Genomic DNA, 288,358 nt, shown 5'->3' with positions numbered 1-288,358 from the left:
GCTCATTCGGCATGAAAATGCTTTTAAGCACATAAAAACTCACACTTTTGATTTCTGGCTAAATAAAAGCTGTTGCAATGATATTTTCACGCTGAACTGAATTGTTCTAGGTCGAATATGAAGGCAAATTCACTTTCCTTTCAGTTTTTTGCTGCAATTGGCTGAAACAAGCATATTTGCTCATTCGGCCTGAAAATGCTTTTAAGCGCACAAAAACTTACACTCTTGATTTCTGGCTAAATAAAAGCTATTGCAATGATATTTCCATGCTGAACTGAGTTGTTCTGGGTCAACTATGAAGGCAAACCCACTTTCCTTTCAGTATTTTGCTGCAATTGGTTCAAACAAGCATATTTGCTCATTCGGCCTGAAAATGCTTTTAAGCGCATAAAAACTTACACTCTTGATTTCTGGCTAAATAAAAGCTGTTGCAATGATATTTTCATGCGGAACTGAGTTGTTCTGGGTCAACTATGAAGGCAAACCCACTTTCCTTTCAGTATTTTGCTGCAATTGGCAGAAATCAGCTCATTCGGCATGAAAATGCTTTTAAGCACATAAAAACTCACACTTTTGATTTCTGGCTAAATAAAAGCTGTTGCAATGATATTTCCATGATGAACTGAGTTTTTGTGGGTCAAATATGAAGGCAAACCCACTTTCCTTTCAGTATTTTGCTGCAATTGGCAGAAACAAGCATAGTTGCTCATTCGGGCTAAAAATGCTTTTAAGCGCATAAAATCTTACATTCCTGATTTCTGGCCAAATAAAAGCTGTTGCAATGATATTTCCATGCTGAAATGAGTTGTTCTAGGTCAAATATGAAGGCAAATTCACTTTCCTTTCAGTATTTTGCTGCAATTGGCAGAAACAAGCATAGTTGCTCATTCGGGCTGAAAATGCTTTTAAGCGCATAAAAACTTACACTCTTGATTTCTGGCTGAATAAAAGCTGTTGCAATGATATTTCCATGCTGAACTGAGTTGTTCTAGGTCAAAAATGAAGGCAAACCCACTTTTCTTTCAGTATTTTGCTGCAATTGGCAGAAATCAGCTCTTTTGGCCTGAAAATGCTTTTAAGCGCATAAAAACTTACACTCTTGATTTCTGGCTAAATAAAAGCTGTTGCAATGATATTTCCATGCTGAACTGAGTTGTTCTGGGTCAAATATAAAGGCAAACCCACTTTCCTTTCAGTATTTTGCTGCATTTGGAATAAATCAGCTCTTTTGGCCTGAAAATGCTTTTAAGCGCATAAAAACTTACACTTTTGATTTCTGGCTAAATAAAAGCTGTTGCAATGATATTTCCATGCTGAACTGAGTTTGTCTGGGTCAACTATGAAGGCAAACCCACTTTCCTTTCAGTATTTTGCTGCAATTGGCAGAAATCAGTCCATTCGGCCTGAAAATGCTTTTAAGCGCATAAAAACTTACACTCTTGATTTCTGGCTAAATAAAAGCTGTTGCAATGATATTTCCATGCTGAACTGAGTTGTTCTGGGTCAACTATGAAGGCAAACCCACTTTCCTTTCAGTATTTTGCTGCAATTGGCAGAAACAAGCATATTTGCTCATTCGGCCTGAAAATGCTTTTAAGTGCATAAAAACTTACACTCTTGATTTCTGGCTAAATAAAAGCTGTTGCAATGATATTTCCATGCTGAACTGAGTTGTTCTGGGTCAAATATGAAGGCAAACCCACTTTCCTTTCAGTATTTTGCTGCAATTGACAGAAACAAGCATATTTGCTCATTCGGCCTAAAAATGCTTTTAAGCGCATAAAAACTTACACTCTTGATTTCTGGCTGAATAAAAGCTGTTGCAATGATATTTCCATGCTGAACTGAGTTGTTCTAGGTCAAAAATGAAGGCAAACCCACTTTCCCTTCAGTATTTTGCTGCAATTGGCAGAAATCAGTTCATTCGGCATGAAAATGCTTTTAAGCGCATAAAAACTTACACTCTTGATTTCTGGCTAAATAAAAGCTGTTGCAATGATATTTCCATGCTGAACTGAGTTCTTCTGGGTCAACTATGAAGGCAAACCCACTTTTCCTTCAGTATTTTGCTGCAATTGGCAGAAATCAGCTCTTAAAATGCTTTTAAGCGCATAAAAACTTACACTCTTGATTTCTGGCTAAATAAAAGCTGTTGCAATGATATTTCCATGCTGAACTGAGTTGTTCTGGGTCAACTATGAAAGCAAACCCACTTTCCTTTCAGTATTTTGCTGCAATTGGCAGAAATCAGCTCATTCGGCATGAAAATGCTTTTAAGCACATAAAAACTCACACTTTTGATTTCTGGCTAAATAAAAGCTGTTGCAATGATATTTTCACGCTGAACTGAATTGTTCTAGGTCGAATATGAAGGCAAATTCACTTTCCTTTCAGTTTTTTGCTGCAATTGGCTGAAACAAGCATATTTGCTCATTCGGCCTGAAAATGCTTTTAAGCGCACAAAAACTTACACTCTTGATTTCTGGCTAAATAAAAGCTATTGCAATGATATTTCCATGCTGAACTGAGTTGTTCTGGGTCAACTATGAAGGCAAACCCACTTTCCTTTCAGTATTTTGCTGCAATTGGTTCAAACAAGCATATTTGCTCATTCGGCCTGAAAATGCTTTTAAGCGCATAAAAACTTACACTCTTGATTTCTGGCTAAATAAAAGCTGTTGCAATGATATTTTCATGCGGAACTGAGTTGTTCTGGGTCAACTATGAAGGCAAACCCACTTTCCTTTCAGTATTTTGCTGCAATTGGCAGAAATCAGCTCATTCGGCATGAAAATGCTTTTAAGCACATAAAAACTCACACTTTTGATTTCTGGCTAAATAAAAGCTGTTGCAATGATATTTCCATGATGAACTGAGTTTTTGTGGGTCAAATATGAAGGCAAACCCACTTTCCTTTCAGTATTTTGCTGCAATTGGCAGAAACAAGCATAGTTGCTCATTCGGGCTAAAAATGCTTTTAAGCGCATAAAATCTTACATTCCTGATTTCTGGCCAAATAAAAGCTGTTGCAATGATATTTCCATGCTGAAATGAGTTGTTCTAGGTCAAATATGAAGGCAAATTCACTTTCCTTTCAGTATTTTGCTGCAATTGGCAGAAACAAGCATAGTTGCTCATTCGGGCTGAAAATGCTTTTAAGCGCATAAAAACTTACACTCTTGATTTCTGGCTAAATAAAAGCTTTTGCAATGATATTTTCACGCTGAACTGAGTTGTTCTGGGTCAAATATGAAGGCAAACCCACTTTCCCTTCAGTATTTTGCTGCAATTGGCAGAAATCAGCTCATTTGGCCTGAAAATGCTTTTAAGCGCATAAAAATTTACACTCTTGATTTCTGGCTAAATAAAAGCTGTTGCAATGATATTTCCATGCTGAACTGAGTTGTTCTGGGTGAACTATGAAGGCAAACCCACTTTTCCTTCAGTATTTTGCTGCAATTGACAGAAATCAGCTCATTCGGCCTGAAAATACTTTTAAGCACATAAAAATTAAACTCTTGATTTCTGGCTACATAAAAGCTGTTGCAATGATATTTCCATGCTGAACTGAGTTATTCTGGGTCAAATATGAAGGCAAACCCACTTTCCCTTCAGTATTTTGCTGCAATTGGCAGAAACAAGCATATTTGCTCATTCGGCCTGAAAATGCTTTTAAGCGCATAAAAACTTACACTGTTGATTTCTGGCTAAATAAAAGCTGTTGCAATGATATTTTCACGCTGAACTGAATTGTTCTAGGTCAAAAATGAAGGCAAATTCACTTTCCTTTCAGTTTTTTGCTGCAATTGGCAGAAAGAAGCATAGTTGCTCATTCGGCCTAAAAATGCTTTTAAGCGCATAAAAACTTACACTCTTGATTTCTGGCTGAATAATAGCTGTTGCAATGATATTTCCATGCTGAACTGAGTTGTTCTGGGTCAAATATGAAGGCAAACCCACTTTTCCTTCAGTATTTTGCTGCAATTGGCAGATATCAGCTCTTTTGGCCTGAAAATGCTTTTAAGCGCATAAAAACTTACACTCTTGATTTCTGGCTAAATAAAAGCTGTTACAATAATATTTCCATGCTGAACTGAGTTTGTCTGGGTCAACTATGAAGGCAAACCCACTTTCCCTTCAGTATTTTGCTGCAATTGGAATAAATCAGCTCTTTTGGCCTCAAAATGCTTTTAAACGCATAAAAACGTACACTTTTGATTTCTGGCTAAATAAAAGCTGTTGCAATGATATTTCCATGCTGAACTGAGTTGTTCTGGGTCAACTATGAAGGCAAACCCACTTTCCTTTCAGTATTTTGCTGCAATTGGCAGAAATCAGCCCATTCGGCATGAAAATGCTTTTAAGCGCATAAAAACTTACACTCTTGATTTCTGGCTAAATAAAGCTGTTGCAATGATATTTCCATGCTGAACTTAGTTGTTTTGGGTCAAATATGAAGGCAAACCCACTTTCCTTTCAGTATTTTGCTGCAATTGGCAGAAACAAGCATATTTGCTCATTTGGCCTGAAAATGCTTTTAAGCACATAAAAACTTACACTCTTGATTTCTGGCTAAATAAAAGCTGTTGCAATGATATTTCCATGCTGAACTTAGTTGTTTTGGGTCAAATATGAAGGCAAACCCACTTTCCCTTCGGTATTTTGCTGCAATTGGCAGAAATCAGCTCTTTTGGCCTGAAAATGCTTTTAAGCGCATAAAAACTTACACTCTTGATTTCTGGCTAAATAAAAGCTGTTGCAATGATATTTCCATGCTGAACTGAGTTGTTCTGGGTCAAATATGAAGGCAAACCCACTTTCCTTTCAGTATTTTGCTGCAATTGGCAGAAACAAGCATATTTGCTCATTCGGCCTGAAAATGCTTTTAAGTGCAAACAAACTTACACTCTTGATTTCTGGCTAAATAAAAGCTGTTGCAATGATATTTCCATGCTGAACTGAGTTGTTCTGGGTCAACTATGAAGGCAAACCCACTTTCCCTTCAGTATTTTGCTGCAATTGGCAGAAATCAGCTCTTAAAATGCTTTTAAGCGCATAAAAACTTACACTCTTGATTTCTGGCTAAATAAAAGCTGTTGCAATGATATTTCCATGCTGAACTGAGTTGTTCTGGGTTAACTATGAAAGCAAACCCACTTTCCTTTCAGTTTTTTGCTGCAATTGGCAGAAACAAGCATATTTGCTCATTCGGCTTTAAAATGCTTTTAAGCGCACAAAAACTTACACTCTTGATTTCTGGCTAAATAAAAGCTGTTGCAATGATATTTCCATGCTGAACTTAGTTGTTTTGGGTCAAATATGAAGGCAAACCCACTTTCCCTTCGGTATTTTGCTGCAATTGGCAGAAATCAGCTCTTTTGGCCTGAAAATGCTTTTAAGCGCATAAAAACTTACACTCTTGATTTCTGGCTAAATAAAAGCTGTTGCAATGATATTTCCATGCTGAACTGAGTTGTTCTGGGTCAAATATGAAGGCAAACCCACTTTCCCTTCAGTATTTTGCTGCAATTGGCAGAAATCAGCTCTTAAAATGCTTTTAAGCGCATAAAAACTTACACTCTTGATTTCTGGCTAAATAAAAGCTGTTGCAATGATATTTCCATGCTGAACTGAGTTGTTCTGGGTTAACTATGAAAGCAAACCCACTTTCCTTTCAGTTTTTTGCTGCAATTGGCAGAAACAAGCATATTTGCTCATTTGGCCTGAAAATGCTTTTAAGCACATAAAAACTTACACTCTTGATTTCTGGCTAAATAAAAGCTGTTGCAATGATATTTCCATGCTGAACTTAGTTGTTTTGGGTCAAATATGAAGGCAAACCCACTTTCCCTTCGGTATTTTGCTGCAATTGGCAGAAATCAGCTCTTTTGGCCTGAAAATGCTTTTAAGCGCATAAAAACTTACACTCTTGATTTCTGGCTAAATAAAAGCTGTTGCAATGATATTTCCATGCTGAACTGAGTTGTTCTGGGTCAAATATGAAGGCAAACCCACTTTCCTTTCAGTATTTTGCTGCAATTGGCAGAAACAAGCATATTTGCTCATTCGGCCTGAAAATGCTTTTAAGTGCAAAAAAACTTACACTCTTGATTTCTGGCTAAATAAAAGCTGTTGCAATGATATTTCCATGCTGAACTGAGTTGTTCTGGGTCAACTATGAAGGCAAACCCACTTTCCCTTCAGTATTTTGCTGCAATTGGCAGAAATCAGCTCTTAAAATGCTTTTAAGCGCATAAAAACTTACACTCTTGATTTCTGGCTAAATAAAAGCTGTTGCAATGATATTTCCATGCTGAACTGAGTTGTTCTGGGTCAACTATGAAGGCAAACCCACTTTCCTTTCAGTATTTTGCTGCAATTGGCAGAAATCAGTCCATTCGGCATGAAAATGCTTTTAAGCGCATAAAAACTTACACTCTTGATTTCTGGCTAAATAAAAGCTGTTGCAATGATATTTCCATGCTGAACTAAGTTTTTGTCTGGGTCAACTATGAAGGCAAACCCACTTTCCCTTTCAGTATTTTGCTGCAATTGGAATAAATCAGCTCTTTTGGCCTGAAAATGCTTTTAAACGCATAAAAACGTACACTTTTGATTTCTGGCTAAATAAAAGCTGTTGCAATGATATTTCCATGCTGAACTAAGTTTTTGTCTGGGTCAACTATGAAGGCAAACCCACTTTCCTTTCAGTATTTTGCTGCAATTGGCAGAAATCAGCTCATTCGGCATGAAAATGCTTTTAAGCGCATAAAAACTTACACTCTTGATTTCTGGCTAAATAAAAGCTGTTGCAATGATATTTCCATGCTGAACTGAGTTGTTCTGGGTCAACTATGAAGGCAAACCCACTTTTCTTTTAGTATTTTGCTGCAATTGGAATAAATCAGCTCTTTTGGCCTGAAAATGCTTTTAAACGCATAAAAACGTACACTTTTGATTTCTGGCTAAATAAAAGCTGTTGCAATGATATTTCCATGCTGAACTGAGTTGTTTTGGGTCAAATATGAAGGCAAACCCACTTTCCTTTCAGTATTTTGCTGCAATTGGCAGAAATAAGCATATTTGCTCATTCGGCCTGAAAATGCTTTTAAGCGCATAAAAACTTACACTCTTGATTTCTGGCTAAATAAAAGCGGTTGCAATGATATTTCCATGCTGAACTGAGTTGTTCTGGGTCAACTATGAAGGTAAACCCACTTTCCTTTCAGTATTTTGCTGCAATTGGCAGAAATCAGTTCATTTGGCCTGAAAATGCTCTAAAGTGCATAAAAACTTAAACTCTTAATTTCTGGCTAAATAAAAGCTGTTGCAATGATATTTTCACGCTGAACTGACTTGTTCTAGGTCAAAAATGAAGGCAAACCCACTTTCCCTTCAGTATTTTGCTGCAATTGGCAGAAACAAGCATAGTTGCTGATTCGGGCTAAAAATGCTTTTAAGCGCATAAAATCTTACATTCTTGATTTCTGGCTAAATAAAAGCTGTTGCAATGATATTTCCATGCTGAACTGAGTTGTTTTGGGTCAACTATGAAGGCAAACCCACTTTCCCTTCAGTATTTTGCTGCAATTGGCAGAAATCAGCTCTTTTGTCCTGAAAATGCTTTTAAGCGCATAAAAACTTACACTCTTGATTTCTGGATAAATAAAAGCTGTTGCAATGATATTTCCATTCTGAACTGAGTTGTTCTGGGTCAACTATGAAGGCAAACCCACTTTCCCTTTCAGTATTTTGCTGCAATTGGAATAAATCAGCTCTTTTGGCCTGAAAATGCTTTTAAACGCATAAAAACGTACACTTTTGATTTCTGGCTAAATAAAAGCTGTTGCAATGATATTTCCATGCTGAACTAAGTTTTTGTCTGGGTCAACTATGAAGGCAAACCCACTTTCCTTTCAGTATTTTGCTGCAATTGGCAGAAATCAGTCCATTCGGCATGAAAATGCTTTTAAGCGCATAAAAACTCACACTTTTGATTTCTGGCTAAATAAAAGCTGTTGCAATGATATTTTCACGCTGAACTGAATTGTTCTAGGTCAAATATGAAGGCAAATTCACTTTCCTTTTAGTTTTTTGCTGCAATTGGCAGAAACAAGCATATTTGCTCATTCGGCCTGAAAATGCTTTTAAGCGCATAAAAACTTACACTCTTGATTTCTGGCTAAATAAAAGCTGTTGCAATGATATTTCCATGCTGAACTGAGTTGTTCTGGGTCAACTATGAAGGCAAACCCACTTTCCCTTCAGTATTTTGCTGCAATTGGCAGAAATCAGCTCATTCGGCCTGAAAATGCTTTTAAGCGCATAAAAACTTACACTCTTGATTTCTGGCTAAATAAAAGCTGTTGCAATGATATTTCCATGCTGAACTGAGTTGTTCTGGGTCAACTATGAACGTAAACTCACTTTCCTTTCAGTTTTTTGCTGCAATTGGCAGAAACAAGCATAGTTGCTGATTCGGGCTAAAAATGCTTTTAAGCGCATAAAATCTTACATTCTTGATTTCTGGCTAAATAAAAGCTGTTGCAATGATATTTCCATGCTGAACTGAGTTGTTCTAGGTCAAATATGAAGGCAAATTCACTTTCCTTTCAGTATTTTGCTGCAATTGGCAGAAACAAGCATAGTTGCTCATTCGGGCTGAAAATGCTTTTAAGTGCATAAAAACTTACACTCTTGATTTCTGGCTAAATAAAAGCTGTTGCAATGATATTTTCATGCTGAACTGAGTTGTTCTGGGTCATCTATGAAGGCAAACCCACTTTCCCTTCAGTATTTTGCTGCAATTGGAAAAAATCAGCTCTTTTGGCCTGAAAATGCTTTTAAGCGCATAAAAACTTACACTTTTGATTTCTGGCTAAAAAAAAGCTGTTGCAATGATATTTCCATGCTGAACTGAGTTTGTCTGGGTCAACTATGAAGGCAAACCCACTTTCCTTTCAGTATTTTGCTGCAATTGGCAGAAATCAGTTCATTCGGCCTGAAAATGCTTTTAAGCGCATAAAAACTTACGCTCTTGAATTCTGGCTAAATAAAAGCTGTTGCAATGATATTTCCATGCTGAACTGAGTTGTTCTGGGTCAACTATGAAGGCAAACCCACTTTTCCTTCAGTATTTTGCTACAATTGGCAGAAAAAAGCATATTTGCTCATTTGGCCTGAAAATGCTTTTAAGCGCATAAAAACTTACACTTTTGATTTCTGGCTAAAAAAAAGCTGTTGCAATGATATTTCCATGCTGAACTGAGTTGTTCTGGGTCAACTATGAAGGCAAACCCACTTTCCCTTCAGTGTTTTGCTGCAATTGGCAGAAATCAGCTCATTTGGCCTAAAAATGCTTTTAAGCGCATAAAAACTTACACTCCTGATTTCTGGCTTAATAAAAGCTGTTGCAATGATATTTCCATGCTGAACTGAGTTTTTCTGGGTCAACTATGAAGGCAAACCCACTTTCCTTTCAGTATTTTGCTGCAATTTGCAGAAACAAGCATATTTGCTCATTCGGCCTGAAAATGCTTTTAAGCGCATAAAAACTTACACTCTTGATTTCTGGCTAAATAAAAGCTGTTGTAATGATATTTTCACGCTGAACTGAATTTTTTTAGGTCAAAAATGAAGGCAAATTCACTTTCCTTTCAGTTTTTTGCTGCAATTGGCAGAAACAAGCATAGTTGCTCATTCGGCCTGAAAATGCTTTTAAGCGCATAAAAACTTACACTCTTGATTTCTGGCTAAATAAAAGCTGTTGCAATGATATTTCCATGCTGAACTGAGTTGTTCTGGGTCAACTATGAAAGCAAACCCACTTTCCTTTCAGTATTTTGCTGCAATTGGCAGAAACAAGCATATTTGCTCATTCGGCCTGAAAATGCTTTTAAGCGCATAAAAACTTACACTCTTGATTTCTGGCTAAATAAAAGCTGTTGCAATGATATTTCCATGCTGAACTGAGTTGTTCTGGGTCAAATATGAAGGCAAACCCACTTTCCTTTCAGTATTTTGCTGCAATTGGCAGAAACAAGCGTATTTGCTCATTCGGCCTAAAAATGCTTTTAAGCGCATAAAAACTTACACTCTTGATTTCTGGCTAAATAAAAGCTGTTGCAATGATATTTCCATGCTGAACTGAGTTGTTCTGGGTCAACTATGAAGGTAAACCCACTTTCCTTTCAGTATTTTGCTGCAATTGGCAGAAATCAGTTCATTCGGCATGAAAATGCTTTTAAGCGCATAAAAACTTACACTCTTGATTTCTGGCTAAATAAAAGCTGTTGAAATGATATTTCCATGCTGAACTGAGTTTGTCTGGGTCAACTATGAAGGCAAACCCACTTTCCCTTCAGTATTTTGCTGCAATTGGCAGAAATCAGCTCTTTTGGCCTGAAAATGCTTTTAAGAGCATAAAAACTAACACTCTTGATTTCTGGCTAAATAAAAGCTGTTGCAATGATATTTCCATGCTGAACTAAGTTGTTCTGGGTCAAATATGAAGTCAAACCCACTTTCCTTTCAGTATTTTGCTGCAATTGGCAGAAACAAGCGTATTTGCTCATTCGGCCTAAAAATGCTTTTAGGCGCATAAAAATTTACACTCTTGATTTCTGGCTAAATAAAAGCTGTTGTAATGATATTTTCACGCTGAACTGAATTGTTTTAGGTCAAAAATGAAGGCAAATTCACTTTCCTTTCAGTATTTTGCTGCAATTGGCAGAAACAAGCATAGTTGCTCATTCGGGCTAAAAATGCTTTTAAGTGCATAAAAACTTACACTCTTGATTTCTGGCTAAATAAAAGCTGTTGCAATGATATTTCCATGCTGAACTAAGTTGTTCTGTGTCAAATGTGAAGTCAAACCCACTTTCCTTTCAGTATTTTGCTGCAATTGGCAGAAATCAGCTCATTCGGCATGAAAATGCTTTTAGCACATAAAAACTCACACTTTTGATTTCTGGCTAAATAAAAGCTGTTGCAATGATATTTCTATGCTGAACTGAGTTGTTCTGGGTCAACTATGAAGGTAAACCCACTTTTCCTTCAGTATTTTGCTACAATTGGCAGAAAAAAGCATATTTGCTCATTTGGCCTGAAAATGCTTTTAAGCGCATAAAAACTTACACTTTTGATTTCTGGCTAAAAAAAAGCTGTTGCAATGATATTTCCATGCTGAACTGAGTTGTTCTGGGTCAACTATGAAGGCAAACCCACTTTCCCTTCAGTATTTTGCTGCAATTGGCAGAAATCAGCTCATTTGGCCTGAAAATGCTTTTAGCGCATAAAAACTTACACTCTTGATTTCTAGCTAAATAAAAGCTGTTGCAATGATATTTCCATGCTGAACTGAGTTGTTCTGGGTCAACTATGAAGGTAAACCCACTTTCCCTTCAGTATTTTTCTGCAATTTGCAGAAACAAGCATATTTGCTCATTCGGCCTGAAAATGCTTTTAAGCGCATAAAAACTTACACTCTTGATTTCTGGCTAAATAAAAGCTGTTGCAATGATATTTTCATGCTGAACTGAGTTGTTCTGGGTCAACTATGAAGGCAAACCCACTTTTCTTCAGTATTTTGCTGCAATTGGCAGAAATCAGCTCTTTTGGCCTGAAAATGCTTTTAAGCACATAAAAACTTACACTCTTGATTTCTGGCTAAATAAAAGCTGTTGCAATGATATTTCCATGCTGAACTGAGTTGTTCTGGGTCAAATGTGAAGTCAAACCCACTTTCCTTTCAGTATTTTGCTGCAATTGGCAGAAATCAGCTCATTCGGCATGAAAATGCTTTTAAGCACATAAAAACTCACACTTTTGATTTCTGGCTAAATAAAAGCTGTTGCAATGATATTTCCATGCTGAACTGAGTTGTTCTGGGTCAACTATGAAGGCAAACCCACTTTCCCTTCAGTATTTTGCTGCAATTGGCAGAAATCAGCTCATTCGGCCTGAAAATGCTTTTAAGCGCATAAAAACTTACATTCTTGATTTCTAGCTAAATAAAAGCTGTTGCAATGATATTTCCATGCTGAACTGAGTTGTTCTGGGTCAACTATGAAGGTAAACCCACTTTCCCTTCAGTATTTTTCTGCAATTTGCAGAAACAAGCATATTTGCTCATTCGGCCTGAAAATGCTTTTAAGCGCATAAAAACTTACACTCTTGATTTCTGGCTAAATAAAAGCTGTTGCAATGATATTTTCATGCTGAACTGAGTTGTTCTGGGTCAACTATGAAGGCAAACCCACTTTTCTTCAGTATTTTGCTGCAATTGGCAGAAATCAGCTCTTTTGGCCTGAAAATGCTTTTAAGCACATAAAAACTTACACTCTTGATTTCTGGCTAAATAAAAGCTGTTGCAATGATATTTCCATGCTGAACTGAGTTGTTCTGGGTCAAATGTGAAGTCAAACCCACTTTCCTTTCAGTATTTTGCTGCAATTGGCAGAAATCAGCTCATTCGGCATGAAAATGCTTTTAAGCACATAAAAACTCACACTTTTGATTTCTGGCTAAATAAAAGCTGTTGCAATGATATTTCCATGCTGAACTGAGTTGTTCTGGGTCAACTATGAAGGCAAACCCACTTTCCTTTCAGTATTTTGCTGCAATTGGCAGAAACAAGCATATTTGCTCATTCGGCCTGAAAATGCTTTTAAGCGCATAAAAACTTACACTCTTGATTTCTGGCTAAATAAAAGCTGTTGCAATGATATTTCCATGCTGAACTGAGTTGTTCTGGGTCAACTATGAAGGTAAACTCACTTTCCTTTCAGTTTTTTGCTGCAATTGGCAGAAACAAGCATAGTTGCTGATTCGGGCTAAAAATGCTTTTAAGCGCATAAAATCTTACATTCTTGATTTCTGGCTAAATAAAAGCTGTTGCAATGATATTTCCATGCTGAACTGAGTTGTTCTGGGTCATCTATGAAGGCAATCCCACTTTCCCTTCAGTATTTTGCTGCAATTGGCAGAAATCAGTTCATTCGGCCAGAAAATGCTTTTAAGCGCATAAAAACTTACGCTCTTGAATTCTGGCTAAATAAAAGCTGTTGCAATGACATTTCTATGCTGAACTGAGTTGTTCTGGGTCAACTATGAAGGTAAACCCACTTTTCTTCAGTATTTTGCTGCAATTGGCAGAAATCAGCTCTTTTGGCCTGAAAATGCTTTTAAGCACATAAAAACTTACACTCTTGATTTCTGGCTAAATAAAAGCTGTTGCAATGATATTTCCATGCTGAACTAAGTTGTTCTGGGTCAAATGTGAAGTCAAACCCACTTTCCTTTCAGTATTTTGCTGCAATTGGCAGAAATCAGCTCATTCGGCATGAAAATGCTTTTAAGCACATAAAAACTCACACTTTTGATTTCTGGCTAAATAAAAGCTGTTGCAATGATATTTCCATGCTGAACTGAGTTGTTCTGGGTCAACTATGAAGGCAAACCCACTTTTCCTTCAGTATTTTGCTGCAATGGGCAGAAATCAGCTCTTTTGGCCTGAAAATGCTTTTAAGCGCATAAAAACTTACACTCTTGATTTCTGGCTAAATAAAACCTGTTGCAATGATATTTCCATGCTGAACTGAGTTGTTCTGGGTCAACTATGAAGGCAAACCCACTTTCCTTTCAGTATTTCGCTGCAATTGGAGGAAACAAGCATAGTTGCTCATTCGGCCTGAAAATGCTTTTAAGCGCATAAAAACTCACACTTTTGATTTCTGGCTAAATAAAAGCTGTTGCAATGATATTTCCATGCTGAACTGAGTTGTTCTGGGTCAACTATGAAGGCAAACCCACTTTTCCTTCAGTATTTCGCTGCAATTGATATAAATCAGCTCTTTTGGCCTGAAAATGCTTTTAAGCGCATAAAAACTTACACTCTTGATTTCTGGCTAAATAAAAGCTGTTGCAATGATATTTCCATGCTGAACTGAGTTTGTCTGGGTCAACTATGAAGGCAAACCCACTTTCCCTTCAGTATTTTGCTGCAATTGGCAGAAATCAGCTCTTTTGGCCTGAAAATGCTTTTAAGCGCATAAAAACTTACACTCTTGATTTCTGGCTAAATAAAAGCTGTTGCAATGATATTTCCATGCTGAACTGAGTTTGTCTGGGTCAACTATGAAGGCAAACCCACTTTCCCTTCAGTATTTTGCTGCAATTGGCAGAAATCAGCTCATTCGGCATGAAAATGCTTTTAAGCACATAAAAACTCACACTTTTGATTTCTGGCTAAATAAAAGCTGTTGCAATGATATTTCCATGCTGAACTAAGTTGTTCTGGGTCAACTATGAAGGCAAACCCACTTTCCTTTCAGTATTTTGCTGCAATTGGCAGAAACAAGCATATTTGCTCATTCGGGCTAAAAATGCTTTTAAGCGCATAAAATCTTACACTCTTGATTTCTGGCTAAATAAAAGCTGTTGCAATGATATTTTCACGCTGAACTGAGTTGTTCTGGGTCAAATATGAAGGCAAATTCACTTTCCTTTCAGTTTTTTGCTGCAATTGGCAGAAACAAGCATAGTTGCTCATTCGGCATGAAAATGCTTTTAAGCGCATAAAAACTTACACTCTTGATTTCTGGCTAAATAAAAGCTGTTGCAATGATATTTCCATGCTGAACTTAGTTGTTCTGGGTCAACTATGAAGGCAAACCCACTTTCCTTTCAGTATTTTGCTGCAATTGGCAGAAATCAGTTCATTCGGCATGAAAATGCTTTTAAGCGCATAAAAACTTACACTCTTGATTTCTGGCAAAATAAAAGCTGTTGCAATGATATTTCCATGCTGAACTGAGTTGTTCTGGGTCAACTATGAAGGCAAACCCACTTTCCCTTCAGTATTTTGCTGCAATTGGCAGAAATCAGCTCTTTTGGCCTGAAAATACTTTTAAGCGCATAAAAACTTACACTCTTGATTTCTGGCTAAATAAAAGCTGTTGCAATGATATTTCCATGCTGAACTAAGTTGTTCTGGGTCAAAAATGAAGGCAAACCCACTTTCCTTTCAGTATTTTGCTGCAATTTGCAGAAACAAGCATATTTGCTCATTCGGCCTGAAAATGCTTTTAAGCGCATAAAAACTTACACTCTTGATTTCTGGCTAAATAAAAGCTGTTGCAATGATATTTTCACGCTGAACTGAATTGTTTTAGGTCAAAAATGAAGGCAAATTCACTTTCCTTTCAGTTTTTTGCTGCAATTGGCAGAAACAAGCATAGTTGCTCATTCGGGCTAAAAATGCTTTTAAGTGCATAAAATCTTACACTCTTGATTTCTGGCTAAATAAAAGCTGTTGCAATGATATTTTCATGCTGAACTGAGTTGTTCTGGGTCAACTATGAAGGCAAACCCACTTTTATTAAGTATTTTGCTGAAATTGGCAGAAATCAGCTCTTTTGGCCTGAAAATGCTTTTAAGCGCATAAAAACTTACACTCTTGATTTCTGGCTAAATAAAAGCTGTTGCAATGATATTTCCATGCTGAACTAAGTTGTTCTGGGTCAAATGTGAAGGCAAACCCACTTTCCTTTCAGTATTTTGCTGCAATTGGCAGAAATCAGTTCATTCGGCATGAAAATGCTTTTAGGCGCATAAAAACTTACACTCTTGATTTCTGGCTAAATAAATGCTGTTGCAATGATATTTCCATGCTGAACTGAGTTGTTCTGGGTCAACTATGAAGGCAAACACACTTTTCCTTCAGTATTTTGCTGCAATTGGCAGAAACAAGCATAGTTGCTCATTCGGGCTAAAAATGCTTTTAAGCGCATAAAAACTTACACTCTTGCTTTCTGGCTAAATAAAAGCTGTTGCAATGATATTTCCATGCTGAACTGAGTTGTTCTAGGTCAACTATGAAGGCAAACCCACTTTCCCTTCAGTATTTTGCTGCAATTGACAGAAATCAGCTCTTTTGGCCTGAAAATGCTTTTAAGCGCATAAAAACTTACACTCTTGATTTCTGGCTAAATAAAAGCTGTTGCAATGATATTTCCATACTGAACTGAGTTTTTCGGTGTCAAATATGAAGGCAAACCCACTTTCCTTTCAGTATTTTGCTGCAATTGGCAGAAACAAGCGTATTTGCTCATTCGGCCTAAAAATGCTTTTAAGCGCATAAAAACTTACACTCTTGATTTCTGGCTAAATAAAAGCTGTTGCAGTGATATTTCCATGCTGAACTGAGTTGTTCTGGGTCAACTATGAAGGCAAACCCACTTTCCTTTCAGTATTTTGCTGCAATTGGCAGAAACAAGCATAGTTGCTCAGTCGGGCTAAAAATGCTTTTAAGTGCATAAAAACTTACACTCTTGATTTCTGGCTAAATAAAAGCTGTTGCAATGATATTTTCATGCTGAACTGAGTTGTTCTGGGTCAACTATGAAGGCAAACACACTTTTCCTTCAGTATTTTGCTGCAATTGGCAGAAACAAGCATATTTGCTCATTCGGCCTGAAAATGTTTTTAAGCGCATAAAAACTTACACTCTTGATTTCTGGCTAAATAAAAGCTGTTGCAATGATATTTCCATGCTGAACTGAGTTGTTCTGGGTCAACTATGAAGGCAAACCCACTTTCCTTTCAGTATTTTGCTGCAATTGGCAGAAATCAGCTCTTTTGGCCTGAAAATGCTTTTAAGCGCATAAAAACTTACACTCTTGATTTCTGGCTAAATAAAAGCTGTTGCAATGATATTTCCATGCTGAACTGAGTTGTTCTGGGTCAACTATGAAGGCAAACACACTTTTCCTTCAGTATTTTGCTGCAATTGGCAGAAATCAACTCATTTGGCCTGAAAATGCTTTTAAGCACATAAAAACTTACACTCTTGATTTCTGGCTAAATAAAAGCTGTTGCAATGATATTTCCATGCTGAACTGAGTTGTTCTGGGTCAACTATGAAGGCAAACCCACTTTCCTTTCAGTATTTTGCTGCAATTGGCAGAAATCAGCTCTTTTGGCCTGAAAATGCTTTTAAGCGCATAAAAACTTACACTCTTGATTTCTGGCTAAATAAAAGCTGTTGCAATGATATTTCCATGCTGAACTGAGTTGTTCTGGGTCAACTATGAAGGCAAACACACTTTCCTTTCAGTATTTTGCTGCAATTGGAGGAAACAAGCATATTTGCTCATTCGGCCTGAAAATGCTTTTAAGCGCATAAAAACTTACACTTTTGATTTCTGGCTAAATAAAAGCTGTTGCAATGATATTTCCATGCTGAACTAAGTTGTTCTTGGTCAAATATGAAGGCAAACCCACTTTCCTTTCAGTATTTTGCTGCAATTGGCAGAAACAAGCATATTTGCTCATTCGGCCTGAAAATGCTTTTAAGCGCATAAAAACTTACACTCTTGATTTCTGGCTAAATAAATGCTGTTGCAATGATATTTCCATGCTGAACTGAGTTGTTCTGGGTCAACTATGAAGGCAAACCCACTTTTCCTTCAGTATTTTGCTGCAATTGGCAGAAATCAGTTCATTCGGCATGAAAATGCTTTTAAGCGCATAAAAACTTACACTCTTGATTTCTGGCTAAATAAAAGCTGTTGCAATGATATTTCCATGCTGAACTGAGTTGTTCTGGGTCAACTATGAAGGCAAACCCACTTTCCCTTCAGTATTTTGCTGCAATTGGCAGAAATCAGCTCTTTTGGCCTGAAAATGCTTTTAAGCGCATAAAAACTTACACTCTTGATTTCTGGCTAAATAAAAGCTGTTGCAATGATATTTTCACGCTGAACTGAATTGTTCTAGGTCAAATATGAAGGCAAATTCACTTTCCTTTCAGTTTTTTGCTGCAATTGGCAGAAATAAGCATAGTTGCTCATTCGGGCTAAAAATGCTTTTAAGCGCATAAAAACTTACATTCTTGATTTCTGGCTAAATAAAAGCTGTTGCAATGATATTTCCATGCTGAACTGAGTTGTTCTGGGTCAACTATGAAGGCAAACCCACTTTTCCTTCAGTATTTTGCTGCAATTGGCAGAAATCAGCTCTTTTGGCCTGAAAATGCTTTTAAGCGCATCAAAACTTACACTCTTGATTTCTGGCTAAATAAAAGCTGTTGCAATGATATTTCCATGCTGAACTGAGTTGTTCTGGGTCAACTATGAAGGCAAACCCACTTTCCCTTCAGTATTTTGCTGCAATTGGCTGAAATCAGCTCTTTTGGCCTGAAAATACTTTTAAGCGCATAAAAAAATACACTCTTGATTTCTGGCTAAATAAAAGCTGTTGCAATGATATTTCCATGCTGAACTGAGTTGTTCTGGGTCAACTATGAAGGCAAACCCACTTTCCTTTCAGTATTTTACTGCAATTGGCAAAAACAAGCATATTTGCTCATTCGGCCTGAAAATGCTTTTAAGCGCATAAAAACTTACACTCTTGATTTCTGGCTAAATAAAAGCTGTTGCAATGATATTTCCATGCTGAACTGAGTTTGTCTGGGTCAACTATGAAGGCAAACCCACTTTCCTTTCAGTATTTTGCTGCAATTGGCAGAAACAAGCATATTTGCTCATTCGGCCTGAAAATGCTTTTAAGCGCATAAAAACTTACACTCTTGATTTCTGGCTAAATAAAAGCTGTTGCAATGATATTTCCATGCTGAACTGAGTTGTTCTGGGTCAACTATGAAGGCAAACCCACTTTCCTTTCAGTATTTTGCTGCAATTGGCAAAAACAAGCATATTTGCTCATTCGGCCTGAAAATGCTTTTAAGCGCATAAAAACTTACACTCTTGATTTCTGGCTAAATAAAAGCTGTTGCAATGATATTTCCATGCTGAACTGAGTTTGTCTGGGTCAACTATGAAGGCAAACCCACTTTCCTTTCAGTATTTTGCTGCAATTGGCAGAAACAAGCATATTTGCTCATTCGGCCTGAAAATGCTTTTAAGCGCATAAAAACTTACACTCTTGATTTCTGGCTAAATAAAAGCTGTTGCAATGATATTTCCATGCTGAACTGAGTTGTTCTGGGTCAACTATGAAGGCAAACCCATTTTTCCTTCAGTATTTTGCTGCAATTGGCAGAAACAAGCATATTTGCTCATTCGGCCTGAAAATGCTTTTAAGCGCATAAAAACTTACACTCTTGATTTCTGGCTAAATAAAAGCTGTTGCAATAATGCAACCGCAAGGGGGGCACAAGATAGTGTCTTCTTGTGCCAGTCCCAAGTCTGGATAAATGCATAGGGTTGTTGCAGGACAGGCATCCGATGTGAAACAAATCAAACATTCGAATCGTGACAATGACTTCCCTACCGGATCACTCAGGGCCCGGGTTCACAACGACCGCCACCGGTGCTTTTGACCTACAGGGTACCTGTGGAAATTGGACTACTGTTCGTCGAAGACGAAGAAGAAGAGGAAAGTGTGTTCATAGGCAGATAGAGAAGAGGAAAGCTAAGAGTGTAGGACTGACAGTAGGCTGGAGACCAGGTGGAAAGGTAGCAAGGCTAGAAGCTTAGGAGCAGGGTTCAAGTTGTTCTACCATGGGTCAGATAGGAAGAGAAATGGAGTAGTAGTTATCCTGAAAGAGGAGTTGGTGAGGAATGTTCTAGAGGTGATTAGAGTATCAGACAGGTTGATGAGTCTGAAGATGGAAGTTGAAGGGGTGATGTTCAATGTTGTGAGTGGTTATTGCCCCACAGGTAGGATGTGAGTTAGAAGAGAAGGAAACATTCTGGAGTGAATTAGATGAAATGATGCAGAGCATCCCCAGAGGTGAGAGAGTGGTCATTGGTGCAGATTTCAATGGGCATGTAGGTGAAGGGAACAGAGGTGATGAGACTGTTATGGGCAGGTTTTGTCTTCAGGACAGGAATGCAGAAGGTCAGATGGTGGTTGACTTTGCAAAGAGGATGGAAATGGCTGTAGTGAACACTTTCTTCCAGAAGAGGCAGGAACATAGGGTGACGTACAAGAGCGGAGGTAGAAGCACTCAGGTGGACTGCATCTTGTGTAGACGCTGTAATCTGAAAGAGATCAGTGAGTGTAAAGCATTGGTAGGGGAGAGTGTAGCCAGACAACACAGGATGGTGGTGTGTAAAATGATGCTGGTGGTGAGGAAGATGAAGAGGACTAAAGCAGAGCAGAGGACGAAGTGGTGGAAGTTAAAAAGGAAGAATGTTGTGTAGTTTTCAGGGAGGAGCTGAGACAGACTCTGGGTGGTTTGGAGGTGCTTCCAGATGACCACTACAGCTAATTTGATCAGGGAGACAGGTAGGAGGGTACTCGATGTGTCATCTGGAAAGAGGAAAGTAGACAAGGAGACTTGGTGGTGGAACGAGGAAGTTCAGGAGTGTATACAGAGAAAGAGGTTAGCTAAGAAGAAGTGGGACACTGAGAGAACTGAAGAGAGTAGACAGGAGTACAGGGAGATACAGCATAAGGTGAAGGTAGAGGTGGCAAAGGCCAAACAAAGAGCATATGAGGACTTGTATGCTAGGTTGGACACTAAAGAGGGAGAGGTGGATTTGTACAGGTTGGCCAGGCAAAGAGATAGAGATGGGAAGGATGTGCAGCAGGTTAGTGTGATTAAAGATAAGGATGGAAATGTATTGACAGGTGCCAGGAGTGTGATGGGAAGATGGAAGGAGCACTTTGAAGGGTTGATGAATGAGGAAAATGAAAGGGAACGAAGAGTAGAAGAGGTGACTGGTGTGGAGCAGGAAGTAGCTTAGTAAGATGATTAGTAAGAGTGAAGTGAGGAGGGTGTTGAAGAGGATGAAGAGTGGAAAGGCAGTTGGTCCTGATGACATACCTGTGGAGGTATGGAAGTGTCTAGGAGAGGTGGCAGCAGAGTTTCTGACTAGTTTGTTTAACAAGATCTTGGAGAGTGAGAGGATGCTGAGGACTGGAGGAGAAGTGTACTGGTGCCAATTTTTAAGAACAAGGGATATGTGCAGAGCTGTGGCAACTACAGAGGAATAAAGCTGATCAGCCAAACAATGAAGTTGTGGGAAAGAGTAGTGGAAGCTCGGCTAAGGGCAGAGGTGAACATTTGTGAGCAGCAATATGGTTTCATGCCTAGAAAGAGTACAACAGATGCAGTATTTGCTTTGAGGATGCTGATGGAGAAGTACAGAGAAGGTCAGAGGGAGTTGCATTGTGTCTTCGTAGATTTAGAGAAAGCGTATGACAGGGTGCAGGGAGAGGAGCTGTGGTATTGTATGAGGACGTCTGGAGTGGCAGAGAAGTATGTTAGACTGGTGCAGGACATGTATGAGAGCTGTAAGAGTGTGGTGAGGTGCTGTAGGTGTGACAGAGGAGTTCAAGGTGGAGGTGGGTCTGCATCAAGAATCGGCTCTGAGCCCCTTCTTGTTTGCTCTGGTGATGGACAGGCTGACAGATGAGGTTAGACAAGAATCTCATTCGACTATGATGTTTGCAGATGACATTGTGATTTGTAGTGAGAGCAGAGAGCAGGTGGAGGAAAATCTAGAAAGGTGGAGGTCTGCTCTGGAAAACAGAGGAATGAAGCTTAGCCGCAGTAAGACAGAATACATGTGTGAATGAGAGGGACCCAGGGGGAGCAGTGAGGTTACAGGGAGCAGAGGTGCAGAAGGTGCAGGACTTTAAGTACTTAGGGTCAACGGTTAAGAGCAACTGAGAGTGTGGAAACGAGGTGAAGAGGCGAGTGCAGGCAGGTTGGAACAGGTGGAGAAAAGTGTCAGGTGTGTTGTGTGATAAAAGAGTATCAGCGAAAATGAAAGGAAAGGTGTTCAAGACGGTGGTGAGACCAGCGATGTTGTTCAGCTTAGAGACTGTTGCACTGAAGAAAAGACAGGAGCCAGAGCTGGAGGTAGCAGAGCTTAAGATGTTGAGGTTCTCTTTGGTAGTGACGAGGATGGACAGGATCAGGAATGAGTACATCAGAGGGACAGCTCATGTTAGATGTTTCGGAGATAAAGTCAGAGAGGCCAGATTAAGGTGGATTGCAACAGCTTTTATTTAGCCAGAAATCAAGAGTGTAAGTTTTTATGCGCTTAAAAGCATTTTCAGGTCGAATGAGCAAATATGCTTGTTTCTGCTAATTGCAGCAAAATACTGAATGGAAAGTGGGTTTGCCTTCATATTTGACCCAGAACAACTCGGTTCAGCATAGAAATATCATTGCAACAGCTTTTATTTAGCCACAGTTCATCACTGTACAGTTTTTATGCGCTTAAAAGCATTTTCAGGCCAAATGAGCTGATTTCTGCCAATTGCAGCAAAATACTGAAGGGAAAGGTGGTTTGCCTTCATAGTTGTCCCAGAACAACTCATCCCCATGAGATGTTGAGAGGACTGAGGGATATTGATAGATTTCTTTAGTATGTTATTGTACTATGTAGTGACTTGAATGAGTGTAAAAGTTTGACTGCAAATTGTGTTGTTTGAGGGGAAGCGATTGCAGGCCTGTGTGTTAACTGCTTGAAAACGTGACCTCAGAGATTATTTCTAAATCTCATTTAATATTTAGTTTTTACTAGAAATACAGTCCAAACTCCCCACAAGTGATACAATTCTTATAACTTGCTAATGAAAATGTTGACTTTACTTCTTATTGCTGCAAGAACAACAGCAACAACAATAACAACAACAACAATAATACTATTAATATAAAGATGTTCTGGAACTATGGAACTGTTCTATAATGAGATAAAAATCTCTGTGAGGTTTGGAAAGTGGAGTTAAACATGTCAAATTTTCCACAAGAGTAAAACAATTGAAAAAAAGACCTCAACCAGCATTGATAGACTGCTGTATTCTGTTATTTTCTAAGTCTGGCTATAATATATAATATGGGCTCTGCAGTAATTTTCAGTCCAGAATCATGTCTGTTTTCAATGCGGTGCAAATTATTTGCAACTGTATCTTATTCCAAAGTTGTTGAACTTCTTGCTTGCAGAGTGATGAACCTCACCCCATCCTTCTTAAAGACTCAGCTTCTCTGAGATCCTCTTTTCCTACCCAGTCATGAAACTGGCCTGTTGCCATCTAACATCATTAGTTGTGGGATGTACACCAGGTGTTTTTTTAGCATTACACAATGCTTTACTTGTTGGAATGTATTAGTGAGATTGAATTTAAAAGAAGCAGATGTTTAAAATGTTCTCTCTGTACTATTAACAACGCTTTAAATGGCTTATAAATGATTTCATTCTTTTTTATTCAGAAAGTGTCCTAGCTTTTCTGAAAATGGGATTTCTATTGTATTTTACTTAAATTTGCAAGAAGAACTCGAATCTTTCATTTTTCACATGAATCTAAGCTAAAGTCTAATTGCAAAGACACTTTATTTATGTTTTTCTTTTTTTTTTTTTAATTTCTTTGTCTGTCTCCACCTCACTCATCAGCGGTTGGAGGAAACTTTCTCTATTCACTCAGTTTGCACCACAGTCAAAAGTACATATGATCCATATCCATGAAATTTAAAACTGTCTCTCTCTCTCTGTTTTTTTAGTGCTGCATGGTTAATCTTCATGCTCAACCCCAGCTCCATCCTCATCTTCATCAAACCCCTCAATGATATATCAATATAGTCTAAATTATAACTATCCTCATTCTCTTTTGCTCATCATTTTAATAAAACAAAATCATAGGCAGCACAGTGGTGGAGTGGTTAGCGCTACTGCCTCACAGCTAGAAGGTCCCAAGCTCAAATCAACCTCCTGGCTGCATCCTATGTCTGTGGAGTTTGGATGGGTTTCCTCCAGTTTCCTCCCACAATTAGTTACTTTAACTTGTCCATAGGTGTAAATGTAAATAATTGTCTGTCTGTTTTAAGATAGACTGGTGACTTGTCCAGGATGTACCCGTCCTCCCCCCCAAAGACAGCTAGGACAGACTCCAGCCCCCAATGACCCTGATCAGGATCGGTGAATACAAATAACAACAAGAACAACAACAATAATAATAATAATAAAACTTATTTGTCCCTCGTGATAGAAATAGATCCCTGACTTCTGCTTACATTTTTATAATTTAATATACAATTTCATCCAATTCAAATTTTAGAAAACTGTGTTTACTGCCTTTTACTAGCATAAAAAGAAAGATGGGATAAACACACACCTGACCCAGTCAAGAAAAGACAAACATTTACCATATTAAGTAAATATTTGGAAAAATTAACTACACAGACAGTAAATAAACAGTACTGTTTGAGAAGATTTCCTTATACAGTCTGTGGACAAAAACACATTCATAAAATAATAAGTCGTTATGAATGACAAAGAAAATCAAAGCATTACAGTTTTTAGTATCTGGTGATGTAGCTTAGATGAATTACAGAAGAGACTATACAGAATCTCAGTTTACAGAAATATCTTTAATTCATAAAAGATTTACAATATTTTCCATAGTGACTATAAAGCACGCTAAAAAAATCTTTGGTACACTCCTCCGTTTCCCGTTAAAATAACAAACATATAAAAGTTTTTTTTTGAAAAAGACTTTTCACTTTCAAAGCATTCAAAGTAATAGGATTACTTTCAGTCTGTGCAGACTTTGTCTTTATTTACACTGCACTTATTCATCTGGCAAACAAGCTTTTGTTTAGCCTCTCCTCATTACTGTAAAAGAAATCGATTGTGTGACTAAACCAGGGTCAATGGGTGAGGGCTCTAGTCAATTTAATGTAGACCCTGAAATTAATATCACATAAGCAGTAAAAAAACAACAAATAACAGCTGTTACTATAAGCAGGTGTAATAGAAACCTGTTCTGTTCAACCTCAGCCAGGCAAGTATAGACCACTTTAAAGTCCACCAAGACTTGAGGCTGACATCTCAACCCATCTTTATAATCTTGCCTTGCATATGTAAAATGTCCTGAGATGACTTTGTTGTCAGTTGCTGCTATATAATTAAAGTTGAATTGAATTGAATTGAATCCCTACTGTGGTGGAATTTGAAGAAGGCTCCTGCACCAACCAAAGAATATAAGTGAGATGGAGGTCTTTGCCTATAGCAATTGGCAGAAATGCTTTTTAGAAGCTGGTGTACGGTTATGGAGTACTTTTGTGGTGGATCATAACTTCAAAAGGGTGCTGCACTAAATACTTAAATATTTTTGATACGGCAGTAGTCAAAAAAAGTTGCATTTTGTGTTGACTCTTGAGGAAGAACTCTTACCATTAGTTGTATTGAGCTATTTAAACTGTTCTTGTTTGATTTGTTCTTAGCAAACAGCTGAAAGTCTGGTAAACACCAAATTTGGATTCAATCATCCATCCATTATCTCTAACCACTTATCCTATTTGGGTGGCTGGAGAGAGAGAGCCCATCCCAGCTGCCATCAGGCGAGGGGCAGGGTACACCCTGGATGGGTTGTCAGCCTTGCAGGGCCACAGTGAGAGATAGACAGACAAACATTCACACTTATAGGCAATTTAGAGAAACCAATTAACCTAATGTGTGTTTTTTGGATTTCTGTGAGAGGAAACCCACATGCAGACTCCACACAGAGGGGCCACGGGCCCGCCGGGGCTTGAACCTGCAACTTTCCTGCTGTGAGGCAGGAACCACCATCCACCATCGTTCTACCCCCCGGGTGGGATCATTTTGAGTGGAAATGTAAATACAAAAACTACTCATTGTTTATTTACCTCTTACTAAAATTACCCTCTTCCCATAACTCAAGTGCTTTCGTTGCCTAAAAAATCAAAGTCCTACTCACTGTGAAGTTATGTGTTTAGCAAAGCCACCACTCACCACAACCCCTCCCTTGCCCCTTGGTTGCTGTGAACGATGCAGCATTTTATTTGCAAATTGTATTTTGCATTTTATTTACAAAACATTTTTGCTGTTGTAGTAGTTGTATTAATATTGGCATAAGACTGAAAAAGAAAAGACAATGTTTTAGAATGTTTTAGGAATGTTTAGGAATTTACTTTACAGCTGTGTGGTTGTTTTCTGCATCTTTATGGTCATTCTACATTGACCAGTGATGATTCAGCCATAATCAAATCTCGAATCGGAAGATAAGTTAAAGTCGTGTGATCGTGGTGTAGTCGTTTATAGCCTAACAATACCTGATTTTAAATATCTCTCAATGATACTTTCCAGCTTTCGTCCGAATAGAATAAGTATACATTATGTGTAGCGTATACATAGACACAAGAATTTTTTTTTAACTCTTTTTGAAATTTCTGTTACAAACAATAATTGAAATAATTGAAGACATTGCTCTCAGTGCTGTGATGGAAAGTGCCAGGTTATTACAGTAGATAACAAAATATCAGGTGATGTGACCTCTGTTGGCTATACACTGCAGGAAAGATGTCATCCATACACTAAGACAGAGCCTCAATATACTGTACAAACCACTGGTTTAGAACTTTCTTAAATGAAATAAGCCAATTTGTTCAAGCACTGTACCTAAAGCTATAATATGTAAGTTAAGTTAGTATCAAGTACTATTAGACTATAGTGGACTCAGTCTCTCTCTCCCTGCTGGACTACTCTTCTATTGTCTGCTACACTCGGTCATGCTTTTACAAAAAATGCAATGAGTACATCGGCTACTTAATTGTACAACCACTGCTTTTAGTGCTTGTATTTCAAGTGCAGTACATCAACCTAGATAAAAATTTTGAATAGGATTTTTACATTAGTGGGATTTTGATTGCACAACTCTGACTTGAGTTATTTGTACTATTGTACTGGTACTCTAACTGAAGTATCTCCCGTCTGATAAATGCTTTACTTTATAATGACAATGAATTGAAAAGTATGAATCTTTTTATGTCTGATCAAAACATCAGGGAACAGAATTAATAATACCACCGTAGGTTTAAGGCACAGTGTGAATTCATGTGTTATACTGCAGAGAAAACGAATGAAATTAGGCAAAAGTGGAGAAATTAAAGATTTTTCCTCCTCTTTTTGTTTAAACTGCTTTGATGGTTTTGGGGAATTTTTTTCTATACAGGTCTTTCTAACTTTATTCAGTCTCTCCATACATATCCTTTCTGAAACTGTAAATAAAAAAATTTTTATTACAAAAATGTCCCTGCATTAACAAATACAACCCAACTCAGCATATTTCCACTTTAAATCCCCAGTGTCTGCTACATCTGTGTCTTTGTCTTTACCTCTTTATCCTCTTATTAATCCTTCCCTCTGTGGATCAGTCTTTCTTTTGACATTGTCTGTCAGGCTTTTGATGCATTAAAGCCCCAAAGCTTAGAGTGTGACATTGTTAATGGATGGTTGTGTAGACCAAACTGGATCCAAAGTGTCCCTATTATATCCAGACTGACGGCAGGGTCATCCATTAGTCACCTGGGACATTGGAGTTAAGAGATGATGGGAGAGAAGGATGAAGAGATGAAGAATTGTGTTTAATGGCTCTGACACTGTCACTTTGGCTTCACAATAAGAGAGAGCAGCACGATTTGGGATATTGGATTGGACCGTCATTTTGAAGGTAAGAGACACAAAAATCAAACAAAAACAAATTCGTAGATTGATTTAATGTCTAACATTCATTCAGATAAATACCTAATTCTTCTCCTTCTGAATGTTGGATAGGTGGTGTCCATTGGATTTACCCGAGTGTGTTTGTTGGAAACAAAACTTTCTAATGGGAAACTAGAACAAAAACGCGTATTCACATGCTTAAATGAATAAATAAGCTCCATCCTTTTAAGTTTTACTGCTACTCTCAAATCTGTCAGCTATCCACCTACCACAATGGCCATTATCGGTGCTGGCTTTGATGAGGCGTCCCTCAGTACTGAAGACAGTTACAACCATGTCTTCATGGACACTGGGATCAATACAGTCAAAGGGGAGTTTTTCCAGCGTGCTCGGCAGCTCCACGGACCAGTTACTTTGCGTTGGTACCTTGAAGCCTCTCAACACATCCTTGTCAATGTAGGGGGCACCCGGTATGCCTTTCCCTGGAGCACCCTGCAGGATTTCCCCCAAAGCCGTCTTAGTCGTCTGTGCACTTGCACCACATTGAGGGAAATTGCAGAATTTTGTGATGACTATGATGCAATGAGACATGAATTCTTCTTTGATCGTGACCCTTTAGCGTTTCAAGCCATCTTCAGTTTCCTGGCAAAAGGAAAACTACGTCTCCTGCAGGACATCTGCAGTGTGGCCCTGCACACTGAACTACTCTATTGGGGCATAGATCTCCAGCAGATGGAGCCCTGCTGCCATCACCACATGATGTCCTCCCTGGAGGACGTGGCCGAGCACCAGCGCAAAGAGGACGAGTGGCAGGAGAAGAGGAGGGCACTCAGGGCTGCCGTGACAGAGGGCGGCCTGTTGCACATGATGGGAGAAGCAGTTGAGAACCCTCACTCAGGCTTGGCAGGAAAGGTGTTTGCCTTCCTGTCTGTCATCATGGTAGTGCTCACTGTGGTTAGCCTGTGCATCAGCACCATGTCAGATCATCAACAGGAAGATGCCACGGTATGTCCAAACGAAATCAATACTGTAGGTTCAAGTCAAAATTAAGAGCACTACCTGTCTTAGGCACAATCTGTTGTCTTTCAGGATTAGTCCGCTTAAATTAAACTTTAGCCCTCAAAATGAAGAACAGACTTTCTTTTCTTATTCTTTGAAAATTTGGATGGGGTCACTCGATTTACTATGATTACATTCATGTCAACAATTCATATTAGCTGAATCATAAATTAGAACAAACTGACAAAAATTGGTCACCAAAGTTTAATCCCTCACAATGAGTTAAGTCACAACAAATTGATTTAGAAACCTTTATAAAATTAACTTAACTGCAGGCAAAGGTGCAGAAATATGCAGACCCAACATTAACAATGTAAGACATTATATAGGCCTTTGAACTGTGAACATTATTGTGTTTTCATGTCTCTGCAGGAGAAATGCTCCCAAAAGTGCCGCAACATGTTTGTGGTGGAGTCCGTTTGTGTGATTTGGTTCAGCTTAGAGTTTCTGGTCAGATTTTTCCATGCACAAAGCAAGCTGGACTTTGCTCGCAGCCCACTTAACATCATTGATGCAACAGCCATATCGCCCTACTATATCTCTCTGTTTCTGGAGCTCAGGGATGAGTCTGTGTATGATATTGTGGCCGGAGCAGGAAGCAGCACTCTGGATAAACTGGGTCTAACCCTGCGAGTCATGAGGGCACTGCGGATCCTGTATGTGATGCGGTTGGCCCGTCACTCACTGGGTCTGCAGACTCTGGGGCTGACCATCCAGCGAAGTACGAAAGACTTCAGCCTGCTGATGCTCTTCATATGTGTCGCCGTGGCTCTCTTCTCCCCGCTTGTCCATCTCGCTGAGAGCGAGTTAGCTCCCAATTCTGCCAAGTCCCCTCATCACAGCTTCAGCAGTATCCCAGCATCCTGCTGGTGGTCCATCATCTCAGTGACAACGGTGGGATATGGTGACATGGTACCGCGGAGCATACCTGGCCAACTGGCGGCCATGATGACCATCTTGGCAGGGATCCTAATCCTGTCTTTTCCTTCCACATCTATTTTCCACACTTTTTACCGCACCTACACCGAGCTCAAGGAGGAGAACAAAAGGTTGTGGAAGGAGGAGAGGGGGGCCGAGCTGGCCACTGAGGCTGAAGAAAGCATGAAAGAGAGAAAAACCTGGCCTGATAATTTGCCAGAAATAGAGCTTTCACCTGGTCTGGATGATCCTTCTTTTCTTTTCATGACAGACATTGTAGTGCTGGCTCACAGCAAGAGTTGCCAACCTCTTCTTTGCTCTGAGACTGCTTGACAGCTCAGAAATGTACTTTACACAATGTACATTACATAGGCAAAAGTATGTGCACACCTCCGCCCAGCATCGGTAGTCCCCCTAGTGTGACTTTGAACAAATCTCTGCAGCAAGATGCAAAATTGTACAACATGTTAATGCGTGTCCTATTTTCTTTTATGCTTCTGACATTTTCAGGGCTTAGTAAACGTATTAAATGTAATGTAACACAGGTTAAATTGAAATGTCTGCAGAGGTGAAAGAAGTACACAATCTCAATACTGACGTAAAAATGTAAGTACAAGCCTGATAGTACTCACATTTATTTATGCTTGACATTTATTTATATAAACTGAAATACTATGCTCTCAAACAAATGTTATACACTGCATACTTTTAAAACTGATTTAATTTGATATCAAACATCTGCCTGTCTAGTCCAGAGTTGGGCCATAAACTTTCAACAGTAACAATAATTTTTTAAAATACATTTTCAACAAATTAATTAAAGCAAAGGACAAAGATATATAAAGACATGATGTAGAGCAAAATTAGCAGCAAACAAAGATCGAGAAGATTTTAAGCTTAACACTTAATGTTCTGACAGGTGTTTAATCCATAATAATACACCAGCATTTAATAGTATTATCTGCATCTGCAAAGTAACTAGTAACTAGAGCTGTCTGGTAAATAAATAAAGTGGAATATAAGTAATATCCATCAATCCAATATCTGTAACCTTTTATCCTGTTCAGGGGGTTGCAGGGGGGTTAGAGCATATTCAGGCTGTCATTGGCTAATTCAGGGTCAACACAGAGAGACATATAAAGACAGACGACCCATTCACACTCACCACCTCACAGCAAGGAGGTTGCAGATTTGCGTGTTTCTGTGTGAAGTTTGCATGTTCTTCCAGTGCTTACTCCGGTTTCCTCCCGCAGTCTAAAGACATGCGTGTTAAGTTAATTGGTGACACTAAATTGCCCATAGGTGTGAATGTGACTGTGAATGGTTGTCCGTCTGTGTAGGGCTCTCTGTGTAGGCCCTGAGATAAACTGGATAGACTCTTCCTCAATAGCATAAGCAGTTCCAGTAAAGAAAGTGAAATATCTCACACATTGTGCACATCTGTAAGTGCACTTGTGTGTGAATTTTGCAATAACTGACATACCTGTCTAACCCACTTTCTACAGCAACACATTATGGTTGTGAAGATGTTCATCTAGTCAGCAGTGTAAAACTTTGACGTCCTCTTTGCTCAGGCGTCTACCTACTTTTGGCAATATAGAATTTATTATGTAAAAGAAAATTACTTTAGATGTGTCACATTATGTTGTTGTTAGGCAGCTGCGAAAATCCCTCTTCACCTGTGAGCTCCAACCAATAATATGTACAGTAATGTAGTGTGAGGAAATCGCGTAAAGTCTATGTGTACAGTTCTTATCCACCAACTCTCGGGCTGCACAGGAGAATGGATTCTCTGTTCTCAAATCCCTCTTAAGATATGGTAAAAGTGGACAGCGTTGACTGGCTAAAGCAGTGGCATGCACTTCAAAATCAGTGTGTGCTTCTCATGAGATGGAGGGAAAGGAGCCCTTAGTTGTCCAGCAGAGGGCAGACGAGTTCTTTCATTCAGCATAGAATCCACATTTTGGAAAATGACTGTGAATCATTTAGGACTAGAGAACATTTGTTTCCCCACATACTGCAGTAAAATAATACCATAGGAGTAATTGTTTCCGTAATTACACTCTAAATGCTGGATGTATCCGCATTATTGTGGTTCAGTGTTACATCTGGGAAACACAAGCTGTAAGGCCAAAACCACTGTCAGGAAGGTAGATCACACCTGGAAATAATCTGTAGAAACAGTCAATGTGGAGACTACTAATCCGGGCTGAACATTCCAAAAGCCAGAGAGCAGACGGAGAGAGGCCCCCTGCAACACACACAACTCACTGCAGGACTACTACGGCCTTTATGAGGATGAAAAAAGAAGCCAGGAGTTAATTCTGGGATGTCTGCCCATGAAGAGAGTTAGTAATGCCAGAAATACACCAACCAAGCCTGCTGTGAGGAGGAGAACTTTAAGATGGAAAAGACAAGAGAGCCAGAGAAAAGGCAGGAAACTACAGAGGAAGGGAAGTGTGTGTGTGTGTTTGTTACAATTCTCGGCTACAAACTCGTGGTTTACAGAAGAATGCACACACACACACACACACACACACACACACACTGCTCATTTTCACACTACACAACACACTCAGAAGGGTTCAATCCCTCAGTGTATGCTCTATGTTGTAATTGCTGTGACTGAGAGCTGTGTCTGTTTAAGGGTTTTCTTACAGTAAATGTTAAGTCACAGTGTACAATATTGCATTCATTTGTACTTTATTAACCATGTTTTGGTCTTTGTTTGAGCAATATGAAAGAGAAAGAAATCTGATGAATTGGAATTTAAAAATTCCATTTCTTTTTCACGGAAGAAGGAATACAATATAAATACTGAACAATATTGAGTTTGTAGATTGGTCCAGCCTAGATGCTCACTGTAGGTACTGCATGTCATAGACAGGTGGATGCAGACAGACTTGCACACAGGAATGAATTAAGAAAACATTCTCCTCTTAAAAAAGTCTACTTAAAAAAGTGCAGAGGCAGCAGGGTTTGTTCTCTAGTAAAATCCCCATGAGATGCTGAGAGGATTGAGGGATATTGATAGATTTCTTTAGTATTTTATTGTACTGTGTTGTGACTGACTGAATGACTACAAGTTACGTGTTTTGAGGGAAGCGATTGCTGGCCTGTGTTTTACCTGTTTGAAAATGTGACCTCAGAGATTATTTCCTAATCTCATTTAAGATTTAGTTTTTACTCGAAATACAGTCCAAACTCCCCACAAGTGATACAATTCTTATAACTTGCTAAAGAAAATGTTGACTTTACCTCTTATTGCTGCAACAACAACAACAGCCACAACAATAACAACAACAACAACAATACTAATAATATAAAGATGTTCTGGAACTATGGAACTGTTCTATAATGAGATAAAAATGTCTGTGAGGTTTGGAAAGGGGATCTGTATAGTTAAACGTGTCAATGCTTCCACAAGAGTAAAACAATTGAAAAAAAAGACCTCAACCAGCATTGATAGACTGCTGTATTCTGTTATTTTCTAAGTCTGGCTATAATATATAATATGGGCTCTGCAGTAATTTTCAGTCCAGAATCATGTCTGTTTTCAATGCGGTGCAAATTATTTGCAACTGTATCTTATTCCAAAGTTGTTGAACTTCTTGCTTGCAGAGTGATGAACCTCACCCCATCCTTCTTAAAGACTCAGCTTCTCTGAGATCCTCTTTTCCTACCCAGTCATGAAACTGGCCTGTTACCATCTAACATCATTAGTTGTGGGATGTACACCAGGTGTTTTTTTAGCATTACACAATGCTTTACTTGTTGGAATGTATTAGTGAGATTGAATTTAAAAGAAGCAGATGTTTAAAATGTTGTCTCTGTACTATTACCAAGGTTTTAAATGGCTTATAAAATATTTCAATCTTTTTTACTCAGAAAGTGTCCTAGCTTTTCTGAAAAGCTTTTCTATTGTATTTTACTTACATTTTCAAGAAGGACTTAAAGTAAAAGCATCTTTCATTTTTCACATGAATCTAAGCTAAACTCTAATTGCAAAGACACTTTATTTATGTTTTCTTTTTTTTTTCATTTCTTTCTCTGTCTCCACCTCACTCATCAGCGGTTCGAGGACACTTCCTTCCCTATTCATTCAGTTTGCACCACAGTCAAAAGTACCTATGATCCATATCAATGAAATTTAAAACTGTCCCTCTCTCTCTTTCTGTTATTTCAGTGCTCCATGGTTAATCTTCATGCTCAACCCCAGCTCCATCCTCATCGTCATCAAACCCCTCCATCACGCTTACTTGGTTCCACCACTCTGCTCATCAGAATCTGGCTTCATTTACATCCCAACCTCACCTTTGTGTTTGTCTACATAATGTACCTTTTCAGTGTACTATTATCTCACAGGGACTATTTATACTTGTACTGAATTAAAATCCCCGATTTATCATTGAGTGATGATATCTCAATATAGTATAATTGTCAGTCAAATTATAACTATCCTCATTCTCTTCTGCTCATCATTTTAATAAAACACAATCATAGGCAGCACAGTGGTGGAGTGGTTAGAGCTACTGCCTCACAGCTAGAAGGTCCCAAGCTCAAATCAACCTCCTGGCTGCATCCTATGTCTGTGGAGTTTGGATGGGTTTCCTCCAGTTTCCTCCCACAATTGGTTACTTTAACTTGTCCATAGTTGTAAATGTAAATGATTGTCTGTCTGTGTTAAGATAGACTGGTGACTTGTCCAGGATGTACCCGTCCTCCCCCCCAAAGACAGCTAGGACAGACTCCAGCCCCCAATGACCCTGATCAGGATCGGTGAATACAAATAACAACAAGAACAATAATAATAATAATAATACTTATGTGTCCCTCGTGATAGAAATAGATCCCCGACTTCTGCTTACATTTTTATAATTTAATATACAATTTCATCCAATTCAAATTTTAGAAAACTGTGTTTACTGCCTTTTACTAGCATAAAAAGAAAGATGGGATAAACACACACCTGACCCAGTCAAGAAAAGACAAACATTTACCATATTAAGTAAATATTTGGAAAAATTAACTACACAGACAGTAAATAAACAGTACTGTTGGAGAAGATTTCCTTATACAGTCTGTGGACAAAAACACATTCATAAAATAATAAGTCGTTATGAATGACAAAGAAAATCAAAGCATTACAGTTTTCAGTATCTGGTGTTGTAGCTTAGATGAATTACAGAAGAGACTATACAGAATCTCAGTTTACAGAAATTTCTTTAATTCATAAAAGATTTACAATATTTTACATAGTGACTATAAAGCAGGATAAAAAAATCTTTGGCACACTCCTCCGTTTCCCGTTAAAATAACAGACAAACATATAAAAGGTTTTTATTTAAAAAAGACTTTTCACTTTCAAAGCATTCAAAGTAGTAGGATTACTTTCAGTCTGTGCAGACTTTGCCTTTATTTACACTGCACCTGTTCATCTGGCAAAGTATAGCTGAGTAGCTTTAAGTATAGCTGAGTAAAAAGAACAGTTACACACACACACACACACACACACAAACACACACCCATACACACAACCCACTCACACACACAAACACACAATCCTTTGAATTCCTGCTGGTGAGGATGGAAGGCACAGCATCATTAGTGTTAAGGCTTCTTCTCCGCTAGACACACGCTAGGCACTTTATGTAAAAACTTTTAGCATGTTAGCATATTTGAAGATATTCATAACTGACTTACATCTGAAACGTATACATACTGCATGGTAAAGTGCACATCAACTATTTTGGTTTAGCAGATATTGCCCTGTTCATTTCACATAAAGAGGCTAAGCTAACCACATCTTTGGAAGGTTCCAGTAACCTTAAGCTTTGTGGCTCTTTAGCTTTTTCCAGCTGATTAAGGCGAGCTGTGACATTTTACAAGTGGTGAGGCGTGAGAGCATCACCCATAGTTGACTATTGCTGTGATAGAATTAGACATAACTGTCTCTTAACTCAGTCTGGCTCAAAGTCCTGCAAGAGCTCATCTCCTGAGTATGAATTTCTGAGAGTTCCCATCAAAGCAGAATGAGTGTCCGTAAGGATGTAGAACTTCCTCTTACTTCTTGTCACTCACAGAGCAATCTACAGCTATGACGTCCTGTATTTCTGTGATTTTCACCTCCTTCTCTGGGATTTCCACCTCTATTGGAATCTTCAGTCCCTCAGGAATCTTCTCTGCTGACGAGCTACGGCTAGACAGTTTCTCCATCTTGTCCTCCAGCTCAGAGATGCGTTCGGCGACACAGTGGGCTGTGAGACGGGCCTCGGGGTCATGGTCCCAGCATTCTTTTATGGTGCCGCAGATCACTGCCACTCCCTGGAGGTTGGGGGAAGAGAGCAGGGATAGTTTACAGGGACATACAGGGACAGTTTTAACACTGACAGTGGCCACTAACGGTTCCCATACTTGAGCACAAACCTTAACAATCCAGGTATTAGTACTGTCACGGGAAGACTACATTAGCCTTCTGTGCACATTCATGATTTAAAGCAGATTTATATTAACAATGGTTGAGATTACAATGAGACATATTAGGAGTTTGTAGTGACCACAACAGAACTAAAAGGGAATTAATGATGTAATAATTTAGCTGGACATGACTCTGAGGAATAGTGTTAATGTTGGTCTTCCAGATATGTAAATAATTTGTCAGACCTGATGCCTGAGCCAGGTGTCTGGGATTTCAGGTCTTCCTCTGTCTCTCAGCACGTTGTCTTTCATGCTCTCCACACAGGGGTGCTCTCGCACTTTAGAGCCAAAGGCGGGTTCGTAGTCCTTCACCTCTGCAAACACAAACACAACCCAAGGATCAGATATGTGCTGTAAATCATCACCTGAACCTCCAGTAAAGAACTATCCTTTATTACCCTAATTTTGTACATGGCATCATATTCCTGTCCTACTTTTAGATGTGCACATTATTACAACATGACTCAAGGAGTTGGCCAAGTGCAACACGAGCATAAAACAAGTCCACATGGCACGGTTTAGACAGTACAGGAGGAAGACGGGGTGAAACAGGTGGAGTTAATGTGATTAGAAAGTGTAAAATCATTGTTGCATGAGGTCATTGCCCCTCAAACCACCAAGCTATTATTCTCACGCAATGTGCCAGCTTTGTCTAATGAGACACATAATGCCAACTGTGGGAAATAAAATGTCTTTACGATGGGAAGGTACATGCTCCTTCTGGCACATAAATAATGATCATTTCTTAAAAAAAAAAAAAAAAAAAAAAAAAAGTGCAACAACAACAAATCAGCTTCCGCTAACAAGCAGTCAGTGGCAACCTCAGACTGTACAGAACAGCAAACTCGCAATCTGTATTTTTATTTTTATTTTTATTTTTTTAACTATTTCACATTGAAGTACCGACATAGGAAAACAGAAAGCATAATGTTGAAACCATGAAAAATGAAAAACAAAGTTCTGGGACCTGGTCCAGACCTCATGAAACTGAACTCACAACAGCTGCAGTCTGTCCCAGAGAAAAACCTCTCAGGATCTCACAGTTGCTGTGAAATAAAACACTAGTCAGTGTAAAGTCATATTTGTTTACCCATCCAAGCCAGAGGACTATTTATTAAAAAGTAGGAACATTGAAGTCTGTGTAAATTCTTTTATTCAGTTCTACATCCCTTTTCACAACCTGCTACAAACACAACAGGTTGAGTGTTATCTATGTGTCATCTCTGGTAGTATCAGCTTTTCTCTGGCCAAGTTCAATGACATGTCACTGTCAACAGGGAACGACCACTGCAGCACGAGAAGGCATTATTTACACATTATAAAACATACAGCATTTTGTGATCACATGAATATTTGAAGGTTGGCTTCACTGGTGGTTCAACGGGCAGAGCATCAGTACAGAATGCAGAATTCTGCAGGACCAAATCCCAGCCCATGCACCCTCTGCTCCCCCTCCAAGAGGTGGGTGGAATATAGAAGATACCTTTTATTGTAACACGTATATAAACCATGTATATGTGCTCAATGATGATGAAAGTGTAAAGATTTTCTATAAACTCCGCACAGACAATAGTCGATGATCTGATTTCTATTGGTTTCCGAGCATCTTAATAGACAAAAGTTCCAAAACATTCATTAGATGGACATTCTTCAGTCTTCATCTGTGTCCATAATCTGCCTCAGGAGCAGGAAACATCACTTTAAATACCGCATATTGTTTGTTTGTGTTAGCAGGATGGTTGATGGTTAAATCTATAAAAGTGCAATGGTTTCATAATTTGTAGTAAAAGTGGGAAGGTCAGTGTGGAACTTGCCTACAGGAAGGTGGAGGTCTGGGATCAAGCCTGTGTGCAGAGAAGCTCTACTGACTGTACAATCCCACATTTCCTGTTTTTGACATGAGGAACTTCCCCCATTTTTAAACAGCACCAAGAAAGGCCCGTCCCATTCCCCTGGAACTTATTTAGGCTGGTATTGTACTCAGCCCTCTGCTGTTTAGATCTCCTGCTGAGGAACTGGTATAAATACCACACGTTTTCCTGGACTGGATTCAGCTAAGACTCAGAAAAGCTGAGGGCGGACTGGAAATGATATTGTTGAAAATATAAATTAAAGAGGTGATGAGCTTTTTAAACATCACATCATAACTGATGGGAGCAGATCTAGCTTCATACTCTGTCTATTTGGTTCTTATATACTTGTCTCAAAGCTTTGATGAATGATATTGGGACATTAAAAAGGTAGTGAGACAAAGATCTATCGCTGCAGTCTGAGGTGCAGCCGGCTTTTCTCTGGACATTTGAAAGTTATGAGAAGTATTTTACCGGTGGTTTGAGAACCTATTTCACAGGAGTGTGCAATCAGAGACTCGCTCTCACTTTTCCCTGGCTGTCTGGAGCCCGTAGTTAAACCCTGGTATATCCTATGTAAGGGGCGGAAAGCGGTTTACAACAGTTTCCTTTTCAGATTATCTGTCTGAGTCCTTTGTGGCCTGGAGGTTAGCAGAAACCAGGCTGTCTGGGATCTACTACCCCTGAGAGATACACTGCTCCGTAACTGCCTTTTAAGATGCTCAGCGGGCACATCTATGACACTGATCCTACATTCATGCATTACAAACTACATCACAAGAATTGAACTTGCATAATCCCTGATAAACCACCATCTCTTTAAAAGAAAACCCTCTCTTTTTAACCACGTAAAGCACCGAACCATTTCTAGAGAAAGCTGTGGGCTGAAATCTTTCGGCAGGTTTGTGGCTCAGACATTAGGAAGCTGTGAACATTACATGTCAGTTCTGCTAATGAGCTTTTGATGGGGCTGAAAGAGGCTAAAGAGGGAGAGAAACATGCCTCTGCTGCAAGCAGGTTAATCTAGTTTCATTTGTGTCTAGACCTGAATTACTCAGTCCAACTGAAAACACTGCATCTCAGTTTTTCATCTTAAATTATAATCAACAGTCATTATTCTCAAACTTGGTTGCTGCATACTTGTCTTGTTTGGTGCCAATTGGTTTGTTTCCTGTTTGCTTGTTTAACTCTATAAAAGTCAAGATGCTGTTGGTTAATGTAGCCTAACATATGTTCTATGTTTCCAATAGTATATATTTAACTGTACATCTTGTACTTTTAAGGATCACTTGCCTCGACCTTTTTTAGCAGTATATGCTACATGTTTGATTGACTATTACACTGGCATCTGACCAAGGGACAGATGCTAAAATTGAGACCCGTAGCTTGCAATAGCACATCCATCCATGCATTATAATAACTACTTCTCCCATTTAAGGTCACGGGGGAGCTTGAGCTTATCCTCGCTGTCATTGGGTGAGAAATGGGGTACACCCTGGACACGTCACCAGTCTGTCTCAGGGCCAACACAGAGACACACACAAGACAACCATTCTCAGTCCTATTCACACCTGCAGGCAATTTAGAGTCATCCAACAAGCTAACATGCATGTCTTTGGACTGGGAGGAAACCCACTCCGGCAAGCGGAACAATGGTACATACATACCTTTATTTGCATGATATACTGTCACGCAAATTAATGTGCACTGTCCCTACAGTGTGCCAGTTGGACATGTGTTTGTTTGTTTGGACTTATTTGCTTTTACAGGTACCTGGAGATTAAGTGTAAAAGACTGACACAACTGTAATGTGATTTAATGTGATTTTGCTATATTTTTACAATTTTGTGGGGATTCAATGACAAACAAAAACGCTTTTATCTGTCCAGCACTTGCACCTGTGTCACCGTCATGGTTATGACAAGACTTTGGAACATCACTAGGACTGGCTGTTACTTATCAATTTAGACATTGAAAATGCTTTGTGACTCATGAAGTTTGATTGTAGAGATTGAGATTGTAGTATTTGCACCAGTTTGTACATGTATTAAACAAAAGATGTGAACCATTTTAGTTATATGATACAAGTTGTAGACATGATCTTTGTACAATGCACTTATTAAAAACCTCCCAACTCCAGTTAAATTCTTAACACACAGGTGCAGGAGTGGTAATAACTTCCTCATCGAATTCTCAGTAAAAATGCAAATAAGAGTTCTTCCTAAAAATGTTACACCCCTGCTATTCCCCTGACACCCCGCACCAGTTGTTGCAAAGCTGTGGCCCATGAAGACGGTCACACTTCATGCGCCACAAAGCATTTTCTTGGCTCAGCCGCTCCATTACCCTGCATAACCTCAGCTCAGACAGAACAGAACACGCAGGCGCTGCCACACCCTGCAGGCTAATTCAGGATATGCAAATAAAATCCTCAGAGACGCTACTATAACTGACCATAACAACACTGCCAACACAGGGTAGTATTTCTATCCACCGTTCTGTCCCCTGTTGTTGGGGTGGAGACAGAAGAAACACATACAATCCCAGATGGAGAGTACACATGTCTTTATAGTAGCTCCGTCTCTCTTCCTCTCTCTCTTTGTACCTCTGTCTGGGATAATCACATAGAGGGACGAACACACACGTGTTGGAATGTGACTGTCTCGTTCTAAATGTCTCAGGCTGTCTAAAAGAGTTCACTTTTGGGAGAAGATTGGATCATAGGAAGCAGCTTCTCGTGTACATACTTTTAGTCTTTATATCTATGTTTATCCAGTATTTTGGAAAGTCGCAATAGTTTCGTCAGTTGTAAGGATTGTTTGTGTGTTAGCTTTTGATTTTAGATCTGAAAATTAAGAAAGTCAACCGTATGAACTCACTTGTGAGTGGTCACCTGACTCTTATGCAGTAGACAGGCGTGACCCTTTATCGAGGTTGGTAAAACTGACAAGAAAATTGTTGGTTAGCAGCAGAGAAGGTCCTCTTGTCTCATTTCATTTAGTGCAGGTTTGTTAACCATTTTTAAAATGTGGGGAAATCAGTTTCAGTCTTTAATCTTTTGTTTAAAATCAAAGTCTATTCTTGTGTGTGTATAAATACAGTTGAGTGCAAAAGTTTGCTCTTAATTTGAAAGGTTAACAAGTAAAATAAAGAATTGCTTTTAATTAAAATTAAAATACATACATACATTCTCTTTAATCCGAAATTAATCAGAGGAGATGCACTAATGTAATTTTCATTATTTTACTACAACTTTTCTATTATGTAATATTATTATATGAGATTATTATTATATTTTATTATATTGTATTTTATTATATAATTGTAGGCCTTGATCATTTCTGTTACCTCAAATGATAAAAGAACATTCTAATGATAAAAGAACATTTTGCTCAATGTGCATTAATATTTTATTAGGTTGGGGTTAATTTGCATCTTCTTAAAAGTAAAAGGCATATAAGAGGATGCAAATTAACATAATAAAAATAATGTTCTTACATCATCAGAAATAACAATAATGGCCAAGGAGTTTATAATAAAAATATATATTGGTGCAAACGTTTGATAATTTATTTATTTATTTTATCTGATGAAAGAACAATTGTACTAGCACAATGTGCATGAAATATTAGGCTGATGAAAAAAAATTGTTTGTGAACGTTTGCACCCAACAGATCGAGCCCTCTGGTGACTGAAAATGCTAAACAGCATTTAACTTGTGATTAAAAAGCTAAATCTAATGCAAGTTTCCACAAAGTAAAAGAGATGGAGTCAACAAATGTATCTCTGTCTCTGTTCCTTGTGGATATAAGTGAGGAGCCAAATCCCACATAATGATGAATAGATTATGTGTATGTTTGCAAGGTACAGTAGACTGTAGATATGCAAAGTCCATGTTTTATTTGATTTACTAGGAATACAATTTGTGTTCATTGTTGGTTTATCCTTTTTGTTGGACAACCCTTGGATGACACTGCAGCTGTGCCACAGCACTGATTCCATTCAAAGAGATGACAGGGATTTGTGTTTTTGAGACAGGTAATGCATTATGAGGGCCCTATGTTGTGTGTAGCATCCATATAGTTGGGGGTGATGAGTGCAGACACACAAGAAAAGCTTTGACACTCACAACAATGTAATGTTGATGCAAAAATATAAATGTGCCGATACAGACACAAACACACACAGTCACACTGTCAGACTTCTGAGCATGAATGAGGTACTTAAACCCTGTGAGAACACTTAAGCCTCAAAACAAAGACATTCATACACTCACACATGCACAACCAGCTGAGGCAGGTACAGTATCCACTCCGGCTCTCTGATTTCCTGCCCAAAGAAGGGCAACAGCAGAGTTCAGATTTTCTCCCATAATCAGACATTCCTCAGATTCTTTGCTGCAGACCTGGAGCTGAGTTTGAGGTGCAGTCTCACAGACAACAACATCAGCCTCCCTGTTAACACAATTACTACATGAGAAGTAACAGCAACCTCAACCATCTGGTTGCACTACAGTATGTAGGTCACAAAGCCACATAAACTGTCACATCACAGTGTGAACCCTCATTCATTATATATTAGGATTATACATTAGGATGAAGATGATGACAAAAGGAGCTTTAAATCTGAGAGGAATTGGACAAAAATACTAAAATGTATGTACAGTCTTTGCCATATGGTCATAATCATGATTAGGCAAAGTTGCATAACTGATCTTTTGGCCCTTTACTGTACGTATTTGTTTAGTTCTGTTTTCAAAATCTTGAAATAAATTTAAGAACACAGTAAAGTTGCACTAAACAATACTTACATATTGTCAATGATTATGTGTAACATGCACATCATGTTTATCCCACTCAATTACAGATTTTACAGATGCTGCATCCAAGACTACATGTGAGAACTAATGTATAAGTCAAACCAAACACAGATCTTCATTAGGAGACATCTCTAGCAGCCAGTCAGCTGTCACTGCTTAGTCAGTAGTTGACAGTTCACCTCAAAAGGACTTACTCTGTTATCACTCTGTGAGTGTAGGCTTTTGTGATACGTTACATCAAACTACCCACATCCCAAAACAGGTGTATGAATGCGTATGTGTGTGTTTGCGGTGTGTGTGGGCGCACAGACCTCCAATTGCTTCACACCTCGATGTCATTTCCCACAGAACCAGGGCCATGGAGTAAATATCACTCTGTTTGAAGGACTCAGTGTTCTCCAGATTGAGTCGGGCCTCAAGCACCTCAGGAGCCATATACCGTGCCGTACCAACCTGAGGCACAGGGATAGAGGAAAGGTGAATGCACAAGTACACACATTAGGACACAAGTATACACATACAAGTGTTTCTGTAATCATTCAGACAAAACATAACAAGCCTAACAGCATGTCACTTTCACTCAGGCCCATCTCACTCACACACACGCAATACCAAGTTTAAAATGATCAGCGCTCGGTTGAAACCTGATGCTGCAGCCTGCCATCCAGAATAATGGACCTAAAAATAATAATCCCCTAAATAATTGTTTGTAATGGACAATTGCACAGCTTCCTTTTCCTAACATTAGTGTGGGTACTCACTATTCGTCAGGAAGGGCATGCGGCGTAAAAACTGCCAAATCAACATGTGGACAATGATCCGCTGTGGTGACCCTGAACTCATGAGATAAGCCGAAAGGGCAACAACAAAAAAAGTGTGGGTATGGAGTATTACTGTACAAAACATTTAATTTTACTTATTGGCTATAATTGCAAAAATATTGCTGACTCAACATCTACTGTTGGAACACGTTTTTAATGCACAGCAAATCAAGTTTTGCAGATGTTTGAGTGCATAAATGTAGACAGAGGGATCACACGTCAGTCAGCTCTCACCTGATGCTGCTGCACTTCCAGCCTCTGAATCATACATCAAAAACAAAACCCGCTGAAAGGCTGAGAAAGTGCAGCCCTGAGGAGCTAGCGTGTCACGACAAAACCTCTCCTATTATGCCCTGATAGCCAGTCTGTCTCAGTCAGATTTGTTCTGTTGTCAAATGAGGCGTATGCCATCAAAACACGCCACCACAAAGTATGACTTTGATAGAAGGAAGAAAAACACAAGGCAGCCAGCTCATATCTCACCAAAAACCCAATCAAAGCTGTTGTAATCCAGGGCTCTGATGGTAAACAGAGAGAGTTGCCATAACAGCACATAATAAGCTTTCACTTCAAAACCCACAACTTGTATTAAACACCTGAGAGTTCTACTTAAGTTTGTATGTATGGTGTGGCTGCAAATGTTGAAATGTATAAGCAAAAACCTAACAAAGCAAAGAGTGGAGACCAATTCCTTTATTGTCCTCGGAGCCCAGATTCCAGGTGCTCCAAACCTGGCAGGCCTCCCAATCAGCCGTCAGCTTAGAAGGCGAGAACACGCACTTCCCACGCCACACTAGGCAGGGGCCTTCACATATATATGTCAGCACTTTACAGTACCCTACAGCTTTTAGCTGACATCTTTAATTACTAGTTTATTTAGTTCAGGGTAGCTACAGCGGATCATTGTTGCGCATGTTGATATGGCACAGTTTTTACATGGGATGCCCTACCTGACACAACCCTACCCAATTTCTAACAGCACTGCACAGCTGGGGATGGGAATGGGCTGCGAGCAGTTCAATGACTTGACCAGAGACACTTTGACATACAGTTGGGACCGGGGATTGAACAACTGATCCTGTGGTTCGTGGACAACTGCCTTCAACTGAGCTACAGCTGATTAAGATACAAAGTAGTCAAGTAGTAGTTGGTTCCATCTTTATAATATATCAGTAGTTAAAATACTATTAGATGAATATAAAAACTATTAATTCACACGATGAAAGAAGAAATGCTGTTAAAAGAAGTGTGCCATCCCACCTGTCCACTGTTGGCGAGATCATCCACAGAGAGACTGCTGTCCAGACAAAGTCCCAGGCCAAAGTCACAAAGGCAGCACGTCAGGTCATTCTTTACTAGGATGTTGGAGCTCTTCAGATCACGATGGACTATAGGCACCTTCCGGGAAAACAATTTCAAAATAAACTCATTAAAGTGGAGAAAAAACTAGATAGAATATATAAACTTGCAAATACAACTTGCTTTTGCTGTCAAGGTAATAAGCACACACACACACACGTTCACACACACACACACACACACACACACACAGTCTCAAGTTTTAATTTTTGTTAGGACTTTCATTGACATACTGCAGTCAATGCCTTCTTAGCCAAACTCCAAACCTGGACTTAATTCTAGGCGCTTGAACTTGTTGGATATTGCAAATGTCCTTAATTCTCAGTGAGTAAATTATGTTTTAGTCCTGTAGCAAATACAAGCAGACACACATTCATACAGTCCTACCTTGGGGCGTCCACAGGGGAGGCGGTCACTGTGGAGGTGGGCGACACCTCGAGCCAAAGAGCTGCCGAGCACCTGCAGCTCTTCCCAGCTGATCATGTGACGTGTCAGGTACTCCTGTGTGTCAGACAGAGTTTGAAAGTGTTAGTACTGGGTAAATTGTTAAGAAAACTGCAAAGGACACGACACAGTGGAGTTCTCACTTGCAGGTTTCCTCTGGAGTGGAAGGCAGTGATGAGCCAGTACTGTTTCTCTACTTTCCTCTCCTCAGCTGTCAGGAAGTGGAGGACGTTCTCATGTCGGAGGTCTGTGTTGGAGAAAATGTCCTTCTCGTTCTTCCACGATGCATACTCCTCAAAGGGGAAGATCTTCACAGCCACAGTTTCAAACTGATCCGAGCTGGTCTGCTTCAGTTTAGCTTTATATACCTGAGCAAAGCGACCCTTGCCGACCTGGGAGACGATCGAAAGTTATAATTTTAATCAGCATGGCAAGCAGAAGAGGTTGTCAAAACAACTCTAGAATATTGCTAGGACTGCATACCAGCAGATCCAGTTCTATAGGTAGTGGCTCAGTGTTGTGGTTCAGGCTGTTGGCGTGCGTTGAGCTGCTGTCTGACCTGTCATCATCCATCATGATAGCACATGCGTCACTGCAGTCAAGCCTATTAACTTTTGTCTTGTGCTTGTTAATGCTGCTCTCCCATTCTCGGTTCAGCATACGTCGCCGGTGAGTTCTGCACCAGTAGAACATTCCCACCACCACCATCCCCATCACCAGCAGGGGCAGCAGGCTGACCAGGATCACGTAGACTAAAGGATCCTCCTGGGTTCGATCCACAACTGGAAAACATAAGACAGAAGAAAAGATGCTGTAAATAAAAGGATGGAGGGCAGGAGATGAAAGAGGTTCAGAAGCAGCGCAAACAACGCATAGAAAGCAATTGGGACGAATCCTGTTGGATAACACACAGATTAAAGGATAAACCCAACACAGCATGCCAGAATTGCCTTTAGCTAGCAGCAGGTTATAAAACTACCCCAAATAAGAATTAAATAGCTTGTGGGTGCTTGACATTAAGAGTCGTTTTTGAAGTGAATCATAAAACACAGCTCTCCAGCAGTTCATGATGTAGCGTGTGCTGTGGGATTCGTGATAACCGCTGCCAATATGAGTTGGCTGCTGTCATGCCATGTTTTTTTTGTTGCTAACAGTGTTATAAGCTTACATGGGCAGGGTTTTCCACTGCCTATCTGAAGGTAACGTGGGCTGATGTACTAGTTTTAGTACCATCGATGTGGGGACAAGGCGGATAGGAAGACCAAGAGTAGCAGTCTTGTTGGCACTGTTCAGCTTTTCCAGTGGTAGCGTTCACGTAAATGCCTTTCTGTGTATTAAACCGATTATGACTTAGTTATTTAGCTGAGGTTGGTTAGAGTTTATCATATATATTTGACCGACTGGCCTTTTCCCGTCATGCAATCAGCTACTGTGATCTTTTTTCATGCTGCACACGGTGCATGTAAAGTTGGAGTTGTGCAGTTCTTTTTTTTCCTGCGTCAGCTGAAGTTCTTGTGCTTTATTTGCCCAAAACATAGTGTGAGGAATCTTGTAGAATAAAGCTTTTTGGAATTTTTGCCAACTTTCATTGGAGTGAATGAGAGGTGACAGAGAGATTTCCTCTCTGCTTTTTTTCCAAAAGCACAATCGTAGCAAGCAGCAGACAGCAGAGAAGTAAGAAAAATAGCAAATCTGCCATGATAAGAGTGGAAAGAATGACAAGGATTAAACAAAGCCATAATATTGCTGAACATGTTTTGATACTATAAGCACTTTGATTGGTCACTATGTTACTTTATTACGTTTTTAACAATAGCAAGTTGGAAAGATAATTAACCTGATACAACTCAGGATACTAGCTAACGACATGATTTCACCCTATATTGTTGTAATAGTGTGTATGTAGCTCATTTTGATGGTTGGCTGGTTTGGCTGTCATCAGAAATAACTGAAGTTTATATATTAAGACAGTTTCTCTGGTGAACAATCATGAAATCAACTGGTTAGTTATCTAGTAATTGTTGTTAAAATAGATTAATACTGAAAAATTGAGCAACTGGACTAAATGTAATATTCCAAGGAAAAGGACAACTATGTGTTTCCACACTGCTTTGTTTGGCTGAGCCGCTATTTCAGACAGACTTTAGTGCCTTCTCATGTCCGTGTCTGGTCATCTCCACCTTGATTTCTGCTGTCTTTAAAGTCTTCCAGGTCCTCATCTTTGCTACTCATCACACCTCCATCATCCTCATCGTCTTCTTCTACGTCCTATTGAGAGCCAGGATGGACAGTCTCCTTTGTTATTGTTGATGGTAGGAACTTCAGTGCATTTAAGAACAGAATCCAAAAAACACAAAACAGTGACTTTACGTTACCTTGGTTCTTATAGATGGTGAACTGCTTGTTTCCATCATCTTGTTTCTATTAATTTTTGTTTGGTTCTTTCCTGTTGGGCCTAAGATACAAAAGATATTTGAGGTTATAGTGCACTCGCTTGAGCCATCATTTGTTTGCATTTGTTTGCACTATAACCTAATGTTTATTTTGAGGTATGACTGTAAATAAAAGAACTTAACAGGAAGTTATTGCTAATAACCAATAACTAAATAAAAAATTTAACAGTTACAACAAAGCCAGCTGTGGTGACTTATTCAGAGCAGGATTACATAAAATGCTCCTTTATATACCAGCTAAATAGGTGGCATATATATAGTGGATCACACATGCAACATCCGAACACTGCAATTTCTTGCCACTGCTCAAACAGTCACAGTCCAACACAAGCAACTCACCACAGGGAAATCATTCATGAAGTCTTTGCTATAAAAATAACATACCGTTCCCTCCAAAAGTCACGTATCTTTATATGATCATGTTACATTATCACAATGCCTTTATACATCTGGCTCTGTACCTTTGTAGGTTTGTTGTCTGGGGACAATACCAATAGTGTGAGCAGCGTGATCACCTTCATGAGCTGTCAACTACCTCCTCTAACTCTGACTGCCAGCACGGACAGAACGACAGCCAACCCTCAGAGCTCCAGCGGCAGAGAGAAAACAGTCGAGAGTCTGTCTAACTGGACTTGGCCTGCCCTGGCTGCTCGGGCACCTTTTCAAAGAGTGTTTCATTCACTGTCCTGAGCAAAGCTAACACACTGACAGACTGGAGGTGCTCACACCAGAGATGGAGCATTTAGCAAAAACTGCACCATGCTGCATCTATTTTGCATTTTTAATTTTCTAGACACATTATGCTTATGACTGAGTGTTTACCATGGAATCATGTGTTAAAGTCTGTTTTAAGGTATGTTAAAATGTTAGTTAACTGTTAAAATCAATATAAACCTCCAGCCACGTGGTAAAATATCACGCTAGTTGATTAAATAAATACAATATGAGTTTGTTTCACTGTGCTGTGTCTTTCACTACCTCACAGAAATGGAGCACTGGTGATGTTTTTTTTTTAAAAGAGTCGGGATGGATTTATGGATGGGCATTAAGCGCAGAAAATTCTATTTACTGGCTAGTGGTAATGTCTGTCATTAAACAAAATCATCAGCTTGTCAGTCACCTGCGAAACACTGAATTGCATGACCCATTTTTCAATCCATCGTGTACCAGAGCACTTTGTTACAGGCAAGGTAAAAGTATTCAAAGAGGCCTGAATAATATCTTCATTTTGTGGTTTTGTGGCTCTGTGTGTGTGTGTGATTGTCATGCAGTAAATCTTTCTAAAATTGCTTTGGGCAAAGCCTCGGATGCTATAAATCACAACTACTGAAGACAAACATACACACAGATTTAGATTTGAGACAACCTCAGAGGTCTGGTAGTAAAGTACGCTGCCAGACAGTCAGACACAACCTCTCAAATTCCACGTGTCTGTAGATGTATGCTTTAAGGGTTTTAAGATGGCTCTGAGGTTTTTGAGGTTTGAGCTTTATTCCCCTTGCTGTCTTTCTGCCATGATTGCAGTGTTTGTGTATCTGTGTAAAACAGCCAACATAAACTGGTAATAGGATTCATGTTGCATTTTCCAATCAGTTTGCCAGTGTTCTCATGCAGCGCTCAATGAGGTCTGACACATCATTCTGACTAATAGAGGGATCCTTGCCTCTGGCATGCCCACATGATCAGTGTGTGTGTGTTTCAAGATGTGAATGGTGGTATTTTAGCCGCTGCCATCTCTGACTCACACTCTTAATGCTCTAACCAGTGGCTAATTACTTGGATCCTCACAGTGAATAACAAAGTTGTGGGTATTAGAGAAGAACTGTGTGGTGGTCGCGCATAAATCAAATTCAGATTTTTGCATTGTTTAAAAGTGGATGTGCAGGCTTGTAGAATAAACCACCCTGTCTGTTTGTCAAAGTCAAACAACTATAATATGTGATGCAGTATGGATAACAGGTCTACGACACAGCCTAATGTTTGTCTAATGGCAGCAAATTTACTGTATGTGCTGAGAAGATGCGACTGTAGTAACTGCATGAATGAACTTGTGGTGCTTTGATTTAGTCAATCCTGAAATGCATAAAGCAGAATACTAAAAAATGCTCAAAAGTATCACCTACAGAACAAGTATTTACATTCCACTAGAAGAAAACTACAAGTATTTCCTACGTCAATATGTATAAACAGCTTTCCAAGACACAATAGTCAATATCTATATTCCATTTATTTTCTGCAGGTCAGTTGTCCCATGGGCCCAAGTCTCCCATATTATTATTATTCATATTTTGTGTTCAAAAGAGTTCTATTAAAACTATAAAATGACCACAAAAATGTGGCTCAAAAATTCCCAAAGCTATTCAAATGTGGCACACAATGACCAAAATTAGACACAATATGACTATAAACAGGAAGTGACTGAAAATATACAAAACAGCCACAAACAGACTCATCACAAACCAAAAAGAAAGGGTTAGGGGAGTGGCCTCCCCTCCCTCTGTCTGCGCCCCGGAGCCATTTTCTCATAAGAGACGAGTCAATAAAACAGTTTATCTTTTTTCTGTGTAGACTATTACCCTCTGTAAGGCTATAATATAAATAACCTGACCGGGTATCGTATTATGGTGGCGCATGGAGGAATCCAGCCACAGGGAGGCTGATGGCACTGAGGAAAACTGAATATCACACTCACTATTTACTTGTTATGGAAACGGAACTGCTTTTGCAACCCAGGCTAAAACATGGCTCATCCAGTTGGGTGCAGAAGTTTGCGTCCCCTTATTCTGAAGGGGCAAAAAAGGTCAAACTAATCTAATCTAATAGACATCTAATACACGAGAAATAAATGAAAATACATTTTTGCAGTAATTATTTTATAAATGTTTTTTTTAATTCTGCGGATCAATGATGATGATTAGTTTGTTGCCATTTCACAATAAGAGGATGCATCTCTTCATTCCCTCTCTATGCCTCTCTATTGCTCCGCTCTTCATTTCCATCTATGTCCTCATCCCATTTCATTGTTCTGTCACTGCTATTCTCCTCTGCTTTTTATGCACCTTAGAATTGGTCTGTTTGAGTAATTTCTTTATAAAAGTATGCTGTTTGATGGAATGACTGATATAGTCTCTGACAGCAGGCCAAGATTCCACAGTTAAAGAGGAACTGTAAAATATAAGACCATAAAAACAGATCTTGAAACATGCGCCGAGCCACATTTTCCTTTATCGCTTCATGTTTGTCTTCCTCTCCTCTTCCTTTTTGCAGGCTGCATCAAGACGGCATTTTAATTCATTCGTCCCTTCTCTTATTTTTATCTCTTGTACTTCTTCTTTATCATCAAAATAGATCCACCTCCTTTACATTTCAAGAGTCATGAGGAAGATTTCATTCATTTTAAGAGATAAGAAAACCAAAGATTTGGAGATCAGCTGACATCCGTGCACAAACATTAAAAGATTCCATGTCAGAAAGGAATTAATTTTACCCTCATCTCAATCCTCACATGACATGTAACCCATATTTAATAAGAGTCAGGCTGTAAATAAAAAAGTAAAATAAATAGCATTTTACTGTGACAAGATAGTACTTACTATCAGTGCCTCCCTCTGACTAAAAACTAGCTCACAGGTTCCAAAACACATGTTTAACTGACACTGGTTGAGAACCTTTGTGGCTCTTTAATTTAATTTAAAACATCTGCTGGGTCACAGAGGTCTAGGTTTCTCAGACTGAGAGACACAATCTGTGGTCCGTCAATCAATATGAGGAGTAAAACGTACAACTGCACCAAAGTAGTTTCATCGGGAAAAACAGTCCATGCTGAATCAAAACCACACTACACTATGAGGGAAGAGCACTTTCTTCAAAGTGCTATAAAAAATTCAATTTGAAATAACATTTGCACATGGACCTGGTCAACTCAGTCTCCTACTGTATACAGCTAAACTGCAAACACATTTACATGTTAATCCAGAACATAATCGCCACTTGGGTTATGTTCCTATACTCTCTATTATCTGTTGCCATTTACTTTAATTAACAACATATCCTCAAATTGTTAATTGATCATATTCCAGGGGCAACTGTGTGTACTACAAAGACATATTTGCAGTTGCAGTTTAGTGCATGCTGGGACAACAGACAGCGATGTTGAATGGCTAATGATCTTTGCACAGAATTGTCTGACTCATTTAAATCAGTTAATAAACATTTTGTTGTGATCATTCCATTAAAGAAAATTTCTATCAATGTAAAAAGTTCACAAGACAAGCAGAGTCCTACAAAACCTATTTAACCTTAAACACAATTTTTTGTCTTTAACAGTGTGGAAGAAGCAAAAATTTGACAACTGAAGTGAACGACTGATCAGATAACACCAGGAAGTTCTGAGCTAAGACAAACCTGCAGAATGGAGATTACAGCTTGTGCACAAATAAACCTGGACGACATCGAACATATTGCACTGTTAAGGCACAGTCATTGGCACAGTTTGGGTGAGATGCTGGATGTGAAGACATTGTTGGACTGTTGAGACTGAAGAAAAAATTACTTAAATAAAATGAAGCTAACTTTAGGCAAAGCTGTAATTACTGTACGTATCCCTAAGCTGAGACATCATCAGTCTTCACGCTTCTCATGTGCTGCCCAACAATAGCTGCCTGAAAACTGCTGTTGAATTCCAGCCTCAATTTGCTCTTAGTGACATTTCCAACATGTGTGGATGCACCAACGCACACTGAAAAACCACAACTCCACATGAACCACTACACGAACAAACACTGCAAGCACGTCATAAGAATGCAATGCTGAGGAACAACAATGTGAGGCATTTATGTAGGAATAGGCTGTGGCAGTGGTCCAATACACAAACAAGGACTTCCTGCTGCATGTGTCTTCAATGGGAGGAAGGAACCACAACCTTTACCCTCAGGGGTCTCTCTTTCTCTTTCCTTCTCTCTCTCTCTCTCTCTCTCTGCATGTCTTTTTTTTTTTCTGTGGTTGTGTGGACAGTGCAAATGGCTGTTTGAGTTTTAAGGCTTGGTTTTAGGGTTCAGGGTAATATCAGGTGCAGATTAGAGTAAGGGGTAGGAGCTATGGATTGATTAGTGTAAAAATGGGAACACTGTTATAGCATAAAGTTCTCAGGTTTTTCCTTTATGCTACTGAGAATGCAGTGTTGTCTTAGACTTATTCATCACTTCATTAATAAATAACAGGATGATCAGAGGGCATGAGGTACAGAGCTTATTTTGTGCCCATTAGATACCTACCGGTTGCATTCATGTAAATTCACTTAGAGATATTTACCAGTGAACATGTGCAATTTATGATTTGAGTAAATTAAAAGTTGAAGTTGGTTCAGATAATCTAAATATATCAAATATTTCTGAACCAATTCAAGTGAGCAGCTGTCCAGGATGACTGGGTATTGGTTCAATATGTCGATTATTTATAGATTTATACCATCAAGCCAAAAACTAGTGTAGCACACCAATGCTGCCATGCTTCAGTTTTGTCTCACTGAAATAAAAATGATGTAAGGAATTGGCCACAGGTGCATAATCTCATTAAGTCATTAAATCATACAGCAGAAAGATCAGCACAAAAACTGTGTATTTCTAAATTCAGCACATTATAAGAGTTTAAGGGTGGTCTGTTTCAAGACACGGCCTGCCTTAAAACTGGGTCAGGAAAAAGATGACTCAAGTCAGTTTTAATAACCCTACATCATAGGAAGTGAACAAATTAGCTGCCCCACAAGAGCAGCCTGAGACTACTTTACATTGGAGTCCCTGACTACAGAGGTGTTCTGTGTGTTTGGGGCCTGTTCAACATGTGCTGGAGATGTTTCTGATTTGAGTTAAACACAGACAGGAAACCATGCGTCTGAGCTCTCCAGCGTAGTTGGCCTAGATAGCCCCTCCCACACAGAAACACATCTACATAAATACACACCCACATGGACGTACATCAACACGCATGCATATTCAGAGGCTGTGAGAAACATCCAATTTTTTTTCTCAGCAACCAAACATTCAGTGCAGGAAGCACCCAGCTGCATGTCTGTCACCACAATGAGGATTCCCCGAACATTGTTTACTAGTGATGCAAATGCTACATTTCCACTTCCTGTTTATGATGACGGTGCACCGTGCAGTCATTCCACTAGTCAGTATTATCATAATGAAGCCCCCTCCCAAAAAAAAACCCCACCCACAACTATGCAAAGACTTTTCCTGTCAGCGGTTGGAGACAGAGTCAGAGTAGGAGGAGGTGAGAAGATGATAGGAGGAATATTGATTTATTTATAATGGAAAAGAAAGTAGCAGCTAGAGACAACTGGTTAAATATATAGGAAATTAAGATGCAAAGTGGCAAAAACCAAAGCACTAACTGTAGTTACTGATGTAGAGTTGTAACTTGTGGGTTCCTCCCACAGTACAGAGACATGGTAAGTATAAATTTGCTTTTAGGTCTTTCTGTGTCAGCCTTGTGATAGACACTGGATGAAACCATGGAGCAAAAAGAGCTACAAATGCTCAAATGCTCCACAAGGCTCCAAGGTCATAAGTCTCTGTGGGTTTGTCACTACTAAGAGATCCCGTCCGCATTATGCACGTTTTAAACATCTATACATCTACAGCGTTAGCCTCGTTCCAGGCTGTCGGTTTGTACATACTAGGGGAGAATAACAGGTTGTCGTTACACTCTTCCTCAGCACAGGAGCAGAAGTGAGCCGTCTCACTTGTCGTGTTCTTCTCCTTCATCAAACAGGTAGTGCTGTTGTAGTCATCCAGCATAACGCCATACAGTGGCTTGGATGGGTCATGACAGAGAGTTTCGATAGAGAAGCTCGTCTCATTCCTCCTCCTAAGAAACAGAAACATTAACTTTTAACAACTTCCTGTAAATCGGATTAAAGAGCTGAAGGCCACGTTCTGCTCTCAAGTACCTACCAGATAGCGACACAGACCTCGTTGATGTCATTACAGATGGATGTGATGGAGCAGTTGGACATGCAGGCGCCTGATCCGCTACACGAGGACAGCTCCACATCACAAAACTTACACAGCTTTCTCATAGGGAATAAATGGGTCAAATCTGCAGAAAACACACAAGAACTGATCTGGTCAGACAAGTATCACACTATGAATGAAAGAATGCTGACTGATTAATGATTAATGTCTTTAATAGTTAGGAAAATCCATTTACTGACTGAAATGAGACATGAAAAGTCTTTGAATAGCAGTTCCATAATTTAATTACATTGTTTTTCTGGGTTTGTAGTAAAAAGAAATGAACATTGATCAACGGCAAAACTCGTGTGTAACCATGTTCAGAATGTCAATTATTTTCTGTGTGATGTTACACCACCCACACTTATGAAACCTCATGTTTCGGTGACCTCTTGCCATTTACAATAGAAAGGCCATCAGAAAAAAGTTTAATTCCGGAAAAATAAACTAAATCTAATTAACCTTAAAATTTAATAGCAGTTTTTAGCTGAGTACATTCATGAGGAGGAATTCTTTTTAATTTGGGACATGACAAATGTGCCTATACTGCACTTTATATATTCTATATTCCATTAGAAACAGATGAGTCTTCTTAGAGACAAACTGTGCACATGTTGCCCTCTAATGAAACATTGCAGCAGTTCAAGCAAGCATGAAAGTCATTGGAGCTGCCGGCTGTGGCTGGAACCGAAGAGCACAGCTCTAAGACGGAACCAAAACAGTGTAGCTGTGTTCAGTGAAGCCAAAACAATAAGCAGAAAGGTGCACAAAGGGCCCTGTAAAGCTGTGTGGAACTTCAGAGTCTGCTAATAATTCTGTATATTGGAAACGTAAAAAAACTGGTTACTCTCTACATCTTTGAGACGACTACAACCTTAATGTCAAATCTTAATTTATGTGACTACTTTCTGATCGGAGTTTAAGGCTCGAGTATCCAGGTCTGGTTTCCAAATCATACAAAAAGATGCTAATTAATTTGCATCTATGTGTAACTTTTATAATGCACTTCTCCTGCAAATAGCCGGTGATACATTACAACATGTATGCACGGTTCTCTAAACAAGTATCCGCACGACACACTGTAGTTTGCTACTCCAGGAAAGCATGAGTTCTCTGAATTTAACCATAAACAACTGTAAACACAGGCAACCACAACCATGACAACACCTCAACCAGGATGCAATGTGTGTGCCTGGATGCACCACCTCAAATGTGCCGGACAGGACCTCAGGAAACCAACAGGCCATTAAAAAAAGACCACAGAAAACCGCGAACACAGACAGCCACAGCTGAATCAATAGACAAGCCTGTGCCAAGCTACAATCATTCCTTAGACTTCTTCAGACGCACACAGTACCGCAAAACCTCAGCCTCTTTGAAATGCCTTCAAATTTACTTTGCAAACGGGATTTCCTGAAAGAAGTAATAAATCAAGCTCCTTTAAAAAAAATTAAATAAAATGAATGCGTTAAGAACATAATCACATCACAAGGCCTCAAAAACATGACTAACATGGAAAATTATAAACATAACCACAGGCCTAGAAGTGGAAATGACTCCACATGATCCTCCTGCGCATTTACTTTAGATGAAATTAACATTCATTCGTGATCCTGCTTTAGAAATGTCACCGAAAGCTGTTTGCAACCATGTTTGTTGTCAGTTTGATCATGAGAAGGAAACTCAGTCCTGGATGTGGTCCCATTGTTTGATATTAATGCTGAAGCTGGGTATAACTGATTGCCTGTGGTACAGAAAAGCGTGCAGACCTTTTACCATTTACAGTGGGTCGGGTGCTGCCTGGGCGGGTTGTGGAATCAGTAAAATCTTATCCCTGTCATTCTTTGGAGCTCGACTTTAGCCGCCTACTGTACATCTCTCTGATCTCCCTCTGCTCCGTGACCTGTTCAGACCTGCTCCACTGAATCCATTCCAACTGCTTCCCAGCCAAAATGGTGCTGTGTAATAAAACAGATTAAGCCACATTACTCTGTGTTAGTCTATAAAAGCTGTGTAAATATGCCTTTTAAATGAACTTTTTAAATCTAGACAGGGAATGAAGGCTTCTCCATTTTGTGAAGCTCTGTTTACTTTATAGTGTGCAGCAGTTCTGGTCCAGCAACGGTGAGTTTAAGAATCTGAGCACAAGCATCTTGATGGGTTCTGATTCAATTCCTGACAACTCTTGAGTCTATTCAAAGGCAATAGAAAAAGTGAAATGTGTTCCTAGAGTTTTCATCATCAGGAGTTCAGATGATGTCATCTGGAGGAGCTCTGGAAAAGCACATTGACCATGAGCAGGGCGACCATGACTGCAAACTCCATAGTGTGAGCAACAAGACGACATCATTTGAAATGAAGGTTCCTGAAAGTGATATCATCTGGAGGCTGATATCATCGTAAGTGGAACTTTACGATGAAATGCTTCATTCACACCCATTGTAATACTGAGTGGTTAGTGGCACAATAGCATGAACAGTACTGTGATTATCGCAATATGAAACAAATGTCAGGTCATCAAAGCAAATAGAACAAGTGAGAAAGCGAATCTTAGTTAAGTGAACAATAACAAGAGACGCTCATACTGGGAGGAGGAGGCTGGCTTGGTGGTGGGAGCTGTGGCTGGAAACAGCGTTCATAGGAACATAGCAGAGCAGTTGAGGGGCTTTCACACAACGAACAGTTGCCGCTGACACCTCGGTGGTTTTGATGTAGCTGTTTGGCAGCTGTGTTAACATGTGAGAGAACAAGCAGCTGACACTTGCTCAGCTATTTGCCACTGTTATTTACAAGCTTGCCAAATTGCACTGCTGCTCACTGTTTGCCCATAGCAACCAACAACATCAGCTTCTAAGCCCGATTATCTGGGACAATAAAGTTAGATAATAAGTTTAGAAGATTACAGGAGTCTGTACACCTTGCTAAACTTTTTGTTTAATTTAAACTTTAAGACTTTCAGACACTAAAGCCAACAATAAACTCAAGCTTAATGTGTGTCAGTCTGCATATTTCACCTTTGTTTTTATCCAAAAACCATTAAAAGACACAGCAGCCAGACTCTTATGGGTTTACTGGCTGTGTGAGAAAGGTTATCCTTTAAGATGCAAGCGGCTCTTTTTATTTCACCCATGCATCCATTACTGTATCTACAACCATTTAAAAATACTGGATGGAGCGCGCTTGGTAGAGTAGGTGGGGCAGCTGTCAGTTCAGTGGTAATTGGTAGCGGATCTGATGATGTTACTCCCATTTCAAAATAGATAACCCATGCCAACCCCTCACTCACTGAAAGCAGCTTTTTATTAAAAAGTATCATATTACAGTGACTGAGCTGCACACCTGCATGAATTTCAATGGATGTTACTGGTCAGCTGGATGCCAAACAGCTGGAAAATGAGCCACTGACTTCAGTTCTCTGCCAGAAATAATATTGGATTCTACTGACAGAACTACATCAGATCAGCTATAGTCAGGTGTAAAGGAAGGCTTTCATTCAGATTGATGATAATAACCAAAGGCACAATGTCAAACTGTTCACATAAATATCTGGGTCACTGATGCAAGTAAAGTTCTCTTCAGACTTCAGACAGCTGAGTAAAGACAGAGGATATCTGATATTACAGAAACCCACAGCACTGTGGCAAAACGGCCCCTTTCTTGCAAACAACAACAAAAAGCCTGCACACATCTAAAATCCAAGACATAGACAAAACAACTGCATGCAAAGCAGCCTGTGCTATCATCAAATCAAGGGAGATGGCATCACCCCCACAGACCTGTGCTGTAAAGCCCAACCAGAGGAGGACTTCAGGTCTGCAGCTCACGAATCCCCATTAGCCTCCCCACATGCCGCCAGACTCAACTAATTCTTCTCTAAGACATCAACCTGCCTGCTGCCGTGTGTGTTCATACGGTTGGTTGTGTTGGGTGTGACACCTAATCGCAGTCTGCGTGGGCCAGGTTCTTAACTTAACAGGAAGCACTGCTCATACAATGAAACCCCATTCTATCACACAGAGTCTGTCAATGTAAAATAGCAAAGCACTAACACACAACCTCTGAGGCAAATAAAACCTGTTGATTTAGTGCAGCAATGTGCCGCAGACATAGAATGAATGTGAACAGGGGTGAGTAACTAGAGTTACACCGTGTGCAGCCAGTAAGCTCAGTACGTCTTTTATGGGGATGATTAATGTCTGTTGATATACTGTGAACCCAGGCTGTGTTTTCTACGTTTTCACCCTAGAAATTTATTTACAGTACAAGCTTAAGTCCTTGCTGTCTTTAAAAGGGACACTTCAAAATGTTGGTATTGTTTTATTCATTTATATTTTTGCTTTGTCCAATAAATTAGAAAAACATGTCTTTTTTAAGAGTATTATTCAGTGTATCTCGCCACTGCTCCCAAAGTTCTCAAGCGGTCAGACTTAGATATTCTGTACCCTTCAGGACCCTTCAGGATTTCACACTGTTACAATTAATTCAACTAATCCCCAGTGAATTCTGTGTAACTTTGCAATATAAAACATAACACATAGCAACATGGATCCCTTGAAATCTGCAACAATCACTAAACCTCTGCAAAATCCTGCAGGCACTTCAATGTGTACGTTTAGACAAAGGCAGCATCATTGGCATCATTGTTCTCATACTTCCTCGAGTAGTTTGTGCAAGTCTGGAGCATTTAAAACACAACATGAATACAGAAAGTTTTTCTCCAAATCTTTCCACTACTACCATGGCGATTCAAAGCTGCTGCTGAGATGGTTTGATACTGCCCTATCAGTCATTTGTGGGATTGCATCTCACAAATGACTGATAGGGCAAACTCCAAATCAGTGCATGCGTTGCAAACCTGCGGTAATGTACATGCAAGAGCAATTGCATCTGCACAGTTAGTGGTTAGTGCAAGGTAAGTGAGATAAATTAATTTTGGTGAACAGCTGGGAGCAGTCACGTTCTAGAGTTTTATCAACACAATGGGGTTGCCAGGTTGGTGTCTGTTCAGAGACTTACAGTAGATTGTGATGACTGGTCATAACTGGCAACCTGCACAAAATACAGGGCAGGTGTCGGTTTTCAAAATAAGTTCTACCGTGGAACTCTCAGTAAAACTACACTTTTTGTTTTTTATGTACATTTATAAACTGGGCAAATAAGGCACAAGTGCAAGAAAGTAGGTGCTTACAGCAACACTCAATTATTGTACATGTGTCACCTGAAGCTAGAGGCACAAGGTTGCAAGTACTTGATGACATAAACGCAAAGCAGGAAAAAGGTTAGGTTAATAAGTAATCAGAGAGGAACAGCGTCAACAGAGTTGAACAACTCAATCCCGACCAACTGACCCTTTATATTTTTAAAATCTTTTGTATAAAGATTAAAAACAATTATTTTAAATTTTTCAATTTACAGTTTATCAAAGGGCAAACCAAGGCAAAAGGAAAACACCAGCCTGAAATAACAGAGATGTTGATCATAGATAGTTGAGACTGCAGCTTGACACGCTTCCTTCTGAGCGTCCAGCAGACTATGCTGGTGCAGAAAGTCACAGGCTAACTGTGAATGACTGCAGTGGTATGCGGATCACTGATCCAGCTGCTAAAGCACTTTGACAATCTCTCTCTTTTATTACTGCGGCACTTTTTTAATGCCAGTCTATGTATTGGAAATACAGCACGAAAACACAAGTGAGCTCAGTGAGTCACAGGAGAAAGGTGGTGGAGGAGGGAAGTGTGGATTGTCATTAACTGCACTCATAATAGCTCCTAAAGGGACTGTAATTGATATGTGAAATTTCTTTGTGGTCCAGTTACTGCAGGGAGAAAGTCACAGTGAGCTGTTTTCATCTGTTCATCAGAACAATAAATGAGGACTAATAAAAACCTATGTGTCACAGAAATAAAGTCACATTATTGTCCCTTTAGAATTACAGAGGCCTGTCGCTAGGTCTGTTTTCTCTAGAAGGCCACATTTGTAGCCTTTACACTGGGTCATTTTTTGTACCCAATAGTATTCATTATGCAGCACCTTGCCACTTGAGTGCATATATGTCATGTTCATTTACTTTGTCAATGATGGCTGACAAGGTAATTATTGACTTCATAAATGCAATACCAAATTTTCACATCAACAACTCTGTTTAACAGATTGTCTCCTAAAACTGTAGCTTAAGTGAATATGGTAAATCTATGTACCTTTTATTATTTACATTGAGGTCCAAAATTTATCCCTACTGGGTATATTAGTTTAGCTTGTACCTTGGGGGACAGAAATGGACCACTACTGTGGCCCTATTTCTGAGAGTGTTCATTTTGTGGCACCAGAAGACAATAAAAATCATGTCAATACAAAAAGAAAATATAAACTCACAGTCTTGTGGATTTACAATAGGTTTATTTTTCTCTTTCCTGCCTTGAACAGCCCATGAGAACTATAGAAATATCATCGCATGATGTGCTTACCAAGACATAACTTCATATGTGGATATCAGCACTAAAAATGCCCTGACCTAACAGCTGAAATATCTTCTGCTATTTCCTCTCTTCTCCTGTTCTCTTCCACTTTCCATCTTTCTCTGAACTTCTGAGGATGTGAGCTCACAGTGGACACAAGGACAGGCAGGAAACGTGACTGCAATTTATCATCTCTACACAGGAAAAACGGCTCTCAACTGCTCCAGCAAGGTTGGAAAAAGTGGAAAATCTGCAAACCAGGCAAACATTCAACAGGTTGGGATCAAGTTGTGTTTTTTATATCTGTGTGTGCTCTTTCACTGGTTTACAGGAGGCACAGCGTGTGGAGGTGTTTCAGTGTAAACCCCCTGAAACAGATAAAATAGGATTTTTTTTCCTCAGGCCCTGTCACTGAAATGAGAGGAGACAACTGGCAAGAGGTGGAGCAGTGCTACATAACGGCCACAGCAGGTGGCTCACTTCTGTTTCTTAGGGTCCTAAAAGACATAATTCCATCTCTCTCCCTCTTAATCCATTTTCTCCAACTTGCCCCCAAATCTTCCCATTTCTCCTTTCATTGTTTTTCTCTTTTAACACACTTAACACATATATTTTCATCTGCCACCTCTGCCTTTATCCTTCCATCTTCTCTTTGACCTAAAGAGTCAGTCACTGAGACAGGGAAGAGCATAACGGGGAAGTTGCCTAATATGGTAAAAAAGAAAAAGAGAGGTTCTAATGGGTGACTTCTCGTCTTCTTTGAAGCCCACAAATTCAGCGGGGCTCTGCAGAGCTGCACGGGGCAGCCACACATTCTGTTTCACAAAGGAGGATATGCTGTATAATAAGTCAGGGGATAACAAAAAGAGACTGTTTTCTTATGTATTCATTGTTTTCCTACAGTTTTTCCTTTCAGTCATAATTTATGAAGGACATCTTCAAAATGTGTTCTGGCACTGTCTTGGCTAAGCACTGGGAATAGGAAATGTACGAGGACACTGTGGCCTGTGCTCTGACACCGTGAAGATTCCCTGGAAAGGCAGGAAGAAGGAACCTTCCGGTTACAGACAGACCACTGGGCGGATGGTTATCAACATCAGATGAAAGCAAACAAAGAAGAAAAAAAAAAGAGCCCAGCCTCACTGTTTGGATAACCGAGATATCAAGCTGCTACAATACTGGGAGAGTGGTGAGCAGCTTCCTCCAGCCTGAGGTGCTCTGAAGAAGTCAGCAAAATAAGGATTGTGTGTTTGTGTGTGTGTGTGTTGATGTGTACTTGAGTAGGGGAATGGGTCATGTGGGTGGATGTTTGTGTACTCTTACAAAACCAGTGTGTATGAGTGTGTGTGGCTATTTGTGACACATAGAATGAAGAACGGCAACACATTGGTATGTGGGATTTCCAGGTTCAAAATAGTCCTACCACTGCAGGGGGGAAACAGCAGAGATTAGGAGGTGGGGTAAAGGGTGTTAAAAGAACTAACATTAACTAAGGTTAACGTTTTGTATTCTCATCTGAATTGTTTGTTGAATTTGCCCACCTGTCAAATGTTTCTGTGCTTCACTGCCACTGTGGGATTACAGGGCAGAGGGGAAAGGAACACAAAGATATCAAATGTATCAGGCTAAAACTCTAAATGGCGCACAAGTAGAAGGTGTGATGTAATAATAACACGCAGTGTGAACATCATGCAGCTTCGATAAACAGCTGGAACACACCAGTAAGGAATCTAGTACTGACGCACAATGTAAAATTATTAGACCAACATTAAAGGAGCATTCCCACAATTCAGCACAGTCAGCACTGCTTCAAGTCAGAGGACTCATGAGAGACAGATCTGAAGAAACACAGCAGAAGTTGCCATATCTTGACTTATAGTTCCAAAGCATGCAGGAGCAAAACCATGCTATATAGATACTCTGGACACATCAAACACAAATTGAAATATCTATAAAAATTGTTATTATTTTAAATTTTATACGTTTTCCCTCAAACCATTCATTATACAATTGTTTATTGGGATTGGAGAGTGCTTCAAGCAATAATATAATGGGGAATAAATGGTAAAACCTATGTTAAAAGATACACTCTATGAAACCCAACTGTAGTCAGTTATCATGCATTAATGTCAAAATGTTTTCTTTTTAGATCGTTGCTTAGATAAAAAATTCACTTGCCCTCACTGTGCCTGATCTCGACATAATCAGCGCACTTACTCATTGCATCGTGATATCTAATACTCTTATCTGATCGCATGGACGAGGGAAAGTCCTGCTGCTCTGCAGTCGTGCAGTAAGTCGGCTATGTCGCGATGGAGACATCTTTCTCATGAACCATACGCGGAAAAACACGTGCTGTTTTGAACCAGCCACAGCAGAGAGAACCACCGCAGAAAGGAGCATAGCTGAGCAGTGTATCAGTCCCACTATGAGTCACCTGTTGCGCCCGCTTGTTCTCGGTCCCCCCCCCCCCCACACCCCCTCCGAGAAACACAAAAGAAAAGTTCCCCCCACTCATACCAACTCCATAGTCCACGTTTGGGTGAAGACACCGAGCTAACACTATAGGGTAGTTTAGTGGGTTCAGTCATGGAAGTGGTAACTCACCAGCTGTCCCGGGCTCCATCAGGACAGAGACGAACAAGATGATTACAGCTCCGGGTGAGGATAAAGAACATCGGTGTCTCTCCATGTCTGCGTGGTCTCTATCCAAAGACGTTCATTCAGAATGAGAGGACCTAAAAGTCCCGTGGAGGAAAGAGTTTAGTGTGCGCTCCGCTCCACTCAACAGCTGGAGACTCACTGCTGAAGATTTTATACACACACACACTCTGTGTACAGACAGACACACACATTGCTGTGACAGGAAACCGTAGGAGGGAGGGAGGGAGGACACTCTCTCTCTCTCTCTCTCTCTCTCTCTCTCTCTCTCTCTGTGTGTGTGTGTGTGTGTGTGTGTGTGTGTTTACTTATCCAAATAGAGGAAATCTGAACAGTAAACAGCTCCACATACCTACATTTACATAAACTCCTCATGAAATGTTGCCAGTCCATTTTGTGGAATGTTACAGCCTCCAGAGTCACACCTCCACTGATTTTCATGTGAAAAATGTAAGAATCCTGCATACAAAAAAAAAAAAAGATAAAAGACTAAATGTCCCACATACAAACAACACATTGATCTATAGAACTCTACACAATTGCCCATGATCATTAATTAATATATTGGGCACATTGGAGCACATTGTGTCACGCTAGAGGATCTCAGCATTTTGAGGTTATAAGAACATCTCCATGTACTTATTAGTAAACTTAAAATGTGTTCAGTTTTATCCTCTGTACTATTCTTACTAACGTATGTCCCGTTTAATTAAAGCTTTGAAAAGAGGATTATTGATCAAATCAACGTTCAGTGACAGTACAGAAAGTGAGCCCACAGACAGATAGGTAATGACTCTGGCACTGCCTGGTTATATGATGCAACAGGTCTGGACATGTTGCTCTATACCAACACTGGAACTGAGTCACACACTCTTTAGAGTCACACAGCCCCCACTGACCCCGTTCCTCAACAGCCCTCCGGAGTCCAGCTCCTTCAGCCTGTTTGTTGGTTGCAGGGTCCCTTATGACAGTCGTAGTAGATTTTGGTTTATAGTCATAGACTACAAAAAAAAAAGGAATTTGGCTTTGTTCTCTTTTCAATAATTTCTCAAATAAAGTAGTGTTACTGTATCTTCTGTCTAATTCTAGGCAGTGATTTTGCCACCACTGTTAGTGGTTCATATTAATTAATGTTTGTCTCAAACACTGATGGTTGTACAAATTGCAGCTTCATTCAAAAGAGCCGGTTTTCTCAAACAGAGCTGGTGTCTCCTTTAAAGCATAAAAACTCTTATACAATCCACCATACACTGTACTGTCTCCTTTGGATTATGGAGACATCCTGCATAGTCCTGCTGTTTCCAAAGCCAAACAGCTTATGATTTCTACTCTTTTTCCTGCCATTTGGCATGTAGTACCTGTCTTAATCAAGATTTATACTGCATCACGAGGTGGTGTTCATAAGCACAATAAACCCCAAATACCCTGCACTGCTTTGTCCAGTCCCTTTATGTTACATCCTGACACTTTGCGTCAGTGTTCGAAGCACAGATCCTTCAGTGTAGTAGATTGGAAACCCCAAACCCTCAATTTTTTACATCTAAAGAATTGACGCACTATAAAAAGTGAAAACGTTCCGTGGGGAGGTGGATGGTACAACAAGATGCAGGACTTTCCCATAGGAGACCAGGGTTTGACTCTAGCGCAAGAAGATAGTTTCATAATGTTACGCTCATGATTACTACAGTAAGAAAGTAGTTGTGTGATGTTGTTGCTGTAGCATTTTGAAACCATCAGAGTCAGGGTTAGTTAAAAGATTGTGGTGTGGGTTGATAATTACTTCCCTCATGTTACAAGAAATTTGTCTTCAATTGAACTAGTGTCCTGTGAGTAAAACCTGTTTTTGACCCATGTTTCCCCTCCATCTTTCCATATATCCATTCAAAGAACACTAATTTAATTATCATTACTTTACTTTTTCATACCCTCCTTGACAGTTTAAGGTACTTCTTACTTATACTTCTTAAGGTAATAGAACTTTTATACCAGCTAAATGTGTAATGGCATTGTGTTAGGTGTAAGTCTGTGAAGGGTCTCTTGTTGCAGGTTTAGTTACCCTAAGGTTGAAGCATGTTAACTTGACTTCTTTGTTCATGGTTGTAAACATTTCGCTACTCATCCAAGCAGCTTCTTCAGTCTGAGGGGAATTTGGAGAAGGGACACAGTTATATTTTCAACAGCCGGCTTTTTTTCTCACCTGGCCTGAAGAGGCTCATTAGATATCCCTCAGACTGAGGAAGCTCCTTGGATGAGTAGCAAAATGTTTAAAACCACAGACAAAGTCCAGTTCAAGTCCAGTTGACATGGAACATTTGAATGTTAGTCGTACAGTTCAGCTAAATCACACTCCACAGCAGCAGAAGGAGCCAAATAGCAAAAGCACAGTTTTACCATAAGTCTGTTTCATTTTGATCGCCAGGTGTTGTGTTTTTAGTCTTCCTCCCTGAGGTGGCCATCATGTGCTTGTGTGAAGCATTTGTGGTCAGGATAATCAGAATAAGAAGGGCGGTTGTTAAACTATCTAAGATATTTATTGTGCAGTCAGATTTACTAAGTTAAACGGGAAGAACAAACATTATTTTTCAAATCTGGCAAATAATTATCATAGGTACTTCCTATCTTTCCCAGTTTGAATACATGTTTGTTACATTTTGAGTTAGAATTGCCTAGTGTACAGTGTGCTTCCCATCTTGTGGGTCATTCGTACAGACACCATAATAAATTTGTTCACAACAAAATACAGTGTTTGTTTATGATAACTATCATATGAGAACAGATAGAGAGAAAAGTTTGAGTTTACAAAGGTTTAATAACTATTAATTGCACGAAGCCACAAACACACAGTATTCCTGCCCCAAGAACAACCTTGCATTCAGTGATGATCCTAAAGTCTGTTGGGGCTCTATATAAAACCACTAGGCTTGAGATATGGAAAATACAATAAAATACACACCACACTGCACATAGCATGATACACCATAACAATAGTGGGCATAACATTATGACCACCTGTGCAATCTAATCCAATCTAATACAGCAGCTCTGCTATGAATTCTACTTTTACAAGGTTATAATTTTTCAGTTTTTGAGTTAAAATGGTCAGAAAGGTGATAATTCTTTAAAAAAGGTGATAATTTGTATTTATTATCAAGGTCAGAGTGGGTGTTGGTGTCCTACTGGAGATCATTATAAAAAGAGGTGGTTCTAGTTTTGGCCACCCTATTCAAAATGAATGAGGTGGTCATAATGTCATGCATGTTGTTGTAAAAACACCATAGTGATTTGCATTTAAATTTCTTTGCACCTAATTCTCATAACTTCATAGCTTCACAGGTAGCTTAGTCAGACACAGCTCTCTATAAGTTTATTACAGAAAAATATTTAGTATTTGATGTGAATTTTGATTTGGAACAGCACTTGGGCTTTAACTGAGTCTGCCAGAATGCAAGTACAGAGAAGAACATATACTGAGAAATGGCTCTAGTTACCGACAGCAAAGCTGTACACATTAGCCTGTTCGGCTATCTTAGTTAACTAATGTTAAATTTCAAAGTAAACAAAAGAAGCAAGGTGATATAGGTGAAAGTTCCTTCCATTCAACTGTGTCTTCACCAGTTATGGCTATAAAAGCAGAGTGGAGAGAGAGGAGCTGTGGTATTATAGGAGGACGTCTGGAGTGGCAGAGAAGTATGTTAGAGTGGTGCAGGACATGTATGAGAGCTTTAAGACTGTGGTGAGGTGCTGTAGGTGTGACAGAGGAGTTCAAGGTGGAGGTGGGTCTGCATCAAGGATCAGCTCTGAGCCCCTTCTTGTTTGCTCTGGTGATGGACAGACTGACAGATGAGGTTAGACAGGAATCTCCATGGACTATGATGTTTGCAGATGACATTGTGATTAGTAGCGAGAGCAGAGAGCAGGTGGAGGAAAATCTAGAGAGGTGGAGGTCTGCTCTGGACAGGAGATAAAAGAGTATCAGCAAGAATGAAAGGAAAGGTGTTCAAGGCGGTGGTGAGACCAGAGATGTTGTTCGGCTTAGAGACAGTGGCACTGAAGAAAAGACAGGAGACAGAGCTGGAGGTAGCAGAGCTTAAGATGTTGAGGCTCTCTTTGGGAGTGACGAGGATGGACAGGATCAGGAATGAGGACATCAGAGGGACAGCTCATGTTAGATGTGTTGGAGATAAAGTCAGAGAGGCCAGATTGAGGTGGTTTGAAGGAGAGACTGTGAATATATCTGTAGAAGGATGCTGAGGTTGGAGCTGCCAGGCAGGAGGTCTACAGGAAGAGCAAAGAGGAGATTTATGGATGTAGTGAGGCAGGACATGAAGTTAGTTGGTGTGAGAGAAGAGGATGCAGGGTTAGATGGAGGCACATGATTCGCTGTGTTGACCCCTGAAAGGCAACAGCCGAAAGGAAAGGAAGTTGTAGTATTATATTTAATTCTTATTATCTGCTTCACTTACCACTGTATTCACTTACCACTTTTCTCCTCTTCCCCTTTTTTCAGCCCCCAGAATGATAACTCCTCTTAATTTTCTTCAGATGGTTTTAGTTGTTTCGTAGGCCTGTTTCTTTAGACTGAATCATGGCAACAGTTTGCTCATGGGGATTATTACACGTTCTAAAGATGTTTTAGGAATGAGTTTATACACTGACTGACTGCCTGACTTATTGGTAACTTCAGACACAAGTTTTTTTTTTTATATAATTCCCCAAATTTTCACTAAACTAAACCTTTCTAACCTAACAACACAGGGGACTAAGGAGTCATGTGCTTTGTACTTCGGCATCTACTTCGACCACCCCGACCACCCATTAATGATTGGATGATTTTTTTATTTTCATGTCATACCATCAAGTTTGTCTATATCCATATGAAATTACCTGACCCACAAAACAGAAAAAGCTTCCAGTGGATTAACCACTTATAATATAAAAAGTAGATAATAGACACATAATAATCAAATTATCGATACAAGACACTTTTTTTTAAAAGACCAAGTATTATCTATATACTAAGACATGATGAAGGATTTTCAAATCTATGATGTATACATCTTTCATACTAAAGTAATCTCCTTTTGATTTTCCAAATATACCCCTGTATTTATAATAAAAAGGACAGTATAAAACATTTGCTACTTCTTTCACTTCGCAGAGTTGACAGATCCGATCATGTTTGAAAGTGGATCAGCAAAGCTCACTGATATGTTTTTATTAACAACAGTGCAGCCTGATGGCACAAATGGAGATTCTCAAAAAACTTATTCAAAGTCTTTGTCAAATTCAATCCTTAAAACATAAAATTAAATTGTTGTTACCAACAACCACATTGAATTTCCTAATGTGTATAAATAGGTAAATGGCATGTCACAGAGTGCAAAGTCTCACTGACAGGGATTTACAATCACAGCTTGTGGACAATAGGTTATAGGCAGGGATGTTTGAAGATTATATCCAAACTCTGCGGTTAGTCAATGAATCTGAAACCATAAAGAGATGTATTTCCCTAAAACTGTGGATCAACCAGTATCATAACTGCTACTGTGAGATCATAACATTTACAAGACAGATGATGTTAGTCCTGAACTGATTATACGATGTGTCAGAGCGTGAAGGCGTGGGTGTGTGTGTGCGTGTGTGTGTTGTGTTCGTTAATTCCAACTGCCAAATGTCTTCAAAAGTTGTCCAACCAACCCAGTGAGCACTAACACTTTGCGAGCACTAACTACACTGTGACCTACTAACTGACTTCATTAAACCTGTTTAACCAACCATTTTTTCCCTGAGAATGAATTATGCATGTTTGTAGTCTCCCTCTGTGTCTGATTGTTAACATCTTGAAGTTTTTTCGATGTCTGTGTGACATCGTTGCCAGGCGTTTCACAATAATGGAAATATGGACACAGAGGGGACAGACGTTCTGCTGTCACGTTAGCTCAGCAAGCTATTAAAAGGATATTTTATTTTGATTCATGAGGTGTCTGCTTAGTTTCTTTGGCTCCAAGAAACACATAAACACATACACTGCATTGTCGGGGCCTGGCTCATGGACTAAACTCATCCATAAAGTCCATTTACTTTAATGCAAGATATTTTTTTTTTACTTCAGGTTGAGTTTATTATACGTACAGAACTTTTATATCTATCTCTCTCTCTCTATATATATATATAGATAGATAGATATGTCTATCTATCTATATATAACATTGTTGGCAAAAGTAAGTTAAACAGGGCCCAAGCTGAAATATCAAATATATGAATCGCAAAAATAACATGAGCAATTTGATATGCTATGAAAAGAAATTATTTTTCCACATATTCCCAGATAAAGATATTTCATACGAGGAGTGGAATCAGTTTACTTTCATTTGTCTATGAAATATTCTTGCCAAATGCCTAAATCTAAAAGTTATATATATCATAACTCTCCATTATCACCAACACTATTCATTTTAAATTTACAGTATACATGCAGTTTGTCTTGTATTTAAGCCCCTGATGACTAGATATGACGCTGCTCTCAATACATTAGAAAAACGTAAATTAATTTCATTTCGAATATTCAAATAAAAAAAATCATAATAAAAGCTATCAGCCCAAAAAGACAAAAAATCTATATTTATTAAAAATACAAAACATAAAACAGACATGAGGATAAATATTTTGTCAACACATTCCAAAAGGAGTTAAAAGAAGCATTAGCTTATTTAATCTCAACCATTCCTCCTAAGAGTGACTTGAACTGGGACATGTTCAGGACAGCTGCGTTACTGCATCCACACCTGCAGGTAGAGGACTATGCTCAGTCCGTGTCTGGCAACACACAAAAATGCATGGATGACTAACTGTCATTACAAACATCACCACATGGGCCAATGAGGAACCCTGGATGATGGATGATTTACGGAATATGCTCAAAGCATAGAATGATGCCTTTAAACTAGGTGACAGGACAATGCTCAGGACAACAAGAGTCAGATAACCCAGGACTTCCCGGACTGTATGGAAACCACACATATGTGGCAGGGTATTCAAGTCATCGCATACTACAAATCAAACAAATTCACCTCAGTCTGGAACATCTGGAGATAAGGAATACGCATGTGCGAATGCTGTTTGTGGACTTCTCATCAGCTTTCAGTACCATCATCCCACAACATCTGGTACGCAAACAGAAACTCGTGGGCTACAGCACTCACTTTTGTAACCGCTTGATTTCCTCATCAACAGGCCCCAGTACATAAGGGTGAAGGGAAACAGCTCCAGCGTCATCTTCCTGGGCCCAGGCTCCCCACAAAGCTGTGTTCTCAGCCTACTGCTGTTCACCTTGATGACCCACGACTGCCCTTTCAGGTCTACCACCAACCACATAGTGAAGTATGCGGATGACACAACAGTGATGGGCTTCATACAGGATTACAGTGACCTGGCATATAGACAGGAGGTGAATCATCTTGTAGACTGGTCTGTAGCAAACAACCTGAGCCTGAATGTGGAAAAAAACAAAAGAAATAATCAACTTCAGGAAGAATCAGCACAGTCACCCACCACTCCTCATCAATAATGCAGCAGTGGAGGTGGTCAGCAGCTACTAAGGTCCTGGGGGGTAAAGATCCCAAACACTCTGTCCTCCTCAAAGCACATCAGAAGGTACTAACCATGGATTGTTCTCCCTGTTGCACTCTGGGAAAAGGTTCCGCAGCATCCATGGCAAAACAGGGAGATTCCTCCAAGTGTCTTCCCCCTAGTTATCAGGCTGTTTAACTCGCAAAACATATGTTTTTAATACACTTATATATTTTATTAGTGCAATGTTTCTGGAGCCACCATTTCATTCTGTTTGTCCACTGTAAGTGAGCAACACTGAATGACAATAAAGTAAAAGTTATTCACAAATAATTATTAAATTGGCTTCCTATATTATTATTTATAACATCCAGTATATATAAAATACAGTGTTTAATTATGTGACATAACACTGTGTAAGTTAACCTTTAAAGTATGTAGCAGAGCACAGTAGTTTACCTTAAAGCTCAGTTCGCCTTAAAACGCTCATTAGGCTCCAGCTGCAGCTTCCTCAGATTTCCACTCTAACTACAATATGTTGGGTTAACCCTGTGTCCTGATAATTCGATTTCTGTGCAACTAAATGCTACCACATTTAAACTGCAGGTAGGGACATAATGGAACATAATCACGTGATGGAATATGTTGTGATGCAATTTTAAGTGACTAAAGCACCAATGTTACACTTAATAAACAGAAAAAGTGTTGCAAGGAGATGGTTAGGTCTATAATTCCTCTAACTGTAATGCCCTAAGAGAGGCATATAGAGAGGCAGGCATCTGTTAAAATTGTGCACCTTTTGGCATCACACACCAATGGAGCCAAAATGGCAGCCAGTTTTACAATTACACAGGACTTGAACTGCGCAAAAGCAGCAGTTTGATTAAAAATTAAGCACAAAACTTAAGGGGAACCTTAGGTTATGGTTAGTCAAAAGGTTTGCTTGACAAATCAGTGTCATCACATTTGATGTCCCACATGACGTGCATCATGTAACAGGTTACCACAGCAGAAATAGCAGTTGTTTCACACTGGACTTGAACTATGGTCTCCTGTTTGAAATGTCGGAAAGTCTAAATATTAAGTGAAGGTTTACAGATTTAATAACTGTAAGACCACAGGTTTGAATTGGACTCCAGAGCAATTTGGTTAAATCTACAGAATGTGACTTTTGTAGCTGATAAGCCTTATAACTCCATAACAAACCTCCCATGACTCTAAGTTACTCGGCAGGACAGGACTGGCAACAGTGCAGAGATATATTTACTTCTAAAAGCTTTTGAGTGAAGCTCAACCAGGTGCTGTGAGTCTAAACAACTTAAAACATTTTAACCACACTTTAATGCTTGAAGATATATTACCTGGATATGTTCAAAGTGAACATATTTTCCACTTGCTATTTATGTAAATTATTAACACAAGGGAAACTGTGATCTGGTGAAATTACTGAAACAACATATATGCACTGGCAGATTCGCTGAAGAGAAAGTGAAGTTAGAGAAAACTGGCTGGCCAAAATAAACCTTGACATCTTGTGCAACCAAAGGTTATCTATGTGCAGACGTGACAAAGGGCTCCTGCTTTGAGTAAAGTCTTGTTCCTGAAATGTGTTCTGTGATATCAGGCCATTACACATGTGGTTCATACAGTGCATTCATTCTGATACACTGCGTGTGTTAAACCATGCATGCGACAGCTGAGCTTGTCTTACTGTAATGAATCTCCATTACCTGACAATCATGAATGATGGCTCTTCTATTGTGAAATTTGTGAAATGATTAACTCTTCTAAGATTCTAACAACATAGCAGAAATTCTGATAAAAATGTTTACTCATCAATTACTCATTTCATGTTATAACATTTGGAATCTATATTGTGACTTTTTAATATATAACCACTTATTAGTCAGCTTGTTAGCCTGGTGTCAGAAGCAGATAATTTATCAAAGAAGCCGGTTTTCAAGTGTACTGTTAGTACAGTATACTTTTAAAACTAAAATTACTTTCAGTTTACTCAAATATATATCTGAGATATAGGCCTACTAACAAAATTGAAACAGTAACTAAGTATACTAGGTTTACACCAAGAAATAAGTATATTTGGCCAGTGCTTTTCATACTTTTGAGATATACTTAAGAAAGCACCCAATTGTTTTTGATTTATAATAAACAAAAATGTCCAAACTGCAGACAGAGTTCCTCTCTGAGCATATTTTCTTCTAGTTTTTCCTCCATCTCTGTTTTCTGCCCTTTACCATAGCAACGAGGGCTCTCCCAGCTATTAGCAAACCAAACCTGGTGTTATGGACGGGCATTTAGGGGCCAGGCCTGCCCTTATTGGTCACATCTTGTGTGTACACTGATGCACGTGAGCACATAAACCATCATACAGGCCATCTGATCCAACTGGCATTTAGAAAGGACTTGATAAGAGTTGGGGGTGTAGCCTGTTGGAGAAACTTTAGCTACAGCATGTGGACAACAAGTCATGTCAGTGAGTCATATTCAGTTATAAATTAACATTAAACTGCTCCACTGGAGTCACATTTTAAGAGTTAATTTTTAAGCCTCTTTGAAAACGTGAGTAGGAGACTGTGTTTATTTCAAAGGCTTATTATTATTATGTTATTTCTGTGCTCTCATTGATAACCCCCACTCCAGACAAGTTGGGCAAAGAAACAGCAAGAGTTTTTTTTTTTTGTAAATCATCTGTTCCTTTCCTTTTACCTGCACACACAGCGATTTGTTTTAAGATACACAGATCAGCAAAGGAAACTGTTGGAGCGTTGGTAGTTATAAGAAGCAAATACCTCATTTGATTGACTTTGAAATGACGGAGTGAGTTTGACAGCAGACATCCACTGATCCCCATTAAAACCTAATTTTATTATTATTAAAAATGTATCTGTACACAGGTAAGATTTTTTGTGTAGAGATTACACCTAACATGCATGTTAGGTGTCTGTGTTGGCCGTGAGATAGAATAGAGACTTGTCCAGGGCCGACCCCAACTCTCACCCTCTGACAGCTGGGCTCGGCTCCAACCCCCGCGCAACCCTAAATAAGATAATTAGTTACAAATAATGGAAAGATGTCTGTGATGCTACCTGGCTACTCTGTGAACTTTACTTAGCATATAGGTCAGCAATGTACTTTTTGTAAACATCACAGATTGTTTTGTTGCATCATGTTTTGATGGTATGTCTGTTGAAATGATGCTGTGTTACAGCATGTCACTATATGAAAAAATAATGACAAATTAAATTGGACTAGTTAGCAGTATGTTTTAAGAAACTGAAATTGTGTCAAAGGTGTAAATCTGTTCACCTAATAGTATATTTGTAAATTCACTTTTACTATAGTTTTCAGTACTAAATAAAAATTAAAAGGGTACTATTCTCACATTGGTTTCACATCAAACTAACTACAAAATACAGTTTACTTACTGTATATACTTTGATAAATTAGAAAATGGGCCAGTTTAGTCCCAAAAAAATTTAGAAATAGTAAACCCATCGATATTAGAATACTTTTTACATAAAGTAATCTTGGGAAATAGTTGGCATCAGTATATTTGCTCCATAAATCATAGTTAGGATATATACGTTTTGTCATTCCTTACTTCAGGACTGTTGAGTTACTACCATCCAGAATACTTTTGAGACACATAAATGTTTCATGACATCTGTGTGTGAAGAGCCCCTGGACCGGAAAACCCGTCATTAAAAGTGTGAGAGATGTGTTAAAGATGTGTAGCTGAATTTGGTGCCTTCAATATGTTACTTTATATAACACCACATCTCATTAACACTGTGTGAGAGTAATGAAAAAGTAATTAGAAAAGTTATGTGACTGCCTTCGAAAGCAATGCCCAACTTTTTATTTTGAACATTAATAAGTAATATATAATTTATTGATAATTTATTGTTTTTATTGATACGTTTATTGATAAATTCCCCTACCTCACACACAGTCTTGTTAGCTTAAAAACTGGAAAAATGAAAGCTTTTACTTAAATATGGCTTTAGATAAAAATGAAACGATTGTCAAAGTCCACAATTTATCCTCAAATGGACATGGAGTTCTGAAGAAAAGTCACATGTGAGACATGTGACTTTCTACATTTTAGTTATTGTACCAAAGCCTCAAAATGCACCAACATTACCAGTGTTTTAAAGCGCTTTTGATGTAGGTTTGAATTTACCCATGGTCTTTACTGAGAGGTCAATTTCTTTCTCATGGGCATTGCTATTAAAAAATTGGATAGAGAGCATTTTTTCAAACCTCTAGAAGCCCAGAGAGGTTCTTGTAGATATCACAAACAAGTTACTTCAGTGTTTAAATGATGGACTAGCTACCCCATTAGGTTATTATGCAACAGCTCTGGTGGGAGCTCGCCAAAAGTGCAACAGCTATGAGCACACGCTTTTTTTTTTTCCCAAGTATGAGCACTTGTTTAGAATAACCCACTGTCCATCAGTTTGTGTGTCCTTGTACTTAATCCAGCTGTTGTCTGCACTGATGTCCATGTGTTGAGAATGTTTAAAGGGTGACATCATGACAGGATGCTGTTTCCCTGACTCAGGTGAAGTTGATAGCCAAAGGAATTTCCCAATAAAGGCAGAGCAATAGAGACTTAGAGTTGTTTTTTGCACACTGTGAGTATGTTCTGGTCAACAGTACGACAGATGAAAGAGTCATTAGAAAGGACACATGTTGTCATTAGTGTTGGGTTCTTTCATGATCGTTGTTTTCAGGTCACATGCAGTATTACTGTATCGTAATGGGTGTACAGGAAACATTCACCACAGCCATCAGACTGCACTTTCCCCTTCTGTCTCTGAGAGTTTTGTTTCCGTCCACAATGTTGTCACAGAGGGGGTGTCGTGATGTTGGTTTCTCATATGATACAAAAATGTAAATGTAAAACTTCCTCTGTGACACAGAGGCTCTACTACTTGGTCTACTACTTGACACCTAGCAAAAAAGACACCATCAGAAAGTATGTTAAAACTGAAGCCCTAGCATAACGTGCTGAAATGAAACTACCTTTCTATTAACGTTAGTTTCAAATTCAACTACAACCCCAACCTGATGCTGCATCAGGTTGTGTCACGTCTGTGCCCTTCTTCCCAGGGAGTTAGTGCTTCAGGCAGAAACTGGACCATAACACGTCCATGTCAATGTAAATGTTCTGCACTTATATAGTGCTTTTCTACCTATTGGCACTGAAAGCGCTTTACACACATTCACACTCACAATCACACACACACCAATGGGGGAGCTGCTATGCAGCTGGCCAACACTCACCGGGAGCAACTAAGTTGGGGTTCAGTGTCTTGCTTAAGTTAAAAGATTGCTCCACAACTCCTCTACCTTCCTGGGCCACAGTTGCCCCTATGTCTTCAGCACAATGTGCAAACCCTAAAGCAGAGGGCGCAGCCAAAGCCTTTGGTGGAAGTACAACAATCCATTTGTGCCACAGCATTAAGGCAGCAAATGTGTGGACAACCACAACTCCTCCTTCCATAACAGAGGAGAGAAGGAGGAGAGGAGAACCAGTGTGGACCCAGTAACTAATTAGTTAGAGTGAAGGCCCACAGTCGCACGCAGAGGCTGATGGTGGAGTGTATCCTGCAGATAGTCTGTGAAAGTGTTTTCTGATGTGTGCGTGGTGTGTGAATGTGAAAAGTCCCTTTTTATGTTAGTCATTACACAACATACATAGTAACCAACACACCTACACCCACTGACAACAGGATTGACATACACCCAACACACACACAAACGTGCAAGCACTCACACACATTTTGATGACTCATCACAGAAACACCTCTGACTGAGATCGGCCCACTTTCTTCTTTTTGCTCTTTATCAACATACTTACATTCCAACAGATTGTAATCACTTGTTACCATGACACCATACTCAGCAAGCTGTTGATTGGCAGTGGGAAGCTGTGTGTTCAAGCAGTGTATGTTATCAGCTAATAAAGTCCCTTATAAAGAACAGATAGCTGACATAGCTGAACCTTGTGTGTGTGTGTGTGTGTGTGTGTGCATGATTGTGTGTGTGTCCGCTCCTGGAAGTCCAGCAGACTCCAGTATGGAATGTTGACAACAGCTGTGGACACAGAAGAATTTACACAGAAACCCAATCACACACACACACACATATATATATATATATATATATATATATATATGTATGTGTGTGTGTGTGATAACAAAACGTTACAAATGGGAACAATTTAACAGTTTCAACATATACAATGGTCTGTAAAACAAATATTTTAAATAAAAAATGTAACTAATAGTTACTTTCATCTTTATTTGGTAAATATTAATGATTTTATTAATTCATTCATTATTTAGTTTATAAAAAGTCATATTTCTAGTTTCTCGGACTGATTACTGAGCATATGCAGCACATATTCCGTCTGACCGAAACTTGTAAAGAATATTTTTCTTCACATCCATACATACAGGGAGCTTGTTTAGCTTGTTGTTACTATGGTGACGGACTTGTAAAGCTTTATGTGACTTTTTTTGAATATGTTAATAGATATATGTTCCTAACTAAAGTTTATCTTATTGTGGGGAGGTGCTGTCAACTGCTTCAGTGAAAATATACTCATTTAACAGCACAGTGAAGCAGTGAAGGTTTGCTTCTAAAATTTGTTCAGACTTCTAACCAATCAGAGAATTTCAAAGATTTCTCTTTGATTATTATGTTTATTAGCTGAAGGACTAACACCTGAAGGGCTGTGCAGAGTGTGGCAAGCTGTAGCAGGTGGCAGAAGAACTTAGTGGAGCAGGGAGAGGAAGGGCAGAGTGTAGCATTTCAATGCTGCAGCTGCATACTGAGGCTTTACTTTAAGAAATATTATGATGCATATTATTTAGGATTTTATTGAGGATTTAAAAATATTAATTAAAGTACAACTTCCAATCATGGATTGTGAAATATATTTAATATAATAATAAATAATTAGTTAGGCTAAGTACCTTGGTTTAAAAAAAAGCATGCATTACAAAGGTATTTAATTGATTTTCCAACTAACACTAACACACTAACATGTTTTAGCTTGTTTGCTTTATTCCTAGCAAGAAACATTTAGAAACATTTCTACTTGATCTGGGTCTGGGTCTGAAATTTTCTTCAATATTATTAAACATGAATATATTGACAAAGATTACACAAGACCTGTAGTACATGCTGATGAAAAGTCTTTTCATTCAGTATTTTATAAAGAAAGCATGAATTACTAAAATCAAACAAACAATCAAAAAGAACCCCCGAAGCACCATCTCTTTGCTGAGCTGGACCTGGCTATAGCCACATTACATGGCCTCCCTCGCAGGACGGTGAGGGAGGGAGGCACACTGTCTCGCTTGGACTGCAGTATATTTATTACAGTATTTCTCAGTTAACGTACAGGCTGAAATGAAAAATGGCCAGTCTAAATGAGAAACTGAAGCGTTTTTTTTGTGTGTGTGTGTGTGTGTGCTAAAGGTCCCTGCATCAACAAAACAGAGAAAATATGCAACACAAGAATATTTTAGACTTCTTTCAAAAGAATGTTTCTTAATGCTGTGCCCGCATTGCCAAATTGTTGAAGTTGGGTTTTTTTTTTTTATTTGCTTGTGTTTAGTCTATTTGCATGTGTTTTATCCATTTGCACTGTACATTACACAATGGCCAACAAAATACCAAATACCATTAATATCCCAGTATCCCATAGTGATTTTACTTGAGATAACAAATCCTACCGCACTCTTCACCTGCACCGTTTTGCAATGATCTGTTGATATAGTCTAAAAGAAGAGATATTTCTATGAAAGCTTCAAGTCACTCTTTTGTGAAGCTTCTTCTGTGGCCATAACGGTTTTTTTTTAAATCCTGTAAGACCTACACATCATTTCTTCAATGTAAATTGCATCCATTTAATCCAAAGAACTGTAATAATCAGTCTCTATATTGTTCTGTAAGTGATTTGATTCTCTTTTCACTCTGTACAAACACAAAAAGCTGTTGCATTGCATCTCTCAAGTCAGGTTCATAACACAGTAAGCCAGGTGTGCAGGTTGCTTAACATTTACCTTAGAGTTCACCCACTGTAGAAACACAGACTGCTTTCACTTTCTTTGTGACAGACATGTCGCTACCTGTACTGTTGTTCTAGAGAGTACTGTCTCAGAGCACAGCAGGGACCAGGAGTACTTTAAAGGAAATTAGCTTTTAACTGTTAAAAAAAATAAAACCAATTAAATTAGTGAGTGACATTACCCATGGGCATGATGGGGGTGGTGTCGGGTGAAGTCGTGATGGTGGGGATCTGTAATAAGACTCCACACTTCTGTTTCCACCAGCATTTCCTACTCCATTACCCATCCAAACACTCTCACACACAACTCTTTAATTTACACATCCTTACCTGAATAGAACCACACACACACACAAGCACACACAAACCCACACACAAACACACATTCACACCACTAATTGAAAGCAGCCGTTCGCAGTGCGCTGAAATATGTCCAGTATGTGTCTGTCCACCTGTTGTCTTGTGGATTGAGGGTAAGCTAATGTTGCAGCATATTATTGGCTGTGAGCAGCAGAAGTCAAGGCAAAGAAGGAGGAGCCGTAAAAGGAGGATGATATTAATGAAGGAATGCCATGTTGTTGACAGCCGATCTCTACACAACTGAAAAATGTGGTAATTTTAACGTTAAGCCAGCACAACAACAGAAGTTCATTACTATGCAACAATGGACTCTTATTACTTTCAGCTGACATTTGCAGTTAATGCTTTTTTCAGGCTTTTCTTCCCTTGTTTGACTTCTCTGTCCATTGTTCACAGTGCTCCTATGAGTCCAGCCTTTTTGGGAAGAATATAAAGGTCATGCATTTCACTCTGACCCCTGTGGAAACTCAAGACCCTTTATTGTTGTCCTCACTCAGTGGTTCCTAATTCTTTGGAATCACCCACAACCCTAACTGATCGCTCCCTCAGTGGTAAAACTCATCAACTAATACGAAGATTCATTCTTTTTCAGAGCTACAGCTCAACAGTGAAAACGATTGTGTTTTGTTCAGCTGGATTTTTAGAAGTTCTGGTCTTTTAGTCATTCAAATCCAAAGGGTTTATCCTCTTGGGAGCACTCATGTGCTCAGCAAAATCCAACCCTCAAGCCTATTAAATGATTAGACATGTTGTGTGCCTGACTGACGTTTTGTACTAAAATGTGTGCAACATGTACAGAGTTTATCTTCTGAGGAGCAAGAATGTGCTCAAAAGCTTTGTAGCACTATGCTTTATTGATATTTTATGTCTGCAAGGGGGGATCTTACCAGAAGCATGAGACCCATGCAAACCTGAACACAAATGTTTTTTCAGAATGACTGTATCATATACTGTTGAAATCTTTAAAATATTAAATTGCTTACTAACTATACCATAGCATGTTTATTAATGTGTTGATATAGAGAGAATGCATTATTTGCTATTTGAAATTAGTGATACATCTCTAGTTTCACCAACTGCACCACAGTGAGTCAAACAGGCCTGGCTGCTACATTGTGACTTACCTTTAGCCCTTACAGTGGCAGACACTAAACCTAAGCATTCCCAGGCAACCATCCTATGCAAGTTCTACAGATATTGTGCAACGGTCCCTGCATGCATGCCGGGACATGTAGGAGATACAGAAAGAATCATTTACTACAATCAAACGTTGATAAACTAATAATGTGACAGTAAAATACAAAAATAAGTGATAAAAAATGGTACAGGATTGGTTAAATTTTATCTTATTTTTGTGATTACCTCCCCAAAATATGTCAGGACTGTCAGAAGCTAAATCTTTCTTGTCCGGACTAACTTAATTAGACTGATTTAATTAGTAACTGATTGACTTGATAAAAAAATATATATACATGTACATATTACATATATTATATTACATATTATAACCTGTATGTGTCTGTTTATATTGTTCTTTCTATTGCTCCATGCGTCAGGGAGTGTTGGTGCTATTGATCCTGGAAGTGTCTCTCTGGCCTCTGTTGCCTGATCAGGATCACTGGTGGATTTCACACACTTGCAGGTTTCTCTTAGAAACTATCCCAAATTATTTCCTTTTTTCCTCCTGAGGCAAACAACATTTGATTCCACTTGATACTCTCACCCTGCATGCTGGCAGTGTTTGTCCAGGAGGGAAACTTTTTGTCTTAACAGAAAGCATCATATTTGGGGGGGAAATCTTTGGTAGGGCTTATGGAATGTTACTGACAGGAAGGGGAAGCCCTGGATCCAAGCAACATGAGAATCACTGTAAGAATCAGAATCACTAAAGAAGTGAAATGAGCCTTTTCACTGTGCCGTTTGTGGGAAGATTCTGCTAACGTTAATGCAACAGCTGCCTATGTCCAAACTCTGGAGAATAATCCAGGGATCACAGTGTCTTTGCTTTGTAGCGTTTGGGGATTAGAGCTAGTTAGCAATTAGAGAACACCAGCATCTCATGAGTGCGTGTCAGGATGTTCTTGTGTTTTTTCCCAATAAAGTCCTTTTAATGACTTGGGAAAAAAATCACTTGAGCCATCATTTCTTTTTTAGGATCATAATGTTTAAAGTTTAAACAAACAGTATATTCATTGTTGTAAACGTCAATAACAGACCAATTCTGAACAACTGTACTAGTGATAGTAAAAGTCTTTCACTTAGCATTTGGATCCATTCACTGAAAAGATTTTGGCTCTTCTCGTTCACATTTCTACTATAATTATGCTATTTTCTGAAGGAAAACTCTGCAGCTACCCCAGAGTTTTATTGAGCATAGGAATGAAAGTCCCAAATGAGCCGTTTACTGTAGCTTCTGGTGCCACTTTCCTACAAATTAAAAGCCAAAAAGAGAGCGAATCATAATGATCCTATTTTAAAAGTTATTTATATGTAGTCACGCAGTAACATAAAACTTTAAACTAAGTAAAGACTACTAAAATCTTATTGGTGAAACTCATTCTTTAAGTCTTTATTACATGACTCTCTGACTCTCAGTGAATTTCTGTCTCTATCTGGTCCTTAATGTTTTCAGAGTTCCTGCTCTTTAGCTCCATTTCCCTTCCCTGCCCACGGCAGGCAGAAGATTTGGCAGAGGATGTTGATTTGGCAGTTTTTGTACGCTGGATGTCCTCCCCAATTTCTACCGGGCTGGGACCGGCACTGCACAGCTCGGGAGGGGAAAGGGCTGTTAGGGGTTCAGTGTCTTGCCCAGGGACACTACGACATATAGTCAGGGACGGGGGTTGAACCACTCACCCTTTGATCCGTAGACATCTGCCTTTACCAACTGAGCTACAGCCGCCCCCTTGTAACAAAACTGTGGTAATATCTGGAATATAACATGACAGAGCCAACCTTATCTTTTTTAAACATTATATATCAATATCTTATATTTTGCACCATACAATGCAACATATTTTCACATCAGCTCACTACACCAGCGTTAGTTAACCAGCCCAGCTGGCTGTGGATTAGGAGAAGGGTCATCCACCAATGATGGTGTCCTGTCACATGTGTTATGTTGTATAAAGTGCTTCCACTGGTCAGGTCAGTTGCATGGTAGCTTTGCCTGACTGTGTGTATGTGAATACCTGAATGGTGGTTCTGGGTACTAGTGAGGCAGAAAAGCACTATTTAGGTGCATCCTATTAAGGTACTATTACATTATCAGACCATGGAACAGGTAATTTTTTTTCTCTTAGTTTTATATGTTTATATCCTACAGTAACCTTAAAGACATCCAGTTCAATTAATAAAATAGATTAAATCAGACAATCTAGGCACCAGATGCCCTTCCTGCCGCAACTCTCTTGGCTTGGGACTGGCACCAAGGTTGCCCTGGTGGCTGGGTGGGGCCTCCTTTGTTTAAAACCCGTCTGATTATGTAAATGGTCTGCACTTATATAGGGCTTTTCCATCTATTGGTACTCAAAGAACTTAACACTGCTTCTAACACTGCTTTTTATTCACCCATCTTCTTATGCACTCACACTCACACATTTATACAACGGGCCAACACTCACCGGGAGCAACTAAGTTGGGTTTCAGTGTCTTGCTCAAGGACACTTCAACATTTGACCAGAAGAGCCGGGGATTGAACCAACAACTGTGAGATTGGTGGACAACCGCCCCTCCTTCCTTCCCCTGTAACTGCCACACACACACAAAGCTATGTGTGTTTGGAATGTTGCTGCACTCTAAGGCCTCAGCAGTTACTTTGCTGAGCAGGCCAACTAAATAGTGGCACAGTACTTGAAAGCTGTAATCCATTTACTTTTAAATTTAACAGAAACAGATTGTTTACAGCTTCCATAACATTCCACTACACTGACCTGTCACCTCTGTGATCTACATTCAAATGTTGGTGGCACAACAAAACATCCTGTATTTCTTTATTTGATCTTTATGTGGCATATTAGCACTCTAAATGCACAGCAAGCATTTTCCGGGAGCTCATGACATGAGTAGACACATCAGCTAGACATTTTCAGCCAGTTTGCAGGGACAGACAGTAGGAAAGGAAGTAAATACGCAATGGGACTTTGAATTTAAGCCCAGAACATTTGTTTAACCCAGTTAAAAAAATAACATTCAAACATCCATTTGTTTGGTTTGTTTTCCTCATAACGCCTCATCATGCAGCCAACCCCCATTTACTTTAAATAGAGTCTCTAATGATTCATCACATCATGTGTTAGCTTGTCCTTATCTTAGAAACACATGCCGGGTGCATGTGTGTGTGTGTGTGCGTGTGTGTGTGTGTGCGTGTGCGTGTGTGTGACATAGATGACCATTTCTTTTTGCAAGAATTGAAAAGATGAATTGTACATCTATGTACCCTACTGCATACAACATCAACACGATCTACTCTGCAAAAAAACAATTGATTCAATTGTAGTAAAGAGAAGGTTCTAATATAAATAGAATTAGATTTCCTACTCCTGTTTGTTTAATTTTTTCCAACAATGAGCTCCCCCCCCCCCCCCCCCCCCCCCCCCCCTCCATCGGCGAGCAGAAAACTGTTTGGACATAATCTCCTTTCAATTCTTCCTGCATTTCCTCTTCTACTTCATCACTTATCTGGGTTCTCCTGGAACGGATGCCGGAAAGACAGACGTCAGCAGTACAGTGCGAGGCGTTGTTGGGAAATACTGCAACGAGGGCAGGGCCTTTTGGATAGAGACATATTAGGCTATTTAGTGCCAAACAACACATCACTTATTTTGAGTAAGGAGTGAGACAAAGGACAGTCTGCATGCAAAGTCAAGGGAAATCATTGTTATGTTTGTAGGATTAATATCACTGAGAAACTGCACACTTGTCAAAACAGTTTCCTCTCACTTCAAACAAGGAAAGGAAGGGAAAAAGAAAGAGAAGGAAATGAAAAGAAACAAAATGAAAAGGAAGGAGAATAGGCACTCATGTATCAATGCCTACAACAACGTGTGACTGAAGTGTTGCAAACTGCAGGAACCTGTCTTGTGTCTTGGCTTGTGTTATAAAACAGTCTCAGAAGTTAGAGCAGGTTGTCCACTAATCATAGTGTTCTTGAACAAGTTGCTCCTCTTGGTAAAACTATCAATGTACTATATGCAGGAGTGCACAAGCCTGAAGTTTGCTTGATTTAAGTTGAGACAGTGGACCGGTGTGTACAATTGGTCCATTTCCACCGTGGTTCCATTTACTTTCACACATAGAAATATCTAAGAGACCCAAAATGCATCACAAGAAATCAGGCAAGAATAATTCTGTCCACTAACTGTTCAAACAGAGCTGGAAGAGGGACAGTAGATCTTGTTCTTAATGAAAAATATTAAATGTGAAGCAACTGCACAATTGACATATCTGGGCAATAAACCAAAGAAAAACTTGCAGCAAATGTTGAATGCACTTTAAAAGAACATACAAAACATTCATCACTGTTTAACATTTAGTCAAGTAGACAAACTGGTATTAGCAACATGCAGATACATGAACAGATCCCATTCTCACCATAAACTAACCAGAGTGATCCCACAGTGTACAGGGTTAAGATTGGTGAAAGCTTGATGGGTTTAAAGATTAAGGAAAGATTATGATTTGGTAAATTTTAAACATGTTGTGTCTTGTGCTTGAAGTCACTGTGTGCTGTCAGTATTTGACCAAATCTAGGACTTTTCTTCAACCTCAAAGCTACAATATTCAACACAATCTAGCTTTAAATCAAGACTCAAAACCAGCCCTTTCCGCCATTTGCTCTGCTACACTCTGTCACTCTCTGCTTAGTGTTTCACATAATATTCATTTAGAATGAATGAGAAGCCGCAAAACGTACAGATCTAGTTGAAATCATTGAAATCCTTTGATTGGTCAGAACGGTGAGCCTTTCTCAAATACTTTCAGAACTTCTGATTATCTCTGCTCTGCAGGAGTCTTGGTTGCAGGAGCTGTCGACATCACCTCTCCACATACATTTTGTATGTAAATGGTAAAAATGGTAAATAGTCGCTTATATAGCGCTTTTATCCAAAGCGTTTTGCAATGTTGCTTCCCATTCACACACACACCGATGGTGGTGATGTATGTGTCTCCACATACTAATATGCATTTTGGAACATGTTTCTAGTAATAACAATACTGTACATACTGTAAATTTAAGCTTGTGCTTCCTTGTGTGTGTGATTGCAGCAGCAAGTACTATGGAGTTCAAATGTGCAGCAATCAACATGCTTCCACTTCCCTTGCTACTTTTTTCCACCTGTCCCTACCCCAACCACAGCTGGAAGTTGGAAGATGCCATCTTAGATGGGATTCTTGAGAACCACTGTTTAGATTGCTTTTCATATAATACAATAATATGATAGTAATATTTACTATATTGCGTAATATTATTTTTATGTGATTGAAAACCCTTTTGACACAAAACTATTTTTGTGTTTCCAGAAAGTAAGAACGTGATCAAGAAACTCACCGAGCATGTACAAACACATAAGACTTCAATAAATGCAATTCTTTTTAAGCACCTATAAGGTGTATCTGGGCTCCATGTGTGGAATATTTATGATTACAATTCTGATAACGATTACAGTTATGATTGCGGTTAATTGTGTAAACTCACTCCAGCATTATTCAGCTTGTTGGAATGTGTCTGTGAGCAGTTGTGAGTTTAATATTAACTATACAACCAAACTGATGTTAACGAGCACTGACAATGTTGGGGAGTGACAGTATAATTACTATAAGATTACATTTATTCTTGTGCAAGTTTGATTAACGAAATGTTGCAACACTCCTCCTGACTCTCTGACTGTTTTTACTGTAACTGTAACTTGCTGCTGGACTCCCTGTTACCTCCTCTTCCTTCCTGGCTGTAGGCTGTGTGTGTGAATGTGTGTTTGTGGTGTACCTCAGACATTGCATGTAACAGCTCAGCTTTGTTTTTAGAGGTTTGGCCTTTGACATCTGCCATTAGGACCCACAATCCTCAGACTGTGGATCCTGATGGGAGGGAAACATGTGACTGAGTGTGGTCAAATGAAACAGAGAGCTTAGTATGACGGATTGAACTTAAGTGAAGGTGTTGACAAATGAACCTGATTGCACACACTGTACTAACATGTAGGCTGACACACTGAGACATAAAAATACGTGTGACAAGTCTGGTCCTGGCTCCACTTACAGTCCCAGCTGCCTGTGGTTTATAGAGGGAGAGGAGACAAGTAGACAAGCAGATATGTAGCTGGGAGCATATGTGTGTGCGCACAATAACTCACCATAGAAAACGCTATACAGCATACAGTACAGTGATATCTGCCCTTCAGAAAATACAACTCTTTAGTTCTGTACTGAATTACAGTTGCTTTAGTGTTTAGACTCACAACAACAGTTGTGTTCTTGAAGCACCTGTTTACATTAACATGAGTGGCCTACAACCATGATACAGTAACAGTCCACGTGAGGTGGAGCATTTAAACGTCTATTCAAGTTCAGCATTGTGCTTTGAAGAGTTAAAGTGACACAGAACATCAAATGTATCTTTGGTTTATTATCTCTGGTCTTACTTTATTGTTAATAGAACTTATGGCCATTTACACTAAAGGTCCAGCGCCTGTTCTGCCATTTGACAGAATGTCTAGATCACCAGTCGGACTATGATGGCAGCAAAATGTAAAATGCTTCCTCTCATTTTTGGGGCTGGCAGGACGGGAAACTCTGTGCTCAGCTGGGAGAAACATTTCTTACACAAACACACACACAGAGATACACACAGAAACACACACACAGCGTGAGACATCTGCTCAAACACTCAGCCGTGGTGCTAAGTGAAAATCAAGAGATGTTTTGATCTGAGGGAAATACTACTGGAGAAGGGAAGAAATGTTAAGTAACTGAAGGAAGACCCATTATGAAGGAAAGTCATGAGTGTCAAAAGGAAGCTACTGGTAAAGGATCATGAAAGGAAACTGCAGAGAGTAATTATAGAGACACAGAGTACAGAAGTGGAGGACACGCATGCTGCATGTTGCACAGGTTTTTTACATTTGAAGGAAACTGGTGGAGCTGGGGCTCATCAGTCAGCAGAACATGATCTGCGTGAGGTGCCGCCCAGTGATTTCCCCGCTGCTGCTGTTAATCTACTTACTAACCTCTGCAGTTCTGCTTCTGGAGCCAGAACAAAACCCCTGGGATAGGAGGCTGGGAAGGGGAGGGGAGTGCCCAGAGATGGGAAAAGAGGGAGGAGAGAGGGTTCTCACGATGCCTTCAATCTTGCAGAATTCAATTGTTATAATTTGCTTAATTCTATTTCTATAATTTTGCTTTTAATTATTCTTGCCTTTTGATTAGATTTTCTCAAATCATTTTGGGGCAGTAGATCAGAGTGAGGTTGCTGGGAAACGTTCAGCTACATTTCATTTTAGGTAAAGATTGGAATCAGTCTCGGTGTATAGTTTGTTCAAAATGGCAGTTCATATAAAAGCTCAAATCATTTTGTGGTGTGTGTAATTTTAGACTTCATCTATGTCTTCTTGGTGGTTCCTTTTTTTTCCCCCTTAATTTATGGTGCTTATGTCGGAATAATTTATTACATTCTGCTGCACATGTTGCTTTTTGTATCCATTTTTATGTAGTGTGCATGCTTTAATTAAAATAGTAAATGCCTTTCCCTGGATGAGTAACAGAAAAAAAAAACATTGTGGCTTGAAAGCTGTGCATTGGTTGGTTGACTATTTTCAACCAATGAAGAATCCACATCTGGTTTCTTGTGAGTTTTCCTAGCAGCAGGACAGTAAATGTTGGACTGAATTAAAATAAGCTACAATGTTTGTTGATGAAGAAGCATGTCACCCAATGCAGTAGGGTGGCTTGTGGATGTGTTTAATTTGAGCTGATTAGTTGTCCGATTGCCTTGAAAAAACGAGTTAACTAGAACTGGAATTGCATTTTTACGTATAAATGCTTATTAGGTTTAGTACACTTATAATTTAGTTTACACAACAATAACAAAAAAAAACCAGTGTACAGTACCTAAACATTTACTTATGGTCTACTCGCAATGCCGAGTTACGAGTTGTAAGTACTGAGAATTATTTCAGACAAAGTCTTTACAAGTTCAGTGTACTGTGTGATGTCTTTCAAACAACACACTTATCTAAGTTGGGCCAAGTAACATGAAAACCTACTAATGTAACCATCTAAGTTGCAGTCACTTTACCAGCAGTTTGATTTATTGCTAAAACCATGCAAACCAATTGCCTTAAAAAGATGGTTACACAAAGCCATTGGTCTTTGGTCACATCATCTTCATAAAAAAATAAAATAAAAAATTATTGAATGTGCATTACTATTGTAACAATACTACATCATATCACAATATTGCTATTATATACTATACTTATAGACCCCCACTTGACTAACCATTCAATCTGCTAAGTGCTTCTTAGCAGCCAAATAACAGTAATTATCTGGTGTAAAATCATATAATGTATCTTAGGGCAAAATTTTCTTCAAACTGAACTGCAGAAATGTGAAATATAATTTATACTATTTACTTTTGAAAAATCTAATCCTTCCTCCATTAGCAGAGGATTTGATAAGAGCAGAAAAAGGTCAATGTTCAATTGCACTGGGTTTATAAATTGTAGCATGTTGCTTTGACCCCATTAATACTCACCTTCATGGCCCTGTTAATTCCTGCCTAAAAGTTTTCCAAGCAGACTCAGTACCTTTTTGTGAATTTCTGCCTACCACTGGTTAATTAGTGTCAATAATTTGTTGCTACTGTACTTTATTTTTTTTAAGCTAGCTTCACTCAGAAACAATTAGTTTTTTTCGGCCCTGCAATTAACTCTAACTTGATTTAAACCAGTAAGAGGTGCATATTGTTGATAAATGAGTAAAGTTAACAAATAAATGTAAGTTAGGATTATTATTGGATTTTACAGTGAAAATATAATCAGCGATGATACAATGAACAAGGAGGTGATAAAATGTCTATTGTAACTGTTAGTATTTTAGAAATGACAAGTGACCACAAACCTTAATGTTTCTTTAGAAAGCTGAAACATAGACAAGCTGACTTTTACTCTCAACCCAGGTCCACAAGCACCACATGCACACATACTAAAGAACAGACTGTACTAATACTCTACACAATGTTCCATCATCATGTTCACAAGCATTCAAACAGAGCACTCATAAAAAACAGATGAGTTCCAGGTCTGTGTTGATGCTGTTGCTGAGCACATGTGCAGCTCAGCTTCTCTTAGAGTCACAGTTTTAACCTGAATCCAAAAGTCTTTATGAGTAACTGTCTGACTTGAAAGTCTAAAGAATCATTTCCTCATATCCACATATTACCGTGGTCTATTTTGTGTTCTTTTGTGTACATGATGCTTGTTGTATTGCAAACATGTTGAGCTTAAGTGACCTGAAGAAGACAGATTCACTGAAGAGTTATAATCTTTAAGCACACACTTAAAGTAAAGTCCACTTCTTTACTCTGTTCTCTATTTGTTTGACGCCACACCTACCCTTTGACATTACTATTAGATGAAGCGCCACTACCTAACGGCTCAGGAACAATGGTTTCTGATATTGATGCTAAACTTTGACATAAGTATTGGACATTCCAGGAGCGTCACCACTCAAAAACTTCAGGGTAAAGTTATGTTAAAAGATGAATTACATTTAAAAAAATGCTAAAAACAGTGACAACGGCAAACACATACTTCCTAACTATACTAACCACATGTGTTACATTGTGTTACAATCCTGATTAAAGCGTGCAACATTTTTTGCCCTGGAGTCGAACCCCAGTCTCGTGTGGAAAAGTCCTGTGTCTTGTTGTACCATGCACCACCCTGTCCCCCCCTCCAACAAAACCTTTTCACTTTATATACTATGCCATTACTTTACCCATCAAATATTGAAGCGTTTGGGTTTCCAGAGAACTACATTGAAATCTCACTACACTTTAACAAAAGGATCGAACAAAACAGCGATTTTTGACACCTCAGGAATGAGAATGGGCTGGTTAATCAGCACAATATTTGGTTATCATTTGCCACTGTATAATGCTCCCGACTTTGTTGTGACCTTTGGGGCGACTTTAGTGGAAGAGGTAGAGCATCAATCCCACATATGTTAGTTCGCTCCCCGACTCCTGTGTCATATGTCGAAGTGTCCTTGAGCAAGACACTAAACCCTGCTGACTGTTGGCTAGCTGCCAAAGTGCTTTGAGTACCAATAGGTAGAAAAGTGCTACATAAGTGCAGAGCATTTGAGATTTTACAGTAGTAAACACTGCAGAAAAATGACATGTGTTAGGCAAAAACACTACAAAGTTAAGTTTAGGGAGCAGCTTGTGGTTTGGGTTAAGATAGATTAACAACACTGAATGTTAGTGTGAAACAAAAGAACAAACTGGTGTTTCCTCTTTCATGTCCTTTCTTCCACCCAACCACCATGACCTCATCCCTAGTTAAGCTTGGCGGTGTATTGTTTTACCACAAAATTTGAATGTTTTTATGATACTTTTCAATCGAGTTTTTTCTGTACCATAGAACTGTCCCCTCTCCATTTTTAATAATAGTGAATAAAAAAAATAAAGTCATTTAAGGTTGTGGAGCCATCATTTTTGTATTATGTTGAGGAAGAACTTGGTTGAGTTTAGGCACAAAGATAGGTCGAATAAGAACGTGGCTTAGATTAAATCTCTTAACATCATCATCATCATACTTACAATATTAAACACGTTGCTAACAGTCATTGTTCTACACTAGGATGGTGGTTGGAAAATCCTGGATCCTGGATTTTCTGGCCCAGCCATCCTAGACATTCTCGCTCACATAAAAACATCACCAACTGGCTCTTTTAGTAATGTCATTGTTACTATGCAAACTGGAGGTGTTTCACTATAATCTGTTACTGTTGTTTATAAAATCCTGGTAACTACCTCTTAACTACCACTCTGCAGCTTTTATTTACATTTACTGTGGTGCCGAGATTTCCCCAAATTATCAGCTGTATCGGTGATAATAAACCCGCTGGCCTTCTGGTAGGTAGTAGGTACTCTACTAAATTATAACCGTTGCCATAATAACAACAAATAGCTGAACACTGAAAAGCACATTTTTTTTCTGTTTCAACTAAAGGGTCTAAGGACAGAGGATGATGTTTGTTCTACAGATTAGAGAGGCCAATGAGCTAATCTGTGATGTTTGATAATGGGCTACACTGTAAATAAACTGTGGTTTGTTTGACAGCGGTGACACAATCAGCTGATCACACAGCTGTACAGAACTTATCCAATGACCACTTAGTGGGTAATGTTTGTCAGGCAGAAAAACATCTGTTGTTCTTAGAAGAGATTATTACATGTTTCTCATTGTAAAAGTAAGACGTTTGAGGAATAATCAGCTGTCATACACTGAGGTAATAACTGAGCACACACGAAAAGAAAGCTGTACTTTAGCAGCACAGTGATCAAGTTTAGTCCCAGGGGCTGAGGACGAATAAATAAACACAGGCTTTAAATACCATCAGAGTTTGTGGTTAGGAATCATGCTCCTATCATGATATGTCATGATCACATGTTCAAACAGACATGAGGGAGAAGCTAATGAGTCAATTTGGTTAAAATAAAATCGGTACAATGATCACAAGGTCACGTAGGTAGACATGCTTTTTAGGTTCTGGTCAGGGCTAACAGATGGGCTAACAAACAGCCCTATTCCCACCAGTGAACTATCAAATAACCCAGCTCAATTAGTCCAAACTCAAAATCTGACTTCTCCCTTCTGCAACTTCCATGTTCTTGTGATCCTTTAAAACCCTATTCAAGAGGTCATCTCAGGGGTGGGGTATCTGTGCTCAAGGCCTTATGGGGGAGCTGAGGGAGAAGGGGTGTAAAGTGTTTGGTGACATTGTATTGTGAAACCACTTGGGTTTTTATTTTTTCTGGGAAACTCAATTTTACTGAGTTCATTGGAACTCAAGCCCCACTACTCCACCAGCTCCTCCAACCCTTTCAGCTGAACCTGCAGTCACTGCAGCCCTGGAAGGTGAGCTTTTGACACAGTGTCAGAGGCTGGAACTGGCTTCATGGGTTGGTCTACAAAGACTCTCTACTAGTTTTCTGTCTGGACACAACCTGAGATGATTGCTCAGTTAGATTTTTCCCATGTTTACTTTGTTCCCCTGTATTCCTGTTCAAAACAATAAATTCATTGTTTTCTCGCAGTCAGTCTGCATCCGTTATTTTCAGTCAGTTTATTTTTATTTATAAACTGAAACTGGAACCAGACATTTTCTCACATGAAGCTGAAGTTGCATTTACTCATGTGCACTAGAGAGCACAGTTTATAACATGTCAAATTCAGTCCCTACTCATACATACTCAGAGCAACTTTATGTCTTCTGACTGTATCAATTTACTGTAGCATTAGTGGGTTTGTTGATATTTGCGACTTTAGGAAAGATCAGATCACATTTCATGAACAATTTATGCAGAAAACTTGGAAAAGTCAAACAGTGCCCTTGTTTTTTTCTTGCAACTGTAGTTCTTTTTTTTTTTAACTAGTTTTACTTTGTATTTCACAGTTATCACTATTTACTGTAATTGTGACAAGTTGTGCATGTTTCACAAGCCCCAGCCATCAACATTTTACTAACTGGACGATTGGTGATAAACCTGCAATATGCAACAGGTAAAACAAGTAGTGTGACAACGTAATTATCCAAACTACCGCAACACTATAGTTTTAACTCTAATAGCATAAACATTGCATTTAAAACACATTTTACAGGCCTTCCCCCATGTTGGGGGAGCCCCCCCTAAGTCCAGCTCCTTTGCTTTTTTATACTACTGTGAGGAGGCTTCCTACCATTTTTTCACTAATAACTAATCCCTAATAAGTATTAGTACTAACACCTGTGTTGTGAGGTGTTTCATGTAGATATTTTGCACAGTGTTTACCATGAAAAAGAGGAAGTACTTGAAATGATTCAACATGGGACAGGCTGGACAACATTGAAGGAGGCCTGCAAGTGACACGAGAGAAAAAGTAAAGCCCAGACAACGGGAGCAGGGTAGAAAGTTAATATCCATTCATCTGTTATATCTTTGTAATTATACATCCATCTCACGCATTTTCTCTGTGGTAGTTGTGCCAGATGGCTGTTGCGGAAAGGGCCCTCCCAACAGGAAGACAGAATGTATTTCCCCTGTTGACCAGTGATAGCAGTGTGGTAGTGCTTGTTCTTGCTTTGGGTGGGTCATCTCTTGCTAATGAAACCCAACAGGCTGGAAAGTCCATGGAGGATGTTGTTGGTGCAATCGGTTTGGGTGAATTTCTTAAAAAGCCCACTGCAGAAAATAGTACCTGTACTTTTTTGTTTTTACTTGTACTTATATTGCTCATTTGTCTAAGCGTAAAGATGCATGTAACAATGAGCCAGTGTATTTGTTCCTCCGGTTTCATTCAGTGCACCTTGCTGTGTGTTTGGAATTTCACAACATACTCTTCCAGTCAGTGGATCAGTGCTTTTTTTTCCTCCTTCAGTTTCATTGTTCTACTGTGGCTGCAAAACAGATGCACTGTGCATTTCATGTGAACTGGGGTGGTTCAATGTCACTTTTGGTCAAGTTTTTTATGGATTTGTCATGTGTTGCAAATTGTCTGTGAATGCAGTCTGCAGTCTGGTGTGTGTGTGTGTGTTTGTGTGTGTTTGTGTGTTTGTGAGAGAGAGAGAGACAGTTGAAGCAGCAGTTACAGCGAGACAGTAAAGACACTAAATTAGCTAAAAAGATATTTAGGGGTGGAGACTTACAGAAAGCTGTTGCAGTATTACTAACCACTAAATTCGAATTCGGTACTTCAGTCTAGACTTCATGATCACACATTTCCTAAACTTAAACACTGTCATAATACTGCATAAAGAACCTCATAAATCACTTTGGGGGAACAAACAATTTTTGGTAAAAGCTGTACTTTTAGGGCCAGTTGTAAAAGAATAAATCTACTTTGTTAAAAGTATATGGACACCCAGAAACTCATCTCATAGCTACTGGATGGGGTTGAAGCACAGATTTGTGGAGGCAGTTTAATTACCTCCACACCAAACTGGGGAAAGCATTTTCCTTTATCTCCTGATGTTTCTAACTGCAAACACAGAAATGTTGTTTCTAACTGCAACCACATAGTGCTTGCTATTGGCTGAATGAGGATAAGTTGCCTATTACCATAAACAATAATCACAAATGTGTTGATAGCAAAGAAATATTGTAATATCATTTAACTATAATACTATAATTATAATATAAATATAAACCTAATTTAATTTGTTTTGGGTCTGTTTTACTTGAAAACCTGATTCTGCAGGGTTATTAAACTGTGTTTAGACTCAAAGCAGTTTATTAAGCTGGAGAAAGATCATGGTCTGATTAATAGAAAAGAAAAATCCGCAACTTCAGACACAACGTAATGATTAAATTTTTACACAAAGACATGATCTTATTTACTTCACACACAAATGTGTAGGATTGAATAATCTTTTACAGTATGTACATTATTTCTTTGTCGCATTCTTGGTATCTATTTTTAGGAATTTCTAATCATGTTTTAGATCATAGTTATAGTGATATAGAGAAATGTCTGCACAAATTTTAAATGATACTGTAGTAGCAAAGAGTCCAATTGTTTGATGCAATGTTGCAATTTTGGACGTTAAGTATTAAAGGGGCTTTGTATCACATAGTCCTTTCTCTACTGATGTACAATAGATGTAGTCTAATTAAAACTGGTTATCGCACAGTAATGCCCATCATTTTAATTCAAATGGAATGTATTGAAGCAAAAAAGGTCCATGTGTAACTGTTCAAATACTTATTCTATGGGCTGTAAATTAATAATAGACTGCAACAAAGCACAATCAGTCCTTCTGGCCCTGGTGACTGAGAGCTTCCATCTCCACTGGCAGGGAGCTGTGACAGTGGTCAAAAGGTTAGTGGAGATCAAACCATCGCTTTAACCTGAAAAGACATACCAAAGCTCAGTTAGCTCTGTATACATAACCATCAGCTGACTGCAATCACACCACATGGGAATCTGAGCAGAGGAAGGCAGAGCCAGATCGGATTACCCCTACACACTTCTTCTCTTATCTTCTCTGCAAAACAAGCAGGCAAGTACTGTTGACACAATGGCATGTAGGATGTAATTTGTTCAGTACAATTACCTAACTATATGGTTTCCACTCAAGACTCCAGACTTTGATGAAGTGGTACAGTTTGTTTGGTCTATTAGTTTATTTGAAATATGCTTATAATTATAACTCAATCTAATGCCTGGAATAAGAACTGAACTGATTTATTATTAGGTAAACATAGTTCTAGTTAGATGCAATACAATTCAACAGCAGCACAAACTGCATCTTTCAAATCAACACTTTCTTTAAAAAGCTGGTATTAAGCGTAATGGCAGATTTATATTAATACTTAGTGTAGATGAAATGTATCTGTGACATTTTATTCACCCAAATTTGTTAACATCTCTCATGATATGTCATAGAATTTAAATGTTTTTCCTTGCATCATGTAGTGAGGATCCCCCACCTTTCTGTTGATCAGCTGGTGCCGTAATAAGTCCTAATAAGTAAATCCGTCAAGGATGATTGCATAGACTTGTAAATACCTTAAAGCACCTGTTGAGAGAGAATTTAGATCCTGCACCGTCACCTAATCTGACCTAAAGCTACTTTATTGTTGTTTTTCATAATAGCAGATCTTCAAAATGGAACATTATCAGTTTCATTAGGGAAGATTTATAGCAGGAGCTCCTGCATTCGTTCGGAAAACAGGACCAGCTGAAGGAAACCAAATCCAATCTTTCCACAGTTTCACACCCAGAAGTTCTTACTAGTAATATGTTCTGGCTTTTGTTAGCAATGCTAACCACTGAATCACTGTATATATCCTGTAAGTGTGTTTACTTTCACTACTGCTTCCATTTCCCTGTTTAGACTGTTGGACTTATATCTAGTTTAGGCTGCTGAAGAGCACAACGAGCACAAACAACAAACAGCAGAAGCTTTCCACGTCCACAAATTGTGTTTCACCAGCCATTAGATATTGTGTACTCAGTGGTTACTTTAACCACACACTCTTTGATTTGCACGAATGTCCAAATAGTTCATAATGTCCAGTTTTCTAGTGTTCCAGTGTTTTGTTACAAATAGCCGAACACATTTCCATAATCCAATCCATACGAAACAAAGCGAGATGAGATAGTGTTTGCTGAAGCAATGAGGGCAGTTCCAAACATCCAAACTGCTTTTCTTGATGATTTCATGGTTATGATGCTAAAGTGAGTGGGTGTCCAAAGGCTCAGGATGTTGGGTTGTGACTAAGTGAACATAGTCATTTAACGACTTTCTGATGAGATGGGATTGAACAGGGGCATGTGGGCAAGAGTTGGAGAATAGACACAGAAGGAGTCCATAGTAAATCAGTAGTATATCAATGTTATGTATGAATCGATTGAGGAAATATACGTGTGACTGGTGTTGAACACTATTGAGGCTGTATCAATTTATCTTGCCCTCACTGGCCACAAGCAGCTCTTTTCTTAAAACCTTAATAAATTCATAGTTCTAGGTCTATAAAATGTTTTCATATGTGTATCTAAAGCTTGTATGAAGCCTCTGCAGACTGAGTTAATCATAAGAGGTGGCTGTCTTCTAAAGTTAAAGTCTCTCTAGTATAAAATTCCCACTTATTGTGTTTCCTTGATAAGTTGGAAGGAAATAAAAAAAAATTACTTTTTGTACGAAAAGGCTGCAACTTTCCATATCTATTAAAAGTTACTAATTCAGTAGGTTGTCTTCAATTAAACATTTTGTGATGATTAATATAGATGGGTGGACCTGGTGGATTAATATGGATGGGTGGTAAATAAAGAAGTAGCACGTGAGGGTAACTGGGATTTATTGAGGCAAAAAATTATAATAACCCAGGACAAGGACAACTAAAAATCACTCCAAAGGGAGGTCAAAATACAAAAAGACAAAAACAAGACAGAGACTAAACACGAGCAGGGCAAGGGGAAATTAGGAAGCTGACCAGGAGCAAGGTCAGAACTAAAACTAAACGTGACCAGGACAACGTCAGTTAGGAAACTAAATCAACTGTGAAACAACACACAGGGGTCAATGAAACAAAATATTAGCAAGAACACTCAAGGGTAACTTTAACTGAAAGTCAGTACAAAAACTGTGTCAAGGGGATAATTATACAGGAGAGAAACTAGTAAGTGAAGTCCAAAGTAGAACAAAACATGGCAAGGGTTTCTAGAAGTGAAGCTGATTGTGAAGACACATAAGGGGCTAACAAGGGGCAAATATATCATATAATTAAGGGGGTGTGTATACAGTGAACAACTAAACCAAAGAACACAATTCTGTTAAGACGGTGCATACAAACAGTAGCGTAGACAATCAGAGAACAAACAGGGGCAAGAATAAACCAACCAACCAAGGGGGTGAGCATGTAGGGAACAACAGAAGCAAGGTAACTTTTATGCAAAAAGAAGCTTGCATACTAAAAATCAAAAGTGCACACTAATGGAATAAACAAGATCAGGATAAATAAAACAAATAGGAAAAACTATATATGGCCCTTTTTTTTCATTATGCTTCACGGACTTGCTGTACAACCTGGAACACAGGACTATACCATTATCCTTAAGCTTGTTTCTTTCAGAAGCATTTGTGTTTCTGTAACAGAAATTTCCGATTCAGTCTAGTTTTTAAGTATATAGAAGATGATTTCACCTATGTGTTGCACCATCTATAGAGAAAATGAAGTGCTTTGGCTGTAAGTCGGAGAGCTCTTTCAAAAATGACCTGCTGGCTCAGAGCCTCAGATAGAGGCTACAGCAGAAAAATCTGAGCAGGAGTAGGCACAGAAATCTGAACAAACTGAGCAGGTACTGGCTGACAATACAGCAATCCAGGAGAATGCTGAAGTAAATGTGAGCATGGATTGGAAACAAACATTCTTAAAGACAAACATTCTTTTAAAGACGTCTAATGTCCTCTGACGGACATCGTTAAATTCCAAAGAGTAGTTCAACAGGACAATGCTGTGCCCTATTTAACATGTTGGATTCTTTGCTTCAAAAAGTCAGATTGTCTCTGACTGTTCCTGGTTGTAGTTGTAGGATGTCTTTAAAACTCACATCCTCTGCAGATGGTTTAGGGGTCAGCAGGTTGGCATGTTGGTGGAGAATATGCTTTAGTTCAGCTCTCAGTGTGGGAGGTGTAATTAAAAAGCTCAGTTTGCTTGAGGGATTTATTTAGTTTTTATTTTTGAGAGCTGGTGATGAAGCTGTTATTGATAAGCACTGGGGGAATGTTAAGGAGAAGGTCAAAGTTTGTTTGGTAAATTGGAAGTGTCATAGACTCAGGTTCTACTTGTCCACTTCCTCTGGGATCCACTGCACTGTGATGCAACCTTCCAAATCTAGTTTGCTTCCTATGAAGATTTTTGTACGCTGCTATTGATGTTGAGTTGAAGCTGCTCACTCACATGTCATCTCAAACCAACTAGATGGACAGGGACTGAACAGATCTTTGTTTTCTAATGGACTTAGACAACTCATCTTCAGTTATACTGGACTCTTCAAGTAGTGGTACCTACTAAAGAAAGTGAGGCTGGGGCATCAAAGCCCCCTGTACTGGCTGCTCATGAAGTCAGTATGAAACTTGTATCAGTGCTGTTGTTCACGTCATTTAACAGAGCCAAATACAGACACTGTGGCTCCTGTTGCTGTTATTTTAGGGTTAAAATCAATTGATTATTACTCTGGAAGGAGGCTTTGAAACATTGTGAACATGTAGTACACTGGAAATTCTGTGAATGATGCTGATATGAAATCGATGCACAGCATGTTCATTAAAGCTCTGTACAGAGACAAATGAAACAGCAGAAGTGACACTCCAGGGAAAGCTCACTGAGGTCTGAAAGCGTTAGAGGTATAAACCAGCATTAATCAAAAAAGCTGGTGACTTGCAGTGGAGGGTTCTGCATGGTTGGGTGGCTGTTAATGCATTTTTTTCTGTCAGCCATTGTGCAACATTTTTCCATTGCTTTCAAGACTGTTATTGATTCCTGCCTTTGTTCACAGTGCCAGACAGTCTTTTTAAACAGTTTGGTGAAGTCTTTTTGTCCTGGTTTACAATGCCTCCCAAGAGAACGAGGTGAAATGCCCCTTTCTCAAAATATAAAAATAAAAAATAAGGCAAAGTCTCTCTCTCTCTTTGTCCAGGGAACAGAATCAACATAGGAGCGATGATCTCTTCCCAGAGATCACTTGACTTCAAGGGTTTTCTTGGAACACATTGTCCAAAGTAACTACTCACAACCCCTCTGCAAAGCTCGGACTCTTGGCAGACTTTCCAGACAAGCACTGAAACGAGGAGGGAGTTCCACTCAAACATGCGGAGCGAGTCTGCACCCAATGCTACACCAGTCACTGTGTTGTGTCTGTGTGTGGATTAGTTCAGACTGATTAATATCTGGCAACCGCAAAACACGAGCAAACACCCACATACTGCGCGCTCTCACACATGCACACCTACATGTACAGTGCATAGCTTCGTCTCATCGGAGTTTCCTGTCTGGTTCTCAAAAGCAACACACAGCTGTTGTTTAGCCTTGTAGGATCTGTAGTGGTTTTACTCATCCTCCTGTCAGCATCCAGTTCTCCATAGCTCTTCTGCCTCAGAAAGCAGGCTGTATGTCTTCTTTAGACAAATACATCAACCACCAGACCCTCTTTGCTCTACTCCCAGCTGTTATTAAAGGCAGGACCTTGTTGACGTTGTGGTTGACTCTTGTGTTCCAGTGAAGTTGTCAGCTGTCTGGGGGTAGAGCATCAGCAGCTGCAATCTCTGTCCAAAATCTTCACTAGAACTGACATTTGAGAACTTTATTCTGGTTTGCTGGTCTGGATATGATCTCCAGCCACAGTGTTATGTAAGTAGTTTGTATTTCTCCACAAAATGACAATGCACTGTACAGTACTTTAATTTCAGTGTGTAAATTGAGCCCTAAATAGGTATAGTGGTTGTTGAGGGGCTGAGTTCAGGGTCACCACAGCAGATCATTGTCCGCATGTTGATTTGGCACAGTTTTTACACTGGATGACGCAACTTTCCCTATTTCTACCAGGCTTGGGCCGGCACTGCACACCTGGGGATGGGGGTTCAGTGTCTCGCCCAGAGACATTTTGACATACAGCTGGGACTGGGGATCGAACCAATGACCCATGGGTCGGTGGATGACTGCCTTACCGACTGAGCTATAACCGCCCCCAAGTCCCAATTAGGTTTAGTATTTATTTTACTTTTTAGCTGTTAGCACATAAAATAAAATAATGCCCTTCCCAGAAACAACACACTATGTATAAAATAATAATTAGCAAATAATAATTGTCAATAAATCTCAACAATTTACCTCACAAGTAAACGAGTGAGTTTTGAAACGAGCTGTCACTGTCCTCCAAACTCTGTGTGGCAGCACTTTGATTTTGAAAATAAAATAATGAATGTTATAATAAAAAAGGTTTAACGTTTAGAGTATATCAATACAACAATTCTATTTTAACACATTGAAAAGTAATTGGATACTTACTAGAGGTTTTGGGGGCAGCTGTGTCTCATGTCAATGGTAAAAAAAAAGAACCTCCTAAAATGCTTTTTGTTGGAATTAGTCTGTGGCTGAAAGACCTTGCAGCTCAACACGAAGAAGGTGAGACAGATTGTCCAGGACAGCATTGATCATGTCCAACATGACAATGGTCTTCTCTGCCATGTCCTCCAGTCCAGTTCTGTCCAATTGTAGCCCAACTACAATTTGTTCAGTCTCGTCAGACTTGATGCCACCTCTCCAGGTTTGCTTTTTTAACAGTGGAGCACCTGCAAAAGAGTCGGATGGACTTCCTGGTCCAACACTGTTCAAATCTGCAAGGCTATCTACTTTATCCTGAGTAAACCTGAGCATAAACCTGCACCTGAATGGGTCTGAGACTGTGGACCTGTTTTCAGGACAATAAGCTCAACATGACTTTGCTAACCTTGTAATTTCACCAGTCTGCATTGCACTGCAGAACTTAAATGTTTCGTTGGCAGTGGTGCATTGGCGTAGGAATGAGAAAATGTACAGGCATAAATCATATTCCTCATTCATTCCTTGTCCACCCCCACCACTTGCTGCCCCTTGGCCCCTTCTACTTGCCCTTTCTCCTACGTTCTCCTTGTATATCCCCTCTTCTCTTCTCTATCCCCTCTTCTCTCTCCTCTCTCATTCTCCTCCTTCCATCTCTGTTTATGCCTGTTATTAGTTCTGTCCCCATGGCAACCAATCTGGGCCTTCAGACCAATGTCTGGCCTCACAAACATATCTGGGAAGAAAGAGTGGAAATAAAGAGGAGTAGATGAGCAAGGGAGAAGCCAGAGAGAAAAAAAAAGAGACCAGATCCAAATAACTCTCCAGACATGGCAGCGAAAAATACATCTGTCTGGGAAGTGCTCCAGCTCTACAGAGTCCAGCTCTCTAGCTTTAATTATCTTTTAAGATGCACATGGGTGAAGAGAAGGAGTCTAAAATGTAGGTAGAGCAGACAGGCCAGGAGCTTCATGTTGCAGATTCCTTCAATGTCATCACAGCAGACAAACGTAAAAACAGAAATACAAGTCTTCAAAGGGGGAGAAATTTTTTTACAGAAATCTACTCTATGGAGGGAAAGGCCACAAGTACTGAGAAATCCACCGAGAATCACTTTCAGTATCATCCACAACCAGTTAAAATGATCGAGGCCTTAAATGAACCTGCTGTGCAGAGCAGCATCTGTTTGCCAGAGAGCAACTGAGGCCTCCGCCCTGGACCAGACCAACACTGAGATCATTGTTGTTCCACAGCCCTCGCCGGGCTCTAGCAGCGGGTCTCTGCGGTGGTAGGTCCATACTTGGATTTTACACTATTTTCCAAAGTAATTTCTGCTCTATGAGATAATACACCTCTGAGTTTGATGGACAGAAGGAGAAAGACTTAAGTGATTAAAAAAATAAAAGCTTACAAGATCAAAGCGGTAGCAAATGAATGGTTTTAAAAGCACAGCCGTCTGCATAACTGTAGTAAATAGATATGTGCCTGTATTACAAAAAATGCACATAACCCTTATGTTGTTGCCTGAGCATATTTTAATTTTTTTTTCCTTTCATCTTATCCCATGAGTTCAGGGTCGCCACAGCGGGTCATTGTCCGCATGTGGATTTGGCACAGTTTTCATGTTGGATGCCCTTCCTGACACAACCCTCCCTAATTTCTAAGTGGCTTGGACCAGCAATGCCAGCAAATTGGACCTATATTCCAGGCTACAGCCAGTTTCTCAAGATGTTATTGGTCTTTTTTGCTTTCCAAGGCTTCAAGTTGTCTAACATCATGTTTATGCCAAAGGTACCCTTTTGTGACGCTATTTGACGCCCTGGGGACAACAGGGTTATTGCAAATAAACAGCAGTGTTGATGCTACACGTATACATTGGCATTAGAATTGGAAGCATTGGGCGTCACCTTTTAACGACACAGGAGTGACTTTATATACACAAGAAAGCTCCATTAAGGTTGGCGAAAATAACTTCAGGGTAACGTTACATTAGGAGAAAACAACGGTTTGGCTTAGGCACAAAAACTTCAGGGTAAGAGTAAGTTACAATATAAATTACATAAAAACAAAACGCTACTAACAGGGGTACACATATACAGTGCCTTGAAAACATTTTTGTACCCTTTGAACTTTTCCACATTTTGTCACGTTACAACCACAAACGTAAATGTATTTTATTGGGATTTTATGTAACAGACCAAAACAAAGTGGTACATAATTGAGAAATAGTGACACATGGTGGTGGAAGCTTCATGTTGTGGGGATTCTTTTCTTCACCAGGGACAGGGAAGCTGGTCGGAGTTTAAGGGAAGATGGATGGAGCCAAATACAGGGTGATCTTAGAAGACTGGAGACTGGGGAGGAGGCTCACCTTCAATGACCCTAAACATACATGCAACGCTTATCAACTGGTGAGAAAAGGGGAGGGTGATGAATGGAAGACTGCTGTCAACACACCGGCAGGCCAGTATGAATACCTGGTCATGCCCTTTGGCCTGACCAATGCCCCGGCTTTCAGAATTTAATCAATGATGGGTTGGGAGATATGCCTAACAAATATGTGTTTGTTTATCTTGAGATATTCTCATTTTCTCCCGATCTGAGACTGACCACGTCCACCATGTAAGAGCAGTCCTCTAACGTCTCCTCCAAAATCAATTATTCTTCTCACCAGGCAACATCACCATGGATCCAGTTAAAGGGTTTGCCAACTTTTACCTGCCGATTGATTAAGGGATACAGTTCCATAGCAGCACCTCTTCATCAGATCACCTCCTCTAAAGTCGAGTTCACATGATCCACTCAAGCCTCTAAAGCCTTTGAAAAACTCAAGTCATGTTTCACCCAAACCCCCATACTCAGCTTGCCCAACCCTGACCTCCCATTAATTGTGGAGGTTGATGCCCCCAACACAGGGGTCGGAGTTGTTCTTTCGCAACGTTCCAAAGAAGAAATAAAGTTCATCCATGTGTTTTCTTCTCTCACCACCTCTCAACAGCAGAGAAGAATTATGATGTTGGCAACAGAGAGCTCTTTGCCGTTAAACTAGCCCTGGAGGAGTGGACACTGGTTGGAGGGAGCTAAACAGCCTAAGAATCTGGAATACCTCCGCTCTGCCAAACAGTTAAACCCTTGTCAGGCCCGGTGGGCTCTCTTCTTTGGTAGATTGCTCACTACCAGGCCTGCCTCTGTGTAATGGATCCAGACCACTACATCTTCCTCAGTGTCCCCTCCTCCCACCATTTCCCTACCCTATCGTAAAGTTATTACTTTACCAGGACCATACTCCATCCTTCCCCATAAGAACTTTGCTTCACCTCTAGACTTCGCTCATCTTCCCACCGACTCTAGTAAGTTTTGTTTTCATGTTCAGACACCATATCCCACAAGTCACTGTCAAGATAATCATCTTCTTGTCCTCTCATAGACTGAAGTTAAGCACCATCTAGCGAGTCGGAGGACTTACTACATCTCCATCCTGATTTGCCAACTATTATATTTTATAATAAACGATATTTTAAACTGAGTAGTTGTGTCAAGCGCCTTATTAGGTCAAACCCTAAAACTAGTACCTTACAATAGTAACCACGTGCATCACGTTGTGTTACAATCACAATGAAAGTGCACAACATCTTGCACTAGAGTCGAACCATGGTTTCCCATGGAAACGTAATGTGTCTTGTTGTAACATTTACCACCCCATCCATCTCTATGAAACTTTTTCAAATAGTTTACGTCATTGATTTATGTGTCAAATATTGAAACGTCTGGGTTTCTATTTAACTACACTGAAAGCTCCAAGTGTCAGTCACTGACGTGAACAGATACCTGTAGCATCGGCATGTAACACAGAAGGGACTGGACAAAGCAACACTTTTTGGGCTGACATACTGTATGTGGTGCTGCTTACAAAGTTTGCATGTATTGAATCAAAGTCTCAACTTATGTTCCTCTCACTCTCTTTAAAATCTTTTCTGTGTGTGTCTTGGATGTTGGATTTAAACTGTTCTTTTTTCTCTATAAATATGCAGATTATAAAAAAATCTCTATTGTTATTAGTCAGATTTCATAAATTAATGATTGTGCGTTATAGGCACATGTGGACCTCCTGCGGAACCTGAGAAAACAGATGTTTGGATTCAGCCTGAATCTACCATGCCACTGACATCCTTCTATGAAGATGGTGTTGATCTTATGAGTCTGACTGATAGATGCCTTCTTGTGTAACAGTGTGGGGTTTATTTTATTGGCTAAGAGATGGAGGATGAAGCCATGTATGATTGGTTAGGCAGTGAAAAAAACAAACAAATCAAACCTCATGGGACGCTCATCTCAATACCTCCATCGTTGCTCTCTTGTTGTCTCCCAGATGCGTTGCATTACTACTCTTGTGCTGCTTTACTAAACTAAAATGCTTGTCATAATATATACTGATCTTGTTTGTTTAAGCCAATTCATGTTTTTCTGTGAGCTTTTTGTGCTGTTAGGGAAGACAATGTTGTGCAGGGTCAGGAAAGGATCCTGCTGTCTGACAGCAGGATTCAGTTAAATAAAACAAACTGTTGCAATCCAAAGGAGTGTTGTAATACTGGGTTAGCTGCAACCAGATTGGATTTAGAAAGACAGTGATGGCAATTCCATATGTAAAGAACCGTTATTTGGAGTGTTTTCAAAACAGTTTTCTTCGTAAGAAATTAAAATAGGATTTTTGCTGTCACAGGTCATACATGTTGTTTTTATCTTCTGCATGAGGTTTTGTTTTATTTGCATATATTTTAATTTGCCTTTTAGTTGCATCTTTGCTGCATGTTTTTAGTTAACTTGACTTCCTCTCCCTATTAAGATGACTGCGGACACCTGTGAACTGAATGATTGGCCAGTACTATGGCTGGAAATGTGTGTGTGTGTGTGTGTTTAAGTTAAAGAAACGTGCAGTGGAAAGAAGAGTGGACATGAGGGAAACAACAGAGAGAGCAGAAAGGATTAAAGGTGACAAGAGAACCAAGTTGCAAAATGTGAAGGAAAACAAAGCAAAAGAAGAAATGATCTGCACCTATATAGTGTTATTCTAATTTACGGGTACCCAAAAACACTACACTACTAGTCATTTACACAAGCAGCGGACCTGCACCAGCCGGGAGAGACTAAGTTGGCATTCAGTGTCTTGCTTAAGGACATTTTGACGTGAAAGAAGCCGCTCGGATTAGGGAACAATTGCTCTAAATCCCAAGCCATAGTCATTGCCCCGAGGCAATGGTGAGGCAACAGCTGGCAGAGGTGAACCAGAAGATGTGAGGAGCACATAAGTCATCGCTGGAGCATCACCCCCTAAGATGCTAACAGAGGACTAAAGCTGCCCAATTGTGTGAGGAGAAGCTGCAGGACAGCAAGACAGATGTCAGTAAGCTGCTTCCTTCTTCTTTTCCTAACATTAGGTGGACTCTTTAGTAGTTTTATTTTAAAATAATTTAAATATTCAGAAAATTATTCCACTCGTTTCTTCATCTCTTTCCATCTGTGCTCCTCATCTTTTTTTCCATAATCATCATCACTCAGCCACAACATTACCACGAACATTTCCTTTACTGAAGTTCAACCCAAAAACAACAACAAAGCCTATTGATTAAACCCAATCATGGATATTCTCTCATCTTGGCATCACTGAAACCAAACAAAAATCATAAGAGCCACGCAAAATATTTCCCTTTGCTCATTTCACCCTGACTCATTTCTTAAAGGGTAACAGATTGAAATGCAGCTAGAAGATGCTCCTCCAGCACATTTTAAATACACAACAAAAGGGATTTGACTGAGGCTCCATTATGTTCTTAAAAAGAGTCACTCTGTGGGTATCTGCACTCTAAAACCTTTTATTTGTTGTTATCAGCAAGTAAAAACTCAAATTCTGACAACTAAATCAAGCTTGGCTCTTAATTCAACAAGTTATTGTGTCCTAATTGATTAGGATCTTTAAAAAAAACTATTACATGTAATTTATTACAAATAAAGGTTCTGTTAATGTGTGGTCTTTAGTCAGGGAAAAGCTAAATGTTTATAAATGTAAAATCATAAGTTGAATAAATCTTTATTGGATTGCTTAGTTAACTCAATATACATGCACTTGAGTAACCAGGCTACTCAGTGCAACCAGTTTTTATTCTTTCTTGTAACCAGGAGAAAAATATTACATGCAGATAAGAAAACTTGTTACTGGAAACATGTCTCTCACCCCACAATTGTCACCACTGTATGAAATTAATTCTGTGTGTTTTCTCCCGTAGTTGTCTTTGTCCTCTGTCTCCCTCTTTCTGTCCCTCTCTGCAGGTGTCCGCCCGGGCTTTGGAGCTCTGTGTTTTCCATTGCGCAGCTACTGGTCCTACTAACCTGCCCGATGTTTTGTTGTTGCTTTTATTGCTCTTTTTCTTTTCTCTCTCCACTTTCTACTCACCCCAACCGGTCAATGCAGATGGCTGCCCACCCTGAGCCTGGTTCTGCTGGAGGTAAAGGGAGTTTTTCTCTCTCCCCAGGCCTACGGCTTGCTCGAGGAGGAATTGTTGGGTTCTCTCTATACATCTTTAGAGTCTTGACTTTGTTCTGTAAAGTGCCTTGAGATGACTTTGTTGTGAATGGGGACTATATAAATAAAGTTTTTAGTTAGAGGAAAATACTTCAGATTACATTTGGGTTACAAGACATTTAGCTTACAAGAAAAAAACACTCTACATACAGTGATGTCACACACGTAGTTCCCTTCTATAGTAACTGTGTCACGTTGTGTTACAATCATTATCCTACAAAAATTTTTCACTTTATATACTAAATAATTGCTTTAGGCGTAAAAATTTAAAGTACCAGGGTGGAAAACAAAAGGAGTGGACAAAGCAGCCTTTTTTGACACCTAGGAAATGAGAACGATCTGATGCAGTAGTCTGATTTCTCCTCAACCTCCGACTCATTCTTGAAGCCCCTAAAAGCTGTTGTTACGTTAACTGTGCTTCCTGACTTGTATTTACTTATTAATTTTGCCTTGTGTTTCAGTCACAGCATATAGAAAGTGGCAGCACAAGGACAAAATTTCACTATTCAGGGAAATTTAAAAAAAAAGGCAGAATAAATGCGAATCATTTATGTTTAAAACAACACTTTGTGTTCGTCTCAGTCACACTTGGATTTTAAGGAGAGAAAACATTTCCCCAGTTAATGAGCTGTCTTTTCATTCAACCATCTTTAGGTCAGAAGGGAAACACATGCAAACAGACATCAGGGGTAGAAGGATATGACTGAGTGCTCAGGTCATCCAGCAGGTTGTCCTAGTTGTACAGTACATTTTTGTGCATTTAGTAGTACTGGACAGAATCCCTGCTCATTTATTTATTCTTTTCAGCAACAAACTTCACATGGTGGTCTCATTGGCATTTCATTGAGCCATCTATAGAAGCTTGGTGTTGACGGAGAATTTTTCAGTTCAATATTATTAGTTTTTTGGCTGCAACTAGGCCAGTAATGAGGGTCTGCTTTACGTGAGAGAGAAGTGGCTTTGTCTTATCTGAACAGCCAAATGTTACTAAATTACAGTCTGGCTGAATTTTTTTTGAAACTGTTTGGAGAACTGATTTAACATATTAGACCAGAAGTTATGGAGTACGGTGCATTGCCAGAACAAACGTGATATTGACCTTACAGCAGTACCACACCTATCACACATGGGAGAGAATCCTTTCATTATCTTGCCAATTGTAAGACTAACCTTAGAGCAATGTAGCCTGTGTATGACTTTAAACTGAATTAATCTATAATTCGAAGTAATGCAACAGCTCTCTAAGCTGGATAGTCTTTCCTCCCAAAGCTCCTTTGAAACTGGAGCACTCAGTTACTCATCCCACACCTCCTTGAGATAATCAAACAATAATCATTTGCATTCTTCTGTAGGTGGGCTTTGGAGAGCCGACTGGCTTTGTTTGTCCAAAGAAATGTAAGAATAATTGAATCCAGGTGCTTATAAAAAGACAATAGAAAGTGTATAGAGAGGTTCTGGCAAAGATCTAAAAGCCTTGCAAGAGTAAGCCTTTTAATGAAAATGATGAATGTCCAAGACATTTAATTTAAATAGAAATTTTCGGTGATAAATTCCCTTTTGTCGCAATTAAATGTGTATCCTCTTAACCAACTGAATGGAATTCAAAAGATTCAGAAGATTCAGAAGGGTACTGATACAGCTAGATTGGATAATAATTAGTACAATTTCACACTACAATAACCAGGGTATCACCTTATTAAAGCTCTAAAGCAAAGTCAAAGGAAAAAGATTAACATAGCGAGTTTTATATGTGAACAGACTATGTCGGGAGAAATCAGCCTTGAACAGTAAGTAGGGTTGCGTTTCACACATGTAAATAAAAGCAAGCTCAAATTCTGCTTGATTTCAGTGTCCAGCCACTGTTCACAGGAGACACAACACGATAGAAAACTTGGGAAATAAGTGTTTTATTCTTTCTTGTAACCAGGAAACAAATATTACATGCAGATAAGAAAACTAGTTACTGGAAACATTCCCTCTCACCCCACAATTGTCACCACTGTATGACATTAACTCTGTGTTTTTTCTTCTGTAGTTGTCTTTGTCCTTCTCTGTCTCCGTCTCTCTGTCCCTTTCTGCAGGTGTCTCCGGCTTTGGAGCTGTGTGTTTACCAACCTGCCCGATGTTTTGTTCTTGCTGTTGTTGCTCTTTTCTTTTTTAAATCTAAAAAGTCACTTGACTACAACAGCAGTCATGTGATGGAAACGTCATCAACTTCAACATCAGCCCATTCATTTGCTTTAAATCTTGCCGTCAATTCAGAACAGAGCAGAGTGCTGGACGAACAAGCTCATGCACACCATGTGTACTTTTTACTAGGGGGCTCGAAGGATAAAGTCCACATATTCTCAGACATTTGTGTTCTCACATTCACCCCCTCCGGACAAAGTCAGGATTCCAGTGCAAGTGTGACAGGGGCTCATATCTAACACCATGTTCTAGGACAAAAAACAACCCAAATCGTTTTAGTGTCTTAAACATGTAAGGTTGTTCAATGTGGTCAAATGCCTTCTGGGCATCTAATCTTAGAGATATGATTAGCTGTTTTCATAGGTCATTGCTTTGTAGTCATAATGAAGAAGGGCAAAGGGTTCACAGGGGTCAGTCTCCTCCTTTTCTTACTTCATAAGAAGGCAGATATTTGCAGCCGAAGTCTGTGAACCCTGTGACTTGTCAGTTGAAAACTCACAAATACTGTACCAGCCAAGAAAATTAAGCACAGATATTTAATTGGGGAATATTTAATCTAGTGGAAAAACTACAAAAATCTTCCACATTGGCCTTAACTATGCTGGAATACAGATTCTCATAGAAATGTCAGCGGCAATCATTTATCTCATTTGGATTAGCCACTAGTCTGCCACATTTGGATTTGATCTTGCTTGTCTGGCCTGCTCACCTTAAAGCTGGCTGGCTAGTAATTTCTCTGGTTTATCCACAAGCTTTGTTTTTGTTACCATTTTAGAAGAGAGTCATTGACTGATCTATTAGGATTATGTTATTGTGTTGTCTTTTAAATTCAACTGTTTATTTTGGTCTGATTGTAAGAGGGAGGATTAGCTAGGATCAGCTACTTCAAGTATGGAAGCTTTTCTTTAAAATCTTCAAGATGTCTGCTGAGAGCACAGTTTTTGTATGATTAAAATGACATGATGTGACAGCTTAAAGGTTTATCAATTTTATCATTACTATATTGGTGGCAGGAAACTCATCTAGATGTGCTGACACAAAATAAAAAGAGTGATCTTTAAGAAGAAAAGGGTTAAAGCGCCAGGAGGATCTGTCTAAAATCAGATCCAGATAACAGGTCAAATCATCCCGATATAGGGACAGAAGGCTGGCGGCGTATCATAAATCTTTTAAAAAATTCAGTATTATCAGTATTGGGGCCATATTACACAACGTTATTGGGAATGAATGTACATGACCAGATGACATTAAGTACCTGCCATTTGGGTCTGGGACTCCAGATGAAAAAAATTGCAACACCTCTTGCTTTGTAAAACAAAGCTTGATAGTTCTGTGAAGTTCAGTTTGTTTTCAGCCTAGTAATGTGCATTTTCTGGAAGAAAATATCTGCCTTTATTTACTTAAGATGTGAGAAATCACAAGCCCTTTTAATTATGTGACCAAGACCTAGAATGTTTCTTGAGACCACAATTAAACTGTTACCTGTGTAGTAGATGCAGACATTGACTCTAGCGTGGAAACACCTTTTCAACCACCTAAAATAACGCAACACAGAAACAACATAACCAATCGTGATAGAAACTAGAATGCTTATGAACATATCTGCTGAACATATTCGCCATCGGCGAATATGCCTCGCAGTGCTTCCCCAGGCAAATCACAAGGGTCCCCCTATGCCCAGGACCACCACGTGCACTTTTATTGACTAGCTCCCAAGTGGTGTTAAGCCGAAAGAACCTAAACTAAAAGCTTGCTCAAGTCTGCTGCCAGTCTAAAACAACAACAGACATGAGAGACAGTTTGACCGTCTCAATTAGAGAGCAGAGAGATATGATTTTTGCATTTATCATTTAGGTTTAAACTGTGTGTAGTGATTGATAAGGAAGTTTAAATAGCATCAATAGCATGGACCTCCATGTTTACAGACAACCATTTTGTTATTAGCTTGTTTATTAACATTATACTAGAAATCTGAAGTGACCATGTGCAGCATTTTAGGTGTCATAGGTATGACTTGAATGACATTTTTTATTATTTCTGTTTCAAGATTTTCACTTACATAAAATACAAAATTGCCATCAAATGAGAAGAAAAAGGACGTTACGTTACTCAATGTATAGTCAGCCTGTGATTCAGATGGATTGGGAATTGTAAAAAAATTATGAACGGCTAAAGACATTACCACAATACTAAGAAGAAAGATGAAGGATGTTAAGGGTGTAAGCCACTTGGCTGGGGCTTCCCCACATCTATCAAAGCATTAAAATAGCTTTACCCCCACTAACAGAAGTACGAATAGCTTATCTGATAATGGTGCAAATACACATTTGCAAAACAAGGCCCTATTTGTTATTTGTGACTGTGACTCACGCTCTTGTAGGTTTATGTTGGGCGTCTCCAACAGCATGCTTTGGGAGTTTCTGCACATTCAAATGAAACTGGTTCTGACCAGCTGTGGATCCTGCAACAAGACAGTTATATAATTTCTGCAATGTTGACAAAGTTTTTTTTGACAGTTAAAGATTTCTGGCTGCCACACACTTACAAAGAGCAGACAGGGGAAGCAGGACTCCGTTAGAGCAGGTGTTTCACCACATACTGTTTTCTTGTAGATAGACACACAGCAGGTTACAGTAGATGATGCAAGAACAAGCTTAAAAGATTTTAGTTTGAATGATGTTGCAGCTGGTTGTTGTGGTGCTAAACTGCTAAAATGTACAGCAGTGTATAAAGCCAGAGGAATGCTGCCAAACAACAAAGCTCTCACTGTGCGGCAGGGAAGTATCCTGACTATATGCCTCTCTGTGGTTTGGAAAAATTATCCTTCTGTCTTCTATGAAGCCTGTGCATTCAAACTGAATGAAATAATGCAGAAGTGAGCACATACAGTATACTGCACTATGTATTGTGCACACACATATGCAGTCATTTGCTCCACTAAGATCCCAGCTTGTGTTTTCTGCGAACACTCAGTGTCCTGTTGAACAGATCTTTTATTCAGCTAAAATGCCAGAGATATTAAGCTGTAGGGGCTGCATAGCTGAGGGGTCAGAGTGAAAGGTCAGAGGTCAGCAGAGTCAGATGAAGTAGCTGATTGTGAGAGACATGAGTGAGTAGGTTGAGAAGCAGCGGCGATGCAGAAAGGTCAAAGAGCAGATGAGCACAATCACCCGAGCATTGTAATGAACACACACTCTCCATGTTCTTCTTCTTTCTCTGTTTCCTACACCCCATGTTTCTTTGCACACACATTCATTTCACATTGCACAATCGAGTCATGTGCTTCTCTCTTGTGATGGTGAACTGAGTGGTTTACTTTATCATGCAAACTTAAAAATGCAAATTAAGATGACTATAAAATGAAATGCACTGCCAACATCTCCTGTGCCAAATAAAACTGGGAACCTCCAGTTTTGGCATTATGACATTTTATCCATGGGCAGTATGTCCTGCTTGAATAAAGAATTCCTCAAGTTCTGAACACAGACTGGAGCTGAAGCCTGAAGTGACTTTTTGTAGCATTTTAATAGACTTCATAAGTACTATTAGAAAAATGTACCAGCAGTGACACCTACAGGCTAATGTTCTCAAACACATCTGACAGCTGGTATTGTGGGTTTATGCAATACTTTCACACTGGATAGTAGAACAGCTGTTAGTGTTCAGTGTTTCACTATCTTCCAATATTTGCGAAGAACGTTGTATACAATGCATGTTGCATGCTTTTAATGACTTTATGTTTATTTCCTTCATGTTAAGTTATGTTTTTCTATGTAGCAAATCCCAAACTGTTGACTATTTATTTATAAGTTGTCTAATTCCTTTATTTAAATAGTTTTGATGCTTTTACCGGAATGTGTTAAATTATGTTTTTTATTTTTTATTATTGCCACGCTTGTGACAAAAATCACTTTGCAGATAGATACAATACAGTCAGACCAACGAAAACGCTAAGAATAAAGAATGAGAAAGTGGTTTGACGAACACAAGAGGGCACCCTAACCCTTTTACAATTATCAGTACACACGTAGGCAATAAGAGATGGTCTGATCACCTGAACTGTTCTTTCAGTGAATACAATTACAGAACATGGAGGATCCCTGGATGTTAATGATGATTTTTATCACTTTTATTACCACTATGTACAATTTTATTAATCTTTTTAGGAATGCACAGTTCATTCTTTTGTAAGTTTGCCCAGGTCAACCACAGTCTGACCTTTGGAATCCCAACAGCTGTACTGCACAGGACCTTGCCTAAACGCACCAAAGTGCTGTTAAGGAGGAAAGGGCTTCTCATTCACTCCAAATAATGTGTAAACGAAAAATCTGATTTGCACCATTATCAAGATGTCCAAAATGGAGCAGAGACAGCAACAGGACCTACTGATTCCAAGATAGTAAGCAGGAATTAGATCACAAGAATAAATGCAATAGTATATGGGGATTTGCTGGCACATATAAAATATATAATGGATAAGTTATTGCACATGCATGTGATGTGATTTGTTTGTTAGGGACTGTGATAGTTTCCTGGTATCTCGCCACACATAAGGTCATATTTGGTTTCCATTATAGAAATAATTGTAAATTAGAAGGTGGTTTGAGTTACAAATATTTCCCATACAGCTAGAACCCTGTGAGGTTTTGAAATGGTCATAGTAGTTAAACTTTAAACTCAGTCTGGGATTTTTGTGCTACTATTTCATGTTACATATACTTGGGGAAAGCAGTTCAGTTCTGCTTATTTTCTCTTTTTGTTCAAATTTCATTACATTTTTATAGCGAACGTTCACAGCTCATTTCAGCTTTGCTTTCAAAAGTTAAAAGTGGTAGATACACATATAATTAACTCGTTATTTAGAAAATGAATGTGCCACCCTCTTCTCAGCCTGTGTCTGTCCCCCTCAACGGTAAATCTCTCGATCTGCCCCTGCTTACAGCTGAGGTGTGTATGGCGGGCTAGTCTATGATTTTCCTTCCCAAAGATTGTTTTTTTTTCCCCCTGGTTTGGGAGGTAGTATAAGCTTCATTATTCTCAGTGTCTGTCCTGGGGTCTTGGACAGCTGGAGAAGTGTTATTGTGGGAGGGAGTCACTCCTCACGTGTCACTCCAAGGGGACCACGTTGCTCATTTCAGACGGACTTTTACTTTGAAATCGGCTTTCCCAGACACACGCGGGCAGCAGCGCGCTCCCCGGGGGGAAGGAGCTGAGCTCGCGGCCGCCTGCAGATCAGCTGAAGTTTGCAGCGGAGACCATGACCGAGTGGTGATGCTGCCTGTGCCGCTTGCGTTGCTGCCTGTGCCGCTTTAGCAACACGTTAAGACCCGAACAGTTTGTATGTCGTAAGAAAACTTTCAAAGTAAAGTTGTAGACTGGCTGTCCGAGCTGCAGCCTCAGGACCACCGGCAGTGGTCCAGTGTTTGCGTGGAGCTCCATCAACCTTCTGCGTGTGGACAATGTCCGAGCGATAAATGACTGGTCTGAAGAGGCTGGACTGGAATGCACTCGACCAGGGAACTGAACCATGGTAAGACTGGTTTATATGCTAATGTTTCCCTTCAGCTGCTCGGCTTGGAACAAGTCTGGCTCAGTTTTCTGCTGAGTAGGCAGTTCCTGTACGTTACTTATACATGGCAGAGTTTACAGTGTTTTTATTACTTATGGTTTTCATGTTTTGGCCAACACACACCTGATATTTATCGCAGTTTCAAACATTCCTGATGGTTTTGCTTGCATAAAAACACCTGTGGAACAATGGAACAGTAAAGTAGTCCCTTTTTTCCAAATCTAACCTAAGTACTACTGCAGTATTATCAGTCAAACGTTCTGCTCTGCAGAAATAAGCTGCCTTCAGTCATATTGAGATCATTGATGCATGAGCTATTTCTTGGGCAGTATTTTGTACCCTGTAGATGAGGAATCAGTGTTGAACTACCCTGCAATCCAAATCTTTAACATGGTGGCTACTGTAACCATGCATGCAACCATGCTGTTTATTTTGGTGTTTTACAATAGAAGATTTAGGCAATAGACTGCATTTGGGTTATTAATTTTGAATTTCTGTAACAACTGTTAGTAGGACTTGTAGACTCAACTTAATACCTTGTGTTTACTGGACTTGTTTCCTCAACTAAATTTGACTTCAGTGAGTTAGTTTTAGATTTTCACAGCTAAAAAAATGTTTTAATTTATTTTAGATTTTCAGGGCAGTCTAGGAACTTATGTTTGTTGATATATTTTTATAAACTTTTAAGACCTTTTGTGGTCACTATGAATTAGAATATACGTTTCTTTGCTGTACTTCATACTGTGGCTCTTTAGATTTTGAGCTGCTGACTGGACAAAATGAACAATATATAAAGAGTTTATTTTGTATTCAACATGTATCAAACCTTTCTTTTAATTTTAAACATCTACAGGCTACTTGATTAATTAAAATGTTTTTTGGGTTATTAAAAAAATGAAAATAAAAGTTTGTTACCCACCTAAGTTACTGTATCAGTCATTTTCACCCATGGAGTTCAGTTGTGTAATAAGCGAATTAAAAGTAGAGTAAATGAAATGATAAGAACTAAAAGAAAATAAAATGCTTCTACTGAATCCAATATAAGACATACACAGTATGCTGACACTATGTTGCTGGACACTTTGCCAAGTTGTAAGGAGGTAAGCTTTGAAAAGTGCTTGGTTGGCAGGTCAAAATAGTCTTTTCCTATCTTCTCCGCAGTGATCATCTGTCTTTCAAGCAGTCCCTAAAGTCTCCCATTCCAAATTGGTTCCATATGCAGAGCAGACATGCTCCTGGTTTGAACTGCCACATGAAAACCAAAAGGGAAACTTCACTTCTCTCCTCTTCTTCTTTTCAAGTTTCTTCTTCTCTTTTCATGTTAGTCTCATTGTGTTTTAGAACATTTCGAACCAAATAGCCAGTGGATGTACTTTTGTATTGTATAGTATATTTACTGCTGCTTTTTCTTTTCAGTTAGTAGAGTTAGAAAACTGCAGTCCAGACCTCATCATTTCTAAGGTCCAGCTAACTGTCAGTTATGGGGTCCACATTGGAATGGGCACACAAAACTCTCCATAGTCAACACAGCATAGTCATTCTTTGTGCGTCAAACACCAAGGACTGCTGCCCCGCTGCCAGTCATTGTGTTCTCAGCGGTGTTCTCTTTCCTTTGCTCCACATCTGTGTGTTGCCCATGTATGTGTGAGACAAAGAAAAATAGAGGGTAGAAATGTTGATTGGAGTAAATAAGTCTTTTGAGCGTTTCTCCAAACACAGTCAACCAGTCTTCCCATTGTCCTTTTCTTCTGTAATTCTCTCTCGTTCTGTCTCTTTCTTTCACACACATTACTATGACCTCTAACTATGTCTGACCAGGCAGCACTAGGACCCAGAGAAATCAGTTGCTTGTTTAAATCTCTTTTTTGTAAGAGTCTATTTAAAATGACAAATCCTAAAACATTTCACAGCATAATAAACACATAACATGGACACATTCATAAATGTCCATCTGCCCATTTCAATTCTTTCCCTTGGTAATATAATGGCTCTGCAATAATAGTCTTTGTCTCTGTTTAAGTAACTTAAAGTTTCTCTCACACGAATACTAGTTCATTTAGGACACTAGCAGATCTGCCTCACATAATTTTTCACTGCTTGCTCTACCATCTAATAGCACGTATCTACTTTAAACCCACAGCTTAGGATGATTGCTGCAGATTTTTTAAATATATTATGCAAATATCTAGTATATCTATAATGTTGCGTGTGATGGCCTAAGCCAGATCTGGGTCCTGTCTTTCTCCATGTGTGTGGCTGTGTTTTTCCTTGTTTTCCAGGAAGCCAGTGTAGATGGAGCTGAGATTTAGGCCTGCTGTACACCTGTGTCAATTGGGTTGAGGTTCCTATAAAGGAGGCCTTAAAGATCAGCTCACTCTCCTCCCCCTGGGCCTGCTTCATCGTTTGGTTTTGTCTACGTGTCTTTTACACTTTCCATCCAACATGGCATGCAACACTGATTTGCTTACAAACTAATTAGAATCTTTAAATACTTTATATCAAAATGTGTTGAGTTTATTGAGAACCTTGTTGGCTTCCCTTCTTTGTCACATACTGTTGAGCCAGGTTGTGATAAAATGGAGGCTTGTCCTTACTATACCGCAATTGTATGCTTCTTTGAGTAAGTTATTTGGGCAAGTACGTTCTGGTGAGGAAGCTCGAAGGGCTGTCTGTGGCTATTTCTTGCAGGATCAACTATTGGTCCGGAAGTGGGTACCACAGAGCCCTAATTGCCTTGGTGATCCTGTGGTCCAGATTGTGGTTCCAGCTAAGTACCTCAATGAACTGTTGAAGTGTTCTGATGACCAAACGGGTCATTTGGGAGTGAATAAAACATACACATATATTTTGCGTTACTTCTTCTGGCCCCTTAAACATGATGTTGCCGCCTATATTAAGTCTTGTCATACATGTCAGTTGACAGGAAAGCCAAATCAGACTCTTAAACCGGCTCCGCTTTGTCCATTTCCTGCGGTGGACAGCACGTTTGAACATTTGATAATTGACTGTGTTGGACCGTTGCCGAAGTCAAAGTCGGGATAAAAATATCTATTAACTGTCATGTGTCAAGTAACTCGCTATCCTGCTGCATATCCTTTGCGCTCAATTACAGCAAAGTCAGTTGTTAAAGCCTTGACTCAGTTTATCTCGTTATTTGGAATAAATAAAATCCTTCAAAGTGATCAAGGTTCTAACTTTTCTTCGCATTTATTCTTACAAGTCCTCAAGCAATTGAATATTAAGCATAATAAAGCGTCTGCATATCACAAAGTCCGGGGGCTTTAGAGCAATTTCATCAGACCCTTAAATCTTTAATGAGAGCGTATCGTACAGAAATGCAACGGGATTGGGAGGATGGTTTGCCCTGGCTTTTGTTAGCTGCCAGAGACGTGTCATGATAGTATTGGCTTTAATCCTAATGATTTGGTTTTTGATTACAAGGTACATGGTCCCTTGAGAGTCCTTCAGGATGAATGGAAAACCAAAACAACCCCCTCAGAATTTGGTAGATTATGTGAATGGTTTTCGACAAAGGCTCAAAGCAAAAGCTGTCAATATCTCAGTCTAACATGAAACACTGGTATGATCGCCATTCAGAGACACGTCAGTTCAGTCCGGGTGATCAGGTTCTTGCTTTATTGCCAGTTGAGGCATCTCCATTTCAGACAAGGTTTATGGGACCATATACTGTAATTAGTCAACTGTCAGACCAGAACTACCTTATTGCTACGCCTGATCGCAGGAAAAGGAACCAACTCTGCCATGTGACTTCGTCTTCCCCAGAAGTGTATCCGGCTGTGGCCACTTCTACAGTATTGCAGCCATTATATTTTGGGGGGGAAGAGATGGCAGTGCCAGATGATTCTTTACTGCTACTGCTACTACTTCATTCTGACTTTCTTCAAAACTTCTATTTCTATTTGGCTCATTTACCTGAGGAAAAGCGTTCAGAGTTGGGGAATTTAATTAAAGGTTATCGATCTCTTTTTGGTGAGATGCCTTCTAAAACAAACTTGCTGGAACATGACATTGATGTTGTTGATGCAGAACCAATTCGCCAATGCTACTATAGGGTTTCAGATAGTGTTTTTCTCCACAGTTGTAGCTCCGCTAACAGACTTGCTTAAAGCATAATCAAACAAATTTATTTGGTCAGAAACTTGTCAACAAGCATTTGCTAAGGTGAAGGCTTTACTATTTTCTGCTCTGGTTTTGCTGGCTCCCCGTTTGGATCAGTCATTCACACTTCAGGTGGAGGCTAGCCACGTTGGAGTGGGTGCAGTTTTACTTCAAGGTGGTCCACAGGGTATTGATTGTCCTGTTAGTTTCTTCGCTAAAATGTTCACCTCTTATCAGCTGAAATACTGGAAAAAGAATCATTGGCTTTAATTTTGGCTTTGCAGCATTTCCATGTTTATCTTGATTCAGCAAGGCCAATACTTGTATATACTGACCATAACCCACTTACATTCTTGAACTCTCTTCAGAATCCTAATCAGCGGCTAGTGCGCTGGCTCTGTTTTTGAAGCCTTATAACATGGTTATTAGACATATTAAGGGTAAAGAGAACATCATGGCAGATGCTCTTTCCCACGTACCTATATAAGGCTTACTCTCATTGTTAGTCATACTTTTTCCCTGGTTCTTTGTAGTCTGTTCTTCTCCTCTTAAAATGCTGCCAGGCGCAAGGGTTGCTGAGGTGGGAGATGCTGATCTTTTTAGAATCAGGAGTTGTAAGTTGCGGGTGTGTGTGGGAAGATTGTTTCAGGTAATCTCTATTAATTCATGTGTTAAATTACCCTGAGATTATGTACCTGAGTAAAGCAAGAGTACCCTGTTCAACTGGTAATTTATTGCAGCTAAAAATACAATGATAGTAACGTTCAGGGTAGGAACCCTGTTTTATCGGGGTGAGTGTGATGGCCTAAGCCAGATCTGGGTCCTCTCTTTCTCTGTGTGTGGCTGTGTTTTTCCTTGCTTTCCACAAAGCCAGTGGGTGGAGCTGACATTTAAGTATGGCGTACACCTGTGTCAATTGGGTTGAGGTTCCTATAAAGGATCAGCTCACTCTCTTCCCCCTGGGCCTGCTTGCTTAGTTCTCTTTTGGTTTTGTCTACGTGCCGTTTACACTTTCCATCCAACATGGCATACAACACTGATTTGCTTACAAACTAATTTGGATCTTTATATACTCAATTAAAATGTGTTGAGTTTATTGAGAACCTTGTGTGGCCTTGTGTGGCCTCCCTTCTTTTTCTAAGAAGTTTGCAATTTGCCCAACTTTTCCTGCTATTTACATACCCTTTTCTGAAATACAGTATCAGTTATGTAAGCTGTCCAAATGTAGTTATTTGGTATTTTCAGTCTAAAACATTCACTTCTGTTACCTCTTCATTCAGAATTCTTATTTACATTAAATACAGTGGTTTAAATTTCTGTCTTTCTAGCTGTACCTTGTCGTGCTCTTAGTTTTATTTGCCTTTAACACTAACTTATTCTTTTCTAAATGCTCAATGATTTGTAAAAAGGTTTGCTGTAATAAAGTTGTCGTCCACGAACATACATGCACTTAAATTTGATGAAACTAAAGAACGATCATTAGTGTAGGTAATAAATAACAGACAATTAAAAGTCCCAGACAAATCCCTTGTGTGCCATAGGTCATAGTATGTGGTGAAGAGTAGGAACAATTTACATAAACTGATTACTTTCAATCACTTATTCAAGTCACCACCCAATAAACCCACTTAAAATCCACTCTAAATTTGTTAAGAATTATTTGCACATCTCTCAAAAGCTTTATTGTAATATGTAGTTATTTTCTGTTAATTTAATTTACCTACATTTTTTGTATATGATATATGATTCCTGCATGTATTTCACACCTCACTGCTACAACTTTAGCTTCATCTCTTTCAATTATTGTTTTGTTGGTCAATCCATGGAGATTGTTTGAATAAAAACTGACGCAACCCTACCTAATTTCTACCGGGCTTGGACCGGCACTGCACAGCTGGGGATGGGAATGGACTGTAAGGGGTTCACTGTCTTGCCCAGAGACGCTTCAACATATAGCCGGGACCGATGATCCCACCACTGACTGTCGTCTGTGGACGACTGATCTCTGGAAAATGTAATTGTTTGTACAGTTTTTGCACTGGACAATTTTAATTACATCAATATACGAGTCAAGTACTAGAGAACTCTGTGATATCAATAGCTGATGCCTAAAGCAGAGAGCCTTCAAGAAAGAGTCTTCATAGAAAGGTGGTGGCTGCTTGATACAAGTAGATTGTTGTTTGATGCACAAAACATAATAGAGGGCTATTTTTGAATCCTTTGGAAGTGTCCTTATCTGTCGCTGTGGGATGACAACATTTTGGATATTTCCACTTCCGTGGTTGGTTCCACAGTACTCTCCATTGATGATGACCTGGTGGTTTCATACACATATTTTCAGCTTAACATGCATCAATAAAACTTTCCAACTTTCTTGATTAATTCTGGAGAATTTAAAGTGTTGTAAATCGTTTGTGTTAGTTATGAAGTCTTTTCTTCCAAGCTAAATAATCACAGTTAGCAATGAGATGATGCTATATTTTTAGAAATAATAATCTCTAAGGAACCATAAAAGTAGTCTAATTGGTCTTTTGGTACACATTTGCATTTCTGTCACTGTGATAATAAAAAACACCTTGTACTTTAAAATAATGACTTAGTAACTCAAAATAATGAGATATTTTCTTAAAGTAACAACTTTCTTAGCTGTTTGTCACATTCCTGTCTAGGAATCTTTAACATTTTCTTTCATGTACTTTAGCCAATTCTTTTTCTCTAATGAAAACTGAAAGAATGATGGAACATTAAAAAGAACTTGTTGCCTTTGGTCATCTCATACCTGAGTGCCTAACATATTGGTTACACTGCTAGTATTTTAGGTCAGCCCTCAGCCAATATCAATTTTTCAAATCGGGCCCTCTTTGAAAAGTGTTTGGACAACCCTGTTCTAAAGAGCTTACAGACTTTCAACTGTATGCTTCAGATCATTCAGCTTCCCAGTTCTAGCCTGAGAAACTAACAAAGTATCAAAAAATATAGTCTTACAAAATAAGTTCATAAAAGTTTTACAATGGAGTGAGAATAATATTGGAAAATAACTGTATATTGTTTATTTATTCTATGTAGTATTAAGCTAGTAGTTATCAAACTAGGCAAATAAACTAACTAGTTCCATGAATTTATTTGAGCGACTCCCCAAAGTCGTAATTCTTTGTTTCCATTGCATTTATAATTCAACTTGCATAACACATTTTACAGCACAGCCCTTTTCCCCTTTCTTAATTAAAATTAATCAACAGTGAGACAGGAATTGCTTTACTAATCCAATCAGTGCCGGCAGGCATAGTGTTAGTACCTTCTTCCATGGCCTTAGTTAAAAGACTTAAATTATTATATTTAATAATTGTTAATTATTAGGTTTGAGTAAAAACCACAGTTGCTGTTCATGGAACAGCCAGCCACCCACAGTTATCAACTCAACTCAATTCAATACAATTCAACTTTATTTATATAGCGCCAATTCACAAAAAAGTCATCTCAGGGCACTTTACAGAATAAAGTCAAGATTATAAAGATATATAAAGAGAACCCAACAATTCCCCCTGGAGCAAGCCCTAGGCAACAGTGGAGAGGAAAAACTCCCTTTAAGAGGAGAAACCTCCAGTAGAACCAGACTCAGGGTGAGCGGCCATCTGCCTTGACCGGTTGGGGTGAGTGGAAAGTGAAGAGTGAAAAGGAAAAAGAGCAACAAAAGCAACAACAAAACATTGTGCAGGTTGGTAGGACCAGTAACTGCACAATGGAAGACACACAGCTCCAAAGCCGGGGACACCTGCAGAAAGGGACAGAGAGAGGGGGACAGAGAAGGAGAAAGACAACTACGGGAGAAAACACACAGAGTTAATGTCATACAGTGGTTACTGAAAGGAGCTCAGTACATTGGGGGGTGGGTCCCCCAGCAGTCTAAGCCTATAGCAGCATGACTATAACTAAGCTTTATCAAAGAGGAAGGTTTTAAACTCCAGTGACAAGTTTCACAGTAGCCAATGTCATGTTCTCCTCCACAGTCAGGAAACTCACCCGCTGCCCAACACAGTGAAGGGAAGAGAAAGAGGAGCCTGCACCATAAAAATGAAAACTATTTTTAGAACCACTAATCTCATTCTTTGAGCTCTAAAGGACAAATTAAATTCTGCCAGTTTAGAACCGACCTCTCTGGCAACAGTGCGCCCAAACATTTTTCACATTCGCATGCTCTATTTTTTACTGCCAAATGAAAGTGAAATGCTCACACTGTAGAGCCCTGGCTGCAGTGAAGGTCTGGCACAAAAACATTCCTTTTTTCAGCCAAAATGTTTTGCACCATCTAGAGTACAATGATTTCAAAGGATGATTGCTTTAAAAGTTTAGTAATAAATGACTAATTGGTCATAGTCATTGTGATTTGATTGAAACATGATAAATAATTCTGGCTTACAAAATAATTAAAGTACGAACCATATCATGAGGAAAAAACAGTTGGAAATACAATGGCTTTGATATTTTTGATATATTATGGTCAGTGATTTTACTACAATGATCTGTAATCTTTTAAAAAGCAAAAGTCAATTACTTTTAATACTTAAATTATAAATCAAGCCCTTATTAAGTAAAAATGTGGTACTTCTAATTTTACAAGAGTACATTTTGTTAGTGTAATTTTACATTTACTTACTAAATTAAATTTTTAAAAAAGCAAATAAACACAGAAGACAATGGAAGATGCTTCGCTGCTGCTGTACCTCTGGTGTTTTTGTCTGTGTATATAGAATGAATTTGTTGTTGGTGAAACTGGCCACTACGGTAATAAAGAGCATCCTGACAGAGAACAATAGGAGATAGGGTCAGTGCAGTGAAGTTACTTTGCCTCCCACTCAATCAGCTGGAGTACAATTTTGAGGGGAATACAGTGCATCTGTCGCTTATCTCTGTGTGGGGGTTGCTTCTGTATCATTGAACACTCACGATGTACAGTGGAACTTGTTTAGGTTAACCAAGCAGTGGGTGGTTAACTTGATAATCAGGCAGATGTAAGGAGAAGGCATTGAGGGGGGTGTTAACAGGGAATAAACAGGATGACACACACAGTCTGGAATAAATGTTCTAACATGGCGCAGGAGTTTACAGCAAACATGTTATAACAGCTCAGTCCTAAAAGCCATTTGTTTTATAATGCCTGATCAGACTATTTAAACCAAGAGAGAACTTCATGGAAATATACTGCTGAGAATCTAGTGCTGGCACAAGCTGTTATTCCACAAAGTCCCTTGTTAAGCTTAAGTCTTTTTCTAAACCAAAATCTAGCCAAAATGGTTGTATAACCTAGATGCCAATACCACATGTTTGGTATTGGTACCATGACAACAACGGTCTAATACTCCTTATGGGTCATTTCCAAACAACCTAAATGGTTGTTTAGGATAGTGGATGTGTTGAATTGTGCATGAACAGGCAGAGTTCCACAGCTTGTTTTTAAAAAGAAACAACTAGTTTGGTCACCACCGTATAAAAATGAGATCTTATTATTGAGCGGTGTCAACAGTTATTTCTGTGGCACTTAAATATCTACAAAGCCAGTATGGGACAAAAAGGAATAATAGTAAGAGTAACAAGTAAGTAACATTGTCAGAAGATAGTATGGAGTGAGATGGAGAGGGGAAATGTGTAAAGGACAGGGGTCATCAACTATTTGCATGTCTGATTTTAGTCAAATCACATTCAGAGATCTTTTTCTGTCCAGTTTCTCAGTAATAAGACCTGTATTTACCAGTGCTACCAGTCATTGTCATTAGCCATAATTTTGTCACTCTGTCTCTGTCAGTCCAAAGCTTTGGTAGCAGTTTTTCCTTATTATATTATTCACCAGGTTGCAGAGTTTCGTCAAGGTATTTGCTCAGTGGAGGTGGTACAGTGCAGTGAGTCCCTGACCTTACCTGTGGTGGCACCATCCAGTCAAAATCTAAGCTCGTCTTAGAGAAATAGGCTTAAGTAACACAAAATATATTACTTTTCATAGTAACCCAGACTTAAAATGATACCATTTGGTACCACTAATACCATTTGTAGTTATTGTATTGGACAATACGGGCAGTGTTTTTAGATGGATCATCATCATCAACATTCATATCAGGTTGATTGAGCTGAAGCATGAAGAAGTGGGTTTTTAGTTGCTAGTTGCTCAGGTGCAGTTTATTTATAAAGCAGGTTTAGCTTCAGGGTCTATGAGTAAGACACATAAATGTTTGGGTAATCTGTGTGAGGTGTATGGAGTGGCCAAGAAAGCATGAAAAACATCATAGAGATGTGTAAGGGATAGCTTGGTAACTAGGGCTTGATAATTTTACTTTTTATTAGATCAAATGTTAGTTGTAATATAACCTTTTTCTTTTATTGTACAATAATATTTAAAATGTTTCATGAACACATTTACACCTCTGGATAAAAATGACCATTTCAAAATAATTTAAGTTGACTGAAACCCACCAAAAACCAGGGTTGGTTAATAATAACAAAAAAAAAAAAATGGAATTTCTTGGTTAAACTAAAGATAAGTACAAAATAATTGATTCCCTACTTCCCTCTGTAAATGGCTCAGGAGTCCTGTTATGTTCTTTGACCCCATGTTTACATTTTCAGGAGATGTACGTATACTTCAACATGATTTGTTTTCTCAGGGTGTCAGTGGTGAGCTTAAAACATAAACTACATTATGTTACAGCTTATTGTAACATAATCCCACTTTGTCCAAGCACAGCTGTGAACATCATTTCTTATGTTGCTCAGCATAGGGAATACAGTATGCCTGTGCTAAGGCTAATCTAGCTGCCTCCAGCTATGCTTGACAAATCATTTACTACCTCAGGACTGTGATATGATCGTAGCATTCTGAAACTTCCTGTTGAGGTCTCACTTGTGCAGCAGCAAATGCTTGTGCTTCACATTTGAGGTCAGACTGCAGTTCACACATCCAAATATAATCTGACCTCTATTTACATCTAAGACGACAGCCATTACTGAGGTGCAGCCACAACATGAGAATATACATGATTAAAATATATTCACATGCATGAATAGAGTGTGTATGCAAAAAATTTGAATATAAGTGAACTTTTTCCTTGTTCCTTTTTTGCATTTTAATTTTGGCTTTAGTTTATGTCATTCTGCTGGTCATATTCCCGCTGAAATATTCACTTAAGTTGTTATTTAGCTAGCAGATTCCCACTCAGCAAATGTTCCCTCTCAAGCAGCACCTTTCTCTTAAGACGATGGAATGTGCATTGGGGAACAGATTCGGCCACGTGTGCACTCCCGTTGCAGCCATGTGAAGCCAGGATTTTTGTGCCACAGTGTAATTACGCTAAGAGAGGTGATCTGATGTCTGGGCTTCATTCTACACACGGAGATGAGGAACATAAAGCACTGTGTCCTTTATTCCTTTGCCAAAAGGAAAATATCTAATCTGTTCCTTCACAACAAAAGCTTTACATAAAGCTTTCTGATTTCAAGATGAGATTGGTTTGGCTCTCTGAACACAAACAGATGTTTTGTGGCTGTCTGCAGTACATAGTTTAGTATGTAGTAGCTTTAGGAAAGATTGAAAACAATCAAGAACAGTGAAAAATTGTTTAGATTGAATTTTTTTTTTTACAAACAAGCACAAAAAAATTAATTAGTCAAAGCTGTGGCATTCAGGGTTGGTCAGAAAGACATCTGCCATCACTGTTGATCAGAGTAATTGATAACATCTCACCAGGAAAACTGTTCCACCACTATCGCAACTGTACTTAAAGCATACCCTGTCTGTTAACACGAACGAGCAAGTTTAGAGAAAGGGCACATGTGCACACGATGCATGCCTTTCCTGGTCTTCGTGTCCCAGCAGATGTTACGCGCTTCTTCTGCAGCTTTTCATTATCAGGGAAAAACTAGTCGCAGGATAGTGGTATGCAAAAAAACAAGCTGTAAGTTTTTGTAATATTGGGTCTTGGCTCAGTTTACTTAGCACTACATTGTCTACCGTGAGGAAACTAACATACATTTTAATACATTTATGTTTTAAACTTTGGGAATTGAGTTTAAACATTTTGAGAGTGTATTGGACACCAAGGCCCTAATGAGAGACAGCACTAAGTTAAATTGGTGGAGAACCCATCCTGTAGTATCTAGCAGTTAAACCCTAACCCATACTTAACTTAACTGCAATCCCTACAATTACTCCAATTTTGTCTTCTATAACAACCATCAGGTTAACATTTCATTTTATGTTTCTTTTTCATTTAATGGAAGTGCACTGCCCTTTTTTACGTCTGTGGGGTAGTATGGTTAAACATTTAACTTTCTCCATAAAAGCAAAACATACTGTATCTCCCACTGATTCATCCCATGGCAAATAATTATTTAGTAATTTGATCTGATTCATGTTTCTGTTTGCTGACTGGAATTCAGGACAGAGGGCTGTTCACATTTCACTCTAGAGGAAGAGCAGTATTTTTGTTAAGAGAAAATCATTAGGCATGCACTTAGTGTGCACTATACATAGAAATATCTGAAAGCCCATATAGGCTGTAGTTATTACTATATGCTTGCCAATGCATTTCTTTGTCCACAACATGCATAACTGCTTACATGCATTATTTTTAGCTGTGTGAACATTGACTCCTGTTTGTGTGTGTGTGTGTGTGTGTGTGTGTATCTCTCCATAACGTATAGATTTATATTACCTAAGCTATTCCACAATTAATCTGCCTCAGGCATTTATGCCTATGCGTTAGTACAGGACATTATATTATATCACTGTTGCTTATGGCCTTTCTTTCTTCGCATCCCCCTCCATATAATGTTCCCTACAAAATTGTTGGAATGGCAAAACAATTCTTCTGTGCCCGCTGTAGGCTAAAAAGATTTGTCTTGAGGGTCAAAAGATAGGTCTCAGACTTCAGTTCAGAATCTAATTTTTATTTCATAATATGAATACCTAGTTATATCTGTTTTCTCAGCTAATCTGAAATGCTTAGTTTCAGTTCCTGTCTCTCTAATCCCTTCCTCCAGAAAATCCAGTCTGCTCTACCTTTCAATATGTATTGTATTTATTGCAATTACAATATTGCAATTATTAAGTTGCAATAATATTGCAATTATTAATTGAAATTAACATTGTAAGATTGCAGCCAACTTAAAACCCCTATGGAGCTGAAAGACTATGGTGTCTTTCAGTTGCCATGCCGTTTATGACCAGCAATATCAGGTGATGAGTTTACTTTAGATAGCTATGAGCGTTTATTTTGTCTATTAATTTCAGCTTTTTTCCTTTGAAAATGTATTTTAAAATTTTAAATGACTGGTAGACTGGTAATAAATGTGGATGCTAAATGAAACTATAACATAGTTATTGCCTTCAATACTATCAATACCAAAAAATGAAGTGTGTTCCTTCTTAATTATCAATTATAAGTTTTGCTTAATTATCAAGTGATTATGTTCCCCTCCTTTTTTAACCCAAAATATATTTTAAAAAAAGACTTTTAATGTGAAGAGACATCAACAGGAAAAGCATTTTACTAGGATTGACCATTCTACACTTTTAAACAGTACAGAAGTCATTGTGTTTATAAGATTCAGATGTCTCATCTGTGAGTCAGTCAGCAGCCAGATCTATTAAGTTAGTACATTGTGTCAAGTAAACTTCACAGAACCAACCAACATTAGCTCCAAGAAAGTCTTATCTTAATACAAAGTTTTTTAACTTTTAACAATTTTGTAATTCCTATTTACATATGATAACATTAAGAAACATTGTTCTTCCTGTTGTTTTGGGGACTGTAGTCCTGTTATAGTCAGTGATATCACACTGTGATCTCTCTGGATTGGTCCACTAATTATTTGTTTCTTTTTCATGTATTGTCATCATATCATCTTCAAATATATTAGTAAATAGAATGCGGTGTTGCTGAATGAATTTTACATTCTGGAACATCAGTTTGCTTTGGTGCATTTCTACTTCCTACATCCTTTCTTTAGTGTTCTTATTTGTTCTGATGTGAGAAAAAGGAAGTCAAACTGACTGGTTTCATTAAGGTTTGCAATCTTCCAGGCCGCTCTTGACAAGTCACACACATGCACACATGCACATACACACTGCACATACACACACACACACACACACACACACACACACACATACACACACACACACACTCCCACTTATTCTGCACGTCATGCTTCTTTTTCTTGGCCTCTCTTCCCTGTTTGTACCTGTTTTTCTCTTGCCAGCAATATTTATTTTATAAAAAGAAGGTTAAAAACAGCATGCTGGACATTTGTTCTGTTTTAAGCTAATTTAGAATATTCTGTTTTTTGGAATTCAGTTGCATCCACATTTACATGTTTCAACGATGTACTGAAAAAAATCCCACCACACTGATAGGCAAAAACATTTGGAAGGTTTGCCAGGTTTCGCTGCTTCACACAGCAAAATTCAAACTTTAATTGTGCTATATAATATATTTTCCTTGGTTAGACTTAGTTCCTATGCTGCTACAGTCAATATTGCAGGTCCCAGCTGTATTAATATACAAAATAGAGATGTCGTGTTTTTGGGGCCTTAATCCAAATCATCGTTCTTTAATGTATGGTATATGCAGATACTGAGATGGACTGAGATTGGATTTTGCAAAGGAGTGCAGCTTTGGAGTACTGAGCAAAATGCTATCACTACATGGAAGTGCAAAAGTTTGGAGTGTATATTAAACTGATATACACCGCTGATACAGACCTCTGTTGGAGAGATAATGAGACCGGGAGCTGGTCACTATCAATGTCCAAGTCTACAAAATGCAGTTTTGTTTTGCTTGGCTAGCACAGACCTCAGTCGCATAAACTCACAGCTAAATTTACTACATCCCTATGTGAAACCTTATTTCCAAAAAAGGTGGAACACTTTGTAAATGTAAATTTGAAAAAATGCAGGAATTTGATGTTGGGAAGAGATGTTTGTAGTTGTTGTTAACTGATACAGGACTTTCCTACTGGACACAGAGTGTAGAGGCAGGTTTACTCGTGTCCAGTGGTTCAACAATCATCCGCTGTGACATCAAATAGTGGGGCTCCCTGGAAACTAATAGTGATGACAAAGGGCCTGTACCTGTAGCATCCTTATGAAATGCCAACTGACATTATAAACGTCAATATTTGATGCAGTGGAAGATGCAGATTTCTGTCGCTGTGGGATGAGAAGGCGTTGGTCTTTATGCTTTGCAACAAAGGACAGAAAGTAATATCAAATAAAATTGTACTTATTGGGGAAACCTAATAGAAATAGAAAGCATAGAAGACAGTGATGGAGCTGGTCATCTGCTGAAGAATCGGATCAAGATTAGTCCCAGGTGGTCAACAGAGGTTTTGATTTTCTGCTGCTTCACAGGGGAATGGACATGGGGTGGTGCTCCTTGAGTTAGACCAAGTGAAGCGTGTGGGGTGACTGTACAAGTTGGGGGAGACCACCTGTAATTTGAATTGTCCTGCAGGCCTCTCCACAAGGTCACAGGGTTGCTGGTTGAAAAAACGTTTTCAACTTTTGTTTCAATTTCTGCTCTGCCTGTACAGAACTCTATCCCCACTTTCATAACCTGTCTCTGGTCTGGTGAAACTGTCTGTACTTTGCTGTAGCCCATAGGTTGTTGGTTATGTATGTGCCATAGCCCTTGGTTGGCACATGCATGTCCTTACTAAAACCAATGTATGATGTCACAGTGTCAATCAGTTCATCCACTCTAAGCAAAGCCTGCAGCTCTTGCTTTTCCTCAAGATGAATTAGATAATGTAGCAAAATGTCTGGATAGAAAAGAGGACGATGTAAGTGGTGATACCTGCTCTTTTGGTGGTTGCTGATAGAAGTTAGCTGTTTTGTATAGCTGATACTCAAGTTTCACTTTGTGTCAAAGCAATTCAAGTTTTGTGAAGTTATTATTAGTTGTTTAGATGTTCTGATTATGTTTATGATAACTTTGACTGGGACACAGGATGACACTGGCTTTTGAACATCGCAGTATCAGACAGACAATCCCTCTTCTCTTTAAGGTGGAGCATTATGGGTCCATGATTTCTAAAAAGAATTTCAACTTTTCACATCATATCACTGGACAGTTTTCACTTCGACTCAGTCTATTTTAAAGGAACTAAGGGTCACAGAAGGTGGGAAAATGTTTTCCAATTTATTCTGTATACAATATTAACAGATTCCATTCACCAGTCACCATTCTAGTTATAAATGCCTGTCTGTCAGTCCTTTTCTTTAAAAAAAAAATCATGTTTGTCTTTGAAGTCTCTGCACTCCCAGACTTGTATACACACAGCATCGCTAGATTCTACTGCTGACAGAGTTGCTGATGCTTATTAACATATCACACAATGATCTGTCTTTCAGTGTCTTGATAGTCGAAATAGTAAAGCTTCATTGAACAATCGGAGACATTCTTTACTTGAGCACAAAACACACACACTAGCTGTGAATTTATTTTTGTTTGTTTCTCATAATCGAGACCAGTATACACAGAGATGTCCTAACATGTACAGCAGTATTTGATGTCTCTACCAAACCATTTTTGTCTTTTATTTCAATCTAACTAAAGTGTGTAACAGCTCCCTGATTCCCTAATAGCAACTTATTATCACAAACGCTTGAGATTTAAGCCTCTTTTTCCATCTAATATGGTTTTCTAAATAGCAAACTTTCCAACTTGTCTCGTATCCCTGCTCTACAAAGACAGGACAAGGTACTTCTTTATTTATTGGCTTTATTTTAGCTATGTTTACTCCTGAAAAATAGAGCTGCACAGTATATTGTTTCAGCTATGCAATGTGGAAATGCACAGTAGTCACATTGTGCATTGTGCAATATCAAAGAAGGCAAATGACTACAAACATGTCATACTACAAGGCACATTTATCCATTTATAAAAAATTATTATAAATAAATTAATTAATAAATTAATTATTAATTCAACAATTGCAACAGAACAACTTCAGTTATGCAGACTGCTCAAAAGGGAGTATAGATTTAAGCTGTCACTCCTATATTGCTTATAAATTACAGGATATAAATACAGAAATTACAGGATATGCTATATCCTGTAATTTCTTCTCTTTGGACAGACTGACTGAAGATCTCATAAGCGTGTGTAATGAGAGTTGTCTGTCCCCAGACATCCTTTACCTTATCCCTCCCCTTTGTCCTCTCCTGAGGCTAGCTGGCTTTCTGCAGCACCTGCTGCGTGTCTAGACCTAATGCTGCATACCTCCCCTGCAGCCCTAAGCTGGTGGAGAAGGTAAAAAGGGATTTTATAAAGTAAGGAAAGAATAAAAAACAAAAAGTGGAAGGAGCGTCTCCAAAAGAGAAAATATATGAGAAGATTCAGTGTGTGTGTGTGTGTGTGTGTGTGTGTGTGTGTGTGTGTGTGTGTGTGTGTGTGTGTGAAGTGAAGTGGCTGTTCTCAGTGGTGCACAGTTAGAAGACAGAAGACAGTCAGAAGTGGGAGGAACCCCCAAAAAAAACCTGTCAGAAGAAAGAGAACTTGGAGAAACATCAACAGCACACTGTCACTAAAGTCCACATTCCTGAACCTTAATGAGCAAAATAAGTGCTAACACAGAGGAGGATGTGAAAGAAGAGATAGCAGATAACTGGGAAAACAAGTTTAGCATTACATGTTAATATGCGTTAACATGTACACTATATGTAACAACATTGGTTGAACTGGTATTGGCTTTATTAACAGATCTTGTGATCTCTGAATCAGTGCAAACCTTTCTCTGCACATGTATAGGTGCTTGCAGGCATTTACAACATGGGTCTTATTTTTGTGGTTTAATCAGGAACGATAATGCTGTTCTCATAAAGTATTTGCTGACATGCAGGAACATGACAACATTACTATAGCAAGTTCCTACAGGGTAACGACAGATGGCAGGGCTAAATCCGTAACGTGCAAACACGCCAATAGTTTATCTAGAATATCTCTTAATTGATGTCAAATTAAAGGACAGAAAATGTCTAGCTCCATTTTTTTAATAATGAATGTTTATACCAGCAACATTAGGTGAGAATCAGAATCAGAATTGGAAATACTTTATTCATTCCAAGGGGAAATTGCTTTCATCCCAGATGCTCCATGCCAGAGTAGGAAATAGTGTATAAGAACAAAGCAGACCACATTATGCATGTATTACAAAAGCATGGCCGAGTAGTAAATGCTCTGCCACTGAAAACCTTTGAAACATGATCAAGTGAAAACTGTGACAAAGGAGGTCCAGAACCATTGAGTAGCTTATTTCAAACAGGGATGGGAAAAAATGCCTTAAAATTAAAGCAATTGTTTTCCGCAGTTGCAAAATACCTAAAGTTTAAGGAAGAATACATACAACATAGCGGTGAACTGTGGGAAACTCAAAACAGGTAATTATTTTTCAGAAAACAGTTTCAAGTGATATTTAATAACACATTTTTGTTAGGATTATAAATTAGGTTTGTATAAACATTTTATAGATTCAATCTGGATTCTCATTATTAATCAATACATTAACTCTTGTCATTTATGTAGCTCTTTTCCAGTTGGGATGAGTAGGCATATCTGCTGTGCACCCACCTTATGACGTACAAAAACCCATAATGAGGTCAGTAGACGCTGTCAGATCTCAGGCATTTAGTGTAATTCATTGCACTTTTAGTCAACTGTGGACTGTATTGTATTTTAATATGCTTTTTGCATGGCCACTATAAATGATTCTGTGCTAGAAGCCTATTCATGTAGTGGTATCTTCACTCAGAACTGCAACATTTAAAAACCCAGCTCTCACAGTTGTTAAATATGTATTTAAGCCTGACAGATAGACTGAGCCTCCCACTGGGACCCTACTGTTTATTTAAAAGGGTGTCTAATATGTCAGGGTCCCTCAGTACTTACAGTGCCAGCACAGGGAGCCTGGCTCAGGGCATTCCAGTCCAGGGGAAGAATAAGAGGATCCTTTCACATTTGGAGGAATCTTTTAACATTGTTAGAAGCTCCAAGATGGGGAAGACATCTCAAGGGTCTGAAACATTCCTTCACTCTGTGCTCACCTAAATGGAGGAGGGAGAAGCAGCGAAAGCAGAGTGGAGTGGCTGCAGTTATCTGGGTCATCCTGATGAGAAATGAAAAGAGCAGCTTTTCACCTATGGCCTTACTTATAGGCGAGGATAAAAAGTGGGGCATTCAGACAGAGCTTACACTGTTCGGTTCATGTTTCAGCTGCTAATGTTGTTCGGGCACGATTCCAGTATTTGGAAATGAATGGAAGCTTGATTGTGGGGATAGGTGCTCCATGCTTCCCCTGTTACTGTTTATCTTTCCACTGGTAGGCCACCCTGTCTGTAGAGGAACTGCAAGCCTGTTTTAAGACAAATTTATTTGTAGCTTTGCTCCACAGTTGGTGTCACATGGCATAAGTGCTGCTATGGAAACATCTTGTAACACAAACCCCATATGGTCGACAATAAAGCTCTTGAAGGCTTTATTCCAGTTTTATCATTTGAATGTCAGGTTCATAGAGCTACAGTACAGTATTTTACTGCCTCTGATTAAAGATATGAAAATAGGCATAAAATGTCTAAAGCTAGCACTTTAAATTGCTGCAGCAAAATCCCTTTTTATAGGGCCTTTATTGAGAATACAGTGAGCTATATTAGCACAGGGAGAGCATATTCTGTGAAAAATGGCTTTTCCCCTTGCTGTGCATTCTGTGCAAAAGTCAGGACTGAATTATGGGCACACTGCAATTGTACTGGTCTCAGCTGGATAAATCCAATTCCACTATAAGCTACTGGAAACACACAGCTGGCTGACATAAGCTTTATATTCTGCTGCTTATCTATTCAGATTTATATGGCAGAAATGGGATGTTTTACTTCTGCTCCCTCTTTGTCAGCAGATTCCTGCTTTTGTCTCATATGTCCATTTTGGGTAATAAACAGTCTGAGGTCATATCACTATGTTGATATCACAGAACAGAGCAGAATAATTTCCCAAAGCACTATTTGTTTTTTTTACTTCTTTTCCTCTTGCAGAGTGTGAATCATGAACACATTTGTTTTCCACATGCCTGGAGCCAAGAGCTCTGAGCACAGCCTTTGGTTAACCCCCACAGGAATCTGAGCTCCACATTCTGTTTCGAGAAACAGAATTGGCCATTATAATCATGGTTCTGCTGGTCTGCCACTAATTTCTACCTTTATTTTTCTTTTTCTCCATCCATTCTTTCTTCTGCAGGCCTGGCGAGTGTGGTCAAAACTCTGTTATGGTCAGAAATGGCTCCTCCTCTTCTCCCCCCTCTTCCTCCTTCTCCTTACAATCTCTCTGATGACACTCACTCTACCACTGCCTGTGCCACCTGCAGACATTGACCGGCGGTCATCTCGTGCCTTGAGCTCTGCTGGGGAGTACCAATCTGGACCCAGGGGCATGGTCCCCCCGCCAGCAGCTGCCTTCCAGCCGCCACTCCTTCACATTCATAGTGGGGCCTGGAAAACCAGTACTGGAAATGAGGCTAGTAAACAGTCAATACCAACTAAACATTTTTGGGATGCAGCTGATGATGACAAAAAAACCATCCAGAAACAGAAAGAGAAAAGTTCTGCACACTTAAATGGAAATAAACACAAAATCAGAGATACTTCCAAAGGTGAAATGTTGGCAGGCACGATCCGACATCCAAGCAGTCATCACCATCCCAGTCTCCCACAGTTTAGAATTCAAACTACAGGGCCAAGGTCTAAAATTAAGCCAAGGAACCACAGTGCTGAGGTAAAGCCCATTGCCAAATCCATCACAGCACATATCTCTGCTTCAACATACACACAAATAAGTGAGAGACAAGCTGCAGACAGACAGGCTGGCAGATGGAGGGATAGACACACAAAAAGAAATGCAGACACACAAATACAGGGCAGCAATGCAAGTACAAAGCCACCTGAACGTTACCTTGCTTTGGAAAAACACAGACAAGAAACAAAGCGCTCTTACAAAGTCGGTTTGGAGCAGCAGGCTGTGAAAAAGCCCTCCAGCGATCTCAAAAAGCACCATAATCCCTCAGAGGATCCATCTCAAGTGAAGAAGAATTCCCGGTTGTCAGACCAGAGAAAAGCTTTGCCCAAACCGAAGGAAGTCATAACAAAAGATGACATTGGCTGGTGTCGGGTTTTTACAGAGCAAGAGTTCACAGACAGTGACCACAGGAGGATCAGGATTGGTGCAGATCTCCAGCCTCTTCCCTGGCTCAGTGACGACGACATCCAGAAGATGGAGCTGCTTGCTGAAGGTGAAGTGATCAGCAAGGCTAGGGTGCCTGCACATGGTCAAGTGCTCCAAGTGGCATTGGATCCTCATGCACATCAGCAGGTGCAGTAATTATATTGAGTAATACTCTTGCCCACATGAGCTCAGTGTTGACCCAACAGCCTTATTAAAGTTGTTACATATTGTAGGTGACCTCATGTTCTTTACTAAAAATAAAGAATAAACATCAAAAAAAGCAACAGAAGGACATTTTGTCACGCCTTAGGTCAAAATGCAACAGAAGCAGCAGCATTGGATTATAATAAGAAAAAGCTGAATTTTGAGGCAACAAAATACTAAATACTAAAAAAACGAAGTTCAAAGCCTATATTGTTTTTGTACCAATTGCAGTGAAAAATGGGTTTTAAATTGGCAAATTGTTGCATCCCCTCCCAACTTTTTAAGAAATAAGTAAAGAAATCCAGAAATCCAGAATAATTACTGATCTGTTTAAATGGGATGTTCCTGGAACAGAAGAAAAGTACATACATGCAAGAATGTTCAGTGTACAGTGTAATTTGCAGTTCAAGAGCTTAAACGTATACACACGACCACCACCATTCTGAATGTGGAAGATCAAGGCAGACCTGGTGTTAAAAAATAACTGCTAGCTGAATGTTATATTATATAATTAGGATCAGATTGTAATAGGTCAGTGAGTCGATATTCGTGGTTAATGTGTCAAGTGTTCACAGCAAAAGAGCCTTTTTTAAATTAAAACGTAATTGGATTTAAAAAAAAATTTCTCCATTACAACAGCAACCACAGATGAGAGATTCACCCCAGCGTAGACATTCACAAAGCCACAGTGACCGCTGCCAGCAGGGGCACTGCTCTCTGATCAAACGCACTGATGACTGGTTTGAAGTTTTTGCCTTCCACCTGGACAGAGTGCTGGGACTTAACAGAAGTCTCCCTGCAGTGCTGAGGACTTTCAACAGTGACATTCTACCATATCGGTACATCAGTGGCATCCCAAGACCTGTAGTGTGGTGGGACCCAGGTATTCAGCATCTCTCTGATAGAGACAATGACCAGAACTCTGTAACACTCAGCTGGGTTCAATACCAGAAGCTCCTGAGGCGCCACTGTGGGACGGAAACAGAACTGGGGTCAGGGCCCTGTGTAGGAGTCCACCACTCAGAATGGGGGAGACTGGCTCTCTTTGACTTTTTGCTACAGGTAAGAAATTGTTTTTTTCCTCATGGACTTGCTTCTTTCTGCAGGAGGGGAGACCATGCACACAAGCAGGATAATCCTAAAATTAATGTAGAGGGGAAATAAATGTCATAGGAAAGGCAGGGTAACTGAGGTGAGGATTGGTGAGAAGGAGGATTCTTACATGAGACAGGAAAGAGTTTCGGCCATCAGGCTATTTGCAGTTTACAGCTAAATGTGGTTAGACAGGCTAGTTCAGATATTCAGTCACATTAACTCCGCTCAGCAGGGAATCGGAATACACTTGCCATGTTCCTTCCACTTCTGAACTATGGATTTAACTGGATTTAATAGTGAGCTATTCAGTCACTGGGAGATGTTCTTGTATCTATTTACTGACTTGTGCTTTTCAATAATTTTTTCACAACAGTGTAGGTTTTTGCCCAGAGTACATATTAACCAATAACTGGGCCTTTCAGATACATGTGTGCTTGTACTAAAATCCTTTAAATCCATTCACCTCACTCAGGTGCTCTTGAACCAGCTGCGTGACCTCTGAAACCAACTTTCTCCACCAGTGATAATTTAGATAAGTTATAAGTATAAGTTTATGGTGTGTAAACAGATATTCAATCACTCATTTTTTTAAAATTTAGTTTGTTTTATATTTTTAATATTTCAATTAATTATTTTTTGGGGAGTGAATACTTTCAGAGGCACTGTAATGCCAAGTTGGTTTCTGTGTTCCTGCAAATCCAAATGTTATAGTCAGACAAGTTAATGGCAGCAGGTGAGTGAGGATAGATATCTTAGAAAAGACACGAGGATGGTTTCTTAATTCCACTCAGTGATACCTTCATTAATGACATTTTTTCACAGACACCATGCACTTCTCCAGTCCCCATTTTCTTTGTGTTTAATGTAAAAATGTGTGAGTTGTCTCTTGAGCTCCTGCACTTTCCATTTCCATTGAGTCTGTTCATCTGTTCAGTAAAATGTGGTGCAAACCCTGAATGTCTTTTGTTCTAATTTCTGAGTGGAATTGGATATCAGATAATTAATTTTGTTTGATGTGAAGATAAATAGGTTACAACAGGCCAAAACTGGCAGCCACAGTTCTTTCAGTGGCTCAAACTAATAAGCAATACCTAGAAACTACAAGTGTGTATGTGCACAGGAGTGTGTGTCCAGGGTATTGGTGTTTTAGGGTCTGTGGGTTTGGAATGTCGGCTCAATTAAAAATCCAATACAGCCCTCGATCTGGATATTAGTAATTCTCTTTCTGTGAGTGTGTGTGTGTGTGTGTGGATTCACATTCAAAGCGGAACTCATTTCAAAGGTGTCAGCTGCTAATGATTCTGCCAGAGCTGTTGCTTCTATGCTAAACCGTATTCTGGTGAGGACTAATAGATAAATGGATAGACCACAGCTGCAACACCAAAGACAATAGATTGTCCTTTATTTTATATTATTAAGAAAAATTCAGTGCACAGCGACAATGACCTTTGTCAGTAGAGCCAATGGTTTCACTTGCACTGCAACTATATCGGGGGTAACTAGTTTCAAATTAAAACAATATGACAGGAAGTATTATCATTGATGTTTCTGATCACAAACATGGTGTTCAATAAAATTTTAAAGCTGTGAAAAACAGTTTATACTTACAGTGTTTCTGTCTGCTTGCATGGGTTCTTACAAGTATTCCAGTTTCCTCCCATTATTCCAAGAAATACATGTTAGGTTAATTGGTGACTCGTGTCCGTACGTGTGAATGTGAGAATGAATGATTGTCTGTCTCCGTTTGTCTCTCTGTATTTTCCCAAAGATAGAGTGGATTGGTTAAAGTTAATATATGGATGTTTATATAGGCAGCATTGTGGTATATTGGCTAGTGCTGCTGCCTCATAGCGAGAAGGGTGTGGGGGTCCCGTTCCTGACTGACTATGGCCTTTCTGTGTGGAGTTTGCATGTTCTCCCTGTTATTTCGTAGGTTTCCTCCCACAGTCCAAAGACATGCATGTTAAGTTAATTGGTGACTCTAAATTGCCTGTGAGCATGAGTGGTTGTCAGTCTGTGTGTGTCTCTGTGTTGGCCCTGAGATAACCTGGAGAATGGTCCAGGGTGTACCCTGCCTCTTGCCCAATGACAGCTTGTATATGCATAACTGGGTAACAAAATACAGGCATTTGAAGCATGGGACACCAGCCTGTGTTGCAATTAATAAGTCAATCGCTATTGTTATTACTTTATCCATAACCGACTTATTTTTGTGCCTAAACCAATATAGTCCTGATATTGACTAATTGAGCCTACTAGCATGAGGAGCAGGAACCTACTGGCCAATACCTAAGGTGCTGATAACAACCGGTAATATGAATGAATGGTTTGTTAGTATCTGAAGGATTACATCAGATCTATGACCCAATCAGTAACCATGGGGGAAATAGGCTATTGACAGGTTTTCAGTATAGGGAAAGTTTTGACTTATGCAGCAATAAACTTCAGCATTTTCTGTGTTTTTCTGCTTCTGTACAAACAAACTAGTCTTAGGATTTGCATTTAAATGAAAATCAGAAGTTATTTAAGGTCTTTTAGAAGGCCTGAGGAAACATCAAAATTAGGCCCAGGAGGTCAGTGGCTGCCTTTGTAATCATACAAAATGTCACAGGCTCTCACTTCCAGTGATTTATCATCTGTACAAAGCAGAAATGCTTAACAACACTGCAGTAAACGTTGGCCTTAAGTGATTCACATGACACAATTGGGGCTGGAGAAGAAAAGGCAGTTCCTGAGGGAAATTTCTGCATTGTTACTGTATTTTAGAAAGCAGCAAAGACACTGTGATAAAGTGTTTTCTATAGTGGTGTTTCTTCTCTTCATTCATTCATTTCCGGGTACGTCTACATGTACAGTGTAGACAAAAGCCTCAGTATTGTTCAACATTTGACTTCCTCAGTGGTGAGTTTGCTCTAGCATGCTCCACTTGCACTTCAGAAGCTGCACATTGTCACTGATTTCACAGCCTCCAGTACTTATTTTGTTCTGCTTTGTTCTGTCCACACACTAAAATGGAATGTGTATCTAACACCCATTTACAGTGTGTGTTGGGTTGAATATGAATAACCCATGAGGCAGCTCTCTCCCCCTCACTGCCATAAGTCAATTCCTATAACAGGGCAAAGCTCTAATAGCCTCATATTGATCTGCTGAGAACCGCTGAACGTGCCACTGAACACTTGTTTCTACCTGCTCCCTTAACACCTCCCTGGGCTCTGATAGCAGGGAACCAAACACCAAAGGCATAGGACGAGTTGTGTGAAGGACACACACCCACTCATTCACATAGTGGCTGTGGAGGACACTCTGGGGAGGGCAGAGGAGCTGAGGATAAGGTGACAATTTGAGTGCAGGTTTTAAAAATGAAAGGTGGACTGCTCCAGACTGCAACAGCTGCAAGAGAAATCAACCAATTCTCAGCATATTGATCCTACTTTCAACTGAAACCAGATGAAAGTGTGATTATGGTCAAACACGTCCACCCCCCAGGATGAAAGTCTTGGTCCATTGAATGATAATTTAAGAGGCTTGTTGTGGAGGGGCAGGCAGGAGGAGAGATGTACTAAGAATATTTCCACCTTGACGCATGAATTGGCATTAACCAAAATCTGAAGTAAGATTATTGGATATTAAAATCATGTGTTCAAGCCTGGCAGTTTGGTCTGTACATGGTGCTGAAGTAAGTAGTGGTGGGAACATTTAAAATCTTTAAAATTCAAATATGATAATAAATAGAATATAATAAATAGAAACCACTCTCAGCCTTTTACAGCCTTTTACTTTTACAGCAGAAGAAACAATAAGAATTTGGAGATTCACTATCAAGCAAAAAACATACGTGCAGTACAGCACACAACGTACCTCCAATTTTTTTAGGTGCATCTATAGACAAAATTAATGTAGGTTACTACTACTGCAATACACCTGTTATGAGCAGTATAATATTTTGTGTTGTATTGCAATTCTTCTTTTAGTTTTGGAGAAAAAAAACATGTCTTCTGTATCTCTGCAGACTGTATGAGTCCTTACTCACGTATTTCTCTTGTTTAATTTAAGTACATTTAAATAAGAAAGCACCAGAAACATTGTCAATGAAAGTTTCTCAGTGAGAATCTTTGAGATTTTTGTATTTTGCATTAGAAGCGTCATCTTCTAAGCAGTAACGTTTCCCCAGGGGTAATGTCTTAATGTCACTGTGGTAATGGTGGTGGTAATGTCATTGTGGCAAATACAAATATGTACTTTGGTAGTAACCACTAGGACTGTAAATGGTAAATGGTGCACTGTACACTTAGCACTTTTCTACCTATTGGCACTCGAAGTACAGTTTACACTGCTTCTTAATCACCCATTCACACTCACAATCAAACAAATAGTCATACACCAATGGGGGAGCTGCTATGCAGCTGGCCAACACTTACCGGGAGCATTACTGACAATTAAGTAGGACATTTCATAATGTCAGGGTTTGAACCAACAACTGCAAGATCGGTGGACAACCGCTCTAGCTTCCTGCACCATAGTCGTTCCTTAATCTAAGACCAATAGATTCAAAATTCATTTAGCAAAAGACCTTGCTACTTTTGGTTCTAGTTTGGGTAGTACATGTACATGAATGCCGTTAAACTTCCCTCTGACTTCCCTATATTGAAATATATCTCTACATCTAGCTGAAAAATGCCTCCAGATGACCTTCAGTGAGATTATGTTATCTTGTTGCTTGTACTATGGAGGTTGTAATCATGGTCAACCTGCTTTTCCAGAGCTGCTCTTGATGACGGTATCGGAACTCTTAATGATGAAAAACTCCTGGGTGATAGAAGCAGAAAAATATTTTAATATCGGAGGTCAGATGGGAGTTTAGAAGCATTAGTGTACATCAACACCCTAAACTAAGACCAAAGCAAACAAGTTGGGAATTGGAGAAGTCACCCTTTAAGGTGCAGTGATGGGAACAAAAGACTAAAACAAGGAAACTAAACCTGAATGATAATGGAGGAGAGAGAGAGTTGTGTGGAGTTATATGTGTGTGGAGTGTAACATCAGATAATTGTAGTCAAAATGTCCACAAATACACTTCAGAGTTTGTTCCACTTTAATTGTGCATTGACTCTGACTGGAGCAGAGCATGACATCTCTTCTTTCCCTGAAGCTTGCTGGTGTTCGGTAGCGGTGTAAGTCAATATTGGCTCAGTCTCCGTAGGACTGCTGGACTGTAGTCAACCGTTTTCCAGTGTGGGTGTGAAAAGTAGTAGCAGGGAGAGAAGTATCCTAATACCACCACCCAAGTGAGAAGAAACAATGTAGGTGCCGCTTTACTGCCTTACAAAATACTCAAACAGCTCCTCTATCACACACACACATACACACACACAATGCTGACCTGAGGGCACACAGGTTGTTTGACTCACACAACCCCACACAAGTGTGCTGATGCTCACAAAACTCAGATGCAGCATGTAGAGTGCAAACACCCAAATCCTGACAAATCCCAGGATCTCACCAAGGTCATGTCTATTTGTTTCTCTTACTTTAACACCAGGGAGTAAATCACAGGGCCCTCACACTAGCAACACTGTTAATCATTTCATAAAGGGAATTCACTACAGCTTGTGATTCTTTATGGCAACCTGCAAGAGGTAACACATTCCTACCTTCTGTGCTATTGCACATACTTTGACAGGGTAAGATATTGTACAGTATAAAGCTGTGACCACTGCAAGATTTATTTTTATTATTCTTTATTACGAGTTGAGTCTTATTGTCGTAGCATTTATCATCGTCAGTAATGTAATATTCTGATTCAATCTATTATTATGGTCAATACCAAGTTATTTGCACTTTCCATTTTTGTTAATTGTCATTATACTTTAGCCCCATTGTGTTGGAAGAAAATTGAATCTGTTCCAATTATGCTCTTAATAAAATACATTTGCATTTGCAGTTTAAGAGACTCACTATGGTATTTTTTGAAATCACAGAATGCATCGACATTGCTGGAAAAGCGTGCACCACGAGGCCATGAAACATGACCAGTCAACCTTGTGGCATGTCTAGATAAACGTAAATACACTTTATGTCAGCATCACCAACTTCACTTTCCCCTTCATGAATTTTACTTTGCAGCCACTTCCTGTCCCTGGTCCTGTCAAAATTTCCCCCGGTTTACTAATCACCGGCAATTAGTTTCACCTGCTCTCACCACTCTGTTTTTATACCTCTTTAGTTCCCTCACCAAGCTGCCAGATCATCTGCCTTCTCACTGCAGCGTTCATCTAAATTGTCTTTTTCTAACTGCGTTTTTGATCTGACTCTGCCGGTTACTTTGGTTATGTGTGGTCGGTGATGCCGTTTTTAATAGAATTAAGAACTGTAGTTAGAAAGTTTTGCTCTCCTGGTGAAGTGGATATTTGGTCTGTTGTTGGTGGTGGTTTCAGCTTAGTAATCACCGAGCGTTCTCACCTTTGACCTAACAAAGGCACAGAAGTTAGGTTGGTTTCAACGAGGGGGCGGTTTCGGCTGTAGCCAATTAAGACCACATATAAGGAACCTGTTGGGCTGGAGCGTCAGCAGAAGGGTTATTTAGAAGGGTTATTTATATATATATATATATATATATATATATATATATATATATATATATATATATATATACATGTGATTATAAGATGATTTACCACGTCATGTCTACATTTTTTTTTTTTTGAACATGCCATGTTATGTGATTATCCATTTCTACGCTAATACGGAACTCAGACGAGTATACATCATATGTTCAAGTTACCTGTATCAAGGACTTCACAAACTAATATCCACTGAAGGCTTTTTCATGTGTAACATTTGTGGACCAAAACATTAAGTATCAAGGACTCCGCCAAGTAAATATCCACTGTAAGAATTCTCATGCTTGTGTCATGTAGAATTATGGAATCCAGAACTATGACACTGTTGCAGTAGGGCACTGCATCACTAAAGGGATTTTGGAGTTTGCATATTATGTCACTAATTGGGATTCTGGAGTTCTTTGCAATCTTGGCCTTGGATCTCCCACAAATGTTATTGCAAAGAATTGTAAAACAATGCAAGTGAATTACAAATAAATTATTTACTAACTTATTAGTAGTTGTTTTTGATAAGGGCAAACTTTGCCTTCACAGAACTCAATGGCATTTTGGATCTACTATGTTTACATAAATTATAATGAAACAATGATTAGTTATACAACCTTAAAGAGAATCAATCATCAACTATTAATCAGTTATTGGTGTGACTGATATTTAAGAAATTTGGCATTTGCTGATTTTAGCTTCTAATTTTATTCTTTCTCTACTGGTATATATCTGGTATAAATAATTTTAAATGGCCCAGTGTCTTTCCTGTCGTGTGCTCAACTATCCTGGCTGCTGCCCAACTACACTACATATATCACTGTCAAAAAATGTCCACATGGCAGGAATTTCATATTAAACTTTGTACTTCTGACAAATCAGTCTGACTACAATCTCTTAAGCAGATGTTATGTCAGATAGTATTTCTCTGCACCACAGGCATGTCCTGAGTTGCTCCTTTCTCCAGCTGGAGCGTTTTTTTAGCAATATGTGGAGTGTATCCCGTGGAGGCCTTCATCTCTGAGTTTAGCTGTAAGTTTTAGTTAATCCCTCATTAAAGAAACAGTCTGTGCTTGTTTCACTTGCTATCAGTGTGGGTTTACATCTCACCCACCCTGAATGTCTGTGTGGCTCTCATCTGTTCTCATACTGATGACTACTACTACTACATACTTCATAGGATGTGTCAGACTGGGAGCCAGTAGGAAAGCACTGACCAAATTACTGGAAATCAGCGATGACTAATCAGAAGCAGTAAAACAAATCACGCAGTTCTTGAGTTGTGCATCATTAAGTTTTATTACAGGATATATTTATTGGCTTATTGCATTTTCCTCATTTCAGTGTAATACTATGGATCAGGGGACAAATAAAAATGGATAAATGACTTCCTCCATAATGTTTCATAATGAGGTAATATTTTAAAGGGGAATGGATATTAGTTCAGCATATAATAACGTATACATTCTAATCAGTAGTTTCTCAGTGAAACGGTTGTGAATAAATAAAGGTTTAAACATATTCATAGTATGATAAATGGTGATGGACACACAGAGCACACTGGCATGTGTAACCTCAGTTGCTATGGAATTGGCAGTTTGGGGGCTCAGTGTCCTGTTCAGGGACACTTCAGGGACAGTGGGGAGTTGGGCCTTGTCCTACCAAACCTCAATGGACAACCAATCTAATCAGTGTTCCACCACCACCCTGCTACTGCACAAATATAGTGTAAAGCAAAAATAATGCAATGAATTTTTAACAAAATGAAAACTGATTAGAACAGAGACTGTGGTTGGTGGCGAACATCAACTATACATAAAAATGTAGATAAAATCTTTCTCACAGGATGCATGTGACCCTAACAACATCCACCTGGAGGACAGAAACAGTGCATCCTGACAGGGAAAACTAGTGTAACTAAGGATGGATTGGTGTTATTTCCCCATTGGGAATAACTGTATATAAAATTCCCTAATTCCCTGATGTGTTTGATGTGTGTTGGTACAGGTCAATGACCGGCTGGACAGGTACTGCTGTGGTTTCACCCCTGATCCTAAAGAGCTCTGTGTGGAGAACCTGTTAAATGCCAAGTGTGGCAACACCAAGGGCCTGCAGTTGGTTCACATTCTGGTGCGTATCCCATAATACTATAATGAAAAGGATTTCATGACAGCATTATTTATTCATTGATAAGTTTACCTGCATAACAAAACAAAGTCATGTAGTGCAACAACATGGACCAGTAGTAAGAGTCCAGATTTTAAACTGGTCTGTCTGCAGTCCAGAGCTGTCATCCTCTGAAAACATTCAGAGCCTCGGGAGTTGGAAAAATATTTATTTTTATCAAACACTGACTGTTTTTGAAAAAAGAGGTGATGCAACACAGTGACACGACTTTGTACCAACTTTTTTGAAACATGTTGTTACAATTACATTTAAAATGGGCAAAAAAATGTTTTTTTAATCACATTTTTCAGTTCCAACATTTGATATGTTGTCTTTTTCCTATTTCCATTAAAGTGGGTGTAAATGATTTGTAAATCATTGCATTTACTTTACATTTACATTTTACACAGCATCCCAACTTTTTTGGAAATGGGGTTTGTATTTGACAGTTGCACTTACTGTGTGAAATAATACTTGTATGTAAGAAAAAGGCCGAAAGACCAGCAGTTCTCATGTGTCACTCTGTGTGTGTGTGTGTGTGTGTGTGTTAAGGTCCGAAAAACAGATCCCTCCAGACTGGTGTTCATAGACAATGCTGGCAGACCACATCAGCCCACTGACAACCTCAACTTCAGGCTGGTTGAGGGCATTGATGAGTAAGTACAATGCACTATCTCACGACAAGAGGACGCACATTTAAAATATGTGTTACTCCGTCACCCAGACATGATACATTTCATTACGCACTGCTTTGGCCTGATATCAGGCAGAAAGACTGATGTAAGAAATTTTTTCAGAACTCTGCCGGTCAAGGCAGATGGCCGCCCACCCTGAGCCTGGTTCTGCTGGAGCTTTCTTCCTCTCCATTTTTGCCTCTCTCTGTACATCTTTAGAGTCTTTACTTTGTTCTGTAAAGTGCCTTGTGATGACTTTTGTTGTGAATTGATGCTATATAAGTAAAGTTGAATTGAATTGAACTAAATGAAACTCATCTAACACCATATTTGGCTTGTGAATAGCTTTCAAATCAGCAGCAGAAACATCCACTGAGTGCTTTTCAGGGTTTTGTTACAATGTCTGTCTGATTAGATTAGTGTGCATTCAATTAGCCTGCCATTCAATATGCTGAAATAATCAGCTTTGTTAGATATTCCCCTTTATCTGTCACATAGGATTACTAAGGATGTTGGCCAATCAGAGAGCTTAGATTTTATTATGTGTTTTACTTATTTCAAGCACAAGCTAAAGATTATGTGTGCCATGTCACTTTTAGATGCAGGACTAATTTTACGTGAATGCAGCAATTATGGTGTACAAATGCAATTTCAGAAAAGCTGGGATTTACAAAAAAATAAATAGGTCAGCTTTTTACTCCCTCATAATCCATTTTAAATAGCCTCAAAAGTTACTTATTGGTCAAATTTTCAGATATGCACCAATGAAAAATTGTGACATCTACATTGCTATGAAATTAGCTGAATATAATATCTGTGACTCACTTCAGGGGCCCTATACATGGTCTTTATATGCATGTGGCTTTTATAGACAGCATATACCGTGAAGGCTGAACAAAAAGAAGACACTGAATTGTCTTATTCTTGGTTGGACACACTAATAACTGCAACTTTACAAAATGAAAACACCCAATGGAATGCTGGGTAGCATGTACGCCTGCTAACAGCTGGGAGAGGTGGAACTAAAATACTAGGGACAACTAAACACACACTGATTCGAGCACCAGTAAAACAAGGAAACATCACCATCTGAATATTTTAAAAATAACATAATACAAATTATTGGACATACCCCCAAGCACTATCACTCCCAGTGGGGTTCTTCATTACATAGAGAAGAAATGCTGCATTTTTTTGGCCATATTTTATTTTTGTCCCTTAAATGCAGCCGTCAAAGGGTGAGGCCCCTGAATTGAGACATAGCTTTAGCCTATTGTATGAATCCTTTCAGTTTTTGACACGAGGTTAGCTTTCATCAAGTGCCATTCACACACAGAGCTATATCCTCTGAGCTTAAATTACCCACTGCCATTTTAAACAACATTTTGGGCAAACTTTTTATGTTTAACCAAGACAAATTTCTTAAACTCTCTTGTACACTCGGATCTCACACATTAACGTTGTTGTTATTGACTTTTGTCTTGTTCAGATTTCCAGAGAAAGCAGTGTCCCTGCTCCAGTCAGGCTGTCTGGAGAGTCTTCTTCTACGCTCCCTCTACACAGACCGGACGTTTTGGGACAGCCGAGGTGGGGCCAGGGGTCTGAGACCTCTCATTCACATGGTAGAGCAGAGAGGGAAGATTCTTTTGAAGCACATCAAGGACAACAAACTCTGGCTCATGAGAGACCTGTGACTGAGCTGACCTGACCAAGGTGCAGTAGAAAAGTCTTTATGTGGATGAGTTCAGGATGACATTAGTAAAAAAAAAATCAATATGTTTATGTCTTGCAATTTTTAAGTTTGTGAGATACAATTGATACCCTGCTGCCGAGTATCGCTCTTTTATTTAGACCTAAGGTGTAACTAAGCTTGTTCAGCATTTTGGCACTAACCACTGAGTTCTTGTGGTGGCGCTTAACCCATTGGACCCACCCCACAGAAAAAGATGATCACTTACATGATCTGCACGATCACATGAACAACTAACTCACTTGCAATCACTCTGGTAAAAATATAAAATAAAATTTTGGTTTGGATAGTAGGATGCAGTCAAGCTTGTTTCTGAAAATGTCTTTTAGATCTGTGATGGATGCTTTTTTTTTTAATAAATACTTTTTTTTAAATAAAGTTGAAACATTGATGGACAATTTAAGTAAAACTCATTATTCTCTGTAGTACATTATACTTCTGGAGTTATTCAACATTTTAACATAAGAAAATAAGTTTTCAACTCAACTCAAATTATGTGATTTGAGTTAAGTTTGTTGAGACCCCCACGCCCAGCACCAGAGCCAGTGTGCTTGGTGCTAGTCATTCTTTGGTTGGGTGCATCAGACGGGTGTCTTCTAACTGAATAATTCACTAATTGACAATATAGCTGGGAGTGATCAATTACTTTTTACTCTGCACATAGTGTGATAAAATTACTTTTGAATTGATTGTTATACTAAGTTTATCGAAAGAATCTTGCCCCCTACTGATACTACTAAGGTACTTTACCCCAAGCTGAGTACATTCTATGGCAGCTCTGCCAATAAGTGCATCCTAGTTTCCCCATGGAATCAGTAAAGGATTTCAAAAGAAAAAAAGAAGAAAAAAAAAAAGAAAACCTACTGCGGAGTTCGAAACCCAGTACTGGTCAAAAATGAAATCTAAAAATACATAAGTTAACTGTCTGTCCATGTGATTGATAACTGTTTCAGGAGAGTTCAGTTCTCCTGTTAGCTGTTACTGAATAGCTCTAAACTGTTTGCTACTATTCAATAGCTCCTTTTGGTTTAGATAGTAAGCTGCAGTCAAGCTCGTTTCTGAAATTGTCTTTTAGATCTTTGATGGATGCTTCAAATCAACAGCTTTTGGTTTGTCCCTTCAGGGGTCGCCACAGCAGAACGCGTTCCGCATTTTAATTTGCCATCAGTTTTTACGTGCCGCACCCCTCTCATTTTATCCGGGCTTGGGACCGGCACCAAGGTGGCCCTTGGTAGCTGGGCAGGGGCACCTGGTGTTTTGGGATTCAATCCTGCGACCTTCTGCATTCCAACCCAATGCTCTGCACATTGAGCTTGATATTAAACAAATATGTTACAAAGGAGCAAATCAAAATACCACAAAGGTATGATTTTATATTTTATATTTCATATACAGCATTTGGTTTTAGGACAGCGGACATCTTCTGTGTATATCTGATATTAAGGTGGTCTTTTTTTTCATCATCTGTGATGGATGCTTGATGATAGAAAAAAAACTTATCTCATATACACAGAATCACAAAAACCTAATAATGTATGAAATAAGAAATACACTGTTTCCACAAAGTTAGAATCATTTTGTTTTAATTTTCACTGTGATATATTTGGAAGAGATTCTTCAATAAAGGTTTCAGAAGATATACACTTTGTCTATCAAGAATAAATCACATTGTCACAACCATTTCATGCAAAGTGGTAAAGAGGTATTCCAAAGTTATGGGCAACAGTGTATAAACTCATACCTTTAAAGTATTTGATTTGGACTATGTAACATCATTTGGGGTTGCCAGGCTGTAAAAAGATCCCTCTGGCTGATGAGGCATTAAAAATTAAGCCATTAACAAATTCTATAAATGCTGGGTGTCTTATTTTAAAACAAAGGCAGCAGTTGTGCTCTTAATAAATCATGAATAGTAGGAAATAATAAAAATGTTAGTGCACACTCACTGGTTTGTCCTTCCAGCTAGTCAGGAAAAGATAACCATCTACTGTCAATGTTGTAGTGATTAATAACTGATCCTTAGAAGATAAGTTATTACATTTTCCATAAATGTATGTACATATTTTGCTTTGCAGCACTTTTCAGAGTCATGCCAGAGAAGGATAAACCCAATCCATAATAATATATCCTATAGCTTAAACCATTAGTAGATCTTGAAGTTACAGCTAAAGGACCCTTTCCAAAGGCAGACTTACTAAAAAGGTTTACATAAGCTACTAAGCCGACAAATGAAGACAACAGCAAACTCCCTGAAACAGTGCCATCTTACATCAACCAGTTGATTTTCAAAGTGAAGCTGATTTTTTTGTTCTCCTTCATGCTGCACGCAGAGATCACTGTGATTGTGCTCTGAAATCAGACTCAAACACATGCCTCTAGGTGTGTCAGCATGCTGGTCTTGTTGGACTGACATATGGTTAAATCTGCACAGACTCCCATGTCCTCATAGCTCTTTCTGTTTATATGGGACGCTTACTTCACGTCACTTCAAACATATTCATGCTACATTTATTGAGCCTTCGAGCTGCATTCACTAACATCTCAGCAAATTTCCCCTCAAAGATGGGAAACGTGAGGCAAATTACAGAAAGCTGATTATGGAGTGCTAGCAGCAGATCGACTGATTGATTTGGATGTCTGTTTTTATGAGATAAGGATTTGGCTTTTAATCGAGGGATTAAAAATGGCTGTCAGTAAATAGCTTCTGGACTGGATCCCGAAAGCTTTTTGATATGCAGCACTGTACAGTATATGTGTAAATACATTGAATGTATTTGAGTGTGTGTCTCAAACATGTAATATTTCATGTGTATTTTTGATAGTTTTAGGTGCTTGTTCTGACATACTGTTGAAATGCACAGCAGTGTACAGACGTACCAGGTGAAAGAGAAGGGATGAAAATTGGATGGAAATCAAGGGAGAGAATAGAAAACTATACTGTCGCTTTGTGCTTTTGGTATTTGGTTCTGTGAAAAGAAGAGATCATATCACTCAAAGCTGTTCTATGTCTTGACAGCTCTGAATTTAAATTCCTGTCATATTGTTGGCTCATGGATTAATGACTAGTCTGTGGTTCCCTCTTTCATCACCAAATAAATGGCTGTAAAGAGAACGTGTTTAAAAGCTTGATCCTTTTTTTTGACCCAAAGTGCGAAAACCCTGCTGCCTTTAAATAGGATGAATCTCTCTGCTTCTGGTTTAACACATTTTTGATCCAGCTCATTAGGCTCCATCTGGATTATAACATGCTTAATGAATTCATACATACGTTATAAAGTCTCTACACTGGTTCAAAACAACATACATTTTTGTGCTGACACCACTTAAACAGCCAGTGTAGCTAACGAGAAGTAAAATTATTGTGTTGCACTCCGGAGTTAATGTTTATGTACACTATATTCTTCATGCTGGTGCGGAGGTGTACAACTCTGTAAACTCTGACAGCAGTGTAGTTAAATGCGGCATCTTTCTCCTGGCGTGGTTTGTGTCGTTGCCATGGTTACTCGGCAAGGCAGAGCTGGAAGAAGTTCAACTATAATCAACTCAGAAGGCAGCAGCAAATAAGTGCAAATCCATTTGGGCAGTAACAGCAGTAACTTCTTCTTTTGAAAGCAGGTTATGCATTGTTACTTAATCCTGTTGGTCTTTGGCTACAGAGTGTTGTTAAAAACGAAAAAAGCTATTTAAATAACCTCAGCTGGAAATGTCCCACTGGACCAAGAATGTAAACCTGCAGTATCTGCTCATCTCTGGGATTAGACATATATTTTTTGAGCTGTTTGCCCCACAGGCTTAATTGTTGTAGATGGATTGTACACTCACTTCTTCTGCTCTCTAAAGTCGAGAGTGCAAGAGTGTCAACATTTAAACCAAAGCATCTCTAAGGCAAATAGTTTCTGATGTATGGCTGCAACAACATATTCATCTTATTTCCACTGTGTGAATGCACAACAGAGCCAATGTATGAGAACATTTGCATTTTTGTATGTGTGCATGTGTGTGTTTGTGTGGGAGAGAAAGACAGCGAGGAGAGGACACAGAGAGACAGATGCCTAACATAAATGACTAGTCACCCATGACTCATCTATAATAGCTATCATCATGGAGCTGTACAGTGAAGGTTATTAGAGCAACAAAGATGAACTATTGAGGCAGAGGAAAGTCACAGGTCTGCTGCTGCTACCTGGAGGCTGTAATGTGAACATGAGGATTCAAGGCCTCCTCACTGGGAACAGGAGGTCATGCAGGTAATGGGGGTATTTTCTTTCCTCGCTTGGATGACACCAATTTTACATTCATTTTGGGGGACATATTCATCCAAGTGACTTAAATGGACTCAATTGGCTTTACCCACTGGTCTGTGTATTGATTTTTACGTAGTAATCTAGAAATCAAATACACATATAGCAGGTTGTTATGTTCGTTATTGTTGATCATTATTTTGTGTTCCCAGCTTAAGTCCCACTCTGATATACAACACAGGACAATAAATTAAGATCTGGACATTTTTATTGTCACTACATTTGGAAAGGGAACAAAATGAGATCAAATAAAATGAAGAGCAGCAATACAATCAGGAATGCAAACTAACATACATTTCAAAATAAATACCATGGGTTGAGGGATCTGTATAAACTGAGAAAGTGTGAAGGTGAGTAATACAACATCAATTGGAAAAAAGTTGGGACGATGTGTAAAACGTAAATAAAATGCAATGATGTGCAAATAGAACATCAACAACATATCAGATGTTGAAACTGAGACATATTACCATTTCATAGAAAAAATATTAGCTCATTTTGAGATTTGCATCGTTCTTATTTACATTTTACACATCATTTCAACTTTTTTAGAATTGGGGTTGTAGTATATAATAGAAGAATACTTTAAACAGCTCACTGGCCACCACAACCCAGGTACCCAGGTACCTGTAGCTGGAGATAACGTCCACCTCCGTGCCTTCACTGGAGATACAGTTCTTCAGGTGAACATATTGTGGCCTGCAGGTCAAGTAATTCACTGTCCAAGAGACGAGCGCAGGCTCCAGCTGCGTCATCCTCCTTTTCTCACCCAGCAGCTCTGACTGGATCGCCTTGAAGGTGCTTCTATCAGCAGTTGCTCGGTGTCAGCAGCAGTTGCATATAAGCAGAAGCAGAAAGGTTCAGAGTTTATCTGCTAGGAAACAAAAGTGATAAGAGCAGCAGTTATTCAGTAAGATACACAATTTGTCAATTTTGCAGCTGTTCCTCGGCCTGGTGCACGGTAGAATTGAATACATGTATTATATATTAAATGGAGTTTACCATATCTGCACAAACACACCTGCACAGATACATGATTTAAAATATCATCCTCCTATAATAAAACAGTATAAAGCCTTTTTATAAACTAAAGAGGAAATGAGTTGGGACAGTGAAAGGAGGAAGCTAATCTCTGAAATGTAAAATAAAGATATGATGTGTGTTCATACTGACTAATTAACTGAATCTGGCCATTTCAAGTTCTCAGGCATTCGTTAAATTCATTTTGGATAGGAGGCTAAATTACTGATTTACATGGCATCAATACCAAACATAGCGGTGTCATAAATCAATCACTGACACTCACTGGTTACATTTTTTGTGAGCAATAAACTGATTTCAGAGAATAATAATTGTGCCATGTGACCATGGTTTTGACCACAAGTGGCCTTTTCCAAATCAAATACTCTTCCTGTGCTTTTTTGCTCATCTAATACATGATGAACATGAACATCAATATCATCAATGATCCACAATGGAGTGTCTGGGATCATAAGAACACATGATTGTAAGAAGAAGACATCTCATAACTACAAAACATCGCAATGCATCATGTAACTTTTAAAATATGTAATAAAAAGGATTCCACACTTCTGGAAACCAAACATCATAAAGACTGTGCTTTTTGGAGCATTTCCACAGAAACTTGTCAAATCAGTTGCTCTTTTCATGCCATTAGCGACAGGTGCAGTCTTCATAACAATCATTTACACATCTGGCTTAGGGGAAGAACTGTATTGCTCAGTAAAAATGACAATTAATAAAAGGTTAAACATTTATGCTATTTGCTTAGCTACATATATGTAGTACTCCACATGCATACTGGAAATCTTCAGCTGCCTGTTCAGTCAGGTACAATAAGCCAAGTATAATAGCACACAGTGCCATAAGACCAAAAAGCAGCTTTCACTGAGTTACTGACATGTTGTGGGAACACAAGAGCAACTTGGGGTTGAGTGCTCCACCTCCTGAGCTACAGCGACAGTAAGAATTTGAGTCAACTTGAAGGGAAAAAATGATTGAATGTAAAAGACTCACTTTCTCCAAACAACTGTATCACTTTAGAACAGCATTTTGCCTTTTGAACATAATACATAGGACATGAATCAGCTAGGAGGTGGTATTAGTGCTTGATACTGTTATATAACACATTTCTCTATGATACGTGAAGGAAATATGTGTCAGAGGTACAGAATATAACAAGCGGAGCCAATCCAGAAAATTCCACTCCACAGCCGGCATGGTCACCTCGATAGTGCCGCACCCCCACTTCTCCCCGACGACCTCTCCATTCATGCATCTCCCTTTCAGCTGTAGCGAGGACTGCTGCCGACCACCAGTGCTTTTTATACTATATTTACCAATGCTTGGTTTGTGCCCATCAGCTCATAATAATGTTTCCACAGCGGGCAAAAGTGAACCAAAACTAATGTTTAGTGTAGAGCAGGGAAAGTGGAACAGAGACAGGTCACCACCACAAACTTCTGCTGTTCTATTTCTTCTTTATCAAACTGGTTTCTCTTCCCTTTCTCCTCTCCGTTCTTCTTTCCACCAGTCTGAGCCCCACTTTTAAGCACTAAATCCTCACTTTGAATATTGCAGCTCTTGTAGCTGAGTGTGGGTGTTTCAGAAAGTGTGGATAAAGAGGACAGGTTCTTATCTTCCTGTTTGATGCAATTTTTAATCTTGATGAACCTGCCGGGAAGCAGAATGATGTTGATCACATTTAGTCAGGTCCCTATAACCCTGTTAGCATGATGATAGGATTTTCAGATTCAGTTTGATGTCTAGCTGTGCTTCTATTCCATGGTTTCCACCCAATTGCATGTTCTAGAAGAGTAAAAACCTAAATGTGGTCTTAGCCCAGCGACGGACCAGCAGGCACTTGAACAGAACAGAACCTAAAGTCTTGTTTTTACTTGTGATCTATACAATCCAAAGATCACAGCAGCATATTAACATGTTCTTGGAAACCAGTTATGCCCTCAACACACAGAGGACAAGGATACAGCGAGTGGTACAACATGTTTTATTTCCAACACTGCTCACTACTCACTCATTTCATCAGTTGGTGCTTTGCATGGAAAGTATTAACTAATTGCTGTGGAGTTGCAGACTAAGAGTCAGACAAATATATTAGGTCGAGACGAACCAGTTTGAGTTGTCAGCTGTGTCTTGTCTTAAAATAAGTACGTCTCCACCCAAGAGTCTTTACAATCTGGGTGTAACGTTGTCACATTTGCAGCTGAAGCTAAAAAAAGAAAAATTAAAAAAAGTTCCTATTATAATGCATATTTTAAAAACACACCCTCACACACACGTACATGGTATTGTCTCCATCCTTCCTTCATGCAGCTTACTTTCACAGTGTAGCAGCTATAGCTCCTTGCTAAAACATGCAGTGTGGATTATGCGTTTGAACATTTATGCACAAAGTGGGTGTGCATGAAAACTCATGTGACTGCTGCTCTCTCTCTTTTCTGCAGAAACCTGTCACTCCTTTACACGGGAGCTATGTGACAGCAGCCAACACATTAGCCTCCTGCCTGCCACATCCTGTGCCTTGCAAAAGAGTTCACAGCACTTGAAATTTTCCACATTTTGCCACGTTACAACCACAATTAGAAATGTATTTTATTGGGATTTTATGCAACAGACCAAACACAAAGTTGTGAAGTGAAAGATATAGTATACTGCTGAAGCATTACAGGAAAAAAAACACTAGGGTTTATTGTCCACGTGTGAACATCCAAATGGTAATCTCATTGTATATAAAGTCAACGAACAATAACAGAACAAATCACTGGAGTCATTAGGCTCCATGTAATGCAACACAAATGAGCATATTTCTGTTGTATGGTTATGTAATTATAATGCCCCAGTTTTAACGACAGAACATGGTAACTTTTGTCTTGATACAGGTGTGGCAGCCACATAACAGGTACTGACGTAGGAGCAGTGTAAAGATGCATGTTCAGTGCTGGACAGTGAGACAAGAGATGCAGATTTCTTTGCAATAACATTCACATGTCACTGACTGATAGTGTTATTATGGTAAAGACATTAGAGCTGGTAGATGCCCTTCTGCTGCTCCAGGCTAAAAACCAATTATACCAACCCTCTATTAGCACTGGGCCACATACCAGCACAGCACAATAGCACACAGCTATTTTTCCAATGTGCATAAAACATATCACACAATATGTGCAGATTCAGCAACTTAAACAAATAGAGAGCAAATAAATTGTCCTTTGCCTTTCAGAAGTGTACGTGGCTGCCCATTTCAGCCCATTTCATTTACGTATGGATGCACTGGAATTGATTATCCTTTTCATGACTGGACAGGAGTTCATTTGTACTGTACTCTGATACATTTTACTTTACAGGCTCTTGCAGTAGTAAATTTATGGAAAACTTTCAAATGCAAATATATGTATTTTTGAAATAATGTTAACCTGATTGGTGATTCGTGGTCTGGTGCAGATAGACTTGCAATAAATTTCTACACTTCTAGACTTCAGGAATTCTAGACTTTGAAAAGTACCCATGAGGGAGGGACATGATTTTTTCCATTTGAAGGCATAATCAAAACCTTTCTTATGCATGTATGCCTAAGAAAATGCTGTCTGCCTGAAGCAGGCAGTGTGGTGCCTAGTGTGGTGACATATCGAAATGCAGGCAAATTATAGTGATTGTATTGTATCGTGAGCTGACCTGTGATTCCCGCCTGTAGTACCCAGCCAGATACATAGCCAGATATACCCGGGTAAGTGAAACACATCTGGATAGATTACCATGATCTTAATTGCAATAGACCTCAGGGATCACCAGAATCAGAAGGCTTCATCCTTTGGGGACCATGAACATCTGCAACAAAGTTCATGGTAATCCACCCAATTGTGAGGTGACAACCAATCAACCACTGAAACAATGTCTTCCCTACTGACGCTGCCAACACCAATCTCCTTATATAAGACTTGATGTGGAATTTTATTTCTCCATTGAAGTAAATGTTGAAGTGAATCATGGGTAACCGTAGGCTGCAGAGGCTCACAGATGCCCTTTCAGATATATGTAGTTTTATACATTGATCAGGCAAAACATTATGACCACCTGTACAATCTAATGCAATCCAATACAGCAGCTCTGCTATGAATTCTACTTTTACTCATTTCTCATTTTTACTCAACTCCGCAGTTTTTAGGTTGAACTGTCAGAAAGGTGATAATTCTACTCCGTTTATTATTGAGGTCGAAGTGGGTGGTGGAGTTGCACTGGAATGCATTATAAGAGGTGGTTCAAATGTTTTGGTCACCGCTGTGGTGACCCTGAACTCACCCGGACAGAGACACTTTGACATGTGGTCAGGAAGAGCGGGGCGCGAACCTCTGATGCTATGGTCGGTAGGTAGCCACTCTACCAACTGAACCACTGCCGCCCCAACATAATAGTCCCAAGGGGGTGAAGACTCTGCCAAAGTGTCAGCTAAAAACCACCTTCTACTTACGAGACTTCTAACATATTTTCCAAACCACTGTTGTGCCATCTTAAACAGCGAATAAGCTAAGGTAATAACATTCTAGCTACTGGTGTAAGTAGCAGTTGGAGTTTTCCCCTTTGGATTGGCTCACAGGAGTCTCCTGAATAAAGGAGAATAACTGACTTTCAAACATGCACTTGATCATGTCGGAGGAAGATCTTCAGTTTAGTGAAACCTTCCAAGAATTAGAAACAAGCCATTTTCCATAGTACCTGTAAAATATTCAGTAAGAACAGGTGCTTTAAATAAAGTTAGTCTAACTGTAAGATGTTATAATCCCTGTAGCTATTTTAATGTGAATACTCAGACTGTTAATTGTTCTTTTTCAAGTTCTCTTTAAAGCTCACACAACCAGGCTGATGTCAGTCCCATTTCAGTCTAAGTCTTCGGAACTCTTGGTCTTTCCGACATCTTTCAAGGAAAATATGAATATCCTCCTGAGTGAACTATTTCCTTCAGCTGGAAAAGTGCAGAGATGAGTGTGTGTGTGTGTGTGTGTGGTAATGGTAAACTGCCTCATACCTTATTTATGCTGATGTATCTGTAGTGGGTCCCCTGGCTCACAGGGTAAAATCTAGAGATGGTTGGAGACTGCTCAGAATGGATGAACGGGAAAACAGGGAAAAGGAAAGAATGACATAACAGGGAAGTGGTGACTAAATGATGCCAGGAATAAAAAAATATAACAACACTGCAGACAAAGAGAGTTGATTCCTCAAAGCCTCCCAACCCCATGAACCTGATGCTGGAGCTCTTTGGAAAGAATCTCATCAATCTCACCAGATGGAAAAAGATGTATTGTCAGAATCTACCTGACCCCACCTGAGCCCACTATATATAGTGACTGATGCACAGAAAACCCCTTTTGGGGGGAGATCTGAAGTGTATTTGAATAAGTAGAAGTGGAAGGGCTTCAATTAATTAAAATACCAATGCATTTTAAAAGCTGTCAGGTAAACAGAAAAAGCTAATATATGCAGACTCCAATTAAAGTTACAGATTTTTAGTATTTTCAAGCTTTGTTAGCTTTAAAACCTTTCTTTAAAAGGCTGGCAAAATACTGTACTGTACAATTTTATTGTACCTCTATTGTGTAATGACATTAAAGTCTATTCTATTCTTTACTGTGAGCCGCATGTTAAAAGACCACTACAACATGTAGCTTTGGGAAAGAATTAAGATGGGGATACTTGCTTTTTACCAATGTAGATGCATAAATAAAGGCTGCGTTATAGATGTAATTGTTTCCATACTTCTTTGTGTATGTCTGGCGGATTTAACTTGTTTTCCACTAGGGAACATAGTCTAATCATCGTTTACTCATAATAGATTTCTTCCTCACGAAGTTGTGCTTTTCCACACCATAAACCGAAGTCAAAGATGTTAATGATCATTACAGAAGCAACATTAGTGGTGATGTGGGTGATAAGTGACAGCTCAATAAGTTTTTCCTTCAATACTTTTCACTGTTTATTGTGGTGAGATCGGTTGATACTGTCCCACATTGACCCTCCATGACGGTGTCATTCTGGTGCAATAATCCCACCCTGATCGGACTGTTAAACACGTGAGAGCATGAAACATGAGGGCATGCAGTTAGAAGACTGGACTATTAGGTGAAGAAGTGTAATTAGAAGGATCAACTGCTGTGTGTGCAGTTAAAGGATCTGGACCAGTGGCCAAGTAATGAGAGTAGTTAAAATGGCTGTAAAAGTGTAAATACACTAGAGAACTAAAGCTGAAATGTATCCACCTTTCAAGTAGTACTAATAAAGGTATTAGCAGTAAGAGCAATTGCATTATCATAGCAGTGGTGACACAGAGGTACAGCTGTCAATACTGCTCCAGTGCAGAGCTGAGGTAAACAGGTGAAAGCCCTGAAAACGGTCTCAGCTAAAGTGAACCTCATAAAATCATTTGTTAGTTAAGGTCTAAGTATTAAAAGGCAAATGGGCTGCACTAACATAGAGCCTTTCTAGATGACTGGTACCACTGGAATCAACTTCGGGTTCAGCGTCTTTCACAAGGAGACTTCAATACATGATGAAAGAGGAGGGGGATTGAACCATTTACCCACACCTGGTGAATGACTGCTCTATACCTCTGGAGCCAATGCGCTTAATTAATGATCAAGCTCTAAGATGGGCCTGTAGACACCTATAACGTAACAATGACACGACACAAATGAAAAAGTAATAAAAATCAATACAGGCAAAACATAACTGTTTTTGCATAATTCATATTTTTTTCAATTAAAATTTTTTATTACGTCACATGTTTTGTGGCAACTTTGTTGTGAACAATCTAGTTCGACGCATATTTACACTCTACTTTAATAAAGTAAGTAAGTTTCATGCAGCCAGTGGCACCGACAGACACTGACATGAACTTTACACACTTCCAACCCCGAACAATCCCCCAAAGTCACCTTAACCTTTTAACATAGATCAAACAGGGGCACAGAAAGAGAGACACCAGAAAGCTTTAGTCACAGTTCAAAGCTTGTGACGCTTGTGTGAGAGAGACACAGAATGAGAGCAAAGGAGGGAGAGTGGTGAGAGAAGAGAGGGAGGGAGTCAATGAGGCAAAACCCTGACTTCAAACACGGACAGATTAACGTGACACTCTTCCTCACAGCAGCACATTGTTTCTGTGAAAGGCCAGAAGCCCATTAGTGAGTCCAAACTCACTTTTAGAGGATCCTGCCGGTTGGGGGTTGGGGGTTAAGCAGCTTAGTCTGAATACAAACCTCATTGGAAAAATCCAGCTGAAAACCTAGTTCACATAAAGTAACCGTAGACGTAAACATTTGACTTCTGTTACATCCATATAAAGTTGATGAGTAACGGACAGAAGCCAACAAAAAACATTCCACATCACCAAATTAAAATGAATTGCAGTGGGGCTCTGTAGTCTGTGGGTACAGACTGGTAACTGTGCCCACACTGACCCCTGTACATAGGGCTGTACAATATTTTGAAGAAAATTATATTATAATGTTTTTAAAATAGATCCTGTATTATAATCTGAACAAATCCAATCATTTTTGCCATTTGAGAAGCTCCACTTTTAAAAAAAGAAACAAAAAAACAAAAACAAACAGTTTTTATTCTGCAGACTAAGAATATTCACTTTCTTAGTTAAACATTTTAATTGTAAACCTACTGTAATTCACAGCCCCAGGAACCAATTTCCTCCCATCTCTGTTATTTCTCTGACATTCCACCCACATTGTGGGAAATAGTGGGGACAGATTTTGTTTGGTTTGATAAACCAATTCAACATGAATATGATTGGTGGTTATCACACCTTTCATGTGATGACTATCTGAACATAACTGTGAGATATTGTGGTTTAAAGCATCATTGCTTTTCCCTGCAGTCCAGTCTCTGGGCTGACTTTGAAGAGGGAAAACTATCAGGGAGATTCAGGGTGTACCCTCTTACAAAGTAATAACACCTCCTCTGTGATCTGTGATGCTGAGAAGCCATGAAATGCTGCACACGAAGCCACGCTAACACCAGCAGCAGTATTGTGCAGGAAAGAGGCCATTGCCATGTTGGTTTTTGACATCTGTTGCAGATTGCACTTCGATCGTAACTGTAATTAAAACTACAGCTAACCTTGTCCATTTGTGTTGAATGAAGACAGACAGCTAACACAGATTAAATATAAAGTGCTTCACACTTAAGCACATCAGAGAAAACAACAGCGTGTCCATATTCTGTAATAAATACTGAGGCGACTAATGGAGTAAGGTTTTAAACTTTTAGTATGTTTCAAATGAAAAGAAGCATAACTCAAACATTACAGCTGAGCACTTCACCTGTGTCCATCAGCTTTTGCTTTCATATTCCAAACGATATTTCTTTCTATTTTGTTTTTTCAAACTCCATCTCTAAGTGCCAGCAGCCTGCAGGACTCCTGCAGGGTCTGGTGTCTGATGTAATCTGAGAGGAAAGCTGTAGATAAAAAGTGATTTAGTTTTGAACTGCTGGTGCACAGCTAGGCTGCATTATCCGTTTACAAGAGTAAGAAGATTTGCCTTTTTTAAATGTAAATCATCAGCAAAGGTGACTGATAAGAGAATCCTTTATGGTTAGAAAGATGGATGGGGGCAAAGAATATTTACCACGATGTCTTTATTTATTTAAATGTGTAAATTGGAGATAGGAAATGTTACACGCTCAGGTGACAGAAGTCCACTTATGGAAATCAGGTTTCCCGAATAGCTTACCCTGTTTTTGGAAACCAGCTTTCCCGTTTACATGACACTTAAGAAATCAGCTTTTCAGAGAAAGCTTGTCCCTCAGTCCAGACATTAGAGAAGAAGGCACTATCCCTGGCACCATTTAGCAACTTCATGAGAAGACCTCACTACTAGGCTTCTTCCTCACATCACCCCCAGACCTGACACTGTCATCTGCTCAGAGCCAAATGGAGAAAGCCAATTAGTAGAAGTACAAATACCTGGTGGAGAAGAGTTCTGGGTAGTGACTGAAAGCACGAGAACACAGATGCGATATGAGGCATTCAGACATTCAGAGGGAGCTTGGAGTACAGTCAGTACTTCTTCATATGGGAAACAGCCAGCTGAGGTGCCTTCCATTGGACATTTAAAGGCATGTCCATCTCAGAGAAGACCCACGGCCGAGCCAGAACATGCCAAAGACATTATATGCATCTCATCTGGCCCGGAAACACCTAAGGGTCTTCCGGGAGTAGCTGGATGTGGTGACTGTTTATGAAAACATAAACTACAACCAAGCTTTTCATACCTCTCTACTCTATATTTATTAAAGCTGAGAAAGCACTGATGGGAAACAGCAGTGGGAAAACCTACATTAGGTTGATATGTAATTCCATTAGTGATGATCATAAATCCACTACAGGGAGAAGTATTTTTCATTCTTGTTAAGGAACTTTTTTTCTTGGGCTCATAAAAAAACACACCATTATTCCTGTCAGGTGCAAAAACAGGTCTGTAATTCACTTAAGGCCAAGTTCAGGCTCATGTTTTATGTCCTTTAATCACACACACAGTCCATTACACAACAGTCTCTTTGTCAGTGCTGCCGGGGCTCTATGCTGTCCCACTCTGGGGAAGGCCACCGTCACTTAGCCTGGCACTGCCCATCTGTACCTGTCAGGCAGCATTCTGTCTCTTCAGTTAACCTGGCAGAAAATAGCCCTGGGAAAAGAAAGCACTCTGGGAAATGAAGAGCAGAGCTGGACTTTCCAAATCACTCTTGTTCTCCACACCGTAAGACGAAGGCACTGGCCAAGGGGTCAAATATTGATGCTTTTTATGTCCTTTTGCATGAAGTATTGGACGTCCCAGCAGGAGCGCCCCAATTTGACGCCAGGGGAGTGACTTAAAAAGGTTAAGTCAAAAGATGAAATGCATAAAATCAATGTCGTATACCTACAGTACAGTGAGAAAAGTACACATGTACTTCCTTCCTTACTTTAACAAGCATGCGTGCAACAGTCACCAGGAAACCATTTCACACTGGACCAGCCATCCAACAACTTCAACACAGATTCACTTTTTTTTTTACTCCATTAGTGCTTAGGGGCGTCAAATATTGAGGTGCTGGGGTTTCTATTGTACTTGACTGACAGCCCAACGTGACTGACACATAGCGTTATATTAATTATCAGCGAATACTTTTGCCATGAACACCAGCTTTTCAGCAAAACATTACTCAGAGCATCACATGGCATCCGACGGCTTGTCTTCTCCTAATGGTGCATCCAGTTTTGTCTTTGCTCCTCGTGCACATCGAAGAGAATTCTTTAGGCAACCTTTCGGTGGGCACTGATCACTGCATACTGTGTGGAGTGTTTGCACATCTGGCCCCTGCTGTGTTGGATATACTCTGTTGCCCAGTTGTTCCTTGTCAGAGTCTTTCAGAAGGTTACACTTGCCCATATCAACTTCAAAATCTGACATGATGTCAGATTCACTTCACCTATCAGTGATTTTACAGTTTTTCTTGAATGCTTACAAACTATCATGTGGCCTGTTAACTCAACATCCCATCGACTAAAAGACAGAGACATTTACCAAATCTTTAAACACTATTCCTTGTCTTTCACACATAAATGGCGAATTGTTCATTGTACAGTACAAATCCTTTCACATGTCACCGGCTGCAAGTTGTGGTTACTTCGAAAGCACTGGTATCCACTGTTATTAACACAAGTTATTGCAGCTGCAGCAGTTGTTCACATTCCAATCGAAACCTTAGGACAGACAGATAAAACATGGTTCTGTTCAACTTTCTACAGTATATTGAGGAAAGTTTGGTTTTAATGGTTTTGAGCTGCGCTTTAATTTTGTTTCGCATTTGTGTTTAGATTTTGGGGATAAGAAGCATCATTACTACAAATGTGTCGTTAGTGATCGAGAAAAACTGTAATTTGGATGAACAGCGGAGATCACACGCAACTGGACATTAACTTGGTGGGTCGTAAACGGATGGTGGTAATGAACATACGTGCACCAGAATAAAATGTAAAAAAAAAATAAAAAAAATCGCTAAAAGTTTCAACATAAAGCTGAAGATTAACAACATATAGAACATTGATACAATGACGACGACGACAACAACGACAAGAATGGCAACAGCAACAAACACAACAATCATAACAAAACTGTTGGATTATATAGATTCTGCCGATTGGTGGTGTGGACTGTGAGTACATTGACATATATTGAAAAGAGCTGCATGTATTGCTGCATGTACATGGACAGTATCCATAGAAGTTTTGCAGAGGAGCTTCGTATCACAGTTTGGGAGATCTTGGGGTTCTTTGTGTTTCACATTTGGCCCTTCTACGCCAGATGTGAAAGACAAAGAACCCCCAAGATTAAGCACGTTGCCAGATGAGCATCTGAAGCAGTGGTTGTTTTCAAGTGAAAACCCAAATACTACATTATGACTGTATCTAAAATCTGTACTGTTATAAACATATAATGTAAGTGACCAGACAACACGTTACACAAATGACTTTTCATCCAGCCATAAATGAAGGAAATTGTAAAACCAAAGCTTCTGTTTACAACTTAAACAAAGATGCTGCTGCTGGGCGACCTTTTATTTATTGAGTCAGTCGAGCTGTTTACCCCTCAGTCTCTATGCCAAGTTAAGCCAAACAGCTGCTGTCTATTTTAACAGACATGACAATTACATCAAGCTTCTCATTAAACTCAATTCAAAGTTTTTATTTGGGCTGTCATTTTAAGTGAAACCTTAGACTTTGATTTTAATTCATTTGACTTTTTCTGAGCACGATGTGCAACCCTAAGCTTTTTTACTGAATTCATACAAAAGCCTAATATGTACAGATAAGGTAAATGTACAGAGACATTTGCTAACAATAGTTCATGAATATAATTATGCGAGTTTCTTTTTGTTTCACTTATTCTTTATATCCTTAATACCTTATGTTTGGTTAAGCATATATATAATAACAACATTACAAAAAAATAAAATAATACATTGCTCAAATAGCAGATACGTAAGAAATAAGCTTCTTTATTCAATCACAGTTAACTATTTGCTAATGTAGAAAACAGAGACACTCTCAGTTCACTCAGTACATTACAGTATGAGGCCTACACTGATGTGGGGCAGGGGCACAGAAATCCAACCAACCATGCAAGCACAATAATATCTAAATCATCAACCACATCCTGCACAGACAACAATGGCTCAAAATAATCTTAAATATATACTGGCAAACAGAACTGCGTCTAGGAACATATCAGCGGAGTAAAAAAAAAAAAAAGACAAAACAAATAAAAAGGTATTTATGACAAATTTAAAGCAAAGATAATTTTAATGTTTAGCGAATTAGTCAAGGATAAAGCGTTCATAAAGATTACTGCATCATAACAATGGCACAATATAAAACAACAAATTGGTGGCAGTGCATTGTTAACTTATGCCATTGCATAAACCATCTGTTGCTACATTTCTACTACAACACACCAACACTTTTAATTCAAACGTCTAAAGGTTAAATGCAATCCAGCTGCCATTCGCAACTGCATTTGCAAGTGACAGAAAAACAACCTCAGCAGCCAGATAAATGTCTGGTGGTTCAATCTATCATTCAACAGTAATAGAAGTACAGTAGTGAGAAAATATTCAAGGAAAGAAAACATTTTATCTTCACTTAGAGTTTTGCACAAAGCAGTGCAACACACAGCAATGTGCCTTGTTATCTTCCTAAAAATGCTTATTACCCAAAGCAGGACAACACAACTGTCCAGCAGTAAACTGCTACTTACACTGTCACCTGGCTTAATAGATTCATTGTCTGCATAAAGTGATAATTATTACAATTGAAAATTGTGCCAATCAGAAGGAAAAACACTTTTTCCACATTATTTATGCAGTTATAACACAGAAGAACAATTTGAAAACATGCCTACTATAATATTAAATAAAAGTATGTTTAATCACAAAATATATAATTTAAAAATTATTATTATTATTAGTTTATGGTTCTCAGGATCAAAATAATTGAATAAAGTAGCATTAACATTCAGTCTTGCTTGACAAATCTTTTTTTCCCCCAAAACATAGTTTTAAACCCTTTTGTGCTTTTGCAAGCATTTAAAGATTGAAATCATTTGCATCCACCTATGTAGAAATGGTACAAAGGGTCACTGTACATTCAGCTAGTACAAATGCTCCTTCATCATAAGCAACCTAAAGGCAAGGAGGTCTACAAAACCAAAGTTAGAGTGAAATAATGAAAATTATATCATTGCAAAAGTTTGCATACCCCTAAGTAAATAACACAAGGCAAACACAAACAAGGCCTTGTGCTGTGAGAAATAAAATCATACAGCAGAAGCTTATGTGGTGCAAATGTAAACTTTACATAACAATGAGCAGCACAGCATTGGGGGCAGGGGGGGTTTCAGCTAGTTTAGCTGATAGAAGCACTGCATTGAAGCTGGAGTATGTTAAAAAGAGACATGCAGATTTAAAGGCAACACATTTGTTGCTTAAACAGCTGGACCGCTTCAAGAGGAGACAGAGAGACAGAAAGGGAGAGACAACGTGCTGTCAGAGTTGACGTAACATTATATCAACGGAATTCAGGCTATTTCTCATTAGTCTGCATCATATCAAATTAGCTACATAAATTAGACTTATAAAGGCGGTGGGTTCCAGCACCACGGTGGTGTGGACAGCAGCCAGAGAGAGAGATGCAGCTGGTCAGTAATCCATCTGTGTACTGCTGAGTGCTGTGGTTTATATATGATGCTTTGTTTACTCAAGTACGGATGAAGTAAAGTACTAGTGATGATTCACCTTAATACATGAATCCTCGACCAACACCAGCCTATTTTTACACATGATCCGTGATAATAAAATACAAAGAAAAGAGTGTGTCATAAGCGACAGATGTGGAGTAAATATAATGTTGTTGAGAAAAACATTCTTCGCATTACTCTTTTTGCCATTTCAAAAAAAAAAAAAAAAAAAAAAAGGTATGCAAAGTTTTGAACTCAACAGTGACATGGATAAAATAAAACTCAATAATGTGGGAAAAGTTGCTTTGCTTTTGGCCAGATGGCAAAAAGATTTATGTAATAAAAAAATTAATAAAAATTGGTAGGCAAACCAAGCCACACAGGTACCACACACAACAGGCATTAGAAAACAAAGCCATAAAAACATTTTTCTACCCTAAAATCTCTTTCTCTCCGCAGAAAAAAAACTATATTGCATACTGTAAAGGGTAAAGAACTAGTGTTTTTGACTAATACTAAAAAACATGTTATATATTATTTTGCACATAAATAAATCTTTTGATTTGAATCTTGACTTATCAGTAGAGACAGGAGTTAGCGATTTCTGACCTTCACAGGTAGAGAGAGTACACCTTCCAGTACCTGCCACCAAGTTTTTACAGTTCAGTCAGAAGTCACCTATGGGAAGACTTCAATAGTCTGTTCTAGGATAGTATAAACAAACCATCGGACATTTTTCCACCTGTATCGTTCAGTCTGTAATCAAGCCAACTAGTGTTCCAATTCAAAACTGCCTGGAACAAGTATGTTCAACTTTTACTTGAAACGGCACAGGAACAAACTGGGAAGGTGCTTGTACTAGGTCTTACACATAAGAACATCTGCAAATGGGCCTAGGAGGTTCTTGTTGAAAATACACCTGACCCAAACCAGGTAGGTAGTGAAGGGCTTAATATTCTCTGAAAATGTATAGTTCTGCTGGGGGAGGATATAAGGCATATACGTGTTCTCTCCTTGCTCCTGGATCCACACCTCATACTTAACCTCTTTTACCTTAAGGTATTTTAGATTCCAGGGAATTTGCCAGGAGACTGTGAGTTTAGCCTCATTGGTGGTTTGTACTGAGGTCTGACATTGGGGTTCTCTGACCCGGCCAGGGTAGACCGTGGTGGATGGCTTAGCCTTCTTTAAACTGGGCTTGGTCTTCGTGCCCTCTTTGAGGACTTCCAAAAATGAAGGGACATCAACTAATGTGTCCTGGTAGATCCGGAACAGCCACTCTGGGTTGCGGCAGCACAGGTGCCTGGGGACGTCCTTATTTGCCAAAATTCGCTCTTGCTCTTCCTTCTCCAGGTGAGCAATGCCTCCCTGCTCCCACGGTCTGTCTGGGTGGGTGATGGTGTTCTCCTCCTTAGTGTTCCTCCAGGAGATATAGTGAAGGTCCATGCCTGGAAGGGAGGCAAGTGTTTTGTATGGGGTGTACTGCTCTGGGTTTACAGCAAACGGGAAAAGCTCCACCACAGCAGCTCCTCTTGGAAGGAAGAGGGAGGTGATAAGCTGAGCTCCATGCATGCTGACTAACATTGAGGCACCGCTGATCGCCTGGACAATACTGGGGAAAGACTGTTCCTCAAGAGATACTGTGACCACTCTCATCTGGAACTCCTGTGCCAGGGCCATGATTAGTTCTGCTTCATTTAGTATCAGCCTTGTTGTTGAACGACTGAACACAACGATGTAATCATCCTTCTTCTCTTTCACCTTTTCATCTTCAGCACTCCCTCCATCCTTCTCAGCCTCCTCTCCTCTGGTGATGTTCATTTTGTCCATCAGAGCCCTGGCAAACTGCCTGATCTCATTTCCTGAGACCAAAATATTGGCTTTAGGTCCTTGTGGCTGGACAAAACCATACTGATACCAAGTAGTCATTTTGGACAAGCCAATGTAAGATTTAGTAAAACACATGAGCTTGCCAAAGTTTCTAAGCTGTTCTTTGAGTAGTGGCTGCTTGCTGCTGAGAAGGCGGTACAGGTCAAAATGAGGGCCTTCACCCCAGCCCTCCATGAACACCAGTCGAGCCTCATCATCCAAGTCTGAATACTGGTTCATAGTATAGAAGGCTGGGAGTAGGTCATCATGGAATACATGCATTAGGTTATCAGGATTAAACCGGTTTAGGATCAGTGTTACATCTGGTACAAACACAGGCTTGGGCATGAACTTTAAAGCTGCAGCTGGGAGCTCTAAAAAGTTGAAGTACTGGGTGTTGTGATCCTCTACTGATGACAAGTCCAGCAAGGCAGGTTGGAAGCGTCTAGACCCCAGGTTAGGCAACATCACAGAGAAATTCGAGTGAAAAAACACAAACTCCTCTGCTTCTGAAGAGTAGCAGAGGTAATCGAAGCGGCAGATGCGGTCAGTGTGCATTTTGCCCGTGCAGACCATGCGGGTGCCGTGTTCCTGAAGGGCCTGCAGGGCTACATGGTAGTCGATGTGGGCCTGTGAAAGCTCCTGGGACTGCCGTGTCATATGCAACTCTTCCTCTAGCAGGGCAGCGTGCTCACTTAGCTTGGAATACTTCCAAAGGAGAGCTGCGACAACAGAGACCAGCAGCCCGTTAAGGAGTGTCCCCACGCTCATCCTGCAGCCCGCCACTGAAGCTCGCATCACTACTGGTGCCGAGGACCCACCTCCTGACTCCAACAGGCCCCTGACCTCTGAGGGAGGTGACGAGACATTAGCTGCCAGAAAATGACTTAGGAAGGATGGAGGGAAGACAAAAGAGGGTGGAGCAAAAGTGGGAACACGGGGGAAAAGAGGGAGATAGGACAGAAAGGAAAAGAAAGAAAAAGAAAAAAAAATGAGATATGTTAAAAGAACAAACTGATCACAAAGCTAACCAAAAGCAGGAAGTTCAAATTCCTGCCAGTATTTACCTAAATATTAGTGCAGAAGACACAAAAGAGCACTGATATAATTAACAAATCAATGGACCTATAATATAATCCTGCGGTGCTCTTTGAGTAAGGTATACAATTCAGTGATTCATCAGAGCAGCCTTTGCCTTAGCAAACAAATGAGACATTTTCCTAACCTTACTTCCACGGTCACCCTCCCTGGATAAACGTCAAGACAAATTACACAGTGAGGTGGTGTGAAGAAAAGAACAAGCCCTTTTGCTCAGAACTCTACTCATCTGCATATGGAAAGAACAAGTGAGTCATTGAGAGACTCTAAATCAAACCGACTAATGGTCAGCAGCTGCCTGCACATACAAGGCGCCTGGCAGGCTAAATACTCATCTGAGGTGGTAGATTAACCAACTTAAAACTCAGCTTTCCAAATGAATTATTTGCCATTTTTTTTCTTTTATTAAACAAATGTGCACCTGTAAACAGCTGAGAAGAGGGATAATCTCCAGTCTGTGCTTCAATAAATCATCCAGTGTGGCAAACACAAAAATTCATACTAGGAAAAAAATAAAAACGTGCATAAACTCTTCCATATCTCAAATTTCTCTTACTGCTCTAACTTTGTATTTAGTTATTCTATACCCTTTTACTGCCTTACACCCTTTGCACTTTTGTGTTTTCCTGGTTTTTTGTTTTTGCTCCCTCGTTGTCACACTCTTTCTGTTCCTGCTCCATTTTCTTGCATGCTGCTTCTGTTCTGCAGGAGTGGAGCACAGTCTCTGGGCTATTTTTGACATCCCAGCAAGTACAATGTGTCAGTGGCATCAGGGTCACTGTTTGTGATCAAACTCGGCAAATACACAGAGGCACACTATGTACAATTCAAAAAGTAGAAATGTACAGCTGCTCCAGAGAAGAGAGGACAAACATGCTTGGAGCTACTATTTGCTAGAACGGATCAATCCAGGACTTCACATATCGCACAACTGTAAAGACGTGCTGCACTACACAAAACCAAACTGGATTATTTCTTGTTTTACACAGTGTAATAATTTGGCAACCTTCTGCCTTACTAGTCATGAAATTAAAAGCAGAGCAGACTGGCCAGTCAGAATAATCCTAACAGCTGGAACATTTATATTCGTTAGCCTCGTTAGGATGCGGCCCAGTCAGGTGAGTCAAGTAAGAACATAGTCGCGTTATGTTTGGAACTTGCAGGCTCAGGAAACCCGTCTTTTTTATTATTATTATTATTATTATTATTATTATTTCAAGAGATGCATGTTAGGTTAACTGGTGACTGTAAACTGTACATTGGTGTGAATGTGAGTTTGAATGGTTGTTTGTCTGTATATGTCTCTGTGTTAGTCCTGATAAAGTGGACACCTGTCCAGGGTGGACCCCACCTCTTGCCCAATGACAGCTGGCATAGGCTCCAGTCCCCCAGGACCCTAAAAAGATAAGCATTTACAAATAACGAATGGATGGAAATGTATATTTTCAATTTTATTTTTAATAAATTATATTGGATACAATGATATATCCAATATTGGTGGATGAGCCATAAAATTAAGAAAGGGAAGCTAGTTATGCAGAAAATGCAAGCAATAGGGGTAAATAAATTATTGTTAATATGCAAATAAACGCACTAAACTCTAGCGACAAACACAGCTTATGCCTTTGAAAAAAAGGTTTGTTTTTACAGCCTTTAAAAATCACTTGCTGCTTAATAAGATAAAGAAAATGTAACAAAATGAAGTAGAGTGGATGTGTATCAAAGCATCATAGACACCATATCCTATAGCATGATGCAGCAGCCAAAATAAAGTGAACTGAACTGTGAAGAGAAGGCTGCTACGCTAACATTAGGCAGGCGTCCTGCACGCTCCAATCCACAAGGACAAGGGTAGCATGAGCCCTACAGTGCCAGCAGAGCAGTTTAATCCCTCTCGCTGCACACTGGTTCCCACAGGGAGACATGTGAATGTCCTCTGCAATTTGCCTGAGCCAAGACTTTGAAAGCTTCAAAATGTCAGTCTCTGTGTGACATCACAACATGCACAAATCGCCCTCATTTGCATCCCAGCATGTTACAGACAAGCAAACAGAGACCTCCACATTGTAAGAGGCCTTGTGGTTCTGGTCAGGTTATTTAGCACATACAGGTTCAAATCAGGTTAAATAAAGCTTTGCTTAATGTGTGAAATCATTTGAAGTGACCTTGAAGGTAAGTGACTTTTATATCTCATCAGTAGTGTGAAGGAGCCAGTCTAGACAGCAACAATAATATTGTTTAAATTGAGAAAAGGTCACAGTAGTAGCAAATATAATGGGATGTGAGCTCTTTAGAGCTACTCTAACAGTGGGGAATGGTTTCCTCTTTCTGAACGTGGACACTGTTAAGTAACTTACTGACTGACTGAGTTTCTGGGTCTCGGGCTGATGTGTAATTAATACATTTATTAGTGCAGTGTGTCGATATGCCTGCTGTCAGAGATGACAGCCCCATAACTCAAAAACTCGGAAAATAATTTGTCACTGGAGGCAATATGGTTAAAAATAAAAGTCATTACTGGGAAATATTCCATCAATTATTTTCACAATTTTATTAGATTTCTTTAAGCATTAAGTGCAATCTAACAACTATGTGCACTGGAAAACATAAAGCAGAATGAAACTGATTTAAAAACCATTTTGGCAAAAGCTTTTCACCCAGGTGAGTCTTGCAAGTACTTCTTACGTGGCCAGATGGCACAGAGCATCCATTTAATCCCTATACAGTTTTTGTTTCTTCCAAACTGCTGAATGTAAATCCAAAATACACTCTCTTTAAGCTCTAATTTGATCTCTATCTGCTCCTGAGATAGCACAATCTCCTTGCAGGCTAGCTGCTAGTGCTTTCACTTTGGTAGATATTTTCCATCGGATATACAGTATCAAAGCTGTTTAGCAGAGATCCTGCTGGGCTGCTTAGGGCTGGTAAAATCAGTGAAACACATACAGACTTCAACACAGGAATTAACAAACCTCTATATTCATGACCATGAAAAAAACCTTTTTACATTATTTGTAGCCATCTGTTTTATTATTAATGTGAAGTATTGATTAAAGAAGCTCTGAAGACATCATCAGTCTGAGCTGTAAATCATCAACAGATGTAAGAGCCAGTAAAAACACAGATCCAGCCCCTTATTAGCCCAGTAACATAAACACTTGTCTCTGTAATGAATAGCAATAATTTTCAAATAGGCGAATAATGATAAGAGATTTAACAAATGCAAGGACAGGGGGTGGTCAAAGACTTATTTCATTATAATTCATTTCATTAAATTTACATAACAATTCACAAGCAGAACTGAGCACACTGCCTTACACACCGGTTGAGGTGAGAAACAAAAAAGGCTCACACCCACCCATACTTTGATACCTCAGCACTTTTGAAGGTTGATTTCTCTGCCCAGCAAACCTTGAGGCTATATGCACCAACATGTACAACCCCACTTCCAAAAAAGTTGTGAGGATGTTTAAAACTTAAATAATTATTTATGTTTACACATCGTCCTAATCCTTTTATAATACCTTTACCTAAGTTGCCTAGAGATCTGTGTGTGCATTAAATGTCAATTTTTCAATACATACCCATTTGAAATAGGTTAAATACTAATTTTTTACAGTATTTATATCCAAGTTCCAGCTGAAAATTGTCCCTCCCGTCTCTCCAACAGCAAGTTGACATCCCAAATCTCAACAACACCGTGCAGAGCTGCGCATCAATGAGCTGGTTAACGTAATAAAGTCAGGAGGCCGGATTGGAACATGAAGAAAAGGCAAAAACAAAGAAACAGAAAGATGGAGCAGCTAGAGAAACAGCTATCAGAGCACGTTGGAAATATATTTACACACCTTGCCTGTTTCATTTTCCTCCTCTCTTTCAACACCAGCTTTAAGTTGCACTTCTTGTTTAATTCTACTTCTTCAGTAAATACTGGTTAGAAAATGCAGCACTTCCACCTTTTTTGAACATTTGCCTCCATTGTTACGGTATAACTAAAACCCTTTCACGAACACGTCTAAATGTAATAATTCCAGCTTTAGTCATCCAATCAGCTGTGTGAAAAAGCATGAATGAGCTGTAAATCTGTCCAAATAAAAGAGTTCAAGCAGTATTTGAACTATAAGGCTGTAGCAGACTACATACGGACGGAATAGGTTTCGTTATATGAATCTTTTCATAAAGGGGTAATTTTTCAGGACTTCAATGCGGTGTCAATTTTTCCGTGATATCAAAAGTCCACTGATGTATAACTGTCATGTACTTTTTGTTCTCAATCATTTTAAACCATAAAATCCTCATAAAACACCACCACTACCTCCTCCTAAACTATCTGCCCGTCAATACTGTCTCAGGGCTGCCTCTCAGTTGTGTCTTCAGCTCTGGCATCTCCACTTTTACTGTTAGCATATCTGTTGGCTATGGAGATTAGAAGCGCCCTGGTCATGTGGAGGAAGGTGGCATGGGTTAGACTGAAGCGTGTAATGCATTTTAATGAGATTCCCTTAAAAAAAAAAGAAAAAAAAAGAAAAGAAAAAAAAGGGCTAAGAGGGCTGTGGAAGGAGAGTCGCAGCAGTGGCCCTGTGCTGTGATTACACACTCGATCCAGTGTTACTCATCCCTTCCAACTCAGCATATCACTTATTAAAATAAATCTGCTACTTTTCTCTACATTTCCTCACTCATCTCCTGACTGAGAGCTCAGACTTCTTTAAAAGACAAAAAAAAAAAAAAAAAAAAGAATAACCTAGACAATATCATCTTTTCCTTCCTCCCAATACCTGCTCTCTCTCCTTTCAAAACGTGATTGTTGATCTCTTCTGGCTGTGATGTGTCATTAGTCATTGTCATCTTTTCTCCTGTACCAAATGTGGCCTGTCAGGTTGGATCAAGCTGCTTGGAGCTCAGTGTGGCACCAGGGAGCATTAATGGCCCAACAGCCATTATCTGGCTGTACAAAGACAAGTCTCATACCCTTTCTCTCACTGTGCACCTCTTTCTCAAACACGTTTGGACATGGACACACACAGACACACATACACACACACAGTTCTGTTACATAAATGCAGAGCAATTTCATCCAGTCTACTGGTGAAAAATGGCCTGACTGCTTCATAATGACTTGCACTGAGCATCATAAAATGCCCTTGGTCTCTGTTAAGACACATCACCTATCTGAATACTTGCCTATTCCAAACAGAGACTGATTACTCGCCTGATTGATATCCTGGTTATTAATAACCCTTTCATTCTTCTCTACATCACACACAGGCAGTGATCCACTATGGTCTCTCAAATACAGCAGATAAGACCAAGATATGTGCACAACATTGTCCTGTCCATGCTTCTAAGTGACAGAAGAGAAACCGATGTGGCTAATGTGGCAACCTGCAATGTGTGTGTGTTAAACTGACAGACAGACAGAAAAATTGGAACATTCTCTAAAAACACAGCAACACAGAACATGAGTGTTGCTCCTGACAGGCACTATTCTGATAGGGACAGAAATAGACTACGAAGGTTGGATGTACACTTGCAGATGAGTGTTCAAGCTCAAAAGATGCTGATACTAGCAATTTTGGAAACTCAGGTAACCTGAGAAATCAGGGATTATAGAGTCTATTGGTGCTTGACAGGGCTGTGTGTGGCTATATTTGGAATGTTCGACTGCTAATACCTGCCCTAAGATCTACACTGTGGTTCCTTGAGCTAATGTTAGCTTCTCAGACACAAGTAGCTTCTAGAATTCAGGAGGTCAGCTTACAATTTAGGAGCTACTGGGGCTAGAATCATAATAAAATTAAGCAAAAAGCATCAAAACTTAACTTTGTTTGTAACAGCTCTCTTCACCGATGGACAGATGCATAAATTCAGATTTAAAAAGGCTGCACTGTCACCTAGTTCGGTTTCAATTCATTTTAATCATAAGAAATGCATCAAATAAAACTGCACTACAGCTCACAGTAAATATATGCAGAAACAATCTCAATCGCTTGTGTATCAAAACTTGTTCCTATTCCTCCACTTATTAGACCTGTGAATGCGGAAACAAAAAGAAAATAATTTAAGATTTGTGTAGCACTGGCAAAGCTCTGCAACAGTGCCAGAGCAGTAGTCATTATGTGCAGCTGTAGATATTTTTAGCATATGTAATACTGAATTATCACATAAACCTGTCAACCATCAACAGTGACATCAGTGAGTAGGTAATGCATGGTGGAAACAAACTTTTCAAAGTATCAAATAATTGATGAAATTTCCAACCTATTTTTTTCACATCTTGTGCCAGGAGTCACTTCCTTTATAAAAAAAAAGCTACTGTACCCGGCAGCTGTAGGTAAAGCAACCATCCAAATCGTTTAAGTACAGGAAGACTCAACATTGGTTAGTCTTTTATTAACAGAGTTAGAACAGGTGGATACACACTTTATGTTTTAGTCTTAGCAATACATTTAAGCAAGTTTAAACCTGATGTATCATTATGCTTTAACCACATGTAACCAGTTAAAATGGTTACATTTAGCTCCAGCTTTACCAACAGTGATCTTTGACCCTTATACTGCATGTTTTGTCTTAAATACTATATTCACTATTGTTTAAATACATTGTTTTAGGTGGAATACTTTTACTTTAGAGCTTTAAGCAAAATGTAGTTAATCCGCTAAGTACTTTTACTTGAGAAAATATTGGATGTGGTATCCCAGAAGTGCTGTTTATTGGCAAATGGACATGCTTTCAGTCTGAGAAAAATCCATGCACGCATACACTGCGAAGTGACTATTGCGTAGGTGTACATCACAATGATGATACCTGAAAAATATATTGTGCAGCCCTAGGCTTGCTAATGTTTTATCTACTGTACTGCAAAGTAGTTCAAGTTCAAAAAAGGTCCAGTACATAAAAAACTAAATTTCATTTAATTTCCCCCTTTTATTTAGCCATTATTTAGGTTTATGCCAAAACAGCAAAATCTTTGATGACTTCATATCTTATACCATACTTAATATAAAGTCTCTTGAAGCTTGAGGAACTTGACAGAAATCAAAATAAAAAGTATGTGGATTTAAAAACGTTTGAGAAAGTAAAAACAGATAAAATCATCACTAAAAATTATTAACCTTTTTTTAAGAGACTGTTGTTTAACTGAATGAAGCCACTGTGCAATGGTCCTTGTTCCTTACAGGACAAAGAAAATATTAAGTCCGTTAGAAACCTGATTCTTAGACAGTGCAGATGCCGAAATTCTTGCAAGGCCTTTGCTGAATCGTTCGCAAAAGAATTCGATTCCGAATTTGATCGACTTATGGTTCTAAACTAGATTTAACATTTGAGGGGGAACTTGGATCATCCTGCCTCATGTACTGTGTGGGAGATAGTGCTGCATTGTTCTCAGAAATGTGCTTATTAAAGCAGCTCTGAACTTCTCTTAATACTAAAGTAATACCTTTGCCAAACCAATTGAGTAGTTACTCATCTTTAAATTCTTTTCTTCTTTAAACCTGGATAAGCAATAAGTGCTAAAGCGATATTAATGCTTCATCAGAACTGTTTTCAAATGTTATTTTTCAGTTTAGAATTTATGTTGCCAAAGTATATCTGGTTCTTCCCCACCTCTAATAAAAATCAGCATCTCTAAACTTTTCTATAGGAACCATTCTGAATGTCCACGAAGTAACATGAGACAGTCCCAAGTGGAGATACCAGATGTCAAACAGCACAAAGTACTCACATTTTCTAACTAAAATCCAGAAATTAGGCCAAGAAAGTAGAACTGGTTTGAGCCTCAAAAATAAAAAAAATGTTGCCATATGTACTTTAACTTGGAAAAGCATAATGCCCAGAATGACAGCATCTGTTGCCAGATGCTCCTCATTTACTTCTAGATTGAGGTGCCCTGTGTTTTTCAGACACACATTACTGAATACTTGCATGCTGCATGCACATCAGGTCCACATGCTTTTTTTTGAGCTGTGATAATATGAAAATACCTTTAATGTTGTAAATCTATGCAGAAGCATTTGAGTGCACCTTTGCAGTACTGTGTTTTCAGATTTATCCTAATACACAATCTGTTTTTTACAAACCAGACCACATACTGTGTGTGCGCACATCCACTGCGACACTTTGAAAAGCTATACAAGTGAACTCCACTAGGCAGTGGATGTATGCATAAATTAGTTATTTTAGAAATGAGACAGCAGGCAGCACATTTTTATTGAAAATGCAAAAGTATTCATAAGTGTGGATTCAAACATTTTTCCCTCTACAAGTCAGCATTATTTTTGCAAAGAGCAAAACTTTGCTAAACCTGTCTCTATAAATTTCTGGCATGAAGGAGGATGGAGAAAACAGAGGCCATTGACAAATAAAATCCAATCACAAGTGGTGAACTAACCCAGTTGTGATGAGATCTAACAGCATCTAGTGGAGAGAAAACTGACAGTAAAAATGTACCAGATTATATCCGAATGTAAAACAGTCTGGACTGAATTCTAGATTTGTTTTGGCTGTACTGTCAGCGTATTGCAAACAATCCAAACTTTTCACAGTTTGGCGTACTGGAACAAAAATGAATGCTCTTAGATTTGTACCCTGAACGTTGCCATTAAAGAGAAGCTTTTGTCATTTTGTAAATTGACCATAAAACTCACCACATTAAAACCAACTATTAATGCCTCTACTAATGGGTAACAATTTTCCCGATTATTCGGAATGGCCATAATTCCACTGGGAGATCTTGAGTATGCACAGTTGACTCTTCCTAATTCAAATCTCTGTACTAAGTTATGGAAAATTGAAGCATATGTTTTTTGTAAAATATAAGTAACAAGTCGTTCAGTATAGCTGCATGTTGGGCTGATGTGGTTTAGAAAATGACTCAAGTTACTCTTTAACATTACACAGTATATACTTGAGAGGAGAGAATTATTGTTCCATAGCCTACAAAGTTACTATTAAGACATAAATAGAAAAAGGTAAAGAGCTATACATTATATTCATCCATTATCTTTAAGCACTTATCATGTTTTAGGGTCACTGGGGACTGGAGCCTGCTCCAGCTGTCAGGTAAGAAGTGAGGTACAGCATGGACAGGTCTCCACAGACAGACAGCCATTCACACTAACATTCACATTGGCAATTTAGACGCACCAATTAATCGAACATGCAGATCTTTGGACTGTGGGAGGCAACTGGAGTATGGACAGACCTTCTAGCTGTGAGGCAGCAACACTAACCACTCTACCATCGTGCTGCTCGCTACAGAGTTTAGTGGGTAAATTCTCTTTTTCTATTCTCCAAACATCGGAATTCACATGAGCGATGTCTGCGGGTAATTACTGACTGGAGGTCAACTTTTACCCACCCATTCCATGACCTTAGCACTGCCTTCAATTATTTGAAAACACATGTATTGGAAGTAATGTATTCATATCTCCTTAAATATATGGACACACTAAATGCAGATTGTGTTAAAAGCCTCATTGATACATCTATATATATATATATATATATATATATATATATATATATATATATATATATATATATTATGTGTGTGACCTAAACTATTTATTACCTATATTTCTTTTTAATATATTTACACAGACCTAAAAGATGGATTTCTAGCTCGGCAACAGCTGGTAGCTTCTTTCTTAACGCCGGATACACTCCAGCAGCTGAAAAGCCCAAGCTGTCCGACACGTCAGGCTCAAGGAATTTTATCAGACCGAATTTTCTGTGCCAAAACGATAAACGTCTTCTGTAAATAATTCTTACCTTGGGTGCGAGTGAAAACGTCGTTTCTGTCTGTGAGGACAGTTAAGACGCTAGCTCATTTCGGCAGCATCAGTGCCTCCGTCTGTTGCAGAGACGGTCCTGAACAGTCTCACAACACATGCGGACGAAGGGAAAAGAAGAACACCGGCGGACATGCGGACTATTTGGAAAAATACCGGCGTGTTCAGTCATTGGGTTGCTGAAAACACTGCCGGTGCTTTCTTGTGTTGTTTACAAGCTAGCCTAGCTGACAGGCAGCGGCAGAGAGTGTGTGTGGAGCTGAGTGGATACCGACTCCACTCTGCTGCGTCCTGTCTCCACCTACCGCCACATCTCGCTGCCAGATCTCGCGATGACATCGATCTCTGGATTATCCCATGGTAAATTCGTCTAAGTGCGTCTTGATCGTTTTCTCAAATAAAATCAATACCGCTTTGTAAGGCTAATATTACATTTTTATGTATAAATCTGTTACTAATATACTGTAAAATTTAGGCAACTGCAAACATGTAAAGCATTTTAATGTTGCCTATTGTAAATGGCCACTTATTTAGCGCTTTAGTCCAAAGCGCTTTACAATGATTGGATAAAATATATAAGAGTCTATATAAGTGACCATTTACCATATATGAGAAAGTTCCTCTTTGCTTAAAATACCATTTGACTTGCCAACACTTAACAGTGCCACTTTATTCTCAAATACATCCTCTTCAATTTATGTCTAATTTCTGTATGTATTTACTATACTTAGTCTGCTAAGCCCTCCAGGAATGGTTAGAGCAGAATTGATAGTCCATGTGAAATACTCTAAGATGTCAATAGAGTGAAGTTTCAGCTCCCTGATTTAAGACATAAAATACGCTAGTATGGTATGAAATATCTTGGAAAAGGAAGCACATTCTGAACCGGAGCACAATTGTTACTACTGACATTACACATTAATGATGCTTTTGTTATATCCAAATGTCCCCAGTAAAGCATGACAGAAAAGAGACAGTTGGCATCAACGACATTGTTATTATTTACACCTTCCTACTGTGACATATCGTCTGTGAAAAAGTCCCTTGCAGTTACAGAAGAAGAAATACCCATGTAGTTGACAAAAAGGGTTGAATAAGATACAGTCATGTAGGAACATCATTCAGATCCACTTTTGAGTCTTGAAAAGAATTACTTTTTATTAAAAAACAAAGCAAAAAATGTGTTAGATTCAGAATGGAATGGGCCACTAGATATATATGACATTGTAATAATGACAAGCCTTGAGCTTTTAACTTAAGAACATGCATTATAGATTTCTCCCATGACACAATTTCTAGCAAAGCTCCCATAAAGTTATTCTGAAGAACGCCATTAGGAACACAGTGGTGACAAATCGAATACAAAGCAACACTCCCCTCTTGAGTTTGGAAAAAGAAAAGCAAGCAGCACTTACTGTTTAAATTAATTTACAGAGATGCAGGGAGGAAGACACAAACTTGAATCCCAGTATGCATTGATTTCAAAGGCTTAATTTCCAGTTTGATTCTTGTCTTTTAAACTGTAATTGAAATCAAAGTTTCTCACAGATAGATACAAATGAAGGAAAACTTGCAAAGAAACACCTTCAGTGCTCCAAAAAGCAACCAATGTAGGTTTCATTTGTGTAGTTATTTTATTCCAAAAATATCAAACCAATGACTGCTGAATGAATGCTGACCTTAACTGACTTTGGTTGTGTCCAATAAAAAAGAAGCACTGTTATCCCTACCTTTTCCATAATTCTTATTAGTTGTGTTTTGAAAGGTTTTGTTGTGTTTTTTCTTTGTTATTGTTTTGTGAAGGCCTCTTGTGTTTTTGTTGTTATGTTTTATTTCTTTTTTTGGTGTGTTTAGTAAAAATGGTATTTTCTCATTTTGTTGGGTTTTGTCTTTTGTTGTAGTGATTAGTAAAAATTGTGTTTTCTCCTTTGTTGTGTTTTGTGACATGTTGTTCTGTTCTGTCTTTTGTCGTGTTTAGAAAAATTGTATGTTTTCTCTTTTGTTGTTTCTTATGCTTTATTGTTGTTGTTAGTAACCATTGTGCGGTTCTCTTTAGTCAATATATTTTAAAAAAACTTGAAACTTGAAATTTTACCACACTGCAAAACAAATTTCGTGTTTATGGGGACAATAACAATTAACGAATTATAGAATAAATATGATCACAGGATGGGGATGCAGTCACCCACTTGTCAAGATATAGAAGCTAGTTTTTAATAGATAAATAATATAATAAATAAAACCTCGTCTACAAAACCCAAAACCACCAGGTGGTTTTATTGTTGTGGCTGAAAGCTATATGTGAGCATTCAGACATAGCTTTCAAACATTCCTTGGTTTCCCTCACAAAGTCGAATTAATTTATTATGTTTGTAAAACCCCTTTTGTAATGCTTAAAAACAAACTGTACTACGTTTAAGCAGTGATAAGGATTTTCCAGAAAATCAGAGATGGAGCCTACTCGAGGAAAATAAAAAAAGAAAAAAGCTAAAACAATTATGCTTTTGTCTGTCACTAGATGTCACTGTACGCTGTTTATTTGAAAGACTATTCAGGCAAGGGCTGCATCACACACAAATCATGAATGTAATTACAGATTAAGAAAATCTTGTAGAAGACAGATTTCAGATTTTATTTCAGTATTCAATAATACTAAACTTACTTTATGAGAGACTGGGGAAGTTGTTGAGAACCTTTCCCAGCCCGAGGAGTTTGTTTGACGTCATGCGGTTGGTGATGCTCTTATGCTGCCTTCAGGTGATCCTCGTATGGACTTGAGCTCTCAATTTGTGACTACATAAAACTTGCTCTGCGGGTAATTAATTTTATTTGAGCAATAATAAAACTATTAGCAAAATCGTCAGAGTTTTTTGGTATGACAAAACTAGCCTGTCTGCCTTTTGATTGATCTAAATGGAACATGTGGCTTTTTTTGTTTTTCCACTTATTTCGTGAACGATGAGGCGCAGGGTGCCCGATAGTAAAGTCCGGACGGCTCGTGCAGTCTTTAGTGTGAGCGTATTAGAAATGTCGCCTCTTATTTAGCGCATGAATGTAACACAGCCCCACCGCCTCTGATGGGAGGTTACAACGATTCCGATTAGGGCTGCCGCTGCCAGCGATGCTATGTCTCGTTTTACGGATGAGCTCTAGGCATAGGCACCGCTTGAGTGCCGCCATCACCTCAAAGAAGCTGTACCATCATTTGCTAACTCGCGACCAGCAGCGATAGTCAGCACCCGCCGGATGCCAAGGTACCCGGTGAAGACCGGTCTCAGGGCTTTATGTTTACCGAAGAGAGGCTAGAGAGGTGAGCTGAGCAAGCCGTAGTAACTTTAGCATGCTAAATGCTAACCGAGGCTAGCTGTGTGATATTGAAAGCCGCACCTGTGCACCTTTGTCACCAGCGTTTTGATACTACACTACAACATGTTTGGGTAAAAGTAGCTTTCTGGTGTGTTTGCAAATTAGCGGTCAACATTGTAGCGTGAAAGAAGTAAAGCAGTTATCGCCAGTCTTTAGGAAAGCTTGGTAACGTTGATCAATCAATGAACAACGAGCTAGCCCCTGGGAACGTTAGGCTAATGTTAGGTGTGCGCGTTACTGCTGGGCCCGGTATGCGGCTGACTTCTGGGCCAACGTTGTTCTGTTAGGCTTTAATGTGCTAGTATAACAACTGAGCATATATATGACTACATCACGTTATGTGATTGTATTACTTTGTAGTTGGCCTTGATAACTGTAACCGCGCACGAGGCGGCACGCCAAGGTAAACGAGCTAACGTGAGAGCAGCCGCCGTCCTGTCAAAACAAGCCCAACGCCTCTGAGGCTTCAACAATCTGAGGATGCACGAAAGGCTTTTTATAGGTTTACTTGCATATTATTTTCGACAAGTCTTTGCACTAGACTCCTAATGCAGCCTGTTATACTTTGCAGTGTATCCAAACGTTATTCTGCATCATCGTAAGGGAGTGGGCAGGTACACTGGAAATGTCAGGCAAATGGGGCATTATGGTAAACAAGGAAATGTTTTAACTTTTATAAAGAGCCATCTGTGTCTTGGTCAGTTTTACATCCTTTACTATGAGCTTAAGTCCTTCATCATTACAACTGTAGTAATATTGCATATCTTATGTGTCATTTAGGAAGCTGGAGCCATGGGTTTCTTCTTCAGCCTTCGATGAACTAAACTAAAATGGACCCACAGGACTCATCCAACCAGCCCCTGCCCACAGTGGGGGCTCCCCTCATTCCATCACCTTCTCCAGCTATTGCGGGCTTTAAGCGGGGCTATGATGGCAAGATTGCTGGTCTGTATGACCTAGACAAAACGCTGGGTCGTGGCCACTTTGCTGTGGTCAAGCTGGCACGCCATGTCTTCACTGGGGAGAAAGTTGCAGTAAAGGTGATAGACAAGACAAAGCTGGACACTGTGGCCACGGGGCACCTTTTCCAGGAAGTCCGCTGCATGAAGTTGGTCCAGCATCCCAACATTGTGCGCCTGTATGAAGTGATAGACACTCAGACCAAGCTTTATCTGATCTTGGAGCTAGGTGATGGAGGAGATATGTTTGACTACATTATGAAACATGAGGAGGGTCTGAATGAAGAACTGGCCAAGATATATTTTGCTCAGATTGTCCATGCTATCTCCTATTGCCATCGGCTGCATGTGGTGCACCGGGACCTCAAGCCAGAGAATGTGGTGTTCTTTGAGAAACAAGGGCTGGTCAAACTAACAGACTTTGGATTTAGTAATAAGTTTCAGCCTGGGAAAAAGCTAACAACCAGTTGTGGATCTCTGGCATACTCCGCACCAGAAATTCTACTAGGTGATGAGTATGATGCTCCAGCAGTAGGTATGTAAAATATGTAGGCTGATGATTAGTTTCAAAGTAATGCGCTAAGTCTCTCTGTTTAATTAGAGGATGGCAGAAAGTTGTAGTGCACTACTACCAAAGAGGATGTAAGCAAGTTGTTTGATTCAGCCTTTCCCTGAGGCACATTAGTCATTGTATGATCTATTGACTTGGAACAGCTTTTTGCCTGCAGTGCCAGATTTGTGTCCAGTTCACTTATTAACTCCTTCACCTTCAAAATAAGCATCGCTTTGTGCTTTTGACATTAGACAACACAGGATATCTTTATCATACTCATTTTTAAATCTAGCCTTAGAACAGTGGTGTGATGTGGTTGGCTGTGGGTAGCACCTTCACACTTTTTCTTTTCACACCTTGCTCCAACACCTTGGCTGTTGGTATGCTTACAGTGCTGGAACACGTGTTCATCATGGATTGTTTGGGGATTACAAAGTTTGATTTATCCAGACGTCATCAGTTTTATGTCAGGACTCCGTGCAATGCTATTTGAAGTAGACTTGTGTTGTACATTCTACTGGGATACTTGTTAATACTTGACACAGATCCATTTGCAGGCTGCCATAGTCCATGTGCTAGAAGGTCAGCTCTACTAGTGCTGATGTCTGTGGGTGTCCCATTTCAGTAAATTAACTGGCTCATTGATTTTCTATGAATGCAGACGGACAGATTGTACATCTGTTTATGACTGGTTCACAGGGTTTGTTTGAATAGTCTGAATGATGTTAAAAAGCATTGGACTAGTTACAACATTTGAATAGAATGAGATTTGCCTAGTTAAGGTTGTTTTTTTTTGGTCAGTGTGATTGTTTATGTGGTGTTAATCCTGAAAGAGAAATCTGTGTGTTGTACTGTGTAGAAGATGCATACAGAAGCAGTCAGCTAGGTAATATTTGCTTCCCCTTTTTATGTCACAGTTCTCATAAACCTAAGAGGTGCAGAAGAAGCAATGAGGAAATTGTGGTTATTTCTTTCATTGAAAGTTAAACACAAACCCACACATATTCACTCATCCTACGAATGTTGAAACGGTTTGTTTAACTCAAAGTAGAGAAGGATGCAGTACATACCTTTTGTACTGCGTGCTCTTGTACAATAGTATGACCACGTGTTTGAAAGATTGGTGCTGGTGCAGTGCCCCTGTGAAGACACGAGATGCTTTACCCTAGTTACCTAGGTCCTAGATGAGGTATCTACGAGGTAACTACGGAGTTATTGTAAAACAAACAGTGGGAGTGAATGGCTGTCTACTAAATGCCTAGATCGCACAGCTTATCTTTTATTAGCTGCAGACAATAAGTAATAAGAGGGGTAATGTGGTTCAAAGGGAGTGTCGGGGGATGCTGGTTAGGCTTACAGTTCTGTAATATAAGCTGTCTTATCATCAGCTGTGGAGAATTGCGTTTGAATTCACATTCTTAAATGTTAAGTTTAAAAAAAAAAAATGTATTAACATGTTCCTACGTAGGGACAAAGACTACAGATACGATTTCATAATGCCAGGTACAAGACTGACATAATAAACATATTAGTTCACTAAATTTCCTAGTATTAAAAAAGTCAGCTTACTGACTTTAAAGCTCATGACTTAAAATAGTGGCGAATATGAACTTTAAGTAAATTTTAGCTACCAACTAAATATTTTGGTGACACCATGCATCCAAAACAGTTATCAAATGGTGACCTAAAATATCAGATTTTCAGGTTGTTGTCAGTCAGTTTTAGGGATTTTAGAAAATTCAAAAACTCAAAACTACAGTATGTAACAATATTGAATGTGTTTTTAGTAGAAATATGCTCAGAAACTTCTTTTTAATGTGGAGAGGTGCTGTTGACACCTCCCATGACATCAGACTCAATGAACAGCACAAATAGCAGTGTAGATATTCACTGCTAAAAGGTGCCCTTTTAATCATTCATAGATTTTCAGTGATTTTTGCTTGATAGGTTTTGCAGCATCTAATTTATTTTAATTTGATAATGACTAGTTCCTTAAGTGCAGGGCAGTGTGTTGGGGGGCTTAGCAGATGATGTATGGAGCATAGCAGAGCAGACAGAGAGAAAGCTAGGCATCTGAGGGAATTGACTTGTGACTTATTGTAGCACTATGCTAAAGTAAGTGTCCAACCTAGACTCTGAATCATTTCTGTCTGTTGTCAGCTCTCCCCCTCTCTGCTTTGAAATAGCTTTGCTTAGCCCTTACAAACCTTGCAACTGTACTATTGCACTTTCTGTCTGTTAAACAGCTGGAAATAAGAACAACGACAATGGTTTGAGAGTATGTTTGTGTGTATGTTTGTGAGACAAACACTGACAATAACGTATAGCATTATTGATTAGCATGTTCCTTGTGTTCACCCTCTCAATGACGGCAGCATAAAGTAATACATTATTGATCATTAGTAGTTTTATTACCCAGTTATGTCTTACTTTCCTCTACCAACTGATTGTAGAGACGGGGTAAAGCTTGCATGAAAACCTTCAGCTGAAGCTTTCCATCAAACATTAAGCTGATGCCTTCCTGTCTACTTGTAGCCATTGATGTCCCATATCAACCGGTGTACCACTGTGTTTGCCTGTGCACTGCAGAGCTCTGTTAAGCAGGCCTTTGTATCTGCACCATGAGGGCATCACAACAGTGTTTCTAGAGAAGAGCCAGAGGGGCCTTTAATTGCCGTCCTGGTTACTGTTGCCTGCTGCCAGTAGATGGGAAGTACAGTTAATCCATGGTATTGTTTTGTAGTGGGACCGAAGAGGATGAGCATAAGGCAGGATGCCGTGATTACGCAGTTGTGTGTTGACAGACTGGCTGGCCTTGATTAGAACTCATTCATCTGGTTCAGACTGCTTGGCCAAAGACCAGCTTCCTTATTATCTGTGTGCTACCTCAAACAAAATGTTTGTTAATCATCCTACTAGCCATTGGAAGAAGTATATTTTACATGGTTGCACCACAGGGTCACTCTGCTGGCTTGTGTGCCTTTACCACCAGTTCAATTGAAACAAAGGGACTGAAGCATTTTACATGGGGCTGCAAAGTCAAGTTAATTGTATCCAGTGTTAATTCTTAAAATTGTAATATGACTATTGCATGTTTGCTTTAAACATGTTATATCTTTGTAAGTGTCACATTTGTGCAAGTGTTACTTTTAGGTGGTTTATGTTGCATTGATTCAAAATGTTGCAAAACAGCAGTAGAAAATAATTAGTGAGCAGGCTTTGTCTGCCCTGTCTCTGTTTAAATTTAATTTCAGCATCTGACAGCCTGCATGTAGCTCTATGGGGTAGCATGTTTCATTACTGTTGCTCCTCAACTGTATAATACAAATTGGTAGTGGTGCATGTTTTACTTATTTTACATTTCCCCAAGTTTTATATTCAGAAAATGTTTTTATTTTATGCATTATTGGTATATTCGATGTAAATGAAAAAAGCAAATGAATCAGTTCTGGACTGATATGTTGATTAGCTTCAGTACAGTTTCTGCACAATGTGGTTTCTGTCTCTGTGAATCTGTCTTATGTCTGCTTTTTTCCATGGATTTTAACTGTTGAACGGCGCTGAGCTGACAGCGAGTCTTTCTTAAGAATAGAAACGTTTGAGTTTAAAGGTTTAATAATGTATAGGACAGTATAAAATGCAAGATAGTTTTCAGGACAGAGTTTTCCTTGATGTGAATGACCCATCTAGCTCTGTCTTTATTTATCTTTGCATTTTTTAGTCGAAGGCCAGAATGTTAAGAATAGCTTGTATAGAGACACACACACACACACACACACACACACACACACACACACACACACACACACACTAATTTCCTAGTCATATATATCAAAGGCACAACTACGAAACTGCTGTGCTTGGTTGTGTCAACTATGAAACTGCTGTGCTGCATAACAAGTTTTTCACATTGACTCACTGATGATTTGCAGGAACTGTGTGGACAAACAGGTTCATCAGGGGAGCTGACACATAGCAGCTGGATAGAATGACAGTTTGCTCATAGTTTGGAGACTGATAGACATGAACTGCGAGCAGAGGTTGTAGTGCACGAGATTGTTGAAAATGGAGACAATGACCGGTCTTATGCTCTAAAGTGATTGTTCACACTTTTGACATGCTAAGATGACCTTTGCTGGGCTTTTGATGTGGGTTTTCAAGTACCTGATCAACTGTAGGGATTGGCTAGTACTGTACAGTAACTTAAGCAGTACATCACAGTTTGTTTTGTTTTTTTAGTTGATCTTTAAATATAACTATTTGATTTTATGATTATTAACATTATATTAACAAATATGCTCAACTTCAATAAACATTTAATGAATATTGAAAATATGAGGATTATTTCAAGTAATTTACAATAAACAATTAGCACTTCATAACCACATTAGTTTAAAGATTTTATTTGTAAAGCAGCAATTGTACTGTATTTTTAAATGATAAAATACACATTCTCAGTGAGAACAAATAGCTGAACTAATGTCACCTGATAAATCCCTACTTTTTGAATATTACAATATTTAGTTGTTTTTTTTTTTTAAGTTCTCATATGTGCTAAGTCACCTGTATGATGATTGCTGAGGCTGTAGTGTTGTAGTGACGCTGGTGAGTTGTTACATTCCATTAACAGAGGTTTCTGTTATTTATTTTACCACAACTTTATCAATGAAGCTACATGACAATGTTCAACAGCAGTATCTTCCACTGTGATCATACAGCAACAACACTATTGAAGAAGTATGAATTAAGGAATCATTTTAGGAATATTGTATTATTAGTTATCGTCAGTTTTTCAGGGACATTTCTGCAACATAGATTATGTACAACATACTAAATAGCTCCATTAAATTACGCGCTCTTACCTTATCACTTATTCCTTTCATTTTAACAAAGCTGGAGGAGCTGTCCCACTGCAACACTGAAACACTGCAGTATGAACACCACATTTATACCTTCACATCCACTAATCTTACGGTGTCCCCACGAAACAATTTGTATTCCTACTATGAGACATACAATGGATCATCAAAACAGAACCTTCATTAGGGGGTTTTACCATTAAAAAGGAATTTGTGACGGCCCGATTACACCCTCCAAAGTGGGATTGTCTCATGCACCATTTCTGATATCCACCATATGTTGAAGGTTCTAATGTTAAGCTTTGTCTGTCATCCCAAATATTTTTAAAACTGTGCTTTTAGAGAAAGAAAATGACCTTAGTATGTGCAACTTTAATGTAAATAAAATAAGCCATTTGGCCATGATGACTGTGGTCATCATGATGTGTTTTTATGTTGTAGTTATGCCTTAATTGACGCACAGTATGGAATCTATCATTGAATAGCTTTTCTAGCCTTAATTAAGTATTTGAGAAGGAGAAGTTAAGATGTCAAGGAAAATGTTTGTATCAGAGTTCCCACATGTGCTGGAAATACCTGAACCTTGGCAAAAATTAAAAAACTACAGACAATTTGTTACAGTACTGTGAGACCTCTGAGTGGAAGGACTTGATGGCTGAGAGCTTAATCTTCATCTGACATACAAGCCTTGCTTTGCTGGAAATACAGTGGAGGAGTGATACCCAGGAGAAGACACCTTTTAGTGCGGAGTCTTGAGGGAGAGAGGAAGCTCTGGAGGAGAGTTGTGAATTAGGATGGGGATTGCAGAATACATATATCATGTTCTTTTTTTCAATATCGCCAGTGTTAATAATGCCCTCGAAGGAGGAGAAGGAGCAGGTCTGGTCTATTTCTTGATATTGGGTGTGACGGCTATTTGTGCTGAATATTTTTTTTTGAGTGCAACATCATCTGTATTGTATTCTATTTGTTACAGTCTGTATTTCTTGTTTAACTGTTAATATATGCAAACACTCTCTTTCATTAGTTTCTGAGTATCTGAATAATGTAAAAACTGAGTAGAAGCTAATGCATTAACACTAAAAGAGTGATTTAAAAAGGGAAAGAAGGACATAGGCCTTCTTAGCCACAATGACAAAGAGAGGAAATGGTCAGCTTTCAGTTATTGTGAGGATTAGCCAGCTATTCAGAGTTCCATAGAGAGACAAATATGACTGAATGGGGTGACAGGTGGAAAAGGTAGTAAGATGTGCTCAATCTCAAGCTGCAACGACATGCACATGTCAAAGGTTCCACTGGTAGAAGTTCTTTTAAGTTGAAAGCCTACTTTGCTAACAGTTGCAGAAGCAATTATGGCATTTTATTATTTGGACGAAAAAAAATATTTTTTTTGCTGTGAGTAAAATTGTAACATTTTTACTCCTCATTGGGGACTTAATGTTTTTTTTAAGTAATCGAGTTATTTAAAAGAACAAAACATTTCCTCACATTGGTGAGCCACAGACTTTTCATCTGGCATCAGCTGTGGGTCAGAATTTTAAAATAGCAATAATGTGCAGAATGAGTGACATTATATTCCATTAACCTTAAATATACTTTGTCTTTAGTCCCCATATAGAAACCTTAGCAGGCTAACACACTAATGTCAATTATTCGGATTTTTAACATCAGAATCTCAAAATATGTGGTCAGTTCTTTAACTAGTTGTCTAATGATAAACAATTTAAAAAGGTAGATCACTGGAAAGATAACTATATTTGCTATATTACAGCAACATGGTACCTGCCCTAACCCAGGGACAGGTAGTCTGACACACCTGCAGGGTTGATTGCTACAGCAGTCATCCAATTTGACAAGTGCACAATTTTTATTTTTATTTTTTTTACTAAAATCATGTCGACAGTTGGGATTATCACCAGTCATTAGCTCAGTTTCTTCCGTTTGTGTGGTTCCCAGATTCACACTACACAGTGGGGACCTATCATTCTGGGGTAAAAGAGTGCAAATTAATTTTTGAACTTGAGGTAAAAACTGTGAAATGACTGAAGGTGGGATTCAGGGCTTGACATTCAGCTTTTTTAGATCCATTGTCCTATTAGCCAAACTTGCTTGTCCAATGTGGAAAATGTAGGCCTATTAAATATAAATAAAATAAATGTGGATTTGGACAATTATTACATGTTATCAACATACAGAACATAAAAACAGGAAGCAATATATTTTTTAATATAGTCTGTACTTTTCAAATAATAATTATTAAATGGTAATGTTAATAGTTTTTGGATCACCATGCAGGTGTATGACAGCAAAAAATGAGCACATTTAGGCTGCAGGCTGACTACTAACCTCGTGTGTAGAGAAGATTTAATTTTGGTTTCAGTATGTGTATCATAATTGTAGAAACTATGAATAATTACGAAAAATAAAAAGTCAGCTTTTTAGTTAAGTTCTGACCTGCACACCCCCTAAGTGAGTGCCCCCATTTGGTTGCCTAATTTAAAAAAATGCTTTGATCTGCTGCTGCCTATTAAAGTAGAAAAGTATGCTTTTATGTCACTGTTACTATTACAAATGACTGAAACATTGCATTAATATTCACCACTACCATGGAATTATGCCTGACTTTCCAGCATGGTCAGTATGTTGAGTTGAAGGTACAATGGGTGTGTGTGTGTGTGAGTCACACAGAACATGCTGCCAGACAGTTTTCAACCTTGGTGGTAGATGTTTATATATCGACTTGGTCATTCCACTTTGGCTTGCATGGTACTGTACTCTTCTGTCATCTTCATACCCTTCAACTTCCTGAACAACTGCCCGGTTCGGTTGGCAGATGTCGAGTCTGCTCTTGATCTGAGACATCTGCTATTATTACACACACTGCTGCTGAGTGGGACATATTCTGGCTGACTTATCCTGATGTTCACAACAAGGTAAAGAAGTCAGCACATGACTGTGAATCCCTCAGCTGTGTTCTTGTTTGCTCTCTGTATCTTTTTTTCAATGCCAATTGACATGAACATGAAGACTAGGGTATTTTATCACAGCCACATTATGTTGGTTATTTTCCTAATCGCAGGTTAAAGGAGAGGAGAAAAAGAACGGAAATTATGTTGACCTTAATTCTGACCAAAGACAGAGCTGCTGGATTACTAATCACCACAGTATGATTCCACTGCAGAGAAAAGCAGCAAGCAGACTGGGGAATAGAGGTTATTAAGTATAATTATTCCTTTCAGTGATCTATGCCAAATTAGAGGTAGTGCTGATTTGTGCAATGAGGCCCATCGCTTTGTATCATCACAGGCTATTGAATAGGCCTGACTTCTTGGCATGCTAGTTGACAGGCTTGTTCATATGCAGACTAACATGATTTTGGGATTCATAAGCCGTCGCGTATATTGTACTAATGTGAATATAAACATCGGTTTTCACATATTGTTCAGTGAAGCTCTGACTAGGAAACCATTCTTAAACTCAGTACTGACGCATCAGGAAAAAAATTATTTTTCAGTAAACGCCGCTTGACAGCAGGAGGTGGCAGAAGAGATTTGAAAGTATTTGTCCAAATAAGGCCACTATTAGAACCATATTGATTTAGCCTCAACTGTACTTGTTGGGGCTTGTGCTAATTATTAGTAAATGCGTTTTGGGTCGTCTGAAAACCTTTTTGGTTATTATTCAAGTCAGTGTAAAGCAAAAATAAATGCGGTCTGTGCTTTTCACGTCATATGAAAGTGTGTAATTAACTACCCAGCCAAATTTAAACTTTTAAAAATGTCATAAAGAAGATAAAAAGCGGCAGGTTAGGTTCAAACAGACATTTAGAAATCCTGTTTGGATTCAGGTCCACTTTGGTTATACAGGTTAAGAAAAATGTGCATAATTGTAAATATTTAGAACTATAAATAGACCACATGAATCCATATTTCTTTGTTGTTCTAATTTCTAAAAGAGTTGTTAAACTCTGGCTGTTTCTTCAGGTTACATGTATAAACTAGAAACAACATTGCCCTGACTCAGCTGATTGGGCTTAGATCACAGAAAAATGCGGCCCACTCCATGCTAATCTTAACACACCATGCAAGTTACGTAGCATGGCTTTGAAAAATTCATGGGTGTCTCTCATTGGGATTTTGAATGGGTTTTTGTGCATTTTCTGGGTGGGCTGCCAGTGTACCATTATATTTTCTTTGCCTTCTAATCCCCCCCCCCAAAAAAAAAATTTAGTGGTTATCAATTGACTACATAGTTAGAGGTTTTCACATTTTCAGCAAATATTTTCTGAGAAGGAACAATTTAGCAATTTGGCTTTACAAAAACATAACCTTTTTCTATTTACCGCAATTTTATTTGAGTGTCTGAAAATGTAATGTGATAATCATGAACTATGAAGTACCTCTTTAAAATTTTCAACAGTGGCATAAAAGGGGGTGTTCAGGGGATATGTGCAACTTTCTATTTTATTTTAATCTGTGTCAGTCCTGAGTGCCCGACCTGGTGACCTGTCCGGGGTTACTCCATCTCTCACCCACTGACCTCTGGGATTTCAGCACGACCTGCAACTCTTAACAGAATAAGTACTTTTGATAATGAATAGGTTTTATTGGCTTTTTTGATCCCCATAGGGAAATTGTTGTGGATAGGTGCAAGGAAATACTAGTTTGTCCACTGTCTTCTCCAGGGAAACTTTGACATGTGGCCAGGAGGACCTGGAATTTAAACTGAACCTGTGCTTCATGGATTACTTCTCTAACAGAGCCATAGCCACACCTATACATATGAAAATCTCTGGCATGTGGCCTGTTAAATGATGATCAGCCATACAAATATGTAAGTAAGTGAAAGGTGTTCATCATGGAAACATAATTAGCAATGGCTCCTCTGCAGTTGGGGAAACGCAACTTAGTGGTATGACACTGTCAGCATCATAGCACTTTAAATACAGTCTCTTCTTTTAGTGCTACTACTAAGAAAAGCTACAGCAGAAACTTAAAATTGGTAATTGTGGTGTTTCTCGCTAACATTTAGTACTTATTGGTTCCTTATTGGTACTGTGGCTGCTTTCACATCAAGCTACTTGGCAGTTTAGCGTACAAAGCATACAAAGCCTGAATGTAGATCAGGAAAGGAAAAGGTGCCAAAAGGCAAATCCCACAGTTGCTAATTAAAGCATCATGGTGCTGCTGTAACACAGAGAGGAGGAGGAGAGGATGTTCAGGAAGTGTGTGTGTTTGTTTGTGTGTGTGTGTGTGTGTGTGTGTGTGTGTGTGTGTGTGTGTGTGTTGAGGAAAGAGTAGAGAAAAACAAGTAGAACATGGTGGGCCCCAACACCCAGATACACAATTTTCAAGAAAAGCAGAGTAGGGGGGAAATTTATTTATTTTTTTTTAAAGTGGAGCTGGGGAAAACGGTGGTGGTTGAGTGGAGAGGGTGAGCTGGGTTCCTGTTTCCTCTAAGAACATTGTTTGAATCTTATTTATCAATACTAACTAGTAGGGGGGCGTTATAGTCATTGATAATAAGTTGCATTAATGACTGTGACTTCAAATGTCTTCTCTTTGTCAGTCACTACGGAAAATGGCACTTAAAATAAAAATGGGTAATGTAATTGTATGCTTAGATGCTTGAGTTTGCCAGGCTGAGTGAGACATAGAGGCTGTGTTGGGCTGTCATGTTACAGTGTGTGGACAGGTTTGCTCGAGGGCCTGACAGAGGCATGTTCCATTCTCTAATTTGAGATGGGGAGCAAATGTTGCTATGGTAATGGATACTATGAATGTGAGTATGGCAGGTGTAAGATAGCAATCCTGATGTCCCTGGAGGTTTTCGGTGGTTTCAGCCTCTAAAAATCTTATCTCAGTTTATTTCAGTTTTATGGACAATTTCCAGTATATAAGGTAAAGGCAAAACCGATACAGACCTCACTCTACAGTCCGCCTAAAGTTAGTGACATCTTGTGAGCAGGGTGTAAATGTCACGTCTGCCTTTGAAATTGCATTAATTCCTCTATATATGTAGGACTCGCACAGTCATGGTGGCTGTGCTCTCATCAGCCCTGACAGAACTCGTAGAACTCATCACATCATTGTAATGATCTTCGAACAACAACAACACAGTACAGTTACAGCAAGGGTATAGTATTTACATTCACCATGGCAAAAGTAACAAATGATCGTTTTATGTCATTCACATGTTAACATTTTTACGAACTGTGGAGGAGCATTGTGTGTCAATAAAGCTAACGTTTGCGTTAAGTGTAACACTGCTAAGACTAAAGTTTTTTTTCCAGTATTAACAACCCTTGGTCAGTGGAGGGAGGTGTGTAATATTTAGCTTAATGAATTAGTTTTACGAACATTCAAAGGGTGTTACACGTCATTTAGCCTGATAGAAACATTTACACCGTGTCCATTTGCTCTAACAACCCCATTTAACAATTTGTATAGAGCAGTGTACATTATCTCAAAATTGTACTAAGGGGCTTGCAGAATTGTCGGGGTATTGTTCACGCCTGATCGTCTGACTTGGACGTTTGCTTCTCACATGCAGCTCCCCTGGGTAAAGTCCAGAGAAGTTTAGGGGCTTACGTGTGCATCTCAAATGAAACAGAAACAGCTTAAGAGAACTTAAGCTGCTGTTTGAGTGACAGTGAAGAAAGTGTACTTTTTTTAATTTAGTCATTAAAATAAGTATTCAAATTAATTTTAACTTACACCCAGTCCTAATTACCAGTACAAATCCCACAAACCCTAACCCAAAAGCAAGCTGTCCATAATTCTGAATAAAGGTGGTAATCCCTAGATACCATTTCAGTATTTTAAGAATGAAGAATTTTTGTGTCTTTGCTATTCAGAGCAAGAAAGAAGCCTCAAGCCATCATGCTAATAGAAGACAAGTTGAAGCAGGGAGAGAGCTGTACTTTATTCTGGGGCTCTGGCCCTCATCCATATTCAGCAACAGCAGCTCTGTTCATCACTTATGTATTTCTCCTCTCCTTCTTCTGTTTTCACCTCACTCACACTCGCAACACCAAATGTGCAAAGATAATGTACACATACTTTAATTTTAAAGTATACACCCTTCTAAGGGGGCCTGGTGGCTTAGCGGTAGAGCATTAGTTTGGGATGCAGCAGGCCTCAGGTTTGAATCCTACCCCACCAGGTGTGGCCCTGCCCAGCCACCAAGGGTGACCTTGGTGCCAGATAAAGCTCATATAAACTGGGGGGGTTGTGGCAGGAAGGGCATCCGACACATAAACGCATGCCAAATCAACGTGCGGAACACATTTCGCTGTGGCAACCTCTGAAGGGGACAAGCCGAAAGCCGTTTATTATAAACACATTCTCCTCTACTGATCAGAGATGTGCCGTTGTGCTGTTTGCATTAGAGCATACTGGTTGCTCCTGTATGCTGTGTTTTTTTTCAACCTCTGGTGCTCTTTCTCTCACTGGCAGGACAAGAAGGAGAAATATGCCCCAGTGATACAATTAACATTTGAAATTGCAATGGAAAAAATCCCTCATAACCCTCTACAACAAAAGTTGCTTAAAGCCTTTTGAGGCTTAGTGGGTTTAGGGAGGCTTGTGCTAGTTAAACGAGTACAGTGGGAGAGTTGTGGCTTGTCTGTCTTTTTCTATTTTTTCCTGCCTATGTACGTCCTGGTTTTAACCAGCATTCATACTTAGACGCCACTTGTGTTTTATCTATCAGCAATGTTACATTCCTTAGGTATCAAAGTTATATTTGGTTTGTTTACAACCGGTCAGTTTAGATGTGACACTACCAAAGGGCGTAGGAAAAGTACCTGAGAATTGTTGTTGTCATGCAACATGCAATGCCAGGTTTCAATTCTTCTTGGTAAATTTATTTTTAGTGAGGCCTCAATTAAGAGTGAATAAAGAACTCAACATGAGTAATTGGTGTAGCCATTTTTCCTGGCTTTATGATTAACTTAAAACACCTAGGAATTCATGAAAAGGATTTGAGTTTGAGGCGTGTAAAGGCAGCTAGCTAGCTGTACAAGGAAAAAACAATGCAACATTTAGGCGGAAAACAATGAATAACCGCACAATGAAGACCACCAGCAGTAAAATAGCGACACAGTTTTTTTCATGCATTTAAGAAACCAACCTAATCAACTGTGGCCATTTCTTTTTCTTAGAGCATGCAAAGAGGTAACATAACAAGGGATAAATGATGTTAGATTTAGATTGATTAAAAAAACAGGGAAAACAACACTATGGCATATTTAATTGGGGAGAATAAATCACAAATTAATGAGGGAGGAAGAAAGGTACCCAGTGTTGAGTGGAGTTCTCTTCCCCTATCAAGATTTTTTTGCATTGACCTGAGCCCAAACTTGTCCTAACCCTAACCACCTAGGGGTAGGTACAACAAGTTATCCTAAGGGGAAACACATCGGGGGAACGAGATTTCGACACCAGACAGGAATAGTTTAACTTTAGTGGTTTTGACAAATATAAATACAGGAAATACTGACACTAACTGTTAAGTGATCACCCACAGTATAAGCCAGACAACACTGATTTTTAATTTTTTATTTTTTTTGTTGTACCCCAAACCACTTTGACTATAGAGATGAGCTGCATGACAAGCAGGCAGTGGAAAGCAACGTGTAATGGCTCTTCAGTCTGAGGGCATTTAGTTACTAACTACAGAGCGGTGTGAGACTCAGACCTTTTATCATTTGAACAAAGGAAGATATTCTTGTTTCAGTGGTAGCCACACAAAACTGTTCCCAAAAAAAATCCTTCACCCACTCATGTTCGAGTGTTGAAAACCTAAATAAATCCTAACTATAGTACTGCATTGTGGAGTTAAACAGTTTTTTCTTCTGTGGTTAGGATTTTTGGGTGGGCTCGAAAGCAGGGCTTGAGGATGCACTGGAGTCACTATCTGGAACTTGTGAAAACCCCATTTAGAATCCATCTATCTATCTTTATCTGTAACCACTTATCCTGTTCAGGGTTGTGAGAGTCTGGAGCCTATCCCAGCTGTCATGGGGTGGGAGACGGGGTACACCCTGGAACGGTCACCAGTCTATCTTAAACTTATTTTGATGTCATGCTCAGTCACATTTTCAGACCTTCCTAACCACTAAACACTGCTGTCCCAAAATCTCTCTGAGATTTTTTTAACATAACTGATAACTAAAGATTTTTACCACCGTATTACACCCATTCTCGTGACTCCTTATGAGTATTAGCTGTGCATTGTTTGAAATGACACAGCTCAACAGAAAAGATGAGCCCACTTGAGACTTGACAGTTCAAAGTGGGTTCAGACATGTTTGAAATAACAGCAGGACAGGCAGGACTAAATGACAGAATGTTTGTAGGCAGCAGCAATTACAGCTAGAATGTTGGAATAATGACTGGATAAAGGCGGACACACACTTAATGACTGTACGGCAATAATGAATGTAATTTGCTCATGATGACTTGTCGGACCTAGTTTGCCGTGGTCAGTGCCAGCCAGGCTCAGTTGGCGCTGACCCCTCTGTTGAGATTCAAGATTCAAAGTGTTTATTTTCATATGCACAGACAGAAAGCTTGTTTCCCTGCACAATGAAATTCTTACTTTTTCGTCCACAATAAATGTCATACAGTAAAGTAAAATAAAATAACTTCAGGAGGATGTTGTCCTTGTGGGAGGTGACACAGTCGTAGGTGAACAGGGTGTAGAGGATAGGGCTGAGTACACTACCCTGTGGAGTCCCAATGTTTGTGATGATACTGGCTGAAGTCCTATTACCAATCCTGACAGACTGAGGCCTGCCTGTCAGAAAGTCTAGGAGCCAGTCACAGAGGGTATGCGGGTATGCTGCTCTGAATGTGGGCCAGCACCACTCTCTCGAAACACTTCTCAATGATTGGAGTGAGTGCCACTGGCCTGTTGTCATTCAGGCAGGTGGGTGGGCTCTTCTTAGGCAGGGGGACGATGGTCATGGTCTTAAAGCACGAAGGAAAGGTGCACTGGCTTAAGGAAAGGTTGAAGATGGAGGTGAGAACATCAGCCAGCTCGTTGGCACATGCTCTGAGGGCCCGCCCAGGAATGTTGTCTAGTCCTGCTGGTATGCGGGGGTTGATCTTCCTCAGAGCTTTGTGTACCTGGGCTGTTGAGACGGTTGGTGCAGGGGAGGGGGGGTTAAGTGGTCCAGGTGTGTGTGAGCCCCCTCTCTGCAGTGTACCTTGGGGCCTCAAAGCGGGTGTAGAATGTGTTAAGGTCGTCCGGCAGGCTGTCTGTTGAGATAATGTTGGTGGTGGTCCTGTAGTCTGTGATGTGCTGCAGGCCTTGCCACAAGTCAGCAGTAGAATAGAAGCTGTCTAGCTTCTCTCTGTACTGCCTCTTGGCCGCTGTGATGGCTTTTCTCAGTCCGTACTTCGCAGCTTTGTACTCGGTCTCATTGCCTGATCTAAATGCAAGAGAGCGAGCACGCAGCATGTAATGTACCTGACTGTTTATCCAGGGCTTCTGGTTTCGAAACTTCCTGATTTGTGTGGTGGGCACGATGTTATCGACACAAGTGCTGATGTACCCAATCACATACTCAGCATAATCCTGTACGCTGACGGAAGAGTCCTCCAGAGTGGCTGCAGCTTCAAACACATCCCAGTCTGTCAGAGCAAAACAGTCCTGCAAGGTGCTCTCAGTCTCTGGGGTCCAGAGTTTAACCTGTTTGGTGACAGGGTGTGCTTCTTTCAGTCTTTGCCTGTAAGCCGGGTACAGGAAGTGGGGGCGGGGTGCAGCCCTGTATGCACCACGTTATTGTAAACAAGATCCAGAGTGTTCTTATCACAGGTGGCAATGTCCACATGCTGGTGGTATTTGGGGAATACAGTCCGTAAACTACACTGGTTGAAGTCCCCAGCAACAATAAAAACAGCGTCAGGATGAGCCGTTTCTAACGCGCTGATGACGTCATGGAGTTTGCCGAGTGGTGGAGTGGCGTTAGCTCCATGTAAATAGCGGCCAAAAACACAGCAGTAAATTCCCTTGGTAGATAATAAGGATGGCACTTCAGCAGTAGAAACTCCACATCTGGCGAACAGTGTTCATCAACCGCCTGTATATCTCCGCACCACGAGTTGTTGACAAACACACACCTCCCCCTTTAGCCTTATCGGACGCGGCCGTTCGATCGCCTCGGTGAACAGAGTGAACAGTAGCTGAATGGCGTCCTCTGGGACTTTGTCTGAGACAATCATTTAGAGTGTGCTGTGCAAAGATGTCAATCTTTGCTTAAGATCTCACAACTGGGTGTATGTCCAGGAGTCGGTACATTTGAATTCATTTTGATAGCCCTCTCTCCCTACTCTACTATGCTCATCTGCCATTAATAAATATTAGATGACGGTAAATAAAAAGCTGCAAAATATCAAAGCAAACAGAAATAATTGAAGTTCTTATATTAGAAATGGGGCTCAAAAACCTTTAGAAGGGAATTCTCTGTACTGCTGCCAGTGCTGTTCTGTAGGACATGTCGACAGCAACATAGTTCTAGTATAAGATATTCAGATAAGCTTGCATACTGTAGATTTACTATTGTTCAGACTATTTTCTATTTTACTTTTTTATTTTCACAAATTGAATATGCCAGGACTCACGTCGTTTCTCAGAGTAGGGGTAGAGCAATACCGGAATTTTTCTGTAGAAAAACAATTTAACTGCATATTTTTTTCATGTTTTCTTTCCTCCTTAAAAGCTTTGCACATGGTCATCTCATGGTCATTATGCTAGTCTGCTCATCCTCTCACTCATTCTAAAACATTGAAAAGACATTAACCAAACCGGTTAGACTTTTTGAGAAATCCCATGCTTTATTATTTTAGAATTCAGAAAACATCCGGATGAATCCAGATGTTACCATGCAACAGGAAATATTTGAAAGGCGACTCTGTTGGACTATTAAAATAAAAACTGTTGACATTTAATGCTGATTTAACAACTTTAAACTGTAATTACTGCAGGAATATTTCGTACTTCTCGACTCTGACAAAGATAACGAGACATTTGCATATTCCTCCAAGTGCAAGCTATGAAGTATTCTACCCGGTGTCTGTACATGTATTTGATAGTTTAGATGGCCCATTAACCAACTTCTTTGCCACATAACACTGTAAAGTTTGTTTAACTAAGGGTACAATATGATACCCTGAATAATCAAGGTAACAGTCTCATTGAAAACACTAAAGATGTCTTGTGTTTTTTTTTTGTTTGTTTTTTTTTGTCTGCAAATATTGATGTGAAATAGTCTCTAAAAATTTTTTACACACAATTTGTGAAATATTGTGAAGTGCAAGCCAGCTTATAGTAGTTGCTTTGCTAGTTTTCAGAAAGCACGCTACATGACAGCATCCTGATAGCAGTGTGTGTGTGTGTGTGTGTGTGTGTGTGTGTGTGTGTGTGTGTGTGTGTGTGTGTGTGTGTGTGTGTGTGTGTGTGTGTATACACACACACACGCAGCTAGCAGCATGCCATATAGCCATTTTGTCCAGGGTTTAAATCGGTCTTTAGATCTTTGTTGCATATCATATTCCACTTATCTCCCCTGTTTTATTTCCGCAATTAACTTGTCTATCTAATAAAAGCAGGAATGTCTCCTAAAAAATTATAAAAAAGATCTGTGTCAGACAACTTTACAGCATGTCAAGGACTGTATTTCTCATCATCATTTTGTTTTGTGATCGGTAGTATTTTTCAGCTCTTTTGCTTTAGGCAAGGGTTGGCTTGTCTCACTTACTATAAGGACATTAGGGCTGTGAGCCTTTTGGCAAATTAAGTAATTTAAATTAGCAGTGAAAAACATAATCATCCTGAGTATGCAATGTACATTTGCTTTAGTGCTGCATGAGTAATTTAATTGTAGTTAACATATCACAGCCTGTGCGATTATATAACCGCAAAATCCTTCAATATAATTTAAATGACACAACAGCCTATTCTGAGTTTTTCCTACCATATGAAATCTTGGATACAGCATTCTATTGTTGTTGCAGAGTGTCTTAAGCATTAAGGGGGTATATTTGAATGAATATAAAAACTATAGTTTGAGAGGGCAAGTGAAGTGCATCATACAGTTGCCCGATCAGGCAAGTACTGACAGCCAGCAGAGATGATTGTTAAGTGTATGCTGTGGAAAGATTCTTTAGTCTTCAGTTATAAGACCCAGTCACTTCCAGTCGTTAGCTACAGCTTTGCCTGAACGTAATATTGTTTTAAAAAGTCATTTTAACTTTTTCCTTTGCAGGTTTTCTAGTTCGAATTTGCCTCACATCGATATCCATGTTTTTGCTGCTTTTTTTTAGTCTTTTGTTGATTTAAACAAAAATAGTTAAGGTTAATGGTCAAAGTTGGTTTTGGCATAAGAGCATGCAAAAATTTTACATTTTTGCAGGATTTGGGGGAGTGTCTCTCTCACCAAAACATCAAGTCATTCCTAACCAGTTAAGTATATTGTCCCCAGTTTACTAAAATAAATGCATCACTGTAGAACTAAACTGTAAAAACAAAAATTCTCACTGATATATGGTACAGTGATGCAACTTAGACACATTTTATATACTCACTAAACAGTTCTTTTATGTATAAATATTTGTTTAAATTAGTATTCTATAGGTTTTTTCAAACACTTACTTTCAAACATGTACGCTCAATTATACGTATGTTAATCTTTAATTTATGATAATTTATTTAGGTTTATCTTTCACCTATAACCTGTTTTTGTATCTACACCTGCAGAACTGGAATGCTAGCTATATCAGAAAGCACATCATGATTAGCAATCAGTGATATAGAGACACAGATTAGTGTCTCTATATCACTCATTAGAGGAATAGATTAGTCAACAAGCCGCAGTGGTGGAAAGTAGACTGCTGGTACAGCTGAAATTCCCGCTCTTCTGTTTCTGATGACTGTTTAATGGGGGATTTAAGAAATGACCATTATTGGCCGTTAACTCACAGATCTTTTTGGGTGTGTGTAACTTTAAGTAACTAGCACCGATGGCTCCACTAAAGTAGTTTCACTTTACACAAGTTGTCTGCCACGGACACTTGGTTGTGTTTAACAGCTGAGGTCTGCCCTCCCTCATTCACAGAGTGAGAGAAGAAGCTGCTCCAGAAACAGTACTGTCAGATCTGCTAATCTCATTGGTATTTTGAAGAATTTATATCCTTAGTACAGAAATTTTTTAATCTTTGCATGACCTACGTAAAAATTAAAATCCAAAATGTTCAGTTAAAGCGTTTTGATCCCAGTAATCAGCTTTTAAATACAGTGCACGTTATGAAGAGTGCAGACAGGACAACCAGCAAAATATTTTATATTTTTTATGTTTTATTTTTAGATTCGGACAGTTTGCTTTGTGCAGCTCCACTGTGTCTCTCTCTGCAGTATCACTAGTGAAACACACCCTGCCCCCCAAAAAATGTCAGGAACAACATTTTCTATTGCTGTACAGTTAAAATCAGTGAGTCACACTTCCAGCATCCAGGTTACTACAGTGCATTTAAATTCGTTTCTGGATTACCTGACAGTGTCTCTTTGTTGTGAATAGGCGCTATAAAAAAATAAAGTTGAATTGAATTGAAAGTTGAATTACATTCGACTTCTCCGCTAATTTTGCTGTACATGAGAACACGTGACCATGTTAACTATAAACAACATGTCTGTCAATATTTCAACAGAAGAGGAGTTATTAGTCACCACATTAAAGCACTTGCAGGTGCTTTTGACTCTGCTGATGCATCTCTCATTTAAGACAAAACCATCAGCTCTTGTTTTGTTGTCTCAGTAACACCCTATTTGTTAAGCTTCAGCAGCGGCTCAGTGTTACTAATGCCTTTCACTTCTGCCTACTGTCAGAACAAATGCCATCTGGAAGTCAGATAGAAATCAGGAATTAACCTCTGAACTGCTACAGAGCCTCTGTTGCTTGTGGCAACTCTCATAAGGACGGCTGACACTAAGCATGCCATGTCCAGTTTTTATACTGTCTTATAGTTTTACTACTAGTGCGTGTACATGGCTAAATGGAGCTTGTTTAAAACTCGCCTCAAGGACACCCCTTTCCTGCACTATGCCATGCTTGATGTAGCAGAGACCATGACTCTTGTGGCCCACACCCATTAAGTGTGGAGGGCATCTGAACATTTGAGCTTAATTAAAAAGTTACTATGAAATTCTCATCATGGTAATTACTTCTGACCTGCCAGTATTTGACTGAAGCTGCAGTGCTTGAGTGAGTTGGCTCTGCCTCTGTTCTGTAGTGAAGACTAAAGCTGAACATGGTGAAATAAATTCACAGATATTTGTAAATTAAGCCTGTGTTAGCACAAGTGTTTGTGCCATTTGTTTTAAAGTACAGAAATTTAGAGTACGTGCAGTGCTGGTCCAAGCCCGGCAGAAATTGGGGAGGGTTGCTTCAGGAAGGGCATCTGGTGTAAAAACTAAGCCAAATCAACATGCGGACAATGATCTGCTGTGGCAAACCTGAACTCACGGGATAAACCGAAAGGATAAAAAAAAAAACAAGTAATTTGTGACAGGAAGATTTTTACTTTCTTACTTTCCTGTTTTCCACCCTCCTGCTGAAAGTTCTGTTGCACTTAAGCACATACTTGAATTCTCCTTACATTCATAACACACATGCAATAATGCATGAGAGTTTGATATGAAAGCTTAGTTAAATGTAGCAGGCACATCATTGAAGCACACAGTTTTCATTCAAACTGTAAAGACAGCTGTGAGAGAACAGGAGTGGTTAAAAGACCCTTGGACAAAGTACATAGGAAGGCTTCATATCTATCTATGTTGTTTACCACGTTGAGGACCTCCCACTTACGTTAATAATTTCCTGGTTTCCATGCTGTAAAATAACTTCCATCATAGTCGCCGTGTCTAAAGATACAAGGATGATATATGGGTTATTGAGACATCTTCCCACTCCAGCATTATCTGAAATTATGTTAATTGGTTTTACCAGCCCTTGGGACCGGCACGGGTGGCCTTTGATGGTTGGTTGGGTGGGATTCGATCCCGTGGTCTTCTGCTTCCCAATCTGATACCCTTTGAGCCAACAGGCCCCCTGGTATTTCACATGAACTTCTACTTGTGTGTTTTGTGGCTGTGTAATAAATTACAAAATACATTTTTCTAAATCGATTAATATAAAATAAAATAAAATACTTGCTCTTCTGTCACTCAGATGCCTGCATGTGTGTTGGCTTTGCTAGTCAACCAGCTAGAATAATAGCAGCTGTAGCAGGTGGAGACAATGAAATAAAACCAAAGAAAAGTTATGTTGCCTCAGTGATATGGAAATGGCAGGCGTATTAGTTTCTTTCTCTTTTGCATTTCTTCCTGCGTGGGCTTTACATTAAAATAAAGTAACACTGTGTCTCCATAGACACCATTGTGATAGCCATCTGTTACCAACAGCTTCTGTTTAAATGGTGCTGTTGATACATTCATGTATATTACTAAGTGAAGGTCGTCGGTGTTTTAGAAGCATTCAAATCCCAATATGCAATTAAACTGCATAGGACTTTTTACTTATTTTATTTAGTTTTGTTGCACAGCTGCTCAAAGTGGTATACTTTAGTGTTAACAATAAAAGGAGAGAGTAAAAGGAGAAAGTGTGTTTCTAGTGTTTTTTTTTTTAAATTATTTTTAAATCATGCGGCACAGTGTCGCAAAATTTTATATTAAAAACAAAATTCTAAAATGGAGAATGTGACTGAAATCTGAGGTGATAATCCAGATTATGTCAGTTTTTCTTGTTATGTAGAATTAATGCAGTAGTCTATGGATGTAGAAAAATTCATACTTGCCTGGACCTCAACAAGTGTTTACACCCAGCAAACAGTGTGGTTTTTGTCTCTCTTTTGTCCCTCAGATATCTGGAGTCTCGGTGTGATCCTCTTCATGTTGGTATGTGGCCAGCCACCTTTCCAGGAAGCTAATGACAGTGAGACCCTCACAATGATCATGGACTGTAAATACACTGTACCAGCCCATGTCTCCAGTGCCTGCAAAGAGTAAGTAGTGCAGTTGCAGTATTTACACATTAAACTGCTTTGTCTATTCTGTTTTTATGGATATTATAACGTGTTAGAACAAGATTTTTTTATATTTTCTGATTTCTGTTGTACTGTAATTACAACTATGTCTCTGCATGTGTACACATACATTGTACACATACACAAGACCTGGTCATAGTTTACGTAGACTAAATTGTACTGTGGGTGCCCTAGTCACCTTGTCTGCAAAACATGTTTGAACACAATCGGTCCCCTAGCATATCATCTTCTTACCGTTTTTTTTTTCCGAGCCCAAATGAGTCACAGCTTGTTATTCCTATCCAAAAAATGAACTACCATTTAACGCAAAAAACATGTAAAAGGATCTTCCCACGGTCTTTGGATGGCTGGAAATTTTGACTCACGATATTGTCAGTCAGCGTTCGCTGTTTCAGAATGAAACTTACTCTGTAAAGAGAATGGTAGTGTTGTCCAAATAGTTTAGTTCAAATAAATTTACCAAATATTACCATCAGACAATTGTAAACCAACTTTTCCCAGTGGTTCTGGATTGCGGTGATCTGCATAATAAACTGGAGGGCAGTTGAACACAGCAGTAGCCACACTGATTTATTCCAGACCCTGCAGACCAATTTGCTCCAGTACCTGGCAGAAAGTAAAAGCCTTCAAGCAGTTTGAGCAGCCCAGCTTCACAGCATTACAGTCGAACTGCAGACAACACATTCCACTCTCAACATCACTTACGCAGTTTGGCAGATACATTAGCAGTTGTATAATTAAGCATGTGTGTTAGTAGATCACACTGTTAATTTTGTAATAATTATTCTCTCAAGGCTCACTGGGAGAATTCTTAAGATCTTATCTGGATAGTTATTTCACCAACTGTGTTGGCCAAGATTAAGAAAGCAAAAACTAAAATGTATGATTTTTAACTTCACCCGATTTGTTGTTGATGATGATTTTCTCAGGTTAAGGAGACACCAGACCCTCTTTACAGTACATCCACTGTTGACTGCATGAAAATTATGTCTTTGCTTTCTCAAGTAATTTCCTATGTATCTTACTATAGCATTTAATTTGTGGTTTAAAACTCTTAGAAGACTTGGATATGACAGTCAAACACATCATGTGGTGTAAAGAAGATCTGATTAGACAAAAAGGTGAAAAATAAAGCTTCAGTGTTTTTAGATTATTCAGATATGGCCAAACGTGTTGGCACTTAATGGAAAACTTAATTTTAATTGGCATTACCTGTTCTCCAGACTCTTTTTAACACACTAGTCATTTTTCAATGAATCAATATGTAAAAAAAAAATATTGAGATGGCCTTTGTGTGTGTGTGTGTGTGTGTGTGTGTGTGTTTGTGCGCGCGCACATATATAAAAACTCCAATTAAAAAAAGTTGGGACGATGTATAAAATGTAAACTAAAACAGAATGCAATGATTTGCGAATCTCATTAACCTGTATTCGATTCACAATAGACCATAAACAACATATCAGGTTGAAACTGAGATGGGGTATGATTAATAGCTGAAAAAATAAGTAAAAAAATTGGACACCCTAACATCACTGTAGAAATGAGGGTGGGAGAAAGAGGAAGAGAGACAGAACAGCTGTACCCTGTATGGGATCAACCTCAATTCTGACTTTGTAGTGTGAGAAACAACAAGTTGGCATGTTAAAAGCAGCTGGTCTGTGTGATGTGGTCCTGTGGTCTGGATGTAATTGTGCAACCACAAATTGGACTAAAGCCTCTACTTTTGGTAAATGGAAATGATATATGATGATACAAGCTTCATATATATTGTGAAATTAACGCACATGTTATTTTTTTCTGATGTTTCAGTCTAAGAAAGTTTACAGAATGTCCAACCAAGTAAACATAAAGCACAGTGCCTCAGTCATTTAGTCAGTTACATCATGTACACTGTCTTTTTAAATCCCTATTATATTTAATTCAATAATGGTATTAAAAAGTACTGGTGTCGGACTGTTGGTCTAAATCCTCTTCTTGGCCTTGGTTATTACTTATGGTATTTGATGTGGTTGAACTTGACTGTGTTAGACTGATGTGGTCTATGTAATTACATTTTGTATTGAGGTATAGACTAGGGCAGGAGTATTTAAGCTTTGAATGTTCCGTGAGCACACTGACCTCAATAACTGTCCAATAGAAGACATTTTAAACCACAAGGAATCTTTAGGGCAGACACTGGGCCAAACCAGACATAAAACGGCCCTTGCGCAAAGAGGTGGTGAAGAATGGGGGGAAAAACGGCCTAATCTCTAAAAGTGGGAAGGCTTATTAGAAACTTGCCTAAGAAGCCACCAAGTTATAGCAAGTGAAGCTATAACTGCTTCCAAAGGGCATTCTCCCCCCCCCCCAACACAACTACACTAGGCCTCCTCAATATCCCACAGAAGGGCTGCTGTGCTTTGTAGCCTTAACCAGGCTTGGTTGTTCTGTCTTCCTCATCTCCTAAGAAAACTTTTTCTTGATGATCCAGATCCAATGATACAGACTGATACATGTAATGCTAATTGAGGTTAATAGTCTCTCCAGCTATTTATCATTATTTATCAGAATGACCATTTTTAAGCTGATTTGGTCAGGTCTTTTTAGAAGATACAGTAGAAGCAAGAGTTCAGCTGTTTTCTACAACTTGTCTTTCTCCTTATGTCAAACACATTCTTTAGGTATATGTGACAAAAGAGTGTTTTGTGGCGTAAAAGCACTTTTGATCTTGTCGGTATTTTTGATTTGATGCTGTAGGGGACTGAGTGGGTTTAATCTGCGTGAGAAATGGCACTGGCACTCTGTTCAGAATGTGAAGTCAAACTATTTATTTCCACACACGTTACACATCACAGTATTTTTAGAAACCAGAAATAAATGCTCATCTCCTGAGTTGAAGGGGGAAATCAGACTAGATTAAAGCGCTAAGCTGAGGCAGCTGTATGCAATCTGATGGACTTGGACTTCCTCTTAGATTTTTTCCCCAGGCTTCTGCAGTTGTTTCAAGCCACTAGTGTTAACTCATGTGTAAAGAAAATCTATTTAAGTTATCATAGAACTTTATCTTATTTTATATTTTAATGGCAGGAAGTTGTCCAGTCCACAGAATTCTGAAAAAGCACAGATTTGTTCCTATATGGGCAAGCATGGACATTTTAAAAAAGTATTTATGTATTCTGGAAATTTATCGCGTTAGAAGCTTAAGTGTATTGTGCAGTAATTGCAGGGTCAGCAAATGATCCCCAGCTCTTTCTGTTCATGTCAAAGTGCCCCTAGCAAGAAAGTGGTCCCCAAGATGCCCTGTTGCATGGAAAAATGCCAGCTTAAGCATTACCACTTTTACCAATTTCTTGACTTGTCCCTGAAGTTTCTCTGTTTAGAATGTTTCTGGGGCGGCTCGTCCTGTCACACATCGAAGTGTCCTAGAGCAAGACACCAGACCCCAGCTTAGTTGCTCCCGGTGATTGTAGACAGGTCACCATCTTTATCAGCCGTTGGATGCTTTGGGGAAATATAAATAGGGACTATGTTGCCATGGAGACATTGACATGGTGGGCTAGAATATTTTTAACTTTTTATTTTTCTGGAAAATGACAATGTTACACTGCTGAATTGGCATTTAGTGTTGGCAATGTAGACACACATCTGTCAATGGATTAGTTAAATACACAGGAAAGAGGAAAAGAAATACAATAAAAACAAAACTTGTCTTGATTTGTTTCTGTTTTCTAAGAAATTGTATCGGTCGCAATGGATATTGGTATTAATGATATTCTCTCAAGGCAGTCAGTCACTGTATATGTATCATGTCTGTGTTTTTTATATTTCACTTGATTTATGGCTCCAGAGAAGAGGATGAATTTAGATACGGCTGCGTCTTTCACTTCATGCAACTTGTTTGCCTCAGGTCTGTTTCTTCGTACCCCCTGGACGACATTGTTGAAAGAGCGATCTGCAAAGTTTTGTAGACTATTAATGACTAAATGGTAATGTAACTATGTCAGTCTGTCTATTTCAATATTTTTATATGCATTGCATTCATAAAGTTTTCAAATCCCCTTCACTTTTTTCAGTATTATGTTGCAGCCTGATACTGCAATTGTTTAAATTAATTTTGTTTCTCAGTAATCTGCACTCAGTACCCCATGATGACAAAGTGAAAGCAGACTTTTAGAAACGTCTGTAAAACTGAAATGGAAAAACTGAAATATCACATGCACATAAGTAATCAGACCCTTTGCAACAGCACTTTAGGTGCCTCCTGTTTCTCTTGATCATTGCTTAGATTGTTCTACACCTTCACTGGAATCCACCTGTGTTAAATTAAATTGATTGACATTTAGAAAGGCACACACCTCTCTATAGGAAGCCTCACAGCTGACAATGCATACTGTCTCAGAACAAAAGCCATGAGGTCAAAGGAGCTGCCTGCAGAGCTCAGAAACAGGGTTATTGCATCCCACAGATTTGGTAAGCACTGTGGCCTCCATAATTTTTAAATAGTTGAAGTTTTGCACAACCAGGACTCTTCCAAAAGCTGGTCACCCACTCAAACAGAGCAACTGGGGGAGAAGGGGTTTAGTAAGAGAGGTGACCAAGAGTAGGTTAAGAGTGGCTAGAGGCAAGCCTCTCCTCAGTGCAAAGTACATGAAAACTCAGTTTGTTTGATGGCCTCTCAGACTGTGTGGAACAATATTTCCTTGTCTGATGAAACCAAGATTAACCTTTATGGTTTCAGTTCTAAACTTTATATCTAGCGGAAACCACTCATCAACTGCCCAATACCATCCCAACACTGAAGCATGGTGGTGCCAGCATGATGCTGTGGGGGTGTTTTTCAGCAGCAGGGAGTGTGAGACTGGTCAGGGTTGAGGGAAAGCCGAATGGAGTAAAGTACAGCAATATCCTCAAGGAAAGCGCTGAGGACCTCAGACTGGGCCGAAGGATCACTCTCCAACATGACAACAATTCTACGTACACGATAGACACAGGACTGACTTAGGGACAACTCCTAGTGTGGCCCAGCCACCGAATGTCCCCATCCAACCTGACTGAACTTGAGAGGATTTGCAAAGAAGAATGGCAGAAAATCCCCCAATGCAGTTGTGCAATGCCTGTTGTGTCATCGAAAAATCGAGGATGTAATTGCTGTCAAATGTGCTTGAATTAAGTACTCAGTAAACGGTCTTCTGTACATGTGGTATTTCAGTTTTTTTTTTTTATTTACTGAGTGTAGATCAATGAGGAATTTTTTTTTAAATGATTGTAGTATTAACCTGCAACATAACAAAATTGAAAAAAGTGAAAGGGGTCAAAAAACTTTTAGAATTCACTTTATATTCACTTTTTTCTCTTTTATATTATTTACAATTCCAGTTAATTCTGGAAAAAGAGCTTAATGTGTCATTTGGAAATGATTTGGCAACAAACTAGATTTGAATCTGACACTCTGAATTTGTTCCACCATGGCAAACACAAATGACATCAGTATGAGGAGGTCATGCCAGATGTTGGAAAAGAAATTGCGACAAAATACAATTTGCTAAGCAGTATTTGACCTTGGTTGATTGTTTAAAGAAACCTTTTAATACAAGAAAAGCTAATGGGTAATAGGACAGGTTTCTGGTCTTGACTTTGCCCCTGTCTGTCCACTAGTAATAATGATCTGGATCTTTGGGTTTTAAGTCTGTCCAATTTTAAACCACCAGGTTTGATTTTCGATGCTTTCTTCTTCAGAACAGTCCTATTGTGAGCTGCTTTGTGTGTCACTGATTCAACACAGTATTACATTTTTAGGCAAAGTCTGTCTGTGTTTATTCTATTTTCTCACTCCTTCTCTCTCTGTCCCCTGTTGTCATCAAAATGATTTTACACGCCTCACTTCATTAATTATTCACCATCTTGCTGATGTGATCCTCTGCCTTTCAAGCTTTGCTTGATTTTGTCATCCCTCAAATGAATATGTTGCTTTCATACAGTAGCTAGGTATGGGATTTTATAGCTTTTAATCAAATTGGTCTGTTAAATTTAGATGTTACATTTTTAAAATTCCCTGTTTTGTGTCAAGATGGAACTTTAATTTCTTATTTTTTCCCAGTCATGGTAATAACAGCAAGTAATTTAAATTGTGAATTATTTACATATGTGTGGTAGTGCTTTGCCCACATGCCAGTGCTCTGGGACATTTACTTACCCTGTCTTTGCTCATAAACCTTCTCAATTGGAGCTTTAATGCAGCTGCTGAAACACAGGAAGCTCGAAGAAAAAACAAAACAATGCAGAAATAATTTACATTCAACTATTGTCAACATTCAGTGAATATCAGTGAAAGTGATGAGGTTTTTCATTCAAAAAGCACATATTACAATCATCACACATTTGTATACATCATCAATCTTATATTTTTCTTTTCTGATTCCCGGAGAGAGTGGGGAGGCATCGCAGTGTGAATGACTGATGAATAAATGAATGACTTAATAAGGGGCTCATTCACCAATGAGCTTAATAAATCTTGTGCCCATCTCAGCATGATATGTGGATGGTAATCGTGGTGACTAGTTTTTGGATACAATCGCAGATAAATAGAACACTACATTCCTTCATTTCATAAAATGAGTAAAAGAAAAAATCTGACTTTGATTTAGATATTTAGTTCAAATTTATTTCTGAATGTTTGTAAGGGACACTTACAGCTAAAACTAAGGCCGTCTAAGCCAACTCTTTGACAATTCTTATATTCTGATTCACTTTCATGAAGATGATAATGTGCAGTTTGGTTTGGAAGAGATTTAGACGTTGATTCATCGGTATGATCACTGTCCATTCTTCTACAAAAAGGTGTTTCTGTACTAGCTTTATTGATATAAATATTAACAACTCCTGTTAGTAAAATGCACCACAACTCAACATCATTAAACACAAAAGATTCCAAAATGTTCACATTTGAAAAATACAGGTGAATCAGTCTTCATGAACGTATGATTTATTAGACTTGTAGTTTTAACTTTGTGTACCCAACCATGTATGTGTATTTTAGATAGATATTATCGTTGCCGCTATACAAGTAATAGTTTTATTAAATTAAATACCGTAAGTAATACCGTAATCACTTGACCACAGATGTAAATACATAAATAAAAAATAATGTTTTGCAGGCCAGCTTAAGGAAAAAGAACATAAAGTAGCATTTAGGTGACCTTATTGTCGTGGAGCTTCTTTTCCCCACTAACCCAGACACTAATGGTAAAATACCATTGCCTTTTTGTCATCCCTATGGCATCTATAATTCCAAATAGTAGAAGTCGTTTAAAAATATAGGAGAGCATGAAAAGCTTCAGAGGCAGATTAAAAATGTTTTAAATTCCGATTCACCTGTATGATCACTTGATAAGTTACGCACAGTACAGGTCAACAGCAGCACCTTCCACAGTGATCATATAGCAGAAATAACACTTCCAAACCTGTTTCAAAATATATATTTTCCACAATATGACTTTTTGACTGAACCATGCAGCCCCACCCTTTTCAAGGTTGGCCTCCCACCACTCTAGACCACAGAAAGATGGGCTTGTCTCTTTTGACACATTTGCTGGTTGTGCTAATATCCCTTGAGCTCTTCTCGCATGTGGAAGTGATTAAATTTTTTTTGAGGTGCAAAATTTTCTTGAAATAACAGCAGATGGTCATTTTTATTGTTTTTACCATTATTAACATTCCTTTAAAAAAACAGTGATTTAATGTTAGTAAGAACACTTCATTGCTATGTTCACTGTTGTAAGGAAGTTGGGGAACTTAGTGTGACCAGCTTTCAAAAAACTGGACCTCTTCTTCTTTAGAGCTGAAGCTTTTATATCTAAATGGTACTCTATTTTGCATTCTATTTTATATATAATAATTACAATATACATATAGAATTGCTATTTGTATTGAATTATGTAATTAGTTATTCAACAAGCAAACCTTGTAGCAGTGTAGTGTTATCTGTGTGCTGGCTGTGGGCAGACAGTGAGGCCCTCCTAGCTGCTCCTGCTATTACCGTTGAAGACAGTTGTGGTCCTCAGGCAGCCCAGCTAGCTCTGACTAATCCCAGCGTGACCGACAGACAGCAAAACACTGCTCTGTCCTGTCTGTTAGTCTGTAGCCTCCACCCCATGGTCCACCCACCGTTTAGCACAAATTCATTTGGGGATTTAATAGAGCTGGAAAAACTGAATTCAATGAAGCCAAAATGAGGTGATGGGTGTGTGAGTGTGTGTCCTGTATGCCATATAATAAGTCAGTGAGTTTTCCAGTGAAGCAAATGTCCTAATAAGATTTGCATTTGTTTAAACACCTTTTTACTCAAATCATGTGCTACTATACTTTGTAGTATGAAACTAATCTTTCTGCACTTAAATGCATTTTTAATATTTATAATATATAATTGCATATGCAATTTCTAGAATAGGATGTTTGGCTTATGTCTGCCTTAAAATACAACTTAAAAAGATGGCTTATTTCTGGATATATGGTGATTTTTCTGCTTTAATTTTAGTTCACTTGATTCCACATCCCACATAATCCTATTTAATGGCAGCCTCAGATTTCAGCAGTGTCATTTGTACGGAATTTATGTTGCCAGATGACCAGCTGTAGTCCCACATCTCCAGGTCTGTCACAGCAAATGTCTCACAGTCTGTCACTGTACATTACTGTATACACAATCAGCAGGCATCTGGCTAAACTACAAAAAGAGAGTCCACCCAGGGAAACTGGTGGCACATTTACAAAGCCTTCTGCAAATGTCGGTCTGGGGTATAAAATGTAGTGAAGTTGTATCTTCTCAGTTCAACCAGCACCCATGAATGATAAAACTTTCATCATAGCACCAGTCAGTGGTGACTGGTGCTAAGTTCTACGTACCCATGAACATCCAAAAAGGCATATTGGAAGTAATCCAAAGAACCGATTTTAGTGATACCACTTAATTTCATTAAACCTAAATTTATTTGGAGATGTAAAAAAATTAGTCGGCTAGAGTGGGAGTGGTGTGACAATCCCTCCCACTCACTCATCGGTTGTTTTGCCCATATAGTCCTGATGGGCCTCTCAACCCAGGATAAAGGAGCAGGTAGTACGGCAGGTGGAGACCTTGTAACACCTGTGGAGCACTCAGACAGCACCAGTACTTTACTAGCATGCACAACACCTTAAACAAAACATTTAGGGAGGAAATCTAAAGTGTAGAAATTTTTAAAGCAGGCCAGATATTTAATAATAGTTATTCTAGCTGATATAATAAACCAGCATTTGTTAGTACCACAGTCAATGACACATCAATTTCTTGCATGTATTCTATAATTGTAAAATTAAGATCTAGTTAAAGCATTGTGGTCTTTCTCCTATTGTCTATCCCCCACCCCTCCCTATGGCTCCAGTCTGATAGACCGTATGCTCCAGAGGGACCCCAAACGACGAGCTTGCCTAGAGGAAATTGAGAGCCACACCTGGCTGCAGGGAGTTGACCCATCTCCAGCCACCAAATACAACACTCCTCTGGTCTCCCACAAGAACCTGTCTGAGGAGGAACACAACAGCATCATCCAGCGCATGGTGCTTGGAGACATCGCAGACAGAGAGGCCATAGTCGAGTAAGTTCAATTCAACTTTATTTATATAGCTCCAATTCACAACAAAGTCATCTCAAGGCACTTTGCAGAATAAAGTCAAGACTATAAAGATATATAGAAAATGCAACTATTCCCCCTCGAGCAAGCCCTAGGCAACATTGGAGAGAAAAAAACTCCCTTTAACGGAAGAAACCTCCAGCAGAACCAGGAGCAGGGTGGGCAGCCATCTGCCTTGACCAGTTGGGGTGAGTAAAAAGTGGAGAGAGAAAAGAAAAGAAAATGACTAAACGTAAATGTAAAACGATGTGCAATTGTGGGTGAGAGGAGAGGAGAGAGGGACAAGAGGAGGAAAGGAGCTCAGTGCATCTGGGGGAGGGTCCCCCAGCAGTCTAAGCCTATAGCAGCATAACTATAACTAACTAAAGCTTTATTAAAGAGGAAGGTTTTAAGCCTAGACTTAAAAGTAGAGAGGGTGTCTGCTTCCTGAATCTGAACTGGGAGCTGGTTCCACAGGAGAGGAGCTTGATAGCTAAAGGCTCTACCTCCCATTCTACCTTTTGGAAATTCTGGGAACCACGTACCAACCAAGTAGGCCTGCATTCTGAGATCAAAGTGGTCTACTGGGATGATATGGTGCTATGAGGTCTTCTATATATGATGGAGCCTGACCATTCAGAGCTTTATATGTAAGAAGCAGGGTTTTAAATTCTATTCTAGATTTAATGGGAAGCCAATGGAGAGAAGCTAGTGAAGGTGAAATATGATCTCTCTTGCTAATTCCAGTCAGCACTCTTGCTGCAGCATTTTGAATTGATTGCAGGCTCTTTAGTTACTGGGGCATCCTGAAAGTAGGGAATTACAGTAGTCCAACCTAGATGTAACAAATGCATGGACTAGTTTTTCTGCATCACTTTGAGATAGGATGCTTCTAATTTTGGCAATGTTCAGTAGTTGGAAGAAGGGTGTTCTAGAGGGTTGATGGTTGTTTATCCAGTCCGAATGATGCTATGATGCCCAACAGGAGCTTCCATGTGATGCAGAGGCAGGTTACTGGGTGGTACTTGGATGGGACCGCTCCCTTCTGGGGGCCCTTCAGGATCAGGACTTTGCAGCCTTCAGTTGCCCATTCAGGGTGGGTCCCGTCTACTAATGGCTTTTTAATTTGTGGTGCCAGGTGCTCATAGAGTAGGGTTAGCTTCTTTAACCAGTAGGCATGGATCAGGGCCTGGTGCTGTCCAGTTCTTCATACTTAACTCTCTTGGATGTCTGTCATTCTGATGGTTACTGGATGTTTTTCAGAAAGGTTTCTGTATTGGGCTCTTAAGTCCACCAGCTACTGGGTATTGTTGTTATGTGATGCCTCCTTCTCCCATATGCTTTTCCAGTATTCTTCAGTCTTCAATTGACTGCTCATCATTAAGTGAATTGCTTGCTATACATTATAGGTAGTTGGGGTGATTTGAGACCCAGCCAATCTGTGTCTCACTTTACTGTAAAACAGGTTTCACCTGGAGGAACTAAGTATGGTTGTAAGAAAAAGCCTTGTGTGCTGCCTCATATAGAAAGAGTGCTGCACACAGGAACAGTTAAGTAACTAACAGGACCATGGTCTTTGATTTCATAGTTGTGTTTTCAGGTTCACACTTGTTCTTGTCAGTCTTGTTTCAAAGATAAGCTTTTTCATTTTCTTCAGAGCTATTATCTGTGGTGTGATGAAGAAACACACACATGCAGCACAAAGTACTCTGTGTTGCTTTACTCACTGTGCACCTCTGCTCATCCTCCCTCTGTTCCTTTCAAAGCTACACTACAAATTAATTCTTATGTTACTATTTTACACATTCAGAAAGTGTTTGAATATGTGTTTATGTGTGTTGTTACATGCTGACAGGTGAACATAGAGGCATACAGGCATAGATGCTGTGCTCAAGTGTGGCTCAGTCAACGTAACAGTAAAAAGAGGGAAACCTCTATTATTCATGCTTTCCAAGGCCTGCTGACCTTAGTGGATCTGTTGTTTCATAGCTTGTATAGTATTGTGTTGCTTCAGTTTTTACTCTACTGTATAAAACAGTAGCTGCTTCATAAGCTGAGGTGTCTCCGAGCAGAAACCTTGATATCCATCACATAATGTGTACTACAAAGAAGTGCATCTCTCAAGTCTGGGAGGATTTCATTCACTACAAGACTCACTCAGCTGCAAACATGTAGTTTCATTGTATTTCATGCCTCAATACACAATGCCGCTGGTCAGTCAACTGGTTCCCCCCCCCCCCCTCGGTTCAAGTAAAGCCATACCAGATATATATTTAGCACTTCCAGACTATGATAAAGTTTAGATGTAGGTTTTTTACTTTGTGTACTAATCACAGTACATTCACCTCAGAAAGTATTAGTAGTAAGTTGTAAGTAAATGTTAATCATTATTATTAGATTAGCTTTTTTGGCAACTTTTAGAAGCTTCTCACGCCTGGAAGTAGAATATGTTCACTTCAGAATTTACATATTTGTGGAGTTAAAACTGTTCTAGTGGTTAGATTTGACAAGGAGCAGCAGTGTAAACAGCGACCAGAACCTACACTTGACAGTGTTTACCCTCCTTGTAAATGCTGCCAACATCGGGTTCCTAAAGCCATGGAGAGGAAATCAGGATCCTTTATTTCTGTGAGCAAGCGTCCTTTTTAAGGTGTACTATACATACTTAATTATCTATCATAGATCTCTCTTTTTTTTTTTTTAATAAAGCATGATGATTCAATGTTTTTGTTTTTGTTTGTTTGTTTTTTATTGTTTCCTGAAGTTGAATTAAAAATGGATTTGACCTGATGTCATTACCCTCCCTTACAGCTCTTAGTTACCAATTAACTTTTAACTTCACCTTTCCTAAGTCTTACTGTTGGGATGTGTTTTAGGTTGGGTTTCTTTATTTGTCTGCTGGGCGAGAAATTTGTTTTTGGAAAAAGGGTAGTGCTGCAGTGAAATACAAAAGCAAATAGACATACATAAATAATACATGTGGTGCCAAAACTTAAAATAAATACAGGTAACTATTTTGATAATTAAACATTGGTTTGAGTGATTTTGTAAACATTTTTGGGTTTCCAATGGTCAAATATAAGCTTTTTTTCCACATATGACAGAAAACTAAATACCTTTGGGTTTTGGATAAAAATTGATATTTAAAGACATCATCTGAAATTATAAGAGGTATTGATCAAGAAACTGGAGGGTGGCAGTGGCTCAATCGGTAAAGTAACCACCTGTTGACCTCAGGGTTGGTGGTTTGCTGTTTGACTCCCACTGACCATGTGTCAAAGTGTCCCTGGGTATGACACTGATCCTCCCCCAATCTGCGCAGCCATTAAAGTTGCGCAAGCCAAATCCTAAGAGAAGAATTATGATTAAAGAGGCTTTTGTCAGATTATTTGGCATAAAATCCAGTAAATGGTAAATGGTCTGCACTCATATAGCACTTTTATACCTATTGGAATGTGAATAAGAATAAGAAGGGGGACCTTGACTTTGATCTTATGGGATAAGCCAGAAGAGGAAAATCTACAACCCCAATTCCAAAAAAGTTGGAAAGACTTGTATGAAAACAGAATGTAATGATTTGAAAATCTCATCAACTCATATTTTATTCACAACAGAACATAAACACATCAGATGTTGAAACAAAAAAAAATTACAATTTCATAAAAATATATTAGCTCATCTTGAATTTGATGGCAACAACACATATTAAAAGTTGGAACAGGTGCAAGAAAAGGCTGGAAAAGTAATTGTGGCAAATAAAAAACAAATTGAGGATCATTTGTCAACTAATTACGTTAATTGGCCAAACTGTGCCAAAAAATTGTGGAAAAATGTAAGAAAAATTATCCTCAGTGTAAAATTGCAAAGAAGCTCCTACTAGTATGTAATGTCATTAAAAGATTCAGAGAATCAGTAGGAATCTATGTGCGCAATAGATGAAGGATGAAGGTCCAAATGGGATGCATGTGATCTTCGGGCCCTTAGACGTCCCTGCATTTAAAAACAGGCTTGATTTTCATCAGGTTCAGTCTGTGAACACAGTCCACTGTGCAATCCACAAAAAGCTGTATCATGCAAAGAAGAAGCCATATGTGAAAACAATCCAGAAACGCCGCCGTGTTCTCTGGGCCAAAGCTCATTTTCAATGGTCTGAGACAAAATGGAAAACAGTTTTATGGTCGGATGAATAAAAATTTTAAACTCGTTTTCGAAAACATGGATACAGTGTCCTGCAGACTTAAGAGGAGAGGGACCATCCAGCTTGTTATCAGCGGAGAGTTCAAAAGCCTGCATCTCTGATGTTATGGGGGTGCATGAGTGCCTGTGGCGTGAGCAGCTTCCACATCTGGAAAGGCTCCATCAACGCTGAAAATACAACATATGCTCCCATCTAGACAATGTCTCTTTCAGGGAAGGACTTACATACTACAGCAAGACCATTCTAAACCACATACTGCATCCATCACAACAGCATAGCTTCAGAGGAGAAGAATCCGGGTGCTAAACTGGCCTGTCTGCAGTCCAGACCTTTAACCAATAAAAATCATTTGGTGCATCAAAAAACAACAAAATGCAGCAACAAAAGTCCAGGACTCTTGAGCAGCATGGGACAACATTTCTCCTCACTTCCCAGATGTTTACAGACAGTTTTTAAAAGACGATGGGATGCTAAACAATGGAAGACTTCACTCTGTTCCAAGTTTTTTGATATGATCTGATATGATGTTTATGTTCTATTGTCAAAAAAATACGGGTTGATGAGATTTTCAAATCATTGCGCTCTGTTTTTCTTTACAATTTTACCCATCTTCCTGACTTTTTTGGAATTGGGGTTGTATTAATTGAGACACCTATGTTGAAAAGCAGAACTGCTGAATATATTTTATTGAAATGTAAAATTGTAGCCATATCCAGTAATGGCACCGCTTCAGAGTAACCTTGTTCATCCTTTTTGCCAAAGCTTAGTTGTCTATATATTATGCTTTTCATCTGTACCTTTTCCTTATGTGATTATATTATTTCAGAGCCCTGGAGACCAACAAATACAACCACATTACAGCCACATATTACCTGCTAGCAGAGCGAATCCTGAGGGAGAAGCAGGAGAAGGAAGTCCAGACCCGTTCATCCAGCCCCAGCAACATCAAGGCACATTTCAGGTAAACAACAGTACATGTCGACAGGCAACAACACAGAGCAATAACAAGATGCAGTGACACAGCAGGCATGAAAACATTACCGCTCATTCCGGACCTTTCCCATGCTCCTTTTTATTTATTTTATTTTTTTTACTGAAAAATCTGAGTAAGGAACACCGCTGCTCTACTGCTCATCATTATAAGAATGGTCTGAGTCATAGTATAAACTGCGAGGAGGCCAATTGTCCTATCCTGTTCCACTGCCTCATGTTCAGCCTCTATTAAGGCTAAAGGTTTTATTTCCATTTCTGGGTTCACTGAGCCTCCACCTGCTATGCTCAGGGTAGAGAGAACATGAGAAGTAGTCTTATTAAAATGTTTTAAATCTTAGCTTTAGTGTGTTCTGAATTTCTGTTATGTTTTATACTTCCTATCCCCCTGCTGAGTACAGTGATGCAGGTTTTGTCTAAATTCCCTTCACCTCTTTGTATATTCCCTGATTGCCTCCACACCATCAGTGTTCTTGTGAAAAGGAGCTGGGTGGTGTACAGAGGAGAGGAACAAATAAGGAAGAAAGGAGTAAGAAGGGTTCAGGTAGAGGACACTGGCACAGCTCCCTCTGCATTCCTCTTTATGCTCTACAGAAGCATACTGAGTTCCTGTCTGGCAAACCCTGATTTTAGCACATGCACCTTGTCCTGCTGTTTTTATTTGCAGGATTTGCATGTTGGTTTCATGTCATCATTAATAAATGTAAAAGTCATGAGAAGTCTTTTAGACATGGTCAGATTTCTCTAATGTACTGTTTCTAAATGGCACAAATCTAAACTGAATTCTGTTAGATTACTGTAAACATAAAAATATACAGCAGAACTATGCTTAATACGGATCAAATATATAATAAAGTAATAAATGTTTCACTCTGAGCAATAAGCAGTGGACACTGGCACTGTGTGTGTCCATGTTGCAGAGGAGCTTGTAAGTGGAGCTGTGCAGGCAGGGTAGTTGAGGGGTGTCATGGAGCATGAGAAAGGGGAGAGAGAGCTATAGAATAGCAAATATGCTATTCAGTGACAATTGGATTTGCTTGTAGATCTTGAAGACTTACTAAGTGGCTCAGATACGCAGGCATAAAAACTCTGTAGAGATATTAGCTCATCGACAAGTCTACTGAGAAACACTGCTACCTATGAGGCTTTGAGGTGAGATCCTATACAGATGCATCCCTCTGAGACTTCTGGCCATGACAGATCCCACCTCCAATACCACAGTGAAGTCCTGCATGTTGCTCCCCCTTGGTAGAACTCCTAGTCCCTCTCTTTGGAAACCTGTGATAATGCTGCTGCTTCTATCCACCAGGTGCCGCATTGACTTTTTTTTTGGGTATTTGATGGTGGTGTAATGATTCTAACCAAATCAAAAATCCTCAGTAAACGCAGCAAACACAATTGGATCACTCGACTAATGTAAGAGCCTCAGGTTGATTGGCTTACTGTTCTGTGTGCTGGTCAGTGCCAGTCTGTCTAATTTCAGTATCTCTTCATTAAATTGAAAATGCCCATAAATTACACTATTCAAATTACTAAGACTAGTCTTAAAGACGTTGTAGATTAATGAAGCAGACAATTAATTTCTCCCACTGTGGTTGTTGGTTGGGCTCCTCTGTTATCAATGTTAAAGAGCTACATAATAATCTGAGTTGCTGCGCGCTGTTTACACAAGACACAAAACATTTTCCAAAAATAAATTGCCGTTGTTGACTTGTGGAGTGTGACAGGAACTAAGGAGAGAACGTGTGAAATGGAAATATCTAATTTCTAATGGTTTATAATGGGCTTTTTAACACTGCCAGCATGTGCACATACACACCTGGGATGGAAGAATTCTTTTACAGTAGTAATATAGCAGTGAGAAACCCAGCCAGCCTTACGACAGACACCAGTCCAATCGACTACTGTCAGTTCTATATTTTGTAAGATAACAACATAATGATTTGCCGCCAGTCTATACATTTATTTCAGTTTTGCTGCATAAGCAAAGCTGAATCAGGGAACTATGGAGCGATGCTGCTCCAACAATGGGAGAAAAGGCAAACTCGTTTACACCTGTATGCTCTGTTGGTATTTTAAAGTACAGATGGGATGTAAGTACCATGATGCATACTTACTTTTTAGCATTTACACAGTCATTCGTTTCTCTTGCGTTCGCTGCAGTCAGGAGCGTTATCAGCACATTTGCATTTTAACGATGCCCTAATTGTTTTGAAGCTGTTCCTTAGATCACGTAGTGTTTTTTCACTCTTAATTATAGGATGCAAAATCAGAGGCTGTAGCCTGGTAATCAACATGTTCCATTCAGAGTTAGTGAACTGTAGAAGCTTTTCAAAGTATAAAACTGCTGTGGACAACAGCTCATGTCTGATTCAAATTAATTTAATTTGTAATTTGTAGTGTGTGTGTTGTCAAAGAACACACTGATAACTCGGGTGGTTTATAGCACCAGTGTGACGCATCATTCTGCAGGATGCTGAACTCTGAAACACTAGATGCAAATAACAAATGCAAACAGCACAACCCCAGGATCCAGCCAGTGGATGCATGTGTGGATTTGTAGTGTTGGTGTTCCTGATTGTTTGTTTGTTTGTTTTTCATTTCTGTTGTTGTGCATACCTGCTTAAATGTGCCCTTGTTGTGATAGTTACAGTTATTACATCAAAGGAAAGGACAACTAACCAAAAAAACTTTGCCTGGCGATCAGACATGCATAGCAGGGGGCCTCAAACCCTGGCCCATTTGTAGTGTCTATCAGGGAGCTAAAGATAAGCCTGTATATTTGTTACTGTTAATAAATATAAAATTAGAATTATAGTTTGGAAAATAATTCTATTTTAAGCCTCATTAATCAGGTACATACTGTAATCTTAACTTCATAACTTTAGGAGTACATTTTATGTAAAGCTTGAACTCTAACTTCTCTTCAAATCAAATGAGACACACGGCTCCTAGTCTTTAAATGTAAATTGGTTTGCATTAGTCGAGGGAAAACTGCTGCAGGGAGGATGGTTTAAACGTTAGTCAATACAGCTCTCAGCATCCATCACACAGATACTCAAACATCCTGGTACTTTATCTGGTATCTAAGTGGGCGGCAGTGGCACAGGAAGATAGCGCGGCCATCCATTAATCCTGCGGTGGTAGGTTTGATCCCCGGCTGAACCCCAACTTAGTAGCTCCCAGTGAGCGTTGGCCAGTGTGCGAATGGGTGAATAAGAAGCAGTGATACGCGCTTAGAGCACCTGTAGGTAGAAAAGGGCTATATAAGTGCAGAGGATTTACCGGGGAAGACTGGTTGTAGCAAGACGCTCTACTTTTGTTTTGTTCATCTGTGCTAGTTGACTGGGGGAACATGTCAACAAGGCTGAATGACGCCGGTTCTGTCAGACACTGCTGTCTTGACTGCCTCCATGCTGGGCAATGCATGCTCTATGAGTGATGTGGCATCGTGGGACATCATCTGGACCTCTGGGTCCAGTTTGAGGTTTAGAATTTTGTTGACTTGTAAGTCCTGTAAGTTGTTGATGTTGTGGGCAGGGTGGCTTCATCTGGTTAAAGGTTGACTTTGTTATTTGTTGTAGTCTATACCCTTTTTCCTACAGTCCCAGCCACTCATAATTGCTGCTCCCAGACACTAGCTAATTTCCAGCTCACCCTCTTCCTGTTGCCTGCTAGGGGGTTTCTATCATTTCTATTGGTATAATACAGTATTATGAGGTCTTTAACATGTCATTAAGCTTGACCATTAAGGGCGTTGTATAGGGAGGAGGATTTTAAATTCTAATATGAATTTTATGGGGAGCCAATGAAGAGTAGCGGGAGAAATATTATCCGTCAAGCTAATTCCAGACGGTACTCTCACTGCAGCATTTTGGACAAACTGCAGACTTTTTGGGGGAGTTATTGGGACGTTCAGTCTATAAGTAACAAATACATAGACCAGTAAACACAAACCCCTGTGTTTTGTTTGTGTGCTGTCCATGCAAATATGAGGTGTTCATGTGTGAGGTGAGATAATGGAGATGCATCTCATGAGATTAATTGTGGTGTCAGGGGACAACTCACCCTCTTACTGTGTTCTCAGCCCTTCCAGGAAAAAGTTCACCAACCTGTACAATTGTTTGCTGCTATTTGTTCATCTCAGATGAGCTTCAAAAAGTATTAACCCTCCCGCATTAGAAGTTGGAAACTGAACCTTTACAAAGTTGTAGCACGATGAAGATAATATGTTAATATTGCTATGCTGAAATTATACATGGATCCTTCAGTGTGGCATGTGATACACACAGATCATACAACGATGTCATTACACTGTGAGTCTAGATACCGTATGGAATGTTCCATGTGTTTTTAAATATATTTTAGTCATTCAGAGAAAAGCTGCTGGGTTTTAGCTATTGAAAAAAAAAAAAACATTAGCTCATCTCCTTTCACACTGCGCTCTCTCTCTCTCTTTCTCTCTCTCTCTCTCTGTTGTGCCACTGAATGAGCTGCTCTGCAAAACTCTTCTCTGTTCTCTCAGCTCCAGACACTTTTTAATTGCTCTGTTATTCACTGTCATTGAATAGAGGAAATGTACTTGACAATGGAAAAAGATGGTGTGTGGCCTTTGTGCAGCAGCTCTATTACATGGTAACAAATGCTGAATAAAGCCTAGTATGGACATAAATGAACTGTAATTATGTAACCTTTGCTGGGTTGATGAGTAAAGAAGAAACCAGTAGAGTCGTAAGAGCATCATTTCACTAAGGAAATTGATTTAATTAAATTGGGCTCAGAAAGGTTGTAGACGAACGTTTCCATACTTTGGTGAAACAACTGAAATGTACCATGGTTGCTGTTCTATATACCAGGAATTCCCAACCTTTTGCTCACAACCCCCTGCCCTGCTTGTTTACCAGCTCTCCCTGCACTACCCAATGCTCATTACATGAGTCCATCAGAAGGTGGAAGACTTTGCCTTAGATTAGGGTGAGTTGAGGAAAGACAAGACAAATGTGTGTTATATTGGCAGCCTGATCCTGGATGATGGTCTTGGACTCTCCAAAGCCCCTTGAAGAATAAACAAAGTAGCCCCACTCCTGCCACTCACTCACTACTACCTGAATCTGTATTAAAATGACCCCTGCAGCTACAAACCCAATTCAAAAGAGTTTGGACAATGTGTAGAAACACAGAATGCAGTGATTTGCAGATCTCATCAATCCTTGTTTTATTTACAGTAGAACATAAACAACATATCAGATGCCGAAACCTTTGAGACATTTTACCATTTCATGAAAAATATTGGCTCATTTTGAATTTGATGGCCCAGAGAACATGGCTGTGTTTCTGGATTCCATAAGATTCCCACGATGGTGGAACAAGCTACCAAACTCTGCACGCTCAGCAGACTCTCTCCCAATATTCAAAGAACAGCTGAAAACAGAACTCTTCCGCATCTTCCTATGCACTTAAATCTATATTTAAAAAAAAAAACAAAACTTCCTTTCTTGCATCTCGCGAACTGTGAACACGTTTCTGATAGGACTTTGCTTCGATGTTTTCTCCTAGTCTTAGATTTTTGCAGCCTTGTACCTCATTTGTAAGTCGCTTTGGATAAAAGCGTCTGCTAAATGACTAAATGTAAAATGTCTCAAATGTTCCAACATCTGATATGTTGTTTCTGTTCAATTGTGAATAAAATATGGGTTGATGAGATTTGCAAATCATTGCATTATGTTTTATTCAAGTTTTACACATCCTCCAAACTCTTTTGGAATTGGGGTTAAATTATAGTGCAGTTCCTGCTGTTTATACGTTTGGGGTGGGGCCTGTAGTGCTTAATGCCTCTGATTGGTCAAATACCACGCAGTATTTCACTCTTAGGGCTCAGCAACATTATAGTTTGTTTTGCCTGCTAGAAAAAGCAGTAACCGCCCTTTACATTATAGCTGCAATGGCGATACAGATAGTAGGGAGTGAGTTTCAACCACCTCACCATGTCTGTTTACGCTGTCATTGTAGGCTATGCCACCTCGCAGCTTGACCCCTCAACCCCTAAACCACCCCTCACCACCACCACTGTCAAGGCCCCGTCAAGGCTAAGGGGTGGATTGAGTGGATCAACGCCAAAACCTCAAATTTCAATAAATTGTTTTCTTCCCTGATTAAACTCGATGTGAACTCTGGTTTCCCCGGTTCAAATGCTGAGGTCCACAAATGGCTCCATTTTGTGGGGAGGAGTCCCTTGGTGAAAACTGGGTCACATGAGGGATTACATTTATAGTGTTTAAGTACAATCTTCTCTGTCTTGTCTGTATCCACAGGCAGTCCTGGCCCACCAGAGGGGACATGCACCAGGACATAGAGGACAGCTTGGCAGCATCCTCCATCTCTCACGCTGGTGGTCCCCAGTCCCCGGCTCGCAGTACCGAGAACCTGCTCAATGGACATCGCTCAAAAGGCATGATGGAGCTGGGCCGACACGAGGAGACAATGGTCACAGACTCTCCAGCACTACCAGCGCAGGTTTGGACATCTTCATCACTTTACCTGGGAAATCTTGAGATGTTCGACCTGATTTAGTTTTACTGTTTGGATGTCAATGTGAATAAAGCTGTCTTTACTGGACACTTACCAGCCTGTTTTAATTCAGTTGAATTTGTCTGATCTATTTCAAAATCTTATTCCAGGGAGTGTGTACTGGTGCCTCAGCTTCTGCTTTTGGCCCTGGTCCCGGAACGATAAGTGCCTCCGCTCCCTCCACCTCAGCAGCAGCCAAGCAGCGAACCTGTCTGTTCAGGTCTGATCCGTTTGGACTTAAAGGAATTATTGTTTAGTCTGTAAAATTTCAAAATGCTATAAAATATTTTATTTGTATCTTTGGGATTTATATTTGTGAAGAAGACTTGAACGTCTTGGTAAATTAGTCTAATGATTGTTTGAAGCTGATGATCGGACTGTAGGGTTGTCTGTCAAATTTTAAAGACAAACTTTAAACCCGCTGACATTGTGTGTCCTTTGAAATCCTGTAATGCTAAAAATATTGTGTCTCTCAGGGTGGAGGAGGATGAGGAGGAGGAGGAAGAGCAGGACCCATCTCCCCTTCCAACCCAGGTGATCCTGCGCCGTAAGACCCCCTCTATCACCAATCGCCTCACCTCCAGAAAGAGTGCTCCGGTGCTCAACCAGATCTTTGAGGAGGAGGGAGAGTCTGACGATGACTTCGACATGGATGAGGGTCTGCCGCCCAAACTCAGCCGTCTTAAGATGAACATGGCAGGGAACACCACCAACCTGAGCTCTGGGGCCAGCTCTACTTCCTCCCCTGGGTCCTCGCAGAAGCGCTATCACCGGCGTAAGAGCCAGGGAAGGGGGTCATCATGTTCCAGCTCGGAGACGAGCGACGATGACTCAGAGAGCCACAGGAGACGTCTTGATAAAGACTCGGGCTTTGGTTACAGCTTGAACAGAAGAGACAGCAGCGAGGGGCCACCTGGCAGCTCAGGGGGTAATGGGGGAGGAAGCAGCTCAGGCCAGGGGAAACCTCCTGGAGAGGGAGGGGGCACCTCCGGACCAGACCGGGGGAGTCCTCCTGGTGGGGGTGGCAACGAAGGTGGAGGCAGTGGTGGTGATAGGGGGAGTGGAGGAGGAGGGGGTCAAAAGGGACAAGACAGCCCCTCCAGTTGTTGTAACAACAGTAGCACTACGAACCCCTCCCTGAGCTCCCAGTCCCGCTCATCCCGCACGGGGAGCCGCAGCAATGAGCTGGTGGAGAGCCTGAAGCTTATGAGTCTGTGCCTCAGCTCCCAGCTGCAGCAGCACCGTGGGGGACGGGGGGTGCGAGGGGGAGGGGGAGGGAAGTTCATCATTGACCCTCGCAGCCTCTCAGGGGGCAGCGTGAAAATCCAGGAGAAATCCACCTGGAGGATGTGCATCGGCTCCAGCAGGAGCCTGGACACCATCACACTCCCCACCGCCGCCGCTTTGCCTCGCACCCACACTGCTCAGCACCACCACCGCAAAACAGCGCCACACAACGCCTCCGGCCTGCATGTGGGGCAGGGCGGCAGGGACGCTCACAGTAACCTGAGCGCTTTGAAAAACGGTGTGCTTCAACTACCTCTGTGTGAGAAGACCATCTCTGTCAACATCCAACGGGGCAGGGGCTCTGGGGATGGCCTGCTCTGTACCTCCGCTCCAGCCAGCTGCTGCCAGGTCATCTGAAGCCCAACCACAACCACACACAGCTGAAAACTTTCTCCCTCCTTTTATCACTTCTCTACATGTGAACACACAACTCCACAAGTCAGTGTGTTGAGCTCTGCATCGCTCCTTCGTCTCCTCTTTGGCGCTTGGTTCTGTTTACCGGCTGTATGTCTGAGGTGGAGGCTTCTCGTATCGATTAGCGTGTTTTCACTTTTATTTTATTCTTTTTACATCCCCACCTGCACTTCAGATTAGCGTAACCAATACTTTTCACCTTCTTAAAAAGGATGTGCTGGTTTTCGAATGATACAGTGTGGAAGGTTTGACAGGATGACGGCTGCAGTAGATTCAGGATGGGAAAAGGTGGTAGAAGTTCACTGCTTTCCTCGATGTGACAGTGTTAGGGCCACTGCGGGGGACTGCTACAGTATTTTTATTATTAAATTATTTAAGAATAATGTAACAATAATACATTTTTAACAAATCTTCATACAATAAGAGGAAATGTATCAGTCTGCAAGGTTCATAATAATATGAGATTAGGTTCTAGTTCTTGTCCTGATATAAGAAATTACAACCTATTTTCACAGCATTGTGACATTTGGATACAATTAAATTAAACTTTTGGGAATTTCGAAATTTTAATATAACTACAATTTTTTTGTATCCTAATGTTCTAACATTAGAATAAATCATCTAACCTTTTCAACAATTCTTTGACTTTTCAGTTATAACTTTGACTTATTAACTTAACTTTAATCAGATTTCGCCTTTTCTGAAAGAGGATTAGCATTTTTTTCTTGGATTCCTCACTTAAAACTCAGAAGTGTTTCTGAGATTACTGAAGAAGTGAGAATTCTGCCATGTTTCAGAATTCAGATTTTATTTTATGTTTATATTTAAGAAGAATTCTGAGATCTTACATTTTAATGGTGGTCCTGATCTCTGTCTGCACATATTTTTTTTTCTTTCAAAATGTCATTTTATCACTCAATTTGTCTCTTTTTTTTTTTCTCCCACCAATGATCCTAATACTCTGCTGTACCATAGTTGTAACAAAGCACTTAGAACAGTGCTGTACTGTTCTACCACACACACACACACACTCCTCCCTTCACCTCTGTTTGTCTTTCTGAATGTTCTGAGATCACTGATCAGAGAACAGCTGGATTCAGGTCCATCTGTTGATGAATGGAAGAGGAAAGGTTGTAATATGAGTGACCTTGGACTCCAGACATTGCACTCAGACAATCTATTTGTTGTGTTTTAAAAATATGTTGGAAAATTTCAGCTCCACGCATTCACAGTATGGGCTACATATTGATTGTCACAACCCTTTAAATTTAAAGTGTCTATATATGGAGACAACACAGTTTAGTGATTAAATAGAAAAAAAAACTGCTGGTTTATCAAACAGGTGATTACAGAGATACTGTAGCAACATTGCTCTCACCAACATGTTTGGAAATGTTACTGCTGACCATATATTTAAATATGAGCTTTTATTTTTTTATTCATGACATTGTGTTGCTGTAGTTTCAGATAGAACATTTGTGTTTGACTGTGTGGAAACACGAACACTACAGCATCCAAGTAGTTTGTTCTGATTTGACCTCTGCTGGCCATTTTTAGTCCCAGCTGCACTCACTTGTCACCCAAAGCTTACTGCGCACGTGGGTGCGGTGTGTTTCCTCGTGTTGTATATACAGTATGTTGAAAAGTAAAGTTTATTTTTAAAACTTGTACATGTGTTTGAGCAACCTGCTGTTTTAAAATGTTGACGAAGGCCAGTGTAAAGAGTCACTGGTCAGAACAAGTGTGTGAGCTCACCTGTGCAGGAGGGAACAGCTCATGATGCACAGTTTTACACGAACTGGCCAGATATGAACAAACAAGAGAAAGGGAAGTAGTGAAATAGTAAAAGGGCATTGGCAATAAGCTATAAAGTGTGTTGCAGCTATCTGTACAGAAACATTTTTCATTAGTTTAATTTTTGAATTCCAAACTTGTGCAGCCTTTACAAAGGCCACAGAAAAAAAGGAAAACTATGTTGAAAATATTATTTTCTCTTTGGTTCTTGTCTTGAGTTTTCTTGAAAAACCAAATGTAAATACAGTTGTAAATATGGTGCTCTTTCTCTTTATCTAGAACAGCGAAGTGAACCTTTTGGTGCATAGCTGTGCAGTAACCTAGCCTTATGATAATTAGTAATACTGTATGAGTGTCTCAGCTAAAAATAAAACCAACCCAATTCGTTTCATGCTGTCAGGTCTCTTTGACTGTTGTCTTACTCAGCTGTTTCCAGGTGAATGATGTGCATGTGTTTTAATGTTTGACATTCAGTGACCGCGAGAAATGAGAGAATCCGCTACAGAAAAGTTACTGGACCAAAAAGCCACATAAGAAAATGGCGGGGGGAGAAGAGCTGGAAACGACAGGAATATTCAGTGTATTATTCTGTAGTTGATACCTGTTGTCAGACGTTACATATAGCCATGGTAATATCCAAAAATAAAATGTGGAATATTGTCTTATAAATGTGGTCTTCTGGGTCTTTATTGGTAGACTTGACATCAAAATGATGCTGGACATAATGTCCCTGACCTAAGTGAAAAACCTTCAGTCAACTTCTAAATGAGTGAAATTTAAAAACATTCCATTTAGACACTAAAACAAATAATGAATCATCTCTACTCGTTAAGTTTCCCCTTAGTCTGCAACATGGATTGTTTGCCTGGACTGTTGGAGTCTGTTGTTCAAAATTGATTAAAAACATTATCAGTGAGACACTGCTTCACTGGGCGACCTGGTTACTGCCCCAAACGAAGCACTACAATTCCACCAGACGATCCAGCACATGCGGCCAGCTTACTTCAGACCCCTCTACAATGTTATGATAAATCGGGACATTTAATGTGAGTAGAGACAACTTATTGTTGATTTTTAGTGTGTTTATGGAGTAAGTTGAAAATGCACTTAATTTGGAAAATGACCAAAGTCATCCTTTAAACCTACATAGTGACTTCTAACCAGTGTTGCTGCAGGGATGACAATGTCTCATTGTGCCACTAGTCCAAATTGTTGAGCAGAGAAGTGCAGGACAATTTTTGTGCTTGTATGATATGTTGTTAATAGGAAAGAAAAACGATTACTGCAGCTTTAAATCACTGAATTCAACAAAAATGTTAAGTCGTAGTCATGTGGATCAGAGACTGGAGGCTGTGATCCAGTTTACTGAAGGTGTTGAAAAGCCGTCAGTGGCGATTACCATGCTACATGACACTGAGGAGGTTCACTCTGTAAGGTTGGCACTCAACTCTCAGCCTCCCCACTCAAGTAACCCCAGAAGCATCCGGACTGCGAGGCACGCTCCAGGTTTATTGAGTTGAATCTTTCTACGAGCACAGGGGAGCTTTAAGCAGGAACTCACTAAGGTTGGACTGTATGAGGTCTGTGTGTTATAGTTTTGACTTTATAATGTAAAATGTCCTGAGATGACTCTGTTGGCATTATATAAATAAAACTGAATTGAACTGATGTGAAATGAAGCAGGTCTTCAACAGTACAATCCTAAAAAGAGGATAAACATAAAGCGAATACAGCCGGACACGTGGTTCATGTCCTTGTATAAAGGTTTATTTAAGCCGAGCTTGGCAGAAAGCTCCTTACAGTAGGTTGATTCTCCTTAAGACGACTGTTTCCAGCGTATAAAAACATATTCAGAGAGGTATTGCATTTCAAGGCACAGAGTGTAACACAGGTGCATGGCTTAAAAGTTCAAGTCGTATCTGTCAACACAGTATAAGTAATGAGCCGATATTATTAGCAACTGATGTTAGTTAAAATACTCTGGTCATGTCACATGCAAAGCTCAATAATAAAGTCAATAATTGTCTTTGGGAACTTGTAGATATGGAAGCAAAGGAAAACGATGTGCATCTTATAAGGAACTAAATGCTTAATTGGAAAACTATCAATTTTAGATATTGATACATACATGGCATTACTGTGAAAAGCTTTTTTTCTGAATGTATGTGCTTGAGTTTCATGCTAAATTTTAATCTTAGTCACATACGTATATGAATATGACTATGTACAATTTTATAGTCACATATCCAGAAATAAATAATACACAGACTGAATGCATCCGAGGTAATGAGAAGCAAGTCTGACATCACTAATCTCCATTCCTGAAAAATGAATTAAAATCAGCAGCAGAAGATTACTTTGGATATCGCACAAGCAGATGTGGAACTGTTCTAGAAGATGGATATGCAGTTTGCAAAAACTGTGGCGGCACAGCAGCTGCCAGGAGGAAACATGACAAACATGTTCGCCCATCTATAAGAACACCAACCCTCTGTGCGGATGATAGTGTGTGACCTGTTTATTACTTTATGAATAACGGACTAATGAAAAAGCTCCAGTTCCACCATCAACAGTACAATCCTGCTTTTACATCTTGTCAACCAACCAACAAGTCAATTACTGATGAATTATACTTTTTTGCAATTGATGCACAACACAGTTGAACAATATGGGTCTTGTGTGTGCAGAACAAAAACATGCAGACATGCAGCCAATGAGAGAACACTCATTACAACCATAAGAGACTTGAAACTTGGATTTGGAATAAAGAAAATTACTTGTGAGAATCTCTGCATCAAGCCAAGTCCATCCTGCAATAGAGTTTCATTCATAAAGGGGATAAAGTTTTGTTTCAGGGATCTGTAGGTTTGATTATAGCAAATAAACTGATTTCACAGTTTCCAAAGAAACATATTTACCTGCCATATGGTACTTTATTACATGTTTGACTGGTTAACAGAGATTAAGTTTGACATATTCCTGTAATAATAAAACTGGAATCCTTGTGGACGTTCGTTACTTCTATAAGAGCACAGATGTCAGGTATGTGATATGGGAAACAACACAATCGCGAGCAGCTTTAATAGGGAAAAAAATGCTGCGTCAGCATCGCTGTAATTTGAGACAGCAGGTTATGAGGTTCAGGTTTTTGGTGAAGTGTACATACTGTGTGCACACCATCATAATGTATTAGTTAGTGGAAATGTAAGTGGACTAACATTTGCACAGTAGTGACTGAATCCAAAACTGACTGACTTCAGGGGCTGAAGAGCTGAACACCAACATAACAGAAAGATACTAAGATCAACAGTATAATAATGTCATAATACAGCAATTGTCTGATTTGAACACCCGGCTTTTAGTTTTACTCCATTTCTCCCATGAATATAAATCTCTTTACAGTACATCTCTAAAACCAACATAATACATCTGGTACACAGTGCTGCACATACAGCTCTTAAAACTGTAAACCACTCATTTTTACCTTTAGTGATGCTGCGAACTTAATAAGATAAATAATAGCACAGCTGTGCATGAAGATCAGCCCCAAAAACTCTAAATATATGTAAATATATATGTCATGGTACAGACATGTGAATATCGTGTCAGCTCCGAAATGTAAACAACAGACTGATGTTTGTTGCTGTGAGGTCCATCAGTATTTGTAGGCTGTCCTCTCCTCACTGGGCCATCTTACTGAGCCCCGAGGCTTCGAGCATTTTCTGAAACACAAGTGACAAACAGCAACACAATCATGTTCATTTTGTCCACTACCAAACAGGTGCTGTGTGTGTGTGTGTGTGTGTGTGTGTGTGTGTGTGTGACAGAGATTTAAAGGGAGGCACAAACCCATCGATCCAACGACCTTTTGGCTGTGATCGTGTGCAAAGATGTAAAAAAAAAAAAAAAGCCACAAGCAGTTAGACAAGCAGACAGGTTTTACACAGAGCAATGATTAACATTTGTCCATCAGCATTTACAGTGACACAGACGTTCAGCCTCGGCTTTACTCTTACTGTACATGTAACACAGCTTCTTCCATTTCTATTAAGCTTCAGTGAAACGTTACACAGGCCCCGTTATGCTTCAAAGGAACTGCCTGCTGAATCCGTGCAGCTTGTGTCTGACCATTTCCAAAACTTTCTGAAACTGACACACTGCCCATCTTATGCAACAACAGGCTTGTTTCCAGCGCAGGAGCCTTTTACTGAGACCAGAAATGTTTCGAGGACTTTTGATCATTTCCATTGCATCGCATTTCCAATACAGGAACCAAGGTCTAAATTTATCACATGGACAGCAGCTCTGCAAGGGCCTGGATAGTCTCCTGCTCTTGGACTCGGTCTGGGATGGAGGACTGACTCTCTGTTTCACACGGGGACCAGGGGGAGGGAGGTTTGTTTGTACCACTGTGCTGACAGCACATATCTTAGCGAGGATCCTGGGTCGTCAGAATCAGCACAGCAAAGCTCGTCGCCATCGAGTCGGGCTATAGTTACACTGTAAGCAAAAATCTGATCCCGATACACAGATCTGATCTGTTCACAGCTGTCTAAACACTACGCGTCTGTCTGCTAGGATCTGTCCACAAGGTCCAAAAGGAGTGGAAAGAGAAGGAACACGTGCAAAACTAAAGACCTACTGTAAATGGACATGTGCTGTCAAGAGTGTTCGCTCCCACCTGGCAGCAGCTCCTCGATGCTTCTTAATAAATTATGGTCCACGACTTTGAAGACACCCATCTTTCCTCCTGATCTTGGCAAGGCCACTGTTTAAGCAATTAAGTCCTTTATGCTTCTGGCAAGGCACAAAGCAGGCACATTACATTTTAGGTTCAGAGGTGTTATTAAGGTTTGTGTTCCACAGGAGGAGTTTAGCTTCAGAGCCGAGTCTTCAGGAGCAGCAGAAGGGTTCAAACTGAATGAGATTTAATGTGCAAATGAAAGAACAAGATGTAAAAAAAAAGAAAAGAAATAAGAGACCTGCAGGGGAACAGAGTAAATTTCATAGTATAGGTAGATAATTATCAAACAGTCAACCAAGATGGGCTTATTGAAGAGGTCAAGAAGTCACGGGGTGTGTCATGTTTAGAAGACTATGCTTAAGATCACTGTAGGCACTTTGTTGTTACAAGGCCAAATGTAGTAGATATGTAGTGGATAGTGGGTCCTGGGGTCACAAGATCTACAATAAGGTGCAATAAAAGGGTTTTATTGCTCCACAACTGACAGTGACGGATAATCTAAGAAGGGACAAGAATGATGACTGTCAACTGCTGGTTTCTTCATTCATGTTTTGTGAGGGTGGTTCCTCTCTTAGGTTTGAGTGTAAATAGAAGGGGTTTGAGAAAAACAAGTCAGACGACGCCAACATCCATGTGTTCTTCTCCGTGCTGGCATGTTTTAAACTGAGATGGTTCATCACGCCGTGTTCTGTCTCCAATCCTTCCAAGATTTAGCAACACTTGACTCAGGAAGAGAGAAAATTCTACTACAGACCTGATGTGGTTCTGGTGTTGGTTCTACACAGAAGGCTGACAACAGCATAACAGAACTGCTGGTAAGAGGCTTTTGAGATGAAGCTCACTTAATATGATGGTTGTGTCACAGAGCACGATACTTAAAGGTTGTGTGCAGCCTGATCTCCAGTCAGAGGCATCAGCATACCGGGTACTGAGGGAGAGAGGAGGAGAGCTGCACTGGACAGAGGAGACCCAAAACACCTGGTAATTCCAGGAACATCACTGAAGATGTGTCCAGACGTATCAGCAGGATCCGCTGTATTTCCACTGTTGTCAATGTGCAATACAGGGGATCCAAGCAACAGCCCTCAGAAGAAAAAGACAGACTGAGACAAACCAACGAGTCAATTAGCCGATGACTCATACATGAATTACTCATCAATTTTGAATCCTTTCTTAAATGATATGTCAAACATCAAGTAGTTTTCTCCGTTTTATTTTACTTTTCTTTGGGACTATTTGCTGGATAAAAGAAACTAAGCAAGACATTTGTCCTCGTTACCTCACATTGTGTACGACTAAACAATCAGTTCTAGCTGCAGGTGGGACCGTCACTACCACGGCAAGAGACATAAGACTATCATCACTGTAGAATTTTTTTTTCCCAAAACCACAGAGCTCATTGCCGGTGATGTCTTAACACACTGTCCCCCACTCACCCTTCTGTCTTCAGAGGCCTGTCACTGGAGCCAGAGCCACTCTGCTCAACATGTTCTGCCAACTGTCCTGATATGTCAGGACTCATCACAGAGAGAGGAAGCAGAGCTTGATCTGACCTTCGCACACATACGCACACACACACACACACACACACACACACACACACACACTAAAATGAACTAGGTTCTGTAGTTTGGAGTCGAATACAAACACTCCAAAGTTTCTGTAGTGCCGGGTTTATTATTAATTTCTCTGAGGTGTGGGGACTCATCACTGTATTACTATAATCTAATATGATTATTCAGCCTACAGACCAAACAGTTAACTCTAAGTCTATGTGTGTTTTAACACTAACCAATTACTTGTTCTCACCACGACTGCGGTGCACAAGAAATCTGTGCATGCTCGCACACAAACAAACACTCACACATAAATGTGTTTAATGCACTCCTGTTACTTTTGATAATAAAACATTTGTGAGTGATTATTATATTAGGTTTGGGTTAAGCTTGCATCCTCTTACGCCGAGATGGCAAATAAGGGGATGCAAAGTTAACTCTAAACCTGAGGCCCATCTGCTTTTGTAGCATTTGAACACAAACCCATCACCATCTTCGTCTCTCACCTCTAGAAACAGCAAGCCTTGTAGTCTGGGTAGTAAAATAACCCCCATCCTCTCTCTACTGCGTTAACTATGAACATCTTGTCATATCACCAGGATGACATCACATGGAAAGCTCTCAAATGTATCATGTGGCTTTGGGTCCAATGAAGTCAGGGTTTAGGTATGATAGTAACTTGTGTTGTGCCTACTGTGATTGATCTGCTCAGATGGCTCAGATGACTTGTAGATAAAGAAGTGCAGCCAAGAAAGTCACTTGTCCATGTGATCAAGTGTCTCCTGTGGGACTGTGACATCTGTGCACAATTTCCACTCCCCATTTTCCCCTACAGTTCACACCCATTCAACTGTCTGTGTCTACACGTAGAGAGATGACATTATTCTCCAGAATACGTGGAGAAAATTGGCAGCTGTTGCCTCTTAATTAAAACTTTGCTCCCTTATATAGTGTCAGGTTAATTTGGTGAGGTCACCATGCACATGAAACAATTCTCCTGACTAAATGCATGAAGACTCTGCCTATGTATTTGCCCGTAATCCCAATTTTGCTGCTTTAATTTCCATGATCGCTGGCCCAGACAACCCCTGTTGTCACCACAGACAAAGATGTGAACAAGATTCCGCTTTCGTCAGGAGTTTGGATGTTGCTTACACACAGCAGCAGCTTCAAATGGTGTTAGAGACAATAAAAACGAGAGTTTGAACTAGAGTATGTCCTTGAAGACATAGGAGGACCACCTGCCTAATATTTAGTAGGTCCCCCATTTGATGGCAAAAGAGTCCGGCGTGTCGAGTCTTGGACGGCGCAAGAGCACTGAGGGTTTGCTGTGGTATTTAGCACCGAACCATCGGTACCAGATCGTTGAAATCCTCAAGGTTGCGAGGTGGATGGATGGATCAACGCCTTGAATTTGCTGTTGTGTTGTGTTCCTCAAACCCATTTTTGATCCATTTTTGCAGTGAGGCTGGCTGCATTATTCTACTGAGAGAGGCCACTACCAGCAGGGAGTACTGTTTCTACAAAGGGAACTTGGTCAACATCAATGTTTAGGTTGGTGCTACGTGTCAAACCAAGATCCACATGAAAGGCAGGACCCAGCAGAACATTGCCCAAAGAATCACGCTGCCAATCAGCATGGAAACCCTGATCAGTCCTGAATGCTTTTACAGTACATGTACATATGGAACCAGGTTACTAACAGAAAACCAATTTCTCAGGTATCTGTGGAATGAGTTTACATTCACTTAAGACACCAAGTTGCTCATATACATGCAGCATGAGAATGATCTGATTTCTCTCAGGAAGGCGCTGCTTCCTCTTTTTTCGGAAGTCGGGAACGAGAGAGAGGCAGTGAAAAATAAAGGCACGTTCCTCCTTTTTCGATGCAAGCAGTTCAAAAAACAAATACATAAACTTACTCAGATTTCTGCAAAGGCTTTGTTCTCTGTATGTGCAGCCTTTGCTGCTCAGGTTCACCACAACATCGCATTTTGTTGTTAATGTTGCAAACTGATACGTTTAGTTAGTCATTTACCAAAATGCTTTTTAGCATGTTCATGCACAACACTGGATGTGCAATTGGTTTGAACACATCAAATTGCAAATCATGCTGTGTGTAGTGATTTCTGAGGGAAATGAGCTCTTTTTGGGCAACGCTATCCTTTATGTAGCCAAAATAATTACATATAACTGATGTTTGATTAACTGGTCGAGATAAAGTGTGATTGGTGTGGGGGTGGCATGTCACCCAGTGTTAAGCTCTGTGTATTCACAAAATCATATATCAGACAGGCTTCTTTTGCACATGTCAAGAAAAATGAGAACTGTTAGATTTTTGAACTGTTATAGCATCTGCCTGAGTAAACTGGCCTTACTTGACATTGCATGTCCTGCTACCGTACGAGACTGTAGAACAGGTGCACATCACAATGAGGATACTGAAAGTGTCATGCAGTCCTAGTTGAGGTTTTAAATTAGCATGACATGCTGTTGTGTAAGATGTATCTTGTATGATGGCTGCACCAACACTTGTAATGATCAAACTAATATAAGCAACACAAAAGTAAAACAAGGCTGCTAATTGTCATTTTCCATTTCCCAACCAGGCAGAATCTTTGTCTTCCATGAATGTCAGTAAAAATACCCTAAATGAGCTCTAACTCGGTGTAAATGCTTGTGTGAGTTTCTGATGCTGAGGTCACCCACTGAGAAATGACAAACACCTAAATAAGCTTATGTCCCAGAACTGTTGCATTGCTATAATGAAGTTAGGTGATAGGTGGCAGTTAAGACTGAAAGCCTTGCACAATCTTAATGAGGTGCATACACAACACCTTTCCAGTTAGAATATTGTACATAATAAATATCATCCAATAACTCATGACTAAACAAGAAAGCGTTTAGTAATGACACATCGCTCTGCATACAATGCACACATAAATGGAGTGACTCACCCTGCACGGAGCCGTCTCTGGGGAACCAAGAGACCACAGAACAACGCTGATCAAGCCATACCAAAAAACATGGTGCATACACTGGTCCGTGACTTATAGCTGCAGCTCATGCAGGCCTGTAATAAACGGCTATGTTCAAGCTGTTTTTATCCTCCCCATATAGACATTTCTTCCGACCTGCTAAAAATTTGACTAATAACTTTCAACGGTTAAGACTTGAGAAATCAATTCAGTATTTTGCTTGGTAAAGGCAGATTTAAGAAACAATCTTTTTTGGGGGATGAGCAAACTGTAAGGCAGCAGTGCAGAGCATGTACGGAGCCAAACCAGTGAAATGGCAGCACATCTGACTGGAACCATGTCAGATAAGTGATGAACAGAAGCACTCAGCTCCATCAGTCCACATCAAATAAATGGCTGTGTGGAAGAGCAAGCTAATGCTTTACAGTGGAGCCATATCTATACTATTAACATAGGGCAAAGCATCTGTCTTCAGGAAAGTGGTCGAGGACAGCCATTAAGAGCCTGTTCACAATGCTAAATAGGAAGCTAAGGAGCGGCGTGTGGTAATAGACATATGCATGAGATCTTACTGTTTACATTGTCTGAAAGGCCATTAATACAACTATACCCATTCAGAGCACTTGGCCAGAGATCAAACAAGAACCGAAAGAACTGAGCTCATCACTCCTATTCTTACAACTTTTAAATGGTCTGCACTTATATAGCGCTTTTCTACCTATTGGCACTCAAAGCGCTTTACACTGCTTCTTATTTACCCATTCACACTCACAATCACACACACATTCATACACCGATGGGGGAGCTGCTATGCAGCTGGCCAACACTCACCAGGAGCAAATAAGTTGGGGTTCAGTGTCTTGCTCAAGGACACTTCGACATGTGACCGGAGGAGCCAGGGATTGAACCAACAACTGTGAGATTGGTGGACAACCGCTCTGCCTTCCTGCGCCACAGTCGCCCAAACTAGCCAGTTTTCTACGGAATAGATTTTAAAGCTCTAGTTCATAAATCACTCAAGGATATGGGGCGGAAATACATCTCTTGGCTCATATTTACTGAGCGTCTCAGAAAAATTTGGGTAACCTCGGGTAATATGGTCACTTGTAAAATATAAATAAAGCCTAAACTATCATTTGTAGAATTTAAAATAACAAAGACATAATATTCTTAACATAAATGGCTTTAAAGTCACTGCTTGATTTACAGTAGCAAGTAAAACACTGCAGACCATACCAGCACTATAAAAATGGCGTGTCTGGTAATTGGACCCTCATCTACACATTCAAGTGATGACTAGATGAAATCTGATCTGTGTGGCCCACCAGTTCTGTTAAACGTCTTCTGGTAGAAAACAAGCCCCAGTTTGTTTCCTGTGTTATTGTTCCATTGGATTTACAGAGCTAAAAATGTACCGCTGTTCTTACAGTATCTATGCTATCTTCTATCTTAATGAGTTCACCATCCACTATTTGATTAAACGTACTAGGTTCACATTTTTGAATTATAAATTAATGTCTAAGGATTATTGTATGTTTAAAGAAAGGCAATGCTTTTATAAATATGCTTTACCTTTTTCTTGAGGGCCTCCAATGATTCAAATTCCAAGCGGGCCAGTTTGACCCGGATGTGTTTGGGAACATTAGGGATGAGGAAGGTCAGGATGAACTTGAAGGCCAGCAGCACATGCTGAAATCACAAAATGACAGACACATAGCAGAAATTAAAATACTTCAGCGTCCTTTTTTCCAGCTTTCATCCTAGTTTTGGAAAGATGTGCTTTGACGGAGAGATAAATATAGCTTGGTTAAATTATGGGATGCCGTCTCTTTATAAGACATACAACAAGAGTAAAGGGTGACTGAGTGGATTGTCACAATGAGACAGACAGCTACTGTACGTGTACAAACAGTACAGTCAGAATTAGGTTTGTATTTACACTGATTGTAAAATTAATCCACCGTCATAAAGTAGAAGTCTGTTTCCTGTAAAATATATCTACAATGTGTTGGTAGAGCGGCCGCCCACCGACCTTAGGGTCCCACTCTCCCAACCACATTTCGAGGTCTCCCTGAGCAAGACACTGGACCCCAAAAAACCGCACATCCCATCCCAAGCTGTGCACTGCTGGTCCCAGGCCCGGTAAAATTGGGAAGGGTTGTGTCAGGAAGGGCATCCAGAGGAAAAATGTGCCAAGTCATCAGCAGACAATGATCCACTGTGGGGACCCCCAACTATGGGATAAGCTGTCACTAAATGTAATGTACGTATACACATGGTAATGATAATGATGTCTCAAGGTGTTAAATACTGACGTTTGTTATGTTCTTTGGCGTTGGTACTACTTTTGAATGCCCTTGGAGGGCCACTATTTCACAGCACAGGAAGACTAGTGCCTGCCTCTCCGTCTTGTTACAGTTGATGAAACATCCCAGTTTTGGGTGACCTTACACACAAACACTAGTGGGTTGGTATGAATGAGGTCGGGCTTAAATGTCAGTCGTTTAATTTCAAATTCAATGTCCTGGACTAAAGGGCCAACAATAATAAACCCGTCTTACAGTATATTATCCACTGTATCTATGGTTTCTCACACAGAAATACACATTTTTACATAACACATATCCTAAAAGACAACTTACTACAAACTTAATTTCCAGAAAGGGGTAGACATTGTGTAAATAAATAAAGTTTTCACCTCATAATGCTGTCAAATGTTTTAGTGGGTGACAGGTATCTGGACTGCAGGCAGCTTACCATCTGGACTCTTTTACTACTGAGTCATGCTGTTGTAATATGTGAGAAATGTGGTTTGACATTGTGTTGCCGAGAGAAAAAAAAAAAAGGGGGGGGGGGGGGGGGTCTGGATGGCAGTATATGTTTGTTCAAAGCCTGGTAGAGTTTTAACTTGCAATTCAGTGATTTTCACCACAGAATGATGACTGTTTTATATAGATTTGTTTTGTATAGATTTTTGGCTTTTCTGTCCCTTGTGATTTCTCTGGATTCTCCTAGCTTTTAATGATACAGTATGGTATTGATAAATATTATTCTCACGCCACTGAACACACATGTTTTTGTTGTTCTGAACCAGCTTTGGGATCAGTATGACTATATGTCTTTTTGTCCTTTCCTTGTTTGTGAAAGGCAGCGATCTCTTAACTTTTTGACAATCCTTTTGTCTTAGCCACATTCTAACATACAATCAAACATGATAGTCAACAAAACCTTAATTCAGCTATTTGATGTGTTCTATCTCAAGCACATCGGTGCAACTAATAAAGCCCTTGTTCAGTTGCATTACATGTGCTTAAGACAAAACCTGATTTGCCAATTTGTGCTCTTAAGACGGATTCTATTCAGGGGGTTGAACAATTTAGAGACTGGTGTAGCCATTAAATCTTGCATTTTGTGTTGACTTTGGAGAAACCACTTGCAAAATTAGTTGTGTAAAGCTATTTAAATTGTTCTCGTTTTTTGCATTTGTTTAATGCAAATACCGGAAAATTTGTAAATTTTACCAATACACATATTTTTTAATGAAGGTTGAATCATTTTTGAGTCCAACTGTACGTTCTTCATATACCAATTTTTCTGGAAAGAGTGTTTGTCTATCAGCTTTCATCCAAGTAAAGCTGTGGCTTTATACTGGAAAAGATCTTTTCTTAAATATCAGCTTCTTTCCTGTGACAGATTCGTAATTATCAAAAATTGATGACCTGCAAACTGCTGAAATCAACAAGGTGTCTATTTTCCCTTGATGATGACATTTACTCACGCACAAGTCATTTTAGATGGCTGCCAACTACCATCACCTTCAGTGATTCATTACACCTTTTCCTCATCACAGTAATGGACTTGTGCAGTTTGCTACAGCAGAGAAAGATACAAAGAGATGGGTTGATGATCTGGACTAGATGCATTATTATGAGATATGTTAAATAAAAACTTAATATGTTAATACTACGAATGTTATTGTTAATATTCACTTCTACCAAGTGTGTTAATTCAAGCCAATGTGCTTAGTCAGACATTGTCATTTTCACTTTTGATTGCACTAAATTCACTTTTGATTAAACAGTTAAATATCAATCACTCTTCTTGCTTTCTGCTAGATTGACATACAGTATTATTTATAAGCAGGCATCACTCGATGAGATTCCTGTCTCAATTCGTTTCCAACTGTTAGAAGAAATGTAGATCTTGAACCTTGGCAATGAATTTAACTCAGGTCTCAGCCTTTGCACTTTAAACTTAATTGATTGATGCATTGATTTATAGATGCACAAAAGCAACATTTCAGAAGCACTGACTAAGATGTTTTTCCATTCCAGACAGCATAGCTCCACTAATTAAAGTAGAACGAGCTAAGAAATCCCTGATCTTAGTAACTTGTCATATTGATTGAAAGTGCACAATAAACACTCCAGCTCTTAGTTGATTGCAAATGCTATTCAAGGTTAATTTATATTTCAGCAGCACAAGGTTAAGCTGAGAGGGAGAGGATGCCTGGTAAAGACTGGAAGGAGAACAGGTGTTATTACTTTCAATGTCTGACAATAAATTGTTATGTCTGGCATATACGTGATCAAACTTTAAATGTTTGAAATGTATTTTACTGTCAAAGCTATGCTGAGGATATTAAGCTGGCAAAGAACCTTGAACAGACTGATTTTTCTTCCATCCATATGATTTGTCATGTCCCTTTTGTCATGGCCCATTATAGCTGAGACCTTTCCTAAACAAGACAAAGTTTCGAACCGGGAAAATGCATTTGGGAAAAGTTCATAGTACCATGCTAAATGTCATCTTGGCCATTTTGTTAATGAAAATGTAAATATTCTTCTAATCTTTAGAATATAATCTTGAAACACAAATGAAGACAGGTCATTGAGAACAAGCAGCTACAAAACTGGCACAAATCAAGAGGACTACAGTGCATATGCTATTTCCACTACTCAGTATTCAGCACTTAATGCTGTTACCATGGCACCCCTTCACTTTTAACTGGAAAATTAGCATTTCAATCCACCATCAATCCAACAGATGAGAAGGTACCAATTCTACTGTTTAAGGTGTGAACTGACAAGAACAGAATACAGTATGTCACAAGCAAAGTTGTATAGTTTTACTGTTGTCTACAGTGTATTTTCTAATGAAGATAAAAAAGATTTTAAACTCCAAAGACTAAAAGTGAAATCAACAGAAGACTTTCAAGGACATTCTCAGTGACTGAATTAAGTTAAATATTACATCCAGTTAGTGTGCCATTCCAACAGTATGGTCTGTTTATATAGCAGTTTTAGAACTTTACAGTGTTGCATCTGCTTCATCAATTCGCACACACGGGGGTCACCTAACCCAGACTGCAGCAACGTGAGCTTCAGTGTCTTTAACTGCTCTACCAACTGAGCTAGAGCCATTCCAACTGGCCCAGAGGTGATTGTTACTGGAAAGTAAGGAGATATCAAAGGTAGTTGGTTTGCCAAAATCAATACTTAAATTAGGTAAATTAGGAAAAAACTGGCTCACTCACAAAAATGTGAAAATGGCAAATAAGCTAGTAAGCTGCAGTACATTTTACATTTAAGACGACATTATAGCACAGTGCTATGAAAGGAAATTTCTCTGTGGTAAGAAACAGTTTTTCTAATGAAAGTGAGTCTGCTAAGCCTTCAGAGTTTAGCTCGTCCCACCATAGCGGGACCACTGAACTGAAGAACAGTTCAGTGCAGTTTTCAACCCAATCACTTACGATCTGTAGTTGATCCTGTTACTGTGTTGTATGGAAAGTTTGCCTAAGAAGACTACAGATTCTGTCTTGGAGAGATTGAGTTGATAAGGTGAATAATATTTCCCCACAAGTACATGAAACAAAAGCCAAACGTCTATCAAAGTTTTCCTCATTTCAGGTGTAAATCATTCTCTTTGAATTATGTCATCTTAATGTAACCCATTCTACTATAATAGTTCAATGGGACTTGACTTTAAAATTAGTGCCACCACTTATGTGTAGGGTCGTGAGACATACACAGACAGAAGACCAGTTCAGAGAGACATACACAGACTAACACTCACATGCACATTCACAGCTATGGGCAATTAAAGTCACCAGTTCACTGAACATGCTGTGGTTTGACTGTGGGGGGGAAACTGGAGTACCCAGAGGAAACCCATGGAAGCACGGGGAAAACTCCACACAGAAAGGCGGCAGCTGGTCGGGGACGTGAACCTGAATTATAAAGATAAAATGCTCAGGGGCTGGGTGGAACTTCATGGATGCAAGAATGTGGTTTTGTCACCAAGTAGGACCTTTCACATTATATACTAGCATTAAACTAACTGTAATTGAGTACCGTATAAGACACTGCCAAGTGCAGCTTTACTCATAGCAGTAGATTTTGATTAAAAAACAGTTGGCATTCTACTCTCATGCAGTAGCTACTGTGGCTAAAGAATACTATTCTTTAGTCACAGTAGAATACTAGTCAATAGTAGAATACTATTTGGTCAACACGGAGGGACGTGAAAGTGTATTTTCCATGTGACCACATGGGTACAAAGTGTTACTAGTTCTAATTCAATTTGAATCTAACATTATAACAGGAAAATAAAAAAATTTTAAAAAACAGGCCACATATATTGTTTTTACCAACAAACTAATGCATGCAAGCAAAAGTCGCTATACTAGCAAAGATAAATTACACTGGTTCATTGGTGAGTCATGGTCTGATGTTCTTGCTTTTACCAGACAATCTGATTACCTAAAACACAGTGTTATGATATCACTGTGTGGGGGGCTGCTGAAAATAACCCTGGACAAAAGCTATTTTTGTGGGCATGCTTGAAAACAGAACGAGCACCTTTTTCATTGAGCAGGAAAAAAATTATCACAAGCTCTTTGTTGCTGATGCAGGATATTAGTCTAGATTCAATAAAGGGAGTAGGGTTTAACATTCCCACTAAAGCCAATTAAAAGCAAGAACAATTTAGTTAAAATCAACTTGCTTATTCTTTAAAAAATTAATCACACTAAGTATTTATTAAACTGAATTGTCTAATAATTTCAAGTTACACTAATCAATATCTTTACATTAGGGATGGAAAGAAAGACGGATTGTACTGTGTAAAGGGGTCTCTTGTGTATACACAGAAAAAAATATTAACCAACGCTGCAATTCAGCTCAGCACCACATATTGTTGTAGTGTTAGTGTTTTCAACACATGGTTTTGCCTGAACTGCTCAACTTTATGCCCATGTCAGTCTGCTCACTATAGTCTGCCACTTTCATTAGTTCAGTGTACAGATCCAATGTTTTGTCATTTCTGGGTATTACTAACAGTCCAGGAAGCCAACTGATTAGCTCTAGTCCTTGCACAAACCAGGTGGTGAATCAATAACAATATTCTGACTTTTTTTGTGAAATGGTTTCGTCAAATAGAAAACATCTACTTCTTGTTCACTTCTACTTCAATCACGCATCAAACAATGAATCTCCCACTCTGCTGAGCCATTTTGCCTCCCATCATATTCGGGGCTGTGTGTGCAGACCCAATGCATAGTCCCGTTCTGTTGTCTCGGCTGCACAGTAACGAGTAGATTATAATAGACAGACCCGTGACTCTGAAAGAAAGTCTCTGTCTGTTTCAGTGGCAGGCTGGCCTGTTGCCTGGTTACTGCTCACCGATGTGTGTAAGCCCTATACAGTAATTACACAGGTATCATAGTACTGCTGCTGGAAAGCCACAAGGCGCTGTCTCCCACTCGCCCCCCACCCCAACCCTATCAGCAAGATAAGAAGGGCTGAGTAATTTGATTTGAACTCATAGTTGTTAGAAGCTTCTTTATCTCTTTAAAGGCCAAATGTTAAAACAACTGAAAAGTCACAACAAGAGAAATTTGAAACTGATGAAGAACATATTTGTGTTTGAAGCTCAGCACTAATGGAGTCAAAATTATAGGATGTATTCCAGCTGGAAGGAGCCATACAACATTCTCAAAGGCTTGTAAACATAAAAGAGTGGGCCTGCAATGGCAATATATTAGATGTTGTGTATGTGTGTAGTTCCCATTAGTACCCTTGACATTATACAAACTGGCTCTCATTATCCTTGTTGTCCTATCTCTTTGAATGGCTGCTTGCTCTGTTCTAGAAAATGTGCTGGTTGGTAACAGGGAGGAACGTGCTTAGATGTACAATCAGCTAGTGACTCAGGTTTCTCAGACACACACCCTGCTTTTTTTCCCCCCTCTCTCCGTCTACATCTTCATCTCATCTGACCTATCAGTTCTTCTCTCAGCACTTCCCTTCCTGACTGTTTCTCCTTCTCCTCCATTTTGACTGTTTTTTTTATTTCATCCGTGTCCTGTCTTAAGTGAAGCTTTCTATCAGACCATCATCAGTTAAGGGTGATCAAGGGTGTCATCACAAGATGCCATGGCAGGATGGATCGCTTACACACATGCTGTGAGCTGCAGTTTGTGTTCACTAGAGCAGCACCATGCCTTGTCCTTGTTCAGGTATTCCTTTGGAAACACACAACACAAACCTTCCACCCTCTTCAAGCCATGAGTGACTAGCTGTGTGGAAGTGATAATGCGTTGTACTTCCTTTTAAAATTTGGTAAACAATCTGTGGCAATTTTAATGTCAAAACTGACTGCAGGAAGACGCCCATATGAAACAATCATAAATGCATTTGATTGCTGATGTTAACCAACTGCATGTGGGAAGGATTGTTTTTCACAGAGACAATAATTGGTCCTAAATCATATCAAAGAGCAGCTGGAGGGACTAATTATTTTTAAATGAGCAAAGTTATCTTTTCTACTTGTATTTTAGTGGTTCCAAATCTATAAAGTGTACACCAGCACTGTTTGCAGACAATAGCTGTATGCCAACATTTTTAAGTCACTTGATTGTATGATCATGTTTAAGTTAACCATTTTAATAAGACAGAACATTATCATCTTGGACCGTTCTCGTAGACTACTATAGAAACTATGTCCATTCCTACATCATCTAAGCAACTTAAACCATAAAGGCCAGGGTGGACGAAAACTCTAACCCAGCGGTCAGGGGAGGTCACCAGTCTCTCTCAGGGCTGACACAGAGAGACAGAAACCCATTCACACTCACATTTCCACATATAGGCAATTTAGGAGTTACCAATTAATCAGAACTGGATATCTTTGAAATGTGTGAGGAACTTGGAGTACCTAGAGGAAACGGTTGGAGAAGCCATGCAAAATTTACAAGCATTAATTTTTAGCTGTGAGCTTTTAAGGCTAACCACCACGCCATGCGCACATTTTGAGTCTATGAGTGATCTTAATTTTAACATTTACCTTGCTCAGTAAGGCCTGTAGGGTCTCAGATGTAAAACTTTTTTTTTGTAGAGGTTTTTTGTATTTCTCTAAGCACTGCACAGTCTGACCTTGGGATGAATGTAGTGAGATGTCCAACTGTCTTGAATGCTGATTATGTTCAGCTAATATTTGACAGACAAGTTTCATAGATTGAAAACAACTATGATGGTTTTGGTCTACAGCTTTTAGACAGAAGATTCTCCTGGCAACCCTTCTAAGCAAAACGCACTAGTTTAGTCTTCTAATTGAGCTTTCATCGATTTTAACATTTTAAATGCTCAGTAAGGCCTGTAGGGTCTGAGATGTAGCACTCGTGTTTTTTTGTATTTCTCTAAGCACTGCACAGTCTGACCTTGGGGTGAATGTAGTGAGACTCTCAACTGTTTTGAATGCTTCCATTTCTGAATAATCTCTTATTATTTCAGAACACTGAACTCCAAATTGTTTGGAAATGGCTCTAGAACCCTTTCCAGATTGATGTGCAGCAGCAATTACTTCCCTCTGTCTTTCCCTCGCTGCATTTTGTTAACACACACCTGAATGCTCCAGACCAGCACACTGCCTACACTTCTGCTTGTGTGGAGGTCTGGGTCATAAAGTGATGATTAGCAGCACCTTGCTGCGACTTCCCTTCTTAAATCCCAAATGTGTTTTTCTATTTGGCTTCATTTTAGTTTAATAAATAAATCGGATGGTGAAAAAACGTATACATTGTCGTTCATCAGAGGTTGTATTTGTCTAATTCTAAGACCTGTTATGATCGCATGATTTTTAGTATGTTTTTATAATAAAACAGGGGGTACTAACTTTTGCACATGGATCTACACTTGACTCCCCTGTTTCCAGCTCTCATAATAATCTAATGCCTCATGACACTACCTTTAAGAACACTTGGGAGCTTCGGGCCCCCTCCCGATTCCTTCACATGTAGATTTACCGTGGAGTCTAACCAAACTTAAACTTAAATTTAGAAAGGGACAGGTTTGGCGATGAAATTTGGGCAACAAATTTACAAAGTGCAGGACTGTCAAGCCATAGACCCAATATTGATTTCTGAGTGCTGTGTCTTGTTAGGTACAGGCAAAAAAACACTAATGTTATTGTTAGAGAAAGACAGTGCATGTGTTTAAAAGTAATAAGACATGTTTTTTGTAAAATTAATGTTACATTTGCCTGTATTAAATCAGCCCACAATCTTCCTCTGACCCTAAACAGATGCTGTAACAACCTAAACACAACCATTAAATGCTTTAATAATGCTATAGCCAGACAGACTGTATACTGTACTGCAGGATCAGATTTTTCAGTAGAAAACAAAACCGGATATTTTAATGCAAGATCAGATATTTAGATATTGTATGTTCTTTGATAAAAATTTTATTTATGTTCAGTATCAACATATTGTGAGCCCAGCCTCACAGAATTAAACTACAAGTAGGGTATAACTTTTGCATTCAAAAACTCTCATGCAGTGGGTACTTTTGCGAAGTCAGCCAAGATACTGTATAATGCAACAACACTCCAATCAAGTAAAAAGCTTTGGGCTGCGATCAATACAGCACAAGACTCTTATCAGACCTGTGGGTCTAACAGTGGAGCCTGCTGACTGTTGTTCCTAAGACTTCCATAGAGTCTAAAACTAAATTATAGCTAGTTTTATGGCTAATTCACCTAGTTGTTCCTATTAATAACTGGTGTTCTCTTTGACTTTGCATGTAGTCAACAGTCAATACTACTGTCCCACAAAATAATGAAAGTATGTATTTGCAGGTAGGGATATCTGGGACAGATACATATCTGCAAGTCAGGGCTTTAAACCTGGTGTACTTTGTGAGCCAGAGTGAAACTAAAGCAATAAACCCATATCTTACAAAAAGAAGGTCTGATTAAACACAAGGTTATCCTGACCTGACCTATCCTGTGAAACAAGAAAAAAAATTACACACACTGAACTACTTTTCCATGGACTGGAGAGTTTAACATTAAGCACTGTTTGTGCAGACTACACATTCAATCATAGACAGCCAATCAATATGACCCAGTTTCTGCCTCAGCATCAGCAGAGACCAGTCATATAGTGAGGTACATTAGGGTTTATAGAGTGTTTATAGAGTGCAATCTGAGACAATAACTACTTAGTTGAAGAAAAAAAAACAAAAAACTGTGTTTTCTCTACTGTATCATCCACGGCCTCACTATTTTTCTGTTTCTACTTTTATTGGACAATGACATGAGTAAGTAAACGTGAGTGTGTTAGTGTGTTGGTGTTAGTGTGTTTGTGCTGTCTTCTTGGAACACAGACAAGAAGGAGGAGGCGAATGCTAAAATTAATCGAGATGGACTAAAGAGAGTGGGAATCTGGATGGAAATACTGGATTTAACACATACACAAAAGCCCAAACAAAGCTAGGCTGGCAAGAATACAGACAGTTCCAAAATATTTATGCAAATACACTCATGCACAGAAAACTCCCTCACTCCCACCATTCTCTGTCTCTCTTTATAACTCACTGATCTATGTGAATCTAATTTGGACTTTGGCTCCATCTAGTGAGCAAAGCTCTTCAACAGACCATCATCCACAGGGGCATGAATGAAGATGTACAAAGGGCTGTAACTCCATCTTTAACAAAAAGGTCCTTTGCAAGTATAAAACAGCCACATGGGTGTTTCTGTTCATGTTGCCTATCATACTGGATTTCTTTCCCATTAATGTCAGTTAGAAAAAGGATGCCAGCCTGACTCAATTCAAAGCAAATTTAGAGTTTGATGCCTGCACACAAAAATTGTGACAGAGGCTTATTTACCAGTGAGTTACATCACCTTTCATACATTTGCAATAGGAGACAGAAGAGGCTGCAGGCAGAACACAGTGTGTGTCTTCAAAATCACGCTGTTGAAGCAGAATGAGGTCTGGCATTGTCTTGCTAACATATCCACTGACTTCCGTGGAAAAGAGGTCGCAATGATGAAAGGATATATCTCACTACAACCCCAATATACACCTCTACAACAATATTGGCAACATATATGCAAAGTACTTGCATATGTGTGACTTGTCTGACCACAGAGCATATTTTTCACTGTTTTTCAGTCCATCTTACTGAGCTTAGACTCAAAGAACTCAGTGGTGTTTCAGCCAAGAACTGATGAATGTCTTTCTTTTTGTTGAACAGATTTTCAGCATACATTTTTGGAATGCACTAATGGACCGTGTGTGACAAAGGTTTTCCAAAATGGTCTTGAGCCCATGTGGTTATAAAGTAAGTATCACAGTAACATGACAGTTTATCATCCTGCCTAAGGGCTTGAATGCCAAGTCTATCAATGTCATTCAACATCGGTTTCACCCTTGGCATTTTTTGGAACTGATATTTGCAAGGAGTCCCCAAATTATGTTGTGTAGATGGTGAAAAACCCGAAATATTCACCCCCTTGTGAACATCTTTACTTGTAAAGACTGAGCCCTGGTGGATGTTTGTGGATGCTCATCATCCCTGCACCTGTTACCAATTACCTGCTAGTTTTGGAACTGAACAGTGTTGCAGTGTTACAGATTTTTGTTTTTACTGTTTCTAGAAATATGTTTTGTATATTCCCACTATACACTGCAGTTTGGTGAACTACTGCATCATAGGCAGGGGTTGGTAATGTGAATAGAAAAGAGAAAATATCATCCTCAATCATGGCATTAAAAAGAGGGTTATGATATGTAGATTAAGACCCCCAGCCGGTATTCTCTCCTTTTGCCACAACGAATTAGACAATATAATGTTACAGTTAAAATGATTAATGATTTCTTATACTTGTACACATCTGTTTTAGCACAATTTCCATTAATTAGTATTAATACAACTTGCACAGTACACAGCCTAAGTCAGTAAACATTCAGGATGTAACAGCTCTGAGAATTTTTTTTTAAAAAAGCTAACAGCAGAATCTTTCTTGTAGTTTCCTTTATCATTTTATATAGTATTCAGAAATTGAACGCACCATCATCTTTGATCATCTTTTGGCAGTTGTCACCAACCCATCGTAAGTTCTAATAGAGTTCATGCAACACTCTGCATTTTTACTGGACGATGACATGAACACGGCTGAAGATTTATTTAGTTATTAAAAAAAAAAAAACAACTATAACAATCCTTCAGGGTTGTGTTAGGGTTAGTGTGTTGAGAGATAGATGAAGTCTTGTTTTTGTTTGTGGTCAAAATGGCTTACTGTTCTATAAGTGCGTGTGTATATGAATTACCTCAATAGCCACTATCCACAGTATGAGTTGCGTCTCTGAGTCGGGAAAGTAAGCCTTGACTTGTGGAGACATGCCAATAAGTGCGCAGTTGGTCACAACAGCTATCACACTCATCGCCTCAAAGGCAAGCTGGATACAGAAACAGAGGGACAGGAGTACTCAGTTTGTTTGGAACACAGTTTTGCTAGCACGGCACAGTGAAGAGCAAGTGATATCTTGTTACAAATTAACAGCAAGGTGCAGATTAGGAAACGTACAATAAAAATAAGACTAACAACATTTTGTCCCAAGGAAGATATTTTCATAGATGGCGAACTCGGATGACATTTCAAATGGATGTAAGCAGTGCTGACTAGAAAGGACATAGTGCGTCATCTTTTGGCCTTAAAGAAGAGTCAATAATGTTTAACATCTGATGTGTTTAGTTTCTAAATTACTAAAAGTAACAGTAATTTCCCCCTTTTGTTTCCGGGAAACATCTCACCTGCCAGACTCCGATGTCTCCTGCTGGGTCAGAGAAGGGTCGTTTGAACACGTGACACATTTTGAAGGCATCAGAGTAAACCTCAGTAATGTTATTCAGCACCACCAGTACAGCAGCCAGAGGGTAGACGCATGAGAAGAGACTGACGTAACCAAACAGCAGAAACAGCTCCAGGTAGTCATCAAATGTACCCTGAGAGGGAGGGAGGGGGGCCAAGAAAGAGTCTGTAGATTTACACAGAGCCACCAACGGAGACCTAATATTAAAACCAAAACTAAAAGTAAAAAAGCAACTTTTGACCCTACCAAGTATGTGCTCATGTCGGCTTCTAGTCGGACCTGCTCAACCAGAGGAAGCTCTTTGTCTTCAAGAGTTTTTCTCTTCTGGACTTTGCGGATCATCTTCTTGTTTCGTCTCCTTTGCAGCCAGTAGGGCAGGAAGGCCTCCATGAACTGGTTCAAGATCTGACTGGTGATCAAGAGCGTGGCCAGGCTCTTTACACAGACACAGAAAAACACAAACAAGAGAGACCAGGTGGAGTGAAACGAGATGGGGTGAAAAGGAAGATGGAAACAATAGGTAAGAGTGGTAATGGGATGGAAAAGAAAAAAAAAAAGAGTTAATATACTCTTAAAACAACAAAACCAAAAAGCCACAGAGGAAAAGAAAGAGAAAATGGAACAAAAACTAAAGAAAACAAGTACATACAAGAAAAGAGAAGTAAAAAGAAGAAAACAAAACAAGAAAGAATGAGGAAGGATGCTTGTTAAAAAGGTGAAGAGATTGGCTTACCTGTCTAAGCAGGGCCATGTCCTGCATAATAAAGGCGATGTAGAACAGCGAGGCGAAACAGTTGAAGAAGTTGAACTAAAGAGAAAAGAGTCAGCAATAATAATACTTAAAAAAAAAGACTGCACTCTCAACGCTGAAATGTTGTGGAAAACAAACGTTTGTACTCACTACTAATACTTTAAGAACCAGGTGATTCTGATATGAAGACTCCAGCCTGTGATTTTCTAAACACACATAAGGGAAAAATATATGAAGCATACCAATAACACAGGTCTCTGAATGTGTATAGCTGCCACCATGAGAAAAAAATAAAATTGCTCAATGCTCAAAGATACTTTGAGCACTTTGATACTTGTCACTTGCACATTTTTTATGGTATACTTTGCTCGGAAATGCAGAGTTGCAGCATGTGGGGCCTTTTGGAATAAAACATTTCATCTAGTCGAGTGATGTGTCTTTGTTAGCTTTTGAACAAAAGTGGAGGACACAAATCAACATTGAATTAGACAGGGGAACACGGATACTGGAGGATTTATTGCAGGTTGAAACTGTCAGTCAGTTTGTGATGTCACAGCAGGTGTTTTGCTTCTATTAGCTATTGTATGTCTCACATTTGTATAACCTTGCCAGGGTGGGACAACCTTACATTGTATGTCGACTCCTTTTTTCACTGATCACATTATTTAGACCAATCTGAAAGCTTGCAATGTCACTGAACACATACTTAAAAACACACAATGAATCTCTGAATGAGTCTATTGTCCAAACCCTAACAGGTTATACAAAACTTAAACAAGGCGTGAGAGGGTAACCGTCTAAACATGTCTCTATAATACTGAAAAGAAGGGTCCGGAGCAAAAATTACACTGATTACCTCAGGTATTAAAATCTTTTTTTAAGAGTTAACTATCTCTTAGTTTTGCATACTGTTTGTGTTGCTGTGTTTATCACTTTCTTAAAATGAGTCAACTCGAGAGGGCAAACACTAGAATAACATCCATACAAAACACACTTCAACTAAGATGGAGTCCCTCAAAGACAAAACAAGACAGTTCTTTTTACAAGTGTGCTAAAGCCAGGAAAACCATCACTGTTAAAGAAAAGTGATAAAAGCAATAGTTGTGATTGAGCATTAATATAATTGAGCATTTCTGCTTCATAATTTGGTTAAATTATGAATTTATGTCCTTATCTGATTGGATGTGTGAAATCTTTACAGCTTTAGATTTCAAACTACAGTACAGTAACAACTCACCCCAATCTGTGAGGAACTCAGCAGCATATCTGTAGATGAGGTTCAAAGCCTCTATGACGACAGCATAGATAATACTGGGGATGAACAACAGTATCCCTGTCCAGAATGTTGGCTCTTCATCGTGGACTGACAGTGCCCAGAACTCCATTTGAAAGTAGACCATCATGACATAGAGGGATCCATAGAGGCAGAGCAGGACAAAGGGCAGGGAAACAAAGTAAATCCGCAGTTGCCTCTTGACATTGGGGTAGAGAGGCTCCTCACGGCCTGTCACAGGGTTGAACCCAAGGACACCATGGAAACCAGGCCGGGGTTCTTCAAAGGCCTTCTTCCTGCTCAGCGTGCCCCAGCAATAGGCTAGTGAGGCACTGCACCGCTTCCAAAACTAGTGAACAAAAGGTTCAGCCAATCACTTATCTTTCATTATCTTATGTTATTCATTTAAACTACAACATAATTTGCTCAGGTCATTCATTTGCTTGCATTTCCACTTCATTCAGTACAATTTCTTTAACTGTTCATTCTCTTCTTAAAAATTGTATTTTTAACATAAGTCACAGCGGCTCTGGTTTATAAAGAATTAAAAACTACTCTGCATACCTCCAATATAACAGTACACCAGACCAAATTAAACACAGCGAAGACCACGTATTTGTCGTAGTCCTCCCAGTCGAACAGATAGTAAGGCACACCAATGAGGGCCAAAGGCACCAGGGCAAAGGTAAAGTACTCAAGGAAACCAAAGTAGAGGGCCAGGCCCTCACCATAGTAGTGTCTGATGTCATCTGCAAACAGAGAAAGACAAGAAAGTGAAGACGAAACAAGTGTTTCAAAACTGAAACGTTAGAACATTTCAAAAGACAAGAGGGAAATTACTTTTTATAAAATAAAAAAATCCACAGGTTTTGAAAGAGGATACAAGGCAAGGTGTGACAAAATATCTGGACACATTCCCTTTGTAAAAAAAAAATGTTCACTCTACATAATGTGAATTATGAGAATATTTCATACAGAGTTTTCACAAGAGATAATTGGCACATCTTCAACTTACCAAGAGGTTGAAAGGATAACTTCACCTTTTTGTACCAAGAAAATGTCAGCCTTTTAAGTTCCTCCTTTTCATGGAGAGGAAACATTTGGATCAGGATCCCCTTAGACTGGAGTCTGCGGACTATGATGTAAAGAAAACAGCAGGTGACGTTCTCTCATTTTGGTCACAAAATTAAATTCAGTGCCAGCCACTGTATCATATTTGTTAATGGAAATCAAGATTAGCTAAGATGCTGAGTAATGACATTTTAATAATGTGTTACTTGCTGAAAGATGTGAATTATTCTGATGTTTCCCTGACTTTTGAGCGACATGAAAACAGCCCTGCTGCAATTATACTGTACACTGTACATCACTGTGGTTTGTCTGACCTCACTTTCCCAACAAAAATAAACATGCAGCTTAATTATCTCAACAAAGAACAGGCAAACAATAGCCCTTCCATTGTACAGAATGAACTGTCTATAGCAATAATTCTAACTGTCTAATACACAATGACTAAACACAAGTATGTGAAAGCTCTATCATTTCATCTGCCATTTCTTGAGTGCATCATTTGTCAAAAATGATTACATTCTACATTTGTCAAACACAGCCACAGAATAGCGGTGCCCTATCTTTCCGGCAAGTTCATTGCTTCCTTATCTCACTTTGGGAATGTTTTACTGCATTTGCATATTTATTGTTTCCACATTGCAGCCACAGAGAGACACAAGAGGCAGTGGTAAGGGAGGCCGACTGTGCTTAGTCAGTTCAGAGTTATGTTGCCTTCACTTTTTACAACTTAAAACATTAATACATTCATGAAACTCCATATTAAGCGTGAAGAAATATGTAATCGTCTCAATAGCCGCTGAAATAGTAAAATCTTGCAATAAGCTATGACTGAAAAACACTGATTATCTTGATTTTAATTCATTTGAACCAAAAGTACCGTGTTAAACTTTTTTCCAAGTTTGTTTTGTAGTAATATGCTTCAATCTTGTGAAGAGGTACATATGCATAACACAATATTACAGGGTGTAACAATAAAATAGAAATGTAAATGGAAAAATGGAAAAAAGCCTATCGGCTTCTACCAGGATGTTACATGGTTATTTCATTCTATTTACAGGACATAATCCTATTAGTTATTGTTACAGACCAATAGTAGTAGAGGCCACACTGAAAATGTTTTGTACACTCCCCTAAAAAACCATAAACCCGCCAGTACGTAAACTGACGGATCCAGTTGCATGGTGGAACAGCTTACTCAACATGCAAGGAACAACAGTGCTGCATTGCTATGTGACATAGACAATCTGGATTTAGCCAAGAAACAGCTGTGGTGCTGTGCAGTGAGTCTCACACAAGAGGGTCTTTTGCTGTGCTCCTTAATCAAATAGAGCAGAGCATGGCACAGTGTGACGATGTGTCTACCACAATAGCACAAATGGGGTAAGCCATTCTGAAGGACTGATACAAAGGGGACCAAAAGAGTTTCTGTCAGACCGCACTTCTTTGTTTCCAGGAAAAAGGCGAGAGAGGAAGTTTGCAAAAGGATGAAGCTTAATGCAACACAAGATGCAAAATTAGGTATTTATTTAAAAAGAAAATGCAGTGTAGCTTATACAAATGCTATCTTATTATTTATTAACTAAATACTGTTAAAAATATCTTGTGGCATCGTTTTTGGTAACGTAATTTCTACATGGTAAAACCAAAAACTTGGTACCTGAGAATGTATTACTTTAATTACAGGATTTGTTTTTATTACAAATGTAAAATTGTGGAGCACAGAGGCAAAGGGATAAAACACGGGTCCAACATTGTCCATTACAAGTTTTCTGAGTCCAAATGGACATTCCTAAGCCAGTGAATGTGCTTGGTAATTTACTTTATTGTTTATCAAAATCCTTGAAAATCTGTCAGTCAACTAACCTATTAAATGATGATTCTACAGTGGGCAATACAAATAAAGTGCATCATATTATTTAAACATGCAGGGGCTGCACAATATTGGATAAAAAGTTACATTGCGATTGAGCTGGTGGTTGGTGACTTTAGTGATGCACACACATGCAGGGCCTGTATGTGAACCAAACAACACTTTAAACTATTATGTCAGACATATTTCTCTTCTAGAATAGTCATGGAAAAGAGTATTTATTTTATATCAAGCAGAACAAAATGTGTAGCATGTTGTGCTTGCCCTACTCAACATCTCCTGCCCTGTGATGTGAAAACTCTGCATGTGCACATCACGAAGATGATGCTGAAACAATATATCGTGCAGCCCAAATGTATATTTTTATTATGGTACATTTTCAGAAATACCAATGAAGAAATTGTTTATGTATAAAACAACCAGATGGCTGCCTTTGTCTTATCCACTGAGTAATGACAAATTAAGATACACCAACAAACTCATCACAACAGAGTAGGATGTGGATTGATACTCACCGATGGATTTCCCAGGGTACAGCTTGGCCTGGGTATATCCTGGTACATGAGTCTCATCTCTGGCTCGTAATGTGTCCAACTCATGTTTAATGATGTACTGACACTCAGCCATACTGAGGAAAGTATCTCCATCGCCTGTGGACACAGAGCAGGTCATACAAATAGAACATGCAGAGTCCCAGCGATATTCATAACAAAGACATTTTAAACAGCGACCGCTCAGAGACTGTGAGGCCAGCCTTTTCAAACTCTGACCAATTGTCTTAAGTGTTCCAGTTACAATTAGGAATAGGTAATGAAAACTGGTCTGAAATTAGTACCAGTATTTCATCGGTAAGAACAAAGCATTAATGAGCTCTGTGGCAATGTGTTCAATTCATTTTCCAGCTATAACACAAACTAGCTGCACAGTCTGTTGCTTCACAGAAACAATATGATGTCTACATCACACATTTGGAATCTGTTTTAATTTTGATTTAGGTATAACTAATTGATCTATGGGAAATTGCCGGACAGCGCTGCAGTTTTGATGCACTACGGGGTGTTTGAGTGTTAAGCAAACTAATCAACACGTGGCTAGGAGGAGCTGTGGTTCAAAAAAGAACCAGTCAAAGCTCAGTTTCTTTCTATTGTGCGAACTAATGAAGCTCTCAGATATGTCAGACCTGATGACTGATCTTAGCAAGTGACATTTTTTAGCCTATCAAGTCATCTTTTGCTTTAGGTTCACTATATATGGGACTTTTTTTTGCTTAGAGAACTTGTCGATGAAGCTGGGTTCAGTACAAGTGAAAATATAAGTTGGTATTTTCTCTTCTAGTTATACATTTAGTAAGAACACAATTATCTTTAACCTTTAACCAACCTTTAATCTTTAATTCAGAGATATTAGGCCTGTTCTTCCAATTTCTACTTTACACATTCATGTTTTTTTCAACCATCGACCCCTTAGACTGACAACGATATCAGGTGTTTAGACCTAAAGACCTGGGAGTCAACACCTGCACAGACATTACCATGCACTGTATTATAAAATAATTACCACTACTGCCAATTCAGCAGTGTGAAATATCTCTACATAGTTCTCTTAAACAGCATCTCAAGCATCTGCACAGTAATTGAAAACCTGTATCTTGTTTTAAATTGAGAATAGATACGCAATTCATTTTTGGTACAGTTTCTGCAAAAGATTTCACTGCATTGTCTGTTTAACTATATCATCGTGGACAGTAGTATCAATGAGAGTATCAATATTGCTCTTCCACTGAAAAGCACTTATCCTAAAAACACACATTATTTTTATTCAGCTCTTGTTGAGCTGTGCTTCAATTGTTGATAGTGATGATAAGAAATCACCCATTTGCTAAAATAATCACAGAATAAAACAATGTTTTGACAATTGAGTAAATACTGTTATTTTTCATTCAAATCATTTATTTTTTGTAAAAAACAAAACAAAACAAAAAGTAAAATATGTCCAGAAGATTCAAAGTCTATTGTGAACTTCAAACCACAAACTCAAAATCATTACTAAAATAGAGATGTACAGGCATTTTCAATCACTGAGTGGCATTTTATCAAATCTAAAATAAGTATCAAAGCCGGTTATTTATTTATTTATATGTTCTCAATATCTTTAAAACAAAAAACAGTTAATGTTAAAAAAAAAGGGAAGGAAATATTTGAATGTATATTTTAACACCATGAAATCAGATTAAAAAAAAATCAAATCATGTCTTGTTCTACCTCTGATTGCATGAACAAATGTCAAAAGAACAACCCTGTTTGTCTTCGCTTGCTGATCTGTGAAACTGTTGCCTTCCAGATGTTGCCCCATCACGGTGTAATGTCTGCATAGTTAGGCAAGACTTCTTTCTAATGTAGAAATTATCACATGCTTCTGCAGGCTTCCTCCTGAACTTTACCTTTAAAATCTTTGAAGTCGTGTTTGTTGGCAAAAGTGAAGACCCTCATGGATCCATCACTGAACTCCTTGAAGAGGCCTACATCCTCAGCACCAGAGAGCAGCCTCTGCCTGGAAGCCCCCACCAGGAAAACATTGGGGTTGTCCTTCTCCTGGACCCAGACTCCAGGGCCCAGCTGTTCCACAAGGAGCTCAGCACCTTTGAAAATTGCCAGGTTTTACATTTCAACACTGAAATGTAAAGACAACCAGTAGAAGGAAATATGAAAAGAGACAAGCACAACACCTCCATTTTGTTGTAGGTCTCTCATCCTGTTGAGTAGCCATGCAATGGCTTCCTCTTTAGTGTCCGAGGCAAGCTCCACCACTACCAGAGGAGTGAAACTTAAGCCACCATTGTCTACGGACAGATCTTGCAGCATCTTCCCCTGTCCCCAGACACCTGCATGAGATACGAGAGACAAATGAAGAGCCCAGAAAAAGTCCTGTAGCGTTCCTCAGAAGTAAACAGAAATCTAATTTAATTCAGACTTTACACTAATGCACTAGTGTAAAGCATTTTGAAGCATTCCATAAACTTTCACTGCTAAGCAGATAATAGCCAAATATATTCCTCTGCGAAACCAGAAGGTACTAACCAATTAGTCCAACTTTAAGCAGGCCTCAAAGACTTAAAGGCCTGAATGTCCTATAATGTCCTACTTCTAAATTCAGAAAAAAATGAAATTGTATTTGTGCCTAAAAATATGAGAAATATGGACTCTAACAATATAGTTACTTTAGATGGCAAAACGTTGGCCTCCAGTACTACTGTGAGGAACCTTGGAATTATCTTTGACCAGGATTTGTCTTTTATCTTTCTTCCCTCTCTCTGTCCCTTTCTGCAGGTGTCCACAGCTTTGGAGCTGTGTGTTTTCCTGTGTGTAGCTACTGGTCCTACCAACCTGCCCGATGTTTTGTTGTTGCTTTTATTGCTCTTTTCTTTTCTCTCTCCACTTTCCACTAACCCCAACCGATCAAGAGCCTGGTTCTGCTTGAGGTTTTTTCTATTATAGGGAGTTTTTCCTCTCCACTGTTGCCTATGGCTTGCTCAGAGGGGAATTGTTGGGTTTTCTCTATATATAGTTTTATGGTCTTGACTTGTGGATTGGCGGTACATAAATAAAGTTGAATTGAAAATTGAATTTTACTAAATTGGTGGACTTATTGCTATTATTTCAAAAGATGGTATTAGTGCTAATTTTCTGGAAATGCCACTGGCTGGTAGGGTGTGTCATAAAGCACTACACCCAAATGTATGCAGTATACTACCATGGCCTATTGTTTGGAGTGAAATGACTTATCCCACAACTGTAGTGGCAGTGCCTTGGAAAACAGTTGACACACACACACACACACACAGGGAGGTGCTATGGATGGTATTAAAAGGCGTTCAAGGTGGCCCTCGGTGGGGCAGGGCCACACCTGCTGCAGTGGGATTCAAACCCGCAGCCTTCTGCATCCCAACCCAATGCTGTATCACTGACCCACCGGGTCCCTGTTCCAAGCAGCACTGTGCTAACTTGTAACTTTTTGTGTGTTTGTGTGAAGGAAATAGCTGTGTTCCAGCAACAAGCAGGAGGTGGACATGCTGATCTGCAAAGAGTCAGATTAGTGTCAAAATGACATGGCTGTGTAGTTCAGAGTCTGAAAGCTGCTGCATCCAGTGGACTTAAGTTATGTTTCACGTCATGGAGCAGCACAACAGGCTTCAGTTGTCACACCCACAAACTGTTACTGCAGTCTGCCAGTCACAACCAGTATTACGACCAGTTGTGCTACAAAGCTTTTCATTTACCTGAGGTTATGGGTTGACTCTCTTATCAGTTTGGACTTATATCTCTAAAAGGCAGCACAACTTGTCACCAATCCTGCTTGCTAGTGTTTAACAAAGTGCTAGAGATTTTACAAAATTAAATATTTTTTTCCTCTAAGAACAATAGAGGTAAATGCTGAAAAAACTGGGTCATGGTTCATTTCACCAGTGTGAGATAAGTATGTGATTTGAGTACCGGATGATCTTTTTTCACAATTATTTAAAAGAAGCACTATTTGACAACAGTCACTGGAAATGACATACCAATCAAAATTCTACCAACCCTGTAATTAATTGTGTTTCTATAATAAGTTACTTAATACGCTATTCTACAGTGTCAGTTCTTGACTCGGGGTGAATGGGGGCAGGCTAAGAAGCCCAATGAGGTGGTAGCTACAGTAGCTACAATGGTCCCCAGTAAGGGCAGAAAGACAACAAGCCAAAAAGTGACATTTCAGCACTAAAGCGGCAATTTGAGCAGAAAGTTCTTGGTACCTCCAAGACCCTTCTACACTTCCACTTTTAGAGGATTGAACACATTTGACCCCCGCTGTCCTAACTCAGTCCCCTCCTGACACCTACCCCCCACTGTCCATATTTGGATTCAAATGACCACTGCAGCTATAGTCTATTAATAGTTTTCACATGATGTCACACCCTCATGGGAATACCCGACCTGGAGGGCAAAAGAAGGCTTTTGCTATTTTCCTACTTTATACTTACTTTTGTTTTAGATAAAGGTCAGTGCATGCAATGTTGCTTATTTTGTTTACAGTTGTTAGCAAAGCCTGTATTTGAGAACTGCAAGTCAAATAATGTACATGTCCTAACCCTGACATACAAGTGCACTGAATCCCTCCATTTCCCCTTCTCTAAAGTAACTGGCTGTCAGTGATGGATAATTTAAGCAGCAGCAATGATTTTATTTACTATATGTCATAAGTTATCTTATGATTTATATAATATTCATATGTATAGTCATCACTAAGTAGCATTCAGACAGGAATTTTGCTCTTTTACATGACTGAAATAATGCAGTAGATTCAATATATGTATCACAAGTCTGCAAAATGTCTTAGATATTTGTTCATCTTTAGTTGTTAAGGGATCTGAATAGTTGCTGCTTAGAACAGATAACAATTAACAGGTCTGTACTTCAGTTCACACACAAGTTCAGACACGTCCTTTGACATGAAAACTAATAATAGAGGAGTTATTGCTTTTTGTAGCAAGCAAAATTAAACAATTCTTTTGCTCAGCTCCAACTGTGAAATGGCACAAACGTAATGTGCTAGACGGTATCTGACCAATCATGTCCATTCAGCAAACTAGCCCTACCCTGAACCTTTAGAAAGTACTACCTCCGAAACTAACGAATGCTGTATGTGGAGAAAGGGGGGAAGAACTACACCCCAAATTTCAACAAAAGGTTTCTGGCCCACAAGAGATCACTTTGGAAAAAAAGTTGAGAAGGTGTAAAAACATATATAAAACAGAATGCAATGATTTGTAAATCTCTTTTATCCATATTTTATTCACAATAGAACATGAACAACATATCAGATGTTGAAACCGAGACTTTTTACCATTTCATTAAAAAATATTAGCTAATTTTAAATTTTATAGCAGGAACATATCTCATGTAATCTTTCCATCTTGTTTGGAATTGAGGTTGTACTTTCACCGTTTGTGTAAAAAGAGAAAGCGGAAGACCTAGGGCTGTAGATACAAACCATAAAGAAATAATCATAAGCTTACTATTTTCACACCACTTTCATTCAACATGCTAAATAGGCAATAAAGCCACTAACAGGCTTTCAACAGGGGTCCAACTAGAGCTAACAGTGTTGGATACATCACAAAAGCAAGGCTCGCTCAGTGACAGCCCAAAGTTTGCCAGCAGTCAACCACTGGCTTTGTGTGTTCGAGCCTGTAGTGGGATTTTAAGGCAGTAGAAGTGCACCAGTACCTTTATGAGTGGTTTAGTGGGAGGTTATATTTGTGTTTTCTCAAAATTTGGGGACGGAGTCTCCCAAACATTTGCCTGGTTTGCCTCCCCTGATACAGAGTCTATGTCTCTATTAAAATTATTGTCATATATTCTGAATATTTTAAAATGAATTTAAAAAACATTTTATTTATTTGTAATTATTAGCTAACAGAGGCCCACTTGATTTATCATCCTATTAAAGGACAAACATTTTACCAATTGAGGATACACTGTATAAGTATGTGCTTCATTAACTTCCTCCCAACTTCACCACTATGATTTGTGTACAAGCTTAAAATCTGGCCTCCTGGTTTAACAAGGCACTAAATAACATTCATCAGCTGTGGATCATAATTATTCATTTTATCAGGACTGTACATTCTTAATGACTGACATGTCTCTCACTCCTCTGTTACTTATCTTTTACAGCTTTGTACTGACTGCATTTAAGCACACATTTTGACTTTTTAAACAAGATAACTTATTGATGGCATTATTAGGAGCAGCGCCGTTTGAGTGTGTGACATGATCTAGGCTCACTGATATTATTTGTTTGACCTGTGATATTCTTAAAGTGACAAGTCAAAACCTCAAATGAGAAAAGTTTTGTTTTCTTATTCTTACACTGGATTAAAATGTTATACACAGCTACCCAGCAGTGAATAAATTGTAGTTATTAGGTGAAAAATGTGTTGATCACACTATGCAATATAATCATCATCATCATCATGAGCTTTAATGAGCCATTCTTTGGGAGCATTTTTTTCTTTTAATAGTATTCTTTGAGGTAATAAGTTAGTACTTTTACTCACGTAGTTATTGTGAATTCAGGACTTTCAATTGTATTTCTAGGAAGTACAACATAAGCGAACTTTTTTTTTTTTTACATTTATTGATACAACCATTCAATAAAGCAAACCAAACCCTTAGAGAGTTGCTAACATTTGACATGACTTTGCACATGACCCAACGGAGAAGTACGGTTTGATACAAAATATAACATTTTTATTGAGGGCCAAAAGCTTTCACTATAATCACTATACCTTTGTGTTACTTTAATATAGTTGTTTTCAACAGAGAACCACAAATGTCATGTACTTACCAAAGATCTGTACTCTGCTGAACACCAATGTTTAGATATTTGACAGACGAGCTACTTCCGCAAAGTGGCACACACTCGGTGAATGGGTGCGCTTGTTTTGTATTAGACACAAGGAAAAAAGGGCTGCGGTAAGCGGGGAAAGACTGTTCTTAGGGGTCCTCTAAAGCTACAGCTGTAGCGGCGCCAAAGAACAAATCAAACGTTTTCAACCATTTTGGCTTACGTCAGAGGCTCTCATATGCCACGTGACCTCTAGCAGTAAAGAATAGTTGTTGCAGGTATGGCCGAGCAAGCGGTGACAGCGAACAGTGGGTGAGTATTTTCTTTAACTCCCTACAGACCCTTTACTGAGAAAAGCTTTAATATCACCGTAGTCCAAGCGATATGTCGTTTTTGCTGTCATTGTAACAATTCTATGTTATTCTGTGAACCGTAACACCGGGAAATACCTGCTTTTGTTAAACACTGGCCAAGTTAAACAAGTTGTAAAAGTCAAACACCAGTTAAGATAAAGTTCAGGTAAACACACACACACACACACACACACACACACACACACACACACACAGTATCACGGTGTCCAAAGACTTTGACATAGTACTGAAGGAGAGACATAAGGTGTTACAAATCTGATCTACCATTGATGATGCTTTAGAGGAGATGGCACAGTGTAGGGATCGTGTTAACTGGGGATTAAAAATAGGAAGCTCTAATTCCTGTAGATGTGCCCGTTAGATGTGTGGTATGCTGACCGTGCAGTCCAGCACAACAGAGCCAGTCTGATGTCAATCGGTCAGGGTTCTTTAACCTTATGCAATTTTTTTTCCCCTTTTGGTCTGGCTTTAGTATAATCCACAGAATAGTATCTGTTGTGGGTGCTCATAATCTGGTCAACAGTGTGTGGGGCTACGTGGACACAACAATAAGGTAAGTCTGCTCTCTGAAATCAACATGACAGTGTGTTTTCCCTCGGGGACATACTGTAAAGACAGACAACCATTGACATTGACACTTGACACCCAAAGGCAATATAAAGTCACTAGTTAATGTAACTGTATGTCTTCTATGTCAATAAAGAGACAAAAAGTTAAAAACACCTGTCAACTTAGCAGATGTACTAGTTGTAATCTTGTTGCATATATAAAACATAAACATTACTGCATACATACAGTAAGCAGTAATATTTTTTTGTATACCTGCCATACATCCTAGTCAATCTCCATTTCCCTAAAGAATCTCCATGTCAAATCTGCAGCCTGAAGAACAAGCGCAGTAAAAGATATTTGGTTTAAAATAAAGTGTCATCTTCAGTGTTTTTGTTCTTTTCCTTAAACCACAGTGCAAATAAAATTAGGGGGAGGATCCACTACTTTGTACACAATCAGCTGATACAGAGGTCATCAGATGTGTGGTGCTCATTCCGTCAAAATACCATCATACATTGTTTTTAACACTGCGGTTCTGTTTTCTCTCAGAATCTTTATATTTTAGTCCCGCACTGCTCAGGAACAATATCAATACTTATTAATACTGCTGCCCATGACTATAACTCCATTACAACATTGAAAGATAATATTTTCCACAGAAACACTACCAAAACAAACAAAAAGTTGAAAAATTCTAAAACGGTTTGACAAAAATATTCTATAATAGAGAGTGCAAATTGACGTCATGCCATGTTAACTGTTAAAGGATGCGGGTGACATCTTTTGAGATTTCCCCTGCCTTTATGTTCGTGACTTGGAGTCTGTTTTCTGACTTTCTGTGGTGATTTTAAAGCATCGTTATGGTAGGTCAGTGCTGCTCCATATTAGATTAGTAGATCTTGCACATTTACGAGATGTTATGTCCCCAGCTTTCATCTAAAAATAACAAGTAACATGTCCGATTTCCATGGAGCTTTCCAATATTTTGTTTCTGAGTTTCTGAGCAATCTACTACTAGTTTCAATGCAAACGTGTTTTGCAGTTAGGGGTGAAGCTCATAAATATTTTATTTGAGTTTTTGTTTGTCTAGGTGGTGCTGGATCCCCAGCTGGCTGCCATCATGGTGTCCCACCTCTCAGAGCCAGCTACAGACTGCAGAGGACAAGATGCTGAGATGTAAGGATGAGTTTTATCCACAGTCATATTTACTCTCTGCACCAGATCTGCGTGTTTGGTGTTGTAGTGTGAAAGCTTTGTTAATAAAAAGTTGTTCAGACTACAACACTGATTGTTATTTATCTGCTTCCCTCTTTCATTCCCCTCCTTCCTTGACAGGTGTACAAAGCGCTTTTTCTAAGCAGCACGTTTCCATCTCCAGTGGCAACCTGCTGTGGACTCTGACTTTTAACAGTGACCGTTTCAAAGACAAAACTCCCATGGTTCTCCTCCATGGCTTTGGAGGTGGTGTGGGGCTTTGGGCTCAGAACCTGGATGCCCTGTCTCAACAGCGCCCTATCTTGGCTCTGGACTTGCTGGGCTTCGGTCAGAGCAGCAGACCCCTGTTCTCTTTAGATGCCCAGGAGGCAGAGGAACAGTTTGTGGACTCTATAGAGCAGTGGAGGGCTACAATGGGTTTGGAGTCCATGATACTGCTGGGACACAACCTGGGAGGATACTTGGCTGTATCGTACTCTATTAAATATCCAGGCAGGTGGGTAAGGATTTTAGGATTTCTTTAATCTTACTATAAGGTCCTGTTTTTTAATTTCAAAAGAATATTTTTCTTTTGGTGCTGATCTTGTTGATATGAGCTGATATGAGGTGTGATCAAAGTTACCCGGGGCAACAGAGTTTAGTCTGAAACACAGAGCAACTCTCGACTCTCTGACTAAAGTCAATGGTAATTTTTTTATATTTTAAGATGACAATCTAAACAGGACAATTTTAGAAGAATCTTATAATAAAGTGCACTGTGCATGGTTTATAGGTGCCAATTAAAAAAACGATGTGTAAAAGGTAAATGAAAACAGAATGCAATGATTTCCAAAACTCATCAACCCATTTTTCATTCACAATAGAACATAAACAACATATCAGATGTTGAAACTAAGACATTTTACTATTTCATGGAAAATATTAGCTGATTTTGAATTGATGGCAGCAACACATCTTTGGGTCTTTGCAAACGAAGGGTTGTGACCCGCTACTTTGTGCCAATTTTGGTGAGAAAATTGTCAACCAGTTCAAAAACAATAGTTCTCAATAAAAGATTGCAAAGAATTTCATCATCTACAGTACATAATATTGTGAAAAGATTCAGATATTGAGAAAATCTCAGTTTTCAAGGCCAAGGGTGGGAATATCTCTACATGCATTTAAACCTTCAGGAGGCATTTCATGAAATGCAGTCATGCTTCTGTGATTAATATAGAGTATTGTGAAAGTCCTGATTCCAGAAATGGAACCTGAACATTAAAATCTATTAAGCAGGGAGAATGACATACATCAGTTCTGTGCAGAAACACCACAAGTTGTCTGACTTCAAGCATATGTCAAATCTACCGAAATACATTTAGTTTTTGTTGTTGTTGTTTATGATTAAGAAAAAGTCCAAACCCTTTGGAAGTTAATATTGTTATAAATGTTTCAGTAAATCATATTAAAATGTTAGAAAAGAACAGGAGATACTGCCTAGGGGGAAAAAAACAACAGCAGTGTTTTGCATAAAATACTGCCCTTTTAGTTTTGACATGACTGTGGCAAAACACACCAGGATCTGCACATGGTATAGCAGTAGTGCCTGTAGGTGCTGGTAGCTTGTGATAACAGCAGTGTCCTCTAAGCCTCTCTCCTCCCTCTACACTATCTGTCCCAAATCACCTCCTTTCACTGCATCTCCAGCTCTAAGCTTCCAGCAGGCACCCGGCTCTACCCAAGGGACGCCTGATTAAATGTCCTCAATCCTTTATCACCCTCCTTCATCAGTACACACAAGAAAGTTCCATTTTCCTGTCCTCTTTTTGTTATCTCAATGTTCCAAATGGCCTTTAAGTTATTAAACGAGATGCTCTTGATCAGGGACACGTGTCTTTATTTAAGCTGAGCCGTTTATTGTTCATGCTATGCCCTAAAGAGAAACCTTGCTGTTTATTTACAGCAAAACATAATGGATTACAAGCTGATATCCTAGAAGCAATTGTGTAATTGTTTTCACAGCTTTGGCTATCATTCATTTTGGTTATGATAGCGCTGCTTTCACCAAAGTAATGGCTGAGCTCTAGGAGCCCAGCAACATTGCCACAAAAAAAGTCAGACAGGGCATGAAACTGCTGTCAAGTCTTATCACATTTTATTTATATATGTAGCCCAGTAACACAGATAACAAATTTGCAGCTGTACAACATATGGTATCCACAGACTCTTGAATGGCATAAGAATAAATAATGTCAGTTGATCACACAGGTTGTACACAATTTACTTTACATAACACTTAAAATATTTGTCATAAACTGCCCAACTGTAGTTGATGTTAGCAGCACCTTGAGAACAAAGAGCAGTAAACTGTTACACTTTTCCAGTCATAGTAATAATTAAGTATTGTACTATGTTCCAATACAGTACTTACTTTGATGTTGTTCTTTACTAAAAGTGCTTTTACTCTTGACAATTTAAACATTTCATTGATACTTTTAGTTTACACCGAGGACCTTTATTTGCAAAACAGAATTTTGACAGTGTGGTATTGAGTTTCCAGGCTGGCTGAAACCAAGAGAATGATCTAAAAGATGCTTAAATGCTCAGTTGAGAAAAGCTGCAAAGTTGAGTGTTGAGTGTACTCTGTGGAATAGTTACTATAAACAACCCCCAACATTACATACAGTCAAATAAACCATTGGTAATGAGCTCTAATATATATCTGTTGTATACTGTAACAAATCTTGGGTAAAGTAGATTAGTTTTATTATTCCACTCTGTATTTTTACACAGTGCATCAGGGCAGCAATATGCACAAAAAAGGGCATAAACCAGTCCATGTGTAATATTAAAAGCATTACTGTACATGGACGTCAAAATGGAAGCAAATTGGTAAGTACAACTTGTTTTCCCCGGGAAATTTGGGAATGATTTGCTATTTCGCTGAGGCTGTCGGGTAATATTGAAGTTGGAGCCTGTACGCCATTAGCTTGGCTTGCCTTTAAACTTGTGTGTCCATTGTTTGTCTGTGTAATCCATTTAACTCAGCAAATCATTACATTACTTGTGTTTCTTTGTCTCTCGTCTGCAGGGTAAAGCACATAGTGCTGGTGGAGCCCTGGGGTTTTCCCAGTTCCCCAGACACAGTAGAGGCCGACCGACCCGTCCCAGTGTGGATCAAAGCCCTTGGTGCCATGTTTAATTCCTTCAACCCCCTGGCTGGCTTGCGACTGATTGGACCACTGGGTAAGAATGGGGCAACAACTCTGGGAAAGAATGTCAGAACACTGTTAGTGACAGCAAAGATACAATCTGCTTTTCATCAGCAATGTTGGGGGATGTTGGGCAGTAGTACTGTCCCACTAAGATACAGAAAGTGCAGCTACAAATTAAAGTAGAGAAAATATAGAGTATCGGTCATTAAAGAAATGACAATTACACTGCTAAAGTCTGTTAAGTAGGAATATACAGTATAAATGAGAAATATGAAAATGAGGGTATTTAAATGCAATTTATGTGCAGCGGATAGTTGAATGAAAATGTGCTCATTGGGGTGTTAGCTGTAAGACTGAATTAAATATGGTTGGACCACTAATTTAAGCCCAAGATTACACAAAAAATTCACTGTAGCTGATTTTTAATGTTTTGGGCTTTGAAGAGAAATAAGTCTGAAGGCTGAATCCTTTGTCCCCTCCTTACCTCCTCATTGTTAATGATCATGTAACATATAATGAAGCTACCTCGTCTCTGAGTGGCCACATGCTTGCTGTCTTCTCTGACCCCTGCAGGACCCGCTCTCGTCCAGACTCTGAGACCTGACTTCAAGAAGAAGTTCTCCTCCATGTTTAGTGACAGCACTGTGTCCGACTACATCTACCACCTGAACGTGCAAACCCCCAGGTCTGTCTCTTTCTGTCTCTGCCTCTGTGTCCCTGTCAAGCCCTATTACTGCATCTTCTCTTCATTTTCTTTCTTAAACGATATTCTGTCCTGTCATCAGCATTTGCTTGTGTTAATTGTTCTTCTGTATTTCCACAGTGGGGAAACAGCGTTTAAGAATATGTCTATCCATGGTTGTGCTAAGAGGCCGATGCTGCAGAGGATGGACCAGCTGCAGCCCGAGATCCCTCTCACCATCATCTACGGCTCCCGCTCCAGTATAGACAGCAACTCAGGCAGCACTATTAAAGAGATGAGACCCCACTCTCTTGTGGAGATCATAGTAAGTTGACTGGATAAGAAAGAAGAAAGTAAATTCATTGTTTTTTTTTTATTCTACCTATTATGTTTCTTGTGTACTATGAATTTTAACCCCACTACGATTTTACCTGTTACCAGTAGATTAAATAAGGTTTAGTGTTTTCTGATTATGATTTAATGTATATAATACAAAACAGTGTCAAATTCATTATATATCATTTTCTAATTGTGCTGATATTAAGGTGGTGAGTTCCTGTTTTTTTCCAGGGAAGCAAAGTAGATTGCCAGCATTTGCAGACTAAAAAAAATCACACGTACTGAAACAAAGACACCGTCTCTTGTCATTAAGATACATTTGAATATTCATAGGCATTTGGCAGATGCTTACGAGTCAGGCACAAAGAAAACAAAGTAGCAACGTCAGGGAGAAGCGACAGCAAAGCACCGAGAGAAAATGCTTCAGTGTTGTGAGATGTAATAACCAGTTACCAAAGACTGCTCATCACCTTCTAATACTATCCCTAGAGTATAGGATGATTGTGGCAGGATCTTGCTCTGTGGGGGGCTTCTCAGCTGCAGGGACAGGAACACTGGTCAGAGTTGAGAGAAGGATGAAATGTAGAGGACGATCTGCATTTAGTGATGACCACTAAATGCAGAGAAGATCTTAAAGAAATTCTGAGCGACTGTGCATCAAACTAAATGCTGTTAACTTTTTAACCTTTCAGCTTAGCAGTGACCTGAGGCAAACAGCCAAGACTTCGGTCTTGGTGATTGTTCTTAAGTAAAATAACCACAGAACATCTGTGGAGAGACGTGAAATGACACACCATCCATACTAATAGAACTTAAAAGCATCTGTGAGAAGGAATAAATGTTTAAATCCTGGTGTGAAAAACTTGGATAGACTTACCAAAGAAGAGTCAGAGCTCTAATTACTGCAGAAGGGGCTTCTACCCAGTACTGAGGGTCAGAAAACCTTCTTTCACTTATTTTTCCTGAATTTATCTGTACAGTTCTTTAAATGTGTTTTTATTTTGTTTCTGTGGGTCACTGAGTATAAATTAATGGGCAAAATTTCCAAAGCGATAAAAGTTTAGTACCTTACAGGTGAGATACAAAGGAAACAAAAATGCTTTGTCAGGGAGAAGACATTAAAAGCTTTGTGCGGAGAGACGAAACTGGGAAATTATTAAGTTTTGTCGGTGAAAGTTCCTGATAGCAGAGAATATTGTGTATTAGGAGTGAGGCTGCTGAACGTGCAGAGCCAGGTAGCTCATTCCACCATGGTGGGACTACTGAGCTGAAGAACGTTGCTTGGGATCTTTTACTGTGTGGTGAAGGGACCAGCAGATGCCATTCACTGGAAAAGCACATTGAAGGAGAGGGATTGTAGACCTCGTGGAGGGTGTTTAGATAGGATGTACTGCTGAGTTCCTCATGGTGGGAGTAAGCGCATAAAGCCAGTGTAGAGATCTGAAGAGTAGTCAGACGTGTCTTTTTTGGCTGATCAAAAAATGAGTCCCGCTGCTGCATTTTGGATCATCTGGAGAGGTTTGATTGTGCTGCTGCTGGCCCCAGTACAGCATTTTATTATTTAAAATGAGACATGAGCAGATTCTGCACAAGGAGTTGGTTGGCATATCCAGATATCCAGGTAGTGTCTGATCTTTCTGATGAGGACAAATGTGCATGTCTGAGAGATGGAGAATATGTGCTTGGTAAAACTCATTTGGTCATTGAGCAATCTGACTCTGCTGACAATAAGAGCTGGATACTTGCTGCAGTCAAGATACCTTGAAGGGTAATCCAGATAAACCAGTGCACGATGAGGAAGATCTGCTGGTTTACAAGTAAATATTATTTTGCTAAAGATAAATACATGCACGGTCATGTTGCTTGATAACCACATAATTTTCTTACTATTGAAGATGACAGTTTTTGTACTTGAAACATTTCAATCTTGGGCATTTCTCTTTTTTTGTTCTTTTAAAGAAACTATTCTATAATCTTTTTTAAGGTCTCTCTATGTATTTTTTTCAATCTCAATCCCCTCTGCAGATAATTCGTGGAGCTGGACACTATGTGTACGCTGACCAGCCGGAGGACTTCAATCACCTCGTTTTGCAAGTGTGTGATAAAGTGGACTGAAACAGATGGGTTACTAAAGTCTAAAGAAGAAGGACAGCACTAACGACAGGCATCGCGTTAGCAGTATGTGTGGAACCTCAGGATTCAGCTCAAATCAGGAATGGGGAGTGTATGTACATATTTAAAACGGAGCAGTGATCAGAGTTTGACTCCCATCATAACACGCTGATGTTTGAATGTTACACCAACTGACCAGCGATTCAATCTTATTCTTAGAAATGTGGTCAATAGAGGCTTTATGTTCCTTATTTAATTCTATTTAAGAGCATTCCCACACTGACGAAAACTTGCATGTGACCCTGCATCACATGCTTTTGTTTTTTTTTTATGTTGCAGTACATTGTGCAGCTCAAACACACAAACACAAAAGTGGTGCTATTTGGTTAAACAGTTTAACTGAATTCCCACTTTCAAATGCAGTGAAGAAATTGAAAAAAAAGTGGCAAATGTTCAAATGTTCTGATCCCACAAGCAACCGCAAAGCATGGGTGTTCAGTAAAAGTACAATATACAGTACAAAACCCAATTCCAGAACAAATAAAATAAAAATAGAGAGTGCAGCCATTTTCAAAACACGTAAAACATATATTAAAGCCTAGCATATCAAATGTCTCAAAATCAATCAAAATGATTGATCAAAAATGTCATCACCAATATCAAAAATATTCATCACCTATCAAAAAGTTGGGACAGGGTCATGTTTACCACTGTGTTGCATCCAATCTTTTTATTAGCAATCTTCTTTAAGTGTTTGGGAACTGAGGACATCAGTTGCTTTAATTTGGACAGAAACATTCCTTCTTGCTAGAGTTCAACAGTTTGGGCTCTCCTGGGGTATATTTTCTACTGCAAAATGCTCCAAATGTTTTCAGTGGGTGACAGTTCTGGACTTCAGGAGGGCCCATTTGACACCCAGACTCTTTTACTACTGAGCCATGCATTCATAATGTCGTTTGACATTGTGTTGCTGAGACAAATGAGGCTTTCCCTAGAAAAGTACAGTGTATGGGTGGTGCTATATGTTTTCCAAAACCTGTATGTATCATTCAATGTGAATGCCTGTATAAGTTAACCATGTCATGTGCAATAATGGACCCACACAGTACCACTGACTTTTGAACTGTGAAATAATGAAAAGTCAGAGTGTCTTTAGCATGAGGGATATAGCATCCCTGACTGACTTATCAGACCACAGGGCAGTTTTCTATATCACCTCAACCATTTTAAATATACAGTAGATAATACAAAAAACAATAAAAATGCATTACTGATATAGCATTTTTAAAACTTCAAGAAACTGCAACAGCTACAAATGTAAAATTACCTTATATACCCTTTAAAATGCACCAAAAAACAAAAGAAAATATCAGAATTAAGTTACAGTTAAAAATAGGACAAAATGGAGAATTTTACTACACAAGCATATCACCAAAGGCACTAATAAAAGAAGACGATACTAATAAAGGGTCCAATTCCTTCTGAAGGTCGAATGCAATATTAAATAAGTTAATATTGGTGATGGGTGAAGGTGTTTTAAAGAGCTTAATGGTTAATTTTAAAGCTCAAGAAGATACTGTGGGGCCTGACCAGTCACAGCTTTAAAAAACGCAATAAACTTAAAATAATTCTATAGTTGATTGGTAACCAATGCAAGGCTAAAAAGACAAGTGTATTTTTGTGATCACATTTGTCTGTCCCTGCGAGGAGGTGAGCTGCTGCATTTTCAACAAGCTGAAATCAAGTTGGAGATGAAGGACTGATTCCCTCAAAATAGGGACTGACTCCTATTTAAAGATTCCTAATTCAGCCTTGAACTCAAAAACGCATGGGCAGCTTTATCCAAATCACCTAAAGGGAGACACTGCTTGGCTATGAGCTTCAGTTGAACTTGTTATAAAAACTGAACTGATCTGACTCACAAGCAATTGAGGAAAACCCCCAGGTTTCTTCTCAATCTTTAGATGAGGAGCAAGAGAGCCAAAATTGCAATTAATGTTGCAGGTAGAACTCGAGTTATGAGTGAGCCACTTCTCCCATAAACTCTGACAGTGTAATGAGTTACTTTTCTTGAAACTCAAAGGGAGATAGATGTGGAAATTGTCAGCATAGCAGTAAAACTTTATTTTATTAAAATTCATCCTAGGGGAAGTAAATAATGGGGAAAGAGGGACAGGGCCCAAAGTTGAACCCTGGGCTACCCAGCAGGAGAGCGAAGCTACAGTAGAGAAATGCTCTACAATATATTCAGAAAAGCTTCTGTCGGTTAGATAAGACTGGGACCAAAATAAGGAAATACAAAGACGAAAGAAAATCATTTCTTTCTTTCAACATTCGATATGTTGTCTTTGTTGTGCAATCAAAATAACTTTAAATGACTTATATAACCACAGAATAAATATATATATATACACACATATACACATATACACACACAACACACACGCTCGTCATATAATTAGAATATTAGAATAATATTAGCAGTTCACTAATTCCATTCAAGAAGTGAAACTTGTAGAATGTATACATGTATACATACATTCATCCACACAGACTGATAAACAGTATTTCAAGTGTTTATTTCTTTTAATTTTGATGATTATTACTGACAACTAATGAAAAGCCCAAATTCAGTATCTCAGAAAATTAGAATATTACTTAAGACCAATACAAAGAAAGGATTTTTCCTCTACTCAGCTAATTAATTCAAAACACCTGCAAAGGCCTTTAAATGGTCTCTCAGTCTAGTTCTGTAGGCTACACAATCATGGGGAAGACTGCTGATTAGAGAGTTGTCCAAAAGACACCTTGATACCTTGCACAAAGAGGGCAAGACACAAAAGGTCATTGCAAAAGAGGCTGGCTCGCCTGGGCTAAAGACAAAAAGGACTGGACTGCAGCTGGAGTCAGTGCTTCAAGAACCACTACGCACAGACGTATGCAAGACATGGGTTTCAGCTGTCGCGGTCCTTGTGTCAAGCCACTCTTGAACAACAGACGGCGTTTCCACAGTCAGTGATGGTTTTGGTGCCATGTCATCTGCTGGTGTTTCTCCTCTGTGTTTTCTGAGGTCCAAGGTCAATGCAGCTGTATACCAGGACGTTTTAGAGCAGTTCATACTTCCTGCTGCTGACCAACTTTATGGAGATGCAGATTTAATTTTCCAACAGGAACCTAAACACAATGCCAAATCAACCAGTACCTGGTTTAAGGACCATGGTATCCCTGTTCTTGATTGGCCAGCAAACTCGCCTGACCTTAACCCCATAGAAAATCTATGGGGCATTGTGAAGAGGAAGATGCGATATGCCAGACCCAACAATGCAGAAGAGCTGAAGACCACTATCAGAGCAACCTCGGCTCTCATAACACCTGACCAGTGCCACAGACTGATCGACTCCATGCCACGGCGCACTGCTGCAGTACTTAAGGCAAAAGGAGCCCAAACTAAGTGCTGTACGTGCTCATACTTTTCATGTTCATACTTTTCAGTTGGCCAAGATTTCTTAAAAATCCCTTCTTTGTATTGGTCTTAAGTAATATTCTAATTTTCTGAGATACTGAATTTGGGGTTTTCATTAGTTGTCACTTATAATCATCAAAGTTAAAATAAATAACACTTGAAATATATCAGTCTGTGTGGAATGAATGTATACAACATACAAGTTTCACTTCTTGAATGGAATTAGTGAAATAAATCAACTTTGTGAAGATAAATTAATTACATTACCATCACCTGTGTGTGTGTGTTTTTTTATATATATATAGTGTGTGTGTGTTAAAAGTATAGTTCCATTTCATTTTTGGTTCATATACTGTGTACAATAATAATATGAAAATTAAAATACCCTAGTATTGATATCAGATATCATTGATATCAGACTAAAATGCAATCCGCTTTCTAAAAGCTCACTTACGGTGTCGGTTGTTTGGTATTTCCTGTACAGTGCTTAACCTGTGGATTTTTGTTTTTTATGTGTTGACAATACAATAGCACTGCCTCTGCAGCAGTGAATACAGCTACTATTAAACAGCCTTTGCTTTCCTGTGACGTGCTTAGACTGGACTGCACTTGTGTCAGAAAAGAGGTGCAATAAATCTTATTGTTGTATCAGTGCCTACACGTATTTTCATTTACTTTAAATGTAGACAGTCATCTTTTAACAAAGGTGTTTTTTTTTTTAAACGTCAATGAAGGAATTACAACCATTCGAGAAGAATTGGACAAATATGTGCTAAGCTGTTTTGTGGCATGTGTGGTACTTATATTGTGGCATTTGCAATTGGAATTTGGTGTTTATAATTATGAAGTCCAAAGAGCTGCCATGGTGCTAAGAGTTAAGAGTTTGGAAGACTCGTGATCTCAAGCTATTCCCTCATCTGTGAAGCATGGTGGAGGTGGTGCTGGGGTGCAGATGAAACCGTTTCCTTTCTAACTGCCGACAAAAGCAGCATTGAAGGGGAATGTTCTGTAATTCTGGCCAAGTCAGTCACCTGGACGGAATCCAGATGAGTTGCATCACATGCTGAAGGCACTAAAAACTAATAGGAAGTGAAAACTGCTACAGTCAAAGGCCTGAAAGAGCTTCACCGAGGAAGAAATCCAGCATCTAGCGATCTTATGGGGCTCCAGACTTGTCTGTAAAGATCTGCAACAAACTATATAAGCTATTTTTATTTAGAATTATGTGTATTTGGCTGAATACTTTTCAGCCCCTAAAAATGGGAAATTGATGAATTTCAAATTCATTGTGACCTCAATGTTTACACCGATCTTTCTAATTTAAAGAACAATTCTAAAATCAATAATTTACAAGGATTTTAGAGAAATAGAAGTTTCTGTCTGCTCAACTGGAATTTCAGATAACTTTGCTTTTAATTTAGTTTTCTGTCTCTGCCTACAGTGTATATTTACTGCAAATGACATTAGTCAATACAAATGTTCTGCTTTTAGAACCAACTCAATGCGATGGTGTACGCTCTACCCCAGACACTATGCTTCACTGTTCTGTAGATTTACGGTTTAAAGGGGCCAGTTCAGATATGTTGTTCAGACACATGCATTCACAGCTTCGTCACCAACTATGACCAGCATGTTTCACAGCTCAGGCTTTAAACAAACTGCTTCCCTCACCTCCTATTGGTTGTTTGTACCTGCAGGAAAGACCCAAGAATTGCACACTGCTCAAAGACATGGCAGCAAAAGACTGAATCGTCATTCAGAAAAAACCTTGTTTTAAAGAAAATGAAACATAATTTAATTTGGCTTCGGTGCATTAACAAGCCTACAATAACCCAGCAATTCTTTTTTTTTTTTTTTTATATTAGTCCTGAACCTAACCATCATTAGTGTGGGAAGCCCAATAATGAGTTTAATCATTAGTTATGCAGAGAACTGCACTGAGACTAATATGTCCCACTTGTAAAACTCTGGCCTCACCTGCTAAACTGGTCAAATTGAACCCTCGGAGCTTTTGTGCTTCTTTGTATAATGCTCTACACACAACAACACAACATATTGTTAAGCAAGTTCATTTACAATTTAACAGGTTTTACAACAGAGTAAACCAGGCTTGTGGAGTGGAGGAGTTTGACCTTTTGTTTTTAATTTCTGATCCTGGTGAAGTACAACAAAATAACCACTTGCCCACTTGTGTCAGCAACTGGAGTGTTTCTGTACAAATTAGAATAATCTACATTAAAAAAAAAACAAACAGTGGGTAACCTACTGAACCTCTTTGGATCAGTGTCTGTGTCCATTTCTACCGGGCTTGGACCGGCACTGAACAGCTGGAGATGGGAATGGGCTGTTAGGGGTTCAGTGTCTTAACCAGAGACACTTCGACATGTAGCCGGCAGTGGGGATCGAACCACTGACTGCCTTTACCAACTGAGGTACAGCCGCCCCCATAAATACAAGTGAACTAGTGTCTGAACCCGGACTCTCTTCCTTTTATGTTATAAACACAGAAACTATTTCATAAATGCAAGTGAACTAGTGTCTGAAATAGTTTCTGTGTTTATAACATGAAAGGAAGAGAGTCCGAGTTTAATGAGGTGTCAACTTAGGGGATAAGTTTGAACTATTTTACTAATGGTCTTGGACATTGTGTTTGCACAGCAGTGTTGGTACTGGTTTGTTACAGGGAAATATTACTTTTTTTTTTTTTTTACTGGGTTTTAAAACGTTTTGGACATCTGGGCTGGACTTTTAATAATAATGCATTTTTAAAGGGCTAATACAATCGTTGTGCCCTGAAACAAAAGACGCTAAAGGCTAGTAATATCTTTATATACTCTTGAAGTCTAGATCCACTTTAGACGTCAGGGATGAAGAGCTCCACACACGTCACACCCTCCCGATTTTTTAACGCTATAGTGGATTTGTAAAAATAAATAAAAAATCTGATATTTAAAATCTAAACCAACATTTTTAGTCTGTTTTTTTTTTTTAAAGAAATAGTACATACACACGTACATGAAAACAGAGCATTTAACCAGGGTAATTCCGGGTCATTACTGATATACACTTGATCTTTCTATACTCTACTGGGGAGTTACAATTAACCTCTTTATTCTGGTTTCATTTACACTTTACAGGTATCTACATACTAGGTAATATATACAGTGGCATCATGAACGAAATTATTTTTATCATACTACTTCCATATTCACATTTGATGACTGTGGCAGCACGGTAGGGGAGTGGTTGCTGCTGCTGCCTCACAACTAGAAGGGGTTCGCACCCCAGCCGACAGTGACCTTTCTTTGTGGAGTTTGCATGTGTTTACTCCTTATGCTCCAGTTTCCTCCCACAGTTCAAACACTTGTATGTTAGATTAATTTGTAATAATTACTGACTAAAATTGCTTGTAAGTGTGAATGTGAGTGTGAATGGTCGTCTGTCTGTGTATGTCACTCTGTGTTGGTCTACCTATCTAACTATCTACCTTTTGGCCTGCAGCTGGAAGAGTTAGTATTTGAAGAAATGTTTTGTCAGCGGCTTCGAAAGTGGCTGGTATGCAACTTAAATGTACTGTAACATAGCTACAAGTCAATTCCAGCTTTAATATTCTAAAGATACTGACTTAGCTGATTAACTCTAGTATGTAGAAATCATTGGAATGCATTTTGACATTTTAAATAATACCACTGAAAAAAAAAACCTGACTGCCTTGCCAGGTGCAGCACTTATTACCGTAAAAAGAATCACGTGTGTTTGGTGTGTAAAAGGCAGTTATCCTGCATGATTGTGACACTGATGAAGGCCAGATGGCTGAAAGCCTGTTTAATGAAGCTTTGGTAAATGAAGTGATGACTGTGATCCTCTTTCTTTGATCCTCAACTCATGCTGCCATATTTTACTGTACACGTAAAACACCGATTGTATATTTATTGTCCACTTGCTTTTCTGGCACATATGGATAATGTAGCTTTATAAACCTGTTTGCATGATATGTTTAATCTGTGATGCAACACTCTTCTGCTTTTGCCTTTCATTTTAATGGAGCACAAGTGACAGATGAATCAATATTTTTCCTTCAGCTCCCCTTATCATTTTGAAGCTGTCAGCCTTCTGCCAGTGCAAAAAATGATCCCTACATGTTCGTGTTGAGCAGACAGCCTGTGTAGTTTCCCAACATGACCACTAGAGGACAATCATATGTAGATGACAAGATGTGGAGCTTGTGGAACTCTCCACATTCTGCTGTGTTTTGCACTACTATCGGATTATTTGCAGCTTTTTAATTTCTACTTAAAAAAACAAAAAACAAAACTGACATCAAAATGTAACATGTTTCTATTTTGGCAAATACCAAAGTGTGTTTGAGGACGGTCAGGACAGAGGCCGCTACAGATTGATTGAGGTTGGCAGGTTCATGTACATAGTTTTCTTCCCCTCTGCTTTCATCCGAAGATCCAGCCTCAACATTAACGCTGGTATTGATCGCGAAAGACATTGTATCTGTTTTTGTTCTCCCTGCTCTCTGATCAATAAAGTGCAAATATACAAGCTCATGAAAGTAATCCCAAGTCACGTGGAGCCAAATAGAGGCACTTTTGTCCCACTCAGCTGTTTGGAGAATGATTGAGGTGGGTGTAATGAAGTTTCCTCTGAGTGGTACAGTAGCTGATGATTCGCCTTGGAAACAGAAGGAATTTCATAAACATCATCAAGACGCTTAATTAGGACTATGCATTTGTAGACAGATAATCACATAAGGCTGTACCTCGTATTGACAATTTATATGGAGGCTCACATCTTATACATGGAAATGTATCCCCACCCACACCCCCAGACTTGTGAAACCAGAGTGGTCCTCTGTGGTTTATCAGCATTACTTGAATATCAAGCAATTTGTCTTGGAGTGCACCTCAGGGTATTTACTGTAAAGCTACACCAATGCTGTCCTTCCTCTGACATGAGCGCATTAAACACAACATGACAGGGTGGGGCCACTATAGACCTGTGAGTCACTCCACTGACTGAGAATATTCCACACAATCGCAGCACTGATTACCGGAGCTGGAATATTCAAACACACAGTCACACTCAAATCAGATGGTAGGACTGAAGGTGCAGCATCATCACAAAAATTGGCCCAAATACACTTGAACTTATGCAGAGCATATTTTACCTGCTTCCTAAACCGTTGACAGATAATGTATAATAATGCTGTTGTGACTGGACAGAGCAGATCAGTTTCATGCCTTTAAGCTTCTTGAGCAGACAGCTATCAAACAGCTGCTGTAGCAGATCAAAGCCTCTGCTATGAGCCCCCGGTTTGCCCAGGTTACATACTGTAGTTGTGCTGCTGCAATCTAGTGCAACGGTACAGATCCAATACTCACAGGAGAGGATGGAGCTGATAGGAAAATCCATGCAGTCTGATTATCTTCTTTCTCAGCTGCAATTTGTGTAAGGCTGCATTAGTACTGCTGTATGGCACTCGACGTCAGGAAATTTTTCATAATTAATGATATGCAAATAATTTTTTTGCTTGTAAATAGAACAACAAATCAAATGTGGAAGTAGACGTTTGCCAGAAAGATGTTTTGAAAAAAATGCAAGGCAGCTTTATTTAAAATCGAATAGAGTTTTGGGATTTCATCATCTACTGTTGATTATATCTTTAAATTATCAGAGAATCCAGAGAAACCTCTTTACACAAGAGACAAGGCCAAAGACCAGTTCTAACTGGCCGTGATCTCCGGACCCTCAGGGGCTGCTGCATTGCAAACAGACATAATTCTGTAGAGAAACTGTGCATGGGCTCAGGAACACAGTTTCTATTTACAATCACAAACTCGACTATGCAAAGAAACAACCATACATAAACAAGAGCCAGAAACTCTGCTGCCTTCTTACCTCCAACTCAGCTTTTAGTTGGTTTAACAATAAGCAGCTTGTCTTCTGACTGGCACAGAACCCTGTCCTCTCATTCTTGTACTGGCTCCCAATTGAATACAGAGAGGATAATTGGTTTTAAGTTTGCTAAGTTTTTTTTTATGCTTTGACTGGCCAGACCCCACAACATCATCCTGAGCTTTTAAGTGATCACAAACCAACCAGACCACTGAGATTTTCAAATCACCTTCTCATTGAAGTACCTACATCAAAATGCTAACACTGGGGTGAGCGTTGGTAATAAATATTAGAGCTGTAACAGATATAGGATCTATACTCAATATGCACTTATTTATTTATCTTGGCATTTGGCCTTCAGCAGTAATTGGACACTTTATTATTAATATATTATTTTTTTGGTGTATTAGGTAATATGCTTGCCAATACAAATTGAGATTTTTTTTTGGCATCAAACTTAAATGTGTTTATTTTAGCAACACAATGTCAAACCATTTTCTTCACATATTAAAATATCATGGCTCAGTAGTAAAGACTTCTACATTGGCCTGTCTACATCCCAGATCTGTCCTTTACTGAAAACATATGGAATGTTAAAAAGTAAGAAATACTAGGAGGCCCTGAACTGTTGAGCAGCCTAAATCCTACAGTAGATTATGCAAATATAGGGAAAAATGCTTTAGAAATTAAAGCATTAATCAAATTCAAACCTTCAAATTATTCAAACCTTCAAGATCTGTCAGTCAGAACAAAGAAAATCAAAAGATTAATAAAATTAAGTTTAGAATATGCAGTGGGGATGTGTGCAATAAATGAATAAAACGTTATATAAATTATGATGATGACTGATGTTTGCTACATGTTTAATGTTAAAATCGTCACTGAGCTCCAAAGAGCAGGGGCAGTTTAATTTGTGACATCATAATCATTTTTGATGAGTAACAGAATGTACAAAATCACAATTTTTAATGAATGTGTTGTGATATCATTTGGAAATAATAATCACGTCTGTTTCATTTAAGAGTGTAAGTTGTAAATCAGTAGCATCACCATACCTAAATACATAGACCTGCCTCTAAACATCCTTGTCTGTAACTATGATTGTGATTGTGTCCAGGCCTGTAATGAGGGAGCAGAGGTGGAGGAGGAGGAGGAGGAGGAGGACAGGCAGAGGCAGACTGAAGTAGAGGTGCAGGAGAAAGACCTTTACTCTTGAGCACAGACCAGGCCAGACCAGGCTCGTCTTGTCTGCGTTGCTAGGAAACCAGCAAGGCGCCTGATCTAATTTATTAAATTCAGCCTCTCGCC

The 288,358-nt window shown here is 39.2% G+C and overlaps 7 protein-coding genes across 17 annotated transcripts; 4 read left to right on the top strand and 3 right to left on the bottom strand.

Moving 5' to 3' along the window:
• Positions 1-27,713: 27,713 nt before the first annotated feature.
• Positions 27,714-29,750, top strand: LOC137130238 (potassium voltage-gated channel subfamily G member 2-like). The gene is made up of 2 exons (XM_067510082.1): positions 27,714-28,445; positions 28,872-29,750. Exons 1-2 carry the CDS (start codon positions 27,714-27,716, stop codon positions 29,748-29,750), a joined length of 1,611 nt encoding a protein of 536 aa, XP_067366183.1.
• A 4,873-nt stretch (positions 29,751-34,623) lies between these two features.
• On the bottom strand, positions 34,624-63,946 carry LOC137130355 (TGF-beta receptor type-2-like). 5 transcript variants are annotated; one of them, XM_067510409.1, is made up of 13 exons: positions 63,722-63,939; positions 56,429-56,617; positions 54,600-54,744; positions 54,323-54,513; positions 47,563-47,642; positions 47,368-47,455; positions 45,671-45,969; positions 45,331-45,579; positions 45,131-45,244; positions 44,645-44,782; positions 42,875-43,016; positions 36,081-36,208; positions 34,624-35,741 (listed from the first exon to the last, which is right to left on the bottom strand). In XM_067510409.1, exons 2-13 carry the CDS (start codon positions 56,436-56,438, stop codon positions 35,481-35,483), a joined length of 1,845 nt encoding a protein of 614 aa, XP_067366510.1. In that variant the 5' UTR covers positions 56,439-56,617; positions 63,722-63,939; the 3' UTR covers positions 34,624-35,480. The 5 variants fall into 5 exon arrangements, with proteins under 5 accessions (XP_067366510.1, XP_067366512.1, XP_067366509.1 ...); XM_067510411.1 differs by having other exon boundaries at positions 56,436-56,617; XM_067510408.1 differs by lacking the exon at positions 56,429-56,617 and having other exon boundaries at positions 63,722-63,946.
• Positions 63,947-115,413: 51,467 nt separating this feature from the next.
• Positions 115,414-176,031, top strand: gask1a (golgi associated kinase 1A). Of its 2 annotated transcripts, none has more exons than XM_067510961.1 (7): positions 115,414-115,913; positions 136,349-137,476; positions 138,173-138,595; positions 147,244-147,366; positions 147,955-148,058; positions 149,566-149,789; positions 175,584-176,031. In XM_067510961.1, the coding sequence occupies exons 1-6, from the start codon at positions 115,911-115,913 to the stop codon at positions 149,768-149,770; spliced, it is 1,986 nt and encodes a 661-aa protein (XP_067367062.1). In that variant the 5' UTR covers positions 115,414-115,910; the 3' UTR covers positions 149,771-149,789; positions 175,584-176,031. The 2 variants fall into 2 exon arrangements, with proteins under 2 accessions (XP_067367062.1, XP_067367063.1); XM_067510962.1 differs by lacking the exon at positions 175,584-176,031 and adding an exon at positions 150,950-152,938.
• pomgnt2 (protein O-linked mannose N-acetylglucosaminyltransferase 2 (beta 1,4-)) lies at positions 167,191-182,025 on the bottom strand. The gene is made up of 2 exons (XM_067510963.1): positions 181,688-182,025; positions 167,191-171,701 (listed from the first exon to the last, which is right to left on the bottom strand). Exon 2 carries the CDS (start codon positions 171,611-171,613, stop codon positions 169,805-169,807), a length of 1,809 nt encoding a protein of 602 aa, XP_067367064.1. The 5' UTR covers positions 171,614-171,701; positions 181,688-182,025; the 3' UTR covers positions 167,191-169,804.
• A 2,473-nt stretch (positions 182,026-184,498) lies between these two features.
• snrka (SNF related kinase a) lies at positions 184,499-233,933 on the top strand. 3 transcript variants are annotated; one of them, XM_067511844.1, is made up of 8 exons: positions 184,499-184,522; positions 185,854-186,567; positions 208,366-208,507; positions 217,945-218,157; positions 223,197-223,331; positions 229,672-229,873; positions 230,038-230,147; positions 230,404-233,933. In XM_067511844.1, exons 2-8 carry the CDS (start codon positions 185,904-185,906, stop codon positions 231,569-231,571), a joined length of 2,634 nt encoding a protein of 877 aa, XP_067367945.1. In that variant the 5' UTR covers positions 184,499-184,522; positions 185,854-185,903; the 3' UTR covers positions 231,572-233,933. The 3 variants fall into 3 exon arrangements, with proteins under 3 accessions (XP_067367945.1, XP_067367944.1, XP_067367943.1); XM_067511843.1 differs by lacking the exon at positions 184,499-184,522 and adding an exon at positions 184,633-184,961; XM_067511842.1 differs by lacking the exon at positions 184,499-184,522 and adding an exon at positions 184,633-185,017.
• A 1,234-nt stretch (positions 233,934-235,167) lies between these two features.
• Positions 235,168-269,361, bottom strand: ano10a (anoctamin 10a). 2 transcript variants are annotated; one of them, XM_067511846.1, is made up of 15 exons: positions 269,216-269,361; positions 264,555-264,710; positions 264,270-264,467; positions 262,345-262,479; positions 259,904-260,023; positions 259,453-259,637; positions 258,853-259,237; positions 257,766-257,821; positions 257,598-257,672; positions 257,111-257,299; positions 256,806-256,997; positions 256,322-256,450; positions 244,273-244,389; positions 242,680-242,696; positions 235,168-237,144 (listed from the first exon to the last, which is right to left on the bottom strand). In XM_067511846.1, the coding sequence occupies exons 2-15, from the start codon at positions 264,688-264,690 to the stop codon at positions 237,078-237,080; spliced, it is 2,001 nt and encodes a 666-aa protein (XP_067367947.1). In that variant the 5' UTR covers positions 264,691-264,710; positions 269,216-269,361; the 3' UTR covers positions 235,168-237,077. The 2 variants fall into 2 exon arrangements, with proteins under 2 accessions (XP_067367947.1, XP_067367948.1); XM_067511847.1 differs by lacking the exon at positions 242,680-242,696 and having other exon boundaries at positions 269,216-269,360.
• Positions 269,360-281,800, top strand: abhd5a (abhydrolase domain containing 5a). 3 transcript variants are annotated; one of them, XM_067511849.1, is made up of 8 exons: positions 269,360-269,527; positions 270,062-270,142; positions 271,232-271,317; positions 271,477-271,852; positions 274,427-274,581; positions 275,124-275,235; positions 275,374-275,557; positions 277,597-281,800. In XM_067511849.1, the coding sequence occupies exons 1-8, from the start codon at positions 269,496-269,498 to the stop codon at positions 277,684-277,686; spliced, it is 1,116 nt and encodes a 371-aa protein (XP_067367950.1). In that variant the 5' UTR covers positions 269,360-269,495; the 3' UTR covers positions 277,687-281,800. The 3 variants fall into 3 exon arrangements, with proteins under 3 accessions (XP_067367950.1, XP_067367951.1, XP_067367949.1); XM_067511850.1 differs by lacking the exon at positions 270,062-270,142 and having other exon boundaries at positions 269,478-269,527; XM_067511848.1 differs by lacking the exon at positions 269,360-269,527 and having other exon boundaries at positions 269,536-270,142.
• Positions 281,801-288,358: the final 6,558 nt, after the last annotated feature.

This window comes from Channa argus, chromosome 7 (assembly GCF_033026475.1).
Source record: "Channa argus isolate prfri chromosome 7, Channa argus male v1.0, whole genome shotgun sequence".
NCBI classification, from domain to species: Eukaryota; Metazoa; Chordata; class Actinopteri; order Anabantiformes; family Channidae; genus Channa; species Channa argus.
This window is presented reverse-complemented; position numbering and strand designations above follow the sequence as displayed.

Bases quoted from the DNA above. Each gene is read 5' to 3' on its own strand.
- snrka (XM_067511844.1), top strand. From the start codon at position 185,904: ATGGACCCACAGGACTCATCCAACCAGCCCCTGCCCACAGTGGGGGCT. The intron at 208,508-217,944 runs GTAAGTAGTGCA...CTATGGCTCCAG, and splicing joins GTCTCCAGTGCCTGCAAAGA to TCTGATAGACCGTATGCTCC. The intron at 223,332-229,671 runs GTAAACAACAGT...CTGTATCCACAG, and splicing joins AACATCAAGGCACATTTCAG to GCAGTCCTGGCCCACCAGAG.
- LOC137130355 (XM_067510408.1), bottom strand. From the start codon at position 63,806: ATGGAGAGACACCGATGTTCTTTATCCTCACCCGGAGCTGTAATCATC. The intron at 54,745-63,721 runs GTGAGTTACCAC...TGTTTTCTGCAG, and splicing joins GATGGAGCCCGGGACAGCTG to ATTTGACCCATTTATTCCCT. The intron at 45,970-47,367 runs GTGGAGATGACC...TATGTTTTCCAG, and splicing joins TAAAGACAGCAGAAATCAAG to TTGTGGATCGAACCCAGGAG.
- abhd5a (XM_067511848.1), top strand. From the start codon at position 270,027: ATGCAATTTTTTTTCCCCTTTTGGTCTGGCTTTAGTATAATCCACAGA. The intron at 271,318-271,476 runs GTAAGGATGAGT...CTTCCTTGACAG, and splicing joins AGAGGACAAGATGCTGAGAT to GTGTACAAAGCGCTTTTTCT. The intron at 271,853-274,426 runs GTGGGTAAGGAT...TCTCGTCTGCAG, and splicing joins TCTATTAAATATCCAGGCAG to GGTAAAGCACATAGTGCTGG.
- gask1a (XM_067510961.1), top strand. The intron at 138,596-147,243 runs GTAAGAAATTGT...GTGTTGGTACAG, and splicing joins TCTTTGACTTTTTGCTACAG to GTCAATGACCGGCTGGACAG. The intron at 148,059-149,565 runs GTAAGTACAATG...TGTCTTGTTCAG, and splicing joins CTGGTTGAGGGCATTGATGA to ATTTCCAGAGAAAGCAGTGT.
- pomgnt2 (XM_067510963.1), bottom strand. From the start codon at position 171,613: ATGCGAGCTTCAGTGGCGGGCTGCAGGATGAGCGTGGGGACACTCCTT.
- LOC137130238 (XM_067510082.1), top strand. From the start codon at position 27,714: ATGGCCATTATCGGTGCTGGCTTTGATGAGGCGTCCCTCAGTACTGAA. The intron at 28,446-28,871 runs GTATGTCCAAAC...ATGTCTCTGCAG, and splicing joins ATCAACAGGAAGATGCCACG to GAGAAATGCTCCCAAAAGTG.
- ano10a (XM_067511846.1), bottom strand. From the start codon at position 264,690: ATGCTGCAAGATCTGTCCGTAGACAATGGTGGCTTAAGTTTCACTCCT. The intron at 259,638-259,903 runs GTAAGTTGAAGA...CTCTGTTTGCAG, and splicing joins GTTATCCTTTCAACCTCTTG to ATGACATCAGACACTACTAT. The intron at 257,300-257,597 runs GTAAGCCAATCT...GTCTGTGTAAAG, and splicing joins ACATGGCCCTGCTTAGACAG to AGCCTGGCCACGCTCTTGAT.